This window comes from Coregonus lavaretus, assembly GCF_964263955.1.
Source record: "Coregonus lavaretus genome assembly, chromosome: 21".
NCBI lineage: Eukaryota > Metazoa > Chordata > Actinopteri > Salmoniformes > Salmonidae > Coregonus > Coregonus lavaretus.
This window is the reverse complement of record NC_140008.1, coordinates 46,464,517-46,752,874: the sequence shown is the minus strand read 5'-3', so window position 1 is coordinate 46,752,874 and position 288,358 is coordinate 46,464,517. Positions and strand designations below refer to the sequence as shown.

Sequence of the window (288,358 nt, the reverse complement as noted above, 5' to 3'; positions counted from 1 at the left end):
TTTTATTCAGTAGGCCTACATGGGAATTTAACCTCAAAAGATATTTTTATATGTGCACTACATCATCACTCACAGCCTTTTATCTGCAACAAGGCAATTTGATGGAAACACATCTCTGGAGGGAAAATTTTGAATATTTGTATGAAAATATGTCGCAAATTTGATGCAAATCTAGCTACTGACAGATTGCACATGGCCACTGACAGTGTGAATTAATGCATTTCTCTCTGCCTGTATTGTACGTTTGCAATTAATCAGTGCAGCAATGTATCAATTTTGCCAATGTAATCACATCACACCAGAGCTACACATCGTTTTCACCATTCAAACTTCCCTGCCAGGTCATTACCAATGCTGTAGACAATTTTGTAGCCATTCAGCAAGCAAGAGGATCGATCGATGCTTCTCTCCTCGAATAGGCCTAGGCCTATTAGTTTTAAAAAATTGGTTGAGGGCCTCCTGAGTGGCGCAGCGGTCTAAGGCACTGCATCGCAGTGCTAGAGGCGTCACTACAGACCCAGGTTCGATCCCAGGCTGTGTCACAACCGGCCATGATCGGGAGTCCCATAGGGCGGCGGACAATTGGCCCAGCGTCTTCCGGGTTAGGGGAGGGTTTGGCCGGGGGGGCTTTACTTGGCTCATCGCGCTCTAGCGACTCCTTGTGGCGGGCCGGGCACCTGCAGGCTGACCTCGGTTGAACTGTGTTTCTTCCGAGACATTGGATGCAGCTGGCTTCCGGGTTAAGTGGGCGGGTGTTAAGAAGCGCGCTTTGGCGGGTCATGTTTCGGAGGACGCATGACTCGACTTTCACCTCCCGAGCCCGTTGGGGAGTTGCAGCGATGAGATAAGATCGAAATCCTTTCATGGTTCATCCTATAACATTTACATTTACATTTTAGTCATTTAGCAGACGCTCTTAACCAGAGCGACTTACAGGAGCAATTAGGGTTAAGTGCCTTGCTCAAGGGCACATTAACGTCATTTAGCAGACGCTCTTAGCCAGAGCGACTCACAAATTGGTGCGTTCACCCTATAGCCAGTGGGATAACCACTTTACAATTTGGGGGGGGGTTAGAAGGAATACTTTAGCCTATCCCAGGTATTCCTTAAAGAGGTGGGGTTTCAAATGTCTCCGGAAGGTGGTGAGTGACTCCGCTGTCCTGGCGTCGTGAGGGAGCTTGTTCCACCATTGGGGTGCCAGAGCAGCGAACAGTTTTGACTGGCTATAAGATGAATAGCTTATCCTAATATTTTCAGTAGCATACTATTTCTCCATAGTATATTATTTTCTCTCTCATTACTGCATCCTCTCTAGCCACTTTGAGCAACATATTGCCACTTAATTGTTTTACTGGACTGATGGCCTGCATCTGATGGTCAGTCTGAGGGGAGGGAGGGAGCAGCGGTAAGACTGCCTCTCATGCACCGTTTACATCGTACATTTCATTACGCCGTACGAAATCTTCACAGAGTCTTGCCCGCTACTGAACGGACAAGTGTAGTTGCAAAATATGACCTTTTCATTCAAGACAGAATGAATACACTGCTCAAAAAAATAAAGGGAAGACTTAAACAACACAATGTAACTCCAAGTCAATCACACTTCTGTGAAATCAAACTGTCCACTTAGGAAGCAACACTGATTGACAATAAATGTCACATGCTGTTGTGCAAATGGAATAGACAACAGGTGGAAATTATAGGCAATTAGCAAGACACCCCCAATAAAGGACTGGTTTTGCAGGTGGTGACCACAGACCACTTCTCAGTTCCTATGCTTCCTGGCTGATGTTTTGGTCACTTTTGAATGCTGGCGGTGCTTTCACTCTAGTGGTAGCATGAGACGGAGTCTACAACCCACACAAGTGGCTCAGGTAGTGCAGCTCATCCAGGATGGCACATCAATGCGAGCTGTGGCAAGAAGGTTTGCTGTGTCTGTCAGCGTAGTGTCCAGAGCATGGAGGCGCTACCAGGAGACAGGCCAGTACATCAGGAGACGTGGAGGAGGCCGTAGGAGGGCAACAACCCAGCAGCAGGACTGCTACCTCCGCCTTTGTGCAAGGAGGAGCAGGAGGAGCACTGCCAGAGACCTGCAAAATGACCTCCAGCAGGCCACAAATGTGCATGTGTCTGCTCAAACGGTCAGAAACAGACTCCATGAGGGTGGTATGAGGGCCCGACGTCCACAGGTGGGGGTTTTGCTTACAGCCCAACACCGTGCAGGACGTTTGGCATTTGCCAGAGAACACCAAGATTGGCAAATTCGCCACTGGCGCCCTGTGTTCTTCACAGATGAAAGCAGGTTCACACTGAGCACATGTGACAGAGTCTGGAGATGCCGTGGAGAACGTTCTGCTGCCTGCAACATCCTCCAGCATGACCGGTTTGGCGGTGGGTCAGTCATGGTGTAGGGTGGCATTTCTTTGGGGGGCCACACAGCCCTCCATGTGCTCGCCAGAGGTAGCCTGACTGCCATTAGGTACCGAAATGAGATCCTCAGACCCCTTGTGAGACCATATGCTGGTGCGGTTGGCCCTGGGTTCCTCCTAATGCAAGACAATGCTAGACCTCATGTGGCTGGAGTGTGTCAGCAGTTCCTGCAAGAGGAAGGCATTGATGCTATGGACCGCCCGTTCCCCAGACCTGAATCCAATTGAGCACATCTGGGACATCATGTCTCACTCCATCCACCAACGCCACGTTGCAACACAGACTGTCCAGGAGTTGGCGGATGCTTTAGTCCAGGTCTGGGAGGTGATCCCTCAGGAGACCATCCTCCACCTCATCAGGAGCATGCCCAGGCGTTGTAGGGAGGTCATACAGGCACGTGGAGGCCACACACACTACTGAGCCTCATTTTGACTTGTTTTAAGGACATTACATCAAAGTTGGATCAGCCTGTAGTGTGGCTTTCCACTTTAATTTTGAGGGTGACTCCAAATCCAGACCTCCATGGGTTGATACATTTGATTTCCATTGATCATTTTTGTGTGATTTTGTTGTCAGCACATTCAACTATGAAAAGAAAAAAGTATTTAATAAGATTATTTCATTCATTCAGATCTAGGATGTGTTATTTTAGTGTTCCCTTTATTTTTTTGAGCAGTGTATATTTTTTCAGGGGATAATAAAATGTATTTTGTTTAGTTACTTTTTCCTCAACTTGTTTCTCTAAGTCAAAAGTCATATAATATAATAGTCTTAACAGCCTTTATTTATTATTTAACATTACTATTAAAATAGTACTCACTAGGAATGGGTCATTGTTTATTCAACGCTGGTCTGACCAATCGGAATCCACACTTCAAGATTGTTTTGATCACACGGACTGGAATATGTTCCGCGTAGCTTCCGAAAATAATTTAGACGAATACACTGAAACGGTGACTACGTTTATCAGGAAGTGTATAGGTGATGTTGTGCCCACTGTGACTATTAAAAACCTACCCTAACCAGAAACCGTGGATAGATGGCAGCATTCGCGCCAATCTGAAAGCGCAAACCACCGCATTCAACCATGGCAAGGTGACTGGGAATATGGCAGAATACAAACAATGTAGCTACTCACTCCGCAAGGCAATTAAACTGGAAAAACATCAGTATAGAGACAAAGTGGAGTCGCAATTCAACGGCTCAGACACGAGACGTATGTGGCAGGGTCTACAGACAATCTTGACAAGCTAAACACCTTCTTCGCCCGCTTTGAGGATAACACAGTGCCACTGACGAGGCCCACTACCAAGGACTGTGGCCTCTCCTTCTCCGTGGCCGAAGTGATTAAGACATTTAAGCATGTTAACCCCCGCAAGGCTGCCGACCCAGACAGCATCCCTAGCCACGTCCTCAGAGCATTCGCAGACCAGCTGGCTGGTGTGTTTATGGACATATTCAATCTCCCTCTTTCCCAGTCTGCTGTTCCCACATGCTTCAAGATGGCCACCATTGTTCCTGTACCCAAGAAAGCAAAGGTAACTGAATTAAATGACTATCGCCCTGTAGCACTCACCTCTGTCATCATGAAGTGCTTTCAGAGACTAGTCAAGGATCATATCACCTCTACCTTACCTGTCACCCTAGACCAACTTTAATTTGCTTACCGCCCCAATAGATCCACAGACGATGCAATCGCCATTATACTGCACACTACCCTATCCCATCTGGACAAGAGGAATACCTATGTAAGAATGCTGTTCATAGACTATAGCTCAGCATTCAACACCATAGTACCCTCCAAGCTCATCATCAAGCTCGAGGCCCTGGGTCTGAACCCCGCCCTGTGCAACTGGGTCCTGACCTTCCTGACGGGCCGCCCCCAGGTGGTGAAGGTAGGAAACAACATCTCCACTTCGCTGATCCTCAACACAGGGGCCCTACAAGGGTGCGTGCTCAGCCCCCTCCTGTACTCCCTGTTCACCCATGACTGCGTGGCCAAGCACGCCTCCAACTCAATCATCAAGTTTGCAGACGACACAACAGTAGTAGGCTTGATTACCAACAATGACGAGACCGCCTACAGGGAGGAGATGAAGGCTCTGGGAGTGTGGTGCCAGGAAAATAACCTCTCACTCAACGTCAACAAAACAAAGGAGATGATCGTGGACTTCAGGAAACAGCAGAGGGTGCACCCCCCTATCCACATCGACGGGACCGCAGTGGAGAAGATGGAAAGCTTCCAAGTTCCTTGGCGTACACATCACCGACAAACTGGAATGATCCACCCACGCAGACAGTGTGGTGAAGAAGGCGCAACAGAGCCTCTTCAACCTCAGGAGGCTGAAGAAATTCAGCTTGGCACCTAGAACCCTCACAAACATTTACAGATGCACAATTAAGAGTATCCTGTCGGGCTGTATCACCACCTGGTACGGCAACTGCACCGCCCGCAACCCCAGGGCTCTCCAGAGGGTGGTGCGGTCTGCCGAACGCATTATTGGGGGCAAACTACCCAGCCTCCAAGACACATACAGCACCCGATGTCACAGGAAGGCCAAAAAGATAATCAAGGACATCAACCACCCGAGCCACTGCCTGTTCACCCTACTATCATCCAGAAGGCGAAGTCAGTACAGGTGCATCAAAGCTGGGACCGAGAGAATGAAAAACAGGGGATGGTGTTCTTGGGGTCATAGGCAGCATTCCTCCTCCTCCAAACACGGTGAGTTGAGTTGATGCCAAAGAGTTCCATTTTGGTCTCATCTGACCACAACACTTTCACCCAGTTCTCCTCTGAATCATTCAGATGTTCATTGGCAAACTTCAGATGGCCCTGTATATGTGCTTTCTTGAGCAGGGGGACCTTGCGGGCGCTGCAGGATTTCAGTCCTTCACTGCGTAGTGTGTTACCAATTGTTTTCTTGGTGACTATGGTCCCAGCTGCCTTGAGATCATTGACAAGATCCTCCCGTGTAGTTCTGGGTTGATTCCTCACCGTTCTCATGATCATTGCAACTCCACGAGGTGAGATCTTGCATGGAGCCCCAGGCCGAGTGAGATTGACAGGTCTTTTGTGTTTCTTCCATTTACGAATAATCGCACCAACTGTTGTCACCTTCTCACCAAGCTGCTTGGCGATGGTCTTGTGGCCCATTCCAGCCTTGTGTAGGTCTACAATCCTGTCTCTGACATTCTTGGAGAGCTCTTTGGTCTCGGCCATGGTGGAGAGTTTGGAATCTGATTGATTGATTGCTTCTGTGGACAGGTGTATTTTATACAGGTAACAAGTATAAAATACCTGTATAAAAGACACCTGGGAGCCAGAAATGTTTCTGATTGAGAGGGGGTCAAATACTTATTTCCCTCATTAAGATGCAAATCAATTTATAACATTTTTGACATGCGTTTTTCTGGATTTTTTTGTTGTTATTCTGTCTCTCACTGTTCAAATAAACCTACCATTAAAATTATAGACTGATCATTTCTTTGTCAGTGGGCAAACATACAAAATCAGCAGGGGATCAAATACTTTTTTCCCTCACTGTGTATGTATATTTTCTTAAATTCCATTCCTTACTAGTTTTGTGTGTATTAGGTATATGTTGTGAAATTGTTAGATTTTACTGCACTGTCGGAGCTAGAAGCGCAAGCATTTTGCTACACCCGCTATAACTGTCACGATCGCTCATGAACGAGAAGGACCAAGGCGCAGCGAGATATGCATTCATCTTTATTACACGTACTGAAAACACAACAAAACAACAAACGAAACGTGACGTCCAAGGTAGACTAATAACATACCTCACACGGAACAAGATCCCACAACTGACTGGTGCCAAAAGGCTGCCTAAGTATGGTCCCCAATCAGAGACAATGAGCTACAGCTGCCTCTGATTGGGAACCACCCTGGCCAACATAGATCTAAACGATCTAGAAACAAAACATAGAAATAAACACCACACGAAATATACACACCCTGACTCAACAAATTACCGTCCCCTGAGTCAGGACGTGACAATAACATCTGCTAAACACGTGTATGTGACAAATACAATTTGATTTGATTGGATTTGAAGTTGCTAGCTATCCCATAAAGCCGAAAACCACAGAGTTTCATCTTATTCTGTGGTTTGGTAACTTCCTGTTCTTCAACAGACTCTAGCTGGACTGAAGACGACACAAAGTTAGAAAAATGTCAAAGTATACGGCGTCCGTCTCGCAATGGAGACTTTATCCGGAAGGGGGCGTTGCGTTTCCACTCCGTTGTAGACGTCCCCATTGAAATGTGAACCTTATGGGTATTGTGAACAAGGCTTCACCCGACTCACCGTCCCTCCGCTCTCCCTCCCTCCGCTTAGAAAAGTGGACACAGTCTTCCAGCTTATGGCAAAACTCAAGTAGCATTGCATTATTTCAGCCTCATGCTCCAATTCATGTTTTTAGTCTGTGTGTATTACCAGAGAAAGTGAATTATTCCTCTATATAAAAAAAAGACACAAGCTGCTAATAAGAACAACGCAAGCTTATCGGAACACTGCTATACTCATTCATTGCAGCTGCAGTGCTGGTTGTAGCATGAGTGGAAGTAGGGAGAATGCGCATTTTATGGCTTACAAAAGTGTTAAACAAAGTGTTGACAGTGCTGAATAACTTACTTATAAAAACAGCAGCTCTTTGTTGTGTTCATTGAGTCTGTCTCTAGTAATGGTTTTAAAAGTGTTTAAATCTCACAGTATCAACTTTGCAGACAGAGTCATCTGAGCTATTTGATTGGCCAACGGTAGGCCTATAGGTGCACTTGATTTGCTCTCTGGGCCTGCCGGGTAGGCGGAGTTCTAACTTCAGACACATGAAACACTTTGCCTTCCCGGTGCTAGGGCTGCTGAATCAAGTGCACCTACCGCCAACAGCACAAAACTAATTTAAAAAATTGGAACGCAAGGCTTTATCATTGGGTTTTTTACAGAAATGTTGGTGATCGACTAGGAATGTAATCGACCGCGATCGACCGGTTGGTGACCACTGGTATACAGTGATATAGAGGTGATAGGAGAAAGTGTTCCTTGTCTGGGGACATTGTTCACCTCTTGGGTAATGGCGTGGGGCTGTAACAACAATCAGTTCCTCAAGGGGTTTTGGCATCTTTTGAGGAATGTCTCAAACTTGACAACACTGATTTTGATCACACCGACTACCGTTATTTCATTCCTTTGCTAGGATGAAATGACATTTCCTTATCAGCTAGCTTGTTGTGAGGTGACACTATGTGTTATGAGTGTGTGACAGTGGGCCACAACTAGTGTTTGTGTGTGTCTTTCTCTCTGCAGGTTGAACTGTACCCCGTGTGCGGGGCTGTGTCCTAAGATGTGTACGGGGCTGAAGACAGTGGACTCTGTGACAGCAGCCCAGGCTCTGAGAGGATGCACTGTGCTCAACGGCAGCCTGATCATCAAGATCCGTGGAGGGAGTAAGTACAGTATACACCTACCCCTTCAATACCCCATCATCTATCCACCCCTTATCAAATTCAGGGTCCTTCCAACGACCCTCACCTACCTAGTATATTATTTAGTCACTTAAAACACTCTCTTAGTGATTTTTCCAGGTGCTCAAAATGCTTTACATTGAAAGTAATTGAAACTCACCTCATCCACTACCAATGTGAACTGACTGTCTGTTTCTCCTCTTTCCATCAGACAACATAGCAGCAGAGCTGGAGGCTAACCTGGGTCAGCTGGAGGAGATAACAGGCTACCTGACCATCAAGAGAGCCTATGCCCTCGTCTCTCTCTCCTTCCTCCGCAAGTTACACATCATCCGAGGGGAGACCTTGACCCAAGATGGGTAGGTCTCGGGTAGAAGTGCACTATATAGGGAAAAGGTTCCATATCAGATTTGGGGTTGAAACATTGTCCAAATTAACATAGTACTTGGGAGCATAGACCAGTGTGCAGATTATTTTTCTTTTTTTTGCTTCTACTGCCATATCAGATGTGCCTTAGGTCTTACAGACTGACTAGTTTGTTCTTTTTCTCAACATGTACCTTCTCAGGAACTACTCGTTCTACGCGCTTGACAACCAGAACCTGCGTCAGCTGTGGGACTGGAACAAACATAACCTGACCATCCTCCAGGGGCGCATGTTCTTCCTTCACAACTCCAAGCTGTGCATGTCTGAGATCCGCAAGATGGAGGAGGTGACGGGCACCAAGGGGAGAGACATCAAGAATGAAATCGCCGGCAGGACCAATGGAGACCAGGCCTCCTGTAAGACCAGACAACACTTTAGACAAAAAATATAATCATATGGTCATGTAGTAGACGCTATTACTCAAAGGTTACTTATGGTTAACATTTACTATTACGTATTTAGTGGCCCTTTATGGCTCAGTTGGTAGAGCATGGCGCTTGCAATGCCAGGATTGTGGGTTTGATACTAAAATGTATGCACGCATGACTGTAAGTTGCTTTGGATAAAAGCGGTCAGTAGGTCAGATCTGTATTTACAGTTTTCTTTACTTCTTCTACAATATTGCTATTCTCTCACCTCCCTGATTCGCCCTGATCAATCCTCTCCTTTGGCTGATGTCTGTCTCTGTTGTTGGTCTCCAGGTGAGAACCAGGTCCTGAAGTTCACCACAGTGCGCACGCAGTCAGACAAGATCCTCATCAAGTGGGAACCGTTCTGGCCGCCGGACTTCAGAGACCTACTAGGCTTCATGGTCCTCTACAAAGAGGCGTAAGTAGGAAACAATACATGAATACATAAATACCTAGAGGTGTACTGTGCTGCAAGTAAGTTAGTACCCTTGTCTGAGCCAGAATGGCCCATAGGGAAGGAGCCGATCATCTGTTTCTATAGGGTGAGGCAGCTTGATGGACATGTACACCCCTGGAGCGGACGTTATTCTATGGCAAGGTACTGCAGGTAGAAAAACATGAATACATATAAATTAAGAAGAAACACAAATACATTCAGAAAGAGGTAGAAGTACTGTGTGATGGACATGCCGGTAAGCAGTATTGAAAGACAAACATACCATGTCATTATTTAAGAACACTTTAGAAAGCTCCCGACACAGTCTAAATGATTGGACTTCTTAGCTGTAGCACAGAACAGGTGTCTTTTTCTGAATAAAACATGCTGTTTTAAGCATCGATCAGCATGTGGTGGACAGTATGAGTAATGGCTATTCTCTTCTCTTTGCATTACTCTTCAGAAAGCTCATACCACACTCCATGTGAATAGGTGTCCTGATTGCATTTCTTTGCTGTACTGCAGTAGAACTGAATATATGACTATTAAATGAGTCTCTCTCTCCTCTCCTACAGTATAATAATTTGATTGCTCTTACTGTAGCTCGAGCATTGAATGTTTCTTCTTTACTAAAGGAGGGGCTAGTAGTGGGACATTTGTTAACGGCTGTAATCGACTATGAATGGTAGCTGCTACTGTGCTACTTTTCGATGTGCATAATTAGGCCCCTCTCCTGTCATCGTTTTGAATCCAAGTCTCTTCCTTTCCATGGCCATCCCAAGAACTTAGTATTGTGTATGTGTGTGCCCCGCCCTTCCAGACCCTATAAGAATGTGACAGAGTTTGACTTGGCTTACGGTATATCTCTACTGTGTGTCTCTCTCTGTCCCCTTCCTTCTCCAGGCCTTATAAGAATGTGACAGAGTTTGATGGCCAGGATGCGTGTGGCTCTAACAGCTGGGTGATAGCTGACGTAGACCCTCCACCCCGGGCCACGGAGGGGGAGCCTGGCTACCTCATCCATACTATAAAGCCCTATACCCAGTACGCCATCATGGTCAAGACCCAGCTCTCCGCCTCAGATGAACACCAGGTCCTCGGGGCCAAGAGTGAGATCATCTACGTCCGCACCAATGCCACCAGTGAGTCAAAACAGTCTTCCGTCCTTACAACATTCTAATCTACTACATATCAAATCTTGTTGTGACCCAACAAATACACAAAACAATATATCTAGCTAGCTAGCTTTAACTCAAGTAATTTGTATTTTTACGTAACCAAAGACTCTGGAAACTAGATGCGATCCACCAATACGTCCCAACCCGCCAGTATGATGACAAACCCTACTTTAACCTTGTTGTGTGTTGTTATGTTTTAGAGCCGTCAGTGCCGCTGGACCCCATCTCCTCATCCAACTCGTCCTCCCAGATCATCCTGAAGTGGAAGCCCCCCACGGACCCCAATGGCAACATCACTCACTACCTGGTGTTCTGTCAGCAGCAGCCCGAGGACAGCGACCTCTACAAGTTTGACTACTGTCAAAAAGGTGAGACACAGAGGATTGTCATTATTCAGATGTTTACTTCATATTATAGTTAAAAAAAGGTAAATCAATCATATCAAATGATCTCATGGTTTTGTGTCTGATGATCTGTTGACCATTGAGAAAGGGGTTTCAGGGTCCACTATTTTGGGTTGGGATTCAGTTGGAACGTGACAGTTGTGATTGTAACCATCTCTCTCTGTCTGTGTGCAGGAATGAAGCTGCCGTCGCGGGCGCCCACCCATCTAGACACTGACGAGGAGCAAAAGTGGAACCAGACAGATGAGTCTGGGCCAGGGAGCCACTGCTGTGCCTGCCCCAAAACAGACACCCAGCTCAAGAAGGAGGCTGAAGAGTCTGAGTACCGCAAGACCTTCGAAAACTACATCCACAACGAAGTGTTTGAAGTCAGGTATGATAGCACAGTGTTTCCACTGCACTCATTTTGCTGTGGCACTGAGCCACGGAAAAATAATTGCCGCCACAAAAAATGAAATGGAACATGAAAAATATTTTCTGCTGAGGAGCACTTTGTAGATGCTAGAACAGCCCACATTTGCTTTTCCTCTGCAAACAAAACGAGTAATTAATATAAATATCTGACTACCCCATAGTAGAATAGTTTATCTATTTACCTAGTCGGCTTGTTGTGTGTTCTATGTGAGAAAAATATTCCTCTCTTGGTGCATTGAAGTTACGAGTGCCATAGGGAGGGAAACATGCATTCTGACAAGCAGTCAATGCACAACAATTCTTGCAATCGCGAAAACAGCAGTTGTAATGGCCTTTGTTAAAAAGAGGGCGATCCCAGCTTTCCATTCCTACTTTATTTATTTCTCAACTCCTAAATATGTGCGAACTGCACCAATTTTTAACCCAGAGTTTTTAGCAGCGGCATGGTTAAGCACATTACCGCTCCGCAATTAGCAGTGAGTGCATAGGGGAACTTGGGGTACACTACCTCAGAATAGTTTTGAAATAAAAATATTTGATCCTACACACTGAAGGCTGCAAAGCCGAAACGTCTGTGTACGCTATCCTTGATGCAGTGAAAAATATGAAACAATCTAAGAATGAAGTAAGTTTTATGAGACATCTTTTTGAGTGCGAACCCATTACACCTTTTATTTGTCGTAATTCACAGGTTTTACACACCAGCCAAGCTTCTGGGAGAGCGCGATGGTCCCCTTTTGATTAGTTAATGCCCAGCACCCCTCACCTTGTCAGCCAATCAGAGCACAACAGCCAGCAGCTCTGTGTCTGTGGTGTTATGCATAATTTGAAGCACTAATTCATGGGAGAGTGGGAGGGGGTAATTCACACCTAGCAGTGTTATCTAGCCTTGGCGGAAAACGCTGGGAAAATGGAAATGTCTCTCTCTCCGTGTGACAAATGAAATGCCTGCTCAACCCAAGCGTGATGATGGAGCATCAGGGCTGTGGAGGAGCTCTGAAGCAGACCAAGGAGGTTTAATTAGTGAAAGCCTCTCTATGCTCTATGCGTTCCATTCCCCTTTGATTGGGATTCCAGGAACATGTGAGTGTCACGTTGTATAATGACAGGAAGACAGGCGCAGGAATACGTATTAGGGGTTTTATTACTCCACCCAACACAAACACGTATATATATATGAAAGGGATGTAACCCAAACAAAGAGCGAGGTGTAACCTCTACACAATACACGGGACGAGACCCGTGAACAACAAGAGCACAATACACGGTACTCACGAGACCAACGGACATGGGACAATAATCGACAAGGACAATGGGGAACAGAGGGCACATATATACACATACTAATCAGGGGGAATGGGAACCAGGTGTGTGTAAAGACCCAAGACAGTCCGGGGTTGGTGGTAATGATCCATGTCAGTGACGCCTAGAAAGCCGGTGATGTAGACCTCCGAAACTGGTGAACGGAATGAGCAGCAGTACCGGGGGGATCCGTGACAGTACCCCCCCCCCCGACGCGGTGCAGCGGGACGGCACCGGCCTCGGGGGACGACCACACGGACGCGGTGCGGGTTGGTCAGGGCGCTGACTGTGAAAATCCCTGGTCAGCAAAGCGTCCACGATGTCCAATGGCCATACCCATCCCAGTCGATGAGGTAATGAGGTACTGGAGACGCCCCACCTCGAATCCAGGACTTCACGGATCGAGTACGCCGGACCTCCCTCGATGTCCAGAGGAGGAGGCGGGGCGTCACTGGGTCCAGCCTCAGCGAGGGGACCAGGCACCACTGGCCTGAGGAGAGACACATGAAAAGTCGGGTAAATGCGGTAATCAGCAGGGAGTTGCAAATGGTGCATTACCTCATTAACCCTCCTCAGGTCTTTCAACTTCCCCACAAACCGCGGGCTCAGCTTCCGGCAGGGCAAGCGGAGGGGCAGGTTCCGGGTGGAGAGCCAGAGCCGGTCACCTGGAGAGAAAACAGGTGCCTCACTGCGGTGGCGGTCGGCCGACGCACGGCCCCTGGAGATGAGTGTGCGCAGCGTTTCAGATCTCCTCAACGCGCCGAAACCACTCGTCCACCGCAGGGGCCTCAGTCTGGCTCGGATGCCAAGGTGCCAGGGCCGGCTGATACCCCAACACGCACTGGACAGGAGTGAGGTTAGTAGAGGAGTGGCGGAGGGAATTCTGCACGTACTCAGCCCAAGGTAAGAAATCCGGCCACTCCCCCGGCCGGTCCTGACAGTAACACATCAGGAACCTGCCCACTTCCTGATTGACACTCTCCACCTGCCCATTAGCTTCAGGCCGGTACCCAGAGGTGAGACTGACCGTGACCCCCAGGCGTTCCATGAACGCTTTCCATACGCGTGAGGTGAACTGAGGACCACGGTCTGATACAATGTCCTCCGGGATCCCGTAGTGCAGGAAGACGTGCGTAAAAAGAGCCTCCACGGTTTGCATGGCCGACAGGAGCCCAGGCAGAGGAAGGAGGCGACAAGCTTTGGAAAACCGGTCCTCAACGACGAGAACAGTGGTGTTCCCCTGGTGGGGGGGGGGGGGGGGGGTGTCAGTGAGTCAGTGACAAAGTCCACCAAGAGGTGAGACCAGGGTCTTTGTGGAACCGGCAGGGGAAGGAGCTTTCCATAAGGGAGGTGTCTGGGTGTCTTAGACTGGGCACAGATGGAGCAGGAAGAGATGTAAACCCGAACATCCCTAGCCAAGGTTGGCCACAAGTACTTCTCAGTCAGGCAGGCGATTGTACGGCCTATCCCAGGATGACCCGACACAGGCGCTGTGTGCGCCCAGGAAAGGAGTCGGTCCCGCACACCCGTGGGCACGTAGACGCGGTTCTCCAGGCACTGTGCAGGTGCGGGTTCCGTACGCAGGGCCTGCCGTATGTCGGCGTCCACGTCCCATACCACTGGCGCGATGATACGGAACGGAGGGATGATGGGGGTCTCCTCTTCCTGCCTCTCCTCTGCCTGGGTTGGAGCAGGGGAATTCCCTGGCTTGTCACCTCCTCGCCTATTAGTGGATAGAGCGCAGGTCGGGGAGAAATGACCCCTTTCTCCACCATAGGAGCAGATGCCAAAATTCCTCCTTCTCCTACGCTCTGGCCACGGAGCAGGTGTAGCCATGGGCTCCGGATTCCGTGCAGGTCTTCGTCCGTACCGCAGGAGGTTCTCCAACCGGATCGCCATGCTGATGAGCTGGTCGAGTGACAGGTTGTCATCACGGCAGGCTAACTCCATCTGTACCTCCTCCTGCAGTCCGCTGCGGAAGGCCGGTGGAGGCCGCGATGGTCCAGAACTCCAGGGTGAACTCCGAGGCGGTCCTAGATCCCTGGCGTAGCCGGAGTAGACCCTCACCCCCCTCTCGGCCCTCCACAGGATGATCAAACACCGAGAGGAAGAGGAGGGTGAAGCTCTCGTAGGACTCGACCTCGGGTCCACCCGTTTCCCAAAACGCTGCACCCAAGTCCAGGGCCCGTCCGGTCAGTGCCGAGATGACTGTGGCAACCCTGTCTCTCCCGGAGACAGCCTCGGCGTAGCGAGCGAGGTACAGGTCACATTGCAGAAGGAGTCCCTTGCATCTCGCTGGCTCACCGTCAAAGCGCTCCGGGAAGGACAGGGGTATTCTGTGGACCGGCTCAGATGGAACGGAGGCAGATAGTGGTGGTGTTGGGGCTGGTACCGTAACCAGTGCTGGAGACTGGAGGGACTGCACATTCCCCTCCAACCGCAGGATGGTTGCCAGCACGCTGTTCATGGTGCTGCCTAGTCTGGAGACACAGTCCTCGTGATGCTGGACTGTCTCTACAATGGTCTCCAGCTCTGCCTTTCCCGCTGTCTCCATTTTTATGGGTCGATTATTCTGTCACGTTGTATAATGATAGGAAGACAAGTGCAGGAATACGTATTAGGGGTTTTATTACTCCACCCAACACAAACACGTGTGTGTATATATATATATATATATATATATATATATATAAAAGGGATGTAACCCAAACAAAGAGCAAGGTGTAATCTCTACACAATACATGGGACGACACCCGTAAACAACAAGAGCACAATACACGGTACTCACGAGACCAACAGACATGGGACAATAATCGACAAGGACAATGGGGAACAGAGGGCACATATATACACATACTAATCAGGGGGAATGGGAACCAGGTGTGTGTAAAGAGCCAAGACAGTCCGGGGTTGGTGGTAATGATCCATGTCAGTGACGCCTAGAAAGCAGGTGACTTAGACCTCCGGAACTGGTGAACGGAATGAGCAGCAGTACCGGAGGGATCCGTGACAGTGAGAAGAGATTCTCCGTGTAGCATAATGTTTTGACGGCACCAAAAGCTCTTTGTTGTAATGGCGCCAGAGCGGATGGCTGCCGTTTTATCGGCTCTTAACCAACCGTGGTATTTTGTTCGTTTCTTCGCATTGTTTGTAACTTATTTTGTACATAATGTTGCTGCTACTGTCTCTTATGACCGAAAATAGCTTCTGGACATCAGAACAGCGATTACTTACCTTGAACTGGACAAATAATTGTTCTTTAATGAGTCGGGCGAGAGGGATTTGCTCCAGACATCTGACAGGGCCCTCATCCCCGTCATTCGCAGGAGAAAGAGACTGAGATATCGCGGCGGGAGATCAGAGTGCCTGATAAGGAGCCGGCGACGAGTGGCTAATCTGCCTTGGCCATTGGTACTATTGGCCAACGTACAATCGCTGGATAATAAAGTGGATGAACTAAAAGCATGTGTATCCTACCAACGGGACATTAAAAACTGTAATATCTTATGTTTCACCGTGTCGTGGCTGAACAACAACATGAATAACATACAGCTGGCGGGTTATACACTGTATCGGCAGGATAGAACAGCAGCCTCTGGTAAGACAAGGGGTGGCGGTCTATGTATATTTGTAAACAACAGCTAGTGCATATTTACAGTGGGGAAAAAAAGTATTTAGTCAGCCACCAATTGTGCAAGTTCTCCCACTTAAGAAGATGAGAGAGGCCTGTAATAATTCCAGAAAATCACATTGTAGGATTTTTAATGAATTTATTTTCAAATTATGGTGGAAAATAAGTATTTGGTCAATAACAAAAGTTTCTCAATACTTTGTTATATACCCTTTGTTGGCAATGACACAGGTCAAACGTTTTCTGTAATTCTTCACAAGGTTTTCACACACTGTTGCTGGTATTTTGGCCCATTCCTCCATGCAGATCTCCTCTAGAGCAGTGATGTTTTGGGGCTGTCGCTGGGCAACACGGACTTTCAACTCCCTCCAAAGATTTTCTATGGGGTTGAGATCTGGAGACTGGCTAGGCCACTCCAGGACCTTGAAATGCTTCTTACGAAGCCACTCCTTCGTTGCCCGGGCAGTGTGTTTGGGATCATTGTCATGCTGAAAGACCCAGCCACGTTTCATCTTCAATGCCCTTGCTGATGGAAGGAGGTTTTCACTCAAAATCTCACGATACATGGCCCCATTCATTCTTTCCTTTACACGGATCAGTCGTCCTGGTCCCTTTGCAGAAAAAAAGCCCCAAAGCATGATGTTTCCACCCCCATGATTCACAGTAGGTATGGTGTTCTTTGGATGCAACTCAGCATTCTTTGTCCTCCAAACACGACGAGTTAAGTTTTTAAAAGTTCTATTTTGGTTTCATCTGACCATATGACATTCTCCCAATCCTCTTCTGGATCATCCAAATGCACTCTAGCAAACTTCAGACGGGCCTGGACATGTACTGGCTTAAGCAGGGGGACACGTCTGGCACTGCAGGATTTGAGTCCATTGCGGCGTAGTGTGTTACTGTTGGTAGGCTTTGTTACTTTGGTCCCAGCTCTCTGCAGGTCATTCATTAGGTCCCCCCGTGTGGTTCTGGGATTTTTGCTCACCGTTCTTGTGATCATTTTGACCCCACGGGGTGAGATCTTGCGTGGAGCCCCAGATCGAGGGAGATTATCAGTGGTCTTGTATGTCTTCCATTTCCTAATAATTGCTCCCACAGTTGATTTCTTCAAACCAAGCTGCTTACCTATTGCAGATTCAGTCTTCCCAGCCTGGTGCAGGTCTACAATTTTGTTTCTGGTGTCCTTTGACAGCTCTTTGGTCTTGGCCATAGTGGAGTTTGGAGTGTGACTGTTTGAGGTCAAACAGGTGCCATTAATACAGGTAACGAGTGGAGGACAGAGGAGCCTCTTAAAGAAGAAGTTACAGGTCTGTGAGAGCCAGAAATCTTGCTTGTTTGTAGGTGACCAAATACTTATTTTCCACCATAATTTGCAAATAAATTCATAAAAAATCCTACAATGTGATTTTCTGGATTTTTTTTCCTCAATTTGTCTGTCATAGTTGACGTGTACCTATGATGAAAATTACAGGCCTCTCTCATCTTTTTAAGTGGGAGAACTTGCACAATTGGTGGCTGACTAAATACTTTTTTTCCCCACTGTATGAAAAGGAAATCACCTCCCAAATATCACTATTTCTAAAACAAGCCATAGAAAGTTGGTTGCAATTTCAATTTAATCCTCCAGAAATGACAGAACAAATAATGCAACAAATATTGTGGTTATACTCAAATATACTAATTAATAAAAACCGTTATTTTTTTAGAAAATGTTTAAAAAAGGTATAATCTTCGTAAATGATATTATCGGTAGGAATGGTGGAGTTATGTCGCACATGCAGCTAACAAAAACATATGGAAATGTCTGCTCTACCCAAAATTACAACCAAATAATTGCAGCATTAACGCAAAAATGGAAGAGGAAAGTGGAAGGGGGGATAAAGTAAGGAACTTGTCTGTCAGCCCTGCATTAAAGAACATAATTGGTTAAAGAAAATTGTGATAGATAAAAAAGTTTACCAGTTTCATTTAAGGACCAAAGGATTGACAGCCGTCCCATATAGATTGCAAAATAGTTGGGAAGAGATTTTTGACGTACCGATTCCATGGCATAGTGTTTATGAACTGTTACGCAAAACGACGTCGGATTCAAAACTTTTTCAATTTATATTATTATATAAAATTCTTGCTACCAATAGAATATTATTTGTGTGGGGGATACAATCTTCCCAGCTCTGCAGATTTTGCTGTGAAGAGACAGAATCATTAGATCAGTTGTTTTGGTACTGTCCATTTGTTGCTTGTTTCTGGACAAAGGTCCAGGAATGGCTGAAGGATTGCAATATTTGCATGGAGCTGACCCTGCAGATAGCACTACTGGGTGATCTGAAAAGACATAGTCAATCGATCAATAATATAATAATACTTTTAGCAAAAATGTTTATTTTCAATTCACAAACTGTAGAAACAATGAGAATAGAAAGGTTCAGAGCTTTTGTAAAACATCACAGTACAGTAGAAAAATATATGGCAAATAGAAATCCAATATGGATGGTGTTAAGAGATAGATGGGAGGTGTTGAATGGAGCTGAAGGATTGGACTAATAACAACAACTAAGACATACTGTGTCCATAATAAGTATATAGGTTATATATTGTGAGCTTTTGTGTAAGAGCACAGTTAGAAAGATATGGCATATAGAAGCATACCAGATGGACATCATGAAAATGATCGGTGGAAGTTCAGGAGTAAAAACAAACAAAATATAATTATTGACTGTGTTCATAAAATGTATATAGTATGTATAAGCATGAAGTAGAGGCCTAAGCATTGTTGTTCACTAGTTTATTCCAATTAGGATGGTGGGGTTGGAAAGTAATAAAGGGAAATATATTTTTAAAGGATATGTATGTATATATATGTATGTATATGCGTATATGTATGTATGTGTATGTTTGTGTATATACACTGCTCAAAAAAATAAAGGGAACACTTAAACAACACAATGTAACTCCAAGTCAATCACACTTCTGTGAAATCAAACTGTCCACTTAGGAAGCAACACTGATTGACAATACATTTCACATGCTGTTGTGCAAATGGAATAGACAACAGGAGAAAATTATAGGCAATTAGCAAGACACCCCCAATAAAGGAGTGGTTCTGCAGGTGGTGACCACAGACCACTTCTCAGTTCCTATGCTTCCTGGCTGATGTTTTGGTCACTTTTGAATGCTGGCGGTGCTTTCACTCTAGGTGGTAGCATGAGACGGAGTCTACAACCCACACAAGTGGCTCAGGTAGTGCAGCTCATCCAGGATGGCACATCAATGCGAGCTGTGGCAAGAAGGTTTGCTGTGTCTGTCAGCGTAGTGTCCAGAGCATGGAGGCGCTACCAGGAGACAGGCCAGTACGTGGAGGAGGCCGTAGGAGGGCAACAACCCAGCAGCAGGACCGCTACCTCCGCCTTTGTGCAAGGAGGAGCAGGGGGAGCACTGCCAGAGCCCTGCAAAATGACCTCCAGCAGGCCACAAATGTGCATGTGTCTGCTCAAACGGTCAGAAACAGACTCCATGAGGGTGGTATGAGGGCCCGACGTCCACAGGTGGGGGTTGTGCTTACAGCCCAACACCGTGCAGGACGTTTGGTATTTGCCAGAGAACACCAAGATTGGCAAATTCAACACTGGCGCCCTGTGCTCTTCACAGATGAAAGCAGGTTCACACTGAGCACATGTGACAGACGTGACAGAGTCTGGAGACGCCGTGGAGAATGTTCTGCTGCCAAAAAAACATCCTCCAGCATGACCGGTTTGGCGGTGGGTCAGTCATGGTGTGGGGTGGCATTTCTTTGGGGGGCCGCACAGCCCTCCATGTGCTCGCCAGAGGTAGCCTGACTGCCATTAGGTACCGAGATGAGATCATCAGACCCCTTGTGAGACCATGTGCTGGTGCGGTTGGCCCTGGGTTCCTCCTAATGCAAGACAATGCTAGACCTCATGTGGCTGGAGTGTGTCAGCAGTTCCTATAAGAGGAAGGCATTGATGCTATGGACTGGCCCGCCCGTTCCCCACACCTGAATCCAATTGAGCACATCTGGGACATCATGTCTCGCTCCATCCACCAACGCCACGTTGCACCACAGACTGTCCAGGAGTTGGCAGATGCTTTAGTCCAGGTCTGGGAGGAGATCCCTCAGGAGACCATCCGCCACCTCATCAGGAGCATGCCCAGGCGTTGTAGGGAGGTCATACAGGCACGTGGAGGCCACACACACTACTGAGCCTCATTTTGACTTGTTTTAAGGACATTACATCAAAGTTGGATCAGCCTGTAGTGTGGTTTTCCACTTTAATTTTGAGTGTGACTCCAAATCCAGACCTCCATGGGTTGATACATTTGATTTCCATTGATAATTTTTTTGTGATTTTGTTGTCAGCACATTCAACTATGTAAAGAAAAAAAGTATTTAATAAGATTATTTCATTCATTCAGATCTAGGATGTGTTATTTTAGTGTTCCCTTAATTTTTTTGAGCAGTGTATATATATATATATATACAGTATCTCACAAAAGTGAGTACACCCCTCACATTTTTGTAAATATTTGAGTATATCTTCTCATGTGACAACACTGAAGAAATTACACTTTGCTACAATGTAAAGTAGTGAGTGTACAGCTTGTATAACAGTGTAAATTTGCTGTCCCCTCAAAATAACTCAACACACAGCCATTAATGTCTAAACCGCTGGCAACAAAAGTGAGTACACCCCTAAGTGAAAATGTCGAAATTGGGCCCAATTAGCCATTTTCCCTCCACGGTGTCATGTGACTCGTTAGTGTTACAAGGTCTCAGGTGTGAATGGGGAGCAGGTGTGTTAAATTTGGTGTCATCGCTCTCACACTCCCTCATACTGGTCACTGGAAGTTCAACATGGCACATCAATGCAAAGAACTCTCTGAGGATCTGAAAAAATTAATTGTTGCTCTACGTAAAGATGGCCTGGGCTATAAGAAGATTGCCAAGACCCTGAAACTGAGCTGCAGCACGGTGGCCAAGACCATACAGCGGTTTAACAGGACAGGTTCCACTCAGAACAGGCCTCGCCATGGTCGACCAAAGAAGTTGAGTGTACGTGCTCAGCGTCATATCCAGAGGTTGTCTTTGGGAAATAGACGTATGAGTGCTGCCAGCATTGCTGCAGAGGTTGAAAGGGTGGGGGGGTCAGCCTGTCAGTGCTCAGACCATACGCCGCACACTGCATCAAATTGGTCTGCATGGCTGTCGTCCCAGAAGGAAGCCTCTTCTAAAGATGATGCACAAGAAAGCCTGCAAACAGTTTGCTGAAGACAAGCAGACTAAGGACATGGATTACTGGAACAATGTCCTGTGGTCTGATGTGACCAAGATAAACTTATTTGGTTCAGATGGTGTCAAGTGTGTGTGGCGGCAACCAGGTGAGGAGTACAAAGACAAGTGTGTCTTGCCTACAGTCAAGTATGGTTGTGGGAGTATCATGGTCTGGGGCTGCATGAGTGCTGCCGGCACTGGGGAGCTACAGTTCATTGAGGGAACCATGAATGCCAACATGTACTATGACATACTGAAGCAGAGCATGATCCCCTCCCTTCGGAGACTGGGCCGCAGGGCAATATTCCAACATGATAACGACCCCAAACACAACTCCAAGACGACCACTGCCTTGCTAAAGAAGCTGAGGGTAAAGGTGATGGACTGGCCAAGCATGTCTCCAGATCTAAACCCTATTGAGCATCTGTGGAGCATCCTCAAACAGAAGGTAGAGGAGTGCAAGGTCTATAACATCCACCAGCTCCGTGATGTCGTCATGGAGGAGTGGAAGAGGACTCCAGTGGCAACCTGTGAAGCTCTGGTGAACTCCATGCCCAAGAGGGTTAAGGCAGTGCTGGAAGATGATGGTGGCCACACAAAATATTGACACTTTGGGCCCAATTTGGACATTTTCACTTAGAGGTGTACTCACTTTTGTTGCCAGCGGTTTAGACATTAATGGCTGTGTGTTGTGTTATTTTGAGGGGACAGCAAATGTACACTGTTATACAAGCTGTACACTCACTACTTTACATTGTAGCAATGTGTCATTTCTTCAGTGTTGTCACATGAAAAGATATACTCTAATATTTACAAAAATGTGAGGGGTGTACTCCCTTTTGTGAGATAATGTGTATATATATGCAAGGAAAAAACAGGAAAAAAAACATATGGGGGATTGGAAGTGATGCAGACAATTACATTGATGGAAGTTACAATCTATCTGCAATATTAAAGCTGATCTACCCCCTAAAAAAAATAACAACAGCTAGTGCACGACATCTAAGGAAGTCTCGATGTTTTGCTCGCCTAAGGTAGAGTATATCAGGATAAGCTGTAGACCGCACTATCTACCAAGAGTTTCCATCTATATTTTTCGTAGCTGTCTATTTACCACCACAAACCGATGCTGGCACTAAGACCGCACTCAATGAGCTGTATACAGCCATAAGCAAACAGGAAAACGCTCATCAAGAGGCGGCGCTCCTAGTAGCCGGAAACTTTTACCTAATTTCTACCCGCATGTTAAATTTGTAACTAGAGGGAAAAAAACTCTAGACCACCTTTACTCCACACACAGAGACGCATACAAAGCTCTCCCTCGCCCTCCATTTGGCAAATCTGACCATAATTATATCATCCTGATTCCTGCTTACAAGCAAAAACTAAAGCAGGAAGCACCAGTGACTCAGTCAATAAAAAAAGTGGTCAGATGAAGCAGATGCTAAGCTACAAGACTGTTTTGCTAGCAGAGACTGGAATATGTTCCGGGATTCTTCCGATTGTATTGAGGAGTACACCACATCAGTCACTGGCTTCATCAATAAGTCAATCGATGACATCGTCCCCACAGTGACTGTACTTACATACCCTAACCAGAAGCCATGGATTACAGGCAACATCCGCACCGAGTCCCGAATGAGAAATACCGCTATGCCCTCCGACGAACCATCAAACAGGCAAAGCGTCAATACAGGACAAAGATCGAATCGTACTACACCGGCTCCGACGCTCATCGGATGTGGCAGGGCTTGCAAACTATTACAGACTTCAAAGGGAAGCACAGCCACAAGGTTCCCAGTGACACGAGCCTACCAGATGAGCTAAATTACTTCTATGCTTGCTTTGAGGCAAGTAACACTGAAACATGCATGAGCGCATCAACTGTTCCGGACGACTGTGTGATCACGCTCTCCATAGCCGATGTGAGTAAGACCTTTAAACATGTCAACATTCACAAGGCTGCAGGGCCAGACGGATTACCAGGACGTGTACTCCGAGCATGCGCTGTGTCTTCACTGACATTTTCAACCTCTCCCTGTCTGAGTCTGTAATACCAACATGTTTCAAGCAGTCCCTGTGCCCAAGAACACTAAGGTTACCTGCCTAAATGACTACCGACCCGTAGCACTCACATCTATAGCCATGAAGTGCTTTGAAAGGCTGGTCATGGCTCACATCAACACCATTATCCCAGAAACCCTAGACCCAGTCAATTTGCATACAGCCCCAACAGATCCACAGATGATGCAATCTCTATTGCACTCCACACTGCCCTTTCACACCTGGACAAAAGGAACATATATGTGAGAACACCATAGTGCCCTCAAAGCTCATCACCAAGCTAAGGACCCTGGGACTAAACACCTCCCTCTGCAACTGGATCCCGAACTTCCTGACGGGCTGCCCCCAGGTGGTAAGGGTAGGTAACAACACATCTGCCACGCTGATCCTCAACACGGGGGCCCCTCAGGGGTGCGTGCTCAGTCCCCTCCTGTACTCCCTGTTCTCTCATGACTGCATGGCCAGGCACGACTCCAACACCATCATTAAGTTTGCCGATGACACAACGGTGGTAGGCCTGATCACCGACAATGACGAGACAGCCTATAGGGAGGAGGTTTCTAAACAGCTTCTACCCTCAAGCCATAAGACTACTGAACATCTAATAATAATGACTACCCAGACTATTTGCTTTGCCCCCCCCACCCCCACCCCCTCTTTTAAGCTGCTGCTACTCTCTGTTTATTATCTATGCATAGTCACTTTAATAACTCTACCTACATGTACATATTACCTCGACTACTCTGTGCTGGTACCCCCTGTATATAGCCTCGCTACTGTTATTTTACTATTGTTATTTTACTGCTGCTCTTTAATTCATTTTTTGGGGGGGGTATTCTTTCTTAAAACAGCATTTTTGGTTAAGGGCTTGTAAGTAAGCATTTCACTGTAAGGTCTACACCTGTTGTATTCGGCGCATTTGACGAATAACATTGATTTGATTTGATTTGGCAGGTGGAATAGCAAGCAGAGCTGGCTTTCAGATGCACTGTTGACTGACATGAGAGGCCCCTGGGCTGACACACACACACTGTGACACACACACATAAATAGACACACACACACACACTGTGACATACACACACTTTCCCCTTTTAACCATAGGAAGGCATTTGTGTAATGCATAAGTTGCTGAGGCGAGGGTAATTATGCTAACTGCTAGGCTGGCTGGGCAAGCTGTAGTCTAGTAGCTGGTTAGGGTGTCTGAGCCCTGACTGAGAGTGACCCTGTAGCTGTTATTCACATGGTCACAGGAACATTGTGCTCCTTCCATCACAGCACAGCCTCACAGGCAGGGGCCCTGCTCTCCCTTTGTTTGTCCCCGGATTATACAGTGCGTGTGTGTGTGCGTGTGCGTGTGCATGTGTGTGTGTGTTCTAGCGTGCCATCCAGCTAGCCCGACCCTGTGTGTGGTGTGTGTGACAGCCTAGTGAACAAGGCCTTCAGAAACACAACAATGACAGCCTCGTGAACAAAGCGTTCAGAAACACAACAGTGCAGCCTAGTGAACAAGGAGTTCAGACACACAACAGTGACAGCCTAGTGAACAAGGAGTTCAGACACACAACAGTGACAGCCTAGTGAGTGACAATCCTGTATGCCTCCTGTATCTCCTCTCCGTCACGCAATGACAGGACCACATAGACACTCTGTCTCTCCACTGTAATCCCTTAACGTAAAACACAGCTACCCCTGCCTTGGAAATGGCACCACAACTTAATGGCTTTCCCACCTTCTCTTATGAAGGTATTGGGCTGAAACAGTCACTCAGACTTCCTTCTCACAGTATGTTAACCTGTCTCTACCTGGGGTGATCCAGTATGGCTGGTGTCATCATCATGCCTAGTTATCTCCTCATTCCCCTCATCCCCTCTAAACCCTACTGGTGCTGCTATGACTGGCAGAGAGAGACAACAGTAGAGGGAATAATATATACCATTTAGCAGATGCTTTTATCCCAAAATACTTATAGTCATGCGTGCATACATTTTACGTATAGGTGGTCCCGGGACTCTAACCCACTATCCTGATGTTGCAAGCGACATGCTCTACCAACTGAGCTACAGAGGACCATGTGAATGAATGGACTGTCTGGAACCCACCGTGACCCAGTCCAGACCTGGTTCAGACCTGGCTAGTTCTGTTTTTTGCTGCCATTTTGGTTGACTCCAGTTAGTGGATTTCTGTCTATTGTTCTACTGACTGTCTGTATTTCTCTGGTAGTGCAGTGTAGTGACATGGCTGTGATGGGTGAGTATGTTCAGTTCTGCTGTCTGTCTGTGCATCACCAGGCAGCAAGCACTCTGTCAAAGAGAGCCTGTAATTAGATCTAGGTAGGCCTGTGACATCATCACTGTGGGTCCAGCCAGGCAGCCAGCGTTCTGAAGACTCACTGTTAGACAGATAGATAGAGCCCCTCCATGCAGCTGTCACCGTGCCTGCTGAGGAAGAAGTTGCCTTAGTCTAACCACGGGATCTGATCCAAGGTCAGATTAACATCCCTCAATTTGAACCTCAACCATTAGAAAGAGAAAAAAACACAACGCAGATTTCTGACCCAGAGGGAAGTTGGATCTTCCCTCTACTACTCTCTGTAGCAGCAGGACCATAATGTAGCAAGCTACTCTCTCCATCAGCCTCTCCCTGTTCTGTTCCCAGCACTTCTCAGTCTGTACTCAACTCCGATGTAAACAAACCCAGTGACGTCTGGATGCTAGGCTAGCTGAAGGCTCCGGTGCTCCATCTAGTGGTGATGGGTGTAGAGGAGATGTTTTTTGTTTTAAAGGTCAGGCAGCATAGCTGAGTTAACTGTGACCAGAGAACAGGACTGCTTACCATTATCTTCACCTAACCCTGCATGGAGAATAGGAAGACCATGAATGTAATTGGTCAAACACCTGTGATTTAGGTGTTGTGGGCTGTGTTGGGTAGATACAATGGGTTTCTTGGTTGGAGTAACTAACATTGATCTTCAGCAGAGATCTATATGGTAGGTAGGTCGGTAGGTAGGTAGGTAAGTCCCAGTATAGGACAACCAGGTTATTGGTTATTGTGAAAGTTTGTTCATAATGACTTCCGCTGACAAATTTGTCGTCTTAGCTCTTTGTTACCATAATACGCCTCATCTCACCTGGCTTCTCATCTCCTTCTCCTGTCCTCTACTCTCCCTCCTCACTCTCTCCTCCCCCTTTCTCCATCAGACCGTCTCGTCGGCGCCGCTCAGTGGGCGTGGCCAACGCCACCCTTCCGCGCTTCCTGACCACTCCCCCCACGCTGCCCAACGCGTCCACCACGCCCAGCCCAGAGGGCGAGGGGGCGGAGGGCTCCAAGGTGACGCTGGTGGTGTACGCCAAGGAGTCGACGGTCATCTCCAACCTGCGCCACTTCACCAGCTACCAGATAGAGATCCATGCCTGCAACCACCCCACAGACCCTCAACGCTGCAGCATGGCTACCTACGTCAGCGCCCGCACCATGCCTGAGAGTAAGGCTATACACGGAGTCAGACCCACACTAATAAACGACAGCTTGTCTGCGAGTAACATTATGCATGTTTGTACACCACACAGTATAGACACACTTAATTCTTCTTTCATGTTGCCCTTGCTGATGGTTCTTCCTGTGTTCTGCTCCGCTCCCTGCAGAGAAAGCTGATGACATTGTGGGCCAGGTGACCCATGAGATGGTGTCGGAGCACCCAGACTCTGTCCACATCAAGTGGCTGGAGCCCAAAGCCCCCAATGGCATGATCATCCTGTACGAAGTCAACTACAAGAGGTTGGGAGACCTTGAGGTTAGTATGAATACTAGGATGAAATAACTTAACTGTGTTCCTATCAATCGATTTCCCCTTTGCTCTTTCTTGTTTTTGAGTCTACAGAATTTATTATTATTAATTTATTACTTGTATACATGGTAGCTACAGTCTGAATTTGATCTTTGCTCATCCTTTTTCAACCATATTGTCCAGGCTCATAAACATGGTGTTGTTCCTTATGCTGAAAAGCAACCACAACCATTAAAGGAAATCAATGATCTGTCTATAGTCCTGACTGTCACCCCTTATACATTGGTGTTTGTGTGTGTGTGTGTGTGTTCATTGCTGTGATGAATGTGTGGACTCATCACTCATTGCTATTCACTACTGCACTGCCTGACCCGGTGGGGGGGGGGGGGGGGGGGGGGGGGGAGAGACAGAGATAGAAACAGGAACAGACTAGAATGAGGTGGAAGAGACAGTGTGCTCCCCCCCTGCATCCCCCACCCCCCCTCTCCCCAATCTGAGGGAGAGCAGGAAGCTCCCTGTGCCTCTGTCTGCTCGTGTAATCAAATAGATATCTCAGTAACCAAAGAATGAAGAGCTTTGGTTGCTTTGTAATAACAATGTGTTGGTCTTTTTACTGACACTCAGTGGCTTAACCCGTTCCACTCACAGCCCCTGTCATCCTGTATACGGGTTGAAAATGGCAGATTTTGTCATTGATAAACGCCTAAATTGGAACCCAGTGACTACACAGTAACATGCTAAACATGACGTCAGAGCGCAGGTTCTCCAGGTTCACAGCGCAGTTCACTGTTCGCAGGTTTTGACGGACAGACATTATAAACTTGAGCACCGTGTGCGACAAGAAGATATCCCTATTCCACCCGCTAGTTGGGCTACTTTTACATTTGTTGTTGTCTGAGTGAGGGAAATGCTGTAAATCGAGAGGAGTCGATGTGTTCTGCAAGATGAGACGTTGAGGAATATAATAAATACAGTTTCGATGTCATACAAGCTAACCACACACCCATGAGTCCAATTGTGTACTTCACATTTCCATATTTGAAAACTCATGTCATGTACAGTATCAATGTTTATGATCGCTATGTTTGATCCACAGTTACAAGGATGACATGCGTTATACACTGGGTTGTCCTGAACAGAATGTTTGTTGTATTGTGAAGAACATTTGACGCAGAACAGGCACTTGAATGCATTCAGGACTCCATTCTATGCGTACCAAAATTACAATCTGTTTGTATGAAGTTCCTTTTGAAAGCCTAACACTGTAAGATCGTATTTTATAAGTTAGCTAGCCATGTTGGTAAAATAATAAGCTTTCAACGTGATGCCCACCTGACCCAGATTGCGATTTATAATAGAACGTTTTTGGATTGCGTAAACAACAACAGTAATCCTAAATTACTTAGGAACTGTGCACAGTTTTTGAGAGGTGTGTGGCCACTTGGAGACACCAGTTAGACCTCTCACTCAACCCCTTTTTAATAATTTTTCTTATTTTGTACCTATTCCAACATTTCGAAGAATATGTTACTGAATGTATCCAGAGTATTTTCAGATTTCCTTATTGACAAATACTGTGAAAAGTACAGAAAATGTAAAATGCTAATAAAATCAACAGTGTAATGTTTGGAACAATTGTGTCCTCGCCTTTGGTCTGATTATCTCCAAAGTGTTCTATTTAAATTGCTACCATAGTCATGCATATGCTTTTTATAGTTCTTCTGTTAGAAACATTACAATTTGGCCCTATCCATATCCAATTTCCAGGAGTGTAAGGGGTTAAAGGAAGCTATTTCAAATATTTCAGTGTGAGCGATAACAAGATATGCTTTTTTTGTTTTTGTTTTATGTAAATAAAATAATTTACAAGCTTGAGTGCTAGTATGCTAGGTTAAAAGCTGTTTGATTCACAGGCACCTACTTTGTTGTTGAGGAGAAGCCTCAGGGAAATACACACATTTGTATTATAAACTCTGGTGTTCACAGTCACACTGTTTATACAAAGCCTTATGTGTGACTTAGTGGAATAACCATGCTATAACCATGATGTAACCTTATTATAACCACTCTATAACCATGTAATAATAATGTGTTCCAGGAGCTGCATCACTGCGTGTCCAGGAAGACTTACACCCAGATTGGAGGCTGCAGGCTGAGAGTGGTGCATCCTGGGAACTACACCGTGAGGATCCGTGCCACGTCGCTGGCAGGAAACGGCTCCTGGACCGAACCCACCTTCTTCTTCATGCCCGATGGTAAGTCATGCCTGCATGCTCCAATGGGCACTGGACCTGCTTACACTTTCTGGAACACATTTGACCAGTTCATGTTTCTATGAGAGTGACTGGGTCGGCAGGTAGCTTAGAGGTTAAGAGTGTTGGGCCAATAACCAAAAGGTCGCTGGTTCGAATCCCTGAGTCGACTAGGGTAGCAAGGCACTTTAAACCTAATTGCTCCTGTAAGTTGCTCTGAATAAGAGCGTCTGCTAAATGACTCAAATGTAAATTACTGACCAATGGCTGCTGTGTTTGTTGCAGAGGACACCAGTTCACTGAAGATTATCATTGGCCCAGTCATCTGCTTTATCCTGCTGCTATTCGTAGGAGGCGGAGTCTTCATGATCTTCAAGAAGAAGTAAGAATTGATTGATTTTCGATTTTTGGTCTAATTGTTTTATTTACAATGACAGCCTGGCAAGACAAATAGACAAATTAAATATGCAAGGACTGTGTGTTCCAGACAAACTGAGGGACCCACTGGACCTCTGATCGCCTCGTCCAACCCAGAGTACCTGAGCGCTAATGACGGTAAGGACAACCAACCCCACACCTCAAACTATTTTTGCAAGTTTGTTTTACTGTGAGATAGTGTACATGCTAAAAACAGTGTACCGTATTTTCCGCACTATAAGGTGCACCGGAGTATAAGCCGCAGCAGCTAAATTGAATGATGTGTACATATATAAGCCGCACTGGACTATAAGCCGCAGGTGTTTTAATGTTTAATTACCATATGTAAGGATTCGTGCACAGAGGGGATTGTCGGGAAAGAGATGGCTGCTTGAGGAAGCTCCCATTTATTAACATTTCAACAAACAAGTTGCATATTTGCATAACGTATTCAAGTGTTACCATTTAGTGCAATAGTAGCTACATTTACATTTACATTTACGTCATTTAGCAGACGCTCTTATCCAGAGCGACTTACAAATTGAACATATACTGTGCTGTGTAAACTGTTTATGATCTGGTCCGGTCCGATGGAATATTCCTCTATCTTTCTTTGTGTGAATTCGCCGAAGTTTGTTATTTTTTCCTGGTAGTCGGGAGGGAGTTGCTGACACACAGTCGTCCGCGCCCTGATGGAGAGTCTCTTTCGTCTCATAAATCTGAAACACCAGGATGGTACACCTCTAAAATGTTCAATTTTCATTTCGGTGGCGACTGTTTCAGCTTTCAGTTGGATCTGCACGGTGGAAACACCTCGGCCGTCTGCTCTCTGTGTGTTCACCCAATCTTCAAGAAAGTCTTCAAGTTCGGGCCATCTGCTTTTATTACCTCTGAAAGCTTTTTTTGACTTTTTGCATTGAGACAGTTCTTCCCGCTGGCGTCTCCAACGTCTCACCATTGATGCCAAGGCTACGTGCAGCAGCTCTATTTCCTTCTTTTACAGCCAGATTGACTGCCTTTAACTTAAAAGCTGCATCATATGCATTTCTACGTTTGTTTTCCATAATGAGGGTTTGTGCATGAAAACTTCCTTTGCACAAACTGTCTCGCTCTCGTAATGTCTGTCTGTCTTGCTCTCGTTCTGTCTCTCGTTCTGTCTCTTGTACCACTCTCGGTTCCACTTTTACTTTTGCGCGCTACCTGTCTCACTCTTTTCCGGCCTCCAGCTTTTCCTGCTGGAGCCCGCCGCTTAAAGGTGGGGGGCGCGGACCGGTCATAGAGCCCATAGAGTTAAAGTTGGTGGACTGTAACCTGTAAAATCCATAGATTTAGGAGGTCTTCTAGTGGCCGTTAGCTGTAAAAATCCATAGATTAGCCGCACCGTTATATAAGCCGCAGGGTCGAAAAATGGGAAAAAAGGCGCTGCTTATAGTCCGAAAATTACGGTAATACAAAAAAAAGTGTGTACTAAAAGGACAACTTTCTTCTTTTGTATTGTGTAGTGTACGTGCCTGATGACTGGGAGGTGGCGAGGGAGAAGATCAACATCCTGAAGGAGCTGGGTCAGGGCTCGTTTGGCATGGTCTACGAGGGCATCGCCAAAGACATCGTGAAGGGCGAGCCGGACACACGCGTGGCGGTGAAGACGGTCAACGAGTCGGCCAGTCTGAGAGAGAGGATAGAGTTTCTCAACGAAGCGTCTGTCATGAAGGCCTTCAGCTGCCACCACGTGGTTAGGAGCTTATTCATTCACTTTCATTACTAACCAGTAGCTATTACCTTGTCATTATCTGGGTATGATGACTGAGAATGAAGGTTGACAGGGTGGATACGCTGTACTGTAGATTGATAGTTTTCAGCAAGATGGAGACATACAGAAACTGTTTCATGGCCGTACGTGCCATGCATTGGAATACGTTTAAATTGAGTAGATTTTCTCAAGTTTTTATATAGAGAAATGTATAATATCTCAATGGTCCTAACTCTCCCTGCTCTCTCTCTGTCTGTAGGTGCGTCTGCTGGGGGTGGTGTCTAAAGGCCAGCCCACTCTGGTGGTGATGGAGCTGATGACCCACGGGGATCTGAAGAGCTTCCTACGCTGCCTCCGACCAGACTCTGAGAATAACCCCACAGGGAAACCCCCTCCCACACTGAAGGAGATGATTCAGATGGCGGGGGAGATAGCAGACGGCATGGCCTACCTCAACGCCAAAAAGTTTGTCCACAGAGATCTGGCCGCCAGGAACTGCATGGTGGCTGAGGACAACACCGTCAAGATCGGAGGTAGAGTACAGTAGAATAAAAGAGTGCATGTGATTCTTTCTGTGGTGTTACAGTTTCAACAAGTAAATCATGACTGTGTGTGAGCCTTGGGTTCATAACCACTGTGTCTCGTGTGTCTATGGTTGATGTATGACTGTCTCCCAGATTTTGGCATGACCAGAGACATCAATGAGACAGACTACTACAGGAAGGATTAGGTTAGGGTTATGATGTGATGATGCTATTTACTGTAGGTTGTCTTTTAACTGTTCCTCTCCATCCCCTTAGACTTTGGAATGACCAGAGACATATATGAGACGGATTACTACCGTAAGGGAGGGAAGGGTCTGCTTCCTGTCAGGTGGATGGCTCCTGAGTCTCTGAAGGACGGAGTGTTCACCGCACATTCAGACTGCTGGTGAGTACAGCAGGACACACCTGGCTGCCACGGATGTCAGATGGGCCTTTCTGCTCAATCTTTTTATTCCACTCTATTCAATCTCTTTAACCTATTTTTTGAGAGAAGAATATCTTTCTCCACTCCCCCCGTCTTAACCTCTTAATTTCTACAGTAACTCTATAACCACTTTTTTTTTTTTCAGTTGTTACACTAGTCTAGGGGTATTTCAATCTTACCCTACAGCCGACGTGGATCCAGACTACTGATGGTTTTCTGTTCTACCTGATAATTAATTGCACCCAGCTGGTGTCCCAGGTCTAAATCAGTCCCTTATTAGTGGTGAATAATGAAAAGGGCAGTGGAACTGGCTTTGATGTCCAGATTTCAATTTGAGGGCACTAGTCCTTTATTTCATTATTCACATCCTTTTATTGTTTTTGGCTTGAGATAATAATGTGTTGTACATGTCTGTCCCCAGGTCGTTTGGTGTGGTGTTGTGGGAGGTCAGCACCCTAGCAGAGCAGCCTTACCAGGGCCTGTCCAACGAACAGGTCCTCAAGTTCGTCATGGACGGAGGATACCTGGACAGACCAGAGAACTGTATTGAGAGGATGTAAGTGTCTCAAACACTGTATACTTTTAATGCATTGTGGGATCTGTAGTCTTTTACATTGATATGCCGTACCAACCATACAAAGTACATGAGGTATATATTTTGACTTGGTTAAGCGTTTGAGTTAACACTACAACATGCCTACAGTATTCCTACGGCTAGTTTTGCTTCAATGGGGACCAACAGAGGTGAGCTGCTTGTGGATAGAGCCCGTAGATTCTCTTTCTCTCATTCATTCATCTTTCTCCCTCTTCTCCTCCCTCAGCCACAACCTGATGACGATGTGCTGGCAGTACAACCCCAAGATGCGTCCCACCTTCCAGGAGATCATCGAGATGTTGAAGGAGGACGTTCACCCCAGCTTCCAGGAGGTCTCCTTCTTCTACAGCGAGGAGAACAAGCTCCCCGAGACAGAGGAGTTTGACTTGGACCTGGAGAACATGGAGAGCATCCCACTGGACCCGTCATCCTACTCCCAGAGAGACGACAGCGACAGTCTATCCAGAGACAATGGACCCAGCCAGAGCCTAAGGGGCAACTACGAGGAACACGTGCCCTACACGCACATGAACGGTGGCAAGAAAAACGGACGAATCTTATCATTACCCAGATCCAGCCCTTCCTAACATTTCCTAAGGTTTTCCTCCTCCTCTTTTCACCCCTTCATTATATGCTTTCAAACTATTTTAAGGCAGAAGCCCTTCAAAAAAACTGATCTCAGGACATGTATTTTCTTCCCCACAGCTGCCAAGCATGGTGGAACACGGGATGCAAACATTTTGGTATATGTTGAAAGACATTTTTCCATTTATCCAGAATCATCTACTACAACTTTCTACTATCTTTATTTTGTTTTCACTATTGCCAAGTTTCCAGGACTGGTTGATGGAAAAAGAAAAAAAACTGTGAACATTCTTATTTCTCTCCTTCTCTCTTTTTCTCCAGGCTGTCCCATCTCTTCCATTCTCTTGTTTTGTTTTTCAAGTGAAAACCTTTTCAGATAGTGGCCTTTTTATACGTGGCCTGTAAACAAAGAGAAGTGTCTATCAATGCTTGTATTAATTTCCTTTGAACAATGACTAAACAGTTTTGAACCATGGGATGGCAAAGACTCTCTAGAACAAATGTCCATTCGTAGAGGAAAACGTTTTATTTATTTGTTTTGTGCAGAATTCCAAACTTTACAGAGATTATTTTGGTGTTTAGTGAATAGTTCTAATTTATTCGCTTTTTTTTTTGTCTCTGTTCTCTTTCAGTTTTATTTCTGTGTCCTCACATTATGGCTGAAGGATATTTAAACAGTTAAAAGTTGGACAAAATAGTTCCTCAGACTGACCAATAGCTGCTGCTTTCATATATTTTAGTGGGTATAGAATATATATAATATATATAGTATATATGGAATATTGGTATTTATATCAATATTTTATATAGAATATATACAATATTGATTTTTTTGTACATAGTTCATATTTGTAATGTTTTCATCAGAGGCTTTGCTGGTAAGATGTTTTTTTTTTGTCAGTCTCTTTTTTTATATATATTTTTTCTAACCCCAGATATCACACTAATCGGCCGCCAGTGCTCTGTTGTGTCTTAGACCTCCACACGTGGTTTTACTTCTCTTTCAAACCCTCAGGAGAACCCTGTTCTCCTCAGCAACAAAGGGCAGCCCACTATTTTAGAAAAATCACGGCATCTTTCAAATATTGTTCTTCCTGTCATTGGAAGAGTTTGGGTGGCCACTATGCTAGAACGACAATTACCAAAAACTGAAATGGGAATGAATGGTGCCTTGGTCTGATGGAGCCATGGTGTAGACGTCCATGTTGTTATCTATTGTTTAACATTTATGTGATTGTGTTAAAATGTGTCTATCTTTGGTTGATCATTAGCTATCTGTTTGATTGATTGATGTTATCGGTGGGGCTAGAGATGTGATGTCTGCTTGCTTGGACAGACAGTTTGTCTTGGCCTGATGATTGTACTTCACTGTCTTGGCTTGTGCTGTTGGTAGTGGTGTTAATAGGGTTATAGTAGGGTCAGAGGAGATCGATCTAGCTCTCCATCTCCTCCGCTGGAGATTGAGTCAGAAGCCCATATAGGTGGATGTATTGCAGGACCACATAGCATCAGGACTTTGAGAGAGATATACTGCAGTGCTTTATATGAGTGGCTAGCATCACAACCCCCTTGTCCTCATACAACTGGGTTTGTTTTGACCCTACCACCACCCTTCGCCGCCTCCCCATATAATGACAGCCCATTGGCTGTACTGTTCACTGACACAGGAAGGAGGTCAGAATCAGGCTGCTGGTGGAATTTTCCATGTTACTGTGGTTGAATGCTTTTGATTCGAACATTCCGGAAAGTTCCTATTGCATTCAGAGTTCATAGCGGGCGGCAGCAGCAGCAGCGAGAGAGAGGGAGGGAGGGAGCAGTTAGATGAAGGTGTGTGTGTGTGTACTAAAGGAGGGAGGTGGTGTTACTGGGGGGGGGGGGGGGGGGGGGACGGGACTGTTAATCCCACTCCCTCTATCACCTGGACACGCTGTAGCTGTACAAGTGCTGCTTTCCCCCCAGGGCTGAGGTGACATTCTACTATTGGCGGTGGAGTCCGTGTTCGGACTTGCTGTGTGCTCGTTATTCATAACCCCTTCTCCCTCCTACCCTAAAGAAAAAGATATTGAACTTATTTCCCCCCGCCTTTGATTTGGGTTTCTTTCAATCCCACACCCTCCCGTTTGGATTGTGGTGTACCCCTCCCCACAATTTGGATTGTAACCCATCACTCCAATATCTAAAGATGGGTCATGAAAGTGTAAACCTCTGTCCATTTACAGTCATATTATTATGTTCCATACAGACATTTAAACATTCCTGTCAGCTTCTTCCCAGCACAAGACAAAGCCCTGATTGTTTTTAAAGTACACACACACACGCACATTGTATGTGGCGCAAATCACAAATTGGTGTTAACTACATAAAGATTGATTGAAAAGTGTCTACAAGGCATTCCCATTGAGAAGTACAAATAGTCCAATCATTAGTAGTTCACACACACATCTCTATTTGTCCCATTAACCCTCTAGCCAAAGGCAGCGGTACTCATTGTCTATTGTCAGAAGCATTGATAAGGGACAGAAAAGCACAGACAGGAGCTAAGGGTAAGTAAATCTGACCTGCGTCCACTCAGCAGTTTGAGCCTGTGTGGCTGTTTAGAGCTTACAGTTATAGGCCTGGTGTTATTAACCCTAACCTGCCCATTCATCATCTCCCAGTTATCACTGTTTACCCCTCTATCTCTGTACAGTGCCTTGCAAAAGTATTCATCCCCCTTGGCATTTTTCCTATTTTGTTGCTTTACAACCTGTAATTTAAATAGATTTTTATTTGGATTTCATGTAATGGACATAAACAAACAAAATAGTCCAAATAGGTGAAGTGAAATGAAAAAAATTACTTGTTTCAGAAAATTCTAAAAAATAAATAATGGAAAAGTGGTGCGTGCATATGTATTCACCCCCTTTGCAATGAAGCCCCTACGTAAGATCTGGTGCAACCAATTACCTTCAGAAGTCACATAATTAGTTAAATACAGTCCACCTGTGTGCAATCTAAGTGTCACATGATCTCAGTATATATACACCTGTTCTGAAAGGCCCCAGAGTCTGCAACACCACTAAGCAAGGGGCACCACCAAGCAAGCGGCACCATGAAGACCAAGGAGCTCTCCAAACAGGTCAGGGACAAAGTTGTGGAAAATACAGATCAGGGTTGGGATATAAAAAAATATCAGAAACTTTGAACATCCCCACGGAGCACCATTAAATCCTTTATTAAAAAATTGAAAGAATATGGCACCACAACAAACCTGCCAAGAGAGGGCCGCCCACCAAAACTCACGGACCAGGCAAGGAGGGCATTAATCAGAGCGGCAACAAAGAGACCAAAGATAACCCTGAAGGAGCTGCAAAGCTCCACAGCGGAGATTGGAGTATCTGTCCATAGGACCACTTTAAGCCGTACACTCCACAGAGCTGGGCTTTACGGAAGAGTGGCCAGAAAAAGCCATTGCTTAAAGAAAAAAATAAGCAAACACGTTTGGTGTTTGCCAAAAGGCATGTGGGAGACTCCCCAAACATATGGAAGAAGGTACTCTGGTCAAAGCCCAGACCTCAATCCAATCTGTGGTATGACTTAAAGATTGCTGTACACCAGCAGAACCCATCCAACTTGAAGGAGCTGGAGCAGTTTTGCTTTGAAGAATGGTCAAAAATCCCAGTGGCTAGATGTGCCAAGCTTATAGAGACATACCCCAAGAGACTTGCAGCTGTAATTGCTGCAAAAGGTGGCTCTACAAATTATTGACTTTGGGGGAGTGAATAGTTATGCACGCTCAAGTTCAGTTTTTTTGTCTTATTTCTTGTTTGTTTCACAATAAAAAAAATTTGCATCTTCAAAGTGGTAGGCATGTTGTGTAAATCAAATTATACAAAGCCCCCAAAAAGCCATTTTAATTCCAGGTTTTAAGGCAACAAAATAGGAAAAATGCCAAGGGGGGTGAATACTTTCGCAAACCACTGTATGTCTGTCTGTATCTGAGATGGCGGAACCGCATCATCCTCCACCCAGTGCCTTCTCAACCAACCACAGACCAGAGAGATGGATGTACATTGTACAGGCTGGTTACTGTTTGTTTGTTGGCACATACTCATGCTAATGCGTGTAGCTACACTGTGTGTGTGTGTGTGTGTGTGTGTGTGTGTGTGTGTGTGTGTGTGTGTGTGTGTGTGTATTTATACATGTTAGACAGAGGGAGAGAAATATCACTTGTCGATGGGAGCTAAATCCATACCGTAAATCTCAAGTAGAATTTAGAGATGACGAGGTATTTAGAGATGTTGAAAGATATATGACAGTTGCTACTTAAATTACATCAATCTGTTTCTATGGGGAACATCAGCTTGTGGGCTAGTGGGCTAGTTTTTGGTCTGTTGTTGTAAGGGTTAAATGGCAAGTCCACTTAGTGCTATGGTGTTCAAAGTTTAAACAGTGTTAAAACACCTTTTTGGTTTTCGCTGATTCTTGAGAATTTGATCTACTCCAATTCTAGATGTTACTCGAATGCCCCCCAAAATGTTTTTTTCCCTCAATCAGTTACACTCTCATACTTTTTTACTTTATAAATACTAAAGAATATAGTGTCCGGTAAAAAAGAAAGGAAAAGTGGGAAACCTCCCTTTCAACTGTGCATACAGTACATGCCCATAACGAGAGATAAATGGTGGATCTCTATCTCTACATATTACCATTGTCTCTTTATGGCGGTGTATACAAGTGTAAGCAATTTTTTATTCAGAAGATCACCATCATCTTTGAAAAATTACAGATATTTCATATTTTATTTATTTTATTATCATTGTACAAAAATCACAGTTAGCTTTTTTGTCAAAGTGTTTTAAATATTGAAAGTCAGGTAAAAAAAAAAAAAAAAAAAAAAGAGTAGAGCTATAAATGTGAAAAGGAGTTGGTAGTTGTATTTTCTGTGTTTGGCCACAGTCTACCTCAGTGTGTGTTTGCAGGAATCAGTTCGAGACTACAGCATCTCTCTCCGTCTATCAGTCTGTTGGTATCCCTGTAGTCCAAATCAGAGGACAGGGACTCTGCCCGCCTGTGACCACTGCTGTGACATCATCATAATACTATCAGAATATAGAATCCCACTAAACCCAACGCAGCCCCTTTAAAGAAATTAAAAAGATAAGACCTGCGTGTTTCTCAAAATGCATACTACCGTGCTCCGAGCACGCAAATTGGACCACGAGAGGGTCGGCGTATGAGTCCAAATCAAAGTATGTGAAACGGAGCAAGGAGGGCACTTCTCAAATGCGTACACCGTTTGTAAATATTTTGAAGCATGCATCGATGCACGCTTCAACGGAAAGTATGCAAATAAATATGACGCAACCACGTAATAAATGACCTCGGAATGAAATGTTGCCAGACTACAATATTTTTTTCTTGATACGTTAATAAATACCTGCTGTTTACCTGCCTACGTACCGTAGATTGCAAGCCCATAATACAGTGCCTTGCAAAAGTATTCAGCCCCCTTGGCGTTTTTCGTATTTTGTTGCATTACAACCTGTAATTTAAATGGATTTTTATTTGGATTTCATGTAATGGACATACACAAAATAGTCCAAATTGGTGAAGTGAAATGAAAAAAATTACTTGTTTCAAAGAATTCTAAAAAATAAATAACGGAAAAGTGGTGCGTGCATATGTATTCACCCCCTTTGCTATGAAGCCCCTAAATAAGATCTGGTGCAACCAATTTCCTTCAGAAGTCACATAATTAGTTAGATTGCACACAGGTTGACTTTATTTAAGTGTCACATGATCTCAGTATATATACACCTGTTCTGAAAGGCCCCAGAGTCTGCAACACCACTAAGCAAGGGGCACCATCAAGCAAGCGGCACCATGAAGATCAAGGAGCTCTCCAAACAGGTCAGGGATAAAGTTGTGGAGAAGTACAGATCAGGGTTGGGTTATAAAAAAATATCAGAAACTTTGAACATCCCACAGAGCACCATTAAATCCATTATAAAAAAAATGGAAAGAATATGGCACCACAACAAACCTGCCAAGAGAGGGCCACCCACCAAAACTCACGGATCAGGCAAGGAGGGCATTAATCAGAGAGGCAACAAAGAGACCAAAGATTACCCTGAAGGAGCTGCAAAGCTCCACAGCGGAGATTGGAGTATCTGTCCATAGGACCACTTTAAGCCGTACATGCCACAGAGCTGGGCTTTACGGAAGAGTGGCCAGAAAAAAGCCATTGCTTAAAGAAAAAAATAAGCAAACACGTTTGGTGTTTGTCAAAAGGCATGTGGGATCGGCAGGGACTGGGAAACTGGTCAGAATTGAAGGAATGATGGATGGCGCTAAATACAGGGAAATTCTTGAGGGAAACCTGTTTCCGTCTTCCAGAGATTTGAGACTGGGACGGAGGTTCACCTTCCAGCAGGACAATGACCCTAAGCATACTGCTAAAGCAACACTCAAGTGGTTTAAGGGGAAACATTTAAATGTCTTGGAATGGCCTAGTCAAAGCCCAGACCTCAATCCAATTGAGAATTTGTGGTATGACTTAAAGATTGCTGTACACCAACGGAAGCCATCCAACTTGAAGGAGCTGGAGCAGTTTTGCTTTGAAGAATGGGCAAAAATCCCAGTGGCTAGATGTGCCAAGCTTATAGAGACATACCCCAAGAGACTTGCAGCTGTAATTGCTGCAAAAGGTGGCTCTACAAAGTATTGACTTTGGGGGGTGAATAGTGTTCTGTTTTTTTGTCTTATTTCTTGTTTGTTTCACAATAAAAAATATTTTGCATCTTCAAAGTGGTAGGCATGTTGTGTAAATCAAATGATACAAACCCCCAAAAAATCAATTTTAATTCCAGGTTGTAAGGCAACAAAATAGGAAACATGCCAAGGGGGTTGAATACTTTCGCAAACCACTGTGTATATATATGTGTATATATATATATATATATATATCTTTCCCAGAGTTCCCGGTTCTGCTCAGTCAAATACAGACAGCATTTAGTCTCAAGGCCTTTTAATGTATCCTCCAGAAGTGTTTTTATTTCTCTGTTGTTCTATTGTTGTTTTCCCTTAATGTTGTATGTATTTTTTTCTACTGTGAATATCAAGAAATTACCTTATTATTATATCAATGCCATGGATTGGGTCTGTCTGGACACTGCATGCCTCCGCTGGTCAAAGGACTTTTTACCTTAAGAGAGCTGGACTAGGACAATCCTGTGTGCCATAAAAACAGAAACATGAATTATAGATTTTAACTTCTCAGGGAGGCATGAGCTTGGGGGGTTGGAGGATGGAAGGAGCTACCTACCTGTCTCTGACTGAAGTGCAAGTTCTCTTGGCATCCTAGCAAATTATGTTTTTTGGGAGATGTAGCTTACAAGTTGTCAACAAACAACCAACCTCTTGCAAATCTAATTTTCAGCCTTTAAAGATAATCAACATGATGATCTGATTGAATGCTTGTTTTCATTGTGATAAGTGGTGTTCACTACCCCCAGCTGGCTGGATGTGGAAGTTTAGCAGCAGGACTCGAGTGCGTAGCCAGGGCTCTGTCCCATAGTGCCTTGCTCAGACTGACCGCCCTCCTCCTGACTACACAGCCAGCCAGACCCTCAGTGCCCTGGACTGGACTAGTCTGCTCTGCTCTGGTCTGGACTGTCTCCTCTCCTCACCCCCAACGTCACAGCAGGAGAATACTGGAGTATTAACATATTATGCATTCTAAGACAGGAGATAGGTGTGTTCTGTACTTGTAGCTGCAGTCAGAGGGAGGGAAGTAACACATCCCCTTTGTTTGGCTGGATGATTCATGATATAACTGTATTGGGATAATTACTGTATGTGAATGATATTCATGGTTTCACCAAAATGTTGAACTTCTTGTCTATACTGGGGGGAAGTTCTTGCTTGAATTGTGCATGAACCCAACCATCCACAGTTGATAGTTTTTTAATTTGATGCTAATAGAATTTTGTATCTCGACCATCTCTCTTTGTTGATTAGAGCCCAACACCCATAGCACATGGGATCATGTATAATTAGCAACAATTGATTGCATGACATGGGGAGAATATAACTCCCATTTAAAATGCGTACTGTCCATTTTTTTAAACTAATCAAAACGTTAAGAACTGTAAATAGTGGCAAATATCCGTGAAAAATCGAATCACTTGATTTAGGTGAGTTTAGGTTTAGTTTGAAACTCAAATCAATCAAATCTAATTTTATTTGTCACGTTTTGTAAACAACAGGTGTAGACTAACAGTGAAATGCTTACTTACTCTGATAACCTAAAAATGCAGTTTGACAGAGCATGCTAGTGCTGCGGTGCAGGTTGAGAACAAAGCATTGTATGTATTTTATTGTTTTAAAAATAAAAAAGTATTACATTTAGAGATGTTGATTTCTATTCCTTTTTTTTTTGTTGCCAAAATAAGGAGGGTTAATACAATAACTTTTCTGTCTGTAAACTTTTACTACTCTTGTACATTATTGAATTGAACATTATTATCTATGTATATAACTTTCTCTAAATAAAATTTAAAAGTTGATGTTTTTTACTCATGACACTACCCCACTATGCAGAGCAGAGCAGATACAAGTTCTGTACTGTAGATGTACTTTGGAGCAGCACAACTCTGGCTGGATGTGCTACCTGTGTATCATATGACATGTGGCCTGAAACATTCATTTGATCATGTTCTATTCTATTGTAAATGCATGTTCCCATGTTTGTGAACAACTCATGTGTTTTTACCCACCCCCGCCCCCGCCCACCAGTTAAGCATGTATTTTATTAATATTTTTAATCTCAAAATATCATCCCATTGCTATGTTATGGAATAAAATGTCATTTCTTTCTGACCAACAGCCTACAGAAAACAAATCTAGATTTAGTTGACATTCGCTTTTCAATGTGAAAAACTGGAAAAGACCACTGCACGTTCGTTGAGGAAAACACAACATGAAACCCTAATAAATAAATAAGCTATAACGAATATCAGAAACTATGGTTATATCCCAATCTAATGTGTAGGTGGTTCTTAACCTGGTAGTGTTAATAACACTGCCAAGCATTTAACATGACCATGGGCCAGTATGAAGAAAAACACCTTCAGCTATGTATTATGTACAATGTCTGTTAGTAGTGTAATGAAATGTATACGTGGGTAAGGTTGTAGTTGGTATGGTTTAAAGAAAGAGACAACACTTTTAAAACGGATTCAGCGAGTCTACATCTACATAGGCATTGATGTAATAATGATATATTATATTTGCCCTTGCTGAAAGTTTTTGTTTTTGTTATTCAATGTCAAGTCAACAAGGTTATTGAAGCGTAATTGTTTGACAGATGGATGAGGGGTAGGTGGGGGGTTCAGTATAGTAGTGGTGGGGGTGGTCGTGATGATATTGAGGGTTTAGGGCGTAAAGGGATCCTAGTCATGCTATCTTGTCAGTGGTCTACTCCATTTTGACACAGCTCGCTACATGTTAAGGTAGCTCAAGCCCCTAGGTGGAGTTGTAGCTGTCTGTATCGTCCTCGGTTAAAGTCTTGCCATGGGTTGTGTTTATTTATCTGATTGCTGCTCCTTCTCCCTCTGTGAACATAGATGGCCACAGAATGCTGTGTGTGTAGGCTGGCAGGATACCTCTTTATGAACCTCTGCCATGTTCTTTTTAGAAGATATACGGATGTATTCATCATTGATACATTATGTATAGCTACATTATTTGTCACATAGATGCATATACAGGTGACATGTATATGTGTATGTGTACCACACCCATGTACCACCACAAAGATAGCTACATCCCAACACTGGATCAAAATGTGCCATTATCTTTATGTATATCACACATATAAATATCATATTAACTATCTTGTCACATCCACACACAATTACACAAACGCATATGTACAGGATCAAAATGTGCCATGACTAAATAACGCTTGACAATTTATTTTTTCTATGTTTTCAAGGAGAGCCAAGCAGTGACATGTACAGAACATTTTGGAATGATATGAAAAAAAAATTCTTGCTGTGTGTAAATTATTCTACAATTAACTGTTTATATTAAAATTATGGATACAATTATTGGAGAATATGTTTTTCTTGTTGTGCTCCTTAAGCTCAAAGTGTATTTGAGGAATATGTTTCAGGCATAATGGAACTAAGAACCCTTATGTCCTGCTGCTCTGTCAAGGCGTCAGTGTAATGCGGTAGGACGAAGTCAGGCGCAGGACACAGAGCTAATCGAAAAACGTACTTTCCTCGTAGGTAAAAATGAAAGAACTAACCTCCACTCAGGGAGGAACAAACCCGCTCACTACGACAACCAAAACATGAACAAACACGCACAACACACAGTGTGAGAAAGAGGGTTAAATAGGGAAGACATAACTACATGATGGGAAACAGGTGTGACCAATAGAGACAAAACAAGTCAAACATAGAAACATGGATCGGTAGTAGTTAGTACTCTGGTGACGACGAACGCCGAAGCCTGCCCGAGCAAGGAGGAGGGGCAGCCTTGGCTGAATCCGTGACAGTACCCAAACCCCCCCCAACCCCCCCGCCCCCTTGACGCCGACCCCGGCCTCTGGGACGGCCAGCAGGACGCGGAGCAGGGCGAGTCGGATGACTACGGTGGAAATCTCTCAACATGGAGGGATCGAGGATGTCCTCCTAGGGACCCAGCACCGTTCCTCCGGACCGTACCCCTCCCACTCCACGAGATACTGCAGGCCTCCAACCCGACGCCTCGAATCCAAGATGGAACGGACCGAGTACGCCGGTGCCCCCTCGATGTCCAGTGGGGGCGGAGGAACCTCCCGTACCTCAGACTCCTGGAGTGGACCAGCTACTACCGGCCTGAGGAGAGACACATGGAACAAGGGGTTAATACGGTAATTAAGAGGAAGCTGTAACCTATAACAAACCTAGTTCAATCTCCTCAGGACTTTAAATGACCCCACAAACCGCCGACCCAGCTTCCGGCAGGGCAGGCGAAGGGGCAGGTTTCGGGTTGAGAGCTAGACCCGGTCCCCCGGTGCATACACCGGGGCCTCACTGCGGTGGCAATCAGCGCTCGCCTTTTGTCGCCTGATGGCCCGCCCCAGGTGTACATGAGCAGCGTTCCAGGTCTCTTCCCGAGCGCCGAAACCACTCATCCACCGCAGGAGCCTCGATCTGGCTCTGATGCCAAGGTGCCAGGACTGGCTGATAACCTAACACACACTGGAAAGGAGTAAGGTTAGTAGAGGAGTGGCGGAATGAGTTTTGGGCCATCTCTGCCCAGGGGATATAACCCGACCACTCCCCCTGCCGGTCCTGGCAATAGGACCGCAGAAACCTACCCACATCCTGGTTAACTCTCTCCACCTGCCCATTACGCTCGGGGTGAAAACCTGAGGTCAAGTCTGATCGAGACACCCAGACGTTCCATGAACGCCCTCCAGAGCCTTGAGGTGAACTGGGGACCCCGAACCGACACACTATCCTCAGGTACCCCGATAGTGCCGGAAGACGTGTGTAAATAGGGCCTCAGCAGTTTGTAGGGCTGTAGGGAGACCTGGCATAGGAATGAGACGGCAGGACTTAGAAAACCGATCCACAACGACCAGGATCGTGGTGTTCCCTTGTGAGGGGGGAAGGTCCGTAACAAAATCCACCGATATGTGGGACCACGGCCGTTGTTGTCACGGATTCTGCCGAGGCTGCTCCTCCTCCTTGCTCGGGCAGGCTTCGGCGTTCGTCGTCCCCGGAGTACTAGCTACTGCCGATCGATGTTTTCGGTGTTTGTCTTGTGTTGTCTAGTTTATACACCTGTTGCTTATTTTGTGTTGATTGTGTAACATATAAGTTCCTTGTTTTACGTTTGGCCTTTGTGTGTTATTGTCATTTTGTCTCGTTGATGTTCGGCATATCTATTTCGCCGTTTTACGCACATAACTACATGATGGGAAACAGGTGTGACCAATAGAGACAAAACAAGTCGAACATAGAAACATGGATCGGTAGTAGCTAGTACTCCGGAGACGACGAATGCCGAAGCCTGCCCGAGCAAGGAGGAGGGGCAGCCTCGGCTGAATCCGTGACATGCTCATGATTACACTAAAGCAGAACCTGTTAGTCTTATTGTGGTGGACATTTCAATTTTTTTATGTCAGCTAGGTCAAATTAACTAAATGTAGCAATCACTCTCCAGATGATACTGTGACGCCATTGCCATTTTAAACTGATCCACTTGAGTGAACTGCAGTGCAGACCGCTAGTATCTGCCAAACTGTTTGTACAGTACTAGGAGCAGAACCATGCATTTAGAGAGTTAGGACATTGAGGTTTCTGCATTATGATGCATTTACATGACATTACAACATTGTATGGCAGCCATGTTAGCTCACTATTAACATAATATGGGAAATATTTATTCAATGCTATGTAACTGAATGTCTAGATTTAGAATAATATTAAAATTGTAAGTTGGCGAAACTCTAAATATATGCCTCTGACTAGGAGTAGGAGCAGATTTTTCATAACCAGAGAGAGAATAACAGAACATGAGCTGTTCTTAAATTCCATTATTTCATATTCATTTTAGACTGGTCTAAGGCCGGTTTTGCAACCCTCCCACCCCCCCACCCCCCCGATGTGATTTGGGACGTGTAAACTGATCCTGGATCTGGTCCTGGAAGGTCAACATTGACTAACTGGACCAACTCATGTTTAACTGAATAGGATCCTCGTGTGACCTCTTTATTCAAATATTTGTTACATGCTTCTTCGTAAACAACAGGTGTAGACTAACAGCAAAGTGCTTACTTACGGGCCCTTCCCAACAATGCAGAGAGAAAGAAATAGAAATAATAGAAAAATAATAACACAACGATAACTTTGCTATATACACAGGGTTCCAGTACCGAGTCGATGTGCAGGGGTACGAAGTACAGCACCAGTGAACAGTTTGGACAAACATACTCCATCCAGGCTTTTTCTTTATAGATGCAATTAACTTTTAACAAGGCACACCTGTTAAATTAAATGCATTCCAGGTGACTACCTCATGAAGCTGGTTGAGAGAATGCCAAGAGTATGCAAAGCTGTCATCAAGGCGAAGGGTGGCTATTTGAAGAATCTCAAATATAAAATATATTTTGATTTGTTTAACACTTTTTGGGTTACTACATGATTCCATATGTATTATTTCATAGTTTTGATGTCATCACTATTATTCTACAATGTCGAAAATAGTACAAATAAAGAAAAAACCCTTGAATGAGTAGGTGTGTCCAAACTTTTGACTGGTACTGTACATATAGTACTATTGGTTAACTATTTAATGAACTATTTAGCAGTCTTATGGCTCGGGGGTAGAAGCTGTTCAGGGTCCTGTTGGTTCCAGACTTGGTGCATCGGTACCGCTTGCCATGCGGTAGCAGAGAGAACACTCTATGACTTGGTTGGCTGGAGTCTTTGACAATGTTTAGGGCCTTCCTCTGACACTTCCTGGTATAGAAGTCCTGGATGACAGGGAGCTCGGCCCCAGTGATGTACTGGGCTGTACGCATTACCCTCTGTAGCACCTTGTGGTCGGATGCCATGATAATTCCTTAGTGATGTGGACACTGAGGAACTTGAAGCTCTCGACCCGCTACACTAAAGCCCTGTCGATGTGGATGGGGGTGTGCTCGGCCCTCCACAGGGACTATGGTGGTCTGCTTGAAACATGTAGGTATTACAGATGGTCAGGGAGAGGTTGAAAATGTCAGTGAAGACACGTAAATACAGCCCTCCAGGAACAGTAGGAATAGGAGTGCTGATCTAGAATCAGTTTAGCCATTTAGATCATAATGAATAAGATTATATGGACAGGGGCAGGCCTGATCCTATATCAGCACTCCTACTCTGAGACGCTTTGTGAATTTGGCCCAGGGCCAAACACTGACTTACATCAACGTCAATAGGCCACTAAATGGTGACTTCACACTGCATAGATGGACTGTCAAGCCACACGTGAATCAAAATGTGGGTGTGTCACATTGTTAAGAGCAGTGTTTCTCCAATGTAAATCACATGGTCATTCCAAGTATATTAGTTCAATGCAGATATCTGCTGTCTGAGTGAATGCCATATCCCACTGCTAGTGAACTGGAGCATGTTGTAGACCCAAATGCAATGTATAGAACTGACATGATCCATTCCCTATTCTATTAAACACAAAAACTATTTTAAGTGAGAAGTAGGCAGGTCTGAAGTTAAAACATTAAGGAGGCAAGACAGTAGGTCTACATCTTAATCAACACCCTTTGTAGTCTCACACTCAAGTACAATAAACAGTGTCAATGTAAAGGTCTAATCTCCCCACTAAAACCACTACAGAGCGCACAAGTTCCGCTCAACTTGTTCCCCAAGCCTGCACAGCCTGTCTCTGTTTGAGTATGTTATGCATTATGACAGATAGAGAGAACTAGTACTAGCATCACACTAGTAGTGAAACCTTATCAGAATTATTGGCTTTATAGAGTTGAACGCTTAAAGCTTGTAAACGAGCCACGTGGAATTTGTATAAAGTTGTCCTCAATGCTTGTGAAAGTATATGAACTGAGAAAATGCATGGTTAAGAATGGTTATTTTCACCAAGTCATATAAATGTATTGTGTTAGAGGTTCAATGATGCTTGTACCTAAACCAAAGTAGATAATTTTAAGATTGTTCAATACATCAGTTGGGGTCTCAGTAAGCTTCAGTATGAGGTCCTACACCTAGCATGAAAGTGCATCCTTGTAGCTGTGTGGGCTAATATATTCAAAATGTTTGCCTTGGGGTAAGTTGAGCCAACGGCCATGGGGTAAGTTGAGCCAATGGCAAGTTGAGCAAATTTAAATGTTTTCTTCCCAGGCGTAATGCAAGGCATTATTGCTGGGATATGAGGTATCAACAGGACCTGGCCTATGTTAAGTGTTTACAAAAGTACAAAATGTTTGTTAGGTATTAAGCTTGTGTTAAAGATGTTTAAAATGATTAAAATACAAAAAAAAACATTGTGATTGTGTTGAAATGTGTTTGGGAAATAAATATAGACATGGTTTTCAAAAGGTAGTGCTAATACTTCATTTAGTATAAAAATGTGTAGGCGGCTTAACCATACCCAGAGTAAGTTGTGACAAGAGACCACTTTTTTTTGGACAAGCTATGTTTTCAAAACTGTAATATTTACATTAATTCTGATTATTTCCAGGGATTCACAACATCCTGAAATACACTACATGACCAAAAGTATGTGGACACCTGCTCGTCAAACATCTCATTCCAAAATCATGGGCATTAATATGGAGTTGGTCCTTTACTGCTATAACAGCCTCCACTCTTCTGGGAAGGCTTTCCACTAGTTGGAACATTGCTGCGGGGAATTGCTTCCATTCAGCCACAAGAGCTTTAGTGAGGTCGGGCACTGATGTTGGGCGATTAGGCCTGGCTCGCAGTCAGCGTTCCAATTCATCCCAAAGGTGTTCGATGGGGTTGAGGTCAGGGCTCTGTGCAGGCTAGTCAAGTTCTTCCACACCGATCTCAACAAAGCATTTCTGTATGGATCTTGCTTTGTGCACGGGGGCATTGTCATGCTGAAACAGGAAAGGGCCTTCCCCAAACTGTTGCCACAAAGCTGGAAGCACAGAATCGTCTAGAATCTCATTGTATGTTGTAGCGTTAAAATGTCCCTTCACTGGAACTAAGGGGCCTAGCCCGAACCATGATAAACAGTGACAGACCATTATTCCTCCTCCACCAAACTTTACAGTTGGCACTATGCATTGGGGCAGGTAGCGTTCTCCTGGCATCCGCCAAACCCAGATTCATCCGTTGGACTGCCAGATGGTGAAGCATGATTCATAACTCCAGAGAACGCGTTTCCACTGCTCCAGAGTCCAATGGCGACGCACTTTACACCACTCCAGCCGACGCTTGGCATTGCGGATGGTGATCTTATGCTTGTGTGTGGTTGCTCGGCCATGGAAACCCATTTCATGAAGCTCCCGACGAACAGTTCTTGTGCTGACGTTGCTTCCAGAGGCAGTTTGGAACTTGGTAGTGAGTGGTGCAACCGAGGACAGGCGATTTTTACGCGCTTCAGCACTCGGCGGTCCCGTTCTGTGAGCTTGTGTGGCCTACCACTTCGCCGGCTGAGCCGTTGTTGCGCCTAGATGTTTCCACTTCACAATAACAGCACTTACAGTTGACCAGGGCAGCTCTAGCAGTCACTGAGCTCTTCGGTACGGGCCATTCTACTGCCAATGTTTGTGTATGGAGATTGAATGGCTGTGTGCTCAATTTTATACACCTGTCAGCAACGGGTGTGGCTGAAATAGCCGAATCCACTCATTTGAAGGGGTGCCCACATACTTTTGTATGTATAGTGCATATGTTGATATCTTTGTTAGATAGAATACTATAATTCCCTTGACGGAGTGATGATGAATGTAAAAAAACAGCTCAACTTACACCACTCTCCCCTAGAGAAGCATAAAGAGGAAGCTTTAATGAGATGTTAAAACCTGCGGTTTAGTTTGTTTGTATATCTTCTCACTGTGCAATTCGTACGCTCATCAAGGGAACATGGTTAGAACACAATAACCTTTTGGATAAAATCATCTCTATTCTCTGCTGCCCAGTTGCTTTTAATGTATTTGTCTGGGTGGTGTCTGGATAGGGTTTCAAATCTATTGAAGGTGAGTAAAACATTTTTATGTTCTCATATCTCACCACATATCATATCCTTTACATTGTCTAATAAGAGGCACACATTTTAGCAGGGTCATACTTGGACATGAGCAATGTCTCATAACTCATTGTGATTTATTACATTGCACATGTTTAGGTATTGCAAGTTAGAAATGTCTTGAACATTTCTAAATGTCTTGTTCAATGTGTGGTAAAACTGCCTGTTTTCTGCCAGTGGGAAAGTCAAGCAACTATTCCACTTGATCTGCATTACTTTTGACAATCACCTCTAGTTACAGTTCCTCTCCATGCTCAACCCAATAAGTGGACTGATTAACTAACAGAGTAGATTACTCATAAGTGTCCACTTCTTGTGAATCTTACACAATACTATATGATGGCAATAAAACACTCTATTTCTCACCTCTATTCACTTTGGGATCCAGGTAGCAGTTTTGAGCTTTTACTTTATTTTTCAAATCAAGCATATTAAGATCAACTGTGATCGCAAAGCTCTCATCTTGCCAGAGAGCTCATGCCTCAATCACACTGATAGTGTCATTGCGCAAAATGGTATGCAGCATCATCTGGATATGTGTGCAACAAAAGTTCAACATTCACCTTAATAATATAATAATAATAAGCCATTTAGCAGACGCTTTTATCCAAAGCGACTTACAGTCATGTGTGCATACATTTTTACATATGGGTGGTCCCAGGGATTGAACCCACTACCCTGGTGTTACAAGCGCCATGCTCTACCAATTGAGCTACAGAGGACTACCATTTCTGTCAATTCGTCTACACATACAATTGGATGCATACGTTCGATAAATCCAACATATGCACCACACAGAACGCACTGCAACTGCCTCTGCAATGCAATGCTGCAAGGCAAACGCATCGTTCCATTGGAAATGAATGTACTTCTGGTGTACCAAAACGCAAAGTTGTTGTCGGTGTGATGAGGCATCACTCTCCTGGGGCCTCTTTTATAAACCTTGCTTGAGCACAAAATATGCCCCAAAACATGCGTGCCTCAGTTTTCACGCAAAAGTTGTAATTTATAATAACTGAACATGACGTGAGAAAGTGCTTATCCTCCTGCAAAATTTAGACCATGCATAGGCACAGTTTCTAGATGTTGAATTATTGCATTGCAAGAAGGCAAAAGTAGCCTAGTAGCCTTGTGCAAATGGGGAATATATGATGACACTCTTACTCATAAACAAAAAAACAGGTAGCTAAATATAACAAGATGCAATCATTTGCATTAGTGGGAATAGCGAAAAATCTATTTATTTTATGTTTGCATTCTAAACTATTAGAAATAGGCATCTATTTTCTGTTATTTATTTCATTTCCATGATCATTGCAGAATAAATTCTGCACCTTTTCTGACCATGATGAGTTCATATTCCCGAAGTAGCCATACAACAACCATGACATCTCTCATTTAAATTGTGGCTATTGTAGTGTCGAGAACGATGCTGAGATGCTGTGATGACAAGAAATCCGCTGACACTGTCCTCGATTATAATTGTTTATTACATCTTTACTTTCAGCGTCAATTTACAGATTTCTGCAGAAAATCCGGAGAACAACTGGCCCCAATCTCTAATATGTTGTTTCTCCCCGTCCTTTGTCCCAACCAAGGTATTTATATCCTATGTAACCTGATATGAGTGGTTTTCCCTACAGGCCAATCCCAGGACTCCACATAACAGACTTCCTCTGTTTTAGGGTGCCCCTATAGAAATGCTCTCCAGATGCTTCCTCAAGCTGAGTCAACTTCCTCTAACACACCATTTGCAAACATCAGCAAAGTCATAAATTGTCTAGATACTACATATTTCCCCCCGAAAACAAAAAGAATAGGATTATGACAAGTAACAATTTCTCTTATTGAGTAACTTTAACAATAAACCAAAATGTATGGAGAGTAAACACATTGTTCTATGGAGTGTAAATACATTTCTATGAAATATGAACAAATCTTTATGGAGTGTGAATAAATTTCAATGAAATATGAACACATCTTTATGGAGTGTGAGAGCGAAAAACCTGTCTGGCAGCTTTCTTTCCAAATATCCATCAATCAATCAAGACAGTAAAATTCTCTCACGGCCCCTCTGCCCCAGGCAACCACTTAAGTACTCCAGATCAATTCATAAATCTTTATCAATGCATTTTAAACTATGATACAATTGAATACACATGAAAGCCTCAGAAAACAAAATACAATCAAACTTGTCCACATTCAGGCTGGTCAACCCATCGGACCCTCCTGTGGATTCTCTCTGTCCCTACCTAGACCTAATATCCCTAAGCATCCACAAAATAAACAAAAAACATCTGAGATCCCCACATGTACCCAACAACAGCAAATATCATTCTTCAAAAATGAATACAGAAAGAATATGACACAAATTATGTATTACACATGCAAATATGTATTCATATCAGTGCAAACACTGGAATGTAGTCCACTACACTGCAGCTCCTCAGCAGTGTCGACTTTCAATGCAGCGTCGATGATGGAATCTGAACATTTCCACACCTTCCTTGTTCCACTTCCTCCAGTCCATTCATATTGTCCATGTTTGAGTATTTGAATCCCCTCTACACATCCCCCCCTTCTACGTGGTCCTCTGTAGCTCAGCTGGTAGAGCACGGCGCTTGTAACGCCAAGGTAGTGGGTTCGATCCCCGGGACCACCCATACACAAAAATGTATGCATGCATGACTGTAAGTCGCTTTGGATAAAAGCGTCTGCGAAATGGCATATTATTTTATTTTTATTATTACATTCCCCCATATGCTTCTGGAAGAAAAGAAAACACCAAACAGTATATTTTGCAAAACAACACATGCAAATTAAAACATCAATAACAACAATAATATAAAAATGATATATAAAATTAATCACATTCCATTTCCCCCCTTTGATTCATCACAAAATACTAAATATCACAATAATATGTAAAAACATGTGAAAAATGATCGGATATTCAAAATTGATATCTATCCATCAATACTCCTTTGAGTCCCACTTGTTAATCTCCATCTAGATCAGTAACAGTTAACAACTGCATCTGACTGTTGTCTCCAGGCATCACAACTCTAACCCATCTCAATATCATAGCCTTCGCAAAAGTCAATAACAAAGTACAAAAGCAAAACATCACACACAGCGCTATAAGAGCTTCCACTAAAATCTGAACTATCACTTCTCCCACTTGGCCTAACTGATCTTGCAACCAAGCCTTCGCTGACCATCCAGCTCCTTCAGATCTACCAAACGCATCCCTTATATTCTTCAATGCATCTATAACACCAGTAATATTATCGGAACTATCGGAGATCAAAGTATAACAATCATCCCCCTTCAAGTTCATAGCCAAACATAACCCACCTTGTTTTGCTAAAATATAGTCAAGAGCCATGTCATGTTTCAACAGCGTCAGTCTGTGACTTCTTTGAGTATTTGAAAGAAGGTCAAACCCTCTTATCGTTTCATTTGCAAAACCCTGCAAAGTATAGGTAATATTATCAATGTGATCTGCCAAAAATTTTACACCATACCATGGAAAAACTCAAAGTCCCCACTTCTCTCCTAGACTTATCCTCCAATGGTAGGCTTCCAGACTATGAAACTTCGCCATGTCTCTTTTCACCCTATTTCCAAACCTAGAATCAGATGTATCTGTGTCCGGTGCTTCCCCTCTTTTAATGGTAAAAACCTCATATGGAAGCTTCAACGTCGACATGTAACAACATCCTGTCCATCCATAGGGTAAGAATATATATGCTTTATCACCACAAACCCCAGATGTTTCTAAAATTCCCAATAGTCACATTGCCATGCAAAAGCTGATCTTTCACCCTCAAAGTCCTGCTCTTCTTACTAACTAGAACAGAGAAGTTACATTATATTTCTCATTGCTAACCTTATGTTCATGCTTACCCAAAGTCATCATATAATCATCACAATCTGATATTCCCATAAACATACTCTTTCCATCATTTTTATTTGAACAAAAACAGCTTTTAGCCCTCACGGGTTTCACCTCCAATGCTTCAGGAATCGCTGTTAACTGATTTTCCCTCCTATCTAACAAATTCACATAGGGTAATTCATTTAACCAAGAACACTTAAACCTAGGCCTAAACAAATGCTTCGACAACGACATCATTATATCTGTTAATGATTGTTGCTGATACAACAGCCATGATAAAGCATAAGATTGACACATACTTGATAGACACATATTCTCCCTGATCTACCCCTGTAACATTACTCAAAATAAGTTAGCAATCACTCATAACCCTCTTCCACTTCATATCGTTGTACAAAATATACTTCCTTTCACTAGATGAAACAGCTTCTACTTCTGGTCCTGATAACAACACTTCTTCTCCATAATTATCTCTCTACGTGGGAGGAATATCACCTCCCCCACTCCTTCTCTCACATCTACAAGGAAGATGAGCTGTACCACCCATCCTAACCCTAATGACAGTCTTTTCCTCTAAAATTGGTGTTGGAGCGATTCGCTCCATTATAATCAAATGTGATACATTTATAGCTTTAATATCTGTCAATGTTGAAAGAGTTGAATTGCTTCTCACTGTTGTTGTAATAGGCTGAAGTGTTGATGTCATTGTTGTTGATTCATTTATTTTCCCTAAAGCTTTGAACTCTTTACTTATATTTCCATCTATCACCACTAGTCTCACTACATTAACTCTCAGTCCCAACTCTAATCGCTCACTTTCAAACTGTTGATTATAAAAAAATACATTTATAATCACCTTGATCCTCCTGCTGGGAATTGTACTTTCTCAATGCAACTGCTCCTAACAGATCTAAACTCCTGCCATATCTATCTTCCCACTGAACTCTAAATTTCCCTTCACCACTGTTCTCTCTCGTGCACTTACATTGAAGCTGAGCTAACTGTGCTAGAGTTACTTCAGCCCTAGTTTTCGTAACGTTTTGGTCTGACCTTTCTCCCCAATTTTTCCAAAAACCATTTCACTGATTTATCCACAAAACTCTCTACCACTAATTTGAGGATATTTGATCGGGAAGTCCCCACCTGCTTATGACTTCTTTACACAAAAACTTGGCAAACGATTGAGCATATTTTAGCTTAGTTGGACATCCTATGCACCTCTTGGTGTAGGAATGTAACCAAGAATAACAGTCACACCCCTGCGAACATTATTTTTCAGACAGATTGTGCACCTGCCTATGACATAGTCAACCTATTCAAGCAAATATGGTTCCCAAAAACCCTACTCCTTTGTTATCTTTCTCCTTTCTCCCCCCTTGCAACATTAGCTAACCCATAGCTTCCTAAATCATCAGACCTAATAGGTCTAGAGGTGCTACTATCAACCCCTCATGGTTTCTCCAAAGACAACAAACATTCTTGAACTTGTTGCAACATCTCCTCTTTCATAGGGTCTTAATCCATCTTCACACTGCAAATAGATTCATGTGTCATCCATACAGCTTATGACTCTCCTTGTCCTTGAGCCGAAATCATTATTTTGAGAAATCGCTGATCTTCACTCCTCCAAATCCGCCAAATTCTCTTTCATCAGTACGAAAACAGCTTTCTCTGCTTCTGTCATCATTTCTCCTATTTGCTTCTGCTCATAGCTTTCAGAAACCAACAAGGTCACATGTGGCACACTCTTCTCAATCTCCAATTCTTTATCCAGATAATTGTCTAAGTTTATCTTCATAGCTGCTCCTTGTGGACCAAAAATTATTCAACATAAGCTGAGTTGAACTTTCTTTGGTTGATGACTCAACCATTCCTCTGAGTTCGATTGGGCAGCATTCTTGAAATACTTGAGCGTACAATGAAATCGATATTCCGGAAGCCTCGCATCTGGCATATTTGCCACAATAAATGTATCCCATATCTTAGCCTGCTTCAAAAAATCTTCACTGAGATTTCCAATCCAGAATACTGTAGACGAATCCATCTCTGTCATCATCAACAATTGACAACCCTTTTCCTTTGGCACTTCTACCAGACAGCCGTCTGGTGTACTTTTTATTTTACAGTTCAACTTACACAATGCATCTCTTCCCAACAATGCAATAGGTGTATGTTCTGATACCAGTATGGGTATTGTAATTTTCTGATTTTTATAGCAGAGCTCAATTGGTTCCGTAAGAGGAATCAACTGTTTCACTCCCTCAAATCCCTGTCCTAATTAGTTGATTTGACATAGTGAGATGTGTAACATCTTCAGGCTGAACACAGATAAAAACAGCTCCGCTATCCACCATCACTTCCAATGGTCGGTTGTTTATTTTCACCTCAATTGTTGGATATTTTACCCCTAACTGGTGCTACCAGCTGACACCCCCCTTTCGGATCTTCTCGGCACCCCTAGAATCCTTGCTCCAGGCCCCTATAAGGTTCACCTGTCCTGCAGATGATCTTCACTGGCCCCTATATCTTCCTCTGAAATTCCCTCTGATGTTTCCTCCTGGCCCATTACACTCACGGACAAAGTGACCAACCTGTCCACAATTATAACACACTTCTAAAGATTGCTGGAAGTATGGCTTAAATCTTCCTCCTCTTCCTCTTCCTAAGCCTTCTCGTCCTCTTCCTCTCCAATTCTGTGTCTCTCCAGAAACTGTCTATGGATATGAAACAACTTGTACCACTAGTTGTGGCTGGTACAATTGCATTTGACCTGGTCCAGTTGAAGCTGTAGCAGTGATTGTTGACTTGGTGCACACTGATTCTACATAACCAAAGCTTATTTCTTCTCCTTCTTATTCTCCACCAGTTGTATTTCATTGAGTTTTCTGAGAGTTTCTTTGTCCTGTTCTTTCTGGTTGTGTTCCTTTTTCCTGTATAGATCCACTTGATGGGCTATATGATCTATATCTCTTTCTATTTCTTCTGTGCTAGTCATTGTAGAATAAAATCCTCCCGAACATAAAGCACCTTTAATCTCCAAATCTTCATTGCTTTCTCCATCTTCACTTTCATCAGAGATCGAATCTCTTGTATCTTTCTCCCAACTTCCATCACCCCCTCTTTCCTCTCTGGCCAACCTCCTTCTGATCACAGGGTCATATCCACCTATGATCTCATCTGAATCACTCTGATCATCATCATCATCATCTTCAAGTTCCATCCTCCTGAACCTCACTCCACCCTTAGTTTCCAGACATCTCGTTTTCTTCTTACTTTTGGAGTTTGGATTCATCTTTATGGTCGTTTCTGCTTTTCCTCTCTCTATTATTCGTTCATCTTCATCTCTGATGCAATAATCACCCTCCTGAATGATCATTGGAAGCTGAGGATAGACGTCCTTAAACTCTACTTCTTTCTCGTAAGGTGGGGGTCTTTTTGCTGAATCCGTATGTGAGAAAGGTGTATTGACTTCTGCCATTAGTTTTTCTGTTACCTTCACCTCTTTTACTATTTTCTCTATACCTCTGTTTCTTTTATCGTTGGTATCTTTCATCAGTTTTTGTCCTTTTTCCCCATTGTAACAACTCTTCTATATTCCTTTATTGTGAATTATTTTATTATTATTATTATTATTATTATTTTAAACCAATTAATTTGTAAACCAAAAAATACTTTAGACTATGTAGCTTATGTTTCCCTCTTTTTTTCATTTCCCCCCCAAATTAATTAATTAATTAATCAATTAATTTATTCATCAATTAATTTATTTATTCATTTTTATTATATTTTATTTTACCAAATTATTGATTAGTGGCAATCTTACCACATCCGATCAGGAAAAGTAAATGAAAGTAGTCAACTTCAGAGCAATCCAAAAAAAGAAAGACCTCTAATCCAGCAACACTACAGCACTCACAAACCAATTGCTTAATAAGCACCCAATGACCTTAATTTTACAGAATAATGTCAGTGCTGGATTTCCAACACAACTCGAATCAAACCAACTCATACACAAAAAACTCCAATGTGCAATTCTCAATTACATCAATTGATCAGTCTGTTGCCAAGTCCCTGTCAAATTGTCACAACATGAAATAAGCTAGGCACACAAAATATCCTCTATGGGAAGGTAAGTTTTGTGAACAGAACAGTACTAGCCTTAATTTGACTTGATCCGTTGCAGCACACCCTGTCGCGTGAGGCACTCGTCAGCACCTCCTCTCTCTCTCTTTCTCCTCCTTATCGTCTCTCATATCACAGGAGAACAAAGGAACAGACAAGAATTTAGTATTTTATGCACTCCTATGTTCACATTCGCGCTAAGAAATAAGCAAACAGCTTAACTCAGGAATATTATAAATAGCTCAATAACATTTTATTTTATTTATTTTTAATCCGTCAACATATCTCTCATTTATACATTCAATAGATCTCAATCAAATAGTTTCATCGTTAAGCAACAGCCGATTTAACAAACAGAATACTTTATTCGTGTGTAAGTCTCCCCCTTCTTCTCTGTCTGCATGTCACAGCAGCTCAGTGCAGGTAGGGGAGTGGCATATTTACTCTACGTAACTCTAAACTCATAAAATCCCACACATGCGCAGTTCATTCACCAATGCGATTTCAGAGTGAGAAGAGCTCCCAAGCAGCTAAACAACAGAAAGTAGACAGACCAGCTGTCCCTCCGTTATTTCCCCCAACACAGACAAACAGTAACACTTAACAGAACTCACAAACCAACACAAAACATAGAACACAAATCCTACTTCGAAGTTACTTATCTTCACTTATCCTAATCTGCAGATTTATAGTTATTTTCTTATCCATTACAAAACATCTCTATACACTCTTAAAACTCCTCCCTGTAGGCTCATAATCTTCTAACAGTTATTACACGTTCTCTTTTTATAGAGGCTCATAAGATTTTAACCTTAATGTCCTTCCAGGGGGCTCATATATAGTTAACAATTATTAACGTTCTCACCAACGGAGACTCATAAGATTTTAACCTTAACTTACATATTTCCTTACAAAAAACTAAAACCCCTGTTCTCAACCAAAACTTATATATGTATATATCTCTAACATAAATCTTATCCTAACATGAGTCGACACACAGTTTAAACACAACAGAGACGTCTTTATTTTATTATTATTTTTTCTCCCCCACACACACTCAGGCTCTCTCTCTCACACACACAATTCAAGAGGCTTGTATCCGCTCCTACGGTCCTCTAAAGCATGCTACCGTCGTTCCTTATTTCTCATTATTCCTTCCTAAATGTATGCTACCTCGAGTTTGCGGATATCCAATGAGAGGTTACATCGAACATATACCTCGTCAACTATAAGTCGAGGGGTAACTTGCAACCTAATGTATCTACCACAAACACCAGTCCCCAGAACTGACCTCAAAAATCAACCTAGTGAGTTTTCAGGATTTTCGGCCCATCCTAATGATCGCCTCGTTTGAGGGTTTACCATAGATCAACGACGTCCTAATTAGTATACATTTTTCCTTAGTTCCTGGCCTTTCTATTCTTTCATTGTATTATTTTTCAATTTTCCAAATATCCCTGTGCCAAGTGTTATCAATTCCTATAGACACTCCCCCCTGTTTGCGTTGCTTTCAACACAAACAAATTTAGAAATTTAGAACGGATTCTCATCACACAGAAAATAACAGCAAAGCGCACACATAAGTCCTTTGACGGTGCAGTCTTTCAACGCACACACACACACAAGCACACGAACTGACCAGCGGCCAAAGTTTGTGAGAAAGCTCACCGTATCTGCATTCTTCTTGAGCGGGAGTCAGCTCGGCGCCCATGAATGGAACGCTGAGAAAAGACGCAACACGTCCCAAAATCCTCGTCGCCATTCATGTAGTGTCGAGAACGATGCTGAGATGCTGTGATGACAAGAAATCCGCTGACACTGTCCTCGATTATAATTGTTTATTACATCTTTACTTTCAGCGTCAATTTACAGATTTCTGCAGAAAATCCGGAGAACAACTGGCCCCAATCTCTAATATGTTGTTTCTCCCCATCCTTTGTCCCAACCAAGGTATTTATATCCTATGTAACCTGATATGGGTGGTTTTCCCTACAGGCCAATCCCAGGACTCCACATAACATACTTCTTCTGTTTTAGGGTGCCCCTATAGAAATGCTCTCCAGATGCTTCCTCAAGCTGAGTCAACTTCCTCTAACACACCATTTGCAAACATCAGCAAAGTCATAAATTGTCTAGATACTACACTATTAAATAGGCTATTATACTTTCTAGTTTTTACTCTATGCATCCGAAAGGGAGCGTGGTTTATAACATAACAATAGAATTTAAGAGGTGAACAGACAGTTGGTATTTTGCATGGAAGTGTGATGCGTACTGAGTATACGAAGAGGCAGGACGCAGACGCAGGAATTAACAAGGTCAAGGTTTACTTAACAATGATAAAGAGAAATAACAAAGATAGAGTAAACGACAGAGTAAACGATAGAGTATACATACTAGAATACAACATAGAAAAAGCACAACAAGGAATATACACACCCTGACTCAACATATAAGCGTCCCCTGAGTCAGGGCGTGACACTCACTGTATGCACACACCGCTTTTCCATTATTAATTTTTTTGAATTTTTTTTAACAAGTTATTTTTTTCATTTCACTTCACCAATTTGGACTATTTTGTTTATTTCCATTACATGAAATCCAAATAAAAATCCATTTAAATTACAGGTTGTAATGAAACAAAATATGAAAATTGCCAAGGGGGATGAATACTTTTGCAAAGCACTGTATTATGTGCTTGCGATCTTTGGTACGTAGTCAGGTAAACATGCCAAAATTAACACAGCATGTATTTATTAACGTATCAATATAAAATATTGCAGTTATGCAACATATGAGATGTGAATAGGCAACATTTCATTCCAAAGTCGGAGTGTATTTTCTCTCGCTTCAGCTTAAATAATGGCCGCCACTGATTTCAAGAAATGTTACGTTGTTTTTTACATGGTTGCGTCATATTTCTTTGCATACTTTCCATTGAAGCTTGCATCGATCCATGCTTCAAAATATGTACAAACGGAATACGCTTTCGAGAAGTGCCCTCCGTGTCGCGGCATAAGCAAAAAAAAATTCATTGAGGAACCACTGTATGGCGTGCGCCAAGTTTAAAAATCTTTATAGTTTTGTGCATGCCCAGTCTTTTCGGAAATGGTGCATGCAGATATTTAGTTAAAAATGTATGCAATGCTTATAAATGAGGCCCCTGAGCACTAATTCTCCCTCCTAATTCTCAGCTTGCTGCTGCCCTCTGTCCTTTAGCACCACTCTCTCTCTCTCTTTCTCTCCCCTCATTCCCTGGTCCTGGTCAAAAGTAGTGCACTACAAAGGTAACAGGGTACTATTTGGAATGCACCCTATCTGAGGTTAGGTAATCCCCAGCAGCTCCCTGATCCGACTCTGCCTTGGATACTTGTTCGTCCCCCCCTCCTCTCACGCCGTCCCTCACTCACTCGGCCCCAGTCTCAGTGTTGCTCTGTGAGCTGACCAGCTCCAGCTAGTCTTCTCTATGGCGGATTCTCCTTTAAACAACTCCTGGCCTTCTTTCTCCAAGCTCTGGATGAAACGATGGTCCTTCAAGAGAGGTATAATCTTCAGCTGCTGCTACTGCATGTTGTTTCTGTCTTTCTCAGTTTTTTTATTTATCTCACTTTGAAAATTATGTTTTTTGATATCATGCAGACAGTGGTCTTACAGTCTATTCAGATAATGGCATCTTTAGGGTTACGTCTTGAATTTACATTTTTGTTATCTACAGGGTTCTAGATATGGTTGTCCCTGGATGGTTCTGTCTGAACATGCATTATGTGTGCTCGGCTGCAAAGAAATCATATATTTTTTTGTCTTTCTGTTATTAACCTGAGCAAATATATATACTATATCTCAGCATGTTTTATATTGATGTTGTATAATGATGCTTTTTCTATTGCATTTGGTGTGGAGAGCTCAGTGCTATCAGACAGTGTAATGAATTGATGATCAAAGTGCCTGTCTCAAAGGGATGTGCGATGATAGATGTTTTGATGTGTGTCCTGTCCACATATTTCATGTCACGTGTTTTTTCTTTCACCTTAACAATACATCTGTCACGCATCTTTAAAGATGAACGCAAAAGACACCATAAGGTCATTGCAATCTTTATGTAAATACTCTATCCTGGAGGCAATGTAGTGAATTGTATATTTACACAAACCAACTGACAAGAATGATTTTATTGCTTCATCATGCTACTTCAACACATATGGTAGCTAATGAGGATATGTGATTCAGATGCATAGCTCTGTTCACATGAATGGTCTTACCTCTTCTTAACTATACTTAGCAATGGGTTGATTGTCATGATGTTGATGGTTTGGCTTGAGATTGCGTCTGTAGAAATATATCATGGACAAATAGCACATCTGGAGTGTCTGATCTGATTATGAGTCATGTTGTAAAACAGTTATGATCAAGGGTCAGTTTAGCTCATGTAGGCAAAAGTCAACTGCCATATCATATCATGCCTGATTGTACCAGCATCTTCTGATTTAGGTCATGGGTGATACATTGACTTTGATGACTGTGTACAAATGAGCATCTTTGGCTGGTGTGGTGTGGTTAAGACTGTTATCTGTAATTTCCTTGTTTATACTGTCTCTTTGCTGCATTGAACTGTCCTCTCTGGACTCTCAAAAACACATACCATCGTCATCAATGTTTTTGAATACGGCTCATTGGTGGCCTATCTATACAGGCTTTCTTAGCTAAAGTACATCTATGTTGTCAGAGTTTGAGTTCATTTGGAGGATCTATAGAACCTAAGATTATCTAGGTGTTATATATTGTGTTATAAGCCAGTAATGGTTTAGCAGTATACTTAACCACTAAAATGCAGTTATTAAAGGGGAAATCTACAATTGCTACATCCAGTTTTATATACCGATTGATTCTTGAAGAATATCAATCATATATATCTCATGAGCTTAGTTCAACAGTCGTACCTCATCAGAACCTAAAATACAAGCTTATTTTATTCCACTGTGTGTAAAAAATGTAATTGTAAACAAACACTGTATAGCCTCAAAACATGGTTAAATATATAATTGTAATATCATGGATGGTCATTCCTTGCATCCATAGCGCTCGCTGTGAATGTGAGAGTGGTTACATTTCTGCAGCCCCATCCCTCAGCTGTTGCCAAAAACAGTGGCAGGGTGGGGCTTTGTTATTGTTTGAACTGCAGATTGCCCCTGTAAGGATAGGAATCAGGTACAAGTAGAGTACAACAAATCAGTGTACAGAAACAAACCGTTCTGCCTTTGGCTAGTCTCTGTAATCATTTTAACACCACATAGCACCACAACAGGTCACTTCATACTGTGCCTAGGGCTCTATTCAATCTGTAAAGCTGAAGCATTACAGATTCCGCATTAAAAATGTAAAAGTAGGGCCTCCCGAGTGGCGCAGAGGTCTAAGGCACTGCATCGCAGTGCTTGAGGCGTCACTACAGAACCGGGTTCAATCCCAGGCTGTCACAACCGGGAGTCCCATAGGGCGTTGCACAATTGGCCCAGGGTTGTCCGGGTTAGGGGAGGGTTTGGCCGGGGGTGCTTTACTTGACTCATCATGCTCTAGCAACTCCTTGTGGCGGGCTGGGCGCCTGCAGGCTGACTTCAGTCGTCAGTTGAATGGTGTTTCCTTTGACACATTGGTGTGGGGGGGGGTTCATGTTTCGGAGGACGCATGACTCGACCTTCGCCTCTCCCGAGCCTGTTGGGGAGTTGCTGGATAATGGGATATGATAAAAAAGGTGGGTATTTTTCTCTCCAATTGAGCCAACATATGCTGCGTCTCTGCTAAAGCGGGAACATTGCCTTTAAATTTCAATCACGCTGTAAAGCTGAACATCTGCGATATGGATTGAATAGGGCCCTAACCTCCACAACCGTAGTTAAATGTAAAGCTAGTTTGTCAACAGTTCTCTATGGGTCTGTAGAGGTTTGTGTGTGTCTACATGGGGGGAACAGAACATAACAGGCTGAACCAAAGCACTCCAAGAGCCTGGCAGGCCCTTTGTTTAATCTCCCTCAATGCATTGTAGATATGAGAGGCCTACCATAAAAGGCTATGTTTGCTGGTGCTACAAGCCTCAAGCTGCAGCCCAAACTCAGGCAGGTTTACAATTGCCGATGTAGGATCTTAAATTGAGCCAGTTTGCTACAGCAGGAAAATAACCCTGCAGCAATAGGAAATGTGGATAACATTTCATGGACATTTTTGTAGGGGTTGCAAAAATGTTCGTAAGGGAAAATCAAGTCTGACATTTCAAAGTGGAAATTACAAACTTCAGAAGCCTTTTTAAACCTCAAATACACTACAGGTTTTACATTTTGTGTTAAGTTCTCCAGCAACAGGATGATAAAATGAAGATCCTACATCTGTAGCCAGTTGGATCTGGATGACGCAAACAAACTCTCTCTCCACTGCAGGGGACATTGTAATTCCTTTGGACTGAGAGAGTGATTTACGCTAGAAAATACATCCACGTCGCACTCCGCAACCACAACAATAATTTGTTGTTTATAGAAGAGCGTCTTTGGCCGTGGCGTCGGGGAGCAGAGAAGCGGAGAGCAGGGTCCTGGTTTATAGCAGCAGGCAGGACGTGTGGAGTGGGTTGTCTCCAGTCTCTAGTGTGGCCTGGGGGTTGTGTGGTCTGGTTTATATCTTACCTGGGCTCAACATTATGTGAGGAAACCCTAGTTCAGTTCAACCTCAGCTCCTCTCCTCAGACTGGGGCTGGCTGTGTCTGAATGTGTCTTATACAACCAACCAGACATCCAAGGGCAGGCCTTCCACAGGTAGGCATCTCTCTGAGACTGAACATGAACAACTCAGAGATCAAACTAATAACTTAGTAGACTAATAACACATCATTGGCTGAGAGTAAGTGATTAAACAGTCTAGCTATGGTCATTTTTAATTACAGGGACACCAAACTTAGGTTTTATATTTGATCTGAAATATTACAGACTATGCAATATATACAGTACCAGTCAAAAATTTGGACACACCTACTTATTCAAGGGTTTTTCTTTATTTTTTTATAGTGAAGACATCAAAACTATAAAATAACACATGTGGAATCATGTAGTAACCAAAAAGGGTTAAACATATTTTATATATGAGTTTCTTCAAAGTAGCCACCCTTTGCCTTGATGACAGCTTTGCACACTCTTGGCGTTCTCTCAACCAACTTCACGAGGAATGCTTTTCCAACAGTCTTGAAGGAGTTCCCACATATGCTGAGCACTTGTTGGCTGCTTTTCCTTCACTCATCCCAAACCATCTCAATTGGGTTGAGGTTGGGTGATTGTGGAGGCCAGGTCATCTGATGCAGCACTCCATCACTCTCCTTGGTCAAATAGCCCTTACACAACCTGGAGGTGTGTTTTGTGTCATTGTTCTGTTGAAAAACAAATGACAGTCCCACTAAGCGCAAACCAGATGGGATGGCATATCGCTGCAGAATGCTGTGGTAGCCATGCTGGTTAAGTGTGCCTTGAATTCTAAATAAATCACAGACAGTGTCACCAACAAAGCAACACCACACTATCACACCTCCTCCTCCATGCTTCACGGTGGGAACCACACATAACTCTGGGAATTCCTTTCCTGTGGCGGTACTCATGATAACCAGCTTCATCATAGCGCTTGATGGTTTTTGCGACTGCACTTGAAGAAACTTGAAAAGTTCTTGAAAATTTCCGGATTGACTGACCTTCATATCTTAAAGTAATGATGGACTGTCGTTTTTCTTTGCTTATTTGAGCTGTTTTTGCCATAATATGGACTTGGTCTTTTACCAAATAGGGCTATCTTCTGTATACAATCCCTACCTTGTCACAACACAACTGATTGGCTCAAACGCATTAAGAAGGAAATAAATTCCACAAATTAATTTTTAACAAGGCACACCTGTTAATTGAAATGCATTCCAGGTGACTACCTCTTGAAGCTGGTTGAGAGAATGCCAAGAGCGTGCAAAGCTGTCATCATGGCAAAGGGTGGCTACTTTGAAGAATCTCAAATATAAAACATATTTTGATTTGTTTAACACTTTTTTGGTTACTACATGATTCCATATGTGTTTTATCATAGTTTTGATGTCTTCACTATTATTCTACAATGTAGAAAATAGTAAAAATAAAGACCCTGGAATGAGTAGGTTTGTCCAAACTTTTGACTGGTACTGTATATATATATATACAGTGGGGGGAAAATGTATTTAGTCAGCCACCAATTGTGCAAGTTCTCCCACTTAAAAAGATGAGAGAGGCCTGTAATTTTCATCATAGGTACACGTCAACTATGACAGACAAATTGAGCATTTTCTTTACAGAAAATCACATTGTAGGATTTGTAATGAATTTATTTGCAAATTATGGTGGAAAATAAGTATTTGGTCACCTACAAACAAGCAATATTTCTGGCTCTCAGAGACCTGTAACTTCTTCTTTAAGAGGCTCCTCTCTCCTCCACTCGTTACCTGTATTAATGGCACCTGTTTGAACTTGTTATCAGTATAAAAGACACCTGTCCACAACCTCAAACAGTCACACTCCAAACTCCACTATGGCCAAGACCAAAGAGCTGTCAAAGGACACCAGAAACAAAATTGTAGACCTGCACCAGACTGGGAAGACTGAATCTGCAATAGGTAAGCAGCTTGGTTTGAAGAAATCAACTGTGGGAGCAATTATTAGGAAATGGAAGACATACAAGACCACTGATAATCTCCCTTGATCTGGGGCTCCACGCAAGATCTCACCCCGTGGGGTCAAAATGATCACAAGAACGATGAGCAAAAATCCCAGAACCACACGGGGGGACCTAGTGAATGAACTGCAGAGAGCTGGGACCAAAGTAACAAAGCCTACCATCAGTAACACACTACGCCGCCAGGGACTCAAATCCTGCAGTGCCAGACGTGTCCCCCTGCTTAAGCCAGTACATGTCCAGGCCCGTCTGAAGTTTGCTAGAGTGCATTTGGATGATCCAGAAGAGGATTGGGAGAATGTCATATGGTCAGATGAAACCAAAATAGAACTTTTTGGTAAAAACTCAACTCGTCATGTTTGGAGGACAAAGAATGCTGAGTTGCATCCAAAGAACACCATACCTACTGTGAAGCATGGGGGTGGAAACATCATGCTTTGGGGCTGTTTTTCTGCAAAGGGACCAGGACGACTGATCCATGTAAAGGAAAGAATGAATGGGGCCATGTATCGTGAGATTTTGAGTGAAAACCTCCTTCCATCAGCAAGGGCATTGAAGATGAAACGTGGCTGAGTCTTTCAGCATGACAATGATCCCAAACACACCGCCCGGGCAATGAAGGAGTGGCTTTGTAAGAAGCATTTCAAGGTCCTGGAGTGGCCTAGCCAGTCTCCAGATCTCAACCCCATAGAACATCTTTGGAGGGAGTTGAAAGTCCGTGTTGCCCAGCGACAGCCCCAAAACATCACTGCTCTAGAGGAGATCTGCATGGAGGAATGGGCCAAAATACCAGCAAGTGTGAAAACCTTGTGAAGACTTACAGAAAACGTTTGACCTGTGTCATTGCCAACAAAGGGTATATAACAAAGTATTGAGAAACTTTTGTTATTGACCAAATACTTATTTTCAACCATAATTTGCAAATAAATTCATAAAAAATCCTACAATGTGATTTTCTGGAGAAAAAAAATCTCATTTTGTCTCTCATAGTTGACGTGTACCTATGATGAAATTACAGGCCTCTCTCATCTTTTTAAGTGGGAGAACTTGCACAATTGGTGGCTGACTAAATACTTTTTTCCCCCACTGTGTATATATATATATATATATATATATATATATATATATATATATATATATATATTACACACACTACCGTTCAAACGTTTGGGGTCCCTTAGAAATGTCCTTGTTTTTGAAAGAAAAGCAATTTTTTTGTCCATTAAAATAACATCAAATTGATCAGAAATACAGTGTAGACATTGTTAATGTTGTAAATGGCTATTGTAGCTGGAAACAGCTGATTTTTAATGGAATATCTACATAGGCGTACAGAGGCCCATTATCAGCAACCATCAGTCCTGTGTTCCAATGGCACGTTGTGTTTGCTAATCCAAATTTATCATTTTAAAAGGCTAATTGATCATTATAAAACCCTTTTGCAATTATGTTAGCACAGCTGAAAACTGTTGTGCTGATTAAAAAAGCAATAAAACTGGCCTTCTTGAGACTAGATGAGTATCTGGAGCATCAGCAATTGTGGGTTCGATTACAGGCTCAAAATGGCCAGAAACAAATAACTTTCTTCTGAAACTCATCAGTCTATTCTTGTTCTGAGAAATGAAGGCTATTCCATGCGAGAACTTGCCAAGAAACTGAGGATCTCGTACAACGCTGTGTACTACTCCCTTCACAGCACAGCGCAAACTGGCTCTTACCAGAATAGAAAGAGGAGTGGGAGGCCCCGGTGCACAACTGAGCAAGAGGACAAACACATTAGAGTGTCTAGTTTGAGAAACAGACGCCTCACAGGTCCTCAACTGGCAGCTTCATTAAATAGTACCCGCAAAACACCAGTTTCAACGTCAACAGTGAAGAGGCGACTCCGGAATGCTGACCTTTTAGGCAGAGTTGCAAAGAAAAAGCCATATCTCAGACTGGCCAATAAAAAGAAAAGATTAAGATGGGCAAAAGAACACAGACACTGGACAGAGGAAGATTGGAAAAAAGTGTTATGGACAGACGAATCGAAGTTTGAGGTGTTCGGATCACAAAGAAAAAAAATTGTGAGACGCAGACCAAATGAAAAGATGTGGGAGGAGTGCTTGATGCCATATGTCAAGCATGGTGGAGGCAATGTGATGGTCTGGGGGTGCTTTGGTGGTGGTAAAATGGGAGATTTGTACAGGGTAAAAGGGATCTTGAAGAAGGAAGGCTATCACTCCATTTTGCAACGCCATGTCATAACCTGTGGACGCCGCTTGATTGGAGCCAATTTCCTCCTACAACAGATCAATGACCCAAAGCACAGCTCAACCCTATTGAGCTGTTGTGGGAGCAGCTTGACTGTATGGTACGTAAGAAGTGCTCATCAAGCCAATCCAATTTGTGGGAGGGGTGAAATCTCTTCAGATTACCTCAACAAATTGACAACTAGAATGCCAAAGGTCTGCAATGCTGTAATTGCTGCAAATGGAGGATTCTTTGACGAAAGCAAAGTTTGAAGGACACAATTATTATTTCTATTAAAAATCATTATTTCTAACCTTGTCAATGACTACATTTCCTATTCATTTTGCTATATTTCCTATTCAAACTAATTTCATGTATGTTTTCATGGAAAACAAGGACATTTCTAAGTGCCCAAACTTTTGAACAGTAGTATATATATATACACACACATATATATACAGTGGGGAGAACAAGTATTTGATACACTGCCGATTTTGCAGGTTTTCCTACTTACAAAGCATGTAGAGGTCTGTAATTTTTATCATAGGTACACATCAACTGTGAGAGACGGAATCTAAAACAAAAATCCAGAAAATCACATTGTATGATTTTTAAGTAATTAATTTGCATTTTATTGCATGACATAAGTATTTGATACATCAGAAAAGCAGAACTTAATATTTGGTACAGAAACCTTTGTTTGCAATTACAGAGATCATACATTTCCTGTAGGTCTTGACCAGGTTTGCACACACTGCAGCAGGGATTTTGGCCCACTCCTCCATACAGACCTTCTCCAGATCCTTCAGGTTTCGGGGCTGTCGCTGGGCAATACAGACTTTCAGCTCCCTCCAAAGATGTTCTATTGGGTTCCGGTCTGGAGACTGGCTAGGCCACTCCAGGACCTTGAGATGCTTCTTACGGAGCCACTCCTTAGTTGCCCTGGCTGTGTGATTCGGGTCGTTGTCATGCTGGAAGACCCAGCCACGACCCATCTTCAATGCTCTTACTGAGGGAAGGAGGTTGTTGGCCAAGATCTCGCGATACATGGCCCCATCCATCCTCCCCTCAATACGGTGCAGTCGTCCTGTCCCCTTTGCAGAAAAGCATCCCCAAAGAATGATGTTTCCAACTCCATGCTTCACGGTTGGGATGGTGTTCTTAAGGTTGTACTCATCCTTCTTCTTCCTCCAAACACGGCGAGTGGATTTAGACCAAAAAGCTCTATTTTTGTCTCATCAGACCACATGACCTTCTCCCATTCCTCCTCTGGATCATCCAGATGGTCATTGGCAAACTTCAGATGGGCCTGGACATGCGCTGGCTTGAGCAGGGGGACCTTGCGTGTGCTGCAGGATTTTAATCCATGACGGCGTAGTGTGTTACTAATGGTTTTCTTTGAGACTGTGGTCCCAGCTCTCTTCAGGTCATTGACCAGGTCCTTCCGTGTAGTTCTGGGCTGATCCCTCACCTTCCTCATGATCATTGATGCCCCACGAGGTGAGATCTTGCATGGAGCCCCAGACCGAGGGTGATTGACCGTCATCTTGAACTTCTTCCATTTTCTAATAATTGCGCCAACAGTTGTTGCCTTCTCACCAAGCTGCTTGCCTATTGTCCTGTAGCCCATCCCAGCCTTGTGCAGGTCTACAATTTTATCGCTGATGTCCTTACACAGCTCTCTGGTCTTGGCTATTGTGGAGAGGTTGGAGTCTGTTTGATTGAGTGTGTGGACAGGTGTCTTTTATGCAGGTAACGAGTTCAAACAGGTGCAGTTAATACAGGTAATGAGTGGAGAACAGGAGGGCTTCTTAAAGAAAAACTAACAGGTCTGTGAGAGCCGGAATTCTTACTGGTTGGTAGGTGCTCAAATACTTATGTCATGCAATAAAATGCAAATTAATTACTTAAAAATCATACAATGTGATTTTATGGATTTTTGTTTTAGATTCCGTCTCTCACAGTTGATGTGTACCTATGATAAAAATTACAGACCTCTACATGCTTTGTAAGTAGGAAAACCTGCAAAATCGGCAGTGTATCAAATACTTGTTCTCCCCACTGTATATATATATATATATATATATATATATATATATATATATATATATATATATGTGGTAAAATACCATCTCTACACAGCATATGCGGTCTGCTGTGCGATAAGTTTCTTGCCATGTTTGTTAGAGCCAGTGGGTGGACAAATCCTGGATTTTTGCATATGACATGGAGCCTAATGAAGCCCTTTGAGATTTCTATTATGGAAACCACTATAGAATTTTAATACATTATTTGTTATTAACAGGGTTGCCCGTGGTAACGGTGGTTTGCAAAATCACGTGAATGTGTTAGGAATCTGTTAATGCAACAGCAAAGTAAAGGACCGACATGGCAGCTCTGCTTCTAGCTCATAAGCAACTTTGCAGTATTTTGTTTTTTTGTGTTTTATTTCTTACATTATTAGCCCAGAACGTTTTTTGTGTTATTACATACAGCCGGAAATAACTGTTGGATATCAGAGTGGCGGTAACCAGAAATACGTACAGTGGTGTGAAAAAGTGTTTGCCCCCTTCCTGATTTGTTATTTGTTTGCATGTTTGTCACACTTAAATGTTTCAGATCATCAAACAAATTTAAATATTAGTCAAAGATAACACAAGTAAACACAAAATGCAGTTTTGAAATGAAGGTTGTTATTATTAAGGGAAAACAAAATCCAAACCTACATGGCCCTGTGTGAAAAAGTGTTTGCCCCCCCTGTTATAACACAACTCAACTGTGGTTTATCACACCTGAGTTCAATTCCTCTAGCCACACCCAGGCCTGATTACTGCCACACCTGTTCTCAATCAAGGAATCACTTAAATAGGACCTGCCTGACAAAGTGAAGTAGACCAAATGATCCTCAAAAGCTAGACATCATGCCGAGATCAAAGAAATTCAGGAACAAATGAGAAAGAAAGTAATTGAGATCCATCAGTCTGGAAAAGGTTATAAAGCCATTTCTAAAGCTTTGGGACTCCAGCGAACCACAGTGAGAGCCATTATCCACAAATGGAACAGTGGTGAACCTTCACAGGAGTGGCCGGCCGACCAAAATTACCCCAAGAGCGCAGCGACGACTCATCCAAGAGGTCACAAAAGACCCCACAACAACATCCAAAGAGCTGCAGGCCTCACTTGCCTCAGTTAAGGTCAGTGTTCATGACTCCACCATAAGAAAGAGACTGGGCAAAAATGGCCTGCATGGCAGAGTTCCAAGACGAAAACGACTGCTGAGCAAAAAGAACATTGAGGCTTGTCTCATTTTTGCCAGAAAACATCTTGGGAAAATACTCTGTGGACTGACGAGACAAAAGTTGAACTTTTTGGAAGGTAAAAGTAACACAGCATTTCAGAAAAATTACATCATACCAACAGTAAAATATGGTGGTGGTAGTGTGATGGTCTGGGCCTGTTCTGCTGCTTCAGGAGCTGGAAGACTTGCTGTGATAAATGGAACCATGAATTCTGCTGTCTACCAAAAAATCCTGAAGGAGAATGTCCGGCCATGTGTTCGTGACCTCAAGCTGAAGCGAACTTGGGTTCTGCAGCAGGACAATGATCCAAAACACACCAGCAAGTCCACCTCTGAATGGCTGGAGTGGCCTAGTCAAAGTCCTGACCTGAATCCTATTGAGATGCTGTGGCATGACCTTAAAAAGGCAGTTCATGGTCGAAAACCCTCCAATGTGGTTGAATTACAACAATTCTGCAAAGATGAGTGGGCCAAAATTCCTCCACAGCGCTGTAAAAGACTCATTGCAAGTTATCGCAAACACTTGATTGCAGTTATTGCTGCTAAGGGTGGCCCAACCAGTTATTAGGTTGTAGGGGGCAATCACTTTTTCACACAGGGCCATGTGGGTTTGGATTTTGTTTTCCCTTAATAATAACAACCTTCATTTCAAAACTGCATTTTGTGTTTACTTGTGTTATCTTTGACTAACATTTAAATTTGTTTGATGATCTGAAACATTTAAGTGTGACAAACATGCAAACAAATAAGAAATCAGGAAGGGGGCAAACACTTTTTCACACCACTCTATTTCCTGAATTAGATCCTTTGTTCGTACCCCCCAAGGCAATTGAACTTTTCCCAGAGGCTGCTCCAAGATGCCGCCGGTGGAGAAGAGGTATTCGGAGTGGACTTCTAGTCAGACTCAGGAGGCGTGCACACCATCCACCGCTTCAGAGTATATTACTCGCTAATGTTCAGTCCCTGGACAATAAAGTAGACAAGCTCAGGGCGACGATCTCCTTCCAGAGAGACACTGTAACATAGTCTGTTTCACGGAATCATGGCTATCTCCGGATATATTGTCCCCATCCCTACAGCCATCTGGGTTCTCAGTACATCGCGCAGACAGGAATAAAGAACTATCTTGGAAGAAGAAAGGCGGAGGTGTATGTTTCATGATTAACTACTCATGGTGTGATTGTGATAACGTACAGGAACTCAAGTCCTTTTGTTCACCCGACCTAGAATACCTCACAATCAAATGCAGACCGTATTACCTCCCAAAATAATGATCTTCGGTTATAGTCACAGCTGTGTGTATTCCCCCTCAAGCTGATACCACGACGGCCCTCAAGGCCTTTGTGCAAACTGGAAACCATATATCCTGAGGCCGCATTTATTGTAGCTGGGGACTTTAACAAAGCAAATCTGAGGAAAATGCTACCAAAGTTCTATCAACACATTGTTACTCTCCCTCCCGGATGGGTACAAGGCCCTACCCCACCATCCCTTCAGAAAATCAGATCACGACTACATTCTGCTCCACCCTTCCTATAGGCAGAAACCCATGCTAAGGTCTATTCAACGCTGGTCGGACCAATCGGAATCCATGATTCAAGATTGTTTTGATCACGCGGACTGGGATATGTTCCGGGTTGCCTCTGAGAATAACATTGACATATACACTGACACGGTGACTGAGTTAATCAGGAAGTGTATAGGGGATGTTTTTATCACTGTGACTATCAAAAACTGTGGATAGATGGCAGCATTCACGCAAAACTGAAAGCGCGAACCACCGCATTTAACCATGGCAAGGTGACTGGGAATATGATTGAATACAAACAGTGACGTTATGCCCTCCGTAAGGCAATCAAACAGGCAAAACATCAGTACAGAGACAAAGTGGCAATTCAACGTCTCAGACATGAGATGTATGTGGCAGGGACTCCAGACAATTGTGTATTACAAAAGGAAAACCAGGACACAGACATCTTGCTCCCGGACAAGCTAAACACCTTCTTCGCCCGCTTTGAGGTAACACAGTGCCACCGATGCGGGCTGCTTTCGAGGTCTATGGGGTCTTGTTCTCCGTGGCCGATGTGAGTAAGACATTTAAGCGTGTTAACCCTTGCAAGGCTGCCGGCCCAGACGGTATCCCTAGCCGCGTCCTCAGAGCATGCGCAGAACAGCTGGCTGGAGTGTTTACGGACATATTAAATCTCTCTCTATCCCAGTCTGCTGTCCCCACTTGCTTCAAGATGTCCACCATTGTTCCTGTACCCAAGAAAGCAAAGGTAACTGAACTAAATGGCTATTGCCCAGTAGCACTCACTTCTGTCATCATGAAGTGCTTTGAGAGGCTAGTTAAGGGTCATATCACCTCCACCTTACCTGACACCCTAGACCCACTTCAATTTGCATACCGCCCCAATAGATCCACAGGCGATGCAATTGCTATCGCACTGCACACTGCCCTATCCCATCTGGACAAGAGGAATACCTATGTAAGACTGCTGTTCATCGACTCCAGCTCAGTCTTCAACACTGTAGTACCCTCCAAGCTCATCATTAAGCTCGGAGCCATGGGTCTGAACCTGGACTTCCTGACGGGCCACCCCCAGGTGGTGAAGACAGGAAACAACACCTCCACTACGCTGATCCTCAACACAGGGGCCCCACATGGGTGCGTGCTCAACCCCCTCCTGTACTCGTGGTCCTCTGTAGCTCAGCTGGTAGAGCACGGCGCTTGTAACGCCAAGGTAGTGGGTTCGAACCCCGGGACCACCCATACACAAAAAAAATTATGCACGCATGACTGTAAGTCGCTTTGGATAAAAGCGTCTGCTAAATGGCATATTATTAAATATTTATTATTATTACTCCCATGACTGCGTAGGCACGCCTCCAACTCAATCATCAAGTTTGCAGACGACACAATAGTATTATGAGACTCAAAATTCAGCTCAGGTGCATCCTGTTTCCATTGATCATCCTTGAGATGTTTCTACAACTTGATTGGAGTCCACCTGTGATACATTTAATTGATTGGACATGATTTGGAAAGGCCCACAGTTGATAGTGCATGTCAGAGCAAAAACCAAGCCAGTGTGGTGAATAAGGCGCAACAGCGCCTCTTCAACCTCACGAGGCTGAAGAAATTTGGCTTGGCCCTTAAGACCCTCACAAGCTTTTTCAGATGCACCATTAAGAGCATCCTGTCAATGCAATACTATTCAACTATTGCTGTATAGAAAAGCATTCAGACCCCTTGACTTTTCCACATTTTGTTACGTTACAACCTTATTTGAAAATGGATTAAATAAAACAATTTCCTCAACAATCTACACACAATACCCCATAATGAAAAAGTGAAAACAGGTTTTTAGAAATGTTTGCAGATTTATTAAAAACAAAAAACAGAAATACCTTATTTACATAAGTATTCAGACCCTTTTCTATGAGACTCAAAATTCAGCTCAGGTGCATCCTGTTTTCATTGATCATCCTTGAGATGTTTCTACAACTTGATTGGAGTCCAACTGTGATAAATTCAATTGATTGGACATTATTTGGAAAGGCACACACCTGTCTATATAAGGTCCCACAGTTGACAGTGCATGTCAGAGCAAAAACCAAGCCATGAGGTCGAAGGAATTGTCCGTAGAGCTCCGAGACAGGATTGTGTCGAGGCACAGATCTGGGGAAGGGTACCAAAAAGTTTCTGCAAAATTGAAGATCCCCAAGAACACAGTGGCCTCAATCATTTTTAAATGGAAGAAGTTTGGAACCACCAAAACTCTTCCTTGAGCTGGCCGCCCGGCCAAACTGAGCAATCGTTAGAGAAGGGCCTTAGTCAGGGAGGTGACCAAGAACCCGATGGTCACTCTGATAGAGCTCTAGAGTTCCTCTGTGGAGATGGGAGAACCTTCCAGAAGGACAACCATCTCCGCAGCACTCCACCAATTAGACCTTTATGGTAGAGTGGCCAGACGGAAGCCACTCCTCAGTAAAAGGCACATAACAGCCCGCTTGGAGTTTGCCAAAAGGCACCTAAAGGACTCTGAGACCATGAGAAACAAGATTCTCTGGTCTGATGAAACCAAGATTGAACTCTTTGGCCTGAATGCCAAGCGTCACGTCTGGAGGAAACCTGGCACCATCCCTACTGTGAAGCATGGTCGTGGTAGCATCATGCTGTGGGGATGGTTTTCAGCGGCAGAGACTGGGTGACTAGTCAGGATCGAGGCGAAGATGAACGGAGAAAAATTCAGAGATATCCTTGATGAAAATCTGCTCCAGAGCACTCAGGACATCAGACTGGGAGCGAAAGTTCACCTTCCAACAGGACAATGACACTAAGCACACAGACAAGACAACACAGGAGTGGTTTCGGGACAAGTCTCTGAATGTCATTGAGTGGCCCAGCCAGAGCCCGGACTTGAACCCGATCGAACATCTCTGGAGAGACCGGAAAATAGCTGTGCAGCAACGCTCCCCATCCAACCTGACAGAGCTTGAGAGGATCTGCAGAGAAGAATGGGAGAAACTCCCCAAATACAGGTGTGCCAAGCTTGTAGCGTCATACCCAAGAAGACTTGCGGCTGTAATCGCTGCCAAAGGTGCTTCAAAATACTGCGTAAAGGGTCTGTAAATTTCTTTTCAGGTTTTTTAAAATTATAATTTAGCAATTTTTAATTACAGTTTTTGCTTTGTCATTATGGGGTATTGTGTGCAGATTGATGATTTTTTATTTATTTTTTATCAATTTTAGAATGAGGCTGTAACCTATCAAAATGTGGAAAAAGTCAAGGGGTCTGAATACTTTCCGAAGGCACTCTATATACACTATTTTATCCTACGTATTCTACAGATATACTAAATATTTGTATCCACATACAGTGCTGTGAAAAAGTATTTGCCCCCTTTCTAATTTTCTCTACTTTTGCATATTTGTGATACTGAATGCTATCAGATCTTCAACCAAAACCTAATATTAGATAAAGGGAACATAAGTGAACAAATAACACAACAATTACATATTTATTTCATTTATTTCATAAACAAAGTTATGCAACACCCAATTCCCCTGTGTGAAAAAGTAATTGCCCCCTTACACTCAATGGGACCCATCTCGTCCAAAAAGATGACTCAAGTTTGCCAAAAAGCACCTGGATGATCATCAAGACTCTTGGAAGAACGTTCTATGGACAGATTATTCAAAAGTATAACTTTTTGGACGACATGGTTCCAGTAATGTCTGCCGAAAACCAAACTCTGCATTCCACAGTAAGACCATCATACCAAAGGTCAAGCATGGTGGTGGTGGTGTAATGGTTTGGGGATGCTTTGCTGCCTCAGGACCTGGACGACTTGCCTTAATCGAAGGAACCATGAATTCTGCTCTGTATCAGTGAATTCTACAGGAGAATGTCAGACCATCCATCTGTGAGCTGAAGCTGAAGCGCAGATGGGTCATGCAGCAAGACAATGATCCAAAACACACAATCAAGTCTACATGAAAATTGCTAAAAAGCAACAAATTGGAAGTTTTTGGAATGGCCTAGTCAAAGTCCAGACCTAATCCCAATTGAAATGTTGTGGCAGGACTCGAAACGAGCAGTTCATGCTTGAAAACCCACACGTCACTGAGTTAAAGCAGTTCTGCATGGAAGAGTGGGCCAGAATTCCTCCACAGCGACGTGAGAGACTGATCAACAACTACAGGAAGCATTTGGTTGGAGTCATTGCAGCTAAAGGTGGCACAACCAGTTATTGAGTGTAAGGGGGCAATTACTTTTTCACACAGGGGAATTGGGTGTTGCATAACTTTGTTTATGAAATAAATGAAATAAATATGTAATTGTTGTGTTATTTGTTCACTTATGTTCCCTTTATCTAATATTAGGTTTTGGTTGAAGATCTGATAACATTCAGTATCAAACATATGCAAAAGTAGAGAAAATTAGAAAGGGGGCTGTCCACAATGTATATACATCCCATCACTCACACACACACACACACACACACACCCCCACACAACGCGTATATACTCCGGACTCCGACATTGCCCGGCCTAATATTTATATATTTCTTAATTTCATTTTACTTTTAGATTTGTGTGTATTGTTGTGAATTGTTAGATATTACTGCACTGTTAGGAACACAAGCATTTCGCTACACCCGTAATAAATATGTGATTTAATGTGTTGTAGCTGGTCTGGGGTTTTGCCTTTCCTCTGTGACTGGGCTCTGTACCTCATGGGTAGGGTTCCCTGTTCAGCCCAGACATAACTGGGAAACCTTAGAGAAGGTGTAGGCAATGATTTTTGTCATAGCGGAAGGTCGGGGGGCCAGAAACATAATTATAATAATTTGTACATTGCAAATTTACCACAACTAACCCCCAAAAGTCTATTTCTATATTCGTGGGAATATTTGGGAACATATTTTTATTTTATTTATTTTATTTTTGCTGAATTCCTGGTGATCCTGCCTGATCTCTGTACTTGGCCATACTACTCATACCCTATACGGTTTTGTTGTGGGTTGATTTTGTCTCACTCTTCCTCAATGCCCTCCTTATGCCTAAGAGCAGGGCTAACCTCATGTTCTATCAAACAGTTCCACCTTCATCCATTCATTGGCACCCTATTATCAGGGCATAAACCTGGACCACAGAAAAGCCAGCTTGTTTTCTGTTTGGTCATCATGGGTAACTGACATGTCAGATGTGTTTGTTCCCATTGCAGGGTCAGAGTGTAAGCCAAGTACTACCCAGCAGCCCTGTGTGAGCGTCTCAGAGGCATCCTCCTTATCCTCCTCCTCCCTGTCCCCAGCCTCCTTTGCTGAGGATGTCTTCTTCAACGGCGCCACTGAGGAGAAGGTAGAGAGGCTTTCTTCTCCTTCTCTGTCATTCTTTCACACTCTGTTCATTCAAAAACAACTTCTTCAAAAACAAGCTCTCTCTCCCTCCCCTCTTCTTCCCACCCCCTCTCTCTCTATGACCCCACTCTTTTCCCCCTCCCTCCCTCCCTCTATCCCTCCCTCCCCCAGGATGATGAGAGTGACTATGATTACCCAGGCCTGGATGTGGATGTAGACAGCAGTGTGGAGGATCTGCTGGGTTTAAGCTCCTCTCTCATAGACTCAGAGTATTACAAAGACCTTCAGGGGGTATCTGTATCTACTGCCCCTGAAACCAGCCCTCTTGTCCTGGGCTCTCCCAGTAGAGACAGAGATAGTCCCCAACACAGCTCCCACCCCCATCCCCATCCCTACCAAGAGACTGAAAACAGATCCATACCCCATCCCACTTTTGTGGTCACCGAGTTCAACCGCAATCTGTTGCAGTCAGGCAGTGCCACGGACAGCCATAACAGTGACTCAGTAGTAGTGGTGAGCACTATGGTGTATCTGAATGGACCAAGGGGACCAGGCGGGGCTCAGGAGGTGGGCTCTGACCCAGAGAGCTTCCCCATCCTGGTCAGGTCCATGTCCACGTCCCGCAGACACAGCTGGGGCATGCCTGTGTCTCCCATCGACCTGGGGAGGAGGTAAGGCCTGGTTCTCTCCACTCAACTCACTGCTAGCTCAGTCTGTGTGAAAACGGTGCTGTATGATAACAACATGTCTATTAGTCTGATCATGTTAAACGTTTATCAACAATATAATTGTCAAAAAATTCTTAAGGTAATTGTTGTCAATTGAGGACAATATCTGAGCAAATGTAATGACAATATCAATTTGAGTAAATTTTAATCAGAAATATTTAAACAACATAATAGAATAATTATATTTAATGTAAGTGTACAAAAGGGAAGTTTTGAGCTGTATTTCTCTGTATTTGGTTTTCTACTTTAAGACTTCACTCTTGACAACAAATAAGCCCTGGATGTGGCTATTATTACCCCCAAGTAACATGTGCGTGGTCACATCTCAGAGAGCAGAGAACTTCTGCTTCTAGTTCTCACTGTTTTTAAATGAGTTCAGTAGTATTCTCTAGTGGTTTGGTCAGCTACTTTTGTAACAGTTTGGGTTAAAAACTGCATTGCAGACAAGGCCACTGTTGCCCCGCCGAGATAGAGAACGACTTGTGAAATACCCAAACACCAGCCACAACAACATACATATTCTCTTTCACTTTTCATTTTTCTTCTACTTTAAACTTTTCCACCATATTTTAAAATGGCCATTTCATTGTGGCATGAGTCATCTGCAATGATGGACATCATTTTCACGATCTGATAAGCCATTTAGACTTCTCTAAATTTAACTTGCCGTTTTATTTTAGGCACCAACGACCCTAAATAGAAACAGATCATGCACAAACAGTCTTAGATCTAGACAGAGACAATGGCATATCATGTAAAGTTGCAATAACAATGTACATATCTTTATGCTAATAGTATGAACATCTCCTACATATGGTCCTCTGTGGCTCGGTAGAGTCGGTAGAGCATGGCAGTAGCAGGGCCTGGGTCGCAGGCTCGATTCCCGCTGGCGTCACCAATACAAAAATGAATGACACACTACTGTAATTCGCTTTGGAAAAAAGCATTGGCCGTCTGCTAGATGGCATTTCATGTTTGATAATCTCTGTGCACATCTCCATCTATAGGCTGAGTCTTGACCCAACAGCCATAGACAGTGATGGAGAGAGGGACGACTCTCTCCTCCACTCCTTCATCTACCCAGAATGCCCTGAGCAAGAAGTGGAGGAGTCAAATGGTCCAGATGGGACAGACCTCTCCAGTTCTAAAGCCAAGGAGACAGAAACGGTAATGATGCCAAACCACTGTCACACCTGGCGTGTTTGAACATTGCACTCAGTTCGGAGGGTATAAACATATGTTGAAGAAAAGATAACCAGAAAGATAACCTGTCATAAGTCAAATTATAACACTGTCCATAAGTAGTAACAGTATGCAGTTTTACACTTTATACCCCTCTCTTCTCTACTAAACTGCAACACTAATAAATAAGAATATGTTCTCAATCAATTGACGACTTTGTAAAATAGGTGTAAACAACTTTAAATTAAAACAGTATGTCTGGCATCATTGTAGGAGGAGTGTGGTCGGTCTGGGAGGACATACTCCAGATCTGAGATCCTTGCCACAGATGAGCGTGTTCGTGTTGCACACGTGTCTCGCGTGGTGGAGACCTCTAAGAGGGCAGCAGGAGGTCAGTGTATGCGTGTGTGTGTACGTACATGTGTGCTTGTATAGAGGGAGATGCCTTTGGCCGCCTGTACCCCCAAAGGGCCTCAGAAAAACATCCTGCAGTCAGAATGTATGAACTGAACACACCATGAACCAGCTCCATCATCCCTCACACAAGGATGAATTATTTTAATCTTCACCCTTTACATAACATGGTTTGAAAATGTTTTTGTGGTACTGTTGTATTGCAGAGGAGCTGGACCCAGAGGAACCCAACTTGCACACCGCAGAAGGACAGACTCATATGTAAGTTAGTTAACACAGTCTAGATTCTTCAGCTCTTAGCAATTTTCGGCCAATCACGAACTTTCCATTCTTAAGCAAAATTCTGGAGAGATTGGTTTTCAAACAGCTAAATAATTGTTTAAGTGCCAACTGTCTTTAAAAAAAAAATCAATCTGCTTTTTGCGCCCACCACAGCACAGAGACAGCCTTAGTTAAAGTGGTAAATTATCTTAGAGCCAACACAGATGCCAAACATCTCTCTGTCCTTGTACTCTTGGATTTAAGTGCTGCATTTGACACTGCTGACCATGATGTTCTTCTGTACAGACTGGAGAGGTGGGTTGGCCTCTCCGGCCCAGTTCTAAATTGGTTTAGGACCTATTCAACCGGTCAAGAGTTTGTCACCCATTGGTGAACATAACTATGAGAAAATACATATCACATGTGGCGTTCCATAAGGTTCGATTTTGGTTTCGGTAATGTTCAGTTTATATATATATATATATATGTTACCCCTTGGCAGCGTTATCAGAAAGCATAGCATTGATTTTCACTGCTACGCAGAAGATACACAACTTTACATTTCTGTGTCACCAAAGGATTTTAGCTCCACGGGAAAATTTGATTGTATTAGTGATTTAAATACTTGGATGGCTCACAACTTCCTCCAGCTAAACCAAGACAAGACACAGGTACATATTGTTGGACCCAAAGCAGAAAGAGAGAATCTGGCCGCACATTTTTATTCACGGGCAATAAAGATAAAACACCAAGTGAAAAACCTAGGTGTTATTACAGATTCTGATCTCAGTTTCGAATCACACATTAGGAATGTGACCAAAATAGCTTTTTACCACCTGAGGAACTATAATGAATACTCAGGGAGAAAAAGGTGTAGATTCACACGCAGAGCGTGGCAGGTGTTTATTTCGCCTTCACAGAAGGCTGGAATCGTGGTCACAGGCAGGCAATGGTAATACACAGGTAGGAAAACAGGCAGGTGAATCAAAACTAGGACTGAAGACTATAACTGGTTCACATAAACGAGCTAGGAAAAGGCTTAGTAGAGCCAAAACTAACAATACATCACAAGGCACAAACAGAAAGAACTGAACTAAATAAGGAGCTGATGAGACCAGGTGAGTAACTAACACAGGTGAAATCAATGAACAAAAATGAAAGACAGGGCTACGTTCAAGAACACAAAGAAACAGGGCTATGTTCAAGAACACAAGGTTTACTAAGAAAATAAATACAGAACCTTACAGTAACCCCCCCCCCTCTCTGGTAGAGAGCCACACACGCTGTCCGGGGTGAAATAGTGGCGTATGTCGGCGGCGCCTGTCGGCAAAGCGTTTCTGGGTATTAGAGGTTTCCTGCAGATGCCGGTGAGCGGTCTCTCATACCTGCTCACTATGCCGAAACCAGTCGTCAACAGCTGGGACAATACCAGGCTCTGCCTCCCAGTGAAACATGGGGGGGATGGTAACCAAGTACACACTGAAACGGAGTAAGGTGGAGGGATGAATGCATGAGTGAGTTCTGAGCGTAATCGGCCCAGGCCATAAACCGACTCCAGTCGTGTGGTACTTCCCTATTTCTTGGTTCAGGCGTTCCGTCTGCCCGTTGGACTGGGGATGGTACCCGGAGGAGAGGCTGAGGGCGACCACCCAGTCGGTCACAGAAGCCTCGCCACACCCGGGAGACAAACTGGGGCCCGCGGTCAGAGACAATGTCCTCCGGAATCCCATACAGACAGAACACCTGTTGGAATATACACTCAGCCAATTCCATGGTGTTAGGTAAATGAGGAAGAGGAACCAGACGACACATTTTTGAAAAACGGTCTACTATGACAAGGATGGGGGTGTTACCAGAGGATTCAGGAAGGTCTGTGATGAAGTCAACAGCTATGTGGGACCAGGGTCTGTGAGGGATTTGCAAAGGTTGAAGCTCACCGGAAGGGAGATGACGAGGGCTTATGGTTTGGGCGCAGACTAAACAGGAGAGTACGTCATCGCTTCCATCGGATGCCAGTGAGGACCACCAGAATTTACGGGCTAGAAGTTTGGTGGTTCGTGTAATGCCCGGATGTCATGACACCAAGGACATGTGACACCATTGCATCAATTGGGGTCTAACAGCTGCTGGTACGTAACTCTTCCCAGCAGGTGTCTCAGGAGGAGCCGGGGCTGAGTTTAGGGCTTCTTGTATGGCAGAGTGAACCTCCCACAGTACCGGTCCCATATTGCAAGAGGAAGGAAGGATGGGTGTACGGTCTGAGTTACTGGTCGGAAAGTCAAACTGGCGGGAGAGAGCATCAGCTTTTTAATTGTTTTCTTTCCAGGGATGTAAGTAGCATGAAAATGGAAGCGTGTGAAGAAGAGAACCCAGCGGGCTTGTCTGGAGTTCAACCTCTTGGCCCCTCTGATGTATTTCAGAATACGATGATCTGTTAGGACGAGAAGGGGATGTTGTGCGCCCTCCAACCAGTGGCGCCACTCCTGGAGGGCCAACTTGATGGCGAGGAGTTCTCTGTTCCCCACATCGTAATTCCTCTCAGTGGAGGATAACTTCCTGGAGAAGAAGACACAGGGATGTGATTTTGGAGGTGTTCCCACCCGCTGAGAGAGTATGGCTCCTACACCTACTTCGGAGGCATCCACCTCCAGAGTGAAAGGAAGGGTTGGATCAGGTTGGCGAAGGAAAGGAGCTGAGGTGAAGAGGCGTTTCAAGTTGCTGAAAGCAGGCAGGGCTGTATCAGTCCATTGAAGGGTCCAGGTCTTTTGGCTGGTAAGGGCAGTGAGGGGAGCGGCAGTAGAACTGAAGTTCTGAATGAACCGGCGATAGAAGTTGGAGAACCCAATGAAATGTTGGAGTTCCTTAACGGTGGTGGGTTTGGGCCAGTTACTGACGGCGGTGACTTTGTTCTCATCCATGCTGACCCCTCCAGGTGTCAGTACGAAACCGAGGAAGTTTACCGTGGTTAGATGGAAGGTGCTCTTTTCAGTCATCATATAAAGGTTATGGTCAAGGAGCCATTGAATAACCCTTTGTACATGCTGTATGTGTTCCTTCAGGGAGTGGGAGTAAATCAGGATGTCGAAATATACTTCTCCCATGGGCAAAGAAACTCGAAAGGGGTGATGATATTAATTAACAGTAAATTCGAGCCGAATGTGCAAATTGTCCAAACAGATACGCAAGGTAGATGGATTATTTTAAATATGTTATTGGACCATAAACAGATATGGCTCATTAACCTTTACGGACCAAATAATGATGATCCACACTTCTTTTACAATATATATAATAAATGATCAACCCTGCAAGCAATTCAAGACTATTATTATGGTGGGAGATTAAAATGGAAGTTACAATCTATCTGCAATATTAAAGCGGATCTACCCCCTAAAAATAATATTTAAAAAATAAATCAGGATGTCAATGTAGACGATGAGAAAGCGGTTGATCATATCCTGGAAATCCTCGTTCATAAAGGATTGGAAGACGGCGGGGGTGTTAGTAAGGCCGTAGGGCATGACCAGGTATTCGTAGTGCCATCGTGCAGTGATAAAGGCCGTCTTCCATTCGTTGCCTTCACGTATACAGACATGGTTATATGCACTTCGCAGGTCAAGTTTTCGATAGATGCTGGCGCAGCCCACTTGTTCAAGGGTCGCTGGGATCAGAGGGAAATGGTTCTTGACCGTGACGTCATTCAGGGAACGGTAATCAATACATGGACGGAGACCAACGTCCTTTTTCCCAACGAAGAAGAAGCTGGACGCAGCCGGAGAAGAAGAAGGACGAATGAAACTGTTTGAGTGCTTCATCAATGTAGTTCTCCATTGCCTCATTATCCGGGATAGATAGGGGGTAAACACGGCCCTTCGGTGGGGACACTCCAGGGAGTAAGTCAATAGCACAGTCCCCTGGGCGATGTGGTGGCAGAGTGGAGGTCTTGATTTTGCTGAAGACATTGCTGTGCTGGGCGTATTCAGATGGTATGGTGGGTGGGACTGCAGAGGCAGAGTCCTCAATGGTGGTGGCTCTGCAGGATAGGCTGAGACAACTGGTGAAGCAGGTAGAAGACCAGGACAGTAGTTCACCTTGTCGCCACATGATGGCAGGGTCATGACGACAAAGCCAGGGGTGTCCGAGGATGAGTGCCTGTTTGGGGGATGAGAGTTCCATGAGTTGAATGGTTTCGGTGTGGAAGACTCCAATCTGGAGGGTGACGCTCTGCGTCAGGTGCGTAATGAAGCCCAAGCCCAATGGCTGCCTGTCCAGGGTGTTAATCCTTAAGGGAGGGGTGACAGGTATTAGATCAATGTCAAGCTCTTGTACTAGCTGGTGATCGATAAAATTACCTGCTGCTCCCGAATCTACCAAGCCCTCTACGTACTTAGTAACCCCCTTCACGGTTGTCAATACTAGGATGGAAAATTGCTTCTGGGAGATATTTAGCAATAAGGAAATGCCTACCTGCATGGCAGCGGAGGGACCCTTCTCATCTCTCCGTGGGGGGCGAACAGGGCAATGGCTGAGTAGATGATCCTTCCCTCCACAGTATAGGCATAGCCCTTCTTGGATCCGCCTTTGATGTTCGATACACAGGAGAGGAGCATGGCCCAACGGCTTGGGCTCTGGAAGTCTCAGACGGGATGACGGAATCATGGAAAGAGAAGGTTTCGGGTTCCTGGGTGGCAGAGTTCTTCGGCGATGAGGTGGTCGATGAAGATACGAATGTATTTATTTAAATCCTGAAGGTCACCTCTACAGGCCAGCTCCGCCTGAAGTTCCCTGTTAAGCCCTCTTCGGTAGACGGTAAGTAAAGCAGCCTCACTCCATCCACTCCCTGCAATCATGGTGCGGCATACTCGGCAGCTGAATTGCATCCTTGTTGAAGTTCTATGAAGAGGTCTCCTATAGGACGACGGTAGGGAGAGTGATCGAATACCTCTTTGAAGAGGGTGTGGAAATGGGTCTCGGATCTGAGTTCTGTGCTGTTGGCAGTCCATATGGCGGTGGCCCAATCCAGGGCTTTGCCTGTGAGTAGAGACACAACAAAATCCACCCTGCCCTTGTCGGTGGCGAAGTTAGTGGGGTTGTGCTCAATGTATTTGCTGCATTGCATCAGAAATCCCGGACATTTCCCAGGTGAACCATCATATTTTCCAGGCATGGATATGAATGAACGAGGGCTATGGGATACGATACCGGGCATCGGAGGAGTAGGGATAGGCTGGCGGAGAAGATGGCAGATTTCCTCCATAAACTCCTCTTGCTGGGTCAGGCGCCGCTGTAGCACCGCTCAATCCATTCCGTTTTTTGGGGTGAGGTATTCTGTAATGAATACTCAGGGAGAAAAAGGTGTAGATTCACGAGCGGCAGTTGTTTATTTCGCCTTTGCAGAAGGCAGGAATTGTGGTCACAGGCAGGCAATGGTAATACACAGGTAGGCAAACAGGCAAGAGGATCAAAAACTAGGACTGAAGGCTATAACTGGTTCTCACAAACGAGCTAGGAAAAGGCTTAGCAGAGTCAAAACAAACAATACCTCACAAGGCACAAACAGAATGAACTGAACTAAATAAGGAGCTGATGAGACCAGGTGAGTAACTAACACAGGTGGAATCAATGAACAAAAATGAAAGACAGGGCGACGTTCAAGAACACAAAGAAACAGGGCTATGTTCAAGAACACAAGGTTGACTAAGAAAATAAATACAGAACCTTACAGGAACATTGCCGAGGTGCGGCCGTTTCTCTCTCAGGCTGATACAGCGACTCATCTATGCTTTTGTTACAAGCAGGCTTGACTACTGTAATGCTCTCCTGTCTGCTCTACCCAAGAAAGGCATTGGTCAACTGCAAAAAACATACAGAATGCTGCAGTACGGGTACTGACCAAGACCAGACGGAGAGCACAGATGCAGATGTCTCGGTTTTAAGGTCTCTGCACTGGCTGCCTATGAGTTTTAGAATTACTTTTAAGATTATTCTATTGGTTTTTAAGTCAATCCACGATTGTGCACACCAGTAAATGTCAGCTTTTAAGTTATGTACCCAGTAGGTCCCTCAGGACCTCTGGCACTGGCCTTTTAACTATCCCAAAGCCTAGGACCAAGAGGCATGGAGAGGCAGCCTTTAGTTATTATGCCCCCAGCCTCTGGAATAGCCTGCTAGAGAACCTGAGGGGGGCCGAAACTGTGGACATATTTAAAAGAGATCTTAAAACACATCTTTTTAGCTTTGCTTTCCCTTAGGGTGCTTTTTAGTCGTTCAGTTTTTATTGTTATTCTTTAATTTTTTATCCTCTTATGTTTATTGTGTAGTAAATGTTTCCGTTTTTATTTTCATTGTTTTTATTTGTTTTTTCCTGTGAAGCAAATTGCATTGCATTCTATGTTTGAAATGTGCTGTATAAATAAAGCTTAATTTGATTTGAAATGTAACACAGTCACTGTATCAATGTCCCTCCGCATTGATAAAGTGTATTTACTTTTAGGTCGAGTGATTCACATTAAACATTGTTGGATTAACATACAAACAAATCCCTTTTTAAAGGGGTGTTCCTCCCCTTTTCTTCTTCTTCAGTGCAGCCAACTCCCACAGAGTCTACAGGGCTTTCCCTGTTCCCGTTTTGAATCTCTGCTCCATGCCGTATGTCTTCGGACTGTTCCTCCTCCAGTCCTCTCTCTCCCAGCTCCTTAGATAGCCCCTTTGTGTGTGTGGGATTGTATGTGTGTTTGTGTGCGTGCGTGTGTGTTTGTCTGTGTGCTTGTGTGCGGGTGTGCGTGCAGATGTACATGCTTGCGTGTGTGTCTCTAAATAATATCCCTGCAGTCTGACGCCCAGCGCCCAACACTCCCTGCCCTCAGACCCACTCTCAGTCCCAGTGTCTTGTTTTGTTTTAGGCTGATGGTACAGAAAGTTCTGCAAGAGCTAAAGCAGTACCACGGGTAAGTAAACAGGCCAGGGAGGCCTGCTTGGCCCGGATGCACCCCCATCCCAACAAACCCTACAGACTAACAGAGCAAGGCTGGGTAGAAGCATGGAGAATCACTGGCCAAGGGCAGTGTGTGTGTGTACGTGTGAATCAATGGTGTGGAATTAGCATGAGCTTATGCTATGTTACACTGGGTGGGTGACAGCCTCTGCAAAATGACACAGTTATTGATAAATGGTGCCCACTGTAGGTATTTTAGTTTTAACTGCATGAGCACTTGATTAGAGCATTTCCTCTGTTTGAGAACGTACCTGAGAATGACATACAACTGCCTCAATGAAGCACCCTGTAGTCAGATGTTATTATGCTCAGTGTTTTGCTCAATAATAAAGTGCTGTGTTATTGAACCAGAGTAACTGTCCAGCCGATGTCTTCTCCTCCACAGAGCCAAGCAGAGGACCACGAGGCCTGAGGGGAAGGAGTCAGGAAGTAATGTCACCTGGTACAAATTTCTCTCCAATAAGTAAGTCACCCATATCCATATGATTTCACACTCCCTTTAGTTTACACTTTATGGAGATTGAGATTGATTGACATGCCTTCTTTTAGTCTGAAATTCATTTCATACATATTATTTTGTAATTTCATTGATAATTCGGGCCACGTCTGCCATCAGATATGAACTCAACTTTAAAATATATTAATAGACTTAAGTCTTTTGTCTTCTGCTTGATAGAAATGAAGAGGAGGAGGACAGGACAGAGAAAGTGGAGAAGGGAACAAAAGTGAAGCGCACCCTGAGCTCCCTGAAGAGCAAAATGGCTGGCTCCTTCAACAAAGACAAGGTGAACCAAAACAACACATGCTGTACTGTACTGAAACCGGATGTACAGTACTGTGTACACACACTCAACATGTTAACGACAGGGTGCGGTGTGAGCTTGCATGATAAGTAGTAGCTATGTGAGGAACTTTGTGATAACTTGGGAAACTGATTTAGCAGAATTACTGTAGTTTGTTACTGCAAAGATGTTTGTTACATTTATTGTTCACGCTGACTTTTTAGCCAGGATATGTTGACTTCAACATCATATGATTAGGGATTAAGTCCTCGGTCCTGAGCAACATTACAGTAAATTTGAAATGTGAAAGCCATTGTTCATTTACATCTTCATTTCATCATGTTAGTGTGTGTGAACAGAATGTCCAACTGCAAGTCTCTCTACACCCTAATCTTCCTATTCAGCCCTGTTGCCCTGTTACAGTTGAAGTCGGAAGTTTACATACACCTTAGCCAAATACATTTAAACTCAGTTTTTCACAATTCCTGACATTTAATCCTAGCAAAAAGTCCCTGTCTTAGGTCAGTTAGGATCACCACTTTATTTTAAGAATGTGAAATGTCAGAATAACAGTAGAGAGAATGATTTATTTCAGCTTTTATTTATTTCATCACATTCCCAGTGGGTCAGAAGTTTACATACACTCAATTAGTATTTGGTAGCATTGCCTTTCAATTGTTTAACTTGGGTCAAACGTTTTGGGTAGCCTCCCACAAACTTCCAACAATAAGTTGGGTGAATTTTGGCCCATTCCTCCTGACAGAGTTGGTGTAACTGAGTCAGGTTTGTAGGCCTCCTTGCTCGCACACGCTTTTTCAGTTCTGCCCACAAATGTTCTGTAGGATTGAGGTCAGGGCTTTGTGATGGCCACTCCAATACCTTGACTTTGTTGTCCTTAAGCCATTTTGCCACAACTTTGGAAGTATGCTTGAGGTCATTGTCCATTTGGAAGACCCATTTGCGACCAAGCTTTAACTTCCTGACTGATGTCTTGAGATGTTGCTTCAATATATCCACATAATTTTCCTTCCTCATGATGCCATCTATTTTGTGAAGTGCACCAGTCCCTCCTGCAGCAAAGCACCCCCACAGCATGATGCTGCCACCCCTTTGTGTCACGGTTGGGATGGTGTTCTTCGACTTGCAAGCAACCCCCTTTTTCCTCCAAATATAACGATGGTCATTATGGCCAAACAGTTCTATTTTTGTTTCATCAGACCAGAGGACATTTCTCCAAAAAGTACGATCTTTGTCCCCATGTGCAGTTGCAAACCGTAGTCTGGCTTTTTAATGGCGGTTTTGGAGCAGTGGCTTCTTCGATGCTGAGCGGCCTTTCAGGTTATGTCGATATAGGACTCGTTTTACTGTGGATATAGATACATTTGTACCTGTTTCCTCCAGCATCTTCACAAGGTCCTTTGCTGTTGTTCTGGGATTGATTTGCACTTTTCGCACCAAAGTACATTCATCTCTAGGAGACAGAACGCGTCTCCTTCCTGAGCGGTATGATGGCTGCGTGGTCCCATGGTGTTTATACTTGTGTACTATTGTTTGTACAGATGAACATGGTACCTTCAGGCGTTTGGAAATTGCTCCCAAGGATGAACCAGACTTGTGGAGGTCTACATATTTTTTTCCCCCCATGATGTCAAGCAAAGAGGCACTGAGTTTGAAGGTAGCCTTGAAATACATCCTCAGGTACACCTCCAATTGACTCAAATGATGTCAATTAGCCTATCAGAAGCTTCTAAAGCCATGACATCATTTTCTGGATTTTTCTAAGCTGTTTAAAGGCACAGTCAACTTAGTGTATGTAAACTTCTGACCCACTGGAATTGTGATGCAGTGAATTATAAGTGAAATAATCTGTCTGTAAACAATTGTTGGAAAAATGACTTGTGTCATGCACAAAGTAGATGTCCTAACCGACTTGCCAAAACTATAGTTTGTTAACAAGACATTTGTGGAGTGGTTGAAAAACAAGATTTAATAACTCCATTCTAAGTGTATGTAAACTTCCGACTTCAACTGTATATATAGTGGTTCCTCATTTAAATGTTGTGTCATACTGCAGTATAGTGTTCGGTAAATTAATATCATTAAAAAAATATATACATAAAAAAAGTGATCACCACAGAACTGTATTAAAAGTACAGTGTCAAAGACTAAAGCTACAATTGTTTTCCCCCCCAGCAGGGTAAGAACCGAGAGAAAGATCAGCAGAGAGAGAAGGGGAAGGAGAAAGAGAGGGAACCCAAAGAGAAAGAGAAACTGCGTCGCAGTAGTAGCAATGGGCATCAGCTGATGCCAGGCTCTTTCTCCAGCTGTGCCACATGCTCGCTGTGCAGTAAGGCCCTGCAGAGAAAGCATGGTCTGCAGTGTCTGAGTGAGTAACCCACTAACACACTCACATACACTTTCTCCTATGTCCCCCTCACACACTTTTCAAGTGTACCTCACACCCCTTTCCCACAGGGCACAAATTTGTAAGAATGAATGTTGTTTCCACATTCTGTCGAACATAACTTTTTACCCAATTTAAATGACAGACTAGTTTTCAAGGTCCAAAGTTTGTGTCCAGTGGGACCTATTACTCTCTGCATATTCTGCTTATAATCCACATACAACTCCTCTGCTCCTTTCTTAGAAAATTATGCAAGTGCTTCCTTTCATTTCCTGTTGATAGCATGTGTAATGGAGGGAAGGCATGTTTGTTACACAGAACCTTGAACTTGTGACATGGATGGTTGGAGAGAATCGAGACTAAGTACATTCACTTGAACTGTAAGGTTATGTGCACGTCTCCCTGTCTGTTTGATTTTGTTCCTCACATTACCTGTTTTTACTGTTTCCACTGTTACCCGGTATTTTGAGGCCTATTAAGAAATTATGTGGTAACAATTGCCATTTTATAGCACTTACCTTTATAGAATACAACAAAATTGATAACTACCAAAGAAACAAACAAGTAACTCATACGTCATTACTGTTTAATTACTATTTCACCATGTACTTTGAGTAAATACCTGGAAAGTCCTGTTACATTACCATTAGTAAGATAAAGTGCTACCCGACATTGCTTACAACTACCATAGAAACACTCCCCTCTAAAGCTGAACATAATGTTTCAACACCTCTTGGCTTCTCCTTCTGTCACTCTTTCCTCACCCCTGTGCAGCATGACTCCAGATGATCAGCTTTATTACACATGTAGCCTCATGGTGAAAGAGGCATGAACTAGCCCTCTCTTTGGTGTGGGGGCGAGGCAGAGTCAGCAGATGACAGGGCAAAGTAACACACACCCCGTTAGAAAGAGAATAATGGTCTGATACCAGTGTATGAGGTAGGTGGTATTAATTGTTGTTTTTAATTAACTCCCACATAACAGCCTTTATTTGGATCTTGACATGGACATACAATAGTATAGCTGTTAAGGGAAAAGGAGGACTGAAATATTGGCACTCACAGACACTCAAGTCCCACGACTTCACAAAACCGCATACTCTTTACCTTTGAGTGGCCGCAAGAATTCACTTAAATCGGAGTTTCCAAGTAATGCCCTGAGACAAAATCCTAACCTCTTGGAATAACAATTCCTGGAACCCACAGGGAAAGGTAAGTCAGTCACTACATTTTTTTAGCAAAAATACTCTCCATCTGCTTAATTGAGCTGCGGTTGAAGTAAGGGAGGATGTTTACTTGCTGCTTCATTGTCATTTGCTTTGTACCTGCGTTGTATGGGTGGTAGGTAGCCTAGTGGTTAAGAGCGTTGGGCCAGTAACCGAAAGGTCGCTGGTTTGAATCCCAGAGCTGGCAAGGTGGAAAAATTATCTGACATTCTACTGATTGAGCAAGGCAGTTAACCCCCAACAACAACTGGTGCCAATGATGTTGATTAACGCAGCCCCCTGCACCTCTCTGATTCAGAGGGGGTTGGGTTAAATGCGGAAGACACATTTCAGTTGAATGCATTCAGTTGTGCAACTGACTAGGTATCCCCTTTGTTATTATCATATTGAATGAGTTGACCCAAAAATACTTAAACTCTCACTTGGTTTCTAGGCTGTGTGTGTGTTCTGTCCCCTCTTACCATGGCATTATTATCTCAAGATCAAACACCGTTGTTTGAAAGAAGTAGGGCTTCAAGCCACATTTTGCTTATAGTATCTACTGCCTTGCTACTGTAGAACTAAGCTTGTGCCTGCCATTTTTGTATACATTTATGTCACAGCTCCTGTAAATGGAATTCACAGACCCTTTTCTTCGCACAAATATGGTCTGCAATGCTTAGTTTTTACATTTTAGTCATTTAGCAGACGCTATTATCCAGAGCGACTTACAGTAGTGAGTTCATACATTTTCACACTGGTCTCCCGTGGGAATCGAACCCACAACCCTGGCGTTTCAAGCGCCATGCTCTAACAACTGAGCCACACGGGACCCCTAGTTGGAGGGGAATCCTCTGGAAAATCCTCTGGCTGTAAATACACATAGACAAACAATCTCCCTATCTCATTGGTTTTTCGTTTTTAAATTGAGTGACAAAGCCCACGGTCACATGAGAACAGACATAAATCCCGCAGCATGACAAGACTGCTGGGGAATATTATGGATGACTGTTTACATTAGTTTGCTTATTAAACATATCGCACTGATATACATCACAAGGCACCACACAGTCAGGACACTTAGGACTATGTCGCCTTATGATTTAACATTAACCAGTGACAGCATGCAGCAGCAGTGCAAAACAGACACACACACACACACACACACACACACACACACACACACACACAGAGTGCCTTCAGAAAGTATTCACACCCCTTGACTTTTTATTTTGTGTCACTGGCCTACCTCATCTCTACCCCACACATACAGATAATTGTAAGGTCCCACAGTCGAGCAATGAATTTCAAACCCAGATTCAAGCACAAAGACCAGGAAGGTTTTCCAATTCCTCTCAAATAAGGGCACCTATTGGTAGATGGGTAAAAATAAAAATAAAGCACACATTGAATATCCCTTTGACCATGGTGAAGTTATTAATTACTCTATGGATGGTTTATCAATACAACCAGTCACTACAAGATACAGGCGGAAACCGCTCAGGGATTTCACCATGAGACCAATGGTGACATTAAAACAGTTACAAAGTTTAATGGCTGTGACAGGAGAAAACTGGGGATGGATCAACATTGTAGTTACTCCACAATGCTAACCTAAATTACAAAGTGAAAAGAAGGAAGCCTGTCCAGAATACAAATATTTGAAAACATGCATCCTGTTTGCAATAAGGCACTAATATAAAACTGCAACAAATGTGGCAAAGAAATGAACTTTATGTCCTGAACACAAAGTGTTATGTTTGGGGCAAATCCATTCTTCTTATATTTCAGCATGGTTGTGGCTCATGTTATGGGTGCAATAACCTAGAACACAAGGCCAAATGGAGCCAGTGGAGTTGCTTACCAAGACGACATTGAATGTCTATGGCAAGACTTGAAAATGACAGAGCTTAAAGAATTTTAAAAATAATAATGTGCAAATATTGTATAATCCAGCAAAGCGCTTAGAGACTTACCCAGAAAGACTTACAGCTTTAATCGCTGCCAAAGGTGATTCTAACATGTATTGAATCAGGGGTGTGAATACTTATGTAAATTAGATATTTCTGTATTTCATTTTCAATAAATTAGCAAATATTTCTAAAAACATGTTTTCACTTTGTCATTATGGGGTATTGTGTGTAGATGGTAAGGGAAAATATCTATTTAATCCCTTCTGAATTCAGGCTGTAACACAACAAAATGTGGAATAAGTCAAGGGGTATTCATATTTTCTTAAGGCACTGTGCTGTGGATGAGTAACATCTAGCTACAAGCCAAATGAATTTAACACCAACCTCCACCAAATAATGTTTACCAAACACAGGAAACGTAAACAACCATAATTTATGACCTACTTGGCATGAGAAAAGTAGAAATTCTGAACCCAAGCCTATGGGGAATCAGCCTGGTTAAGAAAAGCTAGCCAGAGTCATGACGGTTTCCGGAGTGGAGGACTATGGGAGGTGGATGGACGCGAGGACAATGGCGGAAGCGGATGGATAACTTGAATCTGATGGCAGTGGAAACAAGGAGGAATGGACTATTGTCCAAAAGAATGGGAAAATAAGCTAAATTGGTGTGGAAAAGAATATGGCTAGTCTTGATAATACCCCGTCATGTCTGGTAGGAGTATGGTATATAGAAAACAGATATATGCCTGACTTGAGAAAGCTTAAGGTAAAGTGAAATCAGTGAAGATCATGAGAAGTGCGCTTGTTTTGATTTCCAGTGTTTCTGCTGACCAGAAAAGGCGTGTGTTGATTTTCACTCGGATTGATGGATATGCTTTGTCATTTCTGGAGTCTCGGAAGAAGTTGATATTGCTCTATTAAAGAACATACCTGGAGCGGTCGATGCACGAAGGAAGAATCATGTGGTAAATGGCATGAAGGAGAAGAGTTTTTCTGTTCTTGTGTTTTCTTTTATGTGAGTCTCTCCCTACCAGAGTGCAGCTGTGATATATACTACACTGTCAGAGTGTTTATATGCAGGCCTTTACAATGTAGTAACTATGAAATGTTTGGACATGTATCAAATGTCTGCTGAAGGGAGAAGGCAAGGTTATGTGATATGTGGGGAAAACCACTATGAAGGAGAATTTGTAGCAGAAGAAAATGGCAAAAGAGAAAAGTGCTGTAACTGTGGTGAAGACCATGAAGTGAAGTCCTTTGAATGCCCGATTAGGGTGAAAGAGACTGAGATTGCCAAAATCAGAGCAGTTCAGAGATTCTCCTAGTCACCACCAAGGCGGTAACCAAGGACGCCAAGTTCCTGTCCTGAACCTTTCCAAAACATCCCTGACACCGACTGATGCAGGAGTCTATACTAGGTAAGGGCCTGGCTTTCTCCACCACTGGTTGAAAAGGAATTGGAAACTATATTCAAAAATGGCCAGGGACCCCAATATCACAATCTTCCTCCAGCCGAAAGATGAGCACTAAAAGAACTCCAGGAGAATAAGGATGTATTCATAAAAAACATGGACAAAGGTGGGGCAATAGTTCTTATGGACATGAGCTATTATAAAAGTCTGAAATTGAAAAACACCAGAACTGATATCTTTCCGTCAGATAAGATCTAAACACAGGCAAGAACTTGTCCGCGTAGACCAATTACAGTTTCCAATCTCTCAAAAAGAATGTGGTGATCGATGGTGTCGAAAGCAGCACTAAGGTTTAGGAGCATGAGGACAGAAGCAGAGCTTTGGTCTGACGCCATTAAAAGGTAATTTACCACCTTCACAAGTGCAGTGTCAGTACTATGATGGGGTCTAAAACCAGACTGGAGCATTTCGTATACATTATTTGTCTTCAGGAAGGCAGTGAGTTGCTGACCAACAGCTTTTTGTCAAATTGAGAGGAATGGGAGATTCGATATATGCCGATATAAGAAAATATAAAAAATAGAGTCAAGGTTTGGCTTTTTCAGGAGTCTTTATTACTGCCACTCCAGTAGACAGTTGGAAGGTTTAGAGGCCATTACTATTTTCATGAACATTTCGAGAGATACAGGATAAAAACACTAAAGTGTCTCCATTGATCTGAGGTCCTGGCAGTTCTGTGCAGTTTCTTGTGACACATTTTTTGGTGTGTTTAGCGGTGCCGACCGCATCTAGAGTATTACGCAAGTGTCACGTTGTATAATGATAGGAAGACAGGCACAGGAATACGTATTAGGGGTTTTATCTCTCCACCCAACACAAGGGGTGTAACCCAAACAAAAGAGCATACACGGGACGAGACCCATAATACCAACGGACATGGGACAATAATCGACAAGGACAATGGGGAACAGAGGGCACATATATACACATACTAATCAGGGGGAATGGGAACCAGGTGTGCGTAATGAGACAAGACAGTCCGGGGTTGGTGGTAATGAATCAGGTCAGTGACGCCTAGAAGGTAGGTGACGTAGACCTCCGGAGCTGGTGAACGGAATGAGCAGCATTACCGGGGGGATCCATGACAGTAAGGTTAAGTTTAGATCCTTGGTTAGGTGGTTAACTGATTTTTCTACCCCGACGTCCTTGGGTAGGTGGAGGGAGTCTGGAAGGGCATCTAGGAATCTTTGGGTTGTCTGAGAATTTATAGCGCAGCTTTTGATAATCCTTGGTTAGGGTCTAAGCAGATGATTTGTTGAGATTGCAAACGTAATAAGATGATGGTCCCATTGTCTAGGATTATGAGGAAAAGCATTTAGATCCACAATATCTATTCCACGGTACAAAACTAGACCCAGGGTATGATTGTGGCAATGCATAGGTCCCGAGACATGATGGACAAAACCCACTGAGTAGATGATGCCTCCAAAAGCCTTTCGGAGTGGGTCTGTGGACTTCATGTGAAAATTGAAGTCACCAAACATTTTAATATTATCTGCCATGTCTACGAGGTCCGATAGGAATTCAGGAAACTCAGTGAGGAATGCTGTATACGGCCCAGAAGGCCTGTAAACATTAGCTATAAAAAGTGATTGAGTTGGCTGCATAGATTTCATGACTTGAACCTCAAAATACGAAAATGCAGTCATTTTCTTTCCTTAAATTGACATTTGCTGTCATAAATGTTAGTAACACCACCGCCTTTGTGGATATGGTCAATTTTGTAACCAGGAGTAGAAGCCGCATTTAACGCAGTAAATTCCTCAGGCTTAAGACATGTCTCAGTCAGGCCAATCACATCAAGTTCTGCCTTGAAAGTGAGGGATCTAACATTAAGTAGTCCTATTTTGAGATGTGAGGTATTATCACAATCTTTTAAAATAATGACAGGAATGGACCAGGTCTTTATTCCAGTGAGATTGCTAAGGCGAACACTGCCATGTTTAGTTTTGCCCGACCTAGATCGAGGCACAGACACGGCCTCAATGGGGAAAACTGAGCTGACTACACCGACTGTGCTAGGGACAGACACCACTAAACTGGCAGGCTGGCTAACTGCCTGCTTCCTGGCCTGCACCCTACCTCATGGTGGAGCTAGAGGAGTTAGACCCCTGTCTATGTTGATAGATAAGATCAGAATATGCCAGGCAGTGTCTGAGAAAGGCCCAAAAAATTGCCAAAGACTCTAGCCACCCGAGACGTTGGCAGGGGGTACCGGTGCATCAAAGCTCAGACAAACAGACTCCTAAACAGCATCTATCCCCTGGCCATGACACAGTTAAATGGCTAACAACTACTGTTCTCCCTCTCCCACAGACTATCCACACTGACTCTATGCCCATCCACAGGTCTCTACCCATTCAGACACAACCTACACTACCGGTCAAAAGTTTTAGAACACCTACTCTTTCAAGTGTTTTTCTTTATTTTTACTATTTTCTACATTGTAGAATAATGGTGAAGACATCAGAACTATGAAATAACACATATGGAATCATGTAGTAACCAAAAAAGTGCTAAACAAATCAAAATATATTTTATATTTGAGATTCTTCAAATATCCACCCTTTGCCTTGATGACAGCTTTGCACACTCTTGGCATTCTCTCAACCAGCTTCATGAGTTAGTCACATGGAATGCACTTCAATTAACAGGTGTGCCTTCTTAAAAGTTAATTTGTGGAAATTCTTTCCTTCTTAATGTGTTTGAGCCAATCAGTTGTGTTGTGAAAAGGTAGGGGGGGTACACAGAATATAGTCCTATTTGGTAAAAGACCAAGTCCATTTTATGGCAAGAACAGCTCAAATAAGCAAAGAGAAATGACTACATCATTCCTTTAAGACATGAAGGTCAGTCAATACGGAACATTTCAAGAACTTTGAAAGTTTCTTCAAGTGCAGTCACAAAAACCATCAAGCGTTATGATGAAATTGGCTCTCATGAGGACTGCCACAGGAATGGAAGACCCAGAGTTACCTCTGCTGCAGAGGATAAGTTCATTAGAGTTACCAGCCTCAGAAATTGCAGCCCAAATAAATGCTTCACAGAGTTCAAGTCACAGACACATCTCAACACCAACTGTTCAGAGGAGACTGTGTGAATCAGGCCTTCATGGTTGAATTGCTGCAAAGAAACCATTAAAAAAAGGACACCAATAAGAAGAAGAGACCTGCTTGAGCCAAGAAACACAATCGATGGACATTAGACCGGTGGAAATTTGTCCTTTGGTCTGGAGTCCAAATTTGAGATTTTTGGTTCCAACCGCCGTGTCTTTGTGAGACGCGGTGTGGGTGAACGGATGATCTCCGCATGTTTATTTCCCACCGTAAAGCATGGAGGAGGAGGTGTTATGGTGTGGGGGTACTTTGCTGGTGACACTGTCTGTGATTTATTTAGAATTCAAGGCACACTTAACCAGCATGGCTACCACAGCTTTCTGCAGCGATACGCCGTCCCATCTTGTTTGGGCTTAGTGGGACTATCATTTGGTTTTCAACAGGACAATTACCCAACACACCTCCAGGCTGTGTAAGGGCTATTTTACCAAGAAGTAGAGTGCTGCATCAGATGACCTGGCCTCCACAAAATTGAGGTGGTTTGGGATGAGTCAGACCGCAAAGTGAAGGAAAAGCAGCCAACAAGTGCTCAGCATATGTGGGAACTCCTTCAAGACTGTTGGAAAAGCATTCCAGGTGAAGCTGGTTGAGAAAATGCCAAGCGTGTGCAAGGCTGTCATCAAGGCAAAGGGTGGCTATTTGAAGAATCTCAAATATAAAATATATTTTGATTTGTTTAACACTTTTTTGGTTACTACATGATTCCATATGGGTTATTTCTTAGTTTTGATGTCTTCGCTATTATTCTACAATGTAGAAAATAGTAAATATAAAGAAAAGTCCTTGAATGAGTAGGTGTTCTAAAACTTTTGACCGGTAGTGTAAATGGTTATTGATTAGATTATTTACTCCATTACACTGCTGTCCATTGCTTGCCATTAGTATGTATCTATTTATCCTGCTACTGGTCACTATTAGGGCTGTTACGGTGACGGTATTACCGTAAATCTAATCAAACACTTAATGAGAGCCCATGAGCTCATTTTGTACAACATTTCTATAGGCTAGGCCTACTAAACTCAGCAAAAAAAGAAACATCCCTTTTTTAGGACCCTGTCTTTCGAAGATAATTAGTAAAAATCCAAATAACTTCACAGATCTTCATTGTAAAGGGTTTAAACACTGTTTCCCATGCTTGTTCAATGAACCATAAACAATTAATGAACATGCACATTTGGAACGGTCGTTAAGACACTAACAGCTTACAGACGGTAGGCAATTAAGGTCACAGTTATGAAAACTTAGGACACTAAAGAGGCCTTTCTACTGACTCTGAAAAACACCAAAAGAAATATGCCCAGGGTCCCTGCTCATCTGCGTGAACGTGCCTTAGGCATGCTGCAAGCAGGCATGAGGACTGAAGATGTGGCCAGGGCAATAAATTGCAATGTCCGTACTGTGAGACGCCTAAGACAGCGCTACAGGACGGACAGCTGATCGTCCTCGCAGTGACAGACCACGTGTAACAACACCTGCACAGGATTGGTACATCCGAACATCACACCTGCGGGACAGGTACAGGATGGCAACAACAACTTTCCGAGTTACATCAGGAACGCACAAGGACCAGACAGGACTGGCAAAAAGTGCTCTTCACTGACGAGTCGCGGTTTTGTCTCACCAGGGGTGATGATCGGATTCGCGTTTATCGTCGAAGTAATGAGCGTTAGACCGAGGCCTGTACTCTGGAGCGGGATCGATTTGGAGGTGAAGGGTCCATCATGGTCTGGGGCGGTGTGTCACAGCATCATCGGACTGAGCTTGTTGTCATTGCAGGCAATCTCAACACTGTGCGTTACAGCGAAGACATCCTCCTCCCTCATGTGGTACCCTTCCTGCAGGCTCATCCTGACATGACCCTCCAGCATGACAATGCCACCAGCCATACCGCCATGTGATCGGGAAAGTAGATAGGTTGGGTACAGTGCGCAGCAGACGGCTCTGAATGAGTGTGGGTGTTCCATACCTGGGGTGATGCGAGAGTGCCCTGCCTGCCGCCTCCAGACCCAAAAGAGCGTTGACGACTACGTGTGGTGTACTGTCCCTTCATGCCACCAGAGTGGCACTGTCGCTGTTGTCCTCCACTCTCTCGGACGACGGCTCCACCCAGCTCCATCAGCTCGGCATCCGAGTCGTCCGGGGTGGAAACGGGCAGACCCCTACCAGGACGTCCTCTGGCTGCCAGCAGGTTGTCCAAACGGATGGTCATGTCCACCAGTTGCGTGAAAGACAACATGGTGTCCCGGCAGGCTAGCTCCAGTCGGACGTCCTCCCGCAGATGGCACCGGAAATAGTTGATCAGGGCCCGATCGTTCCACTCAGACCCCGCTGCAAGAGTCCGAAACTCCAACGCGAAGTCCTGCGCAGTCCTCGTCCCCTGCCTCAGGTGGACCAGCCGCTCGCTCGCCTCTCGACCCTCGGGCGGGTGATCGAAGACCGCCCGAAAGAGGCGAGCGAACTCCCCGTAGTTCTCCAACGCGGCTCCTCCTTCATTCCAAACTGCGTTGGTCCACTCCAGGGCTTTCCCTGAGAGGCAGGAAATGAGGACGGACACCTTCTCCTGCTCCAATGGGGCCGGCCTGATGCTGGAGAAGTAGAGCTCTAATTGGAGGAGGAATCCTTGGCAGAGCGCCGCCATCCCGTCGAACGCCTGTGGTCGGGATATCTGGATCCCTCTGGGTGCTGGGGTGTAGGTGGCTGGATCCGGTTGGCCAGCTGGTCTCGACAGATCAGGTCCTCTCCTCTCCAGGCATTGGACGACCTGAAGAACCCGATCCATCGCTTCCCCCAAGCTGGCCAGCATCATGGAATGCTCCTGGACCCGTGCCACGACTCCAGGCATGCGCTCCTCTCCCACTGACTCCATAGCGGGTGGGTGATTCTGTGATGAGTGTGATAGAAGGAGTCAGGCGCAGGAGGGTAAATCACCGAATACAGAGTTTATTCCATCGTACAAAATTGCGCTGGATAGCGACACACAAAAACAGGCACAGGGGAAACTATCTACCCTGGCAATACACGGTATGGATACTACAACAATATACAGGCACAGGGGAAATATCTACCCCGGCAATACAAAGTGCGAGTAGCTCAACCGAGCTACACTACTCTCACAATGACAAGGGGGGCAGAGGGAACACTTATACACGGACTAATGAGGGGATAAGAACCAGGTGTGTGTAATTGACAAGACAAGACAAATGGAATGATGAGATATGGAGCGGCAGTGGCTAGTAAGCCGGTGACGACGAACGCCGAAGCCTGCCCGAACAAGGAGGGGAGGCAGCCTCGGCGGAAGTCGTGACAATAGCCTAAATAATTCATTTTTGTTCCTTCTTAGGCTCCCTGTCTGGCTCCTGAACTATTTAGAATGTTTATATGCTGTTTAATATGACATGTAGCCAGTGGCAACCCGTCATTCAGGGCAGGTGGGGCAGATGCCTGTTTTGCATTAATACGTGTCACATATCAGTTTGCAAAAAATTTGAGTTGATAAAGCCACATGCAAACTTGGTCTCTTTTTTGCTTTCTTGAGTAAGGCAGCTCCAAAATGCAAGTGTTTCAGCCTAGCTCAGTGCTTTCTGTGGTGGTGGGGCAGCCAGCTGAAAATACGGAGTGTAGGGGTTGGTAATGTTCTCTAGTTGCGCCGTGATTGGCTCAGTGTTCTGTCACTCACGCCAAATCTAAGGGTAGAGCTCGAAAATTCAAGCACCTTGGGTGCTGCCATAGAGTTACATTAGAAGTGCCCATCCAAGAAGGCTCAAGGTCAATGGCCACAGAAAAAATGACGTCAAATCACGTTATATCTTCAGCAGCTTTGATTCGACTGATCATGTCAACATCATACTTTCAAAATCTTAGCTAGCAAGCTAGCAGTCATCATGAATCAAGTGGACAATCTACTGGTAAATCCTTTTTAATCCTTGTCAATTATAGATAAAACGTATCGGTGCTCATCGGCCAATGTATGCTGCTGCATAAATGATGTAATGCCAGGGAGATATGTATACTGTTGCTAAGAAAGTAATACTAAGTGTATGTTGTGTAGTAAGCTGTTAGTAGCCCTAATAATTTGATCCCGTTTCCCCTCCTAATTTCGCCTACTGTTCTGGTGCACATGTAGCCTATAGCCTGTTTTAGAGAAATGTAATCATCGAATATTGTAAGAGCTTTCATTGTCTGCTTATATGCCCCCTTTACTTATCCTACGGTTCTGACTTGGTCTACAGGGAGAATACTTAAGAACGGCCCATGTTTTGAATTCTGTCACTGTACATTTAAAAAGTGCTGAACAAAGTTAGATTGACTACGTCCGTCCTAGCTCGCTCATTAATGTCATAATCGAAATTACGGATTGTCGTCCCCTTATGCCATAGTTTCTACATCTCAATTGTCAGTAGAAACCACATTTGTTTAAGCAAGTCAGCCATATCAGCTGGTTTTTTTAAAGGCAGTAAATGAGGCTGAATGAACTGTTACGCTGCCAGACAAGGCTCCGCTGATAGCCAGGTGTAGTAGTGGTAAGGTGTTGGGACTGCTGTTGGGACTCTGCTGTTTGGACAGCTTTATGTAGGACCTAACAGTGTGTGGGCACCGTTTGTCACCGTTATAGTGCAATTAATGTATTGTTTAGTGTTGTGTTGTGTAGTGGGTTTGCTGGCATGCATTAAAATCTTTCAAAAAGTGGTTTGCCCCACCAAGATTTGCGTGCTAAAACCGCCACTGTGTAGCCTATTTGAAATGATGAGCACTTCTTACATTCACGTTTTCATGTTTATAAAAACACTTTTCATTCAAATCATATGGTTTGGTTTCAATTCTTCAAAACCAAATGGTAGGTCCAGGTAGTCACAAAAATAGATGGGTGTTGGTTAAATTGTGATTTTAATGAATGGAGCGAATTCGGAGCAACAGTTTTTTTGCGGAGCGGTTGGAAAGGGTGTGCAGTGCAGGAGCCTTGTACAAGCACTCCATGAGCGATAAGCGGGATTTCTGACCACTCAACTCCACTCACATACTCTGATTCCTGCTACCAGTCACGTTTCAGCCCTGTTTACATGTATATCCTACTACCAGTCACTTCTTATGTATAAACTTACTTCAAACATCTCCAGTACCCCTGCACATTGAATAAAGTACTGGCACTGACCTGTATATACTTCCGTGTGGTTTTTATTAACATTTTATTTATATTATATTTATCTATATTATTCTCACTGCATTGCTGTGAAAGAGCTCTCAAGGTACTAATTTCACTGTACTGTTTTACACCTGTTGTATCCTGTGCACGTGGCAAATTAACTTTTAAACTTGAGTGGTACTATCTCGAGCGGTTCCTGCCTATCACGCCTCAGAGCCTGAGTAGGGAAGTTTGAATTATCAAATGAGTGGGAGATTTTGTTTAGAATTAGTATTGTATTTTTGTGTTTTTTTGCGGACGATTTTATGTCTGTGCTAGCCGGGATCCTTGGGACGTCTCTACCCCATTGAATTCAACATTTAAAATGGTTAAAGGTTGTATTGTTAGAGCGGGGTAAAGATAAAGATTTCTGTTCGGGCGCCAGGCAGGTATTAACCCTGCCAAAAGGAAAAGAGTAGGATAGAGAGAGTATCGCTATCAGACACACACATCAGCAGAAGAGACTGCCTAGAGTGTAGCCTGTTTGCCAGATAGCCAGTGGAGAGAAAGGACACACGTCACAGCACAGGGGTAACCCAACCAATAATACCTCATACAATAATAAGGATTTTTTCCCCCACTGTATATGGTCTTAGCTGTAAATTCCAGGCTTGCAGTTGCACTCGTCTGTCCATTCGATACACCTGTTGGTTTGTTTGTCAAAGCTTCGTAACAATGTTGCTACTAATCCATGCGATCAATGACAAGAGTGGTCCCAACAGATTCCAAACACAACAAAGAGCGGTAACACTGGCGATCGACTTAAAAACTTTACAATCTAAGCATGCTTAAAATAAACAAGACTTCTGCAAAGAGTTGCACACACTGTCAAAACTGCCGCGCCAACCGAGAGCTCTCACACAGAGCCGGAAGAGCCATCTTTATATCCTCCTTCCTGACTGCTGATGCGCTCTTAAAGTGGCAGTGCATGGTGAAGGTTCCGTGCAGGATTTTGCCACACTCCTCCCCCCATGAAAAAAACAGAGAGGATGCAGTACAATAAGAGTTTCTGCAGGTGTTGCTTTTGCCTGCGATCCAGCTCTTCTGCCGTAGGGTAGCAGGGCTTTTGGTCAACATCATGCACCGTCCTGACATCTTCCCCCGTGTCCTCCAAAGAGACCAAGTAGTTCACCGGGCCCAACTGCTGCACCACACTGTAAGGACCTTTCCATCTCAAAGCTTTGCAGTGTACTGCTTGGACGCCTTTGACAGGTGATGAGAACGGACCCAGACACGAGACTGGGGTGGGAAACACACGTCTCATCAATGTTTGTCATCGTTTCTGAGCTGTCGTTGTTTGGCTTTGATTCTGCTGGCCTCCACTCTGGCTAGCAAGGTGTGGTGGTGTTGGACTGCATCAAACGCTGGGCAGTCAGGTAAAACATTGGAACTTTGCTCTGTCCATCGGATCTTTTAGTGGTCTTCCCAGGTGGAGTTCAGCGGGAGTGACCCCAGAAGTCTCCTGGACCGCAGAGTTCAGTGCAAAGCGAAACTCAGGAAGATGCTGATATCACCTTGTGTGCTAATCTCCCACAAATTAAGCAATCATCCCCTTCAGGGTGCGGTTTACCCTCTCGTCAGGTTGGTCTGAGGATGGTAGGCAGTGGTCAGCTTGGCAACTACACCCCAGTAGGTACAGAGCTCTTTGTAGATTCCTGAGATGAACTGCGGACCTTGGTCAGAGAGAATTTGGTTTGGAATCCCAAATCTGGTAAAGACCTCCCTTTGCAGAATTAGAGCAATGGAGGATGCAGTGGTTTTGCAGCATGAAACAGTAGTCCACTACCACCAATAAGAATTCTTTCCGGGTCCCCCGGCTGGGAGAAAGGCCCCATGAGGTCAATTCCCAGAATTTCATAGTTCAAAATGGTCTGTTGTAGTTTCCCGGCAGGTCTGCCAATGTCTGGTTTGTATTTCTGGGAGACTTCACACTGCTGTACAAACTTCTTGGTATCGACCCACATGCCTGGCCAGTACACCACCTCCTGTAATCTTTGGTAGGTTTTGAAGATTCCAAGATGGCCACTCATGGGGTTGGCATGATAAGCTTGGATCATCTGGTCAGTCAATGTAGAGGGGATGAAGACACGGCAATGGATGCTTTGTGTTCCATCTCCTCTTGGAGTTTTTCAATACACTTTATCTTGAATTATGCTGAACTTCTCACTGAAGTGGCTCTTCTATTCTTCCCCAGACAGACTCTTGTGGATCTGCATAATGGCGGCATCATTCTGCTGTGCTCTCCACACATTCTCATCATCCAGAGGGAAAGAATCATCCAGACACTTAGCGGTAGTGTAAGTGCTGTACAATGGAGGAAAGATATTGGCTGTCTCTATAATCCGAGAGAGGGCATCTGGTACAACATTCCGTTTTCCTTTACGATACTCAATGATGAAGTCAAACCTCTGGAGTCTGATAGAACAGCAAATGAGATGGCTGTTGGACTTGCCTGATGCCAGAACCCACTGCAGAGCTGTGTGGTCTGTGACAACGGTGAAGACCTTGGCTTCAGAGTAGTAGCTCCATTTCTTCAGAGCCCAGACCACAGCAAGGCACTCCCATTCAGCCGTTGAATAATTCCTCTCGGCGGAATTAAAGGTGCGACTTGCATAGGCAAAAACGTATTCTGTTCCAGGTCCTGTTTGTTGAGACTGCTCTGAGTCCTGTTTGACTTGCATCCGTGTACACTATGAAATGAGCATTTTGGTTAGGATGTCCAAGCACTGGAGGAGTGATGAGACTGTTTTTGAGTGCTTCAAATGCGCTCTGGCATGCAGGACCTTCTTCTTAAGGTGGTTGAGTGGTTCGGCAACCTTTGAAAAGTCAGGCACAAACCTGTGGTACCATCCAGCCATACCCAGGAAGCACTAAACAGCCTTCAGGGATGTGGAAATTGGGAAATCCTGCACTGCTGCAACTTAGGGTTAGGGTTAGGGTTAGGTAAGGGTTATGGTTAAGGTCAGGGGTATAGTGCAATTTTTTTTACTTGAGGGAGCGTTTTTGTTAATGACATCATCATTTCCTCAATCAATGTTTGTACTGACAGATGTGGCCAATTGAATAGCCTATCATTATAGAATATGCATAAAATGCATCCTCCAATTGCAACGTCTGTCTATGCCTACACATATTGTCTAAAGAACATTTTATATTTTTTATGCTCTCAAACACCAAGTTCGATTTTTGGTCACTGGCCTACACACATTACCCCATAATGTCAAATGAAATTATGTTTTTCGAAATGTTTACAAATTAATTAAAAATGGAAAGCTGAAATGTATTGAGCTAATAATTATTCAACCTCTTTGTTATGGCAAGCCTAAATAAGTTCACGAGTAAAAATGTGCTTAACAAGTCACATAATAAGTTGATTGGACTCACTATGTGTGCAATAATATAGTGTTTAACATGATTTTTGAATGACAACCTCACACAACCCCACACATACAATTATCTGTAAGGCCCCTCAGTTGAGCAGTGAATTTCAAACCCAGATTCAACCACAAAGACCAGGGAGGTTTTCCAATGCCTCGCAAAGAAGGGCACCTATTGGTAGATGGGTAAAAAAGCTAAAATTGAATATCCCTTTGAGCACGGTAAAGTTATTAATTACACTTTGGATGGTGTATCAATACAACCAGTCACTACAAAGATACAGGCGTCCTTCCTAACTCAGTTGCCGGAGAGGAAGGAAACCGCTTAGGGATTTCACCATGAGGCCAATGGTGACTCCTTTTTGCAACAAGGCACTAAAGTAATACAGCAAAAAATGTGGCAAAGTAATTCACTTTTGTCCTGAATACAAAGTGTTATGTTTGGGGCAAATCCAATACAACACATTACTGAGTACCGGTCCCATATTTTCAAGAATAGTGTTGGCTGCATCATGTTATGAGTATGCTTGTAATCGTTATGGACTGGGGAGTTTTTCAGGATAAAAAAGAAAAGGAATGGAGCTACAGTGGGGGAAAAAAGTATTTAGTCAGCCACCAATTGTGCAAGTTCTCCCACTTAAAAAGATGAGAGAGGCCTGTAATTTTCATCATAGGTACACGTCAACTATGACAGACAAAATGAGGAAAAAAAATCCAGAAAATCATATTGTAGGATTTTGAATGAATTTATTTGCAAATTATGGTGGAAAATAAGTATTTGGTCAATAACAAAAGTTTCTCAATACTTTGTTATATACCCTTTGTTGGCAATGACACAGGTCAAACGTTTTCTGTAAATCTTCACAAGGTTTTCACACACTGTTGCTGGTATTTTGGCCCATTCCTCCATGCAGATCTCCTCTAGAGCAGTGATGTTTTGGGGCTGTCGCTGGGCAACACGGACTTTCAACTCCCTCCAAAGATTTTCTATGGGGTTGAGATCTGGAGACTGGCTAGGCCACTACAGGACCTTGAAATGCTTCTTACGAAGCCACTCCTTCGTTGCCCGGGCGGTGTGTTTGGGATCATTGTCATGCTGAAAGACCCAGCCACGTTTCATCTTCAATGCCCTTGCTGATGGAAGGAGGTTTTCATTCAAAATCTCACGATACATGGCCCCATTCATTCTTTCCTTTACACGGATCAGTCGTCCTGGTCCCTTTGCAGAAAAACAGCCCCAAAGCATGATGTTTCCACCCCCATGCTTCACAGTAGGTATGGTGTTCTTTGGATGCAACTCAGCATTCTTTGTCCTCCAAACACGACGAGTTGAGTTTTTACCAAAAAGTTCTATTTTGGTTTCATCTGACCATATGACATTCTCCCAATCCTCTTCTGGATCATCCAAATGCACTCTAGCAAACTTCAGACGGGCCTGGACATTTACTGGCTTAAGCAGGGGGACACGTCTGGCACTGCAGGATTTGATTCCCTGGCGGCGTAGTGTGTTACTGATGGTAGGCTTTGTTACTTTGGTCCCAGCTCTCTGCAGGTCATTCACTAGGTCCCCCCGTGTGGTTCTGGGATTTTTGCTCACCGTTCTTGTGATCATTTTGACCCCACGGGGTGAGTTCTTGCGTGGAGCCCCAGATCGAGGGAGATTATCAGTGGTTTTGTATGTCTTCCATTTCCTAATAATTGCTCCCACAGTTGATTTCTTAAAACCAAGCTGCTTACCTATTGCAGATTCAGTCTTCCCAGCCTGGTGCAGGTCTACAATTTTGTTTCTGGTGTCCTTTGACAGCTCTTTGGTCTTGGCCATAGTGGAGTTTGGAGTGTGACTGTTTGAGGTTGTGGACAGGTGTCTTTTATACTGATAACAAGTTCAAACAGGTGCCATTAATACAGGTAACGAGTGGAGGACAGAGGAGCCTCTTAAAGAAGAAGTTACAGGTCTGTGAGAGCCAGAAATCTTGCTTGTTTGTAGGTGACCAAATACTTATTTTCCACCATAATTTGCAAATAAATTCATTAAAAATCCTACAATGTGATGTTCTGGATTTTTTTTTCTCAATTTGTCTGTCATAGTTGACGTGTACCTATGATGAAAATTACAGGCCTCTCTCATCTTTTTAAGTGGGAGAACTTGCACAATTGGTGGCTGACTAAATACTTTTTTTCCCCACTGTAAGCACAGGCAAAATCCTAGTGGAAAACCTGGTTCAGTCTGCTTTCCACCAGACACTGGGAGCAGGACAATAACTTAAAACACAAGGCCAAATCTACACTGGAGTTGCTTACCAAGAAGACAGTGACTGTTATGAGTGGCCGAGTTACAGTTTTGACTTAAATCTGCTTGAAAATCTATGGCAAGCCCTGAAAATGATTGACTAATAATGATCAACAACCAATTTGACAGAGCTTGAATATTTTTGAAAAGAATAATGGGCAAATGTTGCACAATCCAGGTTTGGAACACTCTTAGAGACTTACCCAGAAATACTCACAGCTGTAATCGCTGCTACAGTCACTTCTACAAAGGGGTGTGAATACTTACGTAAATGAGATATTTCTGTAAATGCCAAAAAAACTCTAAAAACAGGTTTTCACTTTGTCATCATGGGGTATTGTGTGTGTAGATGGGTGAAAGAAATTAAAATAATAATCCATTTTGAATTCAGGCTGTAACACAACAAAATGTGGAATAAGTCAAGCGGTATGAATACTTTCTGAAGGCACTGTAGTTCTTCATCATTCTAACCACCGCCAAAGAGAGAGAAGACAGGGAAGAAACCATCATTTACCTACCTCTAGGCTGCTATACATCTTTTTTTGGTTGGTCATTCTATTGTTTTCATTTGAATTTTTGTGGTAATTAAATAGAATTTATTTAGAATTTATCTGAATACATTTTCCAGAAATAGTTTTACCAGCTCTGTGTATTCTCAAATTGAAAAAAGCGAAGGAGTGCCGCTCTTCCGCGCTCCGGCAGCACTACACCCCTGGTTATGGTTAAGGTTAAGGTAAGGGTTAGGTTAGGGACGTCTCAAGTAAACATTCACATGAGCATAGCAAGGAAGCGAAAGTGTGAGAGTGCTCCAGAGAAACAAAGAGTTGTAACGATAAAAGAGAAGCATGGAGGGGCCAGAGATAGCCAGACTTGTAAATTGGGATACGTCGTGTTCTGTAAGTAATACAGCAGATGAAGGCACGGCAAGAGCGTGGTGAGATGATAGACTTGGACAGCAAGGAGGAACGAGAAGAGTTGAGTGCAGTGGGAAAATGTGTGTTGACGAAAACTGGTGGCAAGTACAAACCGTATTCTGCTGTCTCCGATGGCTCAGAAATTGAACCTGACAAGAGTGAGGAGAGTGGGTGCTTCTCGTCACTCAACTAGGGACAAGACCTGTGACTTGCTTTGCTCTCCGGAACAGGGCACCTTTGAAAGGAATGATTACTGGTGTGGGGTTAAGTGTTGAGGTGGAGCTGAAATGGAAAATTCCCTATGTTTGTGATGCCCACCGTTTGGTGAAACACAAACCTGGTGGCGAGCGTGGTGAAACTGAAAAATACACATTTACATAAGTATTCAGACCCTTTACTCAGTACTTTGTTGAAGCACCTTTGACAGCGATTTTAGCCTTGAGTCTTCTTGGATATGAAACTACAACCTTGGCACACCTGTATTTGGGGATTTTCTCGCATTCTTCTCTGCAGATCCTCTCAAGCTCTGTCAGGTTGGATGGGGAGTGTTGATACACAGCTATTTTCAGGTCTCTCCAGAGATGTTCGATGGGGTTCAAGTCCGGGCTCTGGCTGGACCACTCAAGGACATTCAGAGACTTGTCCCGAAGCAACTCCTGCATTGTCTTGGCTTTGTGCTTAGGGTCGTTGTCCTGTTGGAAGGTGAACCTTCTCCCCAGTCAGAGGTCCTGGATCTCTCTGTACTTTGCTCCATTCATCTTTCCCTCGATCCTGACTAGTCTCCCAGCCAATGCCGCTGAAAAACATCCCAACAGCATGATGCTGCCACCACCATGCTTCACCATAGGGATGGTGCCAGTTTTCCTCCAGATGTGACGCTTGGCATTCAGGCCAAACTGTTCTTGGTTTCATTAGACCAGAGATTCTTGTTTCTCATGGTCTGAGAGTCCTTTAGGTGCCTTTTGGCAAACTCCAAGAGGGCTGTCATGTGTCTTTTACTGAGGAGTGGCTTCTGTCTGGCCACTCTACAACAAAGGCCTGATTGGTCGAGTGCTGCAGAGATGGGTGTCCTTCTGGAAGGTTCTCCCATTTCCACAGAGGAACGCTAGAGTTCTGTCAGAGTGACCATCGGGTTCTTGGTCACCTCCCTGACCAAGGCCCTTCTCCCCCGATTGCTCAGTTTGGCCGGGTGGCCAGCTCTAGGAAGAGTCTTGATGGTTCCAAACTTCTTCCATTTAAGAATGATGGAAGCCACTGTGTTCTTGGGGACCTTCAATGCTGCAGAAATGTTTTGTACCCTTCCCCAGATCTGTGCCTTGACACAATACTGTTGCGGAGCTCTACGGACAATTCCTTCGACCTCATGGCTTGGGTTTTGCTCTGACATGCACTGTCACCTGTGGGACCTTATATAGACTAGTGTGTGCCTTTCCAAATCATGTACAATCAAGTTGTAGATACATGTCAAGGATGATCAATGGAAACAGGATGCACCTGAGCTCAATTTCGAGTCTCATAACAAAGGTATTTTTGTTTTTTTATAAATTTGCTATAATTTTTTTTAAAGCTGTTTTCGCTTTGTCATTATGAGGTATTGTGTGTAGATTGATTAGGATTTTTATTGATTTAATCCATTTTATAAACGGCTGTAACGTAACAAAATGTGGAAAAAGTCAAGGGGTCAGAATAGTTTCCAAATGCACTGTATATATATATATATATATATATATATATATATATACAGTGGGGAGAACAAGTATTTGATACACTGCCGATTTTGCAGGTTTTCCTACTTACAAATCATGTAGATGTCTGTAATTGTTTATCATAGGTACACTTCAACTTGAGAGACGGAATCTAAAACAAAAATCCAGAAAATCACATTTAAGTAATTAATTTGCATTTTATTGCATGACATAAGTATTTGATCACCTACCCAACCAGTAAGAATTCCGGCTCTCACAGACCTGTTAGTTTTTCTTGAAGGAGCCCTCCTGTTCGCCACTCATTACCTGTATTAACTGCACCTGTTTGAACTCGTTACCTGTATAAAAGACACCTGCCACACACTCAATCAAACAGACTCCAACCTCTCCACATTGGCCAAGACCAGAGAGCTGTGTAAGGACATCGGGGATAAAATTGTAGACCTGCACAAGGCTGGGATGGGCTACAGGACAATAGGCAAGCAGCTTGGTGAGAAGGCAACAACTGTTGGCGCAATTATTAGAAAATGGAAGAAGTTCAAGATGACGGTCAATCACCCTCGGTCTGGGGCTCCATGCAAGATCTCACCTCGTGGGGCATCAATGATCATGAGGAAGGTGAGGGATCAGCCCAGAACTACACAGCAGGACCTGGTCAATGACCTGAAGAGAGCTGGGACCACAGTCTCAAAGAAAACCAATAGTAACACATTACGCCGTCATGGATTAAAATCCTGCAGCGCACGCAAGGTCCCCCTGCTCAAGCCAGCGCATGTCCAGGCCCGTCTGAAGTTTGCCAATGACCATCTGGATGATCCAGAGGAGGAATGGGAGAAGGTCATGTGGTCTGATGAGACAAAAATAGAGCTTTTTGGTCTAAATGAGTACAACCCCAAGAACACCATCCCAACCGTGAAGCATGGAGGTGGAAACATCATTCTTTGGGGATGCTTTTCTGCAAAGGGGACAGGACGACTGCACCGTATTGAGGGGAGGATGGATGCGGCCATGTATCGCGAGATCTTGGCCAACAACCTCCTTCCCTCAGTAAGAGCATTGAAGATGGGTCGTGGCTGGGTCTTCCAGCATGACAACGACCCGAAACACACAGCCAGGGCAACTAAGGAGTGGCTCCGTAAGAAGCATCTCAAGGTCCTGGAGTGGCCTAGCCAGTCTCCAGACCTGAACCCAATAGAAAATCTTTGGAGCGAGCTGAAAGTCCGTATTGCCCAGCGACAGCCCCGAAACCTGAAGGATCTGGAGAAGGTCTGTATGGAGGAGTGGGCCAAAATCCCTGCTGCAGTGTGTGCAAACCTGGTCAAGACCTACAGGAAACATATGATCTCTGTAATTGCAAACAAAGGTTTCTGTACCAAATATTAAATTCTGCTTTTCTGATGTATCAAATACTTATGTCATGCAATAAAATGCAAATTAATTGCTTTAAAATCATACAATGTGATTTTCTGGATTTTTGTTTTAGATTCCGTCTCTCACAGTTGAAGTGTACCTATGTACCTAATTACAGACCTCTAAATGCTTTATAAGTAGGAAAACCTGCAAAATCGCTCAAAAAAGCTCAAAAAAAATTAAGGGAACACTAAAATAACACATCCTAGATCTGAATGAATGAAATAATCTTATTAAATACTTTTTTCTTTACATAGTTGAATGTGCTGACAACAAAATTACACAAAAATCATCAATGGAAATCAAATTTATCAACCCATGGAGGTCTGGATTTGCAGTCACCCTCAAAATTAAAGTGGAAAACCACACTACAGGCTGATCCAACTTTGATGTAATGTCCTTAAAACAAGTCAAAATGAGACTCAGTAGTGTGTGTGGCCTCCACGTGCCTGTATGACCTCCCTACAACGCCTGGGCATGCTCCTGATGAGGTGGCGGATGGTCTCCTGAGGGATCTCCTCCCAGACCTGGACTAAAGCATCCGCCAACCCCTGGACAGTCTGTGGTGCAACGTGGCGTTGGTGGATGGAGCGAGACATGATGTCCCAGATGTGCTCAATTGGATTCAGGTCTGGGGAACGGGCGGGCCAGTCCATAGCATCAATGCCTTCCTCTTGCAGGAACTGCTGACACACTCCAGCCACATGAGGTCTAGCATTGTCTTGCATTAGGAGGAACCCAGGGCCAACCGCACCAGCATATGGTCTCACAAGGGGTCTGAGGATCTCATCTCGGTACCTAATGGCAGTCAGGCTACCTCTGGTGAGCACATGGAGAGCTGTGCGGCCCCCCAAAGAAATGCCACCCCACACCATGACTGACCCACCGCCAAACCTGTCATGCTGGAGGATGTTGCAGGCAGCAGAACGTTCTCCACGGCTTCTCCAGACTCTGTCACGTCTGTCACGTGCTCAGTGTGAACCTGCTTTCATCTGTGAAGAGCACATGGCGCCAGTGGCGAATTTGCCAATCTTGGTGTTCTCTGGCAAATGCCAAACGTCCTGCTTGGTGTTGGGCTGTAAGCACAACCCCCACCTGTGGAAGTCGGGCCCTCATACCACCCTCATGGAGTCTGTTTCTGACCGTTTGAGCAGACACATGCACATTTGTGGCCTGCTGGAGGTCATTTTGCAGGGCTCTGGCAGTGCTCCTCCTGCTCCTCCTTGCACAAAGGCGGAGGTAGCAGTCCTGCTGCTGGGTTGTTGCCCTCCTACGGCCTCCTCCACGTACTGGCCTGTCTCCTGGTAGCGCCTCCATGCTCTGGACACTACGCTGACAGACACAGCAAACCTTCTTGCCACAGCTCACATTGATGTGCCATCCTGGATGAGCTGCACTACCTGAGCCACTTGTGTGGGTTGTAGACTCCGTCTCATGCTACCACTAGAGTGAAAGCACCGCCAGTTGAGAGTCCCTACGTAGATATTCCATTAAAAATCAGCCGTTTCCAGCTACAATAGCCATTTACAACATTAACAATGTCTACACTGTATTTCTGATCAATTTGATGTTATTTTAATGGACAAAAAATGTGCTTTTCTTTCGAAAACAAGGACATTTCTAAATGACCCCAAACTTTTGAAAGGTAGTGCATATACATACACATATATTTTTTAAATATATATTCCTTTATTATTTTCCACTAACCCTACCACCCCTCCCCTAATCTGAGTAAACTAATGAACAACAACACTTAGGCTTCTACTTCCAGTTTATACATATTATATACATTTTACGGACACAATCTATTTGACAATTGTTATCTTTTGTTTGTTTTTAATCCTATCCTTCCGCTACCCTCAACCCCTCCCATCTATTTCTGAAGACCAGCCAGTTTACATTTACATTACATTTACGTCATTTAGCAGACGCTCTTATCCAGAGCGACTTAAAAATTGGTGCATTCACCTTATAGCCAGTGGGACAACCACTTTACAATATATATATATATTTTTTTTTTTGGAGTGGGGTAAGGGTTTTAGAAGGATTACTTTATCCTATCCCAGGTATTCTTTAAAGAGGTGGGGTTTCAAGTGTCTCCGGAAGGTGGTGAGTGACTCCTTTGTCCTGGCGTCGTGAGGGAGCTTGTTCCACCATTGGATGAGTTGATGAGCGAGGTGAGGTAAGGGAGAAGGTCACTGGAGATGGTCTGGAGAAGAGAGGAGGGGATAGGTTCAAGCAGGCAGGTTGTTGGGCGGCCGGCCATCACAAGTCGCAAGATTCCATCTGGAGAGAGAGGGGAGAAAGAAGTCAAAGCATAGGGTAGGGCAGTGTGAGCAGGACCAGCAGTGTTATTTGACTTAACAAACGAGGATCGGATGTCGTCAACCTTCTTTTCAAAATGGTTGACGAAGTCATCCACAGAGAGGGAGGAGGGGGGGGGGGGAGGATTCAGCAGGGTGGAGAAGGTGGCAAAGAGCTTCCTAGGGTTAGAGGCAGATGCTTGGAATTTAGAGTGGTAGAAAGTGGCTTTAGCAGCAGAAACAGATGAAGAAAATGTAGAGAGGAGGGAGTGAAAAGATGCCAGGTCCGCAGGGAGTCTAGTTTTCCTCCATTTCCGCTCGGCTGCCCGGAGCCCTGTTCTGTGAGCTCGCAATGAGTCCTCAAGCCATGGAGCAGGAGGGGAGGACCGAGCCGGCCGGGAGGATAGGGGACCTAGAGAGTCAAAGGATGCAGAAAGGGAGGAGAGGAGGGTTGAGGAGGCAGAATCCGGAGATTGGAGGGAGAAGAATTGAGCAGAGGGAAGAGATGATAGGATGGAAGAGGAGAGAGTAGCGGGAGAGCGAGAGCGAAGGTTGCGACGGCGCATTACCATCTGAGTAGGGGCAGAGTGAGTAGTGTTGGAGGAGAGCGAGAGAGAAAATGATACAAAGTAGTGGTCGGAGACATGGAGGGGAGTTGCAGTGAGATTAGTAGAAGAACCGCATCTAGTAAAGATGAGGTCAAGCGTATTGCCTGCCTTGTGAGTAGGGGGGGACGGTGAGAGGGTGAGGTCAAAAGAGGAGAGGAGTGGAAAGAAGGAGGCAGAGAGAAATGAGTCAAAGGTAGACGTAGGGAGGTTGAAGTCACCCAGAACTGTGAGGGGTGAGCCATCCTCAGGAAAGGAACTTATCAAGGCGTCAAGCTCATTGATGAACTCTCCAAGGGAACCTGGAGGGCGATAAATGACAAGGATGTTAAGCTTGAATGGGCTAGTGACTGTGACAGCATGGAATTCAAATGAGGAGATAGACAGATGGGTCAGGGGAAAAAGAGAGAATGTCCACCACCCCGCTGACCAGATGCTCTCGGGGTATGTGAGAACACATGGTCAGACGAGGAGAGTGCAGTAGGAGTAGCAGTGTTTTCAGTGGTAATCCATGTTTCCGTCAGCGCCAAGAAGTTGAGGGACTGGAGGGTAGCATAGGCTGAGATTAACCCTGCCTTGTTGGCCGCAGAACGGCAGTTCCAGAGGCTGCCGGAGACCTGGAACTCCACGTGGGTGGTGCGTGCAGGGACCACCAGGTTAGAGAGGCAGCAGCCACGCGGTGTGAGGCGTTTGTATAGCCTGTGCGGAGAGGAGAGAACAGGGATAGACAGAGGCATAGTTGACAGGCTACAGAAAATGGCTACAATAATGCAAAGGAGATCGGAATGAAATGAACTAAACATCTTGGAAAGCGAGAGAGCGGGGCCTCCCTCACTTACGTTTCACTGAAACACCCAAATATAACTCTCCCAACTTCCACCTCAGAAACTATAATTGTTGTAAACTACAGCGGTTCAATGTTTCTAGGAATAGACTAACTTAGTTTATTCAGCTAGCTAACTTGGTACAGTATTCTTCCGTGAAATCCGTCCAGGGCACCTAGTCATTTGACGCCACAGCCAACTAGCATGCCGGACTCCAACAACACGGTTTAGCACCAATACTCGGCCACAACAAACCACCAGTGTGTCAACACGCCAAGCAGATCATTCGTGTCCGTGTCTAACGTTGTGGGTTAGTCCCGACAGCTTGAGCGAGTCCGCCGTCAATTTATTCAGCCAGTTAGTTAGCTAGAAAAGTTAGCATACTAGCTAGCCATTGCTTTCTGCCAACGAAGAAACCCCTCCTCCCACGGCACGAACACACAGAGAGAGCCAAGCTAGCGTTAACTAGTCACCCATGTCCCGAATTCCCTTGAACGTCTCTGGCTACCAGTATGTAAAAACAAAACACAAATGTAGGTTATAACTTAGTTTGATTTCTATTTGCAATATATTTTTAACTTTGCTGTTTCACAAAGGTTCTGCACCTATATACATTTTACGGACACAATCTATTTTACAATAGTTATCTTTTGTTTGTTATTAGTCCCACCCTTCAGCTCCACTCAACCCCTCTCATCTTAACACCATCCATAATGGATTTCTATTTGCCATATATTTTTCAACTGTGCTGTGCAGTTTCACAAAAGTTCAGAACCTTTCTATTCTCATAGTATTTACAGATTGTTAATTCAGTGGTGTAAAGTACTTAAGTAAAATTATTTTAAAGTACTACTTAAGTAGTTTTTTAGGGTATCTGTGCTTTACTTTACTATTTATATTTATGACAACTTTTACTCTTACTTCACTACATTCGTAAAGAAAATGATGTACTTTTTACTCCATACAGTTTCCCTGACACCCCAAAGTACTTGTTACATTTTGAATGCTTAGCAGGACAAGAAAATTGTCTAATTCACACACTTATCAAGAGAATCGGTACATCGAAAATCTCTTCCTAACTATTTTGCAATCCTGAAATGAAACTGGTATACATTTTTATTTATAACAATTTTCTTTAACCAATTTTGATCTTTAATGCAGGGCTGACAGACAAGTTCCTTACGTTTCCCCCCACTTTCCTCTTCCATTTTTGCGGTAATGCTGCCATTATTTGGTTGTAATTTTGGGTAGAGCAGACATTTTCATATGATTTTGGTAGGTGCATGTGCGACATAACTCCACCAGTCCTACCGATGATATCATTTACGTAGATTTTTTAAAATGATTATATTTGAGTTGCATTATTTCTTCTGTCGTTTCTGAAGGATTAAATTGAAATTGCAACCAACTTTCTATGGCTTGTTTTAGAAATAGTGATATTTGGGAGATGATTTCCTTTTCAAATAACTGAAAGTGAGAGGTTGTAATCTGAATAAAGGGAAAAAGGCCATTCTTGAACATTGGGTGAGACAATCTTTCTAATTTGCTAGAGAACCAGTTTGGATTTAAGTATAACTTTTGCATGACTGAGGCTTTTAGTGATAGGTCTAATGCTTTAATATTTAATCATTTAGGTCCTCCGAATTCATATTCATTATATAAATAGGCCCGTTTAATTTTGTCTGGCTTGCCGTTCCAAATAAAATTGAATATTTTTTTCTCATATAATTTCAAAAACTGTTCGCTAGAGTTAGGCAAGACCATAAGCAAATAGGTAAACTGGGATAATACTAAAGAGTAAATCAGGGTGATTTTTCCATAAATTTACAGGTATTTACCTTTCCATGGTAGCAAGATCTTATCTATTTTTGCTAACTTTCTATTAAAATGTATTGGAGTGAGATCATTTATTTCATTTGGGATATGTATTCTTAGTATATCCACATCACCATCAGACCATTTTATTGGTAAACTACATTGTAATGTAACATTTTAATTTTTTAGTGATCCAATACGTAATAGAGTACATTTATCATAATTTGGTTGTAATCCAGAGAGGTTAGAAAATGTATCTAGATCCTCTATGAGGCTTTGGAGGGATTCAAGTTGTGGATTTAAAAGAAAACATGAATCATCAACGTACCATGACACCTTTGTTTTTAAGCCCTGGATTTCTAATCCCTTGATATTATTGTTGGATCTGATTTTAATAGCTAACATCTCGATGGCCATAATAAATAGATATGCCGATAGTGGACAACCTTGTTTCACTCCTCTTGACAGTTTAAAACTTTCTGAGAAATAGCCATTATTTACTATTTTACACCTAGTGTTACTATACATGATTTTAACCCAATTTATAAGAGATTCTCCAAAATTGAAATGCTCCAGGCATTTATATATAAACCCCATTCGTACTTTATCAAATGCCTTTTCAAAGTAGCAGGCCTGGTTTCCAAGATTTTTCATAGTGTTCTATTGTTTCCAGTACTTGCCTTATATTATCTCCAATGTATCGTCCATGTAAAAAACCTGTCTGATTAGAATGAATAATGTCCGACAATACCTTTTTAATTCTATGCACTTTACATTTTGCTAGAAATGTTGCATCACAACACTGAAATGTAAGGGGCCTCCAATTTTTAAATGGACTGGATCTTTATATTTTCCACGTGTATCCTGTTTCAGTAATAATTCAATCAGACCTTCTTCTTGAGTGTCTGACAATCTACCATTTACATAGGAGTGGTTAAAACATGCTAATAACGGTCCTCTGAGTATATCAAAAAAGGTTTGGTATACCTCGACTGGTATGCCATCCAACCCTGGAGTTTTCCAGGACTTAAAGACTTTAATTGCATCCAGAAGTTCCTCCTCTGTAATTTCACCTTCAAATGAGTATTTCTGTATGGCTATTAATTTTACATTACCAATAGAAAAAAAACCTCTACAATTATCTTCAGTTAGAGGAGATGGAGTACTTTGTTTCCCGGTGTTTGTGATGCTCGTCGTTTGGTGCGATGCAAACAGGGTGGCGAGAGTGGGGAAACAGAAGAGTCATTGTCTGTTCTTTTGAGTTTTGAAGTTGAGTCTTTGCCTGACAAAGTTAAGTTATCCTGTACGAGCTTATGTGCCGAATAGATTACGATGTTACAGGTGTCAAATTTATGGGCATGTGGCTGCAGTATGTAGGAGGGAGGTTCCAAGGTGTGATAAGTGTGCAGAAGGGCATGAGACAAAGGAATGTGTAGCATTGGGGAAAGTAGTGGTATGTGCTAATTGTAGGGATGGCCATGGGGCTGGGGATCAGAAATGTCCCATGCGAGAGAAGCAGGTTGAGGTTTCCAGGGTAAGAGTAGTGAAGAAGTTGTCATATGCTGAGGCAGTGAAGAAAGTAGAGGAAGAGGAGTCAAGGGGGGGGGGGGGGGGTACAAAGATTGTACAAAGATTGGATTTTTAGCGTTTATAGCAATGGTTATTAATTGTACTGCAGGGATGGAACGTAAGTCGATGAAAATTGAGGTTGTGGTGGCAGCTGCAGAGAGGTATTTGGGTGTGCGAGAATTGACATCAGAAGAGTTACAGGGAGTGTTAAGTGGTGATGTCCCATCATTTCAGGTTGAGGGCATGAAGTAGGAATGAATATATTTAAATAGTGGAGAAGGGTGGTGTTAAATATTAATAATAATTTTTAATTTGTGAGTGTAGTGTTAGATGGTAGGGTATTTCTTTATTTTATTTTTCAAGCAAAATATAAGGGAGTTGTACTCCAGTCTAGCAGATGGCGGTAATAAAACAAATTGAATGCCAACCGCCGTTAAACCTCATTGAAGAAAGAAGAAGAAGAAGATACCAAAGAAGAAGAACCTCCCAAGGATCCCGGATTGCATTTACCCTGTGGAATGCGTCGTTTGTTTGCCAATGTCAGTTTCCACAATGTTTGCTTGTGTGGAGTGTAGGGAAGCCGACCTGGACGGAGAAAATAGTGGGAGTACTTGTTGAATTTCATCGTTGATTGCACTGATTTACTCGACAGACCAATTTCTTTTAAATTAAATTACAGAGTTCTGTTTTTTCTTTCAAGGTAAGCTCTCGAACACTTCAGGTTGATGCGCCGTTGTTTTTCCTCATTTGTTGCAGAGATCCATTTAGAATCTAACGTTATCGAGTATTCTAATTAGCAAGCTAGCTAATGTTAGCTATCTATAGTCTAGCTAGCTAATTGATACAGAGGTCAGAGACAGAAAATAAATATAAACATGCTTAGCTAGCTAATTATCTACCGTTAGCACTGAAATGCGAACTGTATAAGTATTTCATTTGATTAGCAAGTTGATAGCTACGTTGGCGTAGTTTATAATTAAGGTTAGCTAGCTAGCTTGCTATTAGCCAGAATATTCAAACCCTACCGTTACGCTTGTATTCACTCAGCTGCACTGCGTTCGGAATGCAATCATTTTTAGAGGCACCAAGGAGCGGGAGTGAGATATGGGTTGGAAAACGTACCTTAACTTGTGTTATGCCACTGTTCTTTATGTCCCCATCAAAGTAGTACCCTTGATCCCAAAAAAATTATTGAACAATTGCTTCAGCTGCTATCCCTAAGATCTGGAAGGCTGTGCATGTCCTCCCCCTTCACAAAGGCAGGATCCTTCTGACCTAGATAACTAATGCCCAATTTCTTAACTATCTTGCCTTACAAAAATATTAGACCTTGACATAGCAACTGTGCTTGTCTTAAATTGTGTTAAATTGCTAAGCTCATAGGAATCACTGTGCTGCCATATTTATAGACCTATTCAAATCCTTTGATACTGTCTACCATCCCCTACTCATTCAAAGGTTGTCTGAAATGGGCCTCGACCAGGCGTCTTGCAAATGGCTTGGGAACTATCTGTTGTCCATAGCTTATGCCTGCCCATACCATAACCCCACTGCCACCATAGGGCACTCTGTTCAAAATGTTGACATCAGCAAACCGCTCGCCCACTCGACGCCATACACGTGGTCTGCGGTTGTGAGGTCGGTTGGAGGTACAGCCAAACTCTAAAACGACGTTGGTAGAGAAATTAACATTCAAATCTCTGGCAACAGCTCTGGTGGATATTCCTGCAGTCAGCATGTCAATTGCGCGCTCCCTCAAAACTTGAGACATCTGTGGCATTGGGTTGTGACAAAACTGTACATTTTCGTTGCCTTTTATTGTCCACAGCACAAGGTGCACCTGTGTAATGATCATGCTGTTTAATCAGGTTCTTGATATGCCACACCTGTCAGGTGGATGGATTATCTTGGCAAAGGAGAAATGTTCACTAACAGGGATGTAAACAAATTTATGCACAATTTGAGAGAAATAAGCCTTTTGTGCGTATGGAACATTTCTGGGATCTTCTATTTCAGCTCATGAAACATGGGACCAACACTTTACATGTTGTTTCTATTTTTGTTCAGTGTATATACAGTGCATTCGGAAAGTATTCAGACCCCTTGACCTTTTACACATGTTGTTACAGCCTTATTCTAAAATGGATTAAATCGTTTTATCCCCTGATCAATCTACACAAAATACCCCATAATGACAAAGCGAAAACAGATTTTTAGAAATGTTTGCAAATTTATAAAAAATTAAAAAATGTAATATCACATTTAGCTAAGTATTCAGACACTTTACGCAGTACTTTGTTGAAGCACCTTTTGCTGCGATTACAACCTTGAGTCTTCTTGGTTATGACGCTACAAGCTTGGCACACCTGTATTTGGGGAGTTTCTCCCAATCTTCTCTCCAGATCCTCTCAAGCTCTGTCAGGTTGGATTGGGAGCGTCGCTGCACAGCTATTTTCAGGTCCCTCCAGAGATGTTTGATTGGTTTCAAGTCCGGGCTCTGGCTGGGCCACTCAAGGACATTCAGAGACTTGTCCAGAAGCCACTCCTGCGTTGTCTTGGCTGTGTGCTTAGGGTTGTTGTCCTGTAGGGAAGGTGAACCTTCGCCCCCAGTCTGATGTCCTGAGCGCTCTGGAGCAGGTTTTCATCAAGGATCTCTCTGTAATTTGCTCCGTTCACCTTTCCCTCGATCCTGACTAGTCTCCCAGTCCCTGCCGCTGAAAAACATCCCCACAGCATGATGCTGCCACCACCATGCTTCACCGTAGGGGTGGCGCCAGGTTTCCTCCAGACATGATGCTTGCCATTCAGGTCAATCTTGGTTTCATCAGAGCAGAGAATCGTGTTTCTAATGGTCTTGAGAGTCATTCAGGCGCCTTTTGGCAAACTCCAAGCAGGCTGTCGTGTGCCTTTTACTGAGGAGTGGCTTCTATCTGGCCACGCTACAATAAAGGCCTGAATGGTGGAGTGCTGCAGAGATGGTTGTCCTTCTGGAAGGTTCTACCATCTCCACAGAGGATCTCTGGAGTTCTGTCAGAGTGACCATCGGGTTCTTTGTCACCTCCCTGACCAAGACCCTTCTCCCCCGATTGCTCTATTTGGCCGGGCGGCCAGCCCAAGGAAAAGTCTTGATGGTTCCAAACTTCTTCCATTTAAGAATGATGAAGGCCAGTGTGTTCTTGGGGACCTTCAATGCTGCAGACATTTTTTGGTACCCTTCCCCAGATCTGTGCCTCGACACAATCCTGTCTCGAAGCTCTACGGGCAATTAATTCAACCTCGTGGCTTAGTTTTTGCTCTGACATGAACTGTCAACTGTGGGACCTAATATAGAGAGGTGTGTGCCTTTCCAAATCATGTCCAATCAAGTTGTAGAACCATCTCAAGGATGATCAATGGAAACAGGATGCACCTGAGCTCTATTTCGAGTCTCATAGCAAAGGGTCTGAATACTTATGTAAATAAGGTATTTCTGTTATTTCTTATAAATTAGCTAAAATTTCTAAATACCTGTTTTCGCTTTGTCATTATGGGATATTGTGTGTAGATTGGTAAGGATTTTTTGAATAAGGCTGTAACGTAACAATGTGGAAAAAGTCAAGGGGTCTGAATACTTTCCGAATGCACTGTATATAAATAATATTGGTCTGTCTGCAAGAAGCTGTAACATTAATCTGTATGCAGATAAAATGTATGTACGCAATTGCCCCTATTGCTGACCAGGCTATGTTAGAGCTGCAATCTGAGTTTGTTGCCTTTCAGAAATCCCTCCTTGTTTAAAAATTGGTACTTGATGCGGAAAAACTAAATGTGTTTTTTAGTTCTTCCAGAAATATTTCAATGGACATTAATGAATTGGAGGGTTCTCTCATCAAGTAGGTTCCTGCCTAAATGTCTGGGCTTTTGGAGTGACAAAATTTGACGTTTAAAAAAAAAACACAGATGAGCAAGTTAAGAAGCTGAGATTTTAAAGTAGGCTTCTTTCATAGATCATGCCTCTCCCTAAACAGCAGGGAGCAGGATATACAGGCAACTTTTCTGCCAGCTCTTGATTATGGTGTGACACCTTTTATCAGAATGCAGCAGCCACTACTCTAAAACCATTGGATGCAGTGTTCCAATAGCACACTTTGCTTTATCACAGGTGACATGTTTAATACTCGTCACTGCATCCTTTATCAGAAGGTCGGCTGGACCTTTCTAAATTCCCATAGATGACTTAATTTCTCCCTTTTTGTTTACAAAGCACTGCTGCACAAGCTTCCAACATATCTCACTTCTCTGTTAAAGTATAAAAAGATGAGGCACCAAACCCACTCACAGGGTTGGTTAACTCTTGAGGTCCCTCATGTCTCTACCAACCTAGGTAAATCAGCCTTTAGTTTTAATGCACCCCATGTTTGGAATAATTTACAATCGTCATTACATCTTGAATCCCTGGTGCCAATAGAGCAGTTTAGATCACTGATGAGGAATGAATTCACTGAGGTTTGCGTGTTTTGGTTGATTTGAAAGAGTGTATTTGTGTTGTTGAAATGTAGTGTATCTGTAACTGCTGTATCTTGTAAGTTCTTTTTTTGCTGTTTTATTGAAATATGTTGATTTGTGATTTATTTGTTCGCAAGGCACTATTGAGAATGAGACCCTGGTCTCAATTTGGCTCCCCTGAATAAAACAACAACAATTTGACCATTATCCAAACTGATACATAGAGAAGATTGAAATACTGCTAGTTTATGGAAAACTGGCCTTTACGTCCTCATGCTAGCTAGCAGTAGCCACAGCAGCCGTTATGGAATGGCACGTCGTGTTGCGCAACATAGGAGCTGATTGGCTGACACTGCCATTCCAAAATGGCGACAGTGGCTACTGCTAGCTAGCATGATGACAGAAAGGGCCGTTTTCCAGAACTAGCATTATTTCAATCTTCTCGAAGTATCAGTTTGGATATAGGTCAAGTTTGGAGTACAGTGGCACATCCCATCCCTGCATTGGGGTACGTTTTCCGACCCATATCTCACGCCGGCTCTGCAGTGTCATAATCTAACCATGATTACATTCCAACTCCAGTGCAGCTCAATGTAAACAAGCGCAATGGTAGGGTCGGAATCTTCTGGCTAGCTTGCTATCCAAGTTAGAGCTAGTTGGCTGGCTAGCTAAGTATGCTAGCTAAGTTATTGCCAGAAGAAACAGACCCTACCGTTACGCTTCTTTACACTGAGCTGCACTGAGGTCGGAACGCAATCATGGTTACATTAAAACTCTGGAGCCGGCGTGAGATACGTGTCAGAAAACATACCTCAATGCAGGGATGGGATATGACACTTCACTGAAGATTTTATCTTTATCCACGCTGCTCCATCGAGAATATTGAAATACTTAGAGTTTTCCCGGAAAACTGCCCTTTTTGTCCTCATGCTAGCTACCAGTAGCCACAGCAGCCATTATGGGTAAAATTTGGAGTACAATGGCACATCCTATCCCTGCATTGAGGTACGTGTTCCGATCCATATCTCGCTGCTAAACTACATTAGTGCATTGTAGCTTTCAAAGTATAATCTCAAAGTAATGCACTAGCTACTTCATAATTATAAATATAATCACATTTTGGCAAGCTTTATTTGGGAGTGAAAAACACTCAAACACTCAGGCCCATGTCTGGACTAGGTGGTCACGTTTCCCAATAAACCCTTTGTGCTCTGAGCTCACTGGGTCAGGGTCAAGAGTTTACCCCTGTTAGGACACTTCTCCACACCTGACTGCTCTGCCTGCCTGCCTCTACCCCTAGGGCTGGGTCAGGTGCACTGGACAGGCTATGCTACTCAGTCAGGGCAGACCAGCCCCCTCACCAAGAGCCTATTCAGTAGGTTGGAATGTTTAGAAAGATGCCGATGGATAATATATGATGGAAATAACAGCTTTCTGTGTTGCGGAATAGAAAATAGTTTTTGTGCAATGTAAGACTATATAATGCTAAGAATCAAAACGTTGAAACTTTTTTGACTAATGACGTCATTGGTGAGCCTGGTGCTGAGGCTGCCCTGAGCGTGTGCTTTCTTCCTGGGATATCTGTGAATTATATCTAGGTCAGGTGCACAGACGGTGGTTGTTGTCGTCAGTTTTGCTGTGAAGATGAATCGTCGAAGCAGAAGAAGGCCGAGATGAAGACGCAGTAGAGAGGGTAGTGGTTTCTTGTCTTTGTATTAGTTGTAGCATTAGGTTTATGTAGTTTTGTAACGTTGAGTGAAATCATTCATGTTGCTTTCTGTACAAAGACAGCATGAGCTGACATACACTGCATTCGGAAAGTATTCAGACCCCTTCCCCTTTTCCACATTTTGTTACGTTAGAGCCTTATTCTAAAATGGATTAAATAAAATAATGTCCTCATCAATCTTCACACAATACCCCATAATGACAAAGCGAAAACAGAAATACCTTATTTACATAAGTATTCAGACCCTTTGCTATGAGACTCGAAATTGAGCTCAGGTGCATCCTGTTTCTATTGATCATCCTTGAGATGTTTATACAACTTGATTGCCGTCCACCTGTGGTAAGCCACTCCTCAGTAAAAGGCACATGACAGCCCGCTTGGAGTTTGCCAAACGGCACCTGAAGGACTCTCAGACCATGAGAAACAAGATTCTCTGGTCTGATGAAACCAAGACTGAACTCTTTGGCCTGAATGCCAAGCGTCACGTCTGGAGGAAACCTGGCACCATCCCTACGGTGAAGCTTGGTGGTGGCAGCATCATGCTGTGGGGATGTTTTTCAGCGGCAGGGACTGGGAGACTAGTTAGGATCGAGGGAAAGATGACCGGAGCAAAGTACAGAGATCCTTGATGAAAACCTGCTCCAGAGCGCTCAGGACCTCAGACTGGGGTGAAAGTTCACCTTCCAACAGGACATCGACCCTAAGCACACAGCCAAGACAATGCAGGAGTGGCTTTGGGACAAGTGTCTGATTGTCCTTGAGTGGCCCAGCCAAAGTTCGTACTTGAACCTGATCGAACATCTGTGGAGAGACTTGAAAATAGCTGTGCAGCGACGCTCCCCATCCAACCTGACAGAGCTTGAGAGGATCTGCAGAGAAGATTGGGAGAAACTCCCCAAATACAGGTGTGCCAAGCTTGTAGCGTCATACCCAATAATACTTGTGGCCGTAATCGCTGTCAAAGGTGCTTCAACAAAGTACTGCATGAAGTGTCTGAATACTTATGTAAATGTGATATTTAAGTTTATTTTTTATACATTTGCAAACATTTCTAAAAACCTGTTTTTGCTTTGTCATTATGGGGTATTGTCTGTAGATAGTGGGGGGAAAAAACAATTTAATTAATTTTTGAATAAGGCTGTAACGTAACAAAATGTGGAAAAAGTCAAGGGGTCTGAATAATTTCTGAATGCACTGTATGTTAGAAAAAGGGAATGCTGCTGTAGCTTGTATAACATGTCATTGAGTTCTGGTCAGTGTGAGTAAATGATTAGGCTATAGATAAGTGTGGTGTTAATTGATTACAGTTGGTTGAGGTTGTACTATCAGGTGGGTGATTCTCATAAACCAGTTTTAAACATGTCTGTAGCAAATTGAGTTACAAAACCAACTATCATTCTGAATAGTAAGATGTCTAGTTTTTGGCAAGCTGTCTCATTTTCACCCCAAATTGTCATTACTGAAATGCGTCCAGATTAAATTCTCGGGTCAATTTTACTTTCGGAAAACCTAATTTATTCGAATAAAACACAATGTTGCTGTAGTTTGTCCATAAATCATAAACAATTGTATACTAGTTAAAGTTGACGTTATAATATTTATTACGTAAAAACAGTGTCTCATTACCGTAACACTTTTTCAAGTTCCTGTAAAAACTCCAATAAATAGTTTTCACCCATGATGCATCATCTAGAGTCGTCTTTACATGACCACAAGTAAATGTATTTGCTTATATGCCTTCAGAAGGAGGTTCATATTCTCAATCAACCTCTTTACCCCACTTGGCATTCTCATGATAAGAAACGACTGAAAAGCTAAAATTGGGAAAAAGTCAGAGAACCATTAACTCATGTCTGTCTTCTATAATTTGCAGATTGAGCTAAGTGCCTCTCATTACCAAAACAGACATTTCTCATTACCACATTATTTTTAGGTTTGTTTCGGTAATGAGAACTTTAATTTTGGTCATGATATTCACACCCCTTGACTTCTTCCACATTTAGTTGGTTTACAGCCTGAATTTAAAATGGATTACATTGTGATTTTGTGTCACTGGCCTACACACAGTACCCCATAATGTCAAAGTGGAATTATGTTTTTAGAAATATCTACAAATTAATATATTTATTTTAGCTGAAATGTCTTGAGTCAATAAGTATTCAACCTTTTTGTTATGGCAAGCCTAAATAAGTTATATGTTCCCTTTGAACATGGTGAAGTTATTAATTACACTTTGGATGGTGTATCAATACACCCAGTCACTACAATGACACAGGCGTCCTTCCTAACTCAGTTGCCAGAGAGGAAGGAAACCGCACAGGGATTTCACCATGAGGCCAATGGTGAGTTTAATGGCTGTGATAAGAGAACTGAGGATGGATCAACTATAGGGATGTTAACTGTTAGTTGGTTAGCAGCAGAAAATACATTTGACTGGTCATGCTTATCAGTCTATCGGTTAATTTGCATAATTTAGTGGAATTAAATTGGTGTTCGAATTTAACAAATCTTGGCATAAAACAGGAACAGTGGGTGTTTCTCTGCATTCTACCGTGCTCCACACTTATGCTCCGAGTGCATTCTCCGACGTTCTCTTGAGTATGTTCTTGCGAGGACGAGAGTGTGGAGAATGCATAAAACATTACATTTGAGAAGCATTCACACTCCCCCTACTGTATTACCTTACGCTTTCACCTTACCATTCACTGAAACTTCTTCCAGCCAGGACAATGACAACAATAGACAAGATATACACAAAGCAAACGTTTTACGTCATAATTATCAGCTAGATATGTGAATCGTAGTAATCTAGCTAGCCATCTAGTCAAACAGGCAAAAATGACCTAAAACTAATGTTATGCAAGGTAGATGTAAATTTTTTGTGGGTAGCTACCAATTATTTCTAGCTAGCTAGCTATCCAGTTAGCCCTATTGACTTACTATGGACTTGGGACTTAGCCATTCACTGAACTGTCTTCCAGCCAGGACAATGGCAATAGAGACGAAACAAGAAATACACAAAGCAACCGTTTAACTTCATAAATATCAGCTAGCTATATGATAACCAGCAGAAATGACCTAAAACTAATATTATGCAAGATGTCAATTCATCGTGGCTAGCTAACATTAGTAGCTAGCCAGTTAGCCCTATTGACTTATTATGGGGCTACGGTACGTAGGCAGGTACACATGCCAAAATTAACACAGCATGTATTTATTAACGTATCAAGATAAAATATTGTAGTCAGGCAACATATGAGATGTGAATAGGCAACATTTCATTCAGAATTCAGAGTGTATTTTCTCTCGCTTCAGCTCAAATAATGGCCGCCATTGATTTCAAGAAGTTTTGCATAAGTTTTTACGTGGTTGCGTCATATTTCTTTGCATACTTTCCATTGAAGCTTGCATCGATGCATTCTTCAAAATATTTACAAACGGAGTACGCATTCGAGAAGTGCCTTCCATGCTCCCTTTTTCGCATACTTTGATTTGGACTCATACTCCGACCCTCCCATGCTCCAATTTTGCATGCTCGGAGCACGGTAGTATGCATTTTGAGAAACACCCTTGGTAGACCGGAATTATTATTTTGCCCAAAATAGTAGTGTACAGTGAGTTTAAAAAGAAAGTAGCTTTCTTACCTCAACTAATGACTGTCTCTAGCAGGGTTGCCAGGTCAAGCTAAAATTTCAAGCCCGATGACCACTCAAAACCCGCCCAAAAGGCCTGAAAACTAGCCCAATTTTTTCCCCCCACAGTAAGAGAGGAGTTGCCATATTTATACAATAAACCCTTTTTCCATAACGTTATCAAGCCAACCAATTAAGAAGGAATATCATAGTAATTTGTAATGACGTTAGAAGCTAAATTTGGGTTTCCTCAAAATAGTAATTATTGCAAGCTATGACATAACGTAATAAAGGAATTTGAAAATGTGGCAAGGGGGTATGGTAAGCAATAAGGCACAAGGGGGTATGGTATTTGGCCAATATACCACTGCTAAGGGCTGTTCTTAAGGATGACGCAAGTGCCTGGATACAACCGTTAGCCGTGGTAAATTGGCCATATACCACAAACACCTGGGGTGCCTTATTGCTATTATAAACTGTTTACCTATGTAATTAGAACAGTAAAAGTAATGTTTTGTCATACCTGTGGTATATGGTCTGATATACCACGGCTTTCAGCATTCAAGGCTCGAACACGGTTTATAATTGTAAATAAATCCCGTTTGCACATGTGCATAACTATAGTAAATCCGACAGGAGAGTTTGAGTGATCTCAATCTCTGAGCAAGAAACACTTGGATGAACAAAAAACAAATGATAGGCTATTTTCTGGCAATTGTGCTGTTATGTGCCAGATGTTAAGACTACAAACCGTTATAAATGGCCCATTTGCGAGATGGACTTGTCATTTCAATAGGCATAGGCTACAGACTAAATCTGGGTTTATAATTCAATTTTGCCATGGTTTGCTTAGCTAAACACAGGAAGTCTATAGCCCCTGATAGGCCTACATCTAATTTCAGACTGTCTACAATAGCCTAGACAAGATGTAAACTGAACGATTTAGCAGCTTGCTTAGTTCAAATTAACAGGCTAATTTATTCAACATGAATAGCGAGGCGATTTCGAGGTAAGAAATGCTTGTGTTTCTCAATAACCTGCTGGAATAGGCTACTGAGGATGGGGTCATAATTTCAATCACTGAATTAAATATTAATAATATGCTTGTCAACGACAGCCACGGTTTATTTTTTAGAATTTGTTTTACATGTAGCCTAACCTGACTACTGTTACCGTCAATCTAATGCGTTTTAACAACTGCTCGGCAATTGCGATTTAGAGCTTTGATCATTTCCAATTGAATTGACTAAAAATTTCCATTAATAATTGCATAACACAAGGCTACAACAACAATAAACTGAAGTTATCGGCTATTCATTAAATGAGTTTGCCAGCTCCAGGTAGGCTACACAAGTGGCACAAATTGATTTGCAATGACTCCAGTGATATCGTCATTTCAACATATTAATTGTATCCAATGGTAGCCTACAATGGCATATACAGTACCAGTGAAAAGTTTGGACACACCTACTCATTCAAGGGTTTTTCTTTATTTTTTACTATTTTCTACTTTGTAGCATAATAGTGAAGACCTCAAAACTATGAAATAACACATATGGAATCATGTACTAACCCCCCCAAAAATCAACTAATCTAAATATATTTTAGATTCTTCAAAGTAGCCACCCTTTGCCTTGATGACAGCTTTGCACACTCTTGGCATTCTCTCAACCAGCTTCACCTGGAATGCTTTTCCAACAGTATTGAAGGAGTTCCCACATATGCTGAGCACTTGTTGGCTACTTTTCCTTCCCGGTACAACTCATCCCAAACCATCTCAATTGGGTTGAGGTCGGGTGATTGTGGATGCCAGGTCATCTGATGCAGCACTCCATCACTGTCCTTCTTGGGCAAATAGCCCTTACACAGCCTGGAGGTGTGTTGGGTCATTGTCCTGTTGAAAAGCAAATGATAGTCCCACTAAGCGCAAACCAGATGGGATGGTTTATCACTGCAGAATGCTGTGGTAGCCATGCTGGTTATGTGTGCCTTGAATTCTAAATAAATCACAGACAGTGTCACCAGCAAAGCACCATCACACCACCACCTCCATTCTTCACGGTGGGAACCACACATGAGGAGATCATCCTTTCACCTACTCTGCGTCTCACAAAGACACCGGCGGTTGGAACCAAAAATCTCAAATTTGGACTCATCAGACCAAAGGACACATTTCCACCGGTCTAATGTCCATTGCTCGTGCTTCTTGGCCCAAGCAAGTCTCTTCTTCTTATTGGTGTCCTTTAGTAGTGGTTTCTCTGCAGCAATTCGACCATGAATGCCTGATTCACGAAGTCTCCTCTGAACAGTTGATGTTGAGATGTGTATATTATTTGAACTCTGTGAAGCATTAATTTGAGCTGCAACTTCTGAGGTGCAGTTATCTCTAATGAACTTATCCTCTGCAGCAGAGGTAAATCTGAGTCTTCCTTTCCTGTTTTGGTCCTCATGAGAGCCAGTTTCATCATAGCGCTTGATGGTTTTTGCAACTGCACTTGAAGAAACTTTCAAAGTTCTTGAAATTTTCCGCGTTGACTGACCTTCATGTCTTAAAGTAATGATGGACTGTCGTTTCTCTTTGCTTTTTTGAGCTGTTCTTGCCATAATATGGACTTGGTCTTTTACCTTCTGTATACCATCCCTACCTTGTCACAACACAACTGATTGGCTCAAATGCATTAAGAAGGAAAGAAATTCCACAAATTAACTTTTAACAAGGCACACCTGTTAATTTAAATGCATTCCAGGTGACTACCGCATGAAGCTGGTTGAGCGAATGCCAAGAGTGTGCAAAGCTGTCATCAAGGCAAAGGGTGGCTACTTGTGGTCCTCTGTAGCTCAGCTGGTAGAGCACGGCGCTTGTAACGCCAAGGTAGTGGGTTCGATCCCCGGGACCACCCATACACAAAAAAATGTAAGTCGCTTTGGATAAAAGCGTCTGCTAAATGGCATATTATTATTATTTATTATTATTACTTTGAAGAATCTAAAATACATATTTTGATTTGTTTAACACTTTTTTGGTTATTACCTGATTCCATATGTGTTATTTCATAGTTTTGATGTCTTCACTATTATTCTACAATGTAGAAAATAGTAAAAATAAAGAAAAACCCTTGAATGAGTAGGTGTATCCAAACTTTTGACTGGTACTGCACATTAATAGGCTACTTGGTGGCCAACAGAGGCAAATGTATCATTCTCCACGGTTAGCCTAATGTCAGTTTCATTGAGGACTTTCCCCCATAAAAATAACCACAAGAGGGAGTTCCATAACTTCCATTTCAAATTTCCACACGGGCAGCCCCTGAGACCCAAGAACTGAGCATGCATAAAGCACTTCGCTTGATACAGTTTTCTTTAAGCAAAGTCAACATTAGAATGCAGTTTAAACCAACTCCGTGCGAATTTATGTAATGTGCTCTAGTGTTCCCAAAGTCGTTTTCCAGTGCTTTGTCTCTATTTCTTGATGTGCATATTAATATGTTTTATGGAAAACGGTTTGGAAACCGGTGTCTCCATAATGACAATATAAATAGCCTACCTACAACTGGTAAGTAGTTGTCAAGATGTGCGCGCGTGCTGCTCTCTCTCCTCTCGCTCACATGACTCAGCCAATAACTGTAGTTCTCTCTCAAAGCACGCACACACCCCCCCCTCCGGCCCTCCCCACCACTCACTCAGCAACAACCTGCATTTACGGTGCAACATGCTGACTAGACCGGGCGCACACGCGTGTTGATTTTCTACACCCACACCAGACGCGATCAGGACACGCAGGTTGAAATATTAAAACGAACTCTGAACCAACTACATTAATTCGGGGACAGGTTGAAAAGCATTAAACATGTATTGCAATTTAGCTAGCTAGCTTGCTGTTGCTAGCTAATTTGTCCTGGGATATAAACATTGGGTTGTTATTTTACCTGAAATGCACAAGGTCCTCTACTCCGACAATTAATCCACATATACAGTGAGGGGAAAAAAGTATTTGATCCCCTGCTGATTTTGTACGTTTGCCCATTGACAAAGAAATGATCAGTCTATAATTCTAATGGTAGGTTTATTTGAACAGTGAGAGACAGAATAACAATAAAATCCAGAAAAACACATGTCAAAAATGTTATAAATTGATTTGCATTTTAATGAGGGAAATAAGTATTTGACCCCTCTGCAAAACATGACTTAGTACTTGGTGGAAAAATCCTTGTTGGCAATCAGAGGTCAGATGTTTCTTGTAGATGGCCATCAGGTTTGCACACATCTCAGGAGGGATTTTGTCCCACTCCTCTTTGCAGATCTTCTCCAAGTCATTAAGGTTTCGACGTTTGGCAACTCGAACCTTCAGCTCCCTCCACAGATTTTCTATGGGATTAAGGTCTGGAGACTGGCTAGGCCACTCCAGGACCTTAATGTGCTTCTTCTTGAGCCACTCCTTTGATGCCTTGGCTGTGTGTTTTGGGTCATTGTCATGCTGGAATACCCATCCACGACCCATTTTCAATGCCCTGGCTGAGAGGAGGTTCTCACCCATGATTTGACAGTACATGGCCCCGTCCATCGTCCCTTTGATACAGTGAAGTTGTCCTGTCCCCTTAGCAGAATAACACCCCCAAAGCATAATGTTTCCACCTCCATGTTTGACGGTCGGGATGGTGTTCTTGGGGTCATAGGCAGCATTCCTCCTCCTCCAAACACGGCGAGTTGAGTTGATGCCAAAGAGCTCCATTTTGGTCTGCATCTGACCACAACACTTTCACCCAGTTCTCCTCTGAATCATTCAGATGTTCATTGGCAAACTTCAGACGGGCATGTATATGTGCTTTCTTAAGCAGGGGGACATGGATTTCAGTACTTCACGGCGTAGTGTGTTTCCAATTGTTTTCTTGGTGACTATGGTCCCAGCTGCCTTGAGATCATTGACAAGATCCTCCCGTGTAGTTCTGGGCTGATTCCTCACCGTTCTCATGATCATTGCAACTCCACGAGGTGAGATCTTGCATGGAGCCCCAGGCCGAGGGAGATTGATAGTTATTTTGTGTTTCTTCCATTTGCGAATAATCGCACCAACTGTTGTCACCTTCTCACCAAGCTGCTTGGCGATGGTCTTGTAGCCCATTCCAGCCTTGTGTAGGTCTAAAATCTTGTCCCTGACATCCTTGGAGAGCTCTTTGGTCTTGGCCATGGTGGAGAGTTTGGAATCTGACTGATTGATTGCTTCTGTGGACAGGTGTCTTTTATACAGGTAACAAGCTGAGATTAGGAGAACTCCCTTTAAGAGTGTGCTCCTAATCTCAGCTCGTTACCTGTATAAAAGACACCTGGAAGCCAGAAATCTTTCTGATTGAGAGGGGGTCAAATACTTATTTCCCTCATTAAAATGCAAATGAATGTATAACATTTTTGACATGTGTTTTTCTGGATTTTTTTGTTCTTATTCTGTCTCTCACTGTTCAAATAAATCTACCATTACAATAATAGACTGATCATTTCTTTGTCAGTGGGCAAATGTACAAAATCAGCAGGGGATCAAATACTTTTTTCCCTCACAGTAAAAGGGTAAACAGAGTTAGTTTCTAGTAATCTCTCCTTCTTCAGGCTTCTTCTTCTTTGGACTTTATATGGCGGTTGGCAACCAACTTTAATGCGCATTACCACCACCGACTGGACTGGAGTGTGGACCTCAGTTCATCTTTCAATCACCCACGTGGGTATATGGTCCTAAAAACCAATGAGGAGATGGGAGAGGCGGGACTTGCTGTGCGTCAAACGTCACAAATAGAACCAAGTTCTATTTTAGCGCCTGGCTACGCAGACGCTCGCGAGCGGTGTGGGTGCAATGATTGAGTAACATGTATGTGTACATTTATTTTGCGACGCGAGCGGTGTGGTCCTTATGTTAGCAATAGCCCAGAAAGCCGCAACCCGCAATCAATACATTTTCACCTGCAACATCGTTTTCAAAGTAGCCCAATTTGCAGGAAAACCACAAACAATTCAACACTCGTCTCTAGTCAATGAGCCGCCAGCAAGCCACAGCTGAGACTCGTTGCTAGGCAACTCAGACGCAGGCTGTAAGGAGCAGTGGAGCAGTGGGAGAGAGGAGCAGCACGAAGCAGCTAACAACAGCTAGCAACCGAAACTGGTTTTCATATATTTCTTTGTCCAGAAGCCAAAGGCACAGTCCTAGTCATATTAACACCCCAACCTGGTTGTTGCATATTTACGTATTCCCTCTTTCTAAGTTTCTAACAGATGTATCTCTGTCACGTGAAACTGCTCGCATCAGGTGCGTCTTTTAGAACAGTGATGTATTCCATTCTCTGCTTCATTACAGTAGTTACATGTTCAATAATATGAGAGGAAAGGCTTGCTATTGTCACATGTTTTTTTTAAAGCTCATTTTGAAAATATTTCCTTTCTTTCCATGCATAGTATTTTCTGTTGGTCAAGTCATTTTAATGTTTGGAACGAATTTAACAGTTTTGTTAACTGGTTAATGGGGGTTGGTTAGTCGGCAAAACTGACTCTGGGACAGTTGTGGGATGATAGATCCCAAATTCATACAACCAGTAGGCCTAGGCTACATCAATTGGTAGAGCATGGCGCTTGTAACTCCAGGGTAGTGGGTTCGATCCCCGGGACCACCCATACGTAAAAATGTATGCGCACATGACTGTAAGTCGCTTTGGATAAAAGCGTCTGCTAAATGGCTTATTATTATTATTATTATTATTATTATTATTAAAAGCAATGAGGCTAATGCAACATATCAGAACATTTAGCTTAAAATGTTGTTCAACTATTATTTCTTCACATAAGCTCAGCATTGCGCACAAGGTGAATGTTCGTTCCATAATGCAATTAGTGGGAAAACAATGTTGCCAAAAGCGCACCGGACATGCGAGCGGTTTCATGTGACAGAGATGAAAATATTAGTTAGAAATTTAGGAGGAGGGGAGATATAAAGATGCAACAACTAGCATGGGTTGCTAATATGACTAGGATTGCGGTTTGGCTACCAGACAATGAAAGAAAGTTTGTTTGAAAACCTATAGAACATGAGGGAAATAGGCTACTGGTTTCAATGGCATATGGAAGTCTTCATAAAATAATTTTGGCTAGGTTACTTTGAAGCTAGGTAAAACATACCTCATAATATAAAGTACACTGAACAAAAATATAAATGCAACATGTAAAGTGTTTCATGAGCTGAAAATAAAAGATCCCCGAAATTTTCAGTAAGGACAAAAAGCTTATTTCTCTCAAATTGTTTACATCCCTATTAGTGAGCATTTCTCCTTTGCAAAAATAATTCATCCACCTGTCAGGTGTGGCATATCAAGAAGCATGATCATTACACAGGTGCACCTTGTGCTGGGGACAATAAAAGGCCACTAAAATTTGCAGTTTTGTCATACAACACAATTGCACAGATGTCTCAAGTTTTGAAGGAGTGTGCAATTGGCATGCTGACTGCAGGAATGTCCACCAGAGCTGTTGCCAGATAATTGAATGTTAATTTCTCTACCGTAAGCTGCCGCCAACGTCGTTTTGGAGAATTTGGCAGTACGTCCAACCGGCCTCACAACCGCTGATCACCACGCCAGCCCAGGAACTCCACATCCAGCTTCTTCACCTGCTGGATCGTCTGAGACCATCCATCTGGACAGCTGATGAAACTGAGGAGTATTTCTGTCTGTAATAAAGCCCTTTTGTGGGGAAACACTCATTCTGATTGGCTGGGCCTGGCTCCCAAGTGGGTGGGCCTATGCCCCCCAGGTCTAACTTGTTGAGGATCTGAGGGGCCATGCCAAATCTTTTCAGCCTCCTGAAGGGGAAAGAGGCGTTTGTTGTGCATTCTTCACGACTGTGTTGATGTGTGCACCATGTTAATTCCTTAGTGATGTGGACACTGAGGAACTTGAAGCTCTCAACCCGCTCCACTACAGATGTGGATGGGGGCGTGCTAGACCCTCCATTTCCTGTAGTCCACGATCAACGCCTTTCTTGCTGACATTGAGGGAAACATTGTCCTGGCACCACACTGCAAGGCCCCTGACCACCTCCCTATAGGCTGTCTCCTCGTTGGTGATCAGGCCTACCACCGTCGTGTTGTCAGCAAACTTAATGATGGTGTTGGAGTCGCCCACACAGTCGTGGGTGAACAGGGAGTACAGGATGGGACTAAGCATGCACCTCTGACGGGCCCCCATGTTGAGGGTCAGTGTGGCCGATGTGTTGTTGCCTACTCTCACCAGCTGGGGGTGGCCCGTCAGGAAGTCCAGGATCAAGTTGCAAAGGGAGGTGTTCAGTCCCAGGGTCCTGAGCTTGGTGATGAGCTTGGAGGGCACAATGATGACATTATGGACACATTTGTGCGCGATGACCGACAAGGCCTAGGGTGACAAAGTATTGTGTGAAGGTTATTTCACTAGGCTCAGGAGCCAGTTTCTGTTTTATTTTCCTTCAGCTGACTGGGTCGTTGTTTATCTTGTCCTGTCCTTGGCTAGGCAGAGAGATGTCTCACTGGGCCATGGCACTGGCAGACCTGCTCTCACTTTGGGCCAAAACCAGACCACTGGTAATTTCCAGTCAGCATTTACATAACAATGGCTAACTGTGAACTTTTACACCTTCTCACAAAGCAACTGTTTTGTTTATGCAGAGGTTGTTGATTCTGCTCTTCACAAGTCCTCACTGTCAGCCCTAGCTATGTATAACATAATAATAATAATATAATATGCCATTTAGCAGACGCTTTTATCCAAAGCGACTTACAGTCGTGCGTGCATACATTTTTGTGTATGGGTGGTCCCGGGGATCGAACCCACTACCTTGGCGTTACAAGCGCCGTGCTCTACCAGCTGAGCTACAGAGGACCACACTGGTGTATTCAACATAAGGGTGAATACACCAGTGTAACTCTGGTGTTATAGTCTAATAGCAGCATATGTGATGTGAACATGAATTAAACTGCAGCATGAGTAGGGCCCAGAGTTTTCCTGGTCAGGTCATGTGGTCAGGTAAAACCTGTGCACTTGAGCATGACCGGGGCCAAGTTCAGTAGCCAAACGTTGTAGATTTTAAAAAAAACATGATAAACCTGACGTGATTCCTTATTCTACATGTCAGAGAGGCATGTTCGTTCTACATAGCATGCTGAATGCACCCCAGGTGTTTGTAGGATGTCAACATGAACATAAACCCTACTTTTCTGTGAGCACGCGCACTAACCTGAAGACTAACACAAACAACAACCATGTGGTGTGTGCTGTTTAATATATAGGGCGTGACACACACACACGCATTTGCTACCTAGCCTAATGCACAGGAAGAGCTCACTAGTATTGAGCGGCTCCCACAGGGTGCAGACAAAGCCTGTGCCTCACTAACGGCTGTATTAAGCCTGGTTGTTTATCTCTAACTAGGCCTATCTCCTCTCTAATCACTCTCTTTATTAATCCTGTTTATTCACCACCAGCCTTCCTCTCCACTTGGCTGCATAGATCGACATCATGTGACGAGTCTTGTTTTATTTCCTATCCATAAGCCTAGGCTCCAAAATGTGAAACCTTGTGTTTGGTCTAAACCCATGGGGTTCGCCATAATGAAGGTTATTTAAAAACGGTAGATCAGGAGCCCAGCCGAATCTGTCTTAAGTTGTTAATTTCATTTCCAGACCACTTGTTTAGGTGGGCTTGCTAGCTTTATAAAGGAACTTTTAAGTGAAGACAATGCCAAGATAAACATGGTTGTTTTGGTTACCCCGTCTCAATCAGGCGGCCAGGGATCCGTTCTGGAAGCACGCTTTCCACTGTGCTCAGAGGGCACTTTCAGTACGATATATAGGACGGCCACCCGCTGCTTTTAACCATTGGTCGGCACGGTGTCTTTTGGCTACTTCAGTGTTACTCCAGTGCTATCCAGTAGATGTTTAACTTTATTTTTTAGATTGTTTGGTAACACTTTACATTAAGTTGTCCCTATTACTATGTAACTACACAGTAATAACTGTAGTAACATAGTAGTTACACAGGTGTTACTGTGTAATTACATGGTAATAGGGTTTAGCGGTATCAGTTATTACACATTTGGAATAAGGACGGTAATTACACGTGTAATTACTAATATTACATTTTCTTGTTCCACTATGTAACTTATGTTTTGTAATTACCTTTGAAAGTCACCTGTGAATTACCACATTAATAATGGCAAGCAAATTGGGACCTTGTTACATGTAACTGCATGGTGCCACTACCATCAAATCCACAGGTAATCCCAGGGTTGATACCATCTCGATCTAATGATGTAAATAGGCTAGGACTTGGTAACAACAATTGTAACAAGGTACACTTTGCTATTAACTACAGGTTGTTTTCAGTAGTTTATTTCCATGGTATAACCCGGCCCAAAGGGTGTATATTGAATCAAATGTTGTTACAATGTTGTTACAAAGGATACGCTTGTAACCAATGTTCCCTCAAAATATTTTTGTCACTGAGCAAATTTCAGATCTGCTGAGTGCAAACTTTAACGTTGTGAAAATTCTGTGCAACTTCAAGCGCGTGTTTTACTGTGAACACTGAGGCTGTACCCACTTTATGTTACTGTTTTAACATTGGCCAAGTAAGCTACTGTGGCTATTTGATCATAATGTAGGCCTATCAGAGTGGCCTACAATCAAAAACAATGGAGAAAATGCATCCCATATCATTTAAAAATGGAAATAGCTGTTCTATCATTCAGCCTACAGTAGCAGCCAGTGTGTGGTGTTCAGTGTAGGCCTACATTCCATGAAACTTTTGAAAAAAACATGTAGGACTTGACATTAACCTGTTTAGCCACTTGTACTTCAGACAAGGAGATGACTGAAGATGTTGTGTTGTCTGACGCAAGAAACTACTTCACAAAATAAAATGCATTATTATTCCCATACCATTATTACAGTGACTCAGACAAATTATGCTACCCACTGCCTATAGGGTACTTAGCTTATTCAAGCCTGTCTCAAAAAACACTGTGCCCTTTTAAGAAAAAAAGATGGCTAGACATGTACACGTTTTGTGCTCTTGTAGGAAGCAATCACTCCCCTATTGCTGACTACAAATGATCTATAACTGGGCTAATAACTCACTAACTAGCAAAGGATATGAACAAAATGTGCACAAATGGCTACATGCAGCTCTCACTTTGCTCTCAAAACAAACACTTCTACTTACGACCGCTCATGCTGTAAACACAGTCCAGTTCAAAGTAAATTGCACAGATCCATATGTGGCAATGGTCTATTTGGATATAGTCCTACTGCAGCTCTGATTTGTTTATGCCACTGGTCTGTGTAGGGTAGAGGCTGAGTAGTGCGTGTCAATGCAATAGAATCCTACTCCGATGCGTTCTGCCTACAACAAAATATCTTGCATAGTTCGTTTTGTTTCAGTATGTTGCATTGAAAGTGGCTAATATTGTGTTCATTCGATCACAATTGCCACAGTAAAAGAAAACGTTGATAGTGTTAACAGGGAAAACTGTTTTCTGAGTCAAGATCACTTTCTGAGTCAAAATGCGAGCTGAGATCTACCACTCAGATTTTCTTTTTACATGACTTAAAAAAACGTAAGCCTATGCAACATTAACCAATTAAAATGCAATTTTGCAATGAGGTTTGTGTAGTAAGCTATAGGCCCAATACATTATCACTGCATATTGGCTTTGCTTGAATTACCCTGCCAATGCATTGTTGTTCGGGCCATTAAAAAAAATTATATTTCAACATTTGTGAGGCACAGCTGAGTGAGCATACATTTAAATGATTTATTTTACTGGGCTGATGGTGCCTGCATCTGATGGTCAGTCTCAGCGGAGGGAGAGAGTAGCAGACTGAGGGTCCGCCTCTCAATATCCCTCCGCTCTCCCTTTCCTCCACTGACCAAAAAGGGACATCGTCTTCTAGCTGATTTTGTAAACTCGAGTCGCACCACATTATTTCTGCCTCATCCACAAATTCATGTTGTTACTCCTATGAAGAGAGTGAAAAATTCCTCTATATTAAAAAAGACCCAAGCCGCTAATAATAACAACAAAGCAAGCCTATAAGATACACTTTCCTACTAATTCATTACTGCTTGTTGTAGCGCTGAGTGGAAATAGGAAGAATACACATTTTATGGCTTATAAAAGTGTTGAATGCAAAGTGTTCACAGTGCTGAGTAAGAACTTAAACATGAACTCACTCATAAAAACAGCAGCTCTTTGCTGTATTCGTTGACAGTCTCTCTCTAGTCATGGTTTTTAACGTTTTGAAATCTCACAGTATCAACTTTGCTGTAGCTTTCTTTTATGCCTGCTACGTTACAGCAGACACGGTCATCTGAGCCATCCGATTGGCCAGCGGTAGGCCTATAGTGCACTTGATTTTCTCTCTGGGCCTGCCGGGAAGGCAGAGTTTGTACCTTCAGACAAATGAAATGGTTCAAATGGCAACAGTTCGCCTACCCGTCGTGCAGGGCAGCTGAATTGGGTGCACCTACCATCAACAGCCCAAAACGAAAAAAGAAAAAAAAACGGGAGGTCGAACACTCAGGAGGTGTCTCACCATGTATGCCGGATGGCTGTTGATGAGAAGGGGAGGAGGGGTGGGCTGTGAGACAAGGCTTAATCCTTGACACATGAAAAGTGGGATGTATATGGAGGGTACGGGTTAACAGAAGACGAACAGCAGAGGGGCTAATTACTTTAGAGATGGGGGAAAAGGACCAATAAAATGAGGGGAAAGTTTACGAGACTCCACCCGGAGGGGCAGGTCCCGCGTAGACAGCCATACCCTCTGCCCGAGATGATAGCGGGGAACCTGAGTCCGATGGCGGTCCACTTGTCGACGATACCTGGAGGTGGTCTTGAGAAGAGCAGACCGAGCTCTCTTCCAGGTATGCCGACAGCGGCGGACGAACATCTGGGCAGAGGGTATGTTGACCTCCTCTTCTTGCTCAGGGAAAAGCAGGGCTGAAAGCCCACAGAGCACTCGAAAGGCGAGAGCCCAGTGGCCAAGCAGGGAAGAGTGTTCTGAGCATACTCCATCCACACAAGTTGCCGCCTCCAGGTGGTGGGGGTTGGTCGAGACAAGGCACCGAAGAGTTGTCTCCAGGTCCTGATTGGCACGCTCCAACTGGCCGTTGGACTGGGGGTGAAACCCGGAGGCTGGCCGACGACCCAATATTAATGAGGGTGCAGAACACCTTCCAGAATCGGGACGAGAATTGAGCACCACGATCGGAGACTATGTCGACAGGGAGTCCATGAATTCGGAAGACGTGCTGCACCATGAGCTGGGTCTTCTCTTTGGCTGAAGGTAACTCGGGGAGAGGGATGAATTGGGCGGCTTTAGAGAACCTATCCACCACTGTAAGGATGGTGGTGTTTGCATCAGACGGAGGAAGCCCAGTGACAAAGTCCAGGAAGATATGGGACTAGGGGCGATGAGGAACAGGGAGTGGTTGAAGGAGGCCAGGCGTAGCTTGCCGCAGAGTCTTATTCTGAGCACATACCGTGCATGCGGCGATGAATGCTGAGACGTCAGGAACCATAGTGGGCCACCAAAAGCGTTGTCGGATGAAGTCCAGGGTTCGACGGGAGCCAGGATGGCAGGTGAGCTTGGAGGAATGAGCCCATTCCAGGACCGGAGATCGGGCAGAATCTGGGACAAACATCCGGTTAGCCGGTTAACACTTTTGGTTCCTACATGATTCCATATGTGTTATTTCATAGTTTTGATGTCTTCACTATTATTCTACAATGTAGAAAATAGCACAAATAAAGAAACCCCCCCTTTTTTTGTTTGTTTTTGTTTGCTTTTTACCCCTTTTTCGTAGTTAGTCTTGTACTATTGCTGCAACTCCCGTACGGACTCGGGAGAGGCGACGGTTAAGAGCCATGCGTCCTCTGAAACACGGCCCTGCCTAGCGTGCTGCTTCTTGACACACTGCTTGCTTAACCTGGAAGCCAGCCAATGTGTCGGAGAAAACACAGTACAACTGGCTACCGAAGTCAGCGTGCATGCGCCTGGCCCGCCTACAGGAGTCGCTAGAGCGCGATGGGACAAGGACATCCGGCAAAACCCTCCCCTGACCCGGACGACGCTGGGCCAATTGTGCGTCGACTCATGGGTCTCCCAGTCGCGGCCAGCTGCAACACAGCCTGGTATCCCGGGTCTGTAGTGACTCCTGACCGCTGCGATGCAGTGCCTTAGACCGCTGCACCTCTCGGGAGACTCACATATTTATTTTAAATGACAAATATTTTAGGCCACAAGAACTGAAATTGAGCAACAATGACAAGATGACGAGTCGAGAGAATTTAGGCTACAGCTGAGGAAAGCTTATGAAATAAATTATGCGTTGTTGACCTTAGCCTATTTCCTTAGTGCTAATATTCTCCTGTCTCCTAATTTGTCCTTGTTGGCCTATAGTGTGCAAAAATGTTGTTACATTGTAACTACATAGTAATTAAAGTTATTTCACTTTACATTAAAAACCTCAGTCTAAGCGGTTGTCTTTTATAAAGACAAAAGTATTTAACTTTAATGTTGCTATATTTTATAGGGTGGGAACCATCCTCCAGGATAGCTACTGGGTGTGCAGGCTTTTGTTCAAGCCCTGGTCTAACCACATTGTAGCCTAAACATCAGCTGCTCAACAGGACCTTGATAAGCAGACTTGGATGTTTCAGGGCTGGATCAAAAGCCATGCCTGCACACCCAGGAGCTCTCCAGATGGAGGGTTGACCACATGTGACTAACAGTGCAGTTCTACTTTGTGGGGGGTTAAGTGCCTTGATCAAGGGCACAGCGGCAGGAGATGGTAGGCCTACATGGGATCAGACACAGCAGCCTTCCAGTGTCAATAATGCTTACCTTTTCATGTAGGCTATAATAATAGTCATATTTGGTTAAAAGTCATGGAAAATGTGTATAAACTCTTAACAGTGAATAATCAGAGGTCTCTATAGCATGTCATTTGTGAATTTCAGTGAAGATAGTCAAATGGACCGACTAGTAAAAAGACACTTCTTTCATCCCAAGTCAAGCACTGGTTACATGTAACAGGGTCACAATTTGGTTGCCGTTATTAACATGGTAATTCATAGGCGACTTTCAAACATGTAATTTCAAAACATTAGTTACATAGTGGAACAAGAAAATGTGTAATAACATTAGTAATTACACAAGTGGAATAACATTCAGCAAGTGAATGTGTATCTACATTCCTTATTCATATTGTGTAATAACTGATACGCTAAACCCTATTACCATGTAATTACATAGTAACACCTATGTAACTACTTTGTTACTACAGTTATTACTGTGTAGCTACATAGTTATAGGGGCAACTTAATGTAAAGTGTTAACGATTGTTTGGTAACTGAAATGAAAGTCGACCCATTGAAAAAGAAAGTTCACCCATTTCTCCTCTCTCTGTTTTGCAGATTGTGCAGTGAACGTTCACAAGAGTTGTCGGACCCTTCTAGCTGAGTGTAACAGCAGCAAGAACAAGGTATGTGTCCAATGTTCAGCACCCTAAGTACTTTCAAACTTAATTTACTAATTTAGACCTAAATGGCTTGCAGTTACAAGCAAGCATGTCCTTTGTTTTACCAATGCTACCATCTCCATTTGACCAATTGTCTGTCTGGCATGCATGATCCTCTAATATAGGGGTTTCAAACTTGTTTTTGCCCGCGGGCCACATTAGCTCTTCACAGAGGTCCAGACGGTCGCATTGAAAATTACTTGCATGTATATTTCCTCGCCGTCGAAGTAAGCAAACATTGTCCGCTATCCATCTTTTTTTGAATTTACGATGCTCCCTGACTATCCAGCTTTCTTTTCGGTGATTCTGAGCAACCTGGAAAGAGGGAAGAAACAGTAGAAATGGACAGTGCCTTCAGAAAGTATTCATACCCCTGGACTTTTTCCACATCTTGTTGTGTTACAGCTTGAATTTTAAATGGATTAAATTGCGATTTTTTTTTTTGTCACTGGCCTACACACAATACCCCATAATGTCAAAGTGGAATTATGTTTTTATAAATTTTTACAAATTAATTACAAATGAAAAGCTGAAATGTCTTGAGTCAATAAGTATTCAACCCCTTTGTTATGGCAAGGCTAAATCATTTCAGGAGTAAAAATTCGCTTAACAAGTCACAAGTTGCATGGACTTAGTGTTTAACATGATTGTTGAATGACTACCTCATCTCTGTACCCCACACATACAATTATCTGTACGGTCCCTCAGTCGAGCAGTGAATTTCAAACACAGATTCAACCACAAAGATCAGGGAGGTTTTCCAATGCCTCGCAAAGAAGGGCACCTATTGGTAGATGGGAAATGGTGAAGTTATTAATTACACTTTGGATGGTGTATCAATAAATCCAGTCACTACAAAGATGCAGGCATCCTTCCTAACTCCGTTGCCGGAGAGCAAGGAAACCGCTCAGGGATTTCACCATGAGGCCAAATGGGGACTTTAAAACGGTTAAAGAGTTGAACCTTTAAAAGTCTAAGTCGTTGGGGAAGGGTACTAAGCTAACATATGGAATTGTTTTTATACCATGGATCATTTAGCTATTTGGTTTAGAATTTTAGGAACGCCTTAGGTACAGTACTGTTTTCGAAAGAAAAGCAAAAAATTTAGTCCATTAAAATAACATCAAATTGATCAGAAATACAGTGTAGACATTGTTAATGTTGTAAATGGCTATTGTAGCTCCTGAGTGGCGCAGTGGTCTAAGGCACTGCATCGCAGTGCTAACTGTGCCACTAGAGATCCTGGTTCGAATCCAGGCTCTGTCGCAGCCGGCCGCGACCGGGAGACTCATGGGCGGCGCACAATTGGCCCAGCATCGTCCAGGGTAGGGGAGGGAATGGCCGGCAGGGATGTAGCTCAGTTGATAGAGCATGGCGTTTGCAACGCCAGGGTTGCGGGTTCGATTCCCACGGAGGGGAAGTATAAAATAAATATGTATTCACTAACTGTAAGTCGCTCTGGATAAGAGCGTCTGCTAAATGACTAAAATGTAAATGTAGCTGGAAACTGCTGATTTTTAATGCAATATCTACATAGGCGTGCAGAGGCCCATTATCAGCAACCATCAGTCCAAGTTAATCCAAGTTTATCATTTTAAAAGGCTAATTGATCATTAGAAAACCCTTTTGCAATTATGTTAACACAGCTGAAAACGGTTGTGCTGATTTAAAGAAGCAATACAACTGTCCTTCTTGAGACTAGTTAAGTATCTGGAGCATCAGCAATTGTGGGTTCGATTACATGCTCAAAATGGCCAGAAACAAATAACTTTCTTCTGAAACTCATCAGTCTATTCTTGTTCTGAGAAATGAAGGCTATTCCATGCGAGAAATTGCCAAGAAACTGAAGATCTCGTACAATGCTGTGTACTACTCCCTTCACAGAACAGCGCAAACTGGTCCAAAAACAGGCGCCTCACAGGTCCTCAACTGGCAGCTTCATTAAATAGTACCTGCAAAACACCAGTCTCAACGTCAACAGTGAAGAGGCGACTCCGGGATGCTGACCTTCTAGGCAGAGTTGCAAAGAAAAGGCCATATCTCAGACTGCCCATCTTCATCTTTTATTTTTATTGGCCAGTCTGAGATATGGCTTTTTCTTTGCAACTCTGCCTAGAAGGTCAGCATCCCGGAGTCGCCTCTTCACTGCTGACGTTGAGACTGGTGTACCTGTGAGGCGTCTGTTTCTCAAACTAGACACTCTAATGTATTTGTCCTCTTGCTCAGTTGTGCACCGGGGCCTTGCACTCCTCTTTCTATTCTGGTAAGAGCCAGTTTGCGCTGTTCTGTGAAGGGAGTAGTACACAGCATTGTACGAGATCTTCAGTTTCTTGGCAATTTCTCGCATAGAATAGCCTTAATTTCTCAGAACAAGAATAGACTGACGAGTTTCAGAAGAAAGGTATTTGTTTCTGGCCATTTTGAGCCTGTAATCGAACCCACAATTGCTGATGCTCCAGATACTCAACTAGTCTCAAGAAGGCCAGTTTTATTGCTTCTTTAATCAGCACAACAGTTTTCAGCTGTGCTAACATAATTGCAAAAGGGTTTTCTAATGACAATTAGCCTTTTAAAATTATAAACTTGGATTAGCAAACACAACGTGCCATTTGAACACAGGACTGACGGTTGCTGATAATGGGCCTCTGTACGCCTATGTAGATATTCCATTAAAAATCTGCCGTTTGCAGCTGCAATAGCCATTTACAACATTAACAATGTCTACACTGTATTTCTGATCAATATTATGTTATTTTAATGGACAAAAAACAAGGACATTTCTAAGTGACCCCAAACTTTTGAACGGTAGAGTATATTAAAAAAATATATATATATATTGAATTTGGCCTTTACTGCTATAGACCATAGAAACGCATTGAATATCACATTCATAAATAGCAAAAAATACAGTAAAAAAATTTATCATAAGGAATAAGGTTTTGAAGTGTCTGTCCTATAAATAGGAGATATAAGAAAGATCAGGAACTATTTTAGTTGTTTTGGACAGATATTTAACCCCTTATTTTGTTGCCACAAAACTACCTCCATACTTCCGTTCATTTGTATGGGTTACCTTCAGTCCCATGGCACTTGTGGAGCCAAACTGAGAACACCATCGTATTTGTGAGAGTCTCCCCTTTTCACAGTGGGGTCACATTAGTTTTTTAGGCCAAACCACAGACGTTTGTGTGAGAAGACCGATTTTCGGGATGTCTCATGGTCTGACAAACACGGCTGTAGCTCGGCCACCTTCGACCGCAAATGCCCATGCAAAAAATCTCTAGCTTAAACTGACGGATTTTGATGGGGATTTTTTTATTATGTTACTTAGATTGACGCACTTTTTGTAATAAGACACTAAAGTAAAACTGCAAAAAATGTGCCAAAGAAATTAACTTTGTCCTGAATGCAAAGTGCTGTGTTTGGGGCAAATCCAACACATCACTGAGTACCACTCTTCATATTTTCAAGCACGGTGGTGGTTGCATCATGTTATGGGTATGCTTATCATCGGCCAGGACTAGGGAGTTTGTTAGGAAAAAATTCAATGGAATAGACCTAAGCACAGGTAAAATCCTATATGAAATCCTGGTTCAGTCTGCTGTCCAACAGACACTGTGAGACAAATTCACCTTTGACCCAACAATAACCTAAAACACAAGGCCAAATATACACTGGGTTTGCTTACCAAGACGACATTGAATGTTCCTGAGTGGCATAGTTACAGTTTTGACTTAAATCGTCTTGAAAATCTATGGCAAGACTTGAAAATGGCTGTCTAGCAATGATCAACAACCAATTTAACAGAGCTTGAAGAATAAAAAATATAATGTGCAAATATTGTACAATCCAGCTGTGCAAAGCTCTTAGAGATTTACCCAGAAAGACTCACAGCTGTAATCGCTGCCAAAGGTGATTCTAACTTGTATTAGTGGTCCTCTGTAGCTCAGCTGGCAGAGCACGGCGCTTGTAACGCCAAGGTAGTGGGTTCGATCCCCGGGACCACCCATACACAAAAATGTATGCACGCATGACTGTAAGTCGCTTTGGATAAAAGCGTCTGCTAAATGGCATATTATTATTATTATTATTATTATTATTATTATTGACTCGGGGGTGTGAATACCTATGTAAATGAGATATTGTTGTATAAATGTTGTTCAATAAATGTGCAAACATTTCCAAAAACATGTTTTCACTTTGTCATTATGGGGCATTGTGTGTAGATGTGTGAGGGGGAAAAATGAATTTTATAAATTTTGAATTGAGGCTTTAATACAAAATGTGGAATAAGTCAAGGGGTATGAATACTTTCTGAAGGCAGTGTAGGTACAATATAATTTCTACACGGTTTAGATTTGCTTTTAGTCAGTTCAATGTAGACTGAGGTTGTTTAAAAAAAAAAAAACATGGATCCAAAACGTCCTCATTGCTGCTCATCAAAATTAGCTTACATTTATGCTATTTGTTTAGATGTGTATTTTACACTATGTTGGTATAAAAAAAAACTGAGTATAATGCTTATATGGAAATCATCCCAAATACATGTTCATGTCATCTTCACCAATCAACTGCATCACACTTAAAAAACTTCCAACACCGATTTCTGCCTAGCTATGCCACCATCTTATCCGAATGAGAGTTAGCGCTTAACAAAAAAAAAAATCTAAACCCGAAAAGGACCACTTCTAAATATTATTAAAATTTTAGTAATTTAGCAGAAGCTCTTATCCAGAGCGACTTACAGTTAATGAGTGCATACATTTTCATACCGGCCCCCCGTGGGAATCGAACCCACAACCCTGGCGTTGCAAGCGCCATGCTCTACCAACTGAGCTACTCGGGGCTACTATTCAGGAAAAACAGCCAAATATATATCCAATTCGGATTTTAGTAACCACATTGTGGGCCTGTTAGAACACATAAATTATGGCAGATTAGACGAATATCCACTTTGTTAGATCAGGTTTTTTGAATGGGCGCCAATGACAGTGTCCTTGTGCTATTCCCAATGGTCTGTGTTCCAATGATCTCTTTCCGCATGCATGCTCACCCTACGGAGTCACAGAGCACTTCTAACCAATAAACCAATGTGTCTAGACTAGAGACAATTATTGAACTGATTTGGCCAATGTAATGTGCTTTGCAATCAGTAAAATTGTTCTGTCTCTCTCTAATTTATCCTGGTCAGTTTTTTTCCTCTGTTAAATAATCCCATGTTTTTCTCCTGATAGAAAGATTATCTGCATAGGACCTCTGCAACAGCATCTCCTAACCTAGGTGAGCAAAACTGACATACACACACACACTTTGACCTTAACAGGTGAAACACTGGAATGATCACACACATAAAGGAGATCTTCCATCTTTGATAGACAGAGAAACCCATAAACATGATCTCTATCTCATGGTCTTATTCCACTGTCACTATTTTTACTTCAGTCCTTATAAAGCCTGTCAAGTGTGATCTGAATTGGACATCAACGCCTTCAGCCCCCTATACCCTCTTCCCCATCTTTCCATTCTCTCTCCCCTCTCCTCCTTGACTTGGCAAATGTGTGGTCTCCAGGACCTGTCTTATTCTGTTTGGAATGCAGACAGTTAGCCTCTTTTTGTTTACCTTCACCATGCTGCCCTGTGATTGGTCAGTCGAGCAGATCCCTGTTTTTGTCTATGGATGCCAGGTAGAGGAGGAGGGAAGGGACGGGGTAGTACAGTGAGGGAAAAAAGTTTTTGATCCCCTGCTGATTTTGTACGTTTGCCCACTGACAAATAAATTATCAGTCTATAATTGTAATGGTAGGTTTATTTGAACAGTGAGAGACAGAATAACAACAAAAAAATCCAGAAAAACACATTTAAAAAATGTTATAAATTGATTTGCATTTTAATGAGGGAAATAAGTATTTGACCCCCTCTCAATCAGAAAGATTTCTGGCTCCCAGGTGTCTTTTATACAGGTAACGAGCTGAGATTAGGAGCACACTCTTAAAGGGAGTGCTCCTAATCTCAGCTTGTTACCTGTATAAAAGACACCTTTCCACAGAAGCAAGCAATCAATCAATCAGATTCCAAACTCTCCACCATGGCCAAGACCAAAGAGCTCTCCAAGGATGTCAGGGACAAGATTGTAGACCTACACAAGGCTGGAATGGGCTACAAGACCATCGCCAAGCAGCTTGGTGAGAAGGTGACAACAGTTGGTGCGATTATTCGCAAATGGAAGAAACACAAAATAACTGTCGATCTCCCTCGGCCTGGGGCTCCATGCAAGATCTCACCTCGTGGAGTTGCAATGATCATGAGAACGGTGAGGAATCCGCGCAGAACTACACGGGAGGATCTTGTCAATGATTTCAAGGCAGCTGGGACCATAGTCACCAAGAAAACAATTGGTAACACACTACGCCGTGAAGGACTGAAATCCTACAGCGCCCGCAAGGTCCCCCTGCTCAAGAACGCACATATACAGGGCCGTCTGAAGTTTGCCAATGAACATCTGAATGATTCAGAGGAGAACTGGATGAAAGTGTTGTGGTCAGATGAGACCAAAATGGAGCTCTTTGGCCTCAACTCGCCGTGTTTGGAGGAGGAGGAATGCTGCCTATGACCCCAAGAACACCATCCCCACCGTCAAACATGGAGGTGGAAACATTATGCTTTGGGGGTGTTTTTCTGCTAAGGGGACAGAACAACTTCACCGCATCAAAGGGACGATGGACGGGCCATGTACCGTCAAATCTTGGGTGAGAACCTCCTTCCCACAGCCAGGGCATTGAAAATGGGTCGTGGATGGGTATTCCAGCATGACAATGACCCAAAACACACGGTCAAGGCAACAAAGGAGTGGCTCAAGAAGAGGCACATTAAGGTCCTGGAGTGGCCTAGCCAGTCTCCAGACCTTAATCCCATAGAAAATCTGTGGAGGGAGCTGAAGGTTCGAGTTGCCAAGCGTCAGCCTCAAAACTTTAATGACTTGGAGAAGATCTGCAAAGAGGAGTTGAACAAAATTCCTCCTGAGATGTGTGCAAACCTGGTGGCCAACTACAAGAAACCTCTGACCTCTGTGATTGCCAACAAGGGTTTTGCCACCAAGTACTAAGTCATGTTTTGCAGAGGGGTCAAATACTTATTTCCCTCATTAAAATGCAAATAAATTTATAACATTTTTTACATGCGTTTTTCTGGATGTTTTTGTTGCTATTCTGTCTCTCACTGTTCAAATAAACCTACCATTAAAATTATAGACTGATCATGTCTTTGTCAGTGAGCAAACATACAAAATCAGCAGGGGATCAAATACTTTTTTCCCTCACAGTAGGTGATAAAGGAGGAATCAGGGGTGACAACAACAAGGAGGAAAAGAGGTTAGGAGGGAAGAGGGAAGAGAGGAGATGGACAAGGAAGAAGGAAATGAGATGGAGGAGTGGATACGGATGTTACTGGTCCCTGAGAGTCAAATTAAAGGTGTCCTGCAGCTTCTCATCCAGGCTCCAGTGGGAGGTGGATTAGTGGAGTGCCAAGGTTGTTATGATGACCATTAATGACAGGCAGCCAGGCAGGGGCTGTTCTCACTTAAGTAAAAGTTAATAAAGCATCAAGGTTTTCTTCATATTCGAGATTACACAAGTGGGAGTTCTTGAATCTCCAAAACAGAAACTTTAAAAGAAATGGGGGAAAACAGTAAATCACTAAATCCCAGAAGGAATTTTGATTACATTTGATTGGTTCTGGAGTCATTAGGTTAAACGTTCAGACTACATAGGCAAGTTACCGCAGTCAATTATTGTTTAAAAAAAATCACTCACCTGGTAAAATAAAGGTAACATTAATAAAAAGGCCTAGATCATATTGGCCCTTTTTATAAATATTTTCTCTGTGCAGTGGAAGGTTCTGGTGTTTTCTTCAATGCCAGCGCTATCCTTTTTAAAACCCCGGAAGGAGGCAGCGAGAGGAAGACAGGGTGGTGAAAGTGCAAGGTGATGAGCTTGATATTCCTTTCCAATAAATATCGAGGGTCTTATTCTGGCGACATGATGATCGATGCTTGGCTGCCGTTTGACAAATTAAAAATACTCGCTCTTTTGTCCATAATTATCTCATCATGTAGTCTATACCCTGCACTGTATCTGAGAGCTGTTGGCTAGAGCGCACGTGCCAAGACCAGATTGGGCACATTCGCTGTATAACGCAACATGTTTTGTGACAAAACCATCAGTAGAGTTGAATGCGATGGAAACCCATTTAATTTGTATTTTGTACTCGGTATCCCCGAGCCGACTAGGTGAAAAATCTGTCGATGTGCCCTTGAGCAAGGCACTTAACCCTAATTGCTCCTGTAAGTCGCTCTGGATAAGAGCGTCTGCTAAATGACTAAAATGTAAAATGTAAATGGTAAATGGGAATTTAATCGCAAAAGTTATTTTTATGTGCACTACGTTATCACGCACAGCCTTTTATCCGCAAGAAGTCCATTTGATGGAAAGACATCTCAGGTGTGAAAATGCGCATATTGTTTTATGCAGATTTTTTAATATTTCCATGAAAATCTGTCGCCAATTAGATGGAAACCTAGCTAATGTGTCAGATTTTTTTTTTCTACCTGCAAAGTGAGGAAGATACAAGCCACAGTGTTTGAGAGTGAGATAGAGAAAGTATGTGTGTGTGACCAATGAGCAAGCAAGCAAGCTGACAGTCTCTAGAGGTGATAAGGAAGTGAAGATCAGGTCTCCAGGGAACCAGGCATCTACAGTATATTAGACTATTCCCATTAAACCTGGAAGCTTCTAGTTGCCACAGGGTTAGTGTTGTTGTTTGCTCCTTTTTGTTTGGAAGGACCTCCCATAAAATATTGCATGACCGTTACACGTTTAGTCATCACGTTTAGTTGATGAGTTGAAATGGTTTCTATCTCTGTCCCTTAAAGGATCACTTTATAAAAAAAATAAAAATATTGTGTGTTTGTATTAGTATTTGGCCACTGTTGATATGGTCCCTAAAAGTGTGCATGTCAGCAGTTACATTTTCAAGATAGAGCACAAGTGTGATGATCACACTTTTTTGCTTTTTACTGAAAGTGCTTTATCTTAAAGGGCCAATCAGCAGTAGAAACACTAAAAAAAGCAAACTCCCCGCCACTATTTCGGTAAAAAGGTGAGGGAAGGAACTGGAGAAATGTAACCACTCTCAAACTCATAGACAGAGCTATGGATTCAAGGACTGACCATCCATGATATAAAAATGATTGTTTTAACCATGTATTGAGGCTATATAGTGTTTGTTTACATTTACTTTGTTTACGTTGGCGTACAGCAAGCTTATATTTTGGGTACTTGATGGGTTGAGACATTTGAATTACGCTCATGAGGCATAAGTTATATTCTTCAAGAATCAATGGGTACATATCATTCATTTATAAGTCCATCCAACTGCTGATTGGCCCTTTAAACGTTGCTGCTGGCATGCACAACTTTCTGAGACCATATTAACAGTGGCTTAAATATCAAAATATGTTTTTTTGAGTAAAGTTATCCTTTAACTCCCCAACAGAAAAAATAACTCCATACTTTACATTCCCATTTCCGATTTTTGTTTTGTTTTTATGTGGATAGGGCAAAATATGTAGACGCATCATTTTTATTGAGATTAATTAATAATGTTCCCTCGTCAATCAGACTTGTTCCCTGGTGGATGAGGGTTGAAGCTACACTGCTCATCATCAGTAGCAGCAGTCTGGTGGATGAGGGCTGATGTTAGCAGCAGGCTGGTGGATGAGGGTGGATGGGTGATTCTCATGAAACCAGTTTTAACCATGGTAGTAGCAAATTGAGTTAGGAAACCATGATGCATCTGCAACAATCCACTATCATTCTGAAGACTAAGATGCACAGTTTATGGCGCAGTGTTTTATTTTAAATACATTTTACATTTTCGCCTGAATTTTATACACTTTGACCCCAAATTCTCATTACCAAAATATACTATTTAACTTTAGAAAAACCTAACTTATTTGAATAAAACACAAACTATGTTGCTGTAGTTTCCATACATCATAAAAATATGTATATATGTGTATACTAGTTGAAGTTTACATTAAACTATAATATTTACTACGTAAAAGCACAGTGTCTGTGGACATGTTTCTCATTACTGCAACAGTTTTTCAAGTTGCTGTAAAAATTCATTTAAAAAAAAATAGTTTTATTCACTCATGATGCAACATCTAGAGGAGAAGTCCTTAGATGAGCACAAGTTCATTTAATTTCATCACATATTCAGTGCATTCGGAAAGTATTCAGACCCATTCCCTTTTAACACATTTTGTTACGTTACATCCTTATTCTAAAATGTATTAAATACATTATTTTCCTCATCAATCTACACACAATACTCCATAATGACAAAGCAAAAACAGTTTTTTAGAAATAAAAAACAGAAATACCTTATTTACGTAAGTATTGAAACCCTTTGCTATGATATTCGAAATTGAGCTCAGGTGCATCCTGCTTCCATTGATCATCCTTGAGATGTTTCTAAAACTTGATTGGAGTCCACTTGTGGTAAATTCAATTGATTGGACATGATTTGGAAAGGCACACACCTCTCTATATAAGGTCCCACAGTTGACAGTGCATGCCATAGCAAAAACCAAGCAATGAGGTCGAAAGAATTGTCGGTAGAGCTCCGAGACAGGATTGTGTCGAGGCACATCTGGGGAAGGGTACCAAAACATTTCTGCAGCATTGAAGGTCCCCAAGAACACAGTGGCCTCCATCATTCTTATCTGAGCAATCGGGGGAGAAGGGCCTTGGTCAGGGAGGTGACAAAGGACCCGATGGTCACTGACAGAGCTCCAGAGTTCCTCTGTGGAGATGGGAGAACCTTCCAGAAGGACAACCATCTCTGCAGCACTCCACCAATCAGGCCTTTATGGTAGAGTGGCCAGATGGAAGCCACTCCTCAGTAAAAGGCACATGACAGCCTGCTTGTAGTTTGCCAAATGCACCTAAAGGACTCTCAGACCATGAGAAACAAGATTCTCTGGTCTGGTGAAACCAAGATTGAACTCGTCACGTCTGGAGGAAACCTGGCACCATCCCTACGGTGAAGGCAACATCATGCTGAGGGGATGTTTTTCAGCGGCATTGACTGAGAGACTAGTCAGGATCAAGGGAAAGATGAACGGAGCAAAGTACAAAGATAACCTTGATGACAACCTGATCCAGAGACCTCAGGACTTCAGACCGGGGCAAAGGTTCACCTTCCTACAGGACAACGGGACAAGTCTCTGAATGTCCTTGAGTGGACCAGCCAGAGCCCGGACTTGAACCCAATCAAACATCTCTGGAGAGACCTGAAAATAGCTGTGCAGTGACACTCCCCATCCAACCTGACAGAGCTTGAAAGGATCTGCAGAGAAGAATGGGAGAACTTGCTTGTAGCGTCATACCCAAGAAGACTCAAGGCTGTAATCGCTGCCAAAGGTGCTTCAACAAAGGACTGAGTAAAGGGTCTGAATACTTATGTAAATGTGATATTGTGACATAAAAAACGTTTTTTGTTTTTTCATTATGGGGTATTTTGTTTAGATTGAGGGGAAAAAATGATTTAATCCATTTCAGAATAAGGCTGTAACATAACAAAATGTAGAAAAGGTCAAAGGGTCTGAATACTTTCTGAATGCACTGTAGGCCTTCAGAATGAGGATCTTATCCCTTTAAGACATTTAACCTTCTCGTTACCGAAATGACTAAAAAGCTCAAATTGGGAAAAAGTTTAAGAACCATTACCTTACCAACATGGAGGCATGAATGGGCTTTAGTGACGTGGTCAATTGTTTGCTGACTCATAATGGCTTTCAATTGTGCTATTGTGTGTGTGTTTTCTCGTTATTTGTAACTTATTTGGTACATAATGTTTCTGCCACCATCTATTGTGACCGAAAAGAGCTTCTGGATATCAGGACAGCGATTACTCACCTCGTACTGGACAAAGATTTTTTATTTACTTCAGACACCCGACAAGGCCCAAATCCACATAATTCGCATGAAGAAGAGACAGAGATATCGGGGACGTAGGTCGGGATGCCTTGTAAGGATCCGACGGCGAGTGGGTAGTCTGCCTCTACCATCAGTCCTATTAGCCAACGTACAATCAATGGATAATAAAATGGATGAGCTCCGATCAAGAATATCCTACCAACGGGACATTAAAAACTGTAATATCTTATGTTTCACAGAGTCGTGGCTGAACGACGACATGGATAACATACAGCTGGCAGGGTTTTCGGTGCATCGGCAAGATAGAACAGCTGCCTCTGGTAAGACAAGGGGTGGCAGTCTGTGTATATTTGTAAATAACAGCTGGTGCACAAAATCTAATATTAAGGAAGTCTCAAGGTTTTGCTCACCTGAGGTAGAGTATCTCATGATAAGCTGTAGACCACACTATTTACCAAGAGAGTTTTCGTAGCTGTCTATTTACCACCACAAACCGATGCTGGCACTAAGACCGCACTCAATGAGCTGTATAAGGCCATAAGCAAACAGGAAAACGCTCATCCAGAGGCGGCGCTCCTGGTGGCCGGGGACTTTAATGCAGGGAAACTTAAATCAGTTTTTACCTCATTTCTACCAGCATGTTAATTGTGCAACCAGAGGGAAAAAAAACTCTAGACCACCTTTACTCCACATACAGAGACACAAACAAAGCGCTCCCTCGCCCTCCATTTGGCAAATCTGACCATAATTCTATCCTCCTGATTCCTGCTTACAAGCAAAAACTAAAGCTGGAAGTACCAGTGACTCGCTCAATACAGAAGTGGTCAGATGAAGCAGATGCTAAGCTACAAGACTGTTTTGCTAGCACAGACTGGAATATGTTCCGGGATTCTTCCGATGGAATTGAGGAGTACACCACATCAGTCAATGGCTTCATTAATAAGTGCATCGATGACGTCGTCTCCACAGTGACTGTACGTACATACCCCAACCTGAAGCCATGGATTACAGGCAACATCCGCACTGAGCTAAAGGCTAGAGCTGCCGCTTTCAAGGAGCGGGTCTCTAACCCGGACGCTTGAGAGCATCAGCTGTTCCGGACGACTGTGTAATAATGCTCTCCGTGACCGATGTGAGTAAGACCTTTAAACAGTTAAACATTCACAAGGCCGCAGGAAAAGACGGATTACATTTACGTCATTTAGCAGACAGTCTTATCCAGAGCGACTTACAAATTGGTGCATTCACCTTATAGCCAGTGGGATAACCACTTTACAATATGTTTTTTGTTTTTGTTTTTTTGACTGGGCTGAGTGGGAACTGTGCTTCCGCAGAGGTAGGGGGGCCAGCAGGCCAGAGGTGGATGAACGCAATGTCCTCGTTTGGGTGTAGGGACTGATCAGAGCCTGAAGGTACGGATTACCAGGATGTGTACTTCGAGCATGCGCTGACCAAGTTGCAATTGTCTTCACTGACATTTTCAACCTGTTCCTGACTGAGTTTGTAATACCAACATGTTTCAAGCAGACCACCATAGTCCCTGTGCCCAAGAACACTAAGGTAACCTGCCTAAATGACTACCGACCCATAGCACTCACGTCTGTAGCCATGAAGTGCTTTGAAAGGCTGGTCATGGCTCACAGCAACACCATTATCCCGGAAACCCTAGACCCACTCCAATTTGCGTACCACCCCAACAGATCCACAGATGATGCAATCTCTATTGCACTCAACACTGCCCTTTCCCACCTGGACAAAAGGAACACCTATGTGAGAATGCTATTCATTGACTACAGCTCAGCGTTCAACACCATAGTGCCCTCAAAGCTTATCACTAAGCTAAGGACACTGGGACTAAACACCTTCCTCTGCAACTGGATCCTGGACTTCCTGACAGGCCGCCCCCAGGTGGTAAGGGTAGGTAACAACACATTTGCCACGCTGATCCTTAACACGGGGGCCCCTCAGGGGTGCGTGCTCAGTCCCCTCCTGTACTCCCTGTTCACCCATGACTGCATGGTCAGAGACATGGCCGTGTGGTGCCAGGATATCAACCTCTCCCTCAACGTGATCAAGACAAAGGAGATGATTGTGGACTACAGGAAAAGGAGTACCGAGCACACCCACATTCTCATCGACGGGGCTGTAGTGGAGCAGGTTGAGAGCTTCAAGTTCCTTGGTGTCCACATCACCAACAAACTACCATGGTCAAAACACACCAAGGCTGTCGTGAAGAAGGCACGACAAAGCCTATTCCCCCTCAGGAGACTGAAAAGATTTGGCATGGGTCCTCAGATCCTCAAAAAGGTTCTACAGCTGCACCATCGAGAGCATCCTGACTGGTTGCATCACCGCCTGGTATGGCAACTGCTCGGTCTCCGACCGCAAGTCACTACAGAGGTTAGTGCGTCTGGCCCAGTGCATCACTGGGGTCAAGCTTCCTGCCACCCAGGACCTCTATACCAGGTGGTGTCAGAGGAAAGCCCTAAAAATTGCCAAAGGCTCCAGCCACCCTAGTCATAGACTGTTCTCTCTGCTACCGCACGGCAAGCGGTACCGGAGCGCCAAGTCTAGGTCCAAAATGCATCTTAACAGCTTCTACCCCCAAGCCATAAGTCTCCTGAACAGCTAATCAAATGGCTACCAGGACTATTTGCATTGCAACCCCCCCCCCCCACACACACACCTATTTTTACGCTGCTGCTACTCTCTGTTTATTATCTATGCATAGTCACTTTACCTCTACCCACATGTACATATTACCTCTACTAACCTGTGCCCCTGCACATTGACTCTGTACCAGTACCCCCTGTATATAGCCTCGCTACTGTTATTTTACTGCTGCTCTTTAATTATTTGTTATTTTTCTGTTTTTCTTCTTTTTTTATTTTGACTTATCTATTTGTTACGTAACACTTATTTTTCTTTAAAACTGCATTTTTGGTTAAGGGCTTGTAAGTAAGCATTTCACTGTAAGGTCTACACCTGTTGTATTCGGCGCATGTGACAAATACTATTTTATTTTATTTGCCTCCTATTACTTGCAGATTGAGCTAAGGGCCTCTCATTACTGAAACGCATGTCTCATTACCGCATAATTTTTAGGTCTGTAATGAGAACCTTAATTTCAGTAATAATGATAAGCAAATTCTAATTTATAGTCAATGGGTGTGCTGTGCTGGTAACTTTAATTGTGTACTAGGACCACTGCTTACACCAATTTGTATAGAGTTTTTGTTAAACATCAGTTATTTGATTATGTAGGTTGTCAAGAAATATGAAAAATGGTTGTGTTAACCAGATTTAATTCAGCCACAATCTGTAGTTTGAGTAACCCTGGCACTTAGATGATATTCCCCATTTTGACATGTGTACCTGTTTTAACACTTGCCTATACTGTTGTTTTTATATCCCAAGACAGTTTTTGGTTCGTATCCCACATATTTAGATACTTTATAGGCATATCATGTTATGCCATTTGCCCATAGGATCCCATTAAATTTAGAAATACATCTAAAATAACTTAGAACCACACATATCCACGTCCCAATACACCAACATTAACTCTAAAGACCTTGGAGAAATTACTTTTTCCGAAAAAGTCACTTTTTTATGCACATAAAGTGTTGGTCCCATGTTTCATGAGCTGAAATGAAAGGACAGACATTTTCCATATGCACAAAAAGCTTATTTATCTAATTTGTTTACATCCCTGTTAGTGAGCATTTCTCCTTTGCCAAGATAATCCATCCACCTAACAGGTGTGGCATATCAAGAAGCTTGATCATTACACAGGTGCACCTCACAGGTGCACCTTGTGCTCGGGACAATAAAAGGCCACTCTAAAATGTGCAGTTTTGTCACACAACACAATGCCACAGATGTCTCAAGTTTTGAGGGAGAGTGCAAGTGGCATGCTGACTGCAGGAATGTCCACCAGAGCTGTTGCCAGATAATTTTATGTTCATTCCTCTACCATAAGCCGCCTCCAACATCATTTTAGAGAATTTGGCAGTATGTCCAACCGGCCTCATAACCACAGACCACGTGTAACCACGCCAACCATTGAGCATGTTTGGGATGCTCTGGATATCCAGCAACTTCGCACAGCCATTGAAGGAGAGTGGGCCACTATCAACAGCCTGATCAACTCTGTGCGAAGGAGATGAGTCGCACTTCATTAGGCAAATGGTGATCACACCAGATACTGACTGGTTTTCTGATCCACGCTCCTACCTTTTAAAAAAAGTATCTGTGACCAACAGATGCATTTCTGTATTCCAAGTCATGTGTAATCCATAGATTAGGGCCTAATGAATTTATTTAAATTGACTGATTTCTTTATATGAACTGTAACTCAGTGAAATATTTTTGTTCAGTGTATTTTTGTTTTCAGTATTATGTGTAACTCAGGCCTTTTCATTAGGGGAGCAATTTTTTTTTAAATATACATTTATTTGTTTATTACTTTTTCGGACTTCGAAAACTGTGGTAATTATAATTTTTGCGTTGGTAGTTGTGGAAATTCTGGTGAAATGCATAATATCTGATCAATAAACGTAACAATAATTATGAAATAGATACATACAGATCCTAATCTTAGTGATCCAAGAGGAATTATGGCGGAAAATGTTTCTTTTTGCCAAACTGCTCATCCTCCGTAGCAGTAGTCTGGTGGGTGAGGGTTGAACCTACACTGCTCATCCTCAGTAGCAGTAGTCTGGTGGGTGAGGGTTGAACCTACACTGCTCATCCTCAGTAGCAGTAGTCTGGTAGGTGAGGGTTGAACCTACACTGCTCATCCTCAGTAGCAGCAGTCTGGTAGGTGAGAGTTGAACCTACACTGCTCATCCTCAGTAGCAGCAGTCTGGTAGGTGAGGGTTGAATCTACACTGCTCATCCTCAGTAGCAGCAGTCTGGTAGGTGAGGGTTGAATCTACACTGCTCATGTAGGTGAGGGTTGAATCTACACTGCTTATCTTCAGTTGCAGCAGTCATCTGAAGAGCAGCAGGACTCTGACTGACAGACACCTGTGTTCTCATCTCCCCTCCTGCTTGTTAGTCTCTGCCTATTATCACACACCACAGCCCCCGCAGGAAACAGAGAGGTGGAGGTGGAGAGAGAGGGAGATCGTGGGGAGGGGGAGGGAGCGGGGAAGAGAGAGAGCGAGAGAGATGTAAAAAGAACGAGAGAGAGAGAGAGAAAAGGAAAGGGGCATGCGTGACCTCTAGAATGTACTAGATCAGGAGTTGGGTGGGCATATAAAGCCATGTGTGTCTCGGTCTCCGTGCCTACAGTGCGAGCAGCAGCATCACCTCTACTCCTGCGACACAGACCGACACTATGGAGCTAGAGGTTAACAAGGGGGTTGGTCGGGCCAGACCTACCCAACGTAGGGTCAATGTCTGGGGGCCCTCCTGGGGTCTGTCTGGCCGTCTGGGGGTCCGGGTGCTGATGCACAGAGACCACCTCACCTGTCGCTTCCTGCAGGGTTCTCTGCCTCGCGCCTGGCTGCAGCGTTACTGGGGCAAGCAGCGCTTTAACCATCTCTCATCCTCCTCTTCATCCTCCTCTCGTCTTTTCCCAGCCCTGAGGGAGTGGGATCAGGACAAGTCCTCGCCGGCCCCTGATGGCCCCTCCGGCTCGCCGCAAGTCCCAGGCATGACCCTCACCCCACGGGGACCCAGTGCTCAGCCTGCCGCCTCCAACAGCTCTTCCTCCAGCCACAGTCACACTGCTGGAGCCAGCCTCAACCTCAACCACAGCCACAACAGCAGCTCTGGGTTAGTACTAACAACAGCTAGCCACCTGACCAATCAGTCAGGTAGGCTACATAAGCTAGCCGCTGGTCAATAGCAGTGTATTGACCACCGCTATGTAGGCTATACCATTGTCATAATAGACTGTAGTTATAGACACTATACCACTGCCCTAAATCATCTGTATAGACTCTATACCACTGCTCTGTATAATTGAATTTACCATCCAATAGAGGAAGCTGCATAGGATGCCTTTGTCTTGGTCTCATTGTCTTTCAATGTTAGTTTTTAAACAAATACATTTTACCTTTAAGTGAAAAGATTCTGGTGGTTGTGTTGCATGTAAATCTAGGCTATTTATACATTATTTCCTTCCAGCTAAAAGCTGGTTTTGGCTCTAGATTTTCTACATGTCTGTGATGTGTTATTAATAGGTGACATGCTGCAGCTAACTGTCAGGTGCATTTTGCAGCTCTTTTGATTTGAGGCGAGACAGAGCTTAAAACAGCCAGCGCTATCATCGTGCTGTCGTAGACAGGGCATCTTGCAGGCAGGCTGCGGAAGGCATGTAGCTGTGTCTTTGCCATCTGTGGTAGTATAGTCTCTCTCAGCACGTATGCCACTTTAGTAAGCTGTGTCTTTCTCTCCTATGCCAGTGGTGGTGTTTAGTGTATCTGTGTCTTGTGGTAGTTGTATAGTCTCAGGACAGTATGCCATTCAGGACCTCTGTATTGTAGCTGTGTCTGTAGTGTTAGTGTTTTTGTAGTCTCTCAGTATGTTCAGTATGTACGCCACTCTGGACCTGTGGCGCTCCTCTTTCAGATCCCTCCCAGGGGACATGGACGAGACGGACAGCCTCCGCTTCGGGATCAAGCGCTTCAACGAGGACGCGGTGTCTCTGGCCCCTTCCACCACTGACTCCATCATCGTAGAGGGTGAGTGGGTTAGGGAGGGAGCTGCTCGTTAGAGCTTAGATACATGAGAGAGAGTACCGTACAGCCAGGTGGGCAGGCTTTTTGAGCAGCCAATTAGTAGAATCAGGTGTGCTAGATTAGGGTTGGAGAGAGAGCCTGCAGGAGGGTAGCTCTCCAAAAGGAGGGTTGTGCAACGCTGTTGTCATAGGTTATGTGGCTGACATATAGAGAGCGTGGGCTGTTGGGGGAGAGAGATGGGACCTCACCCAGTTTCATTAAGCTGGAGTGTGTGAGAGAGACTGTATGATTATCCCAGGTTGTCTAGCAGTGATGTAGCTAGTGCTGCTACAGTAGAAAGACAAAACAGTCATCCACCCAGACTACAGGAGATCAGTATGTGTTGTTAGTGGTCATAGCCACTAATCATAGCGTAGGATTATTATTTATTAATTGCACATATTGGTAAATCATATGATGTGACATTAACGAACATCACCTATTGAACGCATTAAAAATACATTTGAGTTGTGCTGCTTACACACACACACTAATCCTAATTATTTGAGTTGAGTTGTGCTACACACACACACAGTCACACTGCTGCAGCCAGCCTCAACCTCAACACTAATCCTGAGCCGTGCCGTGCTGTTCCGTGCCCCTCCCCTCCCCCAGATGCGTACTACTCTGCGGTTCGAGCTGATCTGGAGTCAGATGCCCAGGACTTGGATGTGGAGTCATGGAGCCTGGCTGTGGACCAACAGTACCTGAAGAAACACACCAAGGAGATGGTCAAGAGACAGGACGTCATCTACGGTCAGTTTGTCATACATGGTCTTTTGATGTCTTATAAAAAATAAAAAATAAATTATACATTTTGTTACATTTGTCGTGTTTTATGTAGGCTTTCATTGTGTTTTTATAGTTATATCTGTGGTTAAGTTTAGAATTAGAAGGTGAATTATGAGAATGGAGAACCTCAACTCTCAATGTCAATTGTTCCATTTATCTCTTTGTCTGGATCTACAATCAATAATGGAGTCCGGTGGATGAAAAGCAAATTCCTGTAAAAGGCTAATTAGATGTTGAACCCCCTGTCTGTGTCTGTCTGTCGTTCTGTCTATTTATCCCAACAGAGTTGATGCAGACAGAGATGCATCACGTACGGACCCTGAAAATCATGCTGCATGTGTACGTGAGGGAGCTGAAAGAGCACCTTCAGATGGATGAGCGGTGTCTGGACTGTCTGTTCCCGCGCCTGGAGAGCCTGCTGGAGCTGCACACACACTTCCTGTCCCGCCTCAAAGAGCGGCGCCGAGACGCCATGCAGCCCGGCAGCGACAAGAACTACAACATACAGAGACTCGCTGACATCCTTACCACACAGGTAGAGACACCACACACACACACACACAGTGTTACACACACTTTCTCTAATTCTGTCTCACCCTCACACACACAGTGACTTGTATTTTTCCCCTATTTGCAGGTAGAGAAAAATTAATTCAGACGCTGTATACCAATTACCTTGACTGTTTTCCTCTCTGCCTCCTTGCCTTTTATAAGGGAAAATAAGATATAGAAAACATTAAAAACACCTGCTCTTTAAATGACAGACTGACCAGGTGAATCCAGGTTAAAGCTATGATCCCTTATTGATATCACTTGTTAAATCCACTTCAGTCAGTGTAGATGAAGGGGAGGAGATTGGTTAAAGAATGATTTTTAAGCCTTGAGACAATTGAGACATGGATTGTGTGTGTGCCATTGAGCGTGAATGGGCAACAATAGATTTAAGTGCCTTTGAATGGGGTATGGTAGTAGGTGCAGGCACACTGGTTTGAGTGTGTCAAGAATTGCAACGCTGCTGGGTTTTTCATGCTCAACAGTTTCCCGTGTGTATCAAGAATAGGACATCCAGCCAACTTGACACAACTGTGGGAAGCATTGGAGTCAACATGGGCCAGCATCCCTGTGGAACGCTTTCAACACCTCTAATCTATGCCCGACAAATTGAGGCTGTTCTGAGGGCAAAAGGGGGTGCAACTTAATATTAGTAAGGTGTTCCTAATGTTTTGTACACTCAGTGAACCTGTCAGAGATTGCCGGAGTCTGGTGTAGTGGTCTCGAGTGGTGCAGTGGTCTAAGGCACTGCATCGCAGTGCTAGCTGTGCCACTAGAGATCCTGTTTCGAATCCAGGCTCTGTCGTAGCCGGCCGCGACCGGGAGACCCATGGGGCGGCGCACAATTGGCCCAGCGTCGTCCAGGGTAGGGGAGGGAATGGCCGGCAGGGATGTAGCTCAGTTGGTAGAGCATGGCGTTTGCAACGCCAGGGTTGTGGGTTCGTTTCCCACGGGGGGCCAGTATGAATAAAAAAAATAATAAATACAATTTTAAAAAATTATGTATGCACTCACTAACTGTACATCGCTCTGGATAAGAGCGTCTGCTAAATGACTGACTAAAATGTAAAATGGTCAAAGTCTGTGATTACACAGGCAGCCCAATTCTGATCTTTTGCCCAATTATGGGCAAATTATCTGGTCTGATTGGTCAAAGACCAATTGGTGGCAAAAGATCAGAATTGGCTGCCTGTGTAAACACAGCCTAAGCTGCTGACTCCAGATCACATATGCCCCCTCTGGCGACGGGGGTTCGAGCCCCGTCTCGGCCACGCTCTATGCCCCTACTACCAGTCTCCCTCTCTATAAAAAATCCTTACAATTAAAAACTTGTCAGTGAAAGGAGGTGATCAGAGGAGCCTGGGAAGACGCTCTAACAATACTGAGACAGTTCTCATCCTTGTCTCCTCTCCAGTTTTCAGGTGAGATAGGGGAACGGATGAAGGAGAGCTATGGTGATTTTTGTAGCCACCACACAGAGGCTGTCAATTACTACAAGGAGCAGCTGCACAACAACAAGAAGTTCCAGAACCTCATACGGGTAAGTTGTTATTGCTTCCATTACTATAGTAGAGACATTGACAAAAATCCTGTCCAGCTGTCCAATCCACCATGCGCTAACTTAAATAGGATAGGAAACATTAATGACAGTAGGTTATTTAAGAACATATGAGACTTTTTCAAATTCAGCTATTGTGGCCTCCTGTGTGTAACCAGAAATATTTATTGATTACACTACATGGTCTATGAACTGTGTATAAAATATGTAGCTTTTCCTTCCAGAAAATCAACAATTTGTCCATTGTGAGAAGATTAGGAGTGACAGAGTGTATTCTACTGGTGACTCAGCGCATCACGAAGTACCCAGTGCTGGTGGAACGCATTGTGCAGAACACAGAAGGTAAGGAAACAGACGCTTTATGTCTTGGCCCGATCCCGACTTAGGAATTTATGTCTTTCCTACGCACACCTTTCCTACGCACTTCTCAGTATTTGGTATTCTGACTTACCTTATTCAGTCGCGTAACGTGCTATGCAGGTGTGGCTACCTTGCGCTGTGAATACATTTCATTCAACCGCTGAAAACCCTCCCACTTGCTGGCCAACAGATTTTCTTGTGGAGTTTTTATTCAGTGGAGTTTTCAGTACATTTGTCTTAAGACATCCCTTTAAATATGGTGTAGCTTGAATTATAATTTTGTCGACAGACTCAATAGAATACATTGAGACAACTGCTTCAGAATATATGGATCAATGAAATAATGCCATCTCTTCATCTCCGTTTCAGCACCAACTGGTAGATTTAAAAATACTCTGATCTTGTAGATTATTTAGGCACATTTTAGGGTTAATGAAAGTATGTATGAATCATAAAACAGATTTGGAGAGCCTTTACACACAAAAATATTGATGAATAAAAAAATAGCGGTTTGATTCATCCTGAAAGTTGTCAATTTCAAGTTCAATCCATTAAATATTGGAAGGTGGGGGAAAAAGTGTACAATAGATGTTGAACAATAGTCCTATAAACCTACCCTAATTCTCACTAATCATGGAACTGTATGATGGGTCCAGTCGTAGGGAACCGTGCGCCAGGCTCCAGGTTTAACCTGCTACGTGAGTTCCATAATGATTCAAATAGGCTACATGTCCCAAATTATTGCACAACGTTAGCCTAATATGATCCACTAATGCTAGCGACCCTCAGGAACAACTTACACTGATGTGACAGAGGAAAGAAAGGTAAACGGCATGGAATGATGCAAAATGTAAGCTACGAATTGAAGAAAATGAACACTAAAGTGACAGTTATACATTTACATTTACGTCATTTAGCAGACGCTCTTATCCAGAGCGACGTACAAATTGGTGCATTCAATAAAACATTTTTTTTTGGGGGTGGGGTAAGGGGGGGTAGAAGGATTACTTTATCCTATCCCAGGTGTTCCTTAAAGCGGTGGGGTTTCAAATGTCTCCGGAAGGTGGTGAGTGACTCCGCTGTCCTGGCGTCGTTATAAATGTATGTGGCGCCCGATGGTGGCTAATATTTAACATGATACAAATTGTAAAATAAAACGGAGAAAAGCCCTGGCATAGGCTTTAATTTAAACATTCTAAAGCGCATACATCTACTCGGCAGGTTCAGCCCTACAGAAGCCTATAGCTTGGGTGTCCAAATTTCATCCATGCAAATTATGAGGGCTCACAATAAAAAATTGGAATAACAGCACAGCTGTTTATAGCCTATTTCCCTGTGGAAAAGGGGCCGTAATACATGTAATGTTGATATGATTTTCAGTTTGCTTCCATATGACTTGTTTTCACATTCATCTCCTGGGATCATAAGGAAAACTCATCTAAAACAATTCCTATGTGTATTTACAATCCCCTTTTTCAAATGTATTACTCATTTACCTAGCTCCTATCAATAGCTCTTATCCATTTATAAGTTACAGTGCATGGAGAATGCTGTTATTTCTATTGGAACTGGTAGGTTCTCTAAACCTTATTCATGGTTTCCTCACTTGTAAAGGTGGTGGAATGAAGTCAGTCAGAATACAGCGTATCTGTAGACACACTGCCGCCACACCTTCATTCGGTTTCCATGCTATTCTCATGCTTAAGTTCAAGGTCATAGAGAGAAAGGGCATAAAGGGAATTACGTTCCTTTTACGTGCGCTTAACTCGGGTCGTAATTGGGGCCCCATGTCTTTCCCCTCGCTAGCTCTGGAAGGTTTAGGCCCAACTTGCTGTTAAGGACTTTGTGGCAGGAACTTGAAGGACTGTTGGAATAGAAAGAATAACATTATTTCTCCCTAACGTTCAGAGATGGCCTATTGCAATGAACATTGGCCAGCGTACTATCACAAGGTAATCTCTCGTTAAACCTTCAATAAAAAATGGATATCACCCGCACAGCTGATCTCAATTGCAACCATCACTGGCCACTGATTTACCGCTCCATAACTCTTAGCCTTGAGCGGTGTTTGTCAGACCATGAGACATCCCTAAAATCTGTCTTCTCACAAAAACGTCTGTGGCGGGCCCCGGTGGCAATAGATTTATAAAACCAAAAGCTTACCTTGACTTGGAAGAGTTCCAGTGTTGAATGGTCATAGCCAGCTAGCTAACATAGCATCCCTCTGTTTGAGCCAGGTGTTTGAGTAGGCTAAACTAGCTAACTGCATTCGCTAGCTAAGTAACTGAAAAAAATATTAAATATACAGTGAGGGAAAAAAGTATTTGATCCCCTGCTGATTTTGTACGTTTGCCCACTGACAAAGACTTGATCAGTCTATAATTTTAATGGTAGGTTTATTTGAACAGTGAGAGACAGAATAACAACAAAAAAATCCAGGAAAACGCATGTCAAAAATGTTATAAATTGATTTGCATTTTAATGAGGGAAATAAGTATTTGACCCCCTCTCAATCAGAAAGATTTCTGGCTCCCAGGTGTCTTTTATACAGGTAACGAGCTGAGATTAGGAGCACACTCTTAAAGGGAGTTCTCCTAATCTCAGTTTGTTACCTGTATAAAAGACACCTGTCCACAGAAGCAATCAATCAATCAGATTCCAAACTCTCCACCATGGCCAAGACCAAAGAGCTCTCCAAGGATGTCAGGGACAAGATTGTAGACCTACACAAGGCTGGAATGGGCTACAAGACCATCGCCAAGCAGCTTGGTGAGAAGTTGACAACAGTTGGTGCGATTATTCGCAAATGGAAGAAACACAAAAGACCTGTCAATCTCCCTCGGCCTGGGGCTCCATGCAAGATCTCACCTCGTGGAGTTGCAATGATCATGAGAACGGTGAGGAATCAGCCCAGAACTACACGGGAGGATCTTGTCAATGATCTCAAGGCAGCTGGGACCATAGTCACCAAGAAAAAAATTGGTAACACACTACGCCGTGAAGGACTGAAATCCTGCAGCGCCCGCAAGGTCCCCCTGCTCAAGAAAGCACATATACAGGCCCGTCTGAAGTTTGCCAATGAACATCTGAATGATTCAGAGGAGAACTGGGTGAAAGTGTTGTGGTCAGATGAGACCAAAATCGAGCTCTGTGGCATCAACTCAACTCGCCGTGTTTGGAGGAGGAGGAATGCTGCCTATGACCACAAGAACACCATCCCCACCATCAAACATGGAGGTGGAAACATTATGCTTTGGGGGAGTTTTTCTGCTAAGGGGACAGGACAACTTCACCGCATCAAAGGGACGATGGACGGGGCCATGTACCGTCAAGTCTTGGGTGAGAACCTCCTTCCCTCAGCCAGGGCATTGAAATTGGGTCGTGAATGCTTATTCCAGCATGACAATGACCCAAAACACACGGCCAAGGCAACAAAGGAGTGGCTCAAGAAGAAGCACATTAAGGTCCTGGAGTGGCCTAGCCAGTCTCCAGACCTTAATCCCATAGAAAATCTGTGGAGGGAGCTGAAGGTTCTAGTTGCCAAACGTCAGCCTCGAAACCTTATTGACTTGGAGAAGATCTGCAAAGAGGAGTGGAACAAAATCCCTCCTGAGATGTGTGCAAACCTGGTGGCCAACTACAAGAAACATCTGACCTCTGTGATTGCCAACAAGGGTTTTGCCACCAAGTACTAAGTCATGTTTTGCAGAGGGGTCAAATACTTATTTCCCTCATTAAAATGCAAATCATTTTATAACATTTTTTCTGGATTTTTTTGTTGTTATTCTGTCTCTCACTGTTCAAATAAACCTACCATTAAAATTATAGACTGATAATTTATTTGTCAGTGGGCAAACGTACAAAATCAGCAGGGGATCAAATATTTTTTTCCCTCACTGTAGCTAGCTTTCTCCTCTCCCTCTCTTGCTTCTCATTCATTTTTGAAGAAATTATTTGTTAAAAACTGTTCAACTATTGTCTTTCACGCGCTTTGAGTCAACTTCTCACCACATTTTATGCACTGCAGTGCTAGCTAGCTGTAGCTTATGATTTCAGTACTAGATTCATGCTGATCCTTTAATTGGGTGGACACCATGTCAGTTCAAGCTGCAAGAGCTCTGATAGGTTGGAGGAAGTCCTCCGGAAGTTGTCATAATTACTCTGTAAGTCTATAGAAGGGGGTGAGAACCACAAGCCTCCTAGGTTTTGTATTGAAGTCAATGTATCAAGAGGAGGACGGAAACTAGCTGTCCTCAGTCTACACCATGGTGCTACCCTACAGTGTGCTGGTGAGGCTACTCTAGACCTTCAATGCAAAATAGTGTGTTTTAATCAATTATTTGGTGACGGGAATATATTTAATATAGTTTTTAAATGTTTGACTATTTAAATATTTCTGAAATTCACTGAGGATGGTCCTCCACTTTTTCCTCTGAGGAGCCTCCATGGATAGGAGTTGGTTAAAAGGTGCTTGTGCATTGATAATCACACCAAAGACGGTATTAACGATAAGTAGTAAAGATATAGCTGCGAGCAGCAATGAACGGGGATCACAGGATGACAGAAAGGACACTATCAATTGGATAACAAAGCAAGAATGTAGGAACTACAGTATCTTCCTTTATGTGCAATCATTAGTCTAAATACAACATCTGGAGTGAATCTGATGCATGGTTCATGAGGAGATTATGATTTGTAGCATTAGTGTTATACACTGAGTATACCAAACGTTAGGAACAGCTTCCTAATATGGAGTTGCACCCCCCGTCACTGAAGAGCCTCTCTGTGTGTGGAAAACGGAGACAGAGAGTATAGAGAAGAGAGAAGCGAGGAAGAGAAGAGAGAGAGAGAAGAGCGAGCAAGAGAGAAAGACACACATACAGACATACTGACAGTACAAAACATTAGGAACACTTTCCTAATATTGAGTTGCACCCCCTTTTGCCCTCAGAACAGCCTCAATTTGTTGGGGCATGGACTCTACAAGGTGTCGAAGCATTCCAAAGGGATGCTGGCCCATGTTGACACCAGTGGTGGAAAAAGTATTCAATTGTCATACTTGAGTAAAAGTAAAAGATACCTAAATAGAACATGACTCAAGTAAAAGTGAAAGTCACCCAGTGAAAAACTACTTGAGTAAAAGTCTACAAGTATTTGGTTTTAAATATACTTTAGTATCAAAAGTAAATGTAATTGCTAAAATATACTTACGTTTCAAAATAATTTCTTATTCCTTATATTAAGCCAACCAGACGGTACAATTTTCTTGTTTTTTAAATGTATGAATAGACAGGGGCACACTCTAACATTTACAAATATAGCATTTGTGTTTAGTGAGTCGGCCAGATCAGAGGCAGTAGGGATGACTTCTTGATAAGTGTGTGAATTGGACCATTTTCCTGTGCTGCTAAGCATTCAAAATGTAACGAGTACGTTTGGGTGTCAGGGAAAATGTATGGAATAAAATAATAGTGAAGTAAAAGTAAAAGTTGTCTAAAATATGAATAGTAAAGTACAGATATAAAAAAAAACGACCTAAGTAGTACTTAAAAGTATTTTTACTTAAGTACTGGTTGACACCAATGCTTCCCACAGTTGTCAAGTTGGCTGGATGTCCTTTGGGTGGCGGACCATACTTGATACACACCGGAAACTGTTGAGCATGAAAAACCCAGCAGCATTGCAGTTCTTGACACAAACCGGTGCTCCTGGCACCTACTACTATACCCCGTTCAAAGGCACAAAAATCATTCACCCTCTGAATGGCACACATACACAATCCATGTCTCAATTGTCTCAAGGCTTAAAAATCCTTCTTTAACCGATCTCCTCCCCTTCATCTACACTGATTGAAGTGGATTTAACAAGTGACATCAATAAGGGATCATAGCTTTCACCTGGATTCACCTGGTCTGTCTGTCATGTTGTGTATGCTCAGTGTATGTCATGGAAAGAACAGATGTTCTTAATGTTTTGTACACTCAGTATATATGCAAAGAATGAGTTGTTAATAGTCTACTTCTTTTAAAAAATAACAAATTCAGTGTGGTTCATCTTAGGGATGTCCATGATAGCGATGACAAGTTTCAAGTTGATAGGCCACTGTGGAGTAGATTTACAGTGGTTTAAATGTACACGTAAAATCTGATTTGTCAATAACTCACCATCCTTTGACTAACCCCTTAGTGTGGCCATCTTTGAATGCATCAACGTTATTTTCTCAAACTCTTTAGGGACTGTTGTGATGAGTCCAAAGACCAAATTTGGAATGAATCTGACTTTTAGTCCATGAGAATATTTTTTGGATTGTTTTAAGCGTTACATAGTCAAAAAAGTGAATTGTTATGTTTCGTTATTTTTTTAGATATCAATGCCAAACTTAATATGGTTCATTATGGTGATGTCTTTGATTAACCTACAAAGTTAAGTTGATAGGCCATTGTAAAGTGGATTTACAAAGGATTTAAATGGACATCTAAAATTTGATTTCCTGATTTGTCAATAACTCAGCCATCTCTTAACCAACCCTTAGCTTTTCTCAAACTAAGTTAATAATATGCCATTTAGCAGACGCTTTTATCCAAAGCGACTTACAGTCGTGCGTGCATACATTTTTGTGTATGGGTGGTCCCGGGGATCGAACCCACTACCTTGGCGTTACAAGCGCCGTGCTCTACCAAGAGATGTACCAATGATGTACCAATGATGCAATCTTTGTGAGAGGGAAGGTATCTGGATTCATCGGTCCTCAACTCGCTGCTTAGACACTTAATTCAGGATAAATGAAATTAGTCCTGAGTTAGCCTGCAGGATAGTTCTGAAGAATTCGTTGCCATAGAAATTGACCTGGCTAAAAGGTGAGCCACTTTCGTGGTACCGTTTATCCCGAGTTGAACTCAGAGTTGACAAAAGTTTATTTTAACACGCAGGTGCATGTTATCTCCCATTTTAAGAAAAGCAGTGGTAACCTGCAGGAGCGTGTTAATTTCTGCCTCTTCGTTGTAATCGACCCAGCGTGTCTGAAGTTGACCTGGGTCTTTTCGTTCCTCCCTCCAGTGGGCACGGACGAGCACGAGGAGCTGACGAGGTCTCTGAGTCTGATCAAAGACTGCATCGTCCAGGTTGATGCCCTGGTCAACCTCCATCAGAAAGCCTCGCGCCTCCGAGACATCGCCCACAAGATGGAGCCCAAGTCCCTGGGCAAGGTCAAAGATGGCCGTGTCTTCCGCGGAGAGGACCTGACTCTGGGCAGACCCAGGCTGCTGCACGAGGGGACCGTCAACCACAAGGCTGCCTCTGGCAGACTCAAAGGTAACAGGGTTACCTCTCCTCAGGCTGCATCTCCATAGTCTGAAGTGACCTCTTCTTTCTTCTGTCTGATCATTGATCTCAAACAGGTCTGAAAATGTAACTCCTTTCATTTCAGATATTCTCGCTGTGCTGCTGTCAGATGTCCTGTTGTTACTCCAAGAGAAAGACCAGAGATATGTCTTCTCTACTGTGGTGAGTCATGAATTTTTATGTTAGTTAATTCCACTCTGGAAAACACTGACAAATCTGGCATACGAACTCAAAAGAAAGTTATACTGAACAAAAATATAAACGCAACATGCAACAATTTCTAAGATTTTACTGAGTTACAGTTCATATAAGGAAAAATGAAATAAATTCATTAGGCCCTAATCTATGGATTTCACATGACTGGGAATACAGATATGCATCTGTTGGTCACAGATCAGAAAACCAGTCAGTATCTGCTGTGACCACCATTTGCCTCATGCAGCGCGACACATTTCCTTCGCATAGAGTTGATTAGGCTGTTGATTGTGGTCTGTGGAATGTCGTCCCACTCCTCTTCAATGGCTGTGCGAAGTCGCTGGATATTGGCGGGAACTGGAACACACGTCAATCCAGAGCAGGAACTCAGGATCTCGTCATGGTATCTCTGTGCATTCAAATTGCCATCGATAAAATGCAATTGTGTTCATTGTCCCCACTGACACCATGGGGCACTCTGTTCACAAAGTTGACATCAGCAAACCGCTTGCCCACATAATGCCATAACACTGGCTGCCATCTGTCCGGTACAGTTGAAACCGGGATTCATCCATGAAGAGCACACTTCTCCAGTGTGCCAGTGGCTATCGAAGGTGAGAATTTGCCCACTGAAGTCAGTAACGACCCCAAACTGCAGTCAGGTCAAGACCCTGGCGAGGACGACATGCACGCAGATGAGCTTCCCTAAGACTGTTTCTGACAGTTTGTGCAGAAATTCTTCGTTGTACACACCCACAATTTCATCAGCAGTCTGGGTGGCTGGTCTCAAACGATCCCGCAGGAAGGCCCTGGGCTGGCGTGGTTACATGTGGTCTGCGGTTGTGAGGCCGGTTGGACATACTGCCAAATTCTCTAAAACAACGGAGGCGGCTTATGGTAGAGAAAGGAACATTCAATTATCTGGCAACAGCTCTGGTGGACATTCCTGCAGTCAGCATGCTAATTGCACGCTCCCTCAACTTGAGATATCTGTGGCATTGTGTTGTATGATAAAACTGCACATTTTAGAGTGGTCTTTTATTGTCCCCAGCACAAGGTGCACCTGTGTAATGATCAAGCTTCTTGATATGCCATACCTGTTAGGTGGATGGATTATCTTGGCAAAGGAGAAATCCTCACTAACATAAGCTTTTTGTACATAATGGAACATTTCTGGGATCTTTTATATCAGCTGATGTAACATGGCTGATGGATCAACATTTATATTTTTATTCAGATACAGCAGTCTTCTGTATAGAATAGGGATGGGCAACTCCTCGGGGGCCAGAGTGGTGTCACACTTTCTCCCCCCCCCCCCCCATCCCTAGCAAACACAGCTGATTTAAACTAATTGCATTCTAAACTGAAGATCATGATTAATTGATTATTGGAGTCAGGTCCCTGCTCTAGAACTATGAAGTGTGTTTCCTGGTGTCATTTTCTTTCAATGTGACTTCTAGCTGCCTTCTGTATCTCCCCCAGGACAACAAGCCATCAGTGATCTCCCTCCAGAAGTTGATAGTGAGGGAGGTGGCCCACGAAGAGAAGGCCATGTTCCTAATCTGCGCCTCCTCCAACGAGCCTGAGATGTACGAGATCCACACCGCCTCCAAGGAGGAGCGCAACACCTGGATGACACACCTCCGCCAGGCAGTGGAGAGGTACACACACATGCTAAAGAAAAGGACTATGGTGGACTGTATCTTAACTTAGGTTGAGGAGTGATATTGACACTATGGGGCATCTATAACAATGCAGGAATGATGGTCGAAGATAAGGTTTCCCAGTTCTGGTTATTTTATTACTAAACTAACAAGGCACAGCACAAGGACACAGCAGCACATGGGGGGGGGGTCTGGAAGGAATACAACGGGGAGAGAATACATTAGCATACGTGACTGACCAGTGTCATAACTAATACCGGTAGTATATAAAGTAGGCTACACCATATAGCAATACACAAGTTAGGATAAGCAAAGGATATTACTTGCTGCACTACAGAAAACATATACTAAGCCGGTGCAGACATTAGGTCAAACTATGAGCTTGCAAACAACATAAATATACATGGGTTCTACATTACAATTACACAGTATACAGTTGAAGTCGGAAGTTTACATACACTTAGGTTGGGGTCATTAAAATTCGTTTTTCAACCACTCCACAAATTTATTTTTAACAAACTATAGTTTTGGCAAGTCGGTTAAGGACATCTGCTTTGTGCATGACACAAGTAATTTTTCCAACAATTGTTTACAGACAGATTATTTCACTTATAATGCACTGTATCACAATTCCAGTGGGTCAGAAGTTTACATACACTAAGTTGACAGTGCCTTTAAACAGCTTGGAAAATTCCAGAAAATGATGTCATGGCTTTAGAAGCTTCTGATAGGCTAATTGACATTATTTGAGTCAATTGGAGGTGTACCTGTGGATGTATTTCAAGGCATACCTTCAAACTCAGTGCCACTTTGCTTGACATCATGGGAAAATGAAAAGAAATCAGCCAAGACCTCAGAAAAATAATTGTAGACCTCCACATGTCTGGTTCATCCTTGGGAGCAATTTCCAAACGCCTGAAGGTACCATCTGTACAAACAATAGTACGCAAGTATAAACACCATGGGACCATGCAGCCGTCATACCGCTCAGGAAGGAGACACGTTCTGTCTCCTAGAGATGAACGTACTTTGATGTGAAAAGTGCAAATCAATCTCAGAACAACAGCAAAGGACCTTGTGAAGATGCTGGAGGAAACAGGTACAAAAGTATCTATATCCACAGTAAAACGAGTCCTATATCGACATAACCTGAAAGGCCGCTCAGCCAGGAAGAAGCCACTGTTCCAAAACTGCCATAAAAAAGCCAGACTACGGTTTGCAACTGCACATGGGGACAAAGATCGTACTTTTTAGAGAAATGTCCTCTGGTCTGATGAAACAAAAATAGAACTGTTTGGCCATAATGACCATCGTTATGTTTGGAGGAAAAAGGGGGATGCTTGCAAGCCGAAGAACACCATCCGAACCGTGTAGCACGGGGGTGGCAGCATCATGCTGTGGGGGTGCTTTGCTGCAGGAGGGACTGGTGCACTTCTTCACAAAATAGATGGCATCATGAGGAAGGAAAATTATGTGGATATATTGAAGCAACATCTCAAGATATCAGTCAGGAAGTTAAAGCTTGGTCGCAAATGGGTCTTCCAAATGGACAATGACCCCAAGCATACTTCCAAAGTTGTGGCAAAATGGCTTAAGGACAACAAAGTCAAGGTATTGGAGTGGCCATCACAAAGCCCTGACCTCAATCCTATAGAACATTTGTGGGCAGAACTGAAAAAGCGTGTGCGAGCATGGAGGCCTACAAACCTGACTCCGTTACACCCACTCTGTCAGGAGGAGTAGGCCAAAATTCACCCAACTTATTGTGGGAAGCTTGTGGAAGGCTACCCGAAACGTTTGACCCAAGTTAAACAATTTAAAGGCAATGCTACCAAATACTATGTAAACTTCTGACCCACTGGGAAGTGATGAAATAAATTAAAGCTGAAATAAATCATTCTCTCTACTATTATTCTGACATTTCACATTCTTAAAATAAAGTGGTGATCCTAACTGACCTAAAACAGGGAATTTTTACTAGGATTAAATGTCAGGAATTGTGAAAAACTGTGTTTAAATGTATTTGGCTAAGGTGTATGTAAACTTCCGACTTCAACTGTAATGTACTTACTTTAGTCAGGTCACTCCCAACAAAAGGCAAAGGAATTGTGCTGCCCCATCCCACCACAAACACTGAGGGAAAACAAGCTTGCTTATATACCAGAGAAATGGGAGAGGAATGATGATGAGCAGAGTTCAGGTGTGGTGAGTTGGCAGGAGAGATGGTTGGTGAGATGGATCATGTCTAGAAGGGATGCCGTTAATGTCAATGTGAAGTCAACACTTGCATGTTCGAGTCGCATAGGGGAGAATTCTTGCATTTTACCTAACCCTAACCAATTTTACCTAACCTGCTATGTTAAATGTCCTTACCTGCTGCGAAAAGTCACTTCTGACATTAGCGGCATCCCATCTAGTCAAAACTGGTGAGATGGCATGATCCTTCAGCACACGGGTCACACAAAAACACACACGAGTTGCGCACACACACACACACACACACGGTATCACTCATAATGTCTTTGTCTCACACATACTGTATTATTTACCGTCTCCTTTCCTCCTTCTCCTTCACTGTTTCTCTGCAGTGTTATACACTCTAAGGGATTTTCACACTGCTGAGAGTAACCAAGCCGAGCCAAGCTGTACTGAGCTGGACTGTTACGCATCCACCATAGTGGCTGGAACTGTGCTGAAAGCACAATGTGTAAAAAAAAATATCTCAGTCAGTACAGTTTGGATCAGGTTGGCAGAGCTGTGTGACAAGGGTATTACACTGAACAAAAATATCAACGCAACAATTTCAAAGATTTGACTGAGTTACAGTTCATATAAGGAAATCAGTCAATTGAAATTAATTAATTAGGCCCGAATATATATATATTTCACATGAATGGGAATACAGATATGCATCTGTTGGTCACAGATCAGAAAACCAGTCTATCTGGTGTGACCACCATTTCTGCCTCATGCAGCGAGACACATCTCCTTTGCATAGAGTTGATTAGGCTGTTGATTGTGGTCTGTGGAATGTTGTCCAACTCCTCTTCAATGGCTGTACAAAGTCGCTGGATGTTGGCGGGAACTGGAAAACGCTGTCGTACACGTTGATCCAGAGCACCTCAAACATGCTCAATGGGTGACATGTCGTGTGAGTATGCAGGCCATGGAAGAACTGGGACATTTTCAGCTGCCAGGAATTGTGTACAGATCCTTGCGACATTGGGCTGTGCATTATTATGCTGAAACATGAGGTGATGGCGGCGGATGAATGGCATGACAATGGGCCTCAGGATCTCTTCACGCTATCTCTGTGCATTCAAATTGCCATCGATAAAATGCAATTGTGTTCGTTGTCCTTAGCGTATGCCTGCCCATACCATAACCCCACCGCCACCATGGGGCACTCTGTTCACAACGTTGACATCAGCAAACCACTCGCCCACACGTCTGCCATCTGCCTGGTACAGTTGAAACCGGGATCAAATCAAATCAAATTTTATTTGTCACACGCGCAGAATACAACAGGTGTAGACCTTACTGTGAAATGCTTACTTACAAGCCCTTAACCAACAATGCAGTTTTAAGAAAATAGGGTTACGAAAATATTTACTAAATAAACTAAAGTAAAAAAAAATATATATATAATAAAAGAAAAAGAAAAGTCACACAATAGACCAAAAATAACGAGGCTATATACAGGGGTTACCGAGTCAATGTGCGGGGTACAGGTTAGTCGAGGTAATTTGTATATGTAGGTTTTTGTATATGGCCCCGTGTAGCTCAGTTGGTAGAGCATGGCGCTTGCAATGCCAGGGTTGTGGGTTCTTTTCCCACGGGGGGCCAGTTTGAAAATGTATGCACTAACTGTAAGTCGCTCTGGATAAGAGCGTCTGCTAAATGACTAAAATATCAATGTAAAAATGGGTAAAGTGACTATGCATAGATAATGAAAAATAAATAACGGAAAAGTGGTGTGTGCATATGTATTCACCCCTTTTGCTATGAAGCCCCTAAATAAGATCTGGTGCAACGAATTACCTTCAAAGTCACATAATTAGTTAAATAAAGTCCATCTGTGTGCAATCTAAGTGTCACATGATCTGTCACATGATCTCAGTATATATACACCTGTTCTGAAAGGTCCCAGAGTCTGCAACACCACTAAGCAAGGGGTACCACCAAGCAAGCGGCACCATGAAGACCAAGGAGTTCTCCAAACAGGTCAGGGACAAAGTTGTGGAGAAGTACAGATCAGGGTTGGGTTATAAAAAAATATCCAAAACTTTGAACATCCCACGGAGCACCATTAAAACCATTATTAAAAAACTGAAAGAATATGGCACCACAACAAACCTGCCAAGAGAGGGCCGCCCACCAAAACTCACAGACCATGCAAGGAGGGCATTAATCAGAGAGGCAACAAAGAGACCAAAGATAACCCTGAAGGAGCAGCAAAGCTCCACAGCAGAGATTGGAGTATCTGTCCATAGGACCACTTTAAGCCGTACACTCCACAGAGCTGGGCTTTACGGAAGAGTGGCCAGAAAAGAGCCATTGCTTAAAGAAAAAAATAAGTAAACATGTTTGCCAAATGGCATGTGGGAGACTCCCCAATCATATGGAAGAACATACTCTGGTCAGATGAGACTAAAATTGAGCTTTTTGGCCATCAAGGAAAATGCTATGTCTGGCGCAAACCCAACACCTCTCATCACCCCGAGAACACCATCCCCACAGTGAAGCATGGTGGTGGCAGCATCATGCTGTTGGGATGTTTTTCATCGGCAGGGACTGAGAAACTGGTCAGAATTGAAGGAATTATGGATTGCGCTAAATACAGGGAAATTCTTGAGGGAAACCTGTTTCAGTCTTCCAGAGATTTGAGACTGGGACGGAGGTTCACCTTCCAGCAGGACAATGACCCTAAGCATACTGCTAAAGCAACACTCGAGTGGTTTAAGGGGAAACATTTAAATGTCTTGGAATGGCCTAGTCAAAGCCCAGACCTCAATCCAATTGAGAATCTGTGGTATGACTTAAAGATTGCTGTACACCAGCGGAACCCATCCAACTTGAAGGAGCTGGAGCAGTTTTGCCTTGAAGAATGGGCAAAAATCCCAGTGGCTAGATGTGCCAAGCTTATAGAGACATACCCCAAGAGACTTGCAGCTGTAATTGCTGCAAAAGGTGGCTCTACAAAGTATTGACTTTGGGTGGGTGAGTAGTTATGCACGCTCAAGTTTTCTGTTTTTTTGTCTTATTTCTTGTTTGTTTCACAATAAAAAATATTTTGCGTCTTCAAAGTGGTAGGCATGTTTTGTAAATCAAATGATACAAACCCCCCAAAAAGCTATTTTAATTCCAGGTTGTAAGGCAACAAAATAGGAAAAATTCCAAGGGTGGTGAATACTTTCGCAAGCCACTGTAGGTCCTGGATGGTAGGAAGCTTGGCCAGTTATGTTCTGGGCCGTACCCAGTACCATCTATAGAGCCTTATGGTCGGATGCCGAACAGTTGCCATACCAGGCGGTGATGCAACCGGTCAGGATGCTCTCGATGGTGCAGCTTTTTGAGGATCTGGGGACCCATGCCAAATTTGTTCAGTCTCTTGAGGGGGAAAAGGCGTTGTCGTGCCCTCTTCACGACTATCTTGGTGTGTTTGGACCATGATAGTTTGTTGTTGATGTGGACACCAAGGAACTTGAAACTCTCGACCCGCTCCACTACAGCCCCGTCGATGTGAATGGGGGCGTGTTCGGCCATCCTTTTCCTGTAGTCCACGATCAGCTCCTTTTGTCTTTCTCACGTTGAGGGAGAGGTTGTTCTCCTGGCACCACGCTGCCAGGTCTCTGACCTCCCTATAGGCTGTCTCATCGTTGTCGGTGATCAGGCCTACCACTGTTGTGTCATCAGAAAACATAATGATGGTGTTGAAATCGTGCTTGGCCACGCAGTCGTGGGTAAACAGGGAGTACAGGAGGGGACTAAGCATGCACCACTGAAGGTCCTCCGTGTTGAGGATCAGCGTGGCATATGTGTTGTTGCCTACCCTTACCACCTGGGGGCAGCCCATCAGGAAGTCCAGGATCCAGTTGCAGAGATGTTTAGTCCTAGGGTCCTTAGCTTAGTGATGAGCTTTGTGGGCACTATGGTGTTGAACGCTGAGCTGTATGACAATGAACAGCATTCTCACATAGGTGTTCCTTTTGTCCGGGTGGGAAAAAGCAGTGTGGATTGCTATTGAGATTGCGTCATCTGTGGATCTGTTGGGGCGGTATGCAAGTTGGAGTGGGTCTAGGGTTTCCGGGATGATGGTGTTGATGTGAGCCATGACCAGCCTTTCAAAGCACTTCATGGCTACTGACGTGAGTGCTACGGGGCGGTAGTAATTTGCTTTTTTGGGCATACGGACTATGGTGGTCTGTTTGAAACATGTAGGTATTACAGACTCGGTCAGGGAGAGGTTGAAAATGTCAGTGAAGCACTTGCCAGTTGCTCTGAGTACATGTCCTGATAATCCGTCTGGCCCGCGGCCTTGTGAAGGTTGACCTGTTTTTAAAGAAGCATGCTCACATCGGCTACGGAGAGCGTGATCACATAGTTGTCCGGAAAAGCTGGTGCTCTCATGCATGATTCAGTGTTGCTTGCCTGGAAGCTAGCATAAAAGGCATTAAGCCCATCTGGTAGGCTCGCGACCCTGGGCAGCTCCCGGCTGGGTTTCCCTTTGTAGTCTGTAATAGTTTGCAAGCCCTGCCACATCCGACGAGCGTCAGAGCCGGTGTAGTAGGATTCAATCTTAGTCCCGTATTGACACTTTGCCTGTTTGATGGTTCGTCTGAGGGCATAGTGGGATTTCTTATAAGCGTCCGGATTAGAGTCCCATTCCTTGAATCCGGCAGCTCTAGCCTTTAGCTCGGTGCGAATGTTGCCTGTAATCCTTGGCTTCTAGTTGGGATATGTACGTACGGTCACTGTGGGGACGACGTCGTCGATGCACTTACTGATGAAGCCAGTGACTGACGTGGTATTCTCCTCAATACCATTGGATGAATCCTGCAACATATTCCAGTCTGTGCTAGCAAAACAGTCCTGTAGCGTAGCATCCGCGTCATCTGACCACTTCCATATTGAGCCAGTCACTGGAACTTCCTGCTTTAGTTTTTGCTTGTAAGCAGGAATCAGGAGGATATAATTATGGCCAGATTTGCCAAATGGAGGGCGAGGGAGAGCTTTCTATTTGTCTCTGTGTGTGGAGTAAAGGTGGTCTAGAGTTTTTTTTTCCTCTGGTTGCACATGTGACATGCTGGTAGAAATTAGGTCAAACGGATTTAAATTTGCCTGCATTAAAGTCCCCGGCCACTACAGCTCGTTGAGTGTGGTCTTAGTGCCAGCATCGGTTTGTGGTGGTAAAAATATAGATGGAAACTCTCTTGGTAGATAGTGTGGTCTACAGCTTATCATGAGGTACTCTACCTCAGGCGAGCAATACCTCGAGACTTCCCAGACATGGCGCACAAGCTGTTATTGACAAATAGACACACACAACCACTCCTCGTCTTACCGGACGTAGCTGTTCTGTCCTGCTGATGCACGGAAAACCCATAAATCCGTGACGAGCACACTTCTCCAGCGTGCCAGTGGCCATCGAAGGTGAGCATTTGCCCACTGAAGTCGGTTACGACGCCAACCTACAGTCTGGTCAAGACCCGGGTGAGGACGAAGAGCACGCAGATGAGCTTCCCTGAGACTGTTTCTGACAGTTTGTGCCGAACTTATTCGGTTGTGCAAACCCACAGTTTCATCAGCTGTCTGGGTGGCTGGTTTCAGACGATCCCGCAGGTAAAGAAGCCGGATGTGGAGGTTACACATAGACTGCGGTTTTGAGGCCGGTTGGACGTACTATTTTTGTTCATTTTTATTTATTTTTTCAGGCCTACCCGTTCATATATATATATATATATATATATATATATATATATATATATATATATATATATATATATATATATATTATATATATACAGTTCCAGTCAAAAGTTTGGACACCTACTCATTCAAGGATTTTTCTTTATTTTTACTATTTTCCACATTGTAGAATAATAGTGAAGATATCAAAACTATGAAATAACACATATGGAATCATGTAGTAACCAAAAAAGTGATAAACAAATCAAAATATTTATATTTTAGATTCTTCAAAGTAGCCATCCTTTGCCTTGATGACAGCTTTGCACACTCTTAGCATTCTCTCAACCAGCTTCATGAGGAATGCTATTCCAACAGTCTTAAAGGAGGTCCAACATATGCTGAGCACTTGTTGGCTGCTTTTCCTTCACTCTGCAGTCCAACTCATCCCAAACCATCTCAATTGGGTTGAGGTTGGGTGATTGTGGAGGCCAGGTCATCTGATGCAGCACTCCATCACTCTCCTTCTTGGTCAAATAGCCCTTACACAGCCTGGAGGTGTTTTGGGTCATTGTCCTGTTGAAAAACAAATGATAGTCCCACTAAGAGCAAACCAGATGGGATGGCGTATCGCTGCAGAATTACTGTGGTAGCCATGCTGGTTAAGTGTGCCTTGAATTCTAAATAAATCACAGACAGTGTCACCAGCAAAGCACCATCACACCTACTCCTCCATGCTTCACGGTGGGAACCACACATGCGGAGGTAATCCGTTCACCTGCTCTGCGTCTCACAAAGACACGGTGGTTGTAACCCAAAATCTCAAATTTGGACTCATCAGACCAAAGGACAGATTTCCACCGGTCTAATCTCCATTGCTCGTGTTTCTTGGCCCAAGCAAGTCTCTTCTTCTTATTGGTGTCCTTTAGTAGTGGTTTCTTTGCAGCAATTCGACCATGAAGGCCTGATTCAAGCAGTCTCCTCTGAACAGTTGATGTTGATGTGTCTGTTACTTGAACTCTGTGAAGCATTTATTTGGGCTGCAATCTGAGGTGCCGTTAACTCTAATGAACTTATCCTCTGCCGCAGAGGTAACTTTGGGTCATCCTTTCCTGTGGCGGTCCTCATGAGAGCCAGTTTTATCATAGCGCTTGATGGTTTTTGCGACTGATGGACTGTCGTTTCTCTTTGCTTATTTCAGCTGTTCTTGCCATAATATTTTACCAAACAGGGCTATATTCTGTATACCACCCCTACCTTGTCACAACACAACTGATTGGCTCAAATGCAGCTGGTTGAGAGAATGCCAAGAGTGTGCAAAGCTGTCATCAAGTCAAAGGGTGGCAACTTTGAAGAATCTCAAATATAAAATATATTTTGACACTTTTATGGTTACTACATGTTTCCATGTGTTATTTCACAGTTTTAATGTCTTCACTAGTATTGTACAATGTAGAAAAGAAAATAGTAAAAAATATGTGTCCAGACTTTTGACTGGTACTGTAGGTGTTTTTCAACACTGACCCTGGGGACCCACTGCGTATGCTGCATTTATCTCCAGCTCATTACAAAACTCACACACACATTATTACATTTTATTCACATTTCATGTTTTGCTGTTGCATTTAACTGCCGAAAATGCTGTTGTCAGAGGTCAGCATGTGGGAGAAGTGGGTGCTCAGGATGATAGACGGATTTCACACTAGTAATTACCAGTTTGATGGTTGTTCAAGTGGATGTTTCCCAGTCATATGTTGTAAATTATCACTTGGTTACGAATGCAGCATAATACTTCTTCTCAATGGGACTAATTGGTTCAAAAGAGAACCTGGATTCACAGTTAGTGCCCAGAACTGGAATTGAGAAACCCTGCTTTATACTTAAGCCAAGGCTTAGTCATAACTAACTCATCTTTGTATGTACACTGAGTGTACAAAACATTAGGAACACCTGCTCTTTCCATGACATACACTGAGCATACAGAACATGACAGAATGACCAGGTGAATCCAGGTGAAAACTATAATCCCCAATTGATGTCACTTGTTAAATTCCAGTTCAATCAGTGTAGATGAAGGGGATGAGACCGGTTAAAGAAGGATTTTTAAACCTTGAGACAATTGAGGCATGGATTGTGTATGTGTGCCATTCAGAGGGTGAATGGGCAAGACAAAATATTTAAATGCCTTTGAACGTTGTATGGTAGTGTCAAGAACTGCAACGCTGCTGGGTTTTTCACACTCAACAGTTTCCGGTGTGTATCAAGAATGGTCCACCACCCAAAGGACAACCAGCCAACTTGACACAACTGTGGGAAACATTGGAGTCACCATGGGCCATCATCCCTGTGGAATGCTTTCACCACCTTGTAGAGTCCATGCCCCAACGAATTGAGGCGGTTCTGTGGGGAAAAGGGGACTCAATATTAGGAAGGTGTTCCTAATGTTTTGTACACTCAGTGTATGTCTGTGTCTTGCTCTCTTTTTCATTCTCTCTCTCTCTTTCTTTTCCTCTCTCTCTCTCTCTCTCTCTCTCACTCTCAGTTGTCCACAAACAGAGAGGCTCTTCAGTGAGGAGGAGGAGGCTCGAGCCACCAGATTCAAAGAGTTCCAAGGTAACTAATGACAGACAGACCAGCTATCTTTGTAAAATAGTGTAATGTCGATGCTAGGCCATTAGGGTTTGCTCATGCACCAGTCAACAACATTCACATTTGCTCAATGTTTCTCTTCCTTGTATTCCATTTATTTAGGAGAATCGAATCATTGAGAACTCTCTTCCTCTGTCCCTCTCTCCTCTCCCAGAGCGTCTGAGCCAGAAGGATGGCCAGATCGTGGCAGGTCTGACAGAGAAGCTGCAGCTGTTTGCAGACATGGCAGAGTCTGTGGCTGGTCTTGAGGATATGGCCTCACGCTCCTGTCTGCTGCTGCGTGGTGATGCCTCAGACCTCCACCAGGGGGAGACGCTGCTCAAGGGAGCCATCACTGAAGGTACAACACACACAACACAGTGCAGTACAGAGTACAATACACTGGCTTTTGTTATACTGTATAGGTTTTTGATCCAACTCAAGACTACATATGATTCATGTAATTCACAAATAATTCAGACTTTGATTAGTTTAGTTAGGTGTGTTACATACAGATACCCAACCAGTGGTGATTTTAGCATGTAAATCTTGGTGGGGCAAACAAAACATTTTTATTTTTTAGATGCATGCCAGCAAACCCACAACACATCACAACTCTAAACAATACATGAATTGCACTATAACGGTGACAAACGGTGCCCACAAACTGTTAGGGCCTACATAAAGCTGTCCCAACAGCAGAGTCCCAACAGCAGTCCCAACTACTTACCATTGCTACACCTGGCAATCAGCGGAGCCTTGTCTGGCAGCGAAACATTCACTGCCTTTAAAAAAACAGCTGATATGGCTGACTTGCTTAAACAAATGTGGTTTCTACTAACAATTGATATGTACGAACTATGGCATAAAGGGATGACGAGCGGATAATTTCGATTAAGACATTAATGAGCGAGCTAGGATGGACGTAGTCAATATGACTATTTGTTCAGCACTTTTGAAATGTACAGCGACAGAATTCAGAACATGGGCCGTTCTTAAAGTATTCTCCCTGTAGATCAAGTCAGAACCGTAGGATAAATAAAGGGGGCATATAAGGAGACAATGAAAGCTCTTACAATATTCGATGATTACATTTCTCTAAAACAGGCTATAGGCTACATGTGCACCACCGAGTCAGAACAGTAGGCAAAATTAGGAGGGGAAACGGGACCAAATTATTAGGGTGAGGCACATGGGCTACGAACCGCTTACTACACAACATACACTTAGTATTACTTTCTTAGCTACAGTATATCTCCCTGGCATATTACATCATTTATGCAGCAGCATACAATAAATTTTTGGACTCACCTTGTTGTGCTGTGCTCACTTTTTCTTTGGTCATTTTAGCAGACGCTCTTATCCAGAGCGACTTACAGTTAGTGAGTGCATACATTGTCATACTGGCCCCCCGTGGGAATCGAACCCACAACCCTGGCGTTGCAAACGCCATGCTCTACCAACTGAGCTACACTTGAAAGAGGAAGGTGGCGCAGCGGTCCTTTGTGGGCAAATTTAGTCTTCAAACTTTGTCATCAAAGTCTGGCTTTCTCTGGATTTATTGTGCTTTAAAGACAACTGGGAATTCGGAAAAAAACAAGGTCGAATCATGATGACGTCAGTGATCTTCAAGTCGGAGCTCTAGAAAGAGGCCCGAGTCCCCGACCTGCAATTCCGAGTTGGATGACCATTCAAAACGTTTTTCCCAGTCGGAGCTAGTTTTTTCCCGAGTTCCCAGTTGTCTTGAACTCACTGAAATCAGATTTCCCAGTTCTGAGTTGCCAGTTGTTTTGAGCGCGGCAGAAGTCATGCTGGATTGACACCATGGCCAATGTTGAATGTTTATCCTTTTAAGCATGGAAAAGAGACCCTTAAACCCAGACTTGGGACCACACACCCACTCCACTGAATAGCAGGCTAGTGAGCTTTGCAATGCTTGTAGTTAGCCACTGATTCCTTCCAAACCACTTATTGTTGAATTTGTTGTGTAATGTTTATGTCCAATGGCCGATGAGCACCGATACGTTTTATCTATAAATTCTCTTCATTATTCCTCTTCATATGACAAGGATTAAAAAGGATTTGCCAGTAGATTGTCGACTTGATTCATGATGATGACTGCTAGCTTGCTAGCTAAGATTTTGAAGGTATGATGTTGACATGATCAGTTGAATCAAAGCTGCTGTAGATATAACGTGATTTGACATAATTTTATCTGTGGCCAATGACCTTGAGCCTTCTTGGATGGGCACCTCCAATGTAACTCTTAAGTCAGCACCCAAGTACCCTTAGATTTGGCGGTGACGTAGTGTCCCCATGAGTGACAGAACAATGAGCCAATCACGGCGCAACTAGAGAACATTACCAACCCCTATGCTCCGTATTTTCCGCTGGCTGCCCCACCACTGCAGAAAGCACTGAGCTAGGCTGAAACGCCTGCATTTTGGAGCTGCCTTACTCAAAGGAAGAAAAAAAGATACCAAGTTTGTATGCGGCTTTATCAACTCTTATTATTATTTATTTATTTTACATTGTTTGCAAACTGATATGTGACACGTATTAATGCCAAAACAGGCATCCCCCCCCAAAAAATGACAGGTCGCCACTGCACCCAACTGTAACAATAGGAGGGTTAGCTCCGTCCTCACTACTCTTGTTCTTTCTTAAAACATTATTGTTCATCTTTCTTACTACCTAACTCCGTCTCTCTCGCTCGGACTCTCGCTCTCTCCAGTGGAGAACCTTCAGAACATGTTGCTGTCTGGTGTGAGAGAGCTAGCTCCACGTCCAGAGGAGGGTTTAGGCTCCGGGGCTATGCCCAGGAGAGCAGGCACCTTCGGGGGCTACGACAGCAGCCCCACCATCCTCAACAAGAGTAAGTCCACTCCACCTGCCTGCTCTGCTCTGCATGTGCTGTATCACCATTGTATTCCCATTTTTTCCAGGGCAAAAATGAAAACACGAAGCAGACATTAGGGCTGTTTTCCTAAAGAAGTTAAATCCGCTTTGTGTTTTGTTTCCTTGCCACGATTCTAACGAGTATTGCGATACTGGTATCATCCCGGCCCTAATTCCCATAGTGTCTGTGTACCACTCTCATAAGATCCAAAATGACTATTTCATAATATTCAAACGTGTGTGTGTGTGTGTGTGTGTGTGTGTGTGTGTGTGTGTGTGTTAGAAGGCAGTGTGAAGAAGAAGAACTACAGTGGAGGGGACAGAGACAGGAGCCAGAGAGCCCGCTCTGACCCCCAGCTCAAGGAGATTCAGACCAGCCAGGCCCTGGAGCAGCCACCGGTGGGTCAAACACACACTCACTCGCGCTAACAACCACAGCAAACATGGATGAGAAAATGTCTTAAAAGGACAGACTGTGTCACAACTTAAGTTCCAGGGTGACCAGGGCAACACACTCCCTGTCCCCACAACATAGCCAGCAGTGTAGCTAGTGTTGAGTAAACAGTGATAAGAGCATTTTTTTACATGTACATTTTAGTCATTTAGCAGACGCTCTTATCCAGAGCGACTTACAGTTAGTGCATACATTATTTCTTATTTTTTCATACCCCCTGTGGGAATCGAACCCACAACCCTGGCGTTGCAAACGCCATGCTCTACCAACTGAGCTACATCCCTGCCGGCCATTCCCTCCCCTATCCTGGACGACGCTGGGCCAATTGCGCGCCGCCCCATGGGTCTCCCGGTCGCGGCCGGCTACGACAGAGCCTGGATTCGAACCAGGATCTCTAGTGGCACAGCTAGCACTGCAATGCAGTGCCTTAGACCACTGCGCCACAGGTCGTTCAGAAATGTACCAGTATTTCAATAAATACAAAATAAATAGATTAGATGACCCAGTATACAGAACAAAAGCTACTTTACTCCGTCATTACTTAGTAATTTATCTATTTTGGGGAAATGCTACTGTTCCCGGTATGATTTATGTCTCCTCATCCTCACCAGGGTCTTGAACTGTCTGCAGTTCGGCGTCGATGGCCACTGGCACACTGGAGAAGTGTGCTCTTAATGGATTAATCCCGGTTTAAACTGTACCGGGCAGATGGCAGACGGCGTCGTGTGGGCGAGTGGTTTGCTGATGTCATGGTGGGGTTATGGTATGGGCAGGCATAAGCTATGGAGAACAAAAACAATTGCATTTTATCGATGGCAATTTGAATGCACAGCGATACCGTGACGAGATCCTGAGGCCCGTTGTCGTGCCATTCATCCGCTGCCATCACCTCATGTTTCAGCATGATAATGCATGGCCCCATGTCGCAAGGATCTGTACACAATTCCTGGAAGCTAAAAATGTCCCAGTTCTTCCATGACCTGCATACTCAACAGATACACTACATTACCAAAAGTTTGTGGACACCTGCTCATCGAACATCTCATTCCAAAATCATGGGCATTAATATGGAGTTGGTCCCCCCTTTGCTGCTATAACAGCCTCCACTCTTCTGGGAAGGCTTTCCACTAGATGTTGGTACATTGCTGCGGGGACTTGCTTCCATTCAGCCATAAGAGCATTAGTGCGGTCAGGCACTGATGTAAGGCAATTAGGCGTTCCATTTCATCCCAAAGGTGTTTGATGGGGTTGAGGTCAGGGCTCTGTGCAGGCCAGTCAAGATCTTCCATACCGATATCGACAAACCATTTCTGTATGGACCTCGCTTTGTGCACGGGGGCATTGTCATGCTGAAGTTGGAAGCACAGAATTGTCTAGAATGTCATTGTATGCTGTAGTGTTACGATTTCCCTTCACTGGAGCTAAGGGGCCTAGCCCAAACTATGAAAAACAGCCCCAGACCATTTTTCCTCCTCCACCAAACTTTACAAACTTTACTCCACAAACTTTATGCATTCGGGCAGGTAGCGTTCTCCTGGCATCCGCCAAACCCAGATTAGTCCGTTGGACTGCCAGGTGGTGAAGAGTGATTAATCACTCCAGAGAGCGCGTTTCCACTGCTCCAGAGTCCAATGGCGGCGAGCTTTACATTGCGCATGGTGATCATAGGCTTGTGTGTGGCTGCTCGACCATGGAAATCCATTTCATGAAGCTCCCGACGAACAGTTATTGTGCTGACGTTGTTTCCAGAGGCAGTTTGGAACTCAGTAGTGAGTGTTGAAACTGAGGACAGATGATTTTTACGCGCTTCAGCACTCGGTGGTCCTGTTCTGTGAGCTTGTGTGGCCTACAGCTTCGCGGCTGAGCCGTTGTTGCTCCTAGAAGTTTCCACTTCACAATAACAGCACTTACAGTTGACCGGGGCAGCTCTAGCAGGGCAGAAATTTGACGAACTGACTTGTTGCAAAGGTGGCATCTTATGACGGCACAACATTGAAACTCAAAGCTCTTTTTAGTAAGACCATTGTACTGCCAATGTTTGTCTATGGAGATTGCATGGCTGTGTGCTCGATTTCATACACCTGTCAGCAACGGGTGTGGCTGAAATAGCCGACTCCACTCATTTGAAGATGTGTCCACATACTTTTGTATGTGTATGTCACCCATTGAGCATATTTGGGATGCTCTGGATCGACGTGTACGACAGCGTGTTCCAGTTCCCGCCAATATCCAGCAACTTCGCACAGCCATTGAAGAGGAGTGGGACAACATTACACAGGTGACAATCAACAGCCTGATCCAACTCTATGCAAAGGAGATGTGTCGAGCTGCATGAGGCAAATGGTGGTCACAGCAGATACTGACTGGTTTTCTGATCCACGCCCCAATTTTTTTTTTTTTAAGATATGTGTGACCAACCGATGCATATCTGTATTCCCAGTCATGTGAAATCCATAGATTAGGGCCCAATGACTTCATAACAATTGACTGATTTCCTTATGAACTGTAACTCTGTTGCGTTTATATTTTTGTTCAGTGTAGATCAATAGATACTTTATTCATCCCTGAGGGGAAATGTCATAAATTGTGTAATGTTGTGTCTGTTGTACAGGCTGCTGATAATGATGAGGCCTCTCCAGCCATCTGGAACCCCATCTGGTCCAACACCTTTCCAGAAGCTGAGGTAGGAGATGTTCCGTGTTCATATGGTATTTGAACCTCGCTCTTCTTCAATCCTCATGTTTTATCATGGCCTCTCAAAGGTGTACTGTCCCATAGTGTCCAAACCTAGAGTTGTATTTTGATCTTCTCTTTCCGTTCCTGTCTCGGTCTCCCTAGTTCTTTGACCTGGTACTGATGCTGTCTCAGAGACTCTACAGCTTGCAGGTAAACAAAACAACACTTCTCACTCACATTTCCCTCAATAACAACCTCTCCACATCCACTTACATGCTCATACTCATTTACATTTGAGTCATTTAGCAGACGCTCTTATCCAGAGCGACTTACATGAGCAATTAGGGTTAAGTGCCTTGCTCAAGGGCACATCGACAGATTTTTCACCTAGTTCGGCTCGGGGATTAGAACCAGCGACCTTTCGGTTGCTGGCACAATGCTCTTAACCACCAGTAGGCGTGCTAGCACATGAAATGCTAGCATGTGGCTCTCCTCCAGTCCTGTGTGTGACTGGGCCGTGAACAATCAATCGGACTGCAGCCTTCCACACTTACCAGGGCGAGACGCCAAAACCCGTCTGTCTGCATGTCAACAGAAATGTTAAAATGACATCACATGGAGACTGCTAGACTAGCCTTTTGATTGGTTATGGTCTGTGACCACAAGCCTCATGCTTTCCAGAAGTTGACCCACGTATCTCCTCCTCTCCACCGGTCTCCCCTCCCCTTTAGGCCGTCATCTGCCAGCAAGACAGCCACATCGAGCTACAGCGCGCCTCCCTCAAAGAGCGTGCCTCCTTCCCCGGCCGTCACCGTGGCAATGGGCTCCTGGAGCAGGAGAAACAGAGGACGCTGGCCCTGCAGAGGGAGGAGCTGGCCAGCTTCCACAAGCTGCAGTCACAGCACCGACAGGAGCAGGTGAGACACAGTCGAAATGGCATCCTTAATTAGATTTATGGTCGCCTTACAGGTTGTCTTCATTACAATTACACTATGTAGATAATTAAATCTGATAATACTAGTAAAAGGGAACCACATTAATATGATCATGATAACTCCTGCAAAACGAGACGACCTCAAACTCGCCCTATGACTTTTACTTAATGCAGTATTATGCCAGTCTGCATTTAGTCAAATTGAACCTTGTGTTTCTTCCCAGGCTCGCTGGGAGAGGGAGCGGGAGCGCCACCGGCAGCAGGCAGAGGCCGCGGAGGGCAAGCTGAGGCAGAGGGAGGAGGAGTGCAGGAGGCAGGAGGAGAAGCTGGCGGAGGAGAGGGAGGAGCTGGAGAGACAAAGGGAGATGTACCAACAGGATCTGGAGAGACTGAGGGAGTCAACCCGCACCGTGGAGAAGGAGAAGGAACGCCTGGAGCAGCAGAGGAAGATCAAGAGGAAGACAATCGAGGTGGGTGACGATGTTACACATACACTCACGCACACACACACCCAACAGTGAGGGAAAAAAGTATTTGATCCATGCTGATTTTGTACGTTTGCCCACTGACAAAGACTTGATCAGTCTATAATTTTAATGGTAGGTTTATTTGAACAGTGAGAGACAGAATAACAAAAAAGAAATAACTAAAAACGCATGTCAAAAATGTTATAAATTGATTTGCATTTTATTGAGGGTAATAAGTATTTGACCCCTCTGCAAAACATGACTTAGTACTTGGTGGCAAAACCCTTGTTGGCAATCACAGAGGTCAGACGTTTCTTGTAGTTTGCCACCAGGTTTGCACACATCTCAGGAGAGATTTTGTCCCACTCCTCTTTGCAGATCTTCTCCAAGTCATTAAGGTTTCGAGGCTGACGTTTGGCAACTCGAACCTTAAGCTCCCTCAACAGATTTTCTATGGGATTAAGGTCTGGAGACTGGCTAGGCCACTCCAGGACCTTAATGTGCTTCTTCTTGAGCCACTCCTTTGTTGCCTTGGCCGTGTGTTTTGGGTCATTGTCATGCTGGAATACCCATCCACGACCCATTTTCAATGCCCTGGCTGAGGGAAGGAGGTTCTCACCCAAGATTTGACGGTACATGGCCCCGTCCATCGTCCCTTTTGATGCGGTGAAGTTGTCCTGTCCCCTTAGCAGAAAAACACCCCCAAAGCATAATGTTTCCACCGCCATGTTTGACGGTAGGGATGGTGTTCTTGGGGTCATAGGCAGCATTCCTCCTCCTCCAAATACGGCGAGTTGAGTTGATGCCAAAGAGCTCGATTTTGGTCTCATCTGACCACAACACTTTCACCCAGTTCTCCTCTGAATCATTCAGATGTTCATTGGCAAACTTCAGACGGGCCTGTATATGTGCTTTCTTGAGCAGGGGGACTTTGCGGGCGCTGCAGGATTTCAGTCCTTCACGACGTAGTGTGTTACCAATTGTTTTCCCAATTGTTTTCTTGGTGACTATGGTCCCAGCTGCCTTGAGATCATTGACAAGATCCTCCCGTGTAGTTCTGGGCTGATTCCTCACCGTTCTCATGATCATTGCAACTCCACGAGGTGAGATCTTGCATGGAGCCCCAGGCCGAGGGAGATTGACAGTTATTTTGTGTTTCTTCCATTTGCGAAGAATCGCACCAACTGTTGTCACCTTCTCACCAAGCTGCTTGGCGATGGTCTTGTAGCCCATTCCAGCCTTGTGTAGGTCTACAATCTTGTCCCTGACATCCTTGGACAGCTCTTTGGTCTTGGCCATGGTGGAGAGTTTGGAATCTGATTGATTGATTGCTTCTGTGGACAGGTGTCGTTTATACAGGTAACAAGCTGAGATTAGGAGCACTCCCTTTAAGAGTGTGCTCCTAATCTCAGCTCGTTACCTGTATAAAAGACACCTGGGAGCCAGAAATTTTTCTGATTGAGAGGGGGTCAAATACTTATTCTGTCTCTCACAACACTGTTCAAATAAACCTACCATTAAAATTATAGACTGATCATGTCTTTGTCATTGGGCAAATGTACAAAATCAGCAGGGGATCAAACACTTTTTTCCTTCACTGTATATACTGAGATCATGTGACACTTAGATTGCATACAGGTGAACTTTATTTAACTAATTATGTGACTTCTGAAGGTAATTTGTTGCACCAGATCTTATTTAGGAGCTTCATAGTAAAGGGGGTGAATACATATGCACGCACCACTTTTCCGTTATTTTTTTGAATTCTTTGAAACAAGTTATTTTTTTCATTTCACTTCACTTCACCAATTTTGACTATTTTGTGTATGTCCATTACATGAAATCCAAATAAAAATCCATTTAAATTACAGGTTGTAATGCAACAAAATAGGAAAAAAGCCAAGGGGGATGAATACTTTTGCAAGGCACTGTATTTGCAGAGGGATTGTGTTGTAAAAGAGGTTGAATGTTTCTCCTATCGTTGTGTGAGCAGCATTGTCCTGGGTTCAAAGAGACCTCGCTAGTCATTTAAACACATCCAGCAGTGCTCTCTCTCTTTCCCTGCACATGCACACACATAAAATACAAAAGCAAGAGGGATCTAATTTACATCACAAACCCATTTTGGTCAGAGCCATAAATACTGTATACAGAAATCAGCAAACAATTATATTACGCTTTTAAACACAAGTTCCATGACAACAGTTTTCTCGTTTGAAACCTCAATCTAAGGCAATGTAATTGTCCTACAACTTTTGGTGCCAAACTCAAATATCGATACCCTGAGTTGAAAGCATTTGAAACCCCTTGGACATGTGACTCAAAATGGCTTCTCATCTTCCTCTGTATGTTATTCATCTTCTGCCCAAATCCTCTCCCTTTCCCACTCCCTCTCCCAGGTGGTGCCACTATCCGGCAGTCTAAATGGGGACCTCCTGCTGGGCATGGGCGGTCGCGGTGTTGGCGGTTCAGACCTCTCCCGCACCCTCCCCCTGCCCCAGAAGGCCCTGGTGCGCCCCAGCCTCTCGGGGGTGCCCGCAGACTACCTGGAGCATCCCGAGGTTCCGCCGCGGGGTCAGAGCGTCAATGCCACCGTGTTGCCGGTGAAGAAGGAGGTGCCGCTCCACCTGTGCAGCACCACCAACCAGCAACACAAGCAGTTTGGCGTCCAGCAGCAGATCCCCACCAAACTGGCAGCGCTGAGCTCAAAGAGCTCCAAGAATTGCAAGGGCAAGGCCTCGCACCGTACAGACAGCACAGGTAAGACCAGTCTCAACTCAAGAAACCACCACACACAAGGGCCGATCACACCAGGTATTAGTAGCATTTACTACGTATTGAACCCTATAGTAGGCAGGACACTCCCTAGTAGTGCCATTGTTTCAATGTTGGTTTATGATGTTTGTTGAGCTCAGGAAATACACATGAACGTAAACAGTAGCACACCATGCACTAATAAGCCGACTAGGTGAAAAATCTGTCGATGTGCCCTTGAGCAAGGTACTTAACCCTAATTGCTCCTGTAAGTCGCTCTGGATAAGAGCGTCTGCTAAATGACTAAAATGTAAAATGTAAAAATTATAAATATGTAGGCACAGTCTCTGTTTTTCAGCACTATAGGTTAAAGGAGACTTGTTTTTTTTTACAACCAAATCTCTATTTTTGATGTAAATGGCATATTATAGAAGGGTCCAGACACTTTTTGGGAGTTTCACTTGTTTTTGAGAAACTTACCCCAACCAGCAATTCACATCCTCGTTGTGCAGTACGGGGGCACTGAAAAAACATGAACAAATGCTCCAAAAAAAGATGTCCTTCAAGAAACGGAAACGCTCTCGGTATAGTAATGTAGGTCTTTAGATGTTGTAGAAATGAAATTGTGTCATTCCGAACTTTATCCGCAACGTTATATTCCATTTTATGCAACTCGAGCTGTTTCCCCTATCCAGCTGTTCAATTCTCAGTGTAGCCTGCTGCTAGATTGGACAGAGAGGTATCGCTCGAGTCACAACGAAATAGAATATATTATGTTGCGGATAAAGTTTGGAATGACAAACTTACATGCCTAAAACATCTAAAGACCTGCATCACTATACTGAGCGCTTTTCCGTTTCTAAAAGGACGTACAGTGAGGGAAAATAGTATGATCCCCTGCTGATTTTGTACGTTTGCCCACTGACAAAGAAATGATCAGTCTATAATTTTAATGGTAGGTTTATTTGAACAGTGAGAGACAGAATAACAACAACAAAATCCAGAAAAACGCATGTCAAAAATGTTATGAATTGATTTGCATTTTAATGAGGGAAATAAGTATTTGACCCCTCTGCAAAACATGACTTAGTACTTGGTGGCAAAACCCTTGTTGGCAATCACAGAGGTCAGATGTTTCTTGTAGTTTGCCACCAGGTTTGCACACATCTCAGGAGGGATTTTGTCCCACTCCTCTTTGCAGATCTTCTCCAAGTCATTAAGGTTTCGAGGCTGACGTTTGGCAACTCGAACCTTCAGCTCCCTCCACAGATTTTCTATGGGATTAAGGTCTGGAGACTGGCTAGGCCACTCCAGGACCTTAATGTGCTTCTTCTTGAGCCACTCCTTTGTTGCCTTGGCCGTGTGTTTTGGGTCATTGTCATGCTGGAATACCCATCCACAACCCATTTTCAATGCCCTGGCTGAGGGAAGGAGGTTCTCACCCAAGATTTGACGGTACATGGCCCCGTCCATCGTCCCTTTGATGCAGTGAAGTTGTCCTGTCCCCTTAGCAGAAAAACACCCCCAAAGCATAATGTTTCCACCCCCTCCAAACACGGCGAGTTGAGTTGATGCCAAAGAGCTCCATTTTGGTCTCATCTGACCACAACACTTTCACCTAGTTCTCCTCTGAATCATTCAGATGTTCAATGGCAAACTTCAGACGGGCATGTATATGTGCTTTCTTGAGCAGGGGGACCTTGCGGGTGCTGCAGGATTTCAGTCCTTCACGGCGTAGTGTGTTACCAATTGTTTTCTTGGTGACTATGGTCCCAGCTACCTTGAGATCATTGACAAGATCCTCCCGTGTAGTTCTGGACTGATTCCTCACCGTTCTCATGATCATTGCAACTTCACGAGTTGAGATCTTGCATGGAGCCCCAGGCCGAGGGAGATTGACAGTTCTTTTGTGTTTCTTTCATTTGCGAATAATCGCACCAACTGTTGTCACCTTCTCACCAAGCTGCTTGGCGATGGTCTTGTAGCCCATTCCAGCCTTGTGTAGGTCTACAATCTTGTCCCTGACATCCTTGGAGAGCTCTTTGGTCTTGGCCATGGTGGAGAGTTTGGAATCTGATTGATTGATTGCTTCTGTGGACAGGTGTCTTTTATACAGGTAACAAACTGAGATTAGGAGAACTCCCTTTAAGAGTGTGCTCCTAATCTCAGCTCGTTACCTGTATAAAAGACACCTGGGAGCCAGAAATCTTTCTGATTGAGAGGGGGTCAAATACTTATTTCCCTCATTAAAATGCAAATCAATTTATAACATTTTTTACATGCGTTTTTCGTGATTTTTTGTTGTTGTTATTCTGTCTCTCACAGTTTAAATAAACCTACCATTAGATTTATAGACTGATCATTTCTTTGTCAGTGTGCAAACGTACAAAATCAGCAGGGGATCAAATACTTTTTTCCCTCACTGTATATGGTGTTTTTGGAGCATTTGTTCATGTTATTTCAGAGCCCCGTACTACACAATGAGGATGAGTAAGTGGTTGGGGTAAGTTTCTCAAAAATAAGTGAATCACAAAAAAATAGTTTCTGGGCCCTTCTATAACATGCTATTTACATAAATGTTTTAGATTTGGTTGTAAAAAAAAAAAGCCAAATTCTCCTTAGGTTAAGCTCACAGGACAAAGAGAACCCTGCCTGCCCTGTGTAGTGGTACTGTTGTCTAACAGTGTGATATATACACTGGCTTGTGAACACGTAAGATTGACAGAGCTGAGCTCTATCAGGACTCTGGACTAATCTTAATGATGCACCATGATCACATTACCTGCTCTGAATTGAATGGCTCCTGGGCTCAGTCCAATAACACACTGTAATGGAAATGTAATGGATATTTATTCTCTTTTCTCTCTCTCTCTCCCTTTGTATCTTTCCTTCTCTCTGTTGCGCTCTCTCTTTCTCACACGCTTCTCTTCTCAACCCCCCTCCTATCTCTCTCTGTATCTCTTTCTGTGTCTCTCTCCCTCTCCCAGCCTCTGTGGATATGAAGCAGATGCTGCCTATGAAGTTGTCAGCCAGAGAGGACGGCACTCTGAAAGCCAAGTGCTCCATCAGTCCTCACCAGAGGCACCCCCTAACCCACTCCCAGTCCCTGCACTTCACAGGTAACACGCACACACGCATGAACACGCACACCTACACACACACACACACGCACACATACACACCTATCTTAAACCAACTGACTGAATGCCATCTCTGGCTTTCTTCCCCACAGATTCAGTGATCCATCCAGACAGTGGGCCAGAGAACCAGCCCTCCTCCACCCACCTGGTCTGCCTACAGAAGCCCCCCAGCCAGACCTCCAATCCCCTCCACACCCAGCCCCAGGCTCCTAACCGCCTCCATACCCAGAGCCCCAACCCCTCTTCAGCCCAGGCCCCTGTCCACGGCCTCAGCCACAGCCAGCCCCCTCCATACAGGATCACTGAGGACCTGAACAAGGAGGATGTCATATTTTTCTAAGTCCTCCAGAAAGAGGGGACACCTCTCTCAGCTGCTGTGGAGCACAGCGGGCAGGGACCAAAGGGAGGCCTGTGATGTCATCACCTGTGACGTCCGAGCTCTAGGAACTGGGACAAAACATTTCCTTTTAAAGAGGTCATTTGAACAATTATTTCTTTTAAGAATATATTTTATCATGGTCCCCTAAATCTAATGCCAATAACTGTTTTTAATCTTTTTTTTTATTCAACGTCAGATGTTGATTATGAAGAAGTGAAGAAAGACAACTGTGATTAATATAACAGGTTATTCTAAACATGAAGACTTCACTTGACGTTCTGGACCATTTCAAAGACTTTCCCACAGAGAGCAGGACGAAGAGTGGCAAGAAAGAAGGGAATGAATGAACAGAGAGAGACTGCAGTGTGTGTGAAGGGAGTGGTAGGAGACAGTCACTGAAACGGTCTCGTGATGTAGTCTGTCTCTCCTGAAAAAATTTGCACCTTTTGGAAGCAGTGGAGCCACAGGGAGGGATGAACTGATGATGATGACATTGCTCGCTGGCCTGTGTGTTGACTCAGCCAGATGTTTTTATTTTGCACTGTGTAAATACTTATTTTACAGGCTAACGATACATATGAACCAGGACTGTGATGGTTTGGACTTATGATTGAGCCACGAATTAAGTTATAAGTATGAAGGGTTACTTTTTATGTATTTTTTTTTTCTTAATCATGTGTTTCTTATTAGAAAAGACTGAACAAAAAATATGAACGCAACATGCAACAATTTCTAAGATTTTACAGAGTTACAGTTCATATGAGGAAATCAGTCAATTGAAATAAATTCATTAGGCCCTAATCTATGGATTTCACAGGACTGGGAATACAGATATGCATCTGTTGGTCAAAGATACACTACATGACCAAAAGCATGTGGACACCTGCTCGTCGAACATCTCATTCCAAAATCATAGGCATTAATATGAGTTGGTCCCCCCTTTGCTGCTGTAACAGCCTCTACTCTTCCGGGAAGGCTTTCTACTAGATGTTGGTACATTGCTGCGTGAACTTGCTTCCATTCAGCCACAAGAGCATTAGTGAGGTCGGGCACTGATGTTGGGCAATTAGGCCTGGCTCGCAGTTGGAATTCCAATTCATCCCAAAGGTTTTCGATGGGTTTGAGGTCAGGGCTCTGTGCAGGCCAGTCAAGTTCTTCCACACCGATCTCGACAAACCATTTCTGTATGGACCTCGCTTTGTGCATGGGGACATTGTCATGCTGAAACAGGAAAGGACCTTCATCAAACTGTTGCCTCAAAGTTGGAAGCACAGAATCATCTAGAATGTCATTGTATGCTGTAGCATTAAGATTTCCCTTCACTGGAACTAAGGGGCCTAGCCCGAACCATGAAAAACAGCCCCAGACCATTATTCCTCATCAACCAAACTTTACAGTTGGCACTATGCATTGGGGCAGGTAGCGTTCTCCTGGCATCCGCCAAACCCAGATTCATCCATCGGACTGCCAGATGGTGAAGCGTGATTCATCACTCCAGAGAAGCATGATTCATCACTACACTGCTCCAGAGTCCAATGGCAGCGAGCTTTACACCACTCCAGCCGACGCTTGGCATTGCGCATGGTGATCTTAGGCTTGTGTGTGGCTGCTCGGCCATGGAAACCCATTTCATGAAGCTCCTGACAAACAATTATTGTGCTGATGTTGCTTCCAGAGGCAGTTTGGAAGTCGGTAGTGAGCATTGCAACCGAGGACAGACGATCTTTACAAACTGTGCTTCAGCACTCGGTGGTCCCGTTCTGTGAGCTTGTGTTGTGTGGCCTACCACTTCGCGGCTGAGCTGTTGTTGCTCCTAGACGTTTCCACTTCACAATAACAGCACTTACAGTTGACAGGGCCAGCTCTAGCAGGGCAGAAAGTTTACAAACTGACTTGTTGGAAAGGTGGCATCCTATGACGGTGCCACGTTGAATGTCACTGAGCTCTTCAGTAAGGCCATTCTACTGCCAATGTTTGTCTATTGAGATTACATGGCTGTGTACGCGATTTTATACACCTGTCAGCAACGGGTGTGGCTGAAATAGCCGAATCCACTAATTTGAAGGGGTGTCCACATGCTTTTGTATATATAGTGTACCTTTAAAAAAAATGGGCCTCACAATGGGCCTCAGGATCTCGTCACGGTATTTCTGTGCATTCAAATTGCCATCGATAAAATGCAATTGTGTTCGTTGTCCGTAGCTTATGCCTACCCATACCATAACCCCACTGCCACCAAGGGGCACTCTGTTCACAACGTTGACATCAGCTAACCGCTCGCCCACACGACGCCATACACGTGGTCTATGGTTGTGAGGCTGGTTGGACGTACTGCCAAATTCTCTAAAACGATGTTGGAGGCGGCTTATAGTAGAGAAATGAACAATAAATAATCTGGCAACCGCTCTGGTGGACATTTCTGCAGTCAGCATGCCAATTGCACGCTCCCTCAAAACTTGAGACATCTGTGGCATTGTGTTGTGTGACAAAACTGCACATTTGATCAAATCAAATCCAATTTTATTGGTCACATACACGTGTTTAGCAGATGTTATTGCGGGTGTAGCGAAATGCTTGTGTTTCTAGCTCTGACAGTACAGCCATATCTAACAAGTCTAACAATTTCACAACATATAACCAATACACACATATCTAAGTAAAGCAATGGAATTAAGAATATATCAATAAATATATGGACTAGCAATGTCAGAGCGGCATAGACTAAGATACAGTTGAAGTCGGAAGTTTACACACACATTAGCCAAATACATTTAAACTCAGTTTTTCACAATTCCTGACATTTAATCCTAGTAAAAATTCCCTGTTTTAGGTCAGTTAGGATCACCACTTTATTTTAACAATGTGAAATGTCAGAATAATAGAAGAGAGAATGATTTATTTCAGCTTTTATTTCTTTCATCACATTCCCAGTGGGTCAGAAGTTTACATACACTCAATTAGTATTTGGTAGCATTGCCTTTCAATTGTTTAACTTGGGTCAAACGTTTCGGGTAGCCTTCCACAAGCTTCCCACAATAAGTTGGGAGAATTTTGGGCCATTCCTCCTGACAGAGCTGGTGTAACTGAGTCAGGTTTGTAGGCCTCCTTGCTTGCACACGCTTTTTCAGTTCTGCCCACAAATGTTCTATAGGATTGAGGTCAGGGCTTTGTGATGGCCACTCCAATAACTTGACTTTGTTGTCCTTAAGCCATTTTGCAACAACTTTTGAAGTATGCTTGCGGTCATTGTCCATTTGGAAGACCCATTTGCGAACAAGCTTTAACTTCCTGACTGATGTCTTGAGATGTTGCTCAATATATCCACATAATTTTCCTTCCTCATGATGCCATCTATTTTGTGAAGTGCACCAGTCCCTCCTGGAGCAAAGCACCCCCACAGCATGATGCTGCCACCCCCGTGCTTCACGGTTGGGATGGTGTTCTTTTTTTTCTGAGGTCTTGGCTGATTTCTTTTGATTTTCCAATGATGTCAAGCAAAGAGGCACTGAGTTTGAAGGTAGGCCTTGAAATACATCCACAGATACACCACCAATTGACTCAAATGATGTCAATTAGCCTATCAGAAGCTTCTAAAGCCATTACATAATTTTCTGGAATTTTCCACGCTGTTTAAAGGCACAGTCAACTTAGTGTATGTAAACTTCTGACCCACTGGAATTGTGATACAGTGAAATAATCTGTCTTTAAACAATTGTTGGAAAGATTACTTGTGTCATGCACAGTAGTGTCCTAACCGACTTGCCAAAACTATAGTTTGTTAACAATAAATTTGTGTAGTGGTTGAAAAACGAGTTTTAATGACTCCAACCTAAGTGTATGTAAACTTCAGACTTCAACTGTACATATGAGATGAGTAAAGCAAGATATGTAAACATTATTAAAGTGACTAGTGTTCCATTTATTAAAGTGGCCAGTGATTTCTAATCTATTTATATAGGCAGCAGCCTCTACTGTGCTAGTGAAGGCTATTTAACAGTCTGATGGCCTTGAAATAGAAGCTGTTTTTCAGTCTTTCTGACCCAGCTTTGATGCACCTGTACTGACCTCTCCTTCTGGATGATAGCGGGGTGAACAGGCAGTGGCTCGGGTGGTTGTTGTCCTTGATGATCTTTAGAGTGGCCTTTTATTGTCACCAGCACAACGTGCACCTGTGTAATGATCATGCTGTTTAATCAGCTTCTTGATATGCCAAACGTGTCAGGTGGATGGATTATCTTGGCAAAGGGGAAATGCTCACAAACAGGGATGTAAACAAATTTGTGCACGAAGTTTGAGAGAAATAAGCTTTTTGTGTGTATGGAAATTTTCTGGGATCTTTTTTTTTTCAGTTCATGAAACATGGGACCAACACTTTACATGTTGCGTTTGTATTTTTGTTCAGTGTAATTGACATTGCTCCCTTTTGTGAAGATGACTTGGTTTGGTCCAGTGGTGGGAGACGAGCTTTTCATTTGTTTTATTTTTTATTCACACTGTAAACTATGTTTTACTTCGTTTTAGAAAATGATGATAATTGAGAAATGCACCTACTGCCATAGATTCATTCTCTAATTTATACTGTCATCATATACCACAATCATATCTGTTCTTAGAGGTTCAATGACTTCTAACTGCTTCAATTGTCTGGTTGCTTACACACTCAATAAATGCAACTAATCTTGTTGTGTAGAGAAGATGATTTTAAGTTAGAGCCATACCATTCTAAATGACCGACTAGGGATAGTGTGGCACTGGTCTACCCCTATCACCCCTTACTATCACCCCTTACTGCTGTAGTCAGCAGCAGCCATGGGGGACAGTAGGGGTATGCTCCAAGACGGAGGCATCAGATCCACGTGTCTGCTTCCCCCTCTGGGGATAGTGAACTCCCCATCCAGACACTGCCTGCAGTAGACCACTCATGGCATCCCATCCTAACCTCTTCCTCGTTATGTGGACCATTTCATACATACTGACAATATGGAAGGGGACCACAGAATGTTCAGATTAGAGGTAGTGCAGACACAGAAGGATTTCAAAGCTTGATGTAATGTAAAGCTTTAAACCATTGAAGTTATTTTTAAACAAGCCAGTATCTTACAAATGTAAGTATTGGTCAGTATTGATTGATTGATTGATTGATTGGTTGAAGCCCCAAACTTTCATTTCAAAGTCAACCATTAGGTTTGGTGTGATTGTATCTGACATTTCATTAGCAGCAGGTCCTAAATCATAACATGGTTTCCCCACATTTCATTCAGCCTTAACCTGAAGAATGCAGTGGGCCTGTTATGTGGCTATTTTGCTTCCACTGGTCCTGGGGCCCTTGTTAAGGTCAACGGCATCATGAAATCTACCAAGACATTTTAGCCAAAAACCTGGTTGCCTCTGCCAGGAGGCTGCCACTTGGCCGCAAGTGGATCTTCCAGCGAGACAATAACCCCAAGCACACATCTACATCCACAAAGAAATCAGTCTCCGGACTTGAACCCCTGTGGTTTGAATTGAAGAGGGCAGTCCATAATCGCAGACGAAGGATATCAAGGATCTGAAAAGATTCGGTATGGAGGAATGGTCAAAGATCCTTCCCAATGTGTTCTCCAATCTCATAAAACATTTTAGAAAAAGTCTCAGTGCCATTTATCCTCGCAAGGTGAGGTATTGAAAGGTATCGAAAACAGCGGTGCCAATCAATTTGACCCCTTTTTGAGATTTGTTTTGTAATACTTGTTTAACACAACTGTTCAGAGGAGACTGTGAATCAGGCCTTCATGGTCAAATTGCTGCAAAGAAACCACTACTAAAGGACACCAATAAGAAGAAGAGACTTGCTTGGGTCAAGAAACACGAGCAATGGACATTAGACCGGTGGAAATTTGGTCTAGAGTCCAAATTTGAGATTTTTGGTTCCAACCACCGTGTCTTTGTGAGATGCTGTGTGGGTGAACGGATGATCTCTGCATGTGTATTTCCCACCATAAAGCATGGAGGAGGAGGTGTTATGCTGTGGGGGTGCTTTGCTGGTGACACTGTCTGTGATTTATTTAGAATTCAAGGTACACTTAACCAGCATGGCTTCGACAGCATTTTGCAGCGATACGCCATCGCATCTGGTTTGAGCTCAGTGGGACTATCATTTGTTTTTAAACAGGACAATGACCCAACATACCTCCAAGCTGTGCAAGGGCTATTTTACCAAGAAGGAGAGTGGTGGAGTGCTGCATCAGATGACCTGGCCTCCACAATCCCCCGACCTCAACCAAACTGAGATGGTTTGGGATGAGTCGGACCGCAGAGTGAAGGACAAGCAGCCAACAAATGCTCAGCATATGTGGGAACTCCTTAAAGACTGTTGGAAAAGCATTCCAGGTGAAGCTGGTTGAGAGAATGCAAAGAGTGTGCAAAGCTGTCATCAAGGCAAAGGGTGGCTATTTGAAGAATCTCAAATATAAAATATATTTTGTAAAACTGTCACTGGTCTGAGAGCACTTACCATTCTTAAAGTCTTACATGTCCTCTAGCTGTACTGGACAGCTTGAATTTGAATCGTCTTGTCTTACTTAAACAAGAGAGCCACTCATGCTGTGCGGATGTGTGGAGGGGCATTACTAACTGAAAGTTATATAGAAGTTATGTTTTATTTCCTTGAGTGTGTTTCAACACACATGTATGATGATCTGTAATGTGTAAATAACCAGGATAATGTGTACTGCCAATTACACGAGTCACTTTGGATAGTAGCATACTTGAAGGGGAAATTATTTTCCATCAAATGTGTGTTGGTGTAACATTTATCTACCGCTTGCTGTCTAATGATGACGTTTGTAGCAGCACACAGCAAGGATGATGGTTTTTGAACCATTGTATTTTATTCACTGAGACCTGTGGACACATGAAACTGCTTTCTTAGAGAAATCTGCATTTTTGTAATAAAACATGTCTTAATAAAACAATGTGTGGGTTTGTTTGTTTTCTTTGTCGTTGCTTGAAAGTGACAATCTTTCTTACATATGGATTTTGTATTTGTATTTGTATTTGTATTTATTATGGATCCCCATTAGCTTCTGCAAAGGCAGCAGCTACTCTTCCTGGGGTCCAGCAAAATTAAGGCAGTTATATGCAATTAAAAACATTGCATTACCTTTCACAACAGATTTCACAACACATTAAGTGTGTGCCCTCACGCCCCTACTCTACTACCACATATCTATGTGTACGTGTGTGTATAGTGCATATTTTATCATGTGTGTTACTCCAAGCAGTTTAGACTCCTCAACTTTCTAAATTTCGACATTATTCATTAAAATATTTAGTAGAGGTTTAGGGTTTAGTGAATGATTTGTCCCAAATAAAATGCTTTTAGTTGTATAAATATTTAGGACTAACTTATTTCTTGCCACCCATTCTGAAACTGACTGCAGCTCTTTGTTAAGTGTTGCAGTGATTTCACTTGCTGTGGTAGCTGACGTGTATAGTGTTGAGCCATCAGCATACATAGACACACAGGCTTTACTCAGAGCCAGTTGCAGGTCATTAGTAAAGATTGAAAAAAGTAAGGGGCCCAGACAGCTGCCCTAGGGAATGCGTGACTCTACCTGGATTATGTTGGAGAAGCTTCCATTAAAGAACACCCTCTGTGTTCTGTTAAACAGGTAACTCTTGATCCACAATATAGCAGGGGGTGTAAAGCCATAACACTTGTTTTTCCAGCAGCAGATTATGATCGATAATGTCAAAAGCTGCACTGAAGTCTAACAAAACAGCTCCCACAATCTTTTTATCATACATTTCTCTCAGCCATTTGTGCAAGTGCCGTACATGTTGAATGCCCTTTCCTATAAGCGTGCTGAAAATCTGTTGTTAATTTGTTTACTGTGAAATAGCATTGTATCTGGTCAAACACCATTCTTTCTCAAAAGTTTACTAAGGGTTGGGACCATGCTGATTGGTTGGCTGTTTGAGCAGGTAAAGGGTGCTTTTCTATTCTTGGGTAGCGGAATGACTTTTGCTTCCCTCCAGGCCTGAGGGCACACACTTTCTTGTAGGCTTAGATTGAAGAGATGGCAAATAGGAGTGGCAATATCGTCAACTATCACCCTCAGTAATTTCCCATCCAAGTTGTCAGACCCAGGTGGCTTGTCATTGTTGATAGACAATAATACTTTTTTCAGCTCTTCCATACTCACTTTACGGAATTCTAAAGTACAATGCTTGTCTTTCATAATTTGGTCTGTTTATTTTTATTTATTTATTTATTTCACCTTTATTTAACCAGGTAAGCCAGTTGAGAACAAGTTCTCATTTACAACTGCGACCTGGCCAAGATAAAGCAAAGCAGTGTGATAAAAACAACAACACAGAGTTACATATGGGATAAACAAAACGTACAGTCAATAACACAATAGAAAATCTATATACAGTGTGTGCAAATGTAGTAAGTTATGGAGGTATGGCAATAAATAGGCCATAGTGCAAAATAATTACAATTTAGTATTAACACTGGAGTGATAGATGTGCAGAAGATGATGTGCAAATAGAGATACTGTGGTACAAATGAGCAAAATAAATAATAATATGGGGATGAGGTAGTTGAGTGGGCTAATTATAGATGGGCTGTGTACAGGTGCAGTGATCGGTAAGCTTTTACAGTCATTTTCTTTATGGTGCATTCTTATTAGTAACTGGAGTAAGCAATTTCAGAAATGTGTCAAGTGCAGCGTCGGGTTGCGCCTCATTACAAACCACAGACCAGCAAATATTCTTTACGTTTTCAACATAGGAATCACCACAAAAGTTATTGAATGACCTCTTATACACTATATTAGGCCCAGCCTTTGGAACTTTGGTTTTCCTAGATATTACTACTATATTATGATCACTACATCCAATGGATTTGGTACTGCTCTAGAGCAGATTTCTGCAGCATTAGTAAAGATGTGATCAATACATATGTATAATTTAATTCATGTGCTGTTTGTAAATACCCTGGTAGGTTGACTGATAACCTGAACCAGGTTGCAGGCACTGGTTACAGTTTGAAGCTTTTTCTTGAGTGGGCAGCTTGATGAAAGCCAGTCAATATTTAGGTCACCCAGAAAATATACCACCTCTCTGTTGATATCACATACATTATCCAGATACTGACTGTTAGCACTTGGTGGTCTATAGCAGCTTCCCACAAGAATGGGCTTTAGGTGAGGCAGGTGAACTTGTAGCCATATTACTTCAACAGCATTTAACATGAGATCCTCTCTAAACTTTACAGGAATATGACTGAACAAAAATGGCAACACCTCCACCATTGGCATTCCTGTCTCTTCTGAAGATGTTGAAACCATGTATTGCTACCACTGTATCATCAAAGGTATTAACTAAATGAGTTTCAGAGATAGTCAGTATATGAATGTTATCTGTTACTAGCAAGTTATTGATTTCATGAACCTTGTTCCTTAGGCTACATATGTTAATGTGGGCTATTTCTAGCACTTTTCTGGGATTCTTGATTGTTTTTATTGCTTTACTTGGAGGCTTATCAGAGGTAGAAATGACAGTGATATTTATGTTTGAGCTTGATAGTGCAGGGTGAGCTACACACAGTGGACTTCCTACTAGGACAAGCCGCTCAGTGCTAACAACATAACTCAGATTCATAGGCACATCATTACTGCATACAATAGCTGTAGGTGTGACAGAGGCAATTACTGGGGTCACATGAACACTACATTATCATCATCTCATATTTCCCAGCATTATCACCTTTACTTTCAAGTGAGACGGTAACTATCAAACTGGATGTGTCGATAATGTGATTAGTACACTATGGAATGTAATGGTTTATTTAAAAGGATGTGGCTTTTTCTTTTCCTCATAATTAATTTTTTTAAGTTCCTAAATATCCTGGAAGTTTAACTTAATTTGCACAAGGGCACGTTTTGTTTCTTGTAATGCCCTGGGCCCAGTTTTTCAAAAGTTATCTGTCCGGATTTCAGCTATCGGATAGGATTAAATGCATAGAAATATAATTAATATAACGAGAGTCCCCATTGAAGTCAATGATTTGTCTGTTCTATTCATTCTATTTTTATGCATTTAATCCTATCTGATAGGTGAAATCCAGATATATACAGTGCATTCATAAAGTATTCAGAACCCTTGACTTTTAACAAATTTTGTTACTTTACAGCCTTATTCTAAAATGGATTAAATAAATAAAAATCCTCAATCTACACACAATACCCCATAATGAAAAATTAAAACATATGTATTACAAATATAAAATCAAAATGTATTTGCCACATGCGCCGAATACAACAGGTGTAGTAGACCTTACATTGAAAGGCTTACTTACAAGCCCTTAACCAACAATGGAAATAGTCCAGGTAGCTATGATTAGCTGTTCAGGAGTCTTATGGCTTGGGGGTAGAAGCTGTTAAGAAGCCTTTTGGACCTAGACTTGGTGCTCCGGTACCGCTTGCCATGCAGTAGCAGAGAGAACAGTGGCTGGAGTCTTTGACAATTTTTAGGGCCTTCCTCTGACACCGCCTGGTATAGAGGTCCTGGATGGCAGGAAGCTTGGCCCCAGTGATGTACGGGGCCGTACACACTACCCTCTGTAGTGCCTTGCGGTCGGAGGTCGAGCCGCTGCCATACCAGGCGGTAATGCAACCAGTCAGGATGCTCTCGATAGTGCAGCTGAATAACTTTTTGAGGATCTGAGGACCCATGCCAAATCTTTTCAGTCTTCTGAGGGTAATAGGCTTTGTCGTGCCCTCTTCACGACTGTCTTGGTGTGTTTGGACCATGATAGTTTGGTGATGATGTGGACAACAAGGAACTTGAAGCTCTCAACCTGTTCCACTACAGCCCCGTCGATGAGTACTCTTTTTTTTCCTGTAGTCCACAATCATCTCCTTTGTCTTGATCATGTTCAGGGAGAGGTTGTTTTCCTGGCACCACACGGCCAGGTCTCTGACCTCCTCCCTATAGGCTGTCTCATCGTTGTCAGTGATCAGGCCTACCACTGTTGTGTCGTCGGCAAACTTAATGATGGTGTTGGAGTCGTGCCTGGCCATGCAATCATGGTTGAACAGGGAGTACAGGAGGGGACTGAGGAAGGCCCCCGTGTTGAGGATCAGAGTGGCAGATGTGTTATTACCTCCCCTTACCACCTGGGGGTTGGCCGTCAGGAAGTCAAGGATCCAGTTGCAGAGGGAGGCGTTTAGTCCCAGGGTCCTTAGCTTAGTGATGAGCTTTGAGGGCACTATGGTGTTGAACGCTGAGCTGTAGTCAATTAATAGCAGTCTCACGTAGGTGTTCCTCTTGTCCAGGTGGGTAAGGGCAGTGTGGAGTGCAATAGAGATTGCATGATCTGTGGATCTGTTGGGGCGGTATGCAAATTGTGGTGGGTCTAGAGTTTCTGAGATAATGGTGTTGATGTGAGCCATGACCAGCCTTTCAAAGCACTTCATGGCTACAGACGTGAGTGCTACGGGTTGGTAGTCATTTAGGCAGGTTATCTTAGTGTTCTTGGGCACAGGGACTATGGTGGTCTGCTTGAAACATGTTGGTATTACAGACTCAGTCAGGGACATGTTGAAAATGTCAGTGAAGACACTTGCCAGTTGGTCAGCGCATGCTCGGAGTACACGTCCTGGTAATCTGTCTGGCCCTGCGGCCTTGTGAATGTTCACCTGCTTAAAAGTCTTACTCACATCGGCTACGGAGAGCGTGATCACATAGTTATCCGGAACAGCTGATGCTCTCATGCATGCTTCAGTGTTGCTTGCCTCGAAGCGAGCATAGAAGTGATTTAGCTCATCTGGTAGGCTCGGTCACTGGGCAGCTCGCGGCTGTGCTTCCCTTTGTAGTCTGTAATAGTTTGCAAGCCCTGCCACATCCGACGAGCATCGGAGCCGGTGTAGTACGATTCAATTTTAGTCCTGTATTGACTCTTTTACTGTTTGATGGTTCGTTGGAGGGCATAGCGAGATTTCTTATAAGCGTCTGGGTCAAGGAATCCTGCTCCTTGAAATCGGCAGCTCTACACTTTAGCTCAGTGAGGGTTTGCCTGTAATCCATGGCTTCTGGTTGGGGTATGTATGTACGGTCACTGTGGGGATGACGTCATCGATGCACTTATTGATGAAGCCAGTGACTGATGTGGTGTACTCCTCAATGCCATCGGAAGAATCCCGAAACATATTCCAGTCTGTGCAAGCAAAACAGTCCTGTAGTTTAGCATCTGCGTCATCTGACCACTTCCTTATTAACCGAGTCACTGGTGCTTCCTGCTTTAGTTTATGCTTATAAGCAGGAATTAGGAGGATAGAATTATGATCAGATTTGTCAAATGGAGGGCGAGGGAGAGCTTTGTACGCGTCTCTGTGTGTGGAGTAAAGGTGGTCTAGAGGTTTTTTCCCCTCTGGTTGCACATTTAACATGCTGGTAGAAATTAGGTAGAACGGATTTAAGTTTCCCTGCATTAAAGTCCCCGGCCACTAGGAGCGCTGCCTCTGGATGAGTGTTTTCCTGTTTGCTTATGGCCTAATACAGCTTATTGAGTGCAGTCATTTACATTACATTTTCGTAATTTAGCAGACGCTCTTATCCAGAGCGACTTATAGTTAGTTAGTGAGTACATATATTATTTTATTTTTCATACTGGCCCCCCTGGGAATTGAACCCAAAACCCTGGCATTGCAAACACCATGCTCTACCAACTGAGCTACATCCCTGCCGGCCATTCCCCTCCCCTACCCTGGATGACGCTGGGCCAATTGTGCGCCGCCCCATGGGTCTCCCGGTCGCGGCCGGCTACGACAGAGCCTGGATTCAAACCAGGATCTCTAGTGGCACAGCTGTACTGCGATGCAGTGCATTAGACCACTGCGCCACTCGCAGTCTTAGTGCCAGAATTGGTTTGTGGTGGTAAATAGACAGCGACAAAAATATAGATGAAAACTCTCTTGGTAAATAGTGTGGTGTACAGCTCATGAGATGCTCTACCTCATGCGAGCAAAACCTTGAGACTTCCTTAGTATTAGATTTCGTGCACCAGCTGTTGTTGACAAATATACACCGCCACCCCTTGTCTTACCAGAGTCAGCCATTCTATTTTGCCGATGTAGCATATATCCCGCCAGCTGTATGTTATCCATGTCTTCATTCAGCCACGACTGTGAAACATTAAGATATTACAGTTTTTAATGTATTTTTGGTAGGATATCCGTGATCGTAGGTCGCCTATTTTGTTTTTAAATGATTGTACGTTGGCTAACAGGACTGATGGTAGAGGCAGAGTACTCGCTCGCCGTCGGATCCTTACAAGGCACCCCGACCTACGTCCACAATATCTCTGTCTCTTTCTCATGCGAATGACAGGGATTTGGGCCTTGTCGGGTGTCTGTAGAATGTCCTTCACGTCCGACTCATTGAATAATTGTTTTTTGTCCAATACGAGGTGAGTAATTGCTGTCCTGATATCCAGAAGCTCTTTTTGGTCAGAAGAGACGGTGGCAGAAACATTATGTACAGAATAAATTACAAATAACGCTAAAAAACACACATAATAGCACAATTGGTTAGGGGGCCGTAAAACGGCAGCCATCTCCTCCGGCGCCATTATTTACACCTTATTCACATAAGATTTCAGTATTCAGACCCTTTGCTATGAGACTCGAAATTGGGCTCAGGAGCATCCTGTTTCCATTGATCATCCTTGAGATGTTTCTACAACTTGATTGGAGTCCACCTGTGGTAAATTCAATTGATTGGACATGATTTGGAAAGGCACACAGCTGTCTATATAAGGTCCCACAGTTGACAGTGCATGTCAGAGCAAAAACCAAGCCATGAGGTTGAAGGAATTGGTCGTAGATCTCCGAGACAGGATTGTGTCGAGGCACAGATCTGGGGAAGGTTACCAACACATTTCTGCAGCATTGAAGGTCCCCAAGAACACAGTGGCCTCCATCATTCTTAAATGAAAGAAGTTTGGAACCACCAAGACTCTTCCTAGAGCTGGCCGCCAGGCCTAACTGAGCAATCGGGGGAGAAGGGCCTTGGTCAGGGAGGTGACCAAGAACCTGATGGTCACTCTGACAGAGCTCCAGAGTCCCTCTGTAGTGATGGGAGAACCTTCCAGAAGGACAACCATCTCTGCAGCACTCCACCAATCAGGCCTTTATGGTAGAATGGCCAGCCGGAAGCCACTCCTCAATAAAAGGCACATGACAGCCTGCTTGGAGTTTGCCAAAAGGCACCTAAAGGACCCTCAGACCATGAGAAACAAGATTATCTGGTCTGATGAAACCAAGATTTAACTCTTTGGCCTGAATGCCAAGTGTCACGTCTGGAGGAAACCTGGCACCATCCCTACGGTGAAGCATGGTTGTGGCAGCATGTGGGGATGTTTTACAGCGGCAGGGACTGGGAGACTTGTCAGAATCGAGGGAAAGATGAACGGAGCAGAGTACAGAGAGATCCTTGATGAAAACCTGCTCCAGAGCGCTCAGGACCTCAGACTGGGGACAACGACCCTAAGCACACAACCAAGACAACGCAGGAGTGGCTTCGGGACAAGTATCTGAATGTCCTTGAGTGTCCCAGCCAGAGCCCAGTCTTGAACCTGATCTAACATCTCTGGAGAGACCTGAAAATAGCTGTGCAGTGACGCTCCCCATCCAACCTGACAGAGCTTGAGCGGATCTGCAGAGAAGAATGGGAGAAACTCCCCAAATACAAGCGTCATACCCAAGAAGACTTGAGGCTGTAATCGCTGCCAATGGTGCTTCAACAAAGTACTGAGTAAAGGATCTGAATACTTATGTAAATGTCATATATACTTTCTGAATGCACTGTAACTAATGAAAAACTGGCCCTGGCCAGTATATTAATTATACTTTCCATGAAAATCCTTTGAGTCTGCACTGCCTTAAAGGGGCAATCTGCAGTTCCTACAGACATTTTTTGGGGACTTAATTATATGTACCCATTGTTTCTTGAAGAATATAACTTATAAATGCCTCATGAGCTTAGTTCAACTGTCGAACCCAAAATAAAAGCTTGTTTTACTGCAATATTTGTAAACAAAGTAAATGTAAACAAACACTATATAGCCTCAAAACATGGTTAAAACTATACTTTTGATATCATGGATGATCAGTCCTTGCATCCATACCTCTGACTATGAATTTGAGAGTGGTTGCGTTTCTCCAGCCCCATCCATCAGCTTTTTACTGAAACAGTGGCGGAGACGATGCTTTGTTATTGTTGCAACAGTAGATTGCCCCTTTAAGAGTGCCGGTCATGCCAGTCTCTTTATGATGTTATTGGCTGAATGGAAAGGCAGAAGAGAACAGTGGGAAACCTGTTGGCACTCTGTTCAGACCAAATATGGTGGATAAATGAAGGTATTTCACTCAGGCCGTTTACCATTGAAGAAAATGATAAATTCCTGTCTACTTAAGGGAGTGGCTCTCCCATAGACACCAATGTGATAGCAGCTGGGTCTGGTGTACTTATTTAATTGACTTCCATTGAAACAGAATAAATGAGGTAGTGGGATGTTTCACTTCCTTTTTCGTCTCTGTTCAGACAAAGGGCTATTTTCAGGTGTTGTGGTTTTGCTGTTGAGTCCCTGTGGGACATCAGGGACCCGGTCCCTCTGCTATTCTGAGAGGGATGATGCCTCTGCCACCATTATTTTACTGTCCTGTATGATTTGTGAGTTCTTTTGTCTCTCAGCTCTGGCTTGTGGAAGATAACTGCAGCTCTCTCTCTCTCTCCCTCTCCCTCTCTCCCATCTCTCTACACAACAGTTTGGAAGCACACTATATTTGTGATGAATTGTCCAAAGTCAGGACAGGAGTGATTGTAGTAATTTTGTTATGCGTTTCTCGCCGCAGAACTGAACAAATATAGAAGACGGCAACTGTTTATAACAGACATGAATAAGGTATGGGGCTGGGTTTCTACTAAGCTAGCATATGTAATTGTTTTAAGATGGTCATACCAAGGATCATTTAGCTATTTTATTTTGAATTTTAGGACCCCTGTAGGTATCAAGAAAATATATAAAAAATATATTTGATGAAACATTGAATTTGGCCTTACTGCTATTAGCCCATAGAAATGCATTGAATAACAGAGTCATACATGGAAAAACAGTTAGTCCAAAAATACATTTAAAGGAAGTATATTTTAAATTGTCTGTCCTATATCTGTGACATATAAAAAAGCTCTGAATTTTACTTGGAATTATCCATATACCTTTAATGTGGAAATGCCCCATTCACTTCCATACATTTTTTGTCCCGGTACCAAATTAACTTCAGACGAGTCCTGTGACACTTGTGGGGGTTGTAGAGCAAAACGGAGAACACCACCATGTTCGTGAGAGTCTCATCTTTCCATAGAGGGGTCATGCATCCCAAACCATTCGGACGGACACAGTGCTTGACTTGGACTGAAATAGGTTCCGGTACTCATTTTTGGTGGCGGTACTGTTTATATTTAGGGGCAGGAGCGCCACAATACTTTTGAGCTAATATTCTATAAGAGGAACAAAAGCTCAAGCAGTAGAATATTTGAGGTGCCGGTACTCAGCTCTGGTGAGCTCCTACCCAAGTCAAGCACTGGACGCTACAGACGTTTTCATGGTCTGACAAACTGCGCTGTAGCTCTGCCACCTTCCACCACAAATAGGTGGATTGAGACAAAGCCCATGCAAAAAAAACAGGTACAGTATATCTAGCTTAGATAGATTGATTTGTTTAGTATGCTAATTATATTTCCGTGGGGAGCGGATATCGACTCTAGGGGGTTTATCAATCAGACCTTTACATCTAAAAAATAAATACAAAATCAACTTCATATTCATCATCTCCAGCACCACCCCAACATGAAAATTGCGCGTTTCTAGGTTTTGTAAAAGATAGAGGAAGATAAGTGTTTCCAATTACATCATCAACCAATAGAGGGCTTGCAGTTGCGTCACAAATCACCTAGCAACAGTCTGTTAGAAGTCCTCCAATTGTCCACATGGCTGGCTGCATTTTGCTACCACCGGATACTTCGGGAAGATTGCCCATTATTTCGTTTTTCTAAAGACCCAGTAAACTTAGGCAGTGGGAGAACCTATTCAATGTTAGCACATTTTGTGAACATAAATACAGTCTAAAAGTCACACACAATGTATAAACCTATTACAACAGGAGCAGGCCAACCCTGCTGGGTATGCACCTTTCTGTTCCAGCCTATTACTAACACACCTGATTCAATGTATCAAACCTATTTAGTTAATAATCAAGTTGCGTTATTGCTGGGCTGGAACAGAAGTCTGCTCACCCTGTAGATCAGGGATCAGTGGAGCGAGGCTGGACACACTTTTTTTTGTTCAACTGAAATTATGCTTTAGTAATAATAGCCTACTTGTTATTAAGATGTCTAACCTTTACATATGAGTTTACATATTGTACACTTTGAAATGATATGAAATAGTGTTGATTCTTTGAAGTTAAGTGTTTAAACTTGTTTTAATTGTTAACTATTATTCAAGATGAACTAGTGTCGATGTTGATTAATCACAGATCACAATCATGCAATAAAGGCGGGAAGGGAATTTGTCTCTAAGTTTTCTGTTTCTGTGTTGTATTCTCAAATGAATATCACCTTTTTGTTCAGTCATAAGCTCTTCAATTAGTTTTATTTGATTGTCACAATTTTTTCAGGATATCAGCCATGTGAACACATTTTGAAGCTGATAATGGCATGCAACACCAGTGCAGCCATAGGCCTACATCACCCAACTCCAGTCCTTGAGTACTCCCAACACACACATTTTTGTTGTGGCCCCGGACAAACATACCTGATTCAACTCAGAGGGCCTGATTAGTTGACAAGTTGAATCAGGTGTGTTTGTCTGGGGCATTTCGTAGCAGATTAGGAGAATATACGCAGCAAGTTAGGAGAATAAACGTAGCAGGTTAGGAGAATTAGGTTAAGGTTAGGAAAAGGGTTTGGGTTTGCTAAAATGCAAAAATAAATATTTTGATGTTAATTTGACAAAAGCTGTATCCTTTTAGCCAGGACTCCTTTTCGGGCCTAGATTACATGATTGCATTCAAGACAAGGTCGTTTTTACTAATCTGCTGTCAGTGTCAGTAGAGTAGGCCTAGGCTACCATCGTATTAAAAAAGATTCTGCTAATGTCTCCAGTCATATATAAAGTGTAGTAGAATTGCATTTAATGTTTATGGCCACATTTTTCCCTTGCAGAGGAAAGAAACATCTCTGATATAGCCTAGAAGCCTATGCCACTATGCACTTATTAATAGCCTAAAGTATCTCTATCCAATCTACTCATCACATTAGGAATAGTAGGCTTAAATTAGTCTGCAAATGCAATGATAGAGGCATGCAATCCTTTGTTGCATTTTTATGGTGAAAAAAATACCTTCCCCAAAACTTTAAACTCACGCGACACATGCTAATAGCTAGACTACAAGCTATCTAGCTAGCTATTGTTGTCTAACTCACTGTAGTTTTGTTGTTAACATCTGGTTAGCATAACAGCTAAACTAAACTCAAAATTGATCAGACTTGACTTACTAGTGATGAAATTATCATAGTAGACCCTGTACTGACAGCTGTCTGGGTTCAGGTCTTGACGGGCAAAAAGGTTTCCTCGCTTTTCTGACAGTTCTTGAGTCTTACCTCATTGGTATCACCAATGGTGTTTCATGATTGCGGGGAATCTGTAAACAAATTTTTCCTGTTTTTCATGCCTTGTTAAAGCAGCCAAATACTCTACAGAAAATGACCGTGGTGATGAATCAACTAGTTTTAGGCACTGTTATCATGCAGTTTGGAGTAGCCACTCGGCTGTTGTTGTCAGAATAATTAATGCAGTGGTCTTCCAACATGGCCGCCAGGAGGCATCATGCGTCAACTGCAAGCCCTCTATTAGTAGACAATTGGTAAGCAATTAGTAGGCAATGCTTACTCATAATTGGTTAAAATCACACGATGAAAACCGATGATGTCATTGGAAACACTTATCTTCCTCTATCTTTTTCACTACAAAACATTAAAATGTGCCATTTTCACATATGTTGATGTTGGGGTGGTGCTGGATATGATAATATGAAGTAGAACATTTTAGAAATGTCCCTTTAAGTTATACTGCATTTATTCTGCAATTTACAGGACAGTTGACTTTCATATACCATTCCCTTGCTGAATAGACTGTGATATAATGGAATGATGTTCTGTTGTGCTTATCTTACCCTGCTGATAGATCTAAGAAGTCTGTGGTGTGTTTTTGACACTCCTGGGAAACACAAAGGGAGCTTGTTGAAAGACAGAAAGCTAACTCTATCTCTCCTCCCCCAGGGGGAATAGGGTTCCCTTTAGTGCATGTTACATAACAAAGCTGTAGGTTCCAGGAAAGATTACTTGATGTCATTTTTACTTTGAAAATCTTTATTAGGGGACTGTAAACTATGTGTGTACTGACTTACTCAACAATAGGTTTCCCTAATTACTACTATAACTGTTAATCTTTGTACTACTGAAGGGTACGAGAGGTCAACTAACAGGGATTACATTTACATTTTAGTCATTTAGCAGACGCTCTTATCCAGAGCGACTTACAGGAGCAATTACGGGTTAAGTGCCTTGCTCAAGGGCACATCGACAGATTTTTCACCTAGGGAACCTTTCGGTTACTGGCACAACGCTCTTAACCACTAAGCTACCTACCTACATACCACTACTATTATAGGACTAAAGCAAAGCTTGTGATTCTGGTGAATGGATGCATTGTTCTGAAACCTGCTCACCTGATTGCAGATCATGTTGCACAATGGAAGTGAAGAAAGTGCATGAGCAAGGTCACCGAAAGGCTTCTGCGATAGATACCAAATTACCTTCAGATCAGGTGTTTTCCAGTGTTACAATAGAAAGGCACTTATCCTAAATGTATCTGAAAGAGGAAGTATTTAAACAAGGTTTGCTGACTGACACACTGTGTAAATTGGCATCCACCGCTCTGCACTCAGCTGCAGGCCCAGTATCAGCTTGTTAATCTAGTTCCACTATCTCACATTAATCTAACATACAGTACAATAGCTACCATTAGAGGATGCTGTCATTTTCTGATAAACCTGTTTCTAGGCAGCAAAGACTTGTTGTACAGAGTATTGTATGTGGATAGGTTTTTTCTACACATGCTTTATTACCGATCTCCATGTTTTTGGTGTATAATTAGGGAGTAAAATTGGAGCATGTTGTGTTTCTCTGTGAGTGGTGCTGCAGTTTCTGTAGCTTAGAGTAGTGGAGTAACGCAGAAATATTGTGCACTTAATCCTCTATACAGTACCCTGCACTTGAAGACCCCACTAGGAGCCTGTCCTGCTCCTATCTGATAATAATACACCGTTAGGATGTGTACATTACTATGGTAGATCAATACATTTATATTGTAGCAAAGGTCGCTGCAATATATTAGAAAAATAAAAAGCCAAAGGACCTCAAGGCCGAAGGAGGGAGGGAGGAAGGGGGAGAAAGATACAGAAAGGCAGAGACAGCGCTGAGAGTATGAGTTGTGTGTGTGTGTGTGTGTGTGTGTGTGTGTGTGTGTGTGTGTGTGTGTGTGTGTGTGCGTGCGTGCGTGCGTGCGTGTGTGTGTGCATGCGCACGTGCATGCGTGCCTGCGTGTGTTTGACTGTTTGATTGTGTCTGGGGTCGTATTACGAGGGGGTTGGAGTTGAATGATCACTTGGGGGTGTCAAATCAGATGAAAGGCCTGATGCTGCTGTGTCTCCCAGTCCCATGCCGCAAAAGACTCAGAGAAGGAAGACAACAGTCCAACAGCAGCATCATGGCCTCCTGCCAACCCACTGATCTATAAACAGCAGCACAGCCAACAGAGACTGGCTGGACTATCTGGACCACAGACTCACTTTATCACTCTGTTGTACATTTGTATTTTAGGGAGCTGGTGTCCTGATAACATTCAGCACCTCTCAAGTGCAAGGAGTCGAGTTTATGTAATGGAACACAGACCGTCAGAGAGACAGACAGACTTGCATGCATCCAATTACTTCATACTCTATGTTCTTTCTTTCACTTCAGATTACTGTTGTGTTAAAGCTAGAATCCATACTTGGTGAAACTGCCACGTCCGTTTGCGATATTACAACAACAAAGAAGGTACTTCAAACAACAAACATTGGATGCTCCCTGTTTCATCAACAAAACAAAAACAATAACAAATGTGCTGGGGCAAACAGTGACCCTTGTGCAGATTTCAGCTTTAAAGAATATTGGCAATATCTCTTATTTGTGCTTGGATTTCCTTCCAATTGTAAATTTTACAAATTACAATGTATGGAGAGTTGTCTCTGGGGATCTATGGTGGAAACAGTCCAAAGGGATATACTACGATTGAAGCTAGATCTACTCAGGGTTTTCTAAAGCTAGCCAGCTTCACATTCCAGCTCAGGCTTCATCCATACTACGACGGTGGATATTGCTCGTCTACCTGCAGCTAACTTTAGCAGGCTTGTAACTGCACGTGCATGTTGCACGTGGCTAGTCGAACACCAAACTCTTCATTGAGACAATGATGAAACATCAATCCATGGGTGAGTCAGTGCCACATTTTCATTTTTGCCAAAATGAAAAGGAAAGAAAAGTTATCTTACAAATTCAGCAGGCTTTGGTGTAAAATAAGCTTGTTGAAGTGCCGTCTTTATTTTATGACTTATCGTTAATGCCGTCTTTGGTATGCTTATCAATGCACAAGCACCTTTTTTCCCACTCCTAGTGATAAAATAATTGTATTACGACATACACAAGTTTTACTGTGCATGAAGTTTCAAACGCATTCTGTCATTAGCCTACTAAAGGTTTAATACGATAGGTATTTTACCATTACTATTTTTTAACACACACACAAAAAAACATTTGATTAATAAAGTATTTAATCAGTCATCTTCCTCAAATGAAGGGGATGATGACGCAGTCTTTGCGAGAGGGAGGGAATCTGATTTCATTGGTCCTCAACTCTCCCCCCAAAGTCAATACTTTGTTGAGCCACCTTTTGCAGCAATTACAGCTGCAAGTCTCTTGGGGTATGTCTCTATAAGCTTGGCATATCAAGCCACTGGGATTTCTTCCCATTCTTCAAGGCAAAACTGCTCCAGCTCCTTCAAGTTGGATGGGTTCCGCTGGTGTACAGCAATCTTTAAGTCATACCACAGATTCTCAATTGGATTGAGGTCTGGGCTTTGACTAGGCCATTCCAAGACATTTAAATGTTTCCCCTTAAACCACTCGAGTGTTGCTTTAGCAGTATGCTTAGGGTCATTGTCCTGCTGGAAGGTGAACCTCCGTCCCAGTCTCAAATCTCTGGAAGACTGAAACAGGTTTCCCTCAAGAATTTCGCTGTATTTAGTGCCATCCATCATTCCTTCAATTCTGACCAGTTTCCCAGTCCCTGCTGATGAAAAACATCCCCACTGCATGATGCTGCCACCACCATCACTGTGGGAATTGTGTTCTCGGGGTGATGAGAGGTGTTTGGTTTGCGCCAGACACAGCGTTTTCCTTGATGGCCAAAAAGCTCAATTTTAGTCTCATCTGACCAGAGTACCTTCTTCCATATGTTTGTGGAGTCTCCCACATGCCTTTTGGCGAACACCAAATGTGTTTGCTTATTTTTTTCTTTAAGCAATGGCTTTTTTCTGGCCACTCTTCCATAAAGCCCAGCTCTGTGGAGTGTATGGCTTAAAGTGGTCCTATGGACAGATACTCCAATCTCCGCTGTGGAGCTTTGCAGCTCCTTCAGGGTTATCTTTGGTCTCTTTGTTGCCTCTCTGATTTATGCCCTCCTTGCATGGTCCGTGAGTTTTGGTGGGCGGCCCTCTATTGGCAGGTTTGTTGTGGTGCCATATTCTTTCAATTTTTTAATAATGGATTTAATGGTGCTCCATGGGATGTTCAAAGTTTCTGATATTTTTTTAGAACCCAACCCTGATCTGTACTTCTCCACAACTTTGTCCCTGACCTGTTTGGAGAGCTCCTTGGTCTTCATGGTGCCGCTTGCTTGGTGGTGCCCCTTGCTTAGTGGTGTTGCAGACTCTGGGGCCTTTCAGAACAGGTGTATATATACTGAGATCATGTGACAGATCATGTGACACTTAGATTGCACACAGGTGGACATTATTTAACTAATTATGTGACTGGTTGCACCAGATCTTATGCTTCATAGCAAAGGGGGTGAATACATACGCATGCACCACTTTTCCATTATTTATTTTTTTAGAATTTGTTGAAACAAGTTATTCTTTTCATTTCACCAATTTGGACTATTTTGTGTATGTCCATTACATGAAATCCAAATAAAAATCAATTGAAATTACAGGTTGTAATGCAACAAAATAGGAAAAACGCCAAGGGGGATTATCACGTCTCCTCCCGTTGCTCCACTCCGGCGCTCTGATTCGCCGGTCTACTGAGCCACCGGTCTGAGCGCACCACCTCGGCAACATCGGAATGGAAACCCAACGCACCCTAATCACCTCCAGCGAACCTGCACCTCATCATCTAATCTCCACCCCTATATAGCCCTGGACTGTTAGTGTCATGTTGTGTTTTCGCTCTTTGTTGTTCTCTTGCTCAGTGTTAAATAAACCTTTACATTGTTGATTCCTGCATCTGCGTCCTGCCTCTTCGTATCCTCCGCACCCAGTCCACCTCCTCTCGTGCTATCACCAACGTCTGAGGGACCCCTCGCCCTGCCGGAGGGCTATGATGGGAAAACAACGGAATGTAGAGGCTTCCTGCTACAGGTTTCACTGTATCTGGCACGTCAGCATGAGCATCTCCATCGGACCAAGCCAGGATAGCGCTGGTGATTTCGCTACTGAAGGGAAAGGCGCTGGATTGGGCTACGGCAGTCTGGGAAGGGGGTGAGGCCGCGACGCTTCCCTACTCCACCTTCCTCGCTCAATTCAGGGCGGTGTTCGATCATCCTACGGAGGGAAAGGGCGGGGGTGAGCGTATTCCGAGTACGCCCTGAGCTTTCGCACGGTGGCGGAGTCTTCCGGCTGGAATGAAAGTGCTCTGCGCATGGCCTTCAGGAGAGGCTTATGGGAGGATATCACGACGGAACTCGCATGTCGGGACGACGAGATGGACCTTGATACCCTCATCGCCACGTCCATTCGTCTTGACGACATGTTGAGAGACCAACGGCATTCCCAACACCACCCGTAGCCTCGACGTTCACCCCATCTGAGCTATGGAAGCCGCCCTGCCTCCGAATCCTCACCGATGGAGGTGGGCAGCACCCCCTACATCACCACGGACCACAGAGCTCCTGGCGGCTTACTATCTAGGCGGTATGACTCCCGTCACCGCTACGTGAGTGTTCCGTCATCACCTGTCACCAAACCATTGTTTTTAGTTCCCTTAATGGTGAATGGTTCTTCTTTCTCTTCGCTTTCCACGGCAATGATAGATACCTGATCAGCGGGGAACCGATAGGGAGCTGGTCTCTGAATGGGGGTTGCCCACCGTGCCACTGCATTCTCCGCTACACGTCACCTCGCTGGACATAAACCACTTGGCTCAGGCACCTTTACGCACGTCACTCTCCCCATCACCATCACCATTCCCACACTACCGGAGCACCACTAGGAGCTGTCCTTCCACATCGTCATGTCACCCCTTCACCAGATAGTCTTGGGATTGCCCTGCCTCAGACTACACAACCCCACTATCAATTGGATCACCAAGAGGATCACAGCCTGGTCCCCCTCATGCCGGAGGACCTGCCCCCCGAAGAGTCGCATTTACTCCCTCTCCGTAGCGGAGACTGAGGCCATAGAGAAGTATGTGGCGGAGACCCTGAAACAGGGTTTCATCAGACGCTCTACCTCTCCTTTCTCCGCCAGCTTCTTCTTCGTGGCCAAAAAAGATGGAGGACTGAGGCCGCGCATTGACTACCGGGGGTTGAACGCAGTCACCACCAAGTACCGGTACCCCCTCCCTCTGGTTCTGTCGGCCATTGAGCAGCTGCGAGGGGCCCGGTACTTTACCAAGTTGGACCTGAGGAGTGCCTACAACCTGATCCAAATCCGGGAAGGTGACGAGTGGAAGACGGCATTCAGCACTACCTCAGGCCACTATGAATACTGCATCATGCCCTACGGCCTCGCCAACGCACCTTCTGTGTTCCAGTCCTTCGTCAATGACGTGTTCCGAGACATGCTGAGTAGACAGGTGGTGGTGTACATCGACGATATCCTGATCTACTCGGCTACGTTCGAGGAGCACGTCAGGGACATCCGAGCGGTCCTACTCCGCCTCCGGGAACACAGCCTGTTGGTGAAGGGAGAGAAATGCAAATTCCACCAACAGTCCATCTCCTTCCTGGGATACAGGATCAGTCCTCAGGGGGTGTTCATGGAAAGAGCGAAGACGGACGCTGTCAGGTCATGGCCAATCCCCACCACCATCAAGGGCCTACAGAGCTTCCTGGGCTTCGCAAATTTCTAATGGCGTTTCATCAGGTCCTTCAGCTCCATAGCCACCCCGCTCACCTCTCTCCTTAAGGGTGGGCCTCAGAAGCTGGACTGGAACCCTGAGGCTGACGCTGCCTTCAAGAGGCTGAAGGAGAGGTTCACCACAGCGCCCCTCCTAAAACAGCCAGATCCAGCTCGTCCTTTCATCCTGGAGGTGGACACATCTGTGGAGGGCGTGGGTGGGTCCTCTCCCAGCGGCAAGGTAAGCCAGAGAAAATGTATCCCTGTGCCTTTTTCTCAAAAAAGCTTACCCCTGCAGAGAGGAACTATGGAGTTGGAGACAGGGAGCTGTTGGTGGTGGTCCTCGCTCTGGAGGAATGGAGACACTGGCTGGAGGGTGCAGTCCATCCATTCCGGATTCTCACTGACCACTGGAATTTGGAGCACATTCGGGCAGTGAAACGGATGAACTCTCGTCAAACCAGGTGGGCCCAATTTCTTACTCGCTTTCAGTTTATTATGTCCTACCGTACAGGATCCCAGAACGTGAAAGCCGATGCACTCTCCAGGATGCACCATACCAGAGAAAATAAGGATCTGGGGGGTCCTATCCTGCCTCCGCCTGCCAACGCCCCTCCGGGGCGCGTGTATGTACCCACCAGGGTCCGTGACCGCCTGCTGATCTGGGCGCACACCACCCTTACGGCAGGGCACTCCGGTTTTACGCGCACCCTACATTCTCTCTCACAAAAATACTGGTGGCCCACCTTGGCTACTGATGTCTCCCGCTACATCAACTCCTGTTCCGTATGTGCCCAAACGAAGACACCTCAGAAGTTCCTCTCCCAGTGCCTCAGCGACCTTGGTCACGCCTGTCCATAGACTTTGTCACCGACCTCCCACGTTCTGATGGCTTCTCCACAGTCCTGGTGGTCGTAGATCGGTTCTCCAAATCATGCCATTTTTTGCCACTAACTGGTCTTCCTTCTGCTCTCCCGGTCGCATTATGGACTTCCGGAGGACATAATCTCGGGCCGTGGCCCCCAATTCACCTCCCGAGTGTGGAAGTCTTTCCTGGAGAAGATCGGGGCCATGGCCAGCCTCAATTCTGGGTATAGACCTCAGTCGAATGGGCAGGTGGAGAGCATGAACCAGGAGCTGGGGAGGTTTCTTCGTTGCCACTGTCAGGACTGGCTCACACTGCCCTACCCTATGCTGCCCTACCCTATACTTTGACTTCTTTCTCCCCTCTCTCTCCAGATGAAATCTTGCGACTTGTGATGGCCGGCCGCCCAACAACCTGCCCTCTTGACCCTATCCCCTCCTCTCTTCTCCAGATCATTTCCGGAAACCTTCTCCCTTACCTCACCTCGCTCATCAACTCATCCTTGACCGCTGGCCATGTCCCTTCCGTCTTCAAGAGAGCGAGAGTTGCACCCCTCCTCAAAAAACCTACACTCTATCCCTCCGATCTCAACAACTACAGACCAGTATCCCTTCTTTCTTTTCTCTCCAAAACTCTTGAGCGGGCCATCTCTAGCCAATTCTCCTGCTATCTATCTCAGAATGACCTTCTTGATCCAAACCAGTCAGGTTTCAAGACTGGTCATTCAACTGAGACTGCTCTTCTCTGTGTCACGGAGGCTCTCCGCACTGCTAAAGCTAACTCTCTCTCCTCTGCTCTTATCCTTCTAGACCTATCCGCTGCCTTTGATACTGTGAACCATCAGATCCTCCTCTCCACGCTCTCTGAGTTGGGCATCTCCGGCACTGCTCACTCTTGGATTGCGTCCTACCTAACAGGTCGCGCCTACCAGGTGGCGTGGCGAGAATCTGTCTCCGCACCACGTGCTCGTGCTCCACCACGTGCTCAGGTCATGTCCCCCAGGGCTCAGTTCTAGGCCCTCTCCTATTCTCTCTATACACCAAGTCACTTGGCTCTGTCATATCCTCACATGGTCTCTCCTATCATTACTACGCAGACGACACACAATTAATTTTCTCCTTTCCCCCTTCTGATAACCAGGTGGCAAATCGCATCTCTGCATGTCTGGCAGACATATCAGTGTGGATGTCGGAATCACCACCTCAAGCTGAACCTCGGCAAGACGGAGCTGCTCTTCCTCCCGTGGAAGGACTGCCCAGTCCATGATCTCGCCATCATGGTTGACAACTCCATTGTGTCCTCCTCCCAGAGTGCAAAGTACCTTGGCATGATCCTGGACAATACCCTGTCGTTCTCCGCTAACATCAAAGCGGTGACCCGATCCTGCAGGTTCATGCTCTACAACATTTGCAGAGTACGACCCTACCTTACATACAAAGCGGCACAGGTCCTAATCCAGGCACTTGTCATCTCCCGTCTGGATTACTGCAACTCGCTGTTGGCTGGGCTCCCTGCCTGTGCCATTAAACCCCTTAAACTTATCCAGAACGCTGCAGCCCGTCTGGTGTTCAACCTTCCCAAGTTCTCTCATGTCACCCCGCTCCTCCGCACAATCCACTGGCTTCCAGTTGAGGCTTGCATCTACTACAAGACCAAGGTGCTTGCCTACGGAGCTGTGAACGGCACCTCCTTACCTTCAGGCTCTGATCAGACCCTACACCCAAACGAGGGCACTACGTTCATCCACCTCTTGCCTGCTAGCTCCCCTATCTCTATGGAAGCACAGTTCCCGCTCAGCCCAGTCAAAGCTATTCGCTGCTCTGGCACCCCAATGGTGGAACAAGCTCCCCCACGATGCCAGGACAGCGGAGTCACTGACCACCTTCAGGAGACACTTGAAACCCTACCTCTTTAAGGAATACCTGGAATAGTATAAAGTAATCCTTCTTCCCCCACCCCCCATTTTTTTTAAAAGGTTGTCCCACTGGCTATCATAAGTTGACTGCACCAATTTGTAAGTCGCTCTGGATAAGAGCGTCTGCTAAATGATGTAAATGTAAATGTAAATGTGAGTGGGCGAGGTCTCTTCCCTGGGCAGAATATCCCCAGAACTCCCTCGTTCACTCCTCCACAGGGCTCACTCCCTTCCAGTGCATCCTGGGGTACCAGCCGGCCCTGGCCCCTTGGACACCCAGCCAGACCGATGCGGCCGCTGTCGACGAGTGGTTCCGCAGGGCCGGACAGGTCTGGGACGCCGCCCATGTCCATCTCCAGAGGGCCATTAATCGGCAGAAGGACCAAGCCGACCGCCACCGCAGTGAGGCCCCTGTATTCCAGCCTGGGGATTGTGTCTGGCTGTCCACTAAAAACCTCCCTCTCCGCTTGCCCTGCAGGAAACTGAGCCAACGGTTTGTGGTATTAATAAATGAGGTATTGTACCGGATGCTCCTTCCCCCTCACTACCGTGTCTCACCCTCTTTTCAGGTGGCTCTCCTCAGGCCGGTGGTTCCTGGTCCTCTGGCGGATGCCGTCCCCCGGGGTACGCCCCCTCCGCCTCTGGACATTGACGGGAGTCCGGCGTATGCGGTGAGGGACCTGCTGGACTCCAGGTTCCGTGGGGGACGGCTCCGTTACCTGGTGGACTGGGAGGGGTATAGTCCTGAGGAGAGGAGCTCTGTTCCAGCTGGGGACGTTCTGGACCACAACCTAATCCGCTCCTCGTCCTCGGGGTCATCCTTTGGGCTGATGACATCCTGCAGGGGGAGCCGCGCGTCCGGGGGGGGGGGGGGGGGGGGGGGTACTATCACGTCTCCTCCCGTGGATGGAAACCCAACGCACCCTAATCACCTCCAGCGAACCTGCACCTCATCATCTCATCACCACCCCTATATAGCCCTGGACTGTTAGTGTCATGTTGTGTTTTCGCTCTTTGTTGTTCTCTTGCTCAGTGTTAAATAAACCTTTAAATTGTTGATTCCTGCATCTGCGTCCTGCCTCTTCGTATCCTCAGTACTCGTCACAGGGATGAATACTTTTGCAAGGCACTGTAGCTCTGAGTTAGCCTGCGCGGGAGTAGGTTAGTTCTGAAGGATTCATTGCTATAGAAATGTACCTGGCTAAAAGGTGAGCCACTTTAGTAGTACCAGTTATCCCGAGTTGAACTCAGAGTTGACCAAAGTTACTTTGCTAACTCCTCAAACCACGTACGTAGTATAGGGCTCAAGACTGTCCAGCCACATAGTAAATAAAAGAGCACTGTATTTTGGTTAAGATGCAGAACTGTAAACCTGTCCTCCTTCTCTCTTCCGCCCTCTCCTCTCCTCCTCAGTCACCTCCCTTTGTTTAAATTATCCACTCGCCCCCCTTTGTATTTATCTGACAACCGATCAGATCAGAACTGTCTTCCTTTTCCTTTTCGCACGGCAGCTTTCAGAGACCCCCTGAAAGCTGGCTGACTGGCTGGCTGTAGTCTACCGGCCTGATTTTCATAATTCTGATTTAGTGGACCTGGAGTTGCATTTGACTCACCCAACTGAGGGCTGGGTGGTTGACAGGACTTCCCCTTAGAAGGCTTTTTGGGGGTCTGTGACTGTGATTGGAGAGCCAGAGCTTTGTGTGCTGTGCCCTGGGGCGCAGAGGCTGTGGAGCCCTCCCTCTGTTCCTGTTCAGCCCAACTGGGAAACCTTCCTTGTTTTATTAATGAAACACAGAGAGAAAATGTTAATTAAAGCCCACACTACTTCCTAAAACAAAAGCTTTACTGTGGCTTTGTGATGAATGGAAGGAAAATAGTTTGTGCCACATGCATAAGTCAAAATATGGGGACTAGTGAACTACATATAGTTCAACAAGTAATTTAATAACATTTTGCAGTAGCTTGGTGGTAGTTGAACTAAATTCAATTCAAATCTTGGTTGTGTTTTCAGTAGTTTATAACTTTTTTGCCATGTAGTGGTGCAGCTAACTACTGGAACCATTTTTTTGCAAAAATATAATAAAATATGGGTGAAGTAGGCAAGACCTTCTTTTTCGGCATCAGACCTTCCTAATTCTCATTTGAAACACTTTTTGTGTGCTTAGTTCTCACTTGTATTTAATAGGTTAAATCACACATTCTGTATGCACTCACTAACTGTAAGTCTCTCTGGATAAGAGCGTATGCTAATGACTCAAATGTAAATGATCTATTCTTGCAATTTGTAGACTATGACATTTCAGATTTAGATATGATATTCTTTCACGCAGTAGTTGGGAAGTAATTTAAAAAATAATCGAAGTAACTTTAGTTCAGTAAACTATACGTTTCTTAAGGGTAGCTTTAGTGTAGCTTAACTTCTTCCAATGTGAAGTAATTGGTAGCGTGGTAAACTATACTGAACTAAAATATAAATGCAACATGCAACAATTTCAAAGATTTTACTGAGTAACAGTTCATATAAGGAAATCAGTCAATTGAAATAAATAAATTAGGACCAAATCTATGGATTTCACATGACTGGGAATACATCTGTTGCTCACAGATACCTTAAAGAAATGATAGGGGCGTGGATCAGAAAACCAGTCAGTATCCGATGTGACCACCATTTGCCTCATGCAGCGCGACAAATCTCCTTCGCATAGAGTTGATCAGGCTGTTAATTGTGGCCTGTGGAATGTTGTCCCACTCCTTTTCAATGCTGTGCAAAGTTGCTGGATATTGGCGGGAACTGGAACACGCTGTCGTACACGTCGGTCCAGAGCATCCCAAACATGCTCAATGGGTGACATGTCTGGTGAGTATGCAGGCCATGGAAGAACTGGGACATTTTCACCTTCCAGGAATTGTGTATTATCATGCTAAAACATGAGGTAATGGCGGCGGATGAATGGCACGACAATGGGCCTCAGGATCTCGTCACGGTATCTCTGTGTTATTTTCAGAGTAGCGTCCCCAACACTGATGTCCGGCTTGCATGGAATGTCTGCTGGTTATGCTAGTGGCGTCCACTCTTGCTGCCCACCATGGTCGTCAGTCAAATTTAATTTAATTTGTCACATGCTTCGTAAACAACAGTTGTAGACTAACAGTGAAATGCTTACTTACAGGTCCTTTTCCAACAATGCAGAGTTAAAGATAAAGATAGAAATAAAATAAAAAAATTAAATAGTGACACCATGAAGAAATACACAGTGAATAACGGAAAAAAAATACGATAAAAAATAATTAAAGACAGGGAATGCCAGTACCGAGTCGATGTGCAGGGGTACGAGGTAATTGAGGTAACTATATACATATACAGTAGGTAGAGGTAAAGTGACTAGGCAACAGGCTAGATAATAGACAGTACAGCAGCGCATATGGTGAGTCTAAAAGTGTGTGCGTGTGTGTGTGTGAGTGTGTGTGTGAGTGTGTGTATGTGTGTGTTGGAGTGTCAGTGTAAGTATGTGTGAGTGTGTGGGTAGAGTCCAGTGTGTGTGCATAGAGTCAGGGCAAGAGAGTTTGTGCAAAAAAGCGTAATAAAACTATTTTTTATGGCAAGTCATATCAATGACATGACATTCCTATTTTTTTGTGCCTTTATTTAACGGTAAATAATTGAGAACGCGTTCTCTTTTACAATAACAACCTGAACATAGAGATCGGAGCTGGGAAGACTTTCTGCAGAATGCACAGTGCACTCTGGTGCTGTATGTAGTTACTTATTTACCAGAGGCAGGGGTTGAATTTGGAAGAGAAATATTTCAGCAGCGTTCTGATTATGAGGCTGCTATTGTGGCCGTGATGAGGAATGTGAATCCAGAGGCAAATTGCAGTAAAATAACGAGGGTGTGTGTTTTCTGGACTGACTGAAAGTAATTGCTTTGAGGTGAGGTGTGTGCTTTAAAGAGCAGCCAGCCATCCACGCCAGAACCTGAGGCAATTAAACAGTACTACAGAGCCAGCTTCATCAAAGACCTGAACCAACACAATAAACTCCCTGTCACAATGTCTGTCAGCAGGGCTTTGCCTGGCTACCCTCTCTCTCTTCTCCCTCTCTTTTCTCTCTCTTCCCTATCGTCTCTCTGCAATTTACTGGGTAATTGCTCCATTGTGTAAACAGCGATTACCATTGCCCAAAAGTTGCGTCGCCTAAAAGCTCCTCCCTGTCACAACTGTCCTACAGTTCGCCTCCTGCTCCACACAGCTATACCTTTTGTTTGAACAGTGTGAGAAACATTAGTGGGCCGTGCAGGTTGTTTGGAGAGTCCTTTGCCTTAAAGAAACTGTGTTCCCAGATTCACCTTCTCTTTGCATGTCTTTTAAGCAGGTAGCTTGTAAACATTGTTATATACAATCAGACAGATATGAATACAGTTGAGATCAATGTGGCACAGCCTAGCTTCATGTCCACACCTCGACTTAACCCTAACCAAAGCCTCAACCCTAACCCTTATGCTAACCCTAGCTTCATGTCCACACTCTGGACATAACCCTAACCCTAAACCAAACCCTAACCCTTAGCTGTTGATATTGAGCTTTGAATCTAAATGGAATGTAACCCAAGGATATACCTATGCATTTTCATGAGCTTACCTTACAGTCTCTCAATTACTTACTAGTACCTACTTCTACAATATGTTACTTTCAGATGGTTGGACAAATAGATGATATGGGCTTGAAATTATGAAAGCAGGTTTTGGAGACGGTTAGGCCATCTCAGTCTCAGACACTGTTTAGTTTTTACTCCATGTTTGCTTACCCAGTCCCACAGCAGCCAGAGGGGAGGGACAGACAGAGACACAAGGAGGAAGAGAGAGAGAGGGGGGAGGGAGGGGGAGAAAGAGAGACTGAGAGGATCGGAGGAGAGGAACCCCAAACAAACAGCTGACATTTGGATGGTTTTGATACCTTCTGAATCCTTATTCGACCCCAACATAGTTCCAAAGGCCACCTCTATAATCATGACACACACACACACACACATACATACAACACACACACATACCACACACACACCAACCAGAGACTCACCTAGGAATTCAGCCCAGAGCGCCTTGTAACATGGCTGCTAGTAGACTGAGGTGACTGTGGTCCAACACACCACCTATCTTCTCTCTGTCTGCTCTGCGGCCAGACTCACCTACACACCACATCTACCTCACATGTAATCTCAGCAGACAAGCATTGCTGTCAAAATATATAATTATATTTTTGTATAATTATAAACAACATAGACTAGCCTACAACCGAGTACTTTGGAATAAGCTGGCATTTGGTGCAAAAGAATATCAACAGACGTGTGTGTCACAGTCTTGCTTCTTGTGGCTCTTGGTTCTAATTCTGAACCCCCAACCCCTCCAATAGGGCAAACATTCATCATAGTGAAAATATGATGTTGGGATAATGCTCATACTCTGACTCATACTCTCTGACACTTTCAGATCTACATGAAGTGTGTAGGCCCAGGATAGGTGCTCGACTGGCTCTCGATTGGCCCAGTCTCAGACGCAGAGGCGAGACCCCCAGGAGGAATGAGTGGAAGTCCATTCTGAACTATTTGGGGCCTTTGTGCCTGGCGAGGCAGCCCAGCTACGTATCTCAGGCCAGTAGACACACGCCGATATTTGGGTGGAGAGGTTGAATATCCCCACTATGTCGGTTCCAGCTCACTGCCCCCATTCTTAGGAGGGCCACCACAAGCGCTAAACCACCCCCGCCAAACACACACACACTAACACAAACACACACTCCACCGTCCAGATTGGGGCGGCAGTTTGTATTTTTTATCTCCCTCCTTTCCCTCCTCCTTCTCTCCTTTATTTATTTGCCAGCCCATGAGAGTCTTTTCCCACTACGTAATTTCAACGTGGATGATTGGTTAATATTTGGTTGAGAAGTTGATCAATGAGATTGCAACCTATAGTCACCCACTCAAAAAGACAGCCAAAAGTTAGTTGAATTTCCAATGTGTTATCACAATGCTTTCAACCATCTAAAAGCACAACAAAATTCCAATGGAAACACAGTGTCTGATTTTTGGGTTAGTTGTCGCATAAATGTCTATCAATGTGCTTTCAACCATTTTAAAGTATAGCAAAGTTCTAATTGGAAAACAATGTCAGATATTTTGTTTGCGATAATGCTAAGAGTGAGCAAAGCTGTCATCAAGGCAAAGGGTGGCTTCAAATATAAAATATATTTTGATTTGTTTAACTTTTTTGGTTACTACATTATTCCATATGTGTTATTTCATAGTTTTGATGACTTTTCTATTATTCAACAATGTAGAAAATAGTAAAAAATAAAGAAAAACCCTGGAATGAGTAGGTGTGTCCAAACTTTTGACTGGTACTGTATATAAACTCAGCAAAAAAAGAAATGTCCCTTTTTCAGGACCCTGTCTTTCAAAGATCATTCGTAAAAATCCAAATAACTTCACAGATCTTCATTGTAAAGGGTTTAAACACTGTTTCCCATGCTTGTTCAATGAACCATAAACAATTAATGAACATGCACCTGTGGAACAGTCGTTAAGACACTAACAGCTTACAGACGGTAGGCAATTAAGGTCACAGTTATGAAAACTTAAGATACTAAAGAGGCCTTTCTACTGACTTTGAAAAACACCAAAAGAAAGATGCCCAGGGTCCCTGCTCATCTGCGTGAACGTGCCTTAGGCATGCTGCAAGGAGGCATGAGGACTGCAGATGTGGCCAGGGCAATAAATTGCAATGTCCGTACTGTGAAACACCTAAGACAGCGCAACAGGGAGAAAAGACGGACAGCTGATCGTCCTCGCAGTAGCAGACCACGTGTAACAACACCTGCACAGGATCGGTACGTCCGAACATCACACCTGCGGGACAGGTACAGTCCTCTGTAGCTCAATTGGTAGAGCATGGCGCTTGTAACGCCAGGGTAGTGGGTTCGATCCCTGGGACCACCCATACGTAAAATAAATGTATGCAAACATGACTGTAAATTGCTTTCGATAAAAGCGTCTGCTAAATGGCATATTATTATTATTATTACAGGATGGCAACAACAACTGCCCGAGTTACACCAGGAACGCACAATCCCTCCATCAGTGCTCAGACTGTCCGCAAGAGGCTGGACTGAGGGCTTGTAGGCCTGTTGTAAGGCAGATCCTCACCAGACATCACCGGCAACAACGTTGCCTATGGGCACAAAAAGTGCTCTTCACTGACGAGTCGCAGTTTTGTCTCACCAGGGGTGATGGTCGGATTCGTGTTTATCGTCGAAGGAATGAGCGTTACACTGAGGCCTGTACTCTGGAGCGGGATTGATTTGGAGGTGGAGGGTCCGTCATGGTCTGGGGTGATGTGTCACAGCATCATCGGACTGAGCTTGTTGTCATTGCAGGCAATCTCAACGCTGTATGTTACAGGGAAGACATCCTCTTCCGAGCACGTCTGGGACCTGTTGGATCGGAGGGTGAGGGCTAGGGCCATTCCCCCCAGAAATGTCCGGGAACTTGCAGGTGCCTTGGTGGAAGAGTGGGGTAACATCTCACAGCAAGAACTGGCAAATCTGGTGCAGTCCAAGAGGAGGAGATGCACTGCAGTACTTAATGCAGCTGGTGGCCACACCAGATACTGACTGTTACTTTTGATTTTGACCCCCCCTTTGTTCAGGAACACATTATTCAATTTCTGTTAGTCACATGTCTGTGGAACTTGTTCAGTTCATGTCTCAGTTGTTGAATCTTGTTATGTTCATACAAATATTTACACATGTTATGTTTGCTGAATATAAACGCAGTTGACAGTGAGAGGACACTTCTTTTATTGCTGAGTTTATATATATAATATCTATTATTTTATATATTATCCTAACCATACCATCCCTCCCCTAATTGGAGTAAACTAATGGACAACAACTCTTAGGCCTCTACTTCCAGCTTATACATACTATATACATTTTACAGACACATTATAGTTGACAATAGTTATCTTTTGTTTTTAGTCCCATCCTTCAGCTCCACTTAACCCCTCCCATCTATCTCTGAACACCATCCAGTTTTGATTTCTATTTGCCATATATTTTTCAGCTGTACTGTGATGTTTCACAAACGTTCTGAACCTTTCTATTCTCAAAGATTCTACATATTGTAAATTAAAGATAACATTTTTTGCTAAGAATGTTATTATATTATTAATCGATTGACTACGACTTTTTAAAGCACCCAGTAGTGCTATTTGCAGAGTTAGCTCCAGTGTCACGACTTCCGTCGAGGCTGCCCCCCCTCCTGGTTCGGGCAGGCTTTGGCGTTCGTCGTCACCGGAGTACTAGCTATTGCCGATCTCATTCTCATCACTCCACTTGTCATGTCTTGTCAATCACACACACCTGGTGCTCATTCCCCTAATTAGTATGTGTATAAGTGTTCCCTCTGCTCCCCTTGTCTTTGTGAGTGATTGTTTGTTGTGAGAGCGTGTAGCTCGGTTGAGCTACATTTCACTGTGTTATTGCCAAGGTGGATGTTTTCCCTTGTATAGATTAGTTTGACGCTTGGGGCGTTTGATTTATGCAAACGGATTAAACTCTGGACTTCGGTATTTTACCTCCTGCGCCTGACTCCTTCATTCACACCTCATCACATCCAGGTAAATGTTGCAATTCTTCAGCCATTCCTGAACCTGCGACCAAAAACAAGCTACATATGGACAGTACCAAAACAAATTATCTAATGATTCTGTCTCTTCGCAGCAAAATCTGCAGAGCTGGGATGGTGCATTTCATAAATATTATAATACAGTGTGTACATAAACGTATTAAACACGTCTGTAAAACCACAATGAGGACATCGACCCACTAAGCAAGTTTTCATAAATCATTGGGCAAGAAATACGTCAGAGTAATCTGAAATGGGGGCATTCATTCATATTCACATTTACAACATAACATACATACAGTTGAAGTCGGAAGTTTACATACACCTTAGCCAACTACATTTAAACTCAGTTTTTCACAATTCCTGACATGTAATCCTAGTAAAAATTCCCTGTCTTAGGTCAGTTAGGATCACCACTTTATTTTAAGAATGTGAAATGTCAGAATAATAGGAGAGAATTATTTATTTCAGCTTTTATTTATTTCATCACATTCCCAGTGGGTCAGAAGTTTACATACACTCAATTAGTATTTGGTAGCATTGCCTTTAAATTGTTTAACTTGGGTAAAATGTTTCGGGTGGCCTTCCACAAGCTTCCCACAATAAGTTGGGTGAATTTTGGCCCATTCCTCCTGACAGAGCTGGTGTAACTGAGTCAGGTTTGTAGGCCTCCTTGCTCGCACACGCTTTTTCAGTTCTGCCCACAAATTTTCTATAGGATTGAGGTCAGGGCTGTGTGATAGCCACTCCAATACCTTGACTTAGTTGTCCTTAAGCCATTTTGCCACAACTTTGGAAGTATGCTTGGGGTCATTGTCCATTTGGAAGACCCATTTGCGACCAAGCTTTAACTTCCTGACTGATGTCTTGATATGTTGCTTCAATATATCCACATAATTGTCCTTCCTCATGATGCCATCTATTTTGTGAAGTACACCAGTCCCTCCTGCAGCAAAGCACCCCCACAGCATGATGCTGCCACCCCCGTGCTTCACGGTTGGGATGGTGTTCTTCCACTTTTTCCTCCAAACATAACGATGGTCATTATGGCCAAACAGTTCTATTTTTGTTTCATCAGACCAGAGGACATTTCTCCAAAAAGTATTATCTTTGTCCCCATGTGCAGTTGCAAACCATAGTCTGGCTTTTTTATGGCGGTTTTGGAGCAGTGGCTTCTTCCTTGCTGAGCGGCCTTTCAGGTTATGTCGATATAGGACTCGTTTTACTGTGGATATAGACACTTTTATACCTGTTTCCTCCAGCATCTTCACAAGGTCCTTTGCTGTTGTTCTGGGATTGATTTGCACTTTTCGCACCAAAGTACGTTCTTCTCTAGGAGACAGAACGTGTCTCCTTCCTGAGCGGTATGACGGCTGCGTGGTCCCATGTTGTTTATACGTGCGTACTATTGTTTGTACAGATGAACGTGGTACCTTTAAGCGTTTGGAAATTGCTCCCAAGGATGAACCAGACTTGTGGAGGTCTACAATTTTTTTCTGAGGTCTTGGCTGATTTCTTTTGATTTCCCCATGATGTCAAGCAAAGAGGCACTGAGTTTGAAGGTAGGCCTTGAAATACATCCACAGGTACACCTCCAATTGCCTCAAATGATGTCAATTAGCCTATCAGAAGCTTCTATAGCCATGGCATTTTTTTCTGGAATTTTCCAAGCTGTTTAAAGGCACAGTCAACTTAGTGTATGTAAACTTCTGACCCACTTGAATTGTGATACAGTGAATTATAAGTGAAGTAATCTGTCTGTAAACAATTGTTGTTGTCATGCACAAAGTAGATGTCCTAACCGACTTGCCAAAACGATAGCTTGTTAACAAGAAATTTGTGGAGTGGTTGAAAAACGAGTTTTAATGACTCCAACCTAAGTGTATGTAAACCTCCGACTTCAACTGTAGGCATTTCATCATTAAGACACCGCACGAACCCGAGGAAATAATGTCTGGAGGATGAAAATCCAAAAACATTATCTTTTGCTCAGAGTATTATCTATATCACCTCCCCTGTCTGATATCTTTACTTTCTCTATGCCACTAAATCTAAAGGTAAATGTCATGTTTTAGGTCATTCAAATGTACTGCAACTGGATAATCCCTGTCGTTTCTCTTGATTGAACTTTTATGTTCACTAATTCTCTGGTTGAGAGAACGAGAGGTTTTACCTACATAACACAGCCCACATGGACATTTAATCATACAGATAACATGGGTGGTGGAGCACATAATAATGTCATTTATTTGGAACCGTTTTCCTGTATGTGGGTGGCAGAAATATTCACACTTCATCACATTTTTGCACTGTGCACAACCTCTGCATTTATAACTACCATTCGGAAGAGGGCGTAAAAGAGCCTGGATGATTTTATTTTGTGGCTGGCAGTTGGCATGGACCAATTTATCGCATAAATTGCGAAACTGGAGCAGCAGCCCGACAAGGTAGCATGTTCGGTGAACAGGTTAGGGTTCCATAGCCACAGGCAAAACAGCAGAACCTGATTCAGCAGCACGACCAGGTGGACTTGGGACAGGGACAGCCAGGAGTCGCCAGGCCAGGTAGTCCTAAGGCATGGTCCTAGGGCTCAGGTCTTCCAGGAGGGGAGAGAAAGAGATGGGAGCATTCTTAAATTCAAACAAGACACCACACCAGATAAGACAGGACAACTACACCAGATAGAACAGACTGATCCTAGCCCCTGGCACATAGACTATTGCAGCATAGATACTGGAGACGGGGGGTCGGGGGACACCGTGGCCCCGACCGACGATACACCTGGACAGGGCCAACCAGGCAGGATATAACCCCTCCCACTTTGCCAAAGCACAGCTCCCACACCACTAGAGGGATATCAACAGACCACCAACTTACTACCCTGAAACAAGGCTGAGTATAGCCCATGAAGATCTCCTCCACCGCACGAACCCGAGGGGGCACAAAACCGGACCGGAAGATCACGTCAGTGACTCAACCAACTGAAGTTGAGTATAGCGGGAAAAAAAGCCTGGCACGAGGTGATGCACCCCTCCTAGGGACGGCATGGGAGAGCACTAGTAAGCCAGTGACTCAGGCCCCATAGTAAGGTCAGAGGTATAGAATCCCAGTGGAGAGAGGGGAGCCGGCCAGGCAGAGACAGCAAGGGTGGTTCGTCACTCCAGTGCCTTACCATTCATCTTCGCACCCCTGGGCCAGACTACACTCAATCATAGGACCTACTGAAGAGATCTTCAGTTAAGACTTAAAGGTTGAGACAGAGTCTGCGTCTCTCACAAGGATAGGTAGACCATTCCATAAAAATTGAGCTCTATAGGAGAGAAAGCCCTGCCTCCAGCTGTTTGCTTAGAAATTCTAGGGACAATAAGGAGGCCTGTGTCTTGTGACTGTAGCGTACGTGTAGCTATGTACGGCAGGACCAAATCGGAGAGATGGGTAGGAGCAAGTCAATGTAATGCTTTGTAGGTTAGCAGTAAAACCTTGAAATTAGCCCTAGCCTTAACAGGAAGCCAGGCTAGCACTGGAGTAATATGATTGAATGTTTTGGTTCTAGTCAGGATTCTAGCAGTCGTATTTAGCACTAACTGAAGTTTATTTAGTGCTTTATCCGGGTAGCCGGAGAGTAGAGCATTGCAGTAATATAATCAAGAAGTGACAAAAGCATGGATTAGTTTTTCTGCATCATTTTTGGACAAAAAGTTTCAGATTTCTGCAATGTTACGAAGATGGAAAAAAGCTGCCCTTGAAATATACTTGATATTTTAGTCAAAAGAGAGATCAGGGTCCAGAGTAACACTGAGGTCCTTAACCGTTTTATTTGTGACGACTGTACAACCATCAAGATTCATTGTCAGATCAAACAGCAGATCTCTTTGTTTCTTGGGACCTAGAACTAGCATCTCTGTTTTGTCAGAGTTTAAAATTAAAACATTTGCCGCCATCCACTTCCTTATGTCTGAATCACAGGCTTCCGTGGTAGGCAATTTTGGGGCTTTACCATGTGTCATCGAAATGTACAGCTTTGTGTCGTCTGCATAACAGTGAAAATTGTAACCAGTGCCTGCAATCTGGTTCAGGCAATCAGTCAACCTACCAGGGTATATACAAACAGCACTGCGAATAAATTATCCACGAGTATTGACCACATTGTAAACTAATGCTGCAGAAATCTGATATGAAGTTTATGATTTATTAAGGGATTAAAACTCGGTAACGGAATTACCGAAAAATCCCGGAATTACTGTAATTGAATTGGCTACAATGTGAAATCATAGTAGTCACAAAACACAGTTGGGTCACCTGCTACTGTCCTCCCTTGCACTGGCATATTCTTGTGGGAAGTTGTTATAGATCACCAAGTGCTAAAATAATCTGAGTTAAAAATCTTAGGAGCACACAGACATTTAGGAGCACAATGAAAAATATTTGAGGTATTAATGCTAGGAATGACAAAATATATGGTTTAGGAGCACCAGAATAATAGATTTTTAACATTAAGATATAGCCTACATAAGGCCTATATCATGAACCCTAGCTACTTTTGAAGCTCATCTTTTGAAGAAGCTCTCCCTTATACTTTCTTTCAAATGTTTGCAAACTACTGGTAAAGTTACCGCAAAGATTATGATAACTTTCATCTGTGATTTCCAGGTTCTTAGCTAGCTAGCTAACATTACTGAACAGGGTTAGCAGCTAGCAAGTTGTTTTAGAATGGCCCGTGACATGGTTTATGAATGTAAAATGCGGTCCTGCCAATGCGCGATAGAAAGAAAAAACTGTTGCTGCGCTCATTGTATTCTCTATGGCACTCAGAGACTGCAGTACAGCAAAGTATCCTAATCATTACAACAATTATAATATGGGTGAATATTTTTTTTTTTTTCTAGGCGCACTGGTGCGACCAAAATGGTCACACTAAATGGTGTATGTGATATTAACAGAGAGGTATATTTTCTGGGTGACCTAAACATTGACTGGTTTTCATCAAGCTATCCATTCAAGAAAAAGCTTCAAACTGTAACCTGTGCCTGCAATCTGGTTCGGGCAATCAGTCAACCTACCAGGGTATATACAAACAGCACAGCGAAGAAATTGATCACATCTTTACTAATGCTGCAGAAATCTGCTTTAAAGCAGTAACCATACCCATCAGATGTAGTGATCTGTATGTGGACACCTGCTCGTCGAACATCTCATTCCAAAATCATGGCCATTAACATGGAGTTGGTCCCCCCTTTGCTGCAGCCTCCACTAGATGTTGGAACATTGCTGCGGGGACTTGCTTCCATTCAGCCACAAGAGCAGTCGGTGTTCCAATTCATCGCAAAGGTGTTCGATGGGGTTGAGGTCAGGGCTCTGTGCAGGCCAGTCAAGTTCTTCCACACCGATCTCGACAAACCATTTCTGTATGGGCACAGAATCGTCTAGAATGCCGTTGTATGCTGTAGTGTTTAGATTTTCCTTCACTGGAACTAAGGGGCCTAGCCCGAACCATGAAATACAACCCCAGACCTCCACCAAACGTTACAGTTGGCAATATGCATTCGGGCAGGTAGCGTTCCATGATTCACTCCAGATAACGCATTTCCACTGCTCCAGAGTCCAATGGCGGCGAGCTTTACACCACTCCAGCCGATGCTTGGCATTGCGCATGGTGATTTTAGGCTTGTGTGCGGCTGCTCGGCCATGGAAACCCATTTCATGAAGCTCCCAACGAGCAGTTCTTGTGCTGACGTTGCTTCCAGAGGCAGTTTGGAACTCAGTAGTGAGTGTTGCAACTGAAGACAGATGATTTTTGCGCGCTACGCGCTTCAGCACTTGCCGGTTCTGTTTGAGGCTAAGCCGTTGATGCTCCTAGACATTTCCACTTCACAATAACAGCACTTACAGTTGACCGGGGCATCTCTAGCAGGGCATGATTTTGGAATTAAATGTTCGACGAGCATGTGTCCACATACTTTTGGTTATGTAGTGTAGCTTTTTCCAGTTACTAATAAGCATGCACCCATTAATAAACTGACTGTAAAAACATCTAAATCCCCGTGGATTGATGAGGAATTGAAAAATTGAATGGTTGAGAGGGACGAGGCAAAAGGAATGGCAAATAAGTCTGGCTGCACAGCCGATTGGCAAACGTACTGCAACTTGAGAAGTCATGTGACTAAACTAAACAAAATGAAGAAGAAACTGTACTATGAAACAAAGATACAGTGAGGGAAAAAAGTATTTGATCCCCTGCTGATTTTGTAAGTTTGCCCACTGACAAAGAAATGATCAGTCTATAATTTTAATGGTAGGTTTATTTGAACAGTGAGAGATAGAATAACAACAAAAATATCCAGAAAAACGCATGTCAAAAATGTTATAAATTGATTTGCATTTTAATGAGGGAAATAAGTATTTGACCCCTCTGCAAAACATGACTTAGTACTTGCTGGAAAAACCCTTGTTGGCAATCATAGAGGTCAGACGTTTCTTGTCTCAGGAGGGATTTTGTCCCACTCCTCTTTGCAGATCTTCTCCAAGTCATTAAGGTTTCGAGGCTGACGTTTGGAAATTCAAACCTTCAGCTCCCTCCACAGATTTTCTATGGGATTAAGGTCTGGAGACTGGCTAGGCCACTCCAGGACCTTAATGTGCTTCTTCTTGAGCCACTCCTTTGTTGCCTTGGCCGTGTGTTTTGGGTCATTGTCATGCTGGAATACCCATCCACGACCCATTTTCAATGCCCTGGCTGAGGGAAGGAGGTTCTCACCCAAGATTTGACGGTACATGGCCCTGTCCATCGTCCCTTTGATGCGGTGAAGTTGTCCTGTCCCCTTAGCAGAAAAACATCCCCAAAGCATAATGTTTCCGCCTCCATGTTTGACGGTGGGGATGGTGTTCTTGGGGTCATAGGCAGCATTCCTCCTCATCCAAACACAGCGAGTTGAGTTGATGCCAAAGAGCTCCATTTTGGTCTCATCTGACCACAACACTTTCACTCAGTTCTCCTCTGAATCATTCAGATGTTCATTGGCAAACTTCAGACAGGCATGTATATGTGCTTTCTTGAGCAGGGGGACCTTGCGGGCGCTGCAGGATTTCAGTCCTTCACGGCGTAGTGTGTTACCAATTGTTTTCTTGGTGACTATGGTCCCAGCTGCCTTGAGATCATTGACAGGATCCTCCCGTATAGTTCTGGGCTGATTCCTCACCGTTCTCATGATCATTGCAACTCCACGAGGTGAGATCTTGCATGGAGCCCCAGGCCGAGGGAGATTGACAGGTCTTTTGTGTTTCTTCCATTTGCGAATAATCACACCAACTGTTGTCACCTTCTCACCAAGCTGCTTGGCGATGGTCTTGTAGCCCATTCCAGCCTTGTGTAGGTCTACAATCTTGTCCCTGACATCCTTGGAGAGCTCTTTGGTCTTGGCCATGGTGGAGAGTTTGGAATCTGATTGATTGATTGCTTCTGTGGACAGGTGTCTTTTATACAGGTAACAAGCTGAGATTAGGAGCACTCCCTTTAAGAGTGTGCTCCTAATCTCAGCTCGTTACCTGTATAAAAGACACCTGGGAGCCAGAAATCTTTCTGATTGAGAGGGGGTCAAATACTTATTTCCCTCATTAAAATGCAAATCAATTTATAGCATTTTTGACATGCGTTTTTCTGGATTTTGTTGTTGTTATTCTGTCGATCACTGTTCAAATAAACCTACAATTAAAATTATAGACTGATCATGTCTTTGTCAGTGGGCAAACGTACAAAATCAGCAGGGGATCAAATACTTTTTTCCCTCACTGTATACTTTGTATTTTGGCGAATTTAGTATGACATCCGGGAACTTTTGGCATACTAACTACGTATATCCATACTATGACCAATAAGCATACTATATACTCAATTCACGTCACAAATAGTGCGGTTAGTGCGGTTAGTATGAGTATTCAAACACAGCTGAAGTATACACGCAGAGGATTTCCGTACTTTTAGGGCCCATAATGGAATTCTTCCCGAAAATGGGCGTGGCTTCACACCGTTTTCAGATTTGAAGAAAATTGCGGAAAGCCGACGAGAGTGAATACAAATTCATTGCTCTAACTAATGACAAATGTTAAGAAAATGTTGAGCAGTGTAATAAAGTAATGACTTTTCAAATAAGTTACGTTACACGTTATGTTGGCTGACAGTTTGTTAGCTACATCCTTAGCTAGTTACCTAATGTTAGTTGGATACTAATACATTGAACTTGCCAGGCAGTATATTAACTATCTGCTATCTAACTAACTACCCAACGTTTATTGACTTGATTATTCACATAATTCTAAGCTAAGTGGTATAGTCGTTGTGCATTTCAATAGACATTGTTTATTCTGGCTCCGATTTCAGAGCACTCTCTTGCAGAATAACTGATGAATTTACGAACACTCAACACCCGTTGAATATGGCCAGTTTCAGTAAACATTGCCAGCAGCACAGTTAGTTACCAACGCTCTGGATAACATGAAAACAGCCTAACCAGCTCTGCTAGGGCGAGTAAAATAGTCAGAGTGAGGTGTTCTCTCATTTGTGTTTGGAAGTAGCTAGCCAACGTTAGCCAGTAAGCTTGGGTGCTTGACTGCCGTTGAACGCTCAGATCAACCCTACTCCTCTGCCAGAGCGTCCAGTGTGTGCTCTGAACCCTACAAGAGCAAAACTCTCTGAATTTACGAACGGACAATCTGACAACGCTCTGGATTTACGAATGCCCAGAGCGCACTCTGGCACTGCAGATTGAATTTACGAACACCCCCGAAATCGTAAAATGTTTAGCTAGTCATTTGTTATGCTAGCAAGAGGTTGCATAGCAACAGCATCAACTTCCGGTAGACAGGCAAAGCTCTAGTACGCTCAACTGAAACGATACCATTAGTTTACAGTATACTAAAATGAACGAATAGTATATAGTATGTAGTATACAGTATGTTAGTATGGGTATTCGAACACAGCCATGGTCAAAACATATTGATGCAACGGTAGCTAAGATGGGGAGAGGTCTGTCCGTGATAAAGCGCTGCTCTGCTTTCTTGACATCACAATCAACTAAACAAGTGCTACAGGCCTTAGTTTTATCACACCTGGACTACTGCCCAGTTATATGGTCAAGTGCCACAAAGAAGACATAGGCAAATTACAGTTGGCCCAGAATAGAGCAGCACGGCTGGCCCTTAAATGTACACAGAGGGCTAATATCAATAACATGCATGTCAATCTCTGGCTCAAAGTAGGGGAGAATATGACTGCATCACTACTTGTCTTTGTGAGAGGTATTGACGTGTTGAAAGCACCGAACTGTCTGTTCAAACAGCTAACACACAGCTCAGACACCCATTCCCCATAAGACATACCACCAGTGGTCTCTTCACAGTCACCAAGTCTAGAACAGACTCTGGGAAATACACAGTACTACATAGAGCGATGACTACATGGAACTCTCTTCCACATCAATTAAGTCAGGCGAACAGTAAAATTCGATTTACAAAACAGATAAAAAATCACCTCAAGGCACAACGCGTACTGTGAAGAGACGCATACGCATTGCAGTATTGTAGTATTGTGGATTTTATTTTGTAAATGTGTAATATTAGAGGAATAATGTATACTGAACAAAAATATAAACACAACATGTAAAGTGTTGGTCCCATGTTTCATGAGCTGAAATAAAAGATCCCAGAAATGTTCCATATGCACAAAAAGCTCTCGAAAGTTGTTCACAAATGTGTTAACATCCTTGAGCATTTCTCCTTTGCCAATATAATCCATCCACCTGACAGGTGTGGCATAACAAGAAGCTGATTAAACAGCATGATCATTACACAGGTGCACCTTGTGCTGGGGACAATAATATGCCACTCTAAAATGTGCAGTTTTGTCACAAGACAATGCCACAGACTCCTCAAGTTTTGAGGGAGCGTGCAATTGGCATGCTGGGTGCAGGAATGTCCACCAGAGCTGTTGCCAGAGAATTGAATGTTCATTTCTCTACCATAAACTGCCTCTAACATCGTTTTAGAGAATTTGGCAGTACGTCCAACTGGCCTCACAACCGCAGACCACGTGTAACCACGCCAGCCCAGGACCTCCACATCCGGCTTCTTCACCTGCGGGATCGTCTGAGACCAGCCATCCGGACAGCTGATGAAACTGTGGGTTTGCACAACCGAATAATTTCTGCACAAACTGTCAGAAACCGTCTCAGGGAAGCTCATCTGCGCGTTCGTCATCCTAACCAGGTTCTTGACCTGACTGCAGTTCGGCGTCGTAACTGACTTCAGTGGGCAAATGCTCACCTTCTATGGCCACTGGCACGCTGGAGAAGTGTGCTCTTCATGGATGAGTCCTGGTTTGAACTGTTCCGGGCATTTGGCAGACAGCGTGTATGGCGCCGTGTGGGCGAGCAGTTTGCTGATGTCAATGTTGAGAACAGAATGCCCCATGGTGGCGGTGGGGTTATGGTATGGGCAGGGATAAGCTACGGACAACGAACAAAATTTCATTTTATCGATGCCAATTTGAATGCACAGAGATACCGTGAAGAGACCCTGAGGCCAATTGTCGCGCGAATCATCTGCTGCCTTCACCTCAAGTTTCAGCGTGATATGCACGGCCCCATGACGCAATGATCTGTTCACAATTCCTGGAAGCTGAAAATGTCCCAGTTCTTCCATGGCCTGCATACTCACCAGACATGTCACCCATTGAGCATGTTTGGGATGCTCTGGATCAATGTGTACGACAGCGTGTTCCAGTTCCCGCCAATATCCAGCAACTTCGCACTGCCATTGAAGAGGAGTGGGACAACATTCCACAGGCCACAATCAACAGCCTGATCAACTCTATGCGAAGGAAATGGAAATGTGTCGCGCTGCAGATACATTTGGTGGTCACACAAATGGTGGTCACACCAGATACTGACTGGTTTTCTGAGTCATGCCCCTACTTTTTTTTGTAAAGGTATCTGTGACCAACAGATGCATATCTGTATTCCCCTTCATGTGAAATCCATAGATTAGGGCCTAATGAATTCATTTAAATTGACTGATTTCTTTATATGAACTGTAACTCAGTAAAATCTTAGAAATTGTTGCATGTTGCGTTTATATTTGTCATGACTACAGGTGAGGATCTAAGGCCTCAGATCAGCTTGCCAGTGGTTGACAACAACCAGACCCCCTCTCACCCACAGAAGAGGGAGGGGGGAGGGGAGGGGAGGGGGCGGTTTCTAACATCCGAATGTTTGGAATGGTCAGTGGGGATCTAAAGAATAATCATGTCACATTGTTTATTATTTTGTGATGTCATTAAAACTGTTATAGAGAAAATACTGTAATTTGGAAAGTATACACACTTTATCTGTCAAGTTTACATCCAATATGTTGTGTATATAATATGGAAAATTATGAGAGTATGTTTGTTAAGATAGGAATGTGATTTTAGTTTTTTAACGAGATCATAGTTTCATATAAGCTTCGCACCAGTCAGTAGCCACACCCAAGTGAGCTCAGAGATCGTGTCAGCAAGTAGGAACTCCCCTTTTACCAAGAGGGCATAAAGGCTTGAAAGACAAATTCACATCAGACCAGAAAGTGTGGAGCTGTGGCTACATGTTTGAACTTTGAACCTCAAGTAGGTGAAGAAGATAAACTCACCAGACTAGACCTGAACATTGCCAGTCTGCAGCTGAGTAGCTGTTCTGAGAACACTCCACTACAAGCCAGGACAACTAAGAAGAAGGACATTTTGACCTCTGGTGGACAACCAGAGTCTTACACCGACTCAGGACACCAACTGACCCCTTCCCAAGAAGGCTTGAGTCCAACAGAGATAAACGACGAAGGAAGACATTCTACATGTAAATACATTCATGATTTCTTACCCCAAACGGGTGGTGATTCGTGAGCAAAGTATTATGATTGCTTTGAGGGTAGTCTCTCTCTCTCCCTCTCCCTATCTACCCCTCCCTCTTTTGGTAACCAAGCAGTCATGTTGTTAGTCCGCTAGGGACTTTTTCTCATGTATTAAGTGTGTATGTTATTCTGTGTTATTATTTAGTTAGCTAGTAAATAAATAATTAAGCCAATTTGTGTAGTGCTGAATCATAAGTAAAGTTAGGTTTCATGCAGATCCAAGAAGTCTACGACCGTTCAGAATGAGACTGATAAGAGGTAATGATTGATACGTTGAGAGTTTAATTTGGGAGATGGTAACTCTATAAACAACTTCTTCCGTGGTGCCCCAAATCCTAATGAGTTAATTGTTACATGATTCATTTAATCGAGTAACAATTAAACATAGTTATTTGATTCGATAAATAACAGTCATCATATTAATGAAAGTAACGTCATGACATATTTTTGTTCAGTGTAGTAATGTCTTGTATGATGTATATTTGTATTTATGATTTAGGCTGTTCTTGTGTTTTAACTCTGTTTGGCAGCAGCTAATGGGCATCCTAATAAATACTAAATACTGTTATGTTCAGCTCATAACTGTTTTTTAAATCTTTCTGTTGTCTGGTGGTCAAAGCAAGACTGGGAAAAAAGTCTGGACCAGTGTTTCCCAACTCGTCCTCAAGTACCCGCAACAGCACACATTTTTGTTGTAGTCTCGGACAAGCACACCTCATCAAGCCCTCAATGAGTTGAATCAGGTGACTTTGTCCGGGGCTACAACAAAAATGTGTGCTGTTGGGGGTACTCGAGGACTGGAGTTGGGAAACACTGGTTCAGGACAACCCCTCACTCTTCCTCTCTGCTGCTCTCTCTCTCTCTCTCTCTCTCTCTCTCTCTCTCTCTCTCTCTCTCCAGTTAATGTCACCTCTTCCGGAAATTACTGACACCTAAAACTTACCCTCTTTCTATTTACTGTAACAAGCATCCTCACCCAATGAGCACCGACCGACACCGGACATCCATGGACATTGAAAAGTAGTTGAAATTAGGTCAGTCCACCCTAGCTGGACCAAATCTCAACCAATCATAGACGTCTATGTTTCACAAGTTCGGACCGTACAGTACAGTAAAGAAAAGTAAAGTACAGTACACTAGAGTACAGTAGAATATAATGTACTCTACTGTACTGAACATATGTACTTTACTATACTGTACTGAACTCTGCTGTGCTGTGCTGTACTGTACTATACTGTACTGTACTGTGATGTCCAAACTTGTGAAACATAGACGTCTATGATTGGCTCAGATTTTGTCTGGTCCAGACCAACCAAATGTGGTCTTTTTTGGGGGCGGAGCTCATTACAATAATAGCCAATTTGTAGAATAATACCCAAATATGAAAAGAAGGATATTGCATATTTCTACCTTTTGTGTACCTATACAGGAGACCTCACCATGAAGAGAATGATATTCATCCATAATTGTGCATTTCTGTATGGTACAGATCAGGGACCCATGATGTAATTCCGTTACCGTAATTTCGTTACCACATCACCTACTGTAGTTCAATAACCCAAATACATGTTTTCAAACTCAAGGTGTAATGTCATAGCTGACACCCCATTCTTTCTGCAGACAACTTTGAATCTTAATTTTTAGTTTTTGGAAAACATGGTCACATCAAAAAATGAGGGATATTTTACCGTAATTCTGTTACCAAACTTTGCATCTGCACAGTTCTTCCAGTAAATGTGTTTTTGTGACGTTTTCTGTGTAAATTGTTAAAAGTAGTCCTTGTGCATAAAGTCGTATGGTTTGTTAAACTTTGAAATAATTGTTTTTTGTTTGGTATACATTTTAAAGTGACAAATCTGAGTCTAAGCATAATTCCATTTCCATGGAATTGCCCATAGCTGTTGGTGTTGTTTAGGCTTATTTTTTATTTATTAAGGAAACACATAAGTGAATGTACTTGTGTCTTTTTATGAAGGCACTGACAGCAGAGATTGTGAAGACCATCCGTGATATTATCGCCCTTAATCCACTTTACAGGTAATGACATTTTTCTTTTAAAATAAATAACCGTTGTTCAAAATACCTGTGAATGTGTCTCCCAATGTCTAGATCAGGGGTTCTCAAAGTGGGGCCAGGGGTCCGCAGAAGTACTGCATGGGGTCCGCGACCAGATCTCAAAATATATATAGAAATATATACCAGTGTACAAAACATTTAACAACACCTTCCTAATATTGAGTTGCACCCCCTCACCCCCCTTTTGCCCTCAGGACAGACTCAATTCGTCGGGGCATGGACTCTATAAGGTGTCGAAAGCATTCCAAAGGGATGCTGGCCCATGTTCACTACAATACTTCCCACAGTTGTGTCAAGTTGGCTGGTTGTCCTTTGGGTGGTGGACCATTCTTGAAACACAAGTGAAACTGTTGAGCGTGAAAAACACAGCAGCGTTGCAGTTCTTGACACACCCAAACCGGTGTCTGGAACCTACTACCATCTCCAGTTCAAAGACACTTAAATATTTTGTCTTGCCAATTCACCCTCTGAGTGGCACAATGTGGCATACCGCGGATAAGCCACCAGGGAGAGACTTGTCGCGGCCTGGTGACAGACGGAGTCTACATAATGCGGCGGTGGCGCCCTCTGCTGGACGTGCCAGGTCTCGACGGGTCCTCTGGCCAGGATTAATTGGGGCTGATTGAGGCTGGTGAGTAATGAAGGGGCTGATTGCTCACCAGCCATACGGGGCCCATAAAGCTGCCAGGAGGGCAGCACACGGGAGGGTTGGAGGTAGTGAGAGGTTGCTACCGGATCGGCGTCCTCATGGTCTGCTAGAACCGAGGGGCTCTGTGTTCTACCCCAGAGGAGACAGCATTCCCCGGAGCCCAGAAGACGGTAACCAGGAAAAGGTCTCCTGGAGGAGACTTGTTTATTTTCTTTATTGGTTTAAATAAACACCCTTGAAACTGAGGTATCACACTTGTGTCTGATCTGTGTAAACATCTAGATCAAACCCTCTGGTCTGCCACAACACATACACAATCCATGTCTCAAGGCTTAAAAATCCTTATTTAACCGGTCTCCTCCCCTTCATCTACACTGATTTGAAGTGGATTTAACAAGTGACATCATCATAGACTGACCAGGGGAATCCAGGTGAAAGCTATGATCCCTTATTGATGCACTCTAATTTAAGCTTTAAAACTGCAAAGTTTTCTCTCTGCCTCATGGAAGAAATGTTAGAATTGCAGAATATTTGTGTTAAAGCTGCAACAACAATGCCAAGAGGCGTTTCCGATGCCAAGAGGCGGGCCTTTAAAATGTTCCTTCCCAGAGCCCGAGACTTGGTTTGCCCAACCATGCACTGCCAAAGTCATAGTAAAACTCTTTGAATGCTATTTCTATCTCACTCGAGTTGTGTTCTAGTTATGAGGGGATCCCTAATGAATTTGCTATCACAAAAAGGGTCCCGGCCCCAAAAAAGTTTGAGAACCCCTGGTCTAGATGAAGGTAATTATGAATGCATTAATAGTCCAGAACTCTTATGTTTATTCGAACACAGTGAATGTTACTGACACTCATTTTTGTAAAAGGTTTTACTTCAGATGCCCACATGTGTTTTTCAGCCTCCCTTTTTTAAATGCACGAGTGTCTGTCAAATGACTAAAATGTAATTGTGTCTGTACAGACAGTCTGTTCTTCAGATGATGCAGGCTGGGCAGGCAGTAGTGGACAACCCCATCTATCTGAGTGACATGGGAGCGGCTCTAACAGGGGCCGTGTCACACGAGCTACAGGACGTCCTGGAAGAGACCAATGTAAGTGGACAGGGATTGTCCTTACTAACAAACATTATCAGCTCTTTACAATCTTTTCTTTGCCTTTTCTTTCTATGGATGTTCAAACTAGAAAAATAAGAAATTAAGCCCATAAGTATATGCTTTGTAGCTCAATTGGTAGAGAGAGCGTGGTGTTTGTAACGCCAGGGTAGTGGGTACAATTCCCGGGACCACCCATACTTAAAATGTATGCATACATGACTGTAAGTCGCTTTGGACAAAAGCGTCTGCTAAATGGCAAATATTATATTATTACATTTACATATTATATCGACATAACATACAATTCTCAGTACTTCATCAAGACAATCATTTTTCAAAAACGTTTTAACGCTCTCCTCAGATTCCCAAACGTCTGTGCAAGGCTTTATCGCTGCTGAAGAAAGAATATGAGCTGAGTAAGCAGCAGCATCGCCTTGGCAGTGCCTTGGCAGTGCCTTGGCAGTGCCTTGGCAGGGAGGTAAGTGACGTCTCCCTCATTAGCCAATTTTGAGATGTACAGTACCTCTTCAAAACAATTTTTTCATCAGCTCAAGCTCTTTGCTAAATTAAATGACAAATCTTACTGTAAAATAGTGTCCTAAATGAATGGGAAAAGATGGGCCGTGCACCAATCCAATATGACAACTCTTTGATTCCCTGGACAGAATTAAATAGATCACAATATTTGATATAATTATGATATTGTATCTGTATTATTCTCTGTGGGAAGTACCTCCTGCAGGAGCAGCTGAAGATCATTAAGAAGGAGCTAGGCCTGGAGAAGGAGGACAAGGACACCATCAAGGAAAAGTTCAGGGAGAGGCTGAAGGATCGCACTGTGCCCCAGCACATCATGGACGTCATCAATGAGGAGCTCAACAAACTCAGCCTGCTGGACAACCACTCCTCAGAGTTCAAGTCAGTCCCTGAACCCTGAATCAACCCCTAGCCTGTCCCTGCCCCATAGGAACGTGTAGATCGGAGAGGATTGCATGGGTTTAAGCAATATGGCGACAATTCCACCTGGCCTATCAGAGGGCAAAATGGAGCTTACCACCATATTGCTTACACCTGTCCAATCCTCATAGATGTACGCAAGTGCCATGGGGGTAGGGGCTAGGGGTTGATTTTGGAGTCAGAGTGTGGCCTCCGCTTTAGCCTCACCTTTGAAAAATCACTCAGAAAGATCATTGGATTTTTTGTCACATATGTCCTATTTTAAACAAACTCTGAAAATACGCTCTTGAACATGTATGTGATGAACATGACTCTTCTATTAAACTCTCCGTTGATTCTGTATGCAGTGTGACCCGGAACTATCTGGACTGGCTGACCTCGATGCCCTGGGGAACTAATAGTGAGGAAAACCTAGAGCTGAAACGGGCCAAAGAGGTGCTGGAGGAGGACCATTATGGGATGGACGACGTCAAGAAATGCATTCTGGTGAGAGGATTGCACTGTGGGATCACCATGGTCACAATCTGACAGTGTTTGACAGTCAGATTTTGGATGTCAAAAAACTATAATAATCTGTTACCAAATATTTCCTCATCAAGAAAATAAAGTTTTCCCTTGACCTCACCCATCTCCCTCTCTTCCCTCCTGCAGGAGTTTATTGCAGTGAGCCAGCTGAGAGGCTCAACCCAGGGAAAGATCCTGTGTTTCTTTGGCCCTCCTGGTGTAGGAAAGACCAGTATCGCCCGCTCCATCGCCAGAGCACTCAACCGAGAAAATTTCCGCTTCAGTGTTGGTTGTGTGACAGATGTTGCCGAAATCAAAGGCCACAGGTGGGTACTTAGCTACTGTTTATTGCTCAATAAAACAATTATGTCACCATTCAAATACTAGACAATACAAAGTTGAGAGTAACTATTACTTACTGTACTTTTGTGTTGTTTGTTTTCAGGAGAACATATGTGGGAGCCATGCCTGGAAAGATCATTCAATGCCTCAAGAAGACAAAGACAGAAAACCCACTGGTCCTTATTGATGAGGTGAATAACAACAACTTTATTTTCAAAGATCTTTTGCTATGTAGTCAGCTCTAGTTTTATTTGGTTGACATTCATTTCGTTGTGTATTGTTTGTATCACTGTATTATTGGTGAAGGAGGTGATTGACCATTCTGTGTTTATTCTTCCAGGTTGACAAGATAGGTCGTGGTTACCGAGGCGACCCGTCCTCAGCTCTGCTGGAGCTCCTGGACCCGGAACAGAACTTCAACTCTCTGGATCACTACCTAGATGTGCCTGTGGACCTATCCAAGGTAGGTGGACACACACACCCATTATGATTCTCTAGCCAATGGTGGCCATTCCTGGTCCTGCAGGGCTTCAGTGTGTGCAGACTTTTGTTACAGCCCAACACTAATAATGAATGGATCATGGTCTTGAATCTAACAGTTTGTGTCCTTGTGTTCTTTCTAGGTTCTGTTTATCTGCACTGCCAATGTGACTGACACCATCCCAGAGCCCCTGAGAGACCGCATGGAGATGATCAACGTGTCTGGATACGTGGCCCAGGAGAAACTAGCCAACGCTGAGGTAATGTGTTACGACATTAGATTCAATCAGACAGCTGTCTCCACATACAACGCATAGAGAAGACAAAGTCAACAAACATGGTTTACATCACAAAGCAAAACACCCACCCCATCTTACATCAAACATTGAGTCATTAACAATGTTTCCATCCAACCTTTTTATGCGAGTAAAGTGCTTGTCGGATAAAAAACAAATGACAGACCTGATGGAAACAGCAAATTGTTTGTGTTGTGTGGACAGTTTATTAGCTACAGATGATTCATGTTATGATGAACTTCACAGGGTGGTGAAAGTGTATGGTGATGAGCTTGATGCTCTTTTCCAATAAATACAAAGGGTCTTAATTTGTATGCTGGTGACATGACGATCGGTGCTAGGCTGCCAGGTGACAAATAAAAATGATCTTGCTCTAATTCATAATCACATCATTGAATCATTGCACTGTATCTGTGAGCCGTCTGCTAGAGCGCATGTGCCAGACCAGAGTAGGCAAATTTGCTGTTTATCACAATACTTTTTGGGAAAAAACCATCGGCACTACGTGCACTAGGTCAGTACGCAAGCTTTTTAAGCACAAGCCAAATGCGTAAAATGTGCATATCTTTTTGTGCAAATTATTAGAATATGAAAAATGTTTGACAAATGGATGGACTCCTAGCTGTTGGTTGTATCTCCATCTCACTGTAACACTGTCTCGTCTCTTTCTTTCTCTCTAACAGAAGTACCTGGTACCCCAGTTGCGTACTCAGTGTGGGCTGACTGAGGATACGACCAACATCTCGCCAGAGGCTCTGAACCTTCTCATCAGACAGTACTGCAGAGAGAGTGGAGTAAGGAACCTACAGAAACAAGTGGAGAAGGTCAGCCCAACCTTCACCTTCTGACTGCATGTCTTAGTGGGTATTTGTAAGTCGCTCTGGATAAGAGCGTCTGCTAAATGACGTAAATGTAAAATGTAAATGTATTCTCTATACACTATGGGACAAATTTTCATTTATTCGACTTAAGTGGAAGTTAAGATTCTGCCCTATGAAAAGGGAAATAATAGACTTTAGAATGTTGCTGATGTATCCAGGTGTTCAGGAAAGTGGCGTTCCATATAGTAAGCAGGGAGGAGACGGCGGTCCAGGTTACCCCTGACAACCTGCAGGATTATGTCGGCAAGCCCATCTTCACTGTGGATAGAACACCGCCTGGCGTTGTCATGGGCCTGGCATGGACAGCCATGGGTAAGAAAGACCAGTGACATGGAACATACACTGAACAAAAATATACAGTGGGGGAAAAAAGTATTTAGTCAGCCACCAATTGTGCAAGTTCTCCCACTTAAAAAGATGAGAGAGGCCTGTAATTTTCATCATAGGTACACGTCAACTATGACAGACAAATTGAGAAAGAAAAATCCAGAAAATCACATTGTAGGATTTTTAATGAATTTATTTGCAAATTAAGGTGGAAAATAAGTATTACCAAATTGTACATAACCCCACCGCCACCATGCAGCACTCTGTTCACAATGTTGACATCAGCAAACCGCTCGCCCAATGTCTGCCATTTGCCCGGTACAGTTGAAACCGGAATTCATCCGTGAAAAGCACACTTCTCCAGTGTGCCAGTGGCCATCAAAGGTGAGCATTTGCCCACTGAAGTCGGTTACAACGCTGAACTGCAGTCTGATCAAAACCCTGGTGAGGACGACGAGCACGCAGATGAGCTTCCCTGAGACTGTGTCTGACAGTTTGTGCAGAAATTCTTTGGTTTTGCAAACTCACAGTTTCATCAGCTGTCCGGGTGGCTCATCACAGACCATCCCGCAGGTGAAGAACCCGGATGTGGAGGTCCTGGTCTGGCATGGTTACACGTGGTCTGTAGTTGAGAGGCCGGTTGGACGTACTGCCAAATTCTCTAAAACTACGTTAGAGGCGGCTTATGGTAGAGAAATGAACATTCAATTTTCTGGCAACAGCTCTGGTGCATATTCTTGCAGTCACCATGCAAATTGCACACTCTCTCAAAATGTGAGACATCTGTGGCATTGTGTTGTGTGACAAAATGTTAATGGCCTTTTGTCCCCAGCACAAGGTGCACCTGTGTAATGATCATGCTGTTTAATCAGCTTCTTGATATGCCACACCTGTCAGGTGAATGCATTATATTGGCAAATGAGAAATGCTCACTAACAGGGATGTAAACAAATGTGTGCACAACATTTTAGAGAAATAAGCTTTTTGTGCATATTGAACATTTCTGGGATCTTTTATTTCAGCTCATGAAACATGGGACCAACACTTTACATGTTGCGCTTATATTTTTGTTCAGTGTAGAAGAGAGATGTGTTTTACAAGCATTATCCATAGAGAACAATACAAACACAGCTCTGATCTTAAAGTCCCCCACTTCATCACTCCTCTCCAGGTGGCACCACGCTGTTTATAGAGATGGCCCTGAGACGGCCGCGAGACACGGGGGGGTAAGGATAAGGACGGCCCCAGGGATGGGTCCCTGGAGATCACAGGGCAGCTTGGAGATGTGATGAAGGAGAGCGCTAAGATCGCCAGTACCTTCGCCAGGGCCTTCCTCGTGAAGCAGCAGCCGGACAACGACATATTTTCTGGCTCCCATCTCCATCTGCACGTCCCTGAGGTAGGGTTGATGTAATTAATGGCACTGTCCTTAGACTGTAGCAGTTTTAACGTTTTGTCTGGTATACACCTGGATCTGCACATCCCTTTCGTACAAACTGTGTCGGTTTGTTTTTGCCTCGATGTAAAGATTTCGATGTACATGTACTGACCATGTAATCTGATCTTCATGTCATATACCCATTACAGTATTCTATGAAAAGGGACCTTCAATGTACACAAACAACATCCACTGTAGACAAGCCATACCGAAAGGAACTGTGTTGTGTATTGATTTTTATACATAACCACAACCTCATGAAGAAGTTTCTTATTAACCTCTACTCTCCCTGTATCACTCACTGAGGACGACTTTGGTTGTTTACAGGGTGCTACTCCCAAGGACGGGCCCAGTGCCGGCTGCACCATCGTTACGGCCCTGCTGTCCCTGGCGACCAACACGCCAGTGCGGGAGAATTTGGCCATGACGGGAGAGGTGTCCCTGACCGGAAAGATCCTGCCTGTGGGAGGCATCAAGGAGAAGACCATTGCTGTGAGACATCATTTTTACTAATAACACTCTGTTTATTTACCAGGGAGCTTAGTGTGATAGATTCACCAATTAATACATTTTATGAGGACATTAACCAAGAAGGAAGCAAAATGTACTTCAAGTAGCCTGTTAGTTTGTTATAGTAGAGTGGTATGTGAAGTAACTCTTCCAGATAGCTGATATTCAAAACTATATGCAACTATACGTTTTGCATATGACTTAGTTTAATGTATGGTTCAATATGTTCTTCTGAAAGCCTGTTCAAAATAAATCATGAGGGTACAATGGTAGTATGAAACTGGAAATGACAGTGGAGTTTGCATAGATATCAGAGGCTGGTGGGAGGAGCTATAGGACAGGCTCATTGTAATGATATGATGATATGCCATTTAGCAGACGCTTTTATCCAAAGCGACTTAGTCATGCATAAAAAAATGTTTTGCGTATTGGTGGTCCCGGGGATCGAACCCACTACCTTGGCGTTACAAGCGCCGTGCTCTACCAGCTGAGCTACAGAAAATAGATGTTGTGGTGGCAGCTGCAGAGAAGTACTTGGGGGTATGAGATTTGACTTCAGAAGAGTTACAGCATGTGTTTATTTTTCGAATAGTAGAACAGTATCAAGCATATGGGAACCACAGGTTTGACTTCATTCCATTTATACTATTCCAGCCATTACAACCAGCCTGTCCTCAAATAGCTCCTCCCACCAGCCTCCTCTGATAGATATGGTTGTATACAGTGCATTCAGACCCCTTCCCTTTTTCTACATTTTGTTACATTACAGCCTTATTCTAAAATTGATTAAATAAATACAATTCCTCATCAATCTACACACAATACCCCATAATGACAAAGCGAAAACAGGTTTTTAGACATTTTTGCAAATGTATTAAAAATCAAAAACACCTTATTTACATAAGTATTCAGACCCTTTGCTATGAGACTCGAAATTGAGCTCAGGTGCATCTTGTTTCCATTGATCATCCTTGAGATGTTTCTACAACTTGATTGTAGTCCACCTGTGGTAAATTTCATTGATTGGACATGATTTGGAAAGGCACACACCTGTCTATATAAGGTCCCACAGTTGACAGTGCATGTCAGAGCAAAAAAAAGCCATGAGGACGAAGGAATTGTCCGTAGAGCTCCGAGACAGGATTGTGTCGAGGCACAGATTTGGGGAAGGGTACCAAAACATTTCTGCAGCATTGAAGGTTCCCAAGAACACAGTGGCCTTCATCATTCTTAAATGGAAGAAGTTTGGAACAACCAAGACTCTTCCTACAGCTGGCCACTTGGCCAAACTGAGCAATCAGGGAGGTGACCAAGAACCCAATGGTCACTCTGACAGAGCTCTAGAGTTCCTCTGTGGAGATGGGAGAACCTTCCAGAAGGACAACCATCTCTGCAGCACTCCACCAATCAGGCCTTTATGGTAGAGTGGCCAGACGGAAGCCACTCATGATAATTTTAATAGATTTACCCCCAAAAAATCTAAAAACCAGTTTTTGATTTGTCATTATGGGGTATTGTGTATAGATTGATGAGGGGGGAAAAAAACAATTTACTCAATTTAAAAATAAGGTTGTAACATAACAAAATGTGGAAAAAGTCAAAGGGTCTGAATACTTTTCCAAATGCACTGTATGGCAGAGCTTATGTTCGGAAACGTGTCTGAAGGTTTTTCTATTAGCAGTGTCGTAATGAATCTGCTTGAACATTCCTCCCTTCTCTCACCAGGTGAAGCGTGCAGGGGTGACCTGCATGATTTTACCAGCTGAGAACAAGGACTTCTCTGACCTGCCTGAGTTCATCACAGAGGGCCTGTAGGTTCACTTTGTGGATCATTACACCAAGATGTACCACATTGTCTTTCCATAACACCGAATCATATTAAGCTGTGAGTCTGGCGCCTGAGCGGCTACCAGGGATGGATACAACTGGATAGATAATGGTCTATCTACATTCACAGTAATGGACTTTAGGGCATCCTGAACTATGAAACCAGATTTTCTGATGAGTGATTTGTTTTATAAGTACATTCACTTGCTGTTTAAAGCCCTACATCTGACAGTGTGTGAGACAGCTGATCAGTTGGACCACAGACACGGAGCAGGGGGTCTGTTCAGGAGGGTAAAACATTAAAGAACGTTTGCTAGAAATGTATGGTGTAGAACAGGTACGATTGTCTCCCCTGTAGCTCAGTTGGTAGAGCATGGCGCTTGCAACACCAGGGTTGTGGGTTCGTTTCCCACGGGGGGCCAGTATGAAAATGTATGCACTCACTAACTGTAAGTCGCTCTGGATAAGAGTGTCTGCTAAATGACTAAAATAGAAAATAGGGAAGGATCAGCTCTATAAATTGCATTTCTATCAGCAATGTTCAACCCCTGAGAACACCCCTGATGTGTTGAAGTACAGTAGGCCTTAGGAGGGGATGCTAGCTTTACAACAGTAATACAAAGATCCCCAAAAACTACCACAGTTGGTCATGTCACTGCTACGCAGCCTAGACTTAGGTCTTTTTTATTGACCAAATATGTAGGTTGCATTTAATCTGTTGAAACAAACTTGAGTACTGTCATTTAACACAATTGTTTGTGCCCACTTGATCAACAGTGGTTTCATAACATACCATTTGCCAGTTTCTGCAGAAAGCACACAGGCTGCCGGTAAGACTTGTATATCATTGGCTATCCCTTTGGCATGTCTAAAAATGCAGGCAACTGTACTACTGGGAAGTACACTACCCAGACGATTAGACACTCAGATTTCAATGAAAGTAAATGGCTTATTTAGACAGACGTGCCCCAAAGACATCTGAAGAGTTCTACTCCAGGTCTGTAGTGTCTGCAGGCATCTCACCCTAGTAAACTTGAAAAGACATGCAGCCTGAAGCATATGTATGCTCAAGGATAAATGGAAATCTCTCCCCTCTGCAGATTGAGAAAAGTAGTTCAAACAGTCCAAGCCCATTGCTAAGCATAGTACCACTTAGTCGTTCTAAAATTAGAAACAAAGGAACTGAAAACTTTCAATTTTCTTAAATACAAATATTTATTTGCAAGAACCGCTTAATCCTTCTTGGCAGCTGCTTTCCTCATGGCAGCTAGGACATTGCTGAGCTCTTCCCTCTTTCTCTTGGCGCGGATGTGAGTTCCAATCTGTGGAGCAAACACACATTAGAATGTGCAACAGGGAAAACCCAACAAACGCATCTGCAACTTTCACAGCAGGTTAACTACCATGCTCAGGATGAATTAAGCACTGAAGCATGTCTCTGGGACAGTAATCAACAAATATGGGGCTAGCAGTTCCATAATGCAAAACTTCCCTTGCTTTTGTTTTGAATTAAATGATTGGACAAACTATAGGATAATAATTATACTGATCCAATAGTTTTGATGCATCTTGCCAATAAATACTCTACAGAGGAAACAGTCCATAACATTTCAGACAGCTGCACAAAATGCTAGACATTCCCAAACAGGTGTCTAGTTCAAAATCAATGGGGTAATACAAAATCTGTTCAGTTTGAAAAATGTACTTATTTTGTTCTCAAACTGTCACAAGAGAGCAGCTGCAGAAAGCAACAGTAACTGACATGGGACAAATGCATCCATGCTGCCAATACCAACACAAATAAACCCAGCCAGGTTAGTAGCGGGGGAATCATACATACCCTCTTCTTGATGAACTTGAGGGCACGCTTGTCCTTGGAAACCTTCAGCAACTCCATGGCGCGTCTCTCGTAGGGGGCGAAGCCGCACACCTCACGGATCATGTCACGCACAAACTTGCTGTGCTTGGTCAGACGCTGAAATACAAATCAGTGAAGAGACACTGGGTTAGATGCATTAGAACCAACAGTAACTGTGGCTTATGTTCCAGCCATATTGTGGACCACTGGACCCATTATCTCATATAATAACAGGTGCAACCATTTGATGTGGTCATCTACTTTGTGTCAGAACATATGTATGCATGTCAATGATGTAGGGGAGACAGCCGAAGCGAATCCTGAACCCCGGCCCTCAATCACTACACTGGTGGCAGCAATGGGATTAGAACACAAATTTGAACTAGCACCCAGCAGTTCTAGGTCAAGCAAACAACCTGTGGCAAAGGATCCATAGTCTAGACCAGGGTTCTTCAATTCCGGTCCTGGAGGGCCGAAACACTTCTGTTTTTTATTTCTACCTGGTAGTTAATTGCACTCACCTGGTGTCCCAGGTCTGAATTAGCCCCTGATTAGAAGGAGAGGATGAAAAACAGAGGTGTTTCGGCCCTCCAGGACCGGAATTGAATAACCCTGGTCTTGACCCTTTACCTGAGGACGTAGTGACCTGATGGACTCTACCAATACGACACTACATGTGGGTGTCATGTTTCTATCCATTCAGATTAACTCACCCCTCGCCTACGAGCATGTTTCGGCGCGGTCACATTCTTGGTTACTGGGTGGCCTTTGCTAAGGCCCACGGCCATAGGATACCTGATGGCCATGTCTGTGGAAAGAAAGAACTGAAGTTAAGTTACCAGAGGAATGTCCTCTGGTCTGATTAAACAAAATTACAATTGTTTGGCCATAATGACCATCGTTATGTTTGGAGGAAAAAGGGGGTGGCTTGCAAGCCGAAGAACACCATCCCAACCGTGAAGCATGGGGGTGGCAGCATCATGTGTGGAGGTGCTTTGCTGCAGGAGGAAATGGTACACTTCACAAAATAGATGGCATCATGAGGAAGGAAAATGATGTGGATATATTGAAGCAACATCTCAAGACATCAGTCAGGAAGTTAAAGCTTGGTCGCAAATGGGTCTACCAAATGGACAATGACCCCAAGCATACTTCAAAATGTGTGGCAAAATGGCTTAAGGACAACAAAGTCAAGGTATTGGAGTGGCCACCACAAAACCCTGACCTCAATCCTGTAGAAAATTTGTGGGCAGAACTGAAAAAGCGTGTGCGAGTAAGGAGGCCTACAAACCTGACTCAGTTACACCAGCTCTGTCAGGAGGAATGGGCCAAAATTCACCCAACTTATTGTGGGAAGCTTGTGGAAGGCTACCCGAAACATTTGACCCAAGTTAAACAATTTAAAAGGCAATGCTACCAAATACTAATTGAGTGTATGTAAACTTCTGACCCACTGGGAATGTGATGAAATAAATAAAAGTTGAAATAAACAATTATCTACTATTATTCTGACATTTCACATTCTTAAAATAAAGTGGTGATCCTGACCGACCTAAGACAGGGAATTATTACTAGGATTAAATGTCAAGAATTGTGAAAAACTGAGTTTAAATGTATTTGGCTAAGGTGTATGTAAACTTCTGACTTCAACTGTATATAGGACCAAACACACATCACAACGAGACAACACTACATAAAGAGAGACCTAAGACGACAACATAAGTATGGAAGCAACACAGGACAACACAGCATGGTGGCAACCCAGCATGAAAACAACATGGTAGCAACACAACATGGCAGCAGCACAACATGGTAGAAGCACAAGACATGGTACAAACATTATTGGGCACAGACAACAGCACAAAGGGCAAGAAGGTAGAGACAACAATACAACACGCGAAGCAGGAACAATTGTCAGTAAGAGTGTCCATGATTGAGTCTTTAAATGAAGAGATGGAGATAAAATCTGTTATTTTATGGTTGTAAGTGATTAAATGAACTAGAACATTTTATATTGTGCAATTCTGAGTAATTACTACTTTAGTAAGGATATACTTTATTCAGTACTACCGCAGTTGCTAAATGATTCCAATCAATTGCAGCATAAGACCACAAATGAAATTTCAGAAGATTAGTTTAGTTCTCTCCCTGGATACACCACTCCCCTCACAGGAAAACTCCTGCGCGCACTTTTTTCTGTCCCTTTCCACACTGCTAACGAAAGAGGAAGGACTGAAAAAGCATTTAACAGATTACTGTGAAGTAATATAATGATTCATGTTTATTACCTGTTTTTATGCTCCTGTTTAGAAATTATACTTCATTACTATAACGATTAGCAATAAGCCTGAACAGTCATTCAGTCACCTCTGGTCGACAAAAACATATTTCCTAGTACATACATTGTCAAATTCATCAACCAGCAACAACCCGCTCTGCCTTCTCGCAAAAGTAGCCAACTCAACAAGCCCCGCCAAAAGCTTGTGCCATCAGTGGCAGCGAGCACTCTGCCTTCTCGCGCAAGCGAGGGTCATGAAAGAGGTAAATTTGCTAACCGCAAGGGTTGCATTATGTAATTTGTTGTTGGGGTGGAAGACGCACTCGTCTTTTCCATTCCGAGGCCGTTTACTTCCAATATGATACGTTAAGAGGGTGTTTTTATAATGCATGTCTACTAGGGTTGAGGTTAGCGCATCTGACTAGTTATTATTTGGCCGGGGTTCAATACCTAGTATAGTCACTATTTTTTTGCTCACCATTTTAGAAAATCATGGGACATAGTCTTTGGGTGCATGCCATTTTATGTCAATCATATTGCTGCTATAGCCTATAACTGATGCTTTGTGGTCTTATGCTGCCATCTATTGGAAATATTTAGCAATTCAAAGTTATTAATTCACATAGAAATTGGTGAGGCAGCTGAGAAATAGTGTATTTTTCTCAGTCTCAAACCTGCCCCACCTACCCCAGCCAATTGCTGGACTTTCACATATAGGTTACTAGGTCACACCCAGCTCAAACCACATTTGAAAAATAAAATGTGGCTTGTTTATCAAGTGCTCTGCCTTGCAATAATAAATATAATAAAATAACAAAAATGCTCATAGGTTGTTTTTTTTAAACAATCAAAATGCTATTTAGTACTATAATGGTATTTACTAACATAATATTATTACAAAAATAGTTTCTGAAAGTGTTCTAGGCTACCCTACCCAATAATTCGGGTTAAGGCTAAAATAGGTTATACCTATTCATTTTCATCATTTAGCAGACGCTCTTATCCAGAGTGACTTACAAGGGGTTACAGCTAAAATAGGTTATACCTAGGGTTATGGTTAGAAAACTGGTGACCATTACAGCTATAGGTGCATTGTGTTACCGGTTAGGGTTAGAATTACCGTGACCATTACGGCTATAGGTGCATTGTGTTACAAGTCAGGTTTAGGGTTAGAAAATGGTGACCATTACAGCTATAGGTGCATTTTTTACCAGTTAGGGTTAAGGCTAAAATAGGTTATACGTAAGTTTAGGGTTTTTAAGGCAAAAAAACTGTATGGGTTTATAACTCTCTTGCTCCTCCCTGTGGCCTTCTGTGGGCACTACATAGCTCATTTGTGACACTAGCTAGGCTCATAATCTGAGGTAGCAACTGCGTCAGATCTACAAATCAATGCGCTAGACCTATCCATTTGGTTTGCAACTCAAGTGAACCTGCGAAGCAGTCGCTCAATTCGATGCCTATGAACAAACAGATTTCGACGCATATCAAATCACCCTGCAGCCATTTAGAAACAACAAATCGCCAAAAAAGGTTATTTCTTAATTTAAAAAATGTATTCTTTCTGGCTGTTTAAAATCGGCCACGTCTTGAAACAGAGTACAGGGACATGTATTTTGTTCAGGTTTACACCTTTTTCTGAAAAAAATATGATTTACCATCACCAGAAAATGTTTGACGGCTATGTGCCAGCCATCGTTAGCACTGTGGGTCACAATAACGTGTACACAGGCGAACAGTGAGTTTGCGCACCAAGTAGCCGTAACATTGTTAATAATAAGTTACCGGAGGTAAGCCTCCGAGTTCAACATGGGCAGCTCTCATCGCCAACAATAGCTTAGCAGGCATTAAGACGTAGAACAATGGGCTGGGAATAGAGCCTTCGGAAGGCGAGTTGGTGCCACAGTGCTCAATAGAACTAATAGGAGCTGGCAGGGTGATAAATGACCTAAAATAAGGCCTGTTTTTTCACCATTACTTCAAAATTATGGCAAGCAGCTGGGACATATGGTAATATTTTGAAACTGGGCTCCATGGCGGATGCAATTTACTAGTTATCAGAAAAAAAGTGTTTAAAATGTCATGTGTCCAGCCTAGCTTGGGTGAGTAAAATGGTCTGAGTGAGTGAGATTCTCTCATTTGTGTCTGGAAGTAGCTAGCCAACGTTAGCCAGTTAGTTTGAGTGCTTGACTGCAGCTGTGAGGTCAGAATGGTCGGATCAACCCTACTCCTCAGCCAGAGCGTCCAGTGTGCGTTCTGAACGCGGCGAGAGCACGAAACGCTCTGAATTTACAAACCGACAATCTGACACCACTCTGAATTTACGAACGCCCAGAACGCACACTAGCACTACAGAGTGAATTCAACAACACACCCTAAGATAAATTGTATAAATGGGCGGGTTTTATGACTTTGTGGCTGTGGTAACTAGTGAATAGTAGACATGAAATCATAACATTACAAACTGTGTAGGTCATCACTAAATACTTCATAATAACCCAAATGTTAAAAGTGGCGGAGTTGCTACACAAGCCACTAAAGCTAGCTCAACAAGCAGTCTTAACGTATTGAGGTGTATGCCTCTTGATTAAGCAAGTTAGCGAACGTTAACCAAATATGGCTGTTATAACAGACAGAATGCTAGCAATGTTAGCTAGATAGCTAACTAACGTAGTTATCTAGTAGTTGCTTACTTCTGCCGAGGAAAATGACTATATTAGACAAGGACATGCATGTCATCTAACTGTAAAGAGCGGCTCGTTACGAAACTCCAGCAACAAGGCGATATGATACGATTCTCATGTGTAGGGAAAGAAGTCATGTAAGCGCAGCAACTTTCCGGTGACGTTACCGCTAAATTATATTATTTATCATTACAATATTGGCGCCATGCTTTTCGTAACAACTAAACCTTATGTTAGTTCTATAAGAATTGCTGATAAACGAAGGATGACAATGATTTTGTGAAGATTTCAGATGATAGTAATTCTTCATCAAATTCTTACCTGCTTTCTTTAATGGCGGACAAACCGGAAGGAACGTTTAGCGGTGGATGCTGGGTAATGATGGTTTTTCATAAAATGTCAAACATCAGGAAAATCTTTTTAGTGCAACATGAGGATGCGGACCACTCAGACAATAGTTTTTCAAGGAAAAACTGTATAGCTAGCTATATAATCCAAAAGAGAATAATTTTGACCTCTCAGCAGTATGAACAAAATTAAATCAAATGTTATTGGTCAAATGCTTTGTAAACAACTTGTGTAGACTAACAGTGAAATGCTTTACTTACGGCCCTTCCCAACAATGCAGAGAGAAAGAAAATAGAGAAATAATAGAAAAGTAAAACATGTAATAATAAATACACAATGAGTAACGATAACTTGGCTATATACACGGAGTACCAGTACCGAGGGATACAAGGTAATTGAGGTAGATATGTACATATTGTATATCTAGGAATAAAGCGACAGATAATAAACAGTAGCAGCAGCGTATGTGATGAGTAAAATATTTTAGTGCAAAAAGGGTCAATGCAGATAGTCCGGATAGCTATTTGGTTAACTATTTAACTAACTATTTAGCAATCTTATGGCTTGGGGGCAGAAGCTGTTCAGGGTCCTACTGGTTCTGCTTGCCTTTCGGTAGCAGAGAGAACAGTCCATGACTTGGGTGACTGGAGTCTTTGACAATTTTTAGGGCCTTCCTCTGACATCACCTGGTATAGAGGTCCTGGATGGCAGGGAGCTCGGCCCCAGTGATGCACGGGGCCATACGCACTACCCTCTGTAGCGCCTTGCGGTCGGATGCCAAGCAGTTGCCATACCAAGCGGTGATGCATCCGGTCAAGATGCTCTCAATGGTGCAGCTGTAGAACTTTTTGAGGATCTGCGGGCCCATGCCAAATCTTTTCAGCCTCCCGAGGGGGAAGAGGCATTGTCGTGCCCCTCTTCACGATTGTGTGTGGACCATGATAGATCCTTAGTGATGTGGACACTGAGGAACTTGAAGCTCTCAACATACTCCACTACAGCCCGTCAATGTGAATGGAGGTGTGCTCAGCCCTCCATTTCCTGTAGTCCACGATCAGCTCCTTTGTCTTTCTGATGTTGGGGGAGAGGTGCACACTGAACATGTGCACAATGCATGACAATTTCCATTTTATTTTCGTAATAAGAATATTATCACAATATTTATAATGTTTAGGCTAGTACTATTTATCCTCATTAAAGCTTTAAATCTGAATAAAGAAAATCAATAAAGAAGATAATTGGGTAAATGATCACACCCATTTATTGCTGAAGTGTTTATTTGTATTTTACAGAGAAACTTCTATTCAACCAGTCATTTTCCAACTCTGGACTATAGCTACCAGCTAGATCAGAGGCAAAACTCAAGCACAAGGAATGGCTGAAAGGACCTGCGGATAGTGGACAACTGTAGGTCGAGTTCATGGCTTAGCATGGCCCTCGAGGAGGCAAGAAAGAGATTTCGACCTGGAAAAGTGGAAAATATTGTCAGAAGTAGTCGGGTAATTGGTTAAGGGAGGAGGATTGGAGAGAAAGAGAGATGAGGTTGAAAATACTGAGAGAGGCAGAGGATGGGTGTGAATCTGTTGAAGCTAGCAATAACAAGGGAGAGGGTATGTCGAGGAAGATTGGTGTCAAGTTCAAACAGAGTGAGCCAGACACCAGTTTGAGTTTTGGAGGTGAAATGGAAGAGGTGGAAGGTGTGGTGAGGAGCTCGGAGCCCAAGCCTTGCATCGTTGGACATGGTTATGATAGAGATAAGTTTGGTCCAGTGGGAATGAGATTTTTTAAGAGGGTGGATCCAGGCCTTTTGGCTGATCCATGGGTCGTCTCAGGTTGGGTGGACTGGTGGGTGCTGTTGAGTCGGTGAAGGTAACCCGAGGTGGACTTGTGATGTTTGTTAGTGGTACTCTGTAGCTCAATTGGTAGAGCATGGCGCTTGTAACGCCAGGGTAGTGGGTTCGATCCCCGGGACCACCCATACATAAAAATGTATGCACACATGACTGTAAGTTGCTTTGGATAAAAGCGTCTGCTAAGTGGCATATTATATTATTATATTATTTCTTCAGATCAGAGGCAACAGGCGCTCTATGCGACGCAACTTGGGGAAAGACCTGTATCTTGCTTTACACTTAGGTACAGGGCACTATTGAAGGGAGTGATTTCTGGGGTAACGTTAAGTGTGGAGCAATTGAAGTTGAACATTCCTGGTGTTTATGATGCCCGCTGTTTGGTGCGATGCAGACCCGGCGGAGAGCTTGGTGAAACAGAAGTGTTCTTTTGCGCTTTGATTTAGTTTTTACCTGACAAATAATGTTAGGATATATTAATTATGCTGTTAGAGCTTTTGTGCCAAATCCACTGTGGTGTTATAGGTGTCATGTTTATGGGCATGTCACAGCAGTGTGTAGGAGGGAGATTCCAAGATGTGGGAAGTGTGCAGGAGGACATGGGACAGAGGAATGTGTAGTTTCGGTTGAAAAGTTGTGTGTCAACTGTAGGGGTGCCCATGTTGCTGGGGATTGGAGGTGTCCAGTGCGAGAGAGGCAGGTTGAGGTGGCCAAGGTCAGAGTAGTGCAGAAGGTGTCGTATGCTGAGGCAGTGAAAAAGTAGAGGAGGGTGGATCAAGGGTGAGGGATTCTGAGAGGATCCCTGTGAATAGTAGATCTGTGTCAGAACAGAAGGATAGCCCAATGAGTGACATATGTTTCAGTAAGGTTGGCTTCTTAGCGTTCATAGCAATGGTTATCAACTGTACCACGGAGATGGAACGTAAGCATTTTACATTTACATTTTAGTCATTTAGCAGACACTCTTATCCAGAGTGAGTGCATACATTTTCATACTGGCCCCCCGTGGGAAACGAACCCACAACCCTGGCATTGCAAGCGCCATGCTCTACCAACTGAGCTACAGAAAATAGATGTTGTGGTGGCAGCTCCAGAGAAGTACTTGGGGGTATGAGATTTGACTTCAGAAGAGTTACAGCATGTGTTTATTTTTCAGTTCACCTTCCCATTTTGTATCACAAAGTGTAATGATGGATCTATACTATAGTTCAGTTGGGGCAGTAATGCAACATATTGGGTGCCAACCGCCGTTAAACCTCACTGAAGAAAAAGAAGAAGCAGCAGAAGCAGCAGAAGCAGAAGAAGCAGAAGAAAAAACAACTGATTATGGAATGTATGATTACGGAGAGTATAACTTACTTCCTGGAGAGCAGGGGGCTAGTATCGCCACATCAGAGTGGGATCAGGAAGGGGAGGGGAACTATGGACCGAGTGCTCTGCTTAGAAGCAGAGGTCAGGAAGGCTCAGGTGAACAAGGAAACTGTTGTAGCTGTCTTTTTTGATGTGGAGAAGGCGTATGATAGGATGTGGAAGGAGGGGTTGTTAATCAAGCTTGATATTATGGGGGTAGGAGGAAGAACGTAAAACTGGATAAAGGATTTCCTGTTTGGAAGGTCTATCCAGGTGAGGGTGGGGAAGTCTCTATCAGGCAGCTACCTGGTGGATAACGGTACACCGCAGGGGAGCGTGATTAGTCCTCTGTTGTTCTCAATCATTATCAATGATGTTTACTCTCAGGTACGGACGGATATTGGGAGGTTGTTAGTTGCAGATGATGGGGCCTAATGGAAGCCATACAAAGTTTCAGACTTTGAGGTTTGTTACTTCCGTTTTGAGCGCATCACTTGTCTCTGTGCTACGCTGTTTGTTGCTGCTTGGCTACCTGCCAAACTTGACAGTTTTAAACCGTTTAATCTATCTTAATTTAACACATTTTACCAACGTCTTAGTTATTTGTATATTTTTTAATCGCTCAACTTTTTTCTTTCAACTTTTTCACCCCAGACGCTTTATCTGGACATGGTTCTACAGGACCTCCACCAGCCGAAGCTAAGTAGTAACAGGAGAACTATCACCTTATGGTGAGGATAGCCGTGCTGCAAGCACAGCTTTAGACGCAATCGTTAGGCAAGGGCAATGTAAGTGTAGGAAAGGAAGAAACAGCGTCTGTACCACCAGTAAGTACAGATAGTAGTATAAATCCCCTCGCACAGACCCCGCAGCCGGACAATTTTCTCAAGGCTTCTGGAAATAAATGATGTTGGCATGCTCAACCAGTGTCGCTCATTCAGCCGACAGAAACTTTCAACCGGTTCTCCCCATTAAGCAACGAGTCGGAGTCAGAGGCCAAGCCTTCTCAGGTCTCTCCTCCACCCGTTACGGGGTCTGAGCCACCGAAGCCTCCCACCATTAGCTCGGACAAATTGAAAACCCTAGTCATTGGCGACTCCATTACCCGCAATATTAGACTTAAAAGAATCATCCAGCGATCATACACTGTTTACCAGGGGGCAGGGCTACCGACGTAAAGGCTAATCTGAAGATGGTGCTGGCTAAGACAAAAACTGGCAAGTGTAGAGAGTATAGGGATATTGTTATCCACGTCGGCACCAACGATGTTAGGATAAAACAGTCAGAGGTCACCAAGAGCAACATAGCTTCAGCATGTAAATTAGCTAGAAAGATGTGTCAGCATCGAGTAATGCTCGATGCTGGGCCCCCTCCCAGTTAGGGCGAGTGATGAGCTCTGCAGCAGAGTCTCACAACTCAATCGCTGGTTGAAAACTGTTTTCTGCCCCTCCCAAAATATAGAATTTGCAGATAATTGGCCCTCTTTCTGGGACTCACCCACAAACAGGACCACGCCTGGCCTGCTGAGGAGTGACTGACTCCATCCTAGCTGGAGGGGTGCTCTCATCTTATCTACCAACATAGACAGGTCTCTAACTCATCTAGCTCCACAATGAGATAGGGTGCAGGCCAGGCAGCATGCTTTTAGCCAGCCTGCCAGCTTAGTGGAGTCTGCCACTAGCACAGTCAGTGTAGTCAGCTCAGCTATCCCCATTGAGACCGTGTCTGTGCCTCGATCTAGGTTGAGCAAAACTAAACACGGCAGTGTTTGCCTTAGCAATCTCACTGGAATAAAGACCTCCTCCATTCCTGTCATGACTTAAAGAGATTGTGATATCTCACATCTCAAAATAGGGCTACTTAATGTTAGATCCCTCACTTCCAAGGCAGTTATGGTAAATGAACTAATCACTGATCATAATCTTGATGTGATTGGCCTGACTGAAACATGGCTTAAGCCTGATTAATTTACTGTGTTAAATGAGGCCTCTACTCCTGGTTACACTAGTGACCATATCCCCCGCGCATCCCGCAATGGCGAAGGTGTTGCTAACATTTACGATAGCAAATGTCAATTTACCCCCCCAAAAATGACTGTCATTTCGTCTTTTGAGCATCTAGTCATGAAATCTATGCAGCCTACTCAATCATTTTTTATAGCTACTGTTTACAGACCTTTTGGGCCGTATACAGAGTTCCTCACGGAGTTCCCTGAATTCCTATTGGACCTTGTAGTCATGGCAGATAATATTCTAATTTTTGTGACTTTAATATTCATATTGAAAAGTCCACAGACCCACTCCAAAAGGCTTTCGGAGCCATCATCGACTCAGTGGGTTTTGTCCAACATGTCTCCGGACCTACTCATTGCCACAGTCATACCCTGGAGCTAGTTTTGTCCCGTGGAATAAATATTGTGGATCTAAATGTTTTTCCTCATAACCCTGGACTATCGTACCACCATCTTATTACGTTTACAATCGCAACAAACAATTTGCTCAGACCCCAACCAAGGACCATCAAAAGCCGTGCTATAAATTCTCAGACAACCCAAAGATTTCTAGAGGCCCTTCCAGACTCCCTCCACCAAACTGGAAGTCTTCCTACTAGCTTGGAAAGAAAGTACAGAGCAATATCGAAGAGCCCTCACTGCTGCTCGATCATCCTCTTTTTCCAACCTAATTGAGGAGAATAAGAACAATCCAAAATTTATATTTGATACTGTTGCAAAGCTAACTAAAAAGCAGAATTCCCCAAGAGAGGATGCCTTTCACTTCAGCAGTGATGAATTCATGAACTTCTTCAACAAAAAGATCATGATCATTAGAAAGCTAATTACGGACTCCTCCTTGAATCTGCGTATTTCTCCAAAGCTCAGCTGTCCTGAGTCTGCACAAAACTGCCAGGACCTAGGATCAATGGAGGCACTCAAGTTTTTTAATCATATATCTCTTGACACATTCATGAAAATAGTAATGGCCTCTAAACCTTCAAGCTGCATACTGGACCCTATTCCAACTAAACTACTGAAAAAGCTACTTCCTGTGCTTGGCCCTCCTATGTTGAACATAATAAAAGGCTCCCCATCCACTGGATGTGTAACAAAAACTCACTAAAAGTGGCAGTAATAAAGCCTCTCTTGAAAAAGCCAAACCTTGACCCAGAAAATGTAAAAACTATTGGCCTATATCGAATCTCCCATTCCTCTAATTTTTTTTAGAAAAAGCTGTTGTGCAGCAAGTCACTGCCTTCCTGAAGACAAATAATGTATACGAAACGCTTCAGTCTAGTTTTAGACCCCATCATAGCACTGAGACCGCACTCGTGAAGGTGGTAAGTTACCTTTTAATGGCGTCAGACCAAGGCTCTGCATCTGTCCTCGTGCTCCTAGACCTTAGTGCTGCTTTTGACATCATCGATCACCACATTATTTTGGAGAGATTGAAACCTTAATTGGTCTACACGGACAAGTTCTTGCCTGGTTTAGATCTTATCTGTCGGAAAGATATCAGTTCGTCTCTGTGGATGGTTTGTCCTCTGACAAATCAATTGTAAGTTTCGGTGTTCCTCAAGGTTCCGTTTTAGGACCACTATTGTTTTCACTATATATTTTACCTCTTGGTGATGTCATTCAGAAACACAATGTTAACTTTAATTGCTATGCGGACGACACACAGCTCTACATTTCGATGAAACATGGTGAAGCCCCAATATTGCCTACCCTGGTAGCATGTGTTTCAGACATAAGGAAGTGGATGGCGGCAAATGTTTTACGTTTAAACTCGGACAAAACAGAGATGCTAGTTCTAGGTCCCAAGAAACAAAGAGATCTTCTGTTGGATCTGACAATTAATCTTGATGGTTGTACAGTCGTCTCAAAAAAAACAACTGTGAAGGACCTCTGCGTTACTCTGGACCCTGATCTCTCTTTTGACGAACATATCAAGAATATTTCAAGGACAGCTTTTTTCCATGTTCGTAACATTGCAAAAATCAGAAACGTTTTGTCCAAAAATGATGCAGAAGGCTAATCCATGCTTTTGTCACTTCTAGATTAGACTACTGCAATGCTCTACTCTCCGGCTACCCAGATAAAGCACTAAATAAACTTCAGTTAGTGCTAAACATGGCTGCCAGAATCTTGACTAGAATCAAAATATTGTATCATATTACTCCAGTGCTAGCCTCTCTACACTGGCTTCCTGTTAAGGGTAGGGCTGATTTCAAGGTTTTACTGCTAACCTACAAAGCATTACATGGGCTTGCTCCTACCTATCTCTCCGATTTGGTCCTGCCATACATACCTACACGTACGCTACGGTCACAAGACGCAGGCCCCCTTATTGTCACTAGAATTTCTAAGCAAACAGCTGGAGGTAGGGCATTCTCCTATAGAGCTCCATTTTTATGGAATGGTCTGCCTATCCATGTGAGAGACGCAGACTCGGTCTCAACCTTTAAGTCTTTACTGAAGACTCATCTCTTCAGTAGGTCCTATGATTGAGTGTAGTCTGGCCCAGGGGTGCGAAGGTGAACGGAAAGAGCGACAAACCGCCCTTGCTGTCTCTGCCTGGCCGGTTCCTGTCTCTCAATTGGGATTATCTGCCTTTGACCCTATTACGGGGGCTGATTCATTGGCTTACTGGTGCTTTCCATGCCGTCCCTAGGAGGGATGCATCACTTGAGTGGGTTGAGTCACTGACGTGATCTTCCTGTCCAGTTTGTCGCTCCCTCGGGCTCGTGTAGTGGAGGAGATCTTCGTGGGCTATACTCAGCCTTGTCTCAGGGTAGTATGTTGGTGGTCTGTTGATATCCCTCTGGTGGTGTGGGGGCTGTGCTTTGGCAAAGTGGGTGGGGTTACAGTTGAAGTCGGAAGTTTACATACACCTTAGCCAAATACATTTAAACTCAGTTTTTCACAATTCCTGACATTTAATCCAAGTAAAAATGCCCTGTCTTAGGTCAGTTAGGATCACCACTTTATTTTAAGAATGTGAAATGTGAGAATAATAGTAGAGAGAATGATTTATTTCAGCTTTTATTTCTTTCATCACATTCCCAGAGGGTCAGAAGTTTACATACACTCAATTAGTATTTGGTAGCATTGCCTTTAAATTGTTTAACTTGGGTCAAACGTTTCGGGTAGCCTTCCACAAGCTTCCCACAATAAGTTGGGTGAATTTTGGCCCATTCCTCCTGACAGAGCTGGTGTAACTGAGTCAGGTTTGTAGGCCTCCTTGCCCGCACACGCTTTTTCAGTTCTGCCCACAAATGTTCTATAGGATTGAGGTCAGGGCTTTGTGATGGCCACTCCAATACCTTGACTTTGTTGTCCTTAAGCCATTTTGCCACAACTTTGGAAGTATGCTTGGGGTCATTGTCCATTTGGAAGACCCATTTGCGACCAAGCTTTAACTTCCTGACTGATGTCTTGATATGTTGCTTCAATATATCCACATAATTTTCCTTCCTCATGATGCCATCTATTTTGTGAAGTACACCAGTCCCTTCTGCAGCAAAGCACCCCCACAGCATGATGCTGCCACCCCCGTGCTTCACGGTTGGGATGGTGTTCTTCGGCTTGCAAGCGACCCCCTTTTTCCTCCAAACATAACGATGGTCATTATGGCCAAACAGTTATATTTTTGTTTCATCAGACATTTCTCAAAAAAGTATGATCTTTGTTCCCATGTGCAGTTGCAAACCGTAGTCTGGTTTTTTTATGTAGGTTTTGGAGCAGTGGCTTCTTCCTTGCTGAGCAGACTTTCAGGTTATGTCGATATAGGACTCGTTTTACTGTGGATATAGATACTTTTGTACCTGTTTCCTCCAGCATCTTCACAAGATCCTTCGCTGTTGTTCTGGGATTGATTTGCACTTTTCGCACCAACGTACATTCATCTCTAGGAGACAGAGCGCGTCTCCCGGCTGTGTGGTCCCATGGTGTTTATACTTGCGTACTATTATTTGTACAGATGAACGTGGTACCTTCAGGCGTTTGGAAATTGCTCCCAAGGATGAACCAGACTTGTGGAGGTCTACAATTTTTTTTCTGAGGTCTTGGCTGATTTCTTTTGATTTTCCCATGATGTCAAGCAGAGAGGCACTGCGTTTGAAGGTAGGCCTTGAAATACATCCACAGGTACACCTCCAATTGACTCAAATGATGTCAATTAGCCTATCAGAAGCTTCTAAAGCCATGACATAATTTTCTGGAATTTTCCAAGCTGTTTAAAGGCACAGTCAACGTAGTGTATGTAAACTTCTGACCCACTGGAATTGTGATACAGTGAATTATAAGTGAAATAATCTGTCTGTAAATAATTGTTGGAAACATTACTTGTTTCATGCACGAAGTAGATGTCCTAACCGACTTGCCAAAACTATAGTTTGTTAAAAATAAATTTGTGGAGTGGTTGAAAAACAAGTTTTAATGACTCCAACCTAAGTGTATGTAAACTTCCGACTTCAACTGTATATCCTGCCTGGTTGGCCCTGTCCGGGGGAATCGTCGGATGGGGCCACAGTGTCTCCCGACCCCCCCTGTCTCAGCCTCCAGTATTTATGCTGCAATAGTCTATATGCCGGGGGGCTAGGGTCAGTCTGTTATATCTGGTGTTATTCTCCTGTCTTATCCGGTGTCCTGTGTGAATTTAAGTATGCTCCCTCTAATTTTCTCTCTCTCCCTCTCTCCCTCCCATCCTGTAGGACCTGAGCCCTAGGAGCATGCCTCAGGACTACCTGGCCTGATGACTCCTTGCTGTCCCCAGTCCACCTGGTCGTGCTGCTGCTCCAGTTTCCACTCTTCTGCCTGCGGCTATGGTACCCTGACCTGTTCACCGGACATGCTACCTTGTCCCAGACCTGCTGTTTTCAACTCTCTCTCTCTACCGCACCTGCTATTTCAACCTCTACAGTCCCCTGTAGCTCAGTTGGTAGAGCATGGCGCTTGCAACGCCAGGGTTGTGGGTTCGTTTCCCACGGGGGGCCAGTATGAAAATGTATGCACTCACTAACTGTAAGTCGCTCTGGATAAGAGCGTCTGCTAAATGACTAAAATGTCAACTGTAAATTCCCGGCTATGAAAAGCCAAGTGACATTTACTTCTGATGTACTGACCTGTTGCAACCTCTACAACCACTGTGATTATTATTTGACCCTGCTGGTCATCTATGAACTTTTGAACATCTTGGAGAAAAATCTGGCCTTAATGGCCATGTACTGTTATAATCTCCACCCGGCACAGCCAGAGGGGGACTGGCCACCCCTCAGAGCCTGGTTCCTCTCTAGGTTTCTTCCTAGGTTAATGCCTTTCTAGGGAGTTTTTCCTAGCCACCATGCTTCTACATCTGCATTGCTTGCTGTTTGGGGTTTTAGGCTGGGTTTCTGTATAGCACTTTGTGACATCTGCTGATGTAAAAAGGGCTTTATAAATAACATTTGATTGACAGTCAAGAAGGTACAGGAAGCAAGTGATGAAGTAGAGCGGTGGGCATTAATGTGGGGATTCAGGTTCTCTGTAGAGAAAACTCAGACAGTGTTCTTTACCAGGAGGAAGGTGGGAGATGAGGTACGCTTGAGGTTATATGGGAGAAACTTGGAGAGGGTGGGGGCCTTCAGGTTCCTTGGGGTATACTTTGACACTAGGCTGACCTGGGCAGAACACATTGAGAGAGTGGTGGGAAAGTGTAAGAAGGTGCTAAATGTGATGCGCTGTCTGACGGGGAAGGAGTGGGGGGCTGGGCGTTCCTCATTGAGGACCATGTATGTTGCATTGATCCGATCTGTAATAGACTATGGCAGGATAGCGTATGGTTCGGCAGCCCGGACCTCATTGGAAAGATGTCGTACAGGGGCAAGGACTCAGAATATGTAGTGGAGCGTTTCGGATATCCCCAGTGGCTGCACTACAGGTGGAGATGGGGGATATGCCATTGTAGATTAGGAGACAGCAGCTGGCAATTAATTATTAGGTCAACCTACAGGGACATGGGGTGTCTCATCCTGCGTAAGGGATTTTACAGGCATGCTGGGGGGGAAAAAGTGAGGACAGAACATGAGCTTTGGGTGGGTGGTAATACCCAGGCGAGGGAGATGGGACTATATGGAAGGGAGTTTAGTCCAACGATAGCTATTCCTGTAAATCCACCATGGCTACTCCTGCCTCCAGTAGTTGATCTAGAAGTGTTGGAGAGACTACAGAAAGATAGGGAGGGTGTTGATCCATCTGATTGGTTTAATAGACATCTGGATACTGTGTATCAGGATTTTGTGGACATTTACACAGAGGGTTCAAAAGATCCAAGGACAGGACGGACTGAGTCAGCATTTGTAGTGCAGGAATGTGGGGTGGCAGTCTGGAAACATATTACAGATCATCTGGCTGTATATATGGCAGAGCTGATGGTCATACTGTTGGCCTTGCAGTGGGTGGAGGAAGTCAAGCCAGACAGAGTAGTTATTCGCTCTGAGGAGACCCATGGGGCGGCGCACAATTGGCCCAGCGTCGTCCAGGGTAGGGGAGGGAATGGCCGGCATGGATTTAGCTCAGTTGGTAGAGCGTGGCATTTGCAACGCCAGGGTTGTGGGTTCGATTCCAGTATGAAAAATATAAATAAATGTATGCACTCACTAACTGTAAGTCGCTCTGGATAAGAGCGTCTGCTAAATGGCTAAAATGTAAATGTAATGTGCAGTGTTGATGAGTCTGCAGTCCTTTAGCTCACGTAGCAGACAAGACCTGCTTTATAATGTACTACAAACCCATGGCAGAATTAGACAGATGGGTATACAGATAAGATTTACTTGGGTCCCAGCACATGTGGGGGTGGATGGGAACGAGGCAGTTGATGTACTGGCTAAACAAGCACTTAGTAGTGGGGATGTTGTAGTTTTCAATGAGCAAGGAAGAGGCAAAAAGCCTGATATGGACAGTGATGGTGCAGAGATGGGAGGAGCAGTGGAATAGAGATACTAAGGGCAGGCATTTATTTCAAGTACAGAGGAAAATTTTAGAGGGGAGGATTTCAGGAAGGGACAGAAGAGAGGAGGCTATTTTTACAAGATTAAGGGTGGGACACAGCCAGTTGAATAAGACTTTAAATGTGATAGGAAAGCATCCAACAGGAAAGTGTGATTATTGCCAGGAAACTGAGACTGTGGAGCATGTATTGCTACAGTGTCAGCAGTATCAGAGGGAAAGAGAGAGGCTGAGATCTAGTATGAAGGAGAAGGGGATAAAGGAAATTAGTTTAAAGGGTATATTGAGTAGAACGTCATTAATATAGTCTCAAATATTTTGTTATCTTTTTTAAGAGCAACGCGGCTGACAGGTAGGATTTAGTTTCTCCCTGTCTCTGGCCCACACTCCAGTAATGCACCATAATGTTGGATGCCAACTGCCGATAAACCCCACCGAAGAAGAAGAAGAAGAAGAAGAAGAAGAAGAAGAAGAAGAAGAAGAAGAAGAAGAAGAAGAAGAAGAAGAAGAAGAAGAAGAAGAAGAAGAAGAAAAAAAAAACTCAACTCTCCTTTTGGATCTCCTTCAGGAGAGAGCGAGAGCGGGGATGAAGGTTTTTGGAAAATGGCGGAAGCGGATGTTCTGTTTGAATCGGATGACGTGTCGAGTGGAGATGAGAGTGAGAAGGAATGGATTACATTGGCGAATGAAAAGGAAATAAGAGAAGTAAAGTGGTAGTGAAAACGAGTAAACAAAAACCTAGTTCTGAGTCTTTTTTGGTTGGAATAAGGGTTTTGGATCGATGTTGTTACCTGGGAGATCCGTTTGAAGTCTCTATTAAAATTGTGGATGAGTTGGATGAGGTGGCGTCGATGAGAATATTGAGAAGTGGGCTTATTTTGTTGTTTTGTGTTTCTATGGAACAGAAGGAGCGTGCTTTGCGCCTCAAGAAGATGTCGGATTGGAATGTTTCATGTGTGGTTCTTCGAAGCAGGGCGCCTATCAAGGGTGTTATCTCTGGGTTGGATCTAGAAGTAAATGCAAAGGATATACGTGAAGAATTGGATCAAGTGGTTGGTGCACAACGACTGACCCGCATGGTAGATGGTGTGGGGAAGCCCACTCCATCAATTCTATTGTTTTTTGATGAAGAGTCTCTCCCTTCTCACGTATTTGGGTTATATGAGATTCCCTGTGAGAGCCTTCGTGCCCAAACCCATGCAGTGTGATACATATAACTTATTTGGTCATGTGTCAATTGTATGTAGACGGGAGGAGTATTATATGCCAGCTGAGCCTAAATGCTGCAATTGTGGTGGTGAACATGCACCCGAATTTCTGAAGTGTCCTGTTAGGGTGAAGGAGACTGAGGTGTCAAGAACAGGGCTGTCCAGAATGTCTCCTATCCAGAGGCATTGAGAAGAGTGGAAGAAAGGCGTGAAGTTGAAGAAGTAATGGTAGTAGGAGTAGAGACACAAGATTATGTTCCTTGTCAACAGAGGGATCCTGACATGTTCTATGTTAAGAAGGTGGACTTTGTTGCGTTTATTACTTTGGTTATCAACTGCACAACTCAAACGGAGAGGAAATCAGAGAAAATGGGCATCGTAGTGAGTGCGTCTGAGCGTTTTTTGGGACTCCGAAACTTTTCTGCAGAGGCATTACAAGGAATCCTGTCTATGAATGCTCTGTCCTCACAGGCACCTGAGCCTGTGTAGGGATGTGATTTGAATGTGACTGAAGGAGTGGGATGGTTTATTTTTGTATTTTGTATTGTCTCGGGTCCCCCCTCCAATGGAATATATTATTTTTGTTTTGTTTTAATGCCCGGTACAGTAGGTGGCGGCAATACACCAATATGTGTAGTCTGCTATAAAACTTTAAAGAAGAAGAACATTTATTTCAAACTAGGATAAATGTAAAAAAAAAAAAGAAAAAAAAAGTCATTTAGCAGACGCTCTTATCCAGATCGACTGAGTGCATAATTTTTATTTTTTTTCATACATGGGTTGGTAGTAGACTGCATATTTCCTTCATCAAGCAAGCGCGTTTAGGTTGTAACTAACCCACGTTTGCAACCTCAGAACAACAAGTGCAGGCATTTAAAAAAAAGTTTGGTAACATTGCGGAGTGGAGTAAAACTTGAATAATCATGGCCACCGCAACACCAAGCCGCGCCGCGTCTGCTGGAAGTAGTCAGGTGTGCTGTGCTTGTCCTGTACTGTTGGATACTCGAGGACCGGAGTTGGGAACCACTGAGTGAGCTAGACCAAACTCTAATAACACCGCTAACTAAAGTAAAACTAACTAACCCAAAACGTAGCTAGCTTGTAACTAGCTAGGCAGAAGATTCCGACCCTACCTACGTTACGTTGGTTTACACTGAGCTGTACTGGGGTCGGAACCAGTGTTGCCAACAATTATTCTATGAGAATTGCTATTGGCTCCTTGATTTGTCACTAGAGTGGCCATGACGACGTCATAGCACCACTTTGCCTTGCTGCCACACAGCTGTGGTCCCAGATGTAGCGTTTTCGCCCCCCCCATTTGGCACATCTTAGATAGTTAACTTAATAGTTATGTGATACCAGTGCCTTCGGAAAGTATTCAGACCCCTTGACTTTTTTCACATTTTGTTACGTTACAGCTTTATTTTAAAATTGATAAAATTGTTTATTTTTCTCATCAATCTACACACCCCACAATGACAGAGCAAAAACAGGATTTTATCAATATTAACTAATTTGTAAAATAATAAAAACAGATCACATTTACATAAGTATTCAAACCCTTTACTTAGTACTTTGTTGAAGCACCTTTGGCAGCGATTACAGCATCAAGTCTTCTTGGGTATGACGCTACAAGCTTAGCACACCTGTATTTGGGGAGTTTGCAGAAACTCTCAAGGTCTGTCAGGTTGGATGGTGAGCGTCGCTGCACAGCTATTTTCTGGTCTATCCAGAGATGTTCGATCAGATTCAAGTCCTGACTCTGGCTGGGCCATTCAAGGACATTAGGAGACTTGTCCCGAAGCCACTCCTGCGTTGTCTTGGCTGTGTGCTTAGGGTCGTTGTCCTGTTGGAAAGTGAACCTTCGTCCCAATCCCAAAGGTTTTCATCAAGAATCTCTCTATACTTTGCTCCGTTCATCTTTCTCTCGATCCTGACTAGTCTCCCAGACCTTGCCGCTGAAAAACATCACAATCAAATCAAATCAAATTGTATTGGCCACATGCGCCGAATACAACAGGTGCAGACATTACAGTGAAATGCTTACTTACAGCCCTTAACCAACAGTGCATTTATTTTTAGTAAAAAAGTAGAATAAAACAACAACAAAAAGTGTTGAGAAAAAAAGAGCAGAAGTAAAATAAAATAACAGTAGGGAGGCTATATATACAGGGGGGTACCGGTGCAGAGTCAATGTGCGGGGGCACCGGCTAGTTGAGGTACAGTGAGGGGAAAAAAGTATTTGATCCCCTGCTGATTTTGTACGTTTGCCCACTGACAAAGAAATGATCAGTCTATAATTTTAATGGTAGGTTTATTTGAACAGTGAGAGACAGAATAACAACAACAAAATCCAGAAAAATGCATGTAAAAAATGTTATAAATTGATTTGCATTATAATGAGGGAAATAAGTATTTGACCCACTCTCAATCAGAAAGATTTCTGGCTCTCAGGTGTCTTTTTATACAGGTAACGAGCTGAGATTAGGAGCACACTCTTAAAGGGAGTGCTCCTAATCTCAGCTTGTTACCTGTATAAAAGACACCTGTCCACAGAAGCAATCAATCAATCAGATTCCAAACTCTCCACCATGGCCAAGATCAAAGAGCTCTCCAAGAATGTTAGGGACAAGATTGTAGACCTACACAAGGCTGGAATGGGCTACAAGACCATCGCCAAGCAGCTTGGTGAGAAGGTGGCAACAGTTGGTGCGATTATTCGCAAATGGAAGAAACACAAAAGAACTGTCAATCTCCCTCGGCCTGGGGCTCCATGCAAGATCTCACCTCGTGGAGTTGCAATGATCATGAGAACGGTGAGGAATCAGCCCAGAACTACACGGGAGGATCTTGTCAATGATCTCAAGGCAGCTGGGACCATAGTCACCAAGAAAACAATTGGTAACACACTACGCCATGAAGGACTGAAATCCTGCAGTGCCCGCAAGGTCCCCCTGCTCAAGAAAGCACATATACATGCCCGTCTGAAGTTTGCCAATGAACATCTGAATGATTCAGAGGAGAACTGGGTGAAAGTGTTGTGGTCAGATGAGACCAAAATCGAGCTCTTTGCCATCAACTCAACTCGCCGTGTTTGGAGGAGGAGGAATGCTGCCTATGACCCCAAGAACACCATCCCCATCGTCAAACATGGAGGTGGAAACATTATGCTTTGGGGGTGTTTTTCTGCTAAGGGGACAGGACAACTTCACCGCATCAAAGGGAAGATTGACGGGGCCATGTACCGTCAAATCTTGGGTGAGTACCTCCTTCCCTCAGCCAGGGCATTGAAAATGGGTCGTGGATGGGTTTTCCAGCATGACAATGACCCAAAACACACGGCCAAGGCAACAAAGGAGTGGCTCAAGAAGAAGCACATTAAGGTCCTGAAGTGGCCTAGCCAGTCTCCAGACCTTAATCCCATAGAAAATCTGTGGAGGGAGCTGAAGGTTTGAGTTGCCAAACGTCAGCCTCGAAACCTTAATGACTTGGAGAAGATCTGCAAAGAGGAGTGGGACAAAATCCGTCCTGAGATGTGTACAAACCTGGTGGCCAACTACAAGAAACGTCTGACCTCTGATTGCCAACAAGGGTTTTGCCACCAAGTACTAAGTCATGTTTTGCAGAGGGGTCAAATACTTATTTCCCTCTTTTTAAAATACAAATCAATTTATAACAATTTTTACATTTGTTTTTCAGGATTTTTTGGTTGTTATTTTGTCTCTCACTGTTCAAATAAACCTACCATTGAAATTATAGATTGATCATGTCTTTGTCAGTGGGCAAACGTACAAAATCAGCAGGGGATCAAATACTTTTTTCCCTCACTGTATGTATGTATGTATATATATATATATATATATATATATATATATATATATATATATATATATATATATATATATATATATATATATATACACACACAGTGGGGAGAACAAGTATTTGATTTTAAGTAATAATTTGCATTTTATTGCATGACATAAGTATTTGATACATCAGAAAAGCAGAACTTAATATTTGGTACAGAAACCTTTGTTTGCAATTACAGAGATCATACGTTTCCTGTAGGTCTTGACCAGGTTTGCACACACTGCAGCAGGGATTTTGGCCCACTCCTCCATACAGACCTTCTCCAGATCCTTCAGGTTTCGGGGCTGTCGCTGGGCAATACGGACTTTCAGCTCCCTCCAAAGATTTTCTATTGGGTTCAGGTCTGGAGACTGGCTAGGCCGCTCTAGGACCTTGAGATGGAGATGCTTCTTACGGAGCCACTCCTTAGTTGCCCTGGCGGTGTGTTTCGGGTCGTTGTCATGCTGGAAGACCCAGCCACGACCCATCTTCAATGCTCTTACTGAGGGAAGGAGGTTGTTGGCCAAGATCTCGCGATACATGGCCCCATCAATCCTCCCCTCAATAC

General features: G+C 43.5%; 3 protein-coding genes and 1 pseudogene across 5 annotated transcripts in view; 3 read left to right on the top strand and 1 right to left on the bottom strand.

Moving 5' to 3' along the window:
- Positions 1-42,219, top strand: part of LOC311148928 (insulin receptor-like) — a 216,243-nt gene extending 174,024 nt beyond the window's left edge. Inside the window, exons 4-20 of the mRNA XM_084185957.1 lie at positions 7,761-7,900; positions 8,130-8,277; positions 8,486-8,700; positions 9,046-9,172; positions 10,094-10,332; positions 10,569-10,736; positions 10,947-11,145; positions 26,674-26,957; positions 27,118-27,266; positions 29,359-29,515; positions 29,798-29,894; positions 30,000-30,067; positions 31,432-31,661; positions 31,939-32,212; positions 32,480-32,609; positions 33,070-33,204; positions 33,470-42,219. Of these exons, the coding sequence (XP_084042083.1) occupies positions 7,761-7,900; positions 8,130-8,277; positions 8,486-8,700; positions 9,046-9,172; positions 10,094-10,332; positions 10,569-10,736; positions 10,947-11,145; positions 26,674-26,957; positions 27,118-27,266; positions 29,359-29,515; positions 29,798-29,894; positions 30,000-30,067; positions 31,432-31,661; positions 31,939-32,212; positions 32,480-32,609; positions 33,070-33,204; positions 33,470-33,830 (3,121 nt within the window). The 3' untranslated portion in view covers positions 33,831-42,219. The remainder of the gene's footprint in view (positions 1-7,760; positions 7,901-8,129; positions 8,278-8,485; positions 8,701-9,045; positions 9,173-10,093; positions 10,333-10,568; positions 10,737-10,946; positions 11,146-26,673; positions 26,958-27,117; positions 27,267-29,358; positions 29,516-29,797; positions 29,895-29,999; positions 30,068-31,431; positions 31,662-31,938; positions 32,213-32,479; positions 32,610-33,069; positions 33,205-33,469) is intronic.
- Positions 42,220-62,090: 19,871 nt separating this feature from the next.
- LOC311149015 (rho guanine nucleotide exchange factor 18-like) lies at positions 62,091-207,738 on the top strand (the record flags this gene model as incomplete). The annotated part of the gene is made up of 31 exons (XM_084186086.1): positions 62,091-62,166; positions 79,601-79,734; positions 79,905-80,404; positions 81,469-81,628; positions 81,917-82,034; positions 82,264-82,318; positions 89,221-89,265; positions 89,698-89,775; positions 89,989-90,119; positions 147,522-147,589; positions 152,860-152,905; positions 165,213-165,408; positions 166,207-166,319; positions 166,971-167,111; positions 167,432-167,682; positions 169,114-169,239; positions 169,482-169,599; positions 176,674-176,928; positions 177,044-177,120; positions 178,636-178,814; positions 189,268-189,338; positions 189,529-189,714; positions 192,088-192,232; positions 192,542-192,650; positions 195,317-195,388; positions 195,544-195,591; positions 196,113-196,298; positions 196,540-196,785; positions 199,182-199,542; positions 202,524-202,655; positions 202,769-207,738. 31 exons carry the CDS (start codon positions 62,091-62,093, stop codon positions 203,014-203,016), a joined length of 4,671 nt encoding a protein of 1,556 aa, XP_084042212.1. The 3' UTR covers positions 203,017-207,738.
- Positions 207,739-227,394: 19,656 nt separating this feature from the next.
- On the top strand, positions 227,395-263,932 carry LOC311149176 (lon protease homolog, mitochondrial-like; annotated as a pseudogene). The gene is made up of 15 exons: positions 227,395-227,484; positions 253,975-254,036; positions 255,688-255,817; positions 256,182-256,298; positions 256,551-256,738; positions 257,125-257,263; positions 257,429-257,607; positions 257,727-257,814; positions 257,964-258,086; positions 258,247-258,363; positions 259,083-259,223; positions 259,439-259,592; positions 260,779-261,006; positions 261,373-261,537; positions 263,281-263,932. The product of its transcript is annotated as a lon protease homolog, mitochondrial-like (transcript).
- A 97-nt stretch (positions 263,933-264,029) lies between these two features.
- LOC311149062 (large ribosomal subunit protein eL36) lies at positions 264,030-270,567 on the bottom strand. Of its 2 annotated transcripts, none has more exons than XM_084186166.1 (4): positions 270,524-270,567; positions 265,954-266,048; positions 265,223-265,357; positions 264,030-264,704 (listed from the first exon to the last, which is right to left on the bottom strand). In XM_084186166.1, exons 2-4 carry the CDS (start codon positions 266,044-266,046, stop codon positions 264,615-264,617), a joined length of 318 nt encoding a protein of 105 aa, XP_084042292.1. In that variant the 5' UTR covers positions 266,047-266,048; positions 270,524-270,567; the 3' UTR covers positions 264,030-264,614. The 2 variants fall into 2 exon arrangements, with proteins under 2 accessions (XP_084042292.1, XP_084042293.1); XM_084186167.1 differs by having other exon boundaries at positions 265,954-266,064; positions 270,524-270,555.
- Between the last annotated feature and the right edge of the window lie 17,791 nt (positions 270,568-288,358).

What these genes read in the sequence shown, in the direction of transcription:
- LOC311149062 (XM_084186166.1), bottom strand. Translation starts at nt 266,046, where the DNA reads ATGGCCATCAGGTATCCTATGGCCGTGGGCCTTAGCAAAGGCCACCCA. An exon ending in AACATGCTCGTAGGCGAGGG is followed by an intron (nt 265,358 to 265,953) that starts GTGAGTTAATCT and finishes TTTGTATTTCAG; the next exon opens with CGTCTGACCAAGCACAGCAA. An exon ending in TCAAGTTCATCAAGAAGAGG is followed by an intron (nt 264,705 to 265,222) that starts GTATGTATGATT and finishes TTTGCTCCACAG; the next exon opens with ATTGGAACTCACATCCGCGC.